The sequence below is a fragment of the Phacochoerus africanus genome, chromosome 1, assembly GCF_016906955.1.
Source record: "Phacochoerus africanus isolate WHEZ1 chromosome 1, ROS_Pafr_v1, whole genome shotgun sequence".
Taxonomy (NCBI): domain Eukaryota; kingdom Metazoa; phylum Chordata; class Mammalia; order Artiodactyla; family Suidae; genus Phacochoerus; species Phacochoerus africanus.
In genome coordinates, this window is record NC_062544.1 from 7903600 (window position 1) to 8189026 (window position 285427).

General features: G+C 50.1%; 5 protein-coding genes across 12 annotated transcripts in view; 2 read left to right on the forward strand and 3 right to left on the reverse strand.

The window, feature by feature from the left end:
* The first annotated feature begins 38086 nt into the window (after positions 1-38086).
* On the forward strand, positions 38087-46730 carry GPX3 (glutathione peroxidase 3). The gene is made up of 5 exons (XM_047770521.1): positions 38087-38247; positions 42957-43110; positions 44601-44718; positions 45167-45266; positions 45673-46730. Exons 1-5 carry the CDS (start codon positions 38161-38163, stop codon positions 45892-45894), a joined length of 681 nt encoding a protein of 226 aa, XP_047626477.1. The 5' UTR covers positions 38087-38160; the 3' UTR covers positions 45895-46730.
* Positions 46731-47237: 507 nt separating this feature from the next.
* TNIP1 (TNFAIP3 interacting protein 1) lies at positions 47238-100183 on the reverse strand. Of its 7 annotated transcripts, none has more exons than XM_047770227.1 (18): positions 100093-100182; positions 78611-78782; positions 77331-77465; positions 75873-75958; positions 74132-74212; positions 70755-70946; positions 66729-66823; positions 65037-65157; positions 60821-60910; positions 58992-59057; positions 58693-58824; positions 55896-56024; positions 53524-53655; positions 51704-51829; positions 51255-51320; positions 50763-50951; positions 49826-49916; positions 47238-48009 (listed from the first exon to the last, which is right to left on the reverse strand). In XM_047770227.1, exons 2-18 carry the CDS (start codon positions 78744-78746, stop codon positions 47975-47977), a joined length of 1902 nt encoding a protein of 633 aa, XP_047626183.1. In that variant the 5' UTR covers positions 78747-78782; positions 100093-100182; the 3' UTR covers positions 47238-47974. The 7 variants fall into 7 exon arrangements, with proteins under 7 accessions (XP_047626183.1, XP_047626220.1, XP_047626283.1 ...); XM_047770264.1 differs by lacking the exon at positions 100093-100182 and adding an exon at positions 93530-93667; XM_047770327.1 differs by lacking the exon at positions 100093-100182 and adding an exon at positions 90961-90983.
* A 12725-nt stretch (positions 100184-112908) lies between these two features.
* On the reverse strand, positions 112909-170031 carry ANXA6 (annexin A6). Of its 2 annotated transcripts, XM_047770634.1 has the most exons (26): positions 169917-170031; positions 159078-159121; positions 152295-152385; positions 151328-151422; positions 150670-150783; positions 149600-149690; positions 148367-148446; positions 146046-146102; positions 145130-145223; positions 144613-144708; positions 143221-143279; positions 141359-141481; positions 140018-140076; positions 138418-138496; positions 136606-136687; positions 135289-135383; positions 134549-134662; positions 132580-132670; positions 131721-131800; positions 131077-131130; positions 123904-123921; positions 122743-122836; positions 121547-121642; positions 117890-117948; positions 116182-116304; positions 112909-113315 (listed from the first exon to the last, which is right to left on the reverse strand). In XM_047770634.1, exons 2-26 carry the CDS (start codon positions 159093-159095, stop codon positions 113256-113258), a joined length of 2022 nt encoding a protein of 673 aa, XP_047626590.1. In that variant the 5' UTR covers positions 159096-159121; positions 169917-170031; the 3' UTR covers positions 112909-113255. The 2 variants fall into 2 exon arrangements, with proteins under 2 accessions (XP_047626590.1, XP_047626678.1); XM_047770722.1 differs by lacking the exon at positions 123904-123921.
* Positions 170032-212399: 42368 nt separating this feature from the next.
* On the reverse strand, positions 212400-253020 carry CCDC69 (coiled-coil domain containing 69). Its single transcript, XM_047770840.1, has 10 exons — positions 252934-253020; positions 244213-244255; positions 236117-236186; positions 232134-232240; positions 231578-231665; positions 216841-216914; positions 215622-215723; positions 214990-215109; positions 213706-213803; positions 212400-213023 (listed from the first exon to the last, which is right to left on the reverse strand). Exons 2-10 carry the CDS (start codon positions 244249-244251, stop codon positions 212846-212848), a joined length of 876 nt encoding a protein of 291 aa, XP_047626796.1. The 5' UTR covers positions 244252-244255; positions 252934-253020; the 3' UTR covers positions 212400-212845.
* Positions 253021-275759: 22739 nt separating this feature from the next.
* GM2A (ganglioside GM2 activator) overlaps positions 275760-285427 on the forward strand; it is a 12865-nt gene continuing 3197 nt past the window's right edge. The window contains exons 1-2 of the mRNA XM_047770974.1: positions 275760-276009; positions 281330-281482. Coding sequence (XP_047626930.1) covers positions 275920-276009; positions 281330-281482 — 243 coding nt within the window. The 5' untranslated portion in view covers positions 275760-275919. The remainder of the gene's footprint in view (positions 276010-281329; positions 281483-285427) is intronic.

Below are 285427 nucleotides of genomic sequence, written 5' to 3' on the forward strand. Positions count from 1 at the left end.
CTGGAGGAATCAGGCTCCCGGACTTCAGACTATACTACAAAGCAACAGTCATCAAAACCGCATGGTACTGGCACAAAGACAGAAATATAGATCAGTGGAACAGGATAGAAAGCCCAGAATTCAACCCATGCACCTACAGCCAACTAATCTATGACAAAGGAGGCAAGAATATACAATGGAGAAAGGACAGCTTGTTCAATAAGTGGTGCTGGGAAAACTGGACAGCCACATGGAAAAGAATGAAATTACAACACTCCCCAACACCACACACAAAAATAAACTCAAAATGGATTAAAGACCTAGATATAAGACCAGACACTATACAACTCTTAGAGGAAAACATAGGCCAAACACTCTCTGACATAAACGACAGCAATATCTTCTCAGATCCACCTCTCAGAGTATTGACAACAAAAACAAAAATAAACAAATGGGACCTACTCAAACTTCAAAGTTTCTGCACTGCAAAGGAAACCCTAAACAAAATGAAAAGACAACCCACAGAATGGGAGAAAATCTTTGCAAGTGAATCGACTGACAAGGGATTAATTTCCAAAATTTATAAACACCTTCTGCAGCTCCACACCAAGAAAACAAACAACCCCATCAAAAAATAGGCAGAAGATCGAAACAGACAGTTCTCCAAAGAAGACACACAGATGGCCAAGAAACACATGAAAAGATGTTCAGTGTCACTCATTATTAGAGAGATGCAAATCAAAACCACTCTGAGGTACCACCTTACACCAGCCAGAATGCCATCATCCAAAAGTCTACAAACAATAAGTGCTGGAGAGGGTGTGGAGAAAAAGGAACTCTAGTACACTGTTGGTGGGATTGTAAATTGGTGCAACCACTGTGGAAAGCAGTATGGAGATTCCTCAGAAAGCTAAACATAGAACTACCATTTGGTCCAGCAATCCCACTCCTGGGCATCTACCCAGAGAAAACCACAACTCGCAAACACACATTTACTCCAATGTTCATTGCAGCACTATCTGCAATAGCCAAAACATGGAAACAACCTAAATGTCCATCGACAGAGGAATGGATCAAGAAGATGAGGTACATATATACAATGGAATATTACTCAGCCATTAAAAATAACGAAATACCAGCATTTTTTGCAATATGGATGGACCTAGAAACTATCATGCTAAGTCAAGTCAGCCATACAATGAGACACCAACATCAAATGCTTTCACTGACATGTGGAATCTGAAAAAAGGACAGACGGAACTTTGCAGAACAGATGCTGACTCACAGTCATTGAAAAACTTATGGTCTCTGGAGGAGTCAGTTTGGGGGGTGGGGGGATGTGCCTGGGCTGTGGGATGGAAATCCTGTGAAATCAGACTGTTATGATCATTATACAACTACAGATGTGATAAATTCATCTGAGTAATAAAAAAAAAAGAAATAACCCCCCCCCAAAAAAAATGCCCAGCACTCTGAGTTTAGTTCAACATCACATGCCATGTACAAACGTAAGCATGCCTGGAAGATTTCACCAATCCATACCTCACATGCCAGGTAGAGCAGTTTCCTTCACTGAGGAACACTGTTAGAAAAACTGCACTGGGAGCTCACCCCAAAGAGCCTCTTATTTCTCTTGCATGGTATTGGTAATATAAGGCTGCAAGAGGAGTGGCTCCCAGTATCAGGTAGGTATTAATGTTGAGGAGAGTGGGCATCTAGAATATGCATGCACCACGGTTCCAAACCTGAGAAAGAAGTTGTCCTGACTTGAGCCCATGGTAAACATCTCCTTCCTGAGGACTTTTTTTTTTGGCCATTTCTTGGGCTGCTCCTGCGGCATATGGATGTTCCCAGGCTAGGGGTCGAATCGGAGCTGTAGCCACCAGCCTATACCACAGCCACAGCAACTTGGGATCCGAGCCGCGTCTGCAATCTACACCACAGCTCACGGCAACACTGGAACCTTAACCCACTGAGCAAGGCCAGGGATCGAACCCGCAACCTCATGGTTCCTAGTCGGATTCGTTAACCACTGCGCCACGACGGGAACTCTCCTGAGGGCCTTTTGTCTGGGAGCAAGAATACCTTTTGCATACTTTGTCTTATGCACGCTTTAAAAACCGATCTTGACTAGGCTAGGCTGTGCATCTGCTTTAAGTATGGTGATACGTCTTTAAAAACTTTGTGCTTCATAATTCAAAGCTCTGGTCCATGCATTCAAAGAACACAAGGAATCATGATGCTTTGTGCTGGCTAAATCAGATGCCACTTTTCTAAGAGAACTAACATGTTTGATTGGGCATTCTGTAAATCTAACCTGTCAAACACCAAGAAATCTGAGTTTAGCTCAGGATCACATGCCATGTGCAAATGGGAGGGTGCCAGCCACATGTGACGGGTCAGTTCAGACATCACCTACCAGGTATAGCTTCCTGACATAGAAGAGCACACTTAGAAAGCCTGTGTTGAGAGCTGACTCAAAAAGGCTACCAGTTTCTCTTGGAAAGTATGTTTGGTTTAAGGGTGAAAAAGCTCTCCACTAGCAATATCTTTAGGTATTTTTACGGATGCAGAAGCCAGCAAGAATATGCCTGCACTAAAGATTAAAACCTGAGAAAGAAATCTTGTCCTCTTGAGCCTTGGGGAGGAAGCAACTTCCTGAGAAAGTTTTGTCTGGGCCAAAGAGTGCCCATTCTTATTCACAGTGGGAAAGGAGATCTTTTTTTTGTTTTGTTTGTTTGTTTTTTGTCTTTTTAGGGCTGCTCCTGTGGCATATGGAGGTTCCCAGGCTAGGGGTCTAATCAGAGCTGGAGCCTCCTGCCTACACCAGAGCCACAGCAATGCAGGATCCGAGCCACGTCTACGACCTACACCAGAGTTCACAGCAACGCTGGAGCCTTAACCCACTGAGCGAGGCCAGGGATTGAACCCACAACCTCATGGTTCCTAGTCAGATTTGTTAACCACTGAGCCACAAAGGGAACCCCCAGTCTTCCTTATTCAAACCTCTATTTTCACTCACTCAAAGAACACGTGACATAAAGGTCCTTTGCTTTGTCTGAAAAGGATGGCCACTTTCCTAAAAAACTAACAGGTTTGGTTATGCTTTCTGTAAATATAATCTTTCAAATGCCTAGTGCTCTGAATTTAGCTCCCTATCACATGCCATGTACAAATGTGAGCATGCCTGCTAGATTTAACCCATCACTCCAGATATCACACACCAGGGGTAGCACTTTCTGCCATAGAACACAGAAAAACCATTTTGAGAGCTGACTCAAATGGGCTTCTGCTTTCTTCAGGAAAGTGCTGGTTGTGTTCGGGTGAAAACCTCCTCAGCTCCCAATAAGAGTTAGGAAGGGGAGTTCCCGTCGTGGCGCAGTGGTTAACGAATCTGACTAAGAACTATGAGGTTGCGGGTTCGGTCCCTGCCCTTGCTCAGTGGGTTAACGATCCAGCGTTGCTGTGAGCTGTGGTGTAGGTTGCAGACGCGGCTTGGATCCCGCGTTGCTGTGGCTCTGGTGTAGGCTGGTGGCTACAGCTCTGATTCGACCCCTAGCCTGGGAACCTCCATATGCTGCTGGAGCGGCCCAAGAAATGGCAAAAAAAAAAAAACCCAAAAATAAATAAATAAATAAATAAATAAATAAAGAGTTAGGAAGGACAGCAGCCAGTGAAATATGCCTGCCCTACGGATTATAATCTGGGACAAAATCTACCCACCTGCGCTTTGGTAGGCTATCCTTCATGAGGAGATATTGTCTGGCCGCAGGTATGCCTTCTCTCATTCACAGTGGAGACACGGATCTTAAGCAGGCTAAGCCATTCGATGGCTTTGAGTGCTGTTGCATGTCTTAAACAAGAAACCTCAGGCTTCCTTATTCAAACTTCTACTGCACTCACTCAAAGAACACATGGCATGAGGGTGCTTCACTGCGTCTGAAAAGGTCACCCACTTTCCTAAAAGAATAGGTTTGATCATGCTTTCTGTAAATACAATCTTTCAAACACCTGGCACTCTGAATTTAACTCCATATCACATGCCATGTACAAAAGCTGCTCGATTTTACCAATCACTCCCGATGTCAGATGCCAGGGGTAGCACTTCCATTCACGGAAGAACACAGAAAAACCTTTCTGAGAGCTGACTAGAAAGAGCTATTGTTTCTTCAGGAAATTATTCATTGCATAAGGGTGAAACACTTCTCAGCTCCCAGTAACAGTTAGGTGTTTGTATTGAGGAATGAAACCAGCAAGAATATGCCTGCCTTATGGATTAAAACCTGAGAAGGGAAATCTGCTCGCTTGAGATTTGGGTAGGAAGATCCTTCCAGAAGAAGGATTCTATAGGCCCAAGATTGCCCTCTCTTATTCACAGTGGAATCACAGCTCTTAACCGAGTTAGGCTGTTCATCCACTTTCAGTGTTGTGACATGTCTTAAAAGAACTTCATGTTTCCTTATTCAAAGCTCTAGTTCACTCAAAGAACACATGGCATAAGGTTTGCCACATACCTAAAAGAACAGTTTGGTTAGGCTTTCTGTAAAGCAAACCTTTCAGATGGCGAGCACACTGAGTTTAGCTCCAATTCACATGCCAGGTACAAAAGCGAGCAGGCCTGCCAGATTTTACCAGTCACTCCAGACACCACAGATCACGCATAGCACTTCCATTCCTACATGAAGACTGTTAGATAAACTGATTTGGCATCTGACTCAAAAGATTTTCTCTTTTCTCTTGGAAAGTACTCATTGTGTAAGTGTGAAAAAGTTCATCAGCTCTGAATATGAGTTAGGTGTTGGCAGTGAGGACAGCAACCAGCAAGATGATGCTTTCTATAAAGCAACCTTCTCCAACACCAAGCACTCTGAGTTTAACTCCATATCACATGCCATTTACAACAGCGGGCAGGCTTTCCCGATTTTTGTCAATCACTCCAGATGGAACAGACCAGGGACAGCACTTTCCTTCATGGAGGATCACTGTTACAAAAACTGATTTGGGAACTGGCTCGGAATGGTCTCTGGTTTCTCTCGGAATGTTTTCATTGCATAAAGTTGAAAAAGTCCTCAGCTCTTAATATCAGTTAGGTATTTGTATCGAGACAGCAACCCGGAAGGATATGTCTGCACTATAAATTAAAACCTGCTGCTTGAGCCTGGAGTAGGAAGCTCTTTCCAGAAGTATTCTCTGGTGCAAGATTGCCCTCTCTTATCCTCAGTGGAAACACAGATCTGAAGCAGCCTAGGCTGTTCATCTTGGAGTTCTGCAGCATGGCTTAACAACAATCTTCAGCCTTCCTTATTCAAACCTCTGTTTCACTCACCAAAGGAAGGCACTGCATAAGCGTGCTTGGTTCTCACTAAAAAGTTTTGCCACCTCTCTTAACGAACTAACAAGTTTTATTATGCTTTGTGTAAGGTGAACTTTTCAAATGGAGAGCATTCTGAGTTGAGCTCCCTATCCCAAGCCAGGTCCCAAAGCGAGCAGGCTGCCAGATTTTACGAATCACTCCAGATATCTCAGACTGGGTATAACACTTCCCTTCATAGAAGAACACTGCTGAATAAACTGATTTGGGAACAGACTCGAAATGGTTTCCGATTTCTCTAGTAATGAACAAGTTCACAGCTTTTAGTATTACTGAGTTATTGGCATTGAGGGGCGCAAACAGCAAGAACATGCCTGCACTAGGAATTGAAACCTGAGAAAGAAATCATGCCTGCTTGAGCTTCTGTAGGAAGCTCCTTCCAGAAGAAATATTCCCTGGGTGCAGAGTTGCCCTCTCTTATTCACAGTGGAAACACAGAACATAAGCAGGCCAGGCTCTTCCTCTGTTTTCAGTACTGTGACACGTCTTAAGGAAAACACTCCAGGCCAGGGATCCCCTACTGCAGGGCCGTGCCCCGGTCTCACCCGGCCTCCTCTCTTGGTTGTGGAACTCCAAAGCCGAAGCAGAGCACAGGGAAGGCTGCCCTAGCAGCTGCAAAGACTCCTTTTGTGCTGGGGACACCTTCTTCAACTTGTCCCCTCCGGCCAGACTTCCACTCTGAGGAGACAACTCTGGAGGACCAGGAAGAGGGCGTTTGGGGAGTCACAACCCAGCCCTGCCAGCCACTGAAGAGGGTGAGTTAGCCCCGGAGTGCACACCATGGCCCCTTGATCTTGTCCACTTTGGGGATTTTCCCTGAAGGGGGAAAATTCCATTTGGGGAATTTCAGTTCCAATTTGGGGAACTCGCCCTACCAAGGGAAGTTTCATCTGGGGAGCCCTGGGCTCTGAAGGGGCACCTTCTGGGCAAAGATCTAAAGCCATGTTTCGGGCAGCCCTTCTGCCATTTGGGGCAGTCTCTCTTCCATTTAAGGCTGTTCTTCTGCCATTTGGGGCCGAAAGAGAAGGTCTCTCTGCCATTTGGTTATTTGTGACTTCCAGCTGTGAGGGTTTTGATTTGGTTTGGCCTTGGCCATTTGGTTTACTAGATCTCATACTGATTGCTTGAGCTGAAATGGGAAGTGCTTCCTCTAAAGGGAGTCCCTTGGGAAAAAATTAAAAAAACAAAACTGGTTGATATATAAACCTATGAATGAGAAAAGAAAATGATTCAACACCACCTGGTCACAATATTCTTTAGACTCTGGAGAAAATTATTTAAGATGAAACTCACTTGAAATTCCAAAACTGGTTTCTTTGCATGTGCAGTTGGAGAAAGCTGGCTTGATAAAATAATTTTTCCAAAATTCTGATCCTGTGAGAACAAAAATGAGCCGAGGAGAAAACTTGAAGTTAACTCTTATCGTGACCTTGAAATATAAACGCAGTCCACTTGGCCTGAGACTTTGACCTTGGGTTAAATAGTAGAACTTCAATCAAAAATAAATAAATAAATAAATAAACAGGAAGAGGCTTTTAAAAGCTCAAGTAAGTAAATTTAACTTATTCTAACTGTTCTTTTTGATTTTACGTTTGCCAGATGAATTGCCATGACATGTGGAATCGTGATTCCCTATTTTTCCTTTTCCGTATTGTTTGTTTTAAAAAGAGAGATCCTTGTTTTAAAAAGTGTTGGGCTTCACTCTTGTTTTTGTCCTGCAGGAATGAGATTTTGTTCTTTTTTTGTATGTTTGCATTTGTCTTATACATGAGAGTGCCGGCTTTGGGAAATTCAAATTCATTTCATATTGAAGTATATCCTCCAGAACTGGACCACTTTCGGTTACAAACCAATATAATATTTTAAAAAAATATGATTTCCTTGGTAGTATGGCCTGGCCACAATGATCTACAGATTAAATTTTAAGATAAAGCTATGAGATCTCTGTCTGTCTGGATATATGTATATCTCTATGTGTTTTTGTCTTTGGATAATATTGCTGAAGTTAATTTCTAGATGAGCTCTATTTAATTTTTTTAAGGTAAGTGCTTATAAACTACACATTTCTGGGAAAACTGGATGGATATTCACATGCAAAAGCATGAATCTGGACCCTTATATAACACCATGTATAAAAATTACCTCTAAATGGACCAAGAGCCTAAATAAGAGCCACATGGCAAAGCTGCCTTTCAGAAATGAAGGGAAGATAAAGACTTTTCAAGACAAACAAAAACTGAGGTAGTTTATACCAGCTTTACATGGACTGTCAAAAGGAATTATTCAAGCTAAAATGAAAGTAACTAATTAGCAGCATGTAAACATGTGAAGGTAAGTATATAGCCAAATTCAAAATACCCTAATACTGTCATACAGTGGGGTATGAACCACATAACTCCAGTAGAAAGGCTAAAAAGGATAAAAGTATTAAAAATAACTATAGCCAAAATAATTTGTTAATGGATATACAAATAAAAAGATGTAAATTGTGACATTAAAAAACATAAAATAGGGTGAGGGAGTGAAAGGTAGAGATTTGTATAGAATTGAAGTTATCAACTTACAATAGAATATTATATTTTACATAAACCTCATGATAATCACTGCAAAAACTTATAGTAGATACACAAAAGACAAAGGCAGGGGAATCAAAGAATACCAGCTAACAAGTCAATTAGAAAAGGAAGACAGCAAGAGAGAAAGAAAAGAAAAAAAAAAGGAAATAGAAAATAGCAGGAAACAACATGAGATGGCATCAGTAAGTCTTTACCTATTAACCATCAACTTTAAATGTGAAATGATGAAATTATCCAATCAAAAGGCAGAGAGTGGCTGAATAGATTATAAAAAGCAACAAAATAAGACTCAACAATATGTTGCCTATAAGAGACTCACTTCAGCTTTAAGAACATGTATAGGATCCAAGCAATAGGAAAGAGAAAGTTATTCCAAGTAAATGGAAATCAAAAGAGATCAAACATAGCTATTCTTTGATTTAAAACTTTTTGTTTTACTTTTTTATTTTAGAGTTGCCTTTTTAATTTTAATTTATTTTTTGATGTTTTAGGGCTGCACCTGAAGCATATGGAGATTCCCAGGCTAGGGGTGGAATCAAAGCTGCAGCTGCCAGCCTCCGGCACAGCCACAGCAACTTGGGATCCAAGCCACATCTGTGACCTACACCACAGCTCACAACAAAGCCAGATCCTTAACCCACTGAGTGAGGCCAGGGATCGAACCCATGTTCTCATGGACACTAGTCGGGTTCTTAAACCCTCTGAGCCACAACACGATCTCCCAGATAGCTATTCTTATAATAGACAAAATATACTATCAGTTAAAAACTGAAGCAGGGACAAGGAAGGTCATTATATAATGGTGAAAGAGTCAATGAATCAAGATGATGCAACATTAGTGTTGTGTTTGGCTTGCTTTTTCTTATTTGTGTGTGCATTTATTGTAGATTTTTGGTTTGCAGTTACTGTGAAATTTTGATATAGGTGTGTGTATATACACACACACGCACGCGCGCACACACACACACACAAAGATTATTTTAAGTTGTTGGTCTCTTAATTTCAAGTACATCTCTAGTCATCAAACCACAAGAAAAGAGAACAAGAGAAGGGAAGAAAAAAGACCAACAAAAACAAATCCAAAACAATTAATGTCAATAAGAATATACATATCAATAATTACCTTAAATGTAAATGGACTAAACACCCCAACCAAAAGACAGACTGGCTGAATGGATACAAAATGGATACTTGTGATATTAAGTAGCTTTTTATGCCTTAGAATTTTGGGAAATTGGATCAACTTCCAACATTTGATCCTTTGCACCTGGGACGATCTGTTCTGGACAGTTAGTGGGTACTCTTTAATGTTCGTCTAATGACTTAATAATGAATAGGCTAATGAGGAATTATTTCACCAGTATAAATTATTTCAAATATGAGGTTTGTGTCGCTCACAAAATGGAACATAAAATGGAGTTCCCACTGTGGCTTAGCAGTGACAAACCCAACTAGGAACCATGAGGATGCAGGTTCCATCCCTGGCCTCGCTCAGTGGGTTAAGGATCCAGAGCTGCTGTGAGCTGTGGTGTAGGCCAGCAGCTGTAGCTCTGAGTCAACCCCTTCCACATGCCACACAAGCAGCCCTTAAAAAAAAAAAAGGAACATAAAACGAGACAGATAGGCATTGAAACTCAGTGCTGTGGAAACAGAACCAGACGAATTTAGTGTACTATCACCCAGAATCATGTGGGGATACATTTCAGGAAGTATTATCAACAAATGAACATGCTTAGGAACAAGTTGCCCCAGGCATTTTTTTTTTCCATTTTGCGCAAAAAATATAGATCATTTTACTTGGAATAGGAATGTGTTGTTTCAGGGGCCAGTATCATTCAAGGCCATGGCTGTGAATTTCACCTTGCATGAGTGGCAGTATCTGGACCCTCCTCAGAGGGATCTGTACAAGGACATGATGCTCGACAACTATATCAGCCTCATCTCAGTGGGTGAGGACCATTTCCCAGGTTGATTGGCATGTGCCCGGTTGACTGCTTTTCCTGTCTCAGTTGTTCCAAATTGCCAGCCTTCTGCAATACTTTCACAAGTGTGGCTCTGAGTCTCAGTACACTAAGACCAACGATCTTTTGGGAGGCATGGCTACACATTTCCTTAAAACCTCTCTTGGATTTCCCATTGTGGCTCCATGGTAATGAACCCGACTAGAATCCATGAGGACACAGGTTCGCAGACGTGGCTCAGACCCCGTGTTGCTGTGGCACAGGCCTCAGCTCCAGCTCTGATTCAACTCCTAGCCTGGGAACTGCTATATGCTACAGGTACAGCCATAAAAAGACAAAACAAAAAACAAACCATAAAACAAACAAAAAACCCCCCTCTTTTTTCAAGTACAAATAGGCACCTTTATCAGGCAGTCCCTAATACAGTTGAAAGTTCAAGGTTCTTGAAGCCCGGGTAGCTAAGTCCATCTCCCTCATCATTTCCCATTGGCAGGATATCAAACCACCAAGCCTGCTGTGATCCACAAGTTGGAACAAGGAGAAGAACCATGGATGATGGAGAGAGAAATCCCAAGTTGGAGATTTAGGTGAGTTAGGGGAAGAGTTGTATGCGTGGAAGTGAAGGCAGTAAGTTCAGAGTTGGTCAGTGAGGGCTGGCATCTTTGAGAAATATGCTTCAGACTCTCTTCTTAAAGGCCTTGGGCCTTTGAAAATGACTGGGGACAATTAACATAAGTTTCATATCTACCTGAATACCATTTCTGTGGACCACCTTCCTGTGTTAACCTGTTTTTGTATGGCTATTAGAGAATTACATTTTCCCCTTAAGGTATATCGTAACTGTGATTCCTATCAACTTCATTTAAGACCTCGATGAGGAGTTCCCGTCGTGGCGCGGTGGTTAACGAATCCGACTAGGAACCATGAGGTTGCGGGTTCGGTCCCTGCCCTTGCTCAGTGGGTTGGCGGCGGTCCGGCGTTGCCGTGAGCTGTGGTGTAGGTTGCAGACACGGCTCGGATCCCGCGTTGCTGTGGCTCTGGCGTAGGCCGGTGGCTACAGCTCCGATTCGACCCCTAGCCTAGGAACCTCCATATGCCTCAGGAGCGGCCCAAGAAATAGCAACAACAAAAAAGACAAAAGACAAAAAAAAAAAAGACCTCGATGAGACATTTTTGTCTCTTAAAATTGTGGCAGAGTTCCCCAGTGGTTCAGTGGGATAAGGATCCTTCATTTTCACTACTGTGGTGTGGGTTTGACCCTAGGTTCCCAGGCCCAGGAACTTATGCATGCCATGGGCGAGGGCAAAAAAAAACAAAAACAAAAAAACAAAAAACAAAACCAAATAAAATTGTGGCAAAATATAGACAACATAGGATTTACCTGTTGGCTCAGAGAGTTAAGGATCTGGTGTTGTCACTGCTATGGCGCAGGTTCGATCCCTGGCAGGTGGGACGTCCACATGCCATAGGAGTGGCCAAAAAATAGTAAGTAAAGTAAAAATGCGTCCAAAATTATTTTTAAAAATATAGACAACATAAAATTGACCATTTTAACCATTTTTAAATGTACAGTTTAGTGGTATTACATACGTTTACATTGTTGTGCCACTGTCACCACCATTCATCTCTAGAACACTTTCATCATCAAACTAAAACCCTACACCCATTAAATAATAATGCTGTGTTCCATCTTCCCCAACCACTGGTAACCACTATTCAACTTTCTATTACTATGAATTTGACTCTTCTAGATACCTCCTCATATAAGTGGAATCTTAGAAAATATGTCTCATGTATACTTTATTTCACTTAGCATAATATCTTCAGAGTTCATCCATGTTGTAGCATGTGTCAGAATTTCATTCCTTTACTGGCTGAGTAATATTCCATTGTAATGTATATAACATTTTATTTATCCATTCATCTACTGGTGAACAACTGAGCTGTTACTACCTTTTGGTTATTGTGAATAATGCTTCTATAAACATTGATGTACAAATATCTGTTTGAGTTCCTGCTTTCAGTTCTTCCAGGTACATACTCAGAAGTGAAACTGCTGAATCATGTGATAATTCTCTGTTTACATTTTTAAGGAATTACGGTGATATTTTCCACAGCTACTGCACAGTTTTACATTCCCACCAAAATGTATAAGGGTTCCAATTTCTCCACATCCTCAACAACACTTGCTATTTTCCAGTTTTTTTTTTTAATAGTCATCCTAATTGGTATGAAATGGTATCTCATTATGGTTTTGATTTGCATTTCCCTGGTGATTAGTGATGTTGAACATGTTTTCATGGGCTTATTGGCCATGTGTATATTTTCTTAACTATTCAAGTTCTTTGCCTGTTTTAAAAGTGGGTTGTTTCTCTTCTTGTTGCTGAGTTATAAGAATTCTTTATATATTCTGGATATTAATTCTTTGCAAAATATATGATTTTCAAGTATATTCTTCCATTCTGTGGGTTGCCTTTTCACTTTCTTAATAGTGTCCTTTGACACACAAAAGTTGTTTATTATTATTGTCGTTATTACTATTACTATTATTGCTTTTTTAGGGCCACACCCATGGCATATGGAGGTTGCTGGGCTAAGGGTCGAATCAGAGCTACAGCTGCCGGCCTACACTACAGCCAGAGCAATGCCGGATCCTTAACCCACTGAGTGAGGCCAGGGATTGAACCTTAAACCTCATCGTTCCTAGTCAGATTCATCTCTGCTGCTCCACAACGGGGACTCCAAAGGTTTTACTTTTGATGAAATCCAGTTTACCTATTTTTTTCTTTTGTTGCCTGCGCTTTTGTTGTTATATCTAAGCAATCATTGTCAAATCCAATGTCAAGAAGGTTTTTTTTCTGTATTTTCTTCTGTCTTTTATCATTTTAGCTCTGTAGGTCTTTGATCCATTTTTAGTTAATTTTTGTATATGACATAAGGATCCAACTTCATTTTTTTGCCTGTGGATATCCAATTTTCCTAGCACCACTTATTGAAAAGACTGTCCTTTCTCCATTGAATGATCTTGGTACTCTTGTAGAAAGTCACTTAACCATTCATATAGAGAGGGTTTATTTCTGGACTCCCTATTTTATTACATTGATCTCTGTCTATCTTTATGTCGGTACCACACTGTTTTGATCATTGTAGCTTTACGGTATGTTTTACAATTAGGAAGTGTTAGTTATTCAACTTTGTTCTTTTTCTAGAGTGTTTTGACTATTCAGAGTCTCTTGAGATTCATGCGTTCTCATGTCAACTTTATTTAATTTTTGGTCATACTTGCAGCATATAAAAGTTCCTGGGCCAGGGATTGAATCTGAGCCACAGCTGCAACCTGCACCAGCTATGGTAATACCAAGTCCTTAACCCACTGCACCACAGCAGGAACTCCTGGTGTGAACTTTGATTTTTTTTTTTTGTCTTTTTAGGGCTGCACCTGAGGCATATGGAGGTTCCCAGGCTAGGGGTCTAATAGGAGCTCTAGCCGCCAGCCTATGCCACAGCCACAGCAACGTCAGATCCAAGCTGTATCTGTGACCTACACCACAGTTCACAGCAATGCTGGATCCTTAACCCAGTGAGTGAGGCCAGGGATTGAACCTGCAACCTTATGGTTCCTGGTCAGATTAGTTTCTGCTGTGCCATGAAGGGAACTCCCTGGTGTGAACTTTTTAAAAAAAATTTTGGGTGCATCCTCTGCATGTGGAAGTTCCAGGCCAGGGATCAAACCTGTGCCATAGCAGCAGCCCAAGCCACTGCAGTGACAACGCTGGATCCTCAGCCCACTATGTCACAAGAGATCTCCTTCATGTGAACTTTAAGATGGATTTTTCTATTTCTGCAAAAAGTCATTGGGGTTAGAATTAGAGTTTTTGATCTTCATTTCTCTAGCAGTCTAGCCTTTCCACCATCACCCTTGCATTCTCTTTTTTATTTTTTTAACACTGTATAAATTTCCTTAGGCTGCAATTTAAAAATTCCCACAGATGGGCTTAAAATAAATTAATTGTCTCACAGTTGTGGAGGCTATGAGTTCTAATTCAAGGAACTTCTTGGCCTCATGGCATTTGAGGCCAAGCATGGTAGTTCATGAAAGCATTCTGGTTCCCCAACCTGGAAACTTCCTGAATCCCTTCCTTTTAGGTATTCATGAAGGCTCTATTACATAGGCATGATTGATTAAATTATTGGCTATTGGTGATTAATTCAACCTCCAACGCCTTCTCCCTCCCTGGAAGTTGAGGCATGGAACCAAAAGTTCCAACCATGTAATCACATGGTTGGCTCAACTGACAACCAGTCCCCATCCTCAGATGCTTCCCATAAGTCACTTCATTAACATAACAAAGGACACCTGTATGACTCTCATCATTTAGAAAAGTCCCCAGGTTTTAGGAGCTCTGTGCTAACAATAGAGACCAAGATGATAGATAGATAGATAGATAGATAGATAGATAGATAGATAGATGATAGATAATAGACATCTTATTATAAATCACAATATGACTAGGACAAAAGTTATGTCTTGAAGCCTCTGGGGTACCATTGTTGGATATGAATAGAACTCTATTCACTTTATTTAAAGACTGATGACTTGAATGTTGGAAAGTGGGCCAGGAAGCTTGGTAGGACTGTCAAATTCTAAGTCAAGAAGTGACTTTATTTCTCTGGATGTTGGTAGCATAAATGTAACAGCAGTCCCGTACTGTCAGAGCTTTATAAAACAGATGAAAAGGAAGACTGATAGGAATTTAGATATGGGGTGAGAAGTCAGACACATAAGGTCACATTAATAGAATCCAGAAGCTTGGAAAACATGATATAAAGCAGAAAGTGGCAAGCACATAGTTATCACAGGTTCAGTAATACTATGTATAATAATATCTAATTAATGGAATATATTATGTGCCAGGCAGTATTCTGAGTACTTTACATCTATTGACTCATTTAATCCTAACAAAAACACTACAAATCCTGACAAAAACAAGGTAGGTGATATTATTACCCTTTTTTATAGAAGAGATTGAGACCCAAAGAGATCAAGTCACTTGACCTGTGCCATACATCTAATTAGTGATGGAGCTAAGGTTGGAATCTGGATTCAGAGCCCATATGCTTAACTGCAATTCCTTTTTCATATGTCATAGGTAGAGAGGAAGGTGAGGAGAGCATTTGAAAGTCAGGATTAGGAGTTCTTGTTGTGGCTCAGCAGGCTACGAACCTGACTAGTAGCTATGATGATGCAGGTTCAATCACTGGCCTCTTTCAGTGGGTTAAGGATCTGGTGTTGCCATTAGCTGTGGTGTAGGTCACAGACGTGGCTCAGATTTGGAGTTCTATGGCTGTGGCATAGACTGGCAGCTGCATCTCCAATCTGACCCTTAGTCAGGGAACTTCCATATGCCACAAGTGTGGCTCTAAAAAGCAAAAAAAAAAAAAAAAAAAAAAAAAGAAAGAAAAAGAAAAAGAAAAAAAAAGTCAGGATTGAAGCAGTACCTATGAACTATTATAGAATAAGATGATACACTTAGCAATCAGAATTCAGTAGTGATTCTGATCCTGAAGCAAATACTATATGGCTTATCCTGTGGTCTATTTTTCTCTTTTGGACATAGGAATTCCTGGGCCCTCACACCCATACAAGAATGAATTGTTATTATACTGATTACAAGAGTGTTCCTTTTTACAAGCAGATCAATTGATGGTTTTGTAAAATCAGTTTCATGCTGATGGATAAATAGGCAAGAGCTTAAAGATACTGGAAGAGACAAGTGACGATTAAACTACAGCAATCCAACAATGAGTTGATTAGACACTAGCTGGCATCTCTCTGTTCCTCATCCAGTCCTTCCTTTATTTCCTCTAATCACCGTTTTACCCTAGTAACTTTATTTCTTCTAGATGAGCTTTTCCCATTGACCTTGTAGCTGCTATTCTTTGTTCATTTTTAGTACTCCTTGGCATTGTTTCCCTTTTTCTCCCCATTTTATAGTCTTATTTGCATATAGCTAATTATATACATATCTGTTGTCATCTTACCTGGTTATTTTTCTACTGCTATATATATTTAAAAAATTTTTGGCTTTTCTGCAACACTCAGGTGTATAGGTTCCATTTAGCCTTGGCATTTCTTTTAGATGTGGATATTGGGTCTGAAAGTAAAGATTAGGTCTCACAATAGGGCAAAAAGTTATGAGCCATAATACATTATCAGAAACATTCACTCAACATATAGTTTATTATACTTCCTTCTTCTGGAAATTTGATGACCTCATGGAGAGGCACAAAGAGAGTGAAGAATTGCTTTTGAGTCACACTGCATTCATTGACCAAGAACTGTGACTGAGGAAAAGGGTAATAGTTACAATGCACTTGAAAATATATATCATCTGAGCACAGACTTTGTTTTTTCTAAACAAAGAATCTGAAGACATGACTCTAATGACAGAAGTTTGAACTATTTAGACTTATTTAGTGCTAATAGAAGATATGCAAGAAAGAAAGAATGTAGTGAATGTGGTAAAGCCTTCTTCCAGAAGTCAGACCTCACTATACATAAGAGATCTCATACAGGAGAAAAATCCTTCATATGTACTGAATGTGGGAAAGGCTTCAGCAAGAAATCAAATCTTGTTATATATCTGAGAATCCATACTCTAGAGAAACCTTGTGAATGTACTGAATGTAGAAAAGATTTCTCCCATAAATCACACCTCATTGAACATCAGAGAATTCACACTGGGAAGAAACCCTATGAATGGAATGGTGTGGGAAAGCCTTTTTCCAAAAATCACACCTCAGTATTCATCAAAGAACTCATACTGGGGAAAAACCTTATGTCTGTGATGAATGTGGGAGAGCCTTCAATATGAAGTCACACCTCTTTGTGTATCAGAGAATGCACACAGGAGAGAAACTTTATGTATGTACCAAGTGTGTGAAAGCTTTCAGTGAGGTGTCCTGCCTTATTAGACATAAGAAAATCCATACTGGGGAGAAAACTTATGAATGTAATGAGTGTAAAAAAATATTTTCTGAGAAGTCTGATCACATACATCACAGAACTCATGCAGGAGAAGAACACTATGAATGCAATCAATGTGGTAAAGCCTTCAGACATAGTTCAGCCCTCTCTTGCCATAAGAGGACTCATAAAGAAAAAGTTCCTTAAAAGAGAAACTAATATGGGAATATCTTCAACTAAAGTTACAGTGAAGGACAGCCTTCACTAGAAATCAAACTTTATTATGTATCAAGAAATCTTACTAAGAAGAAGCCTGTTAATTCAACAAATTTAGAAAAGTATGTAGCTATGTTTCTGTTGAAATCATATTTCAGATGTGATGTCAAAGTATTTCTAGAAGATATTACAGAAATACACTTTCTTATTAAAGAATAAATGCTCACTGTGGACTTCAAAGACTTCTGAAATATTAGTAAATGGATCAGTCAGAACAAAATTAGAAAATCTTATATGGAAAATCTGAAAAAACATGAAAGCATAATATTCCTAGCTATACTACATTATGTATGCACCATATAATGTAAATCATTTATGTGTTGGAAGTGCATATGTGAAGCTAACAATTATGAATATAAAATAAGTATTATATGTAGAATGCCATCTACCAAGATTTTCCACACGAATCATACTATTTTTCCTTCTTTTAACAAAGTATAAATTGTAACAAAAACCAGGGAACTTTAAATCAGAATTCTAAAGTGTAAAATAAACATTTTTCTGTTGCTTGTTGGCATATGTAAAAGAATTCTGGGGGAGTTCCCATCATTGCGCATCGGAAACAAATCTGACTAGTATCTATGAGGATGCATGTTTGATCCCTGGCCTCACTCAGTGGGTTAAGGATCTGGCTTTGCTATGAGCTGTGGTGTAGGTCGCAAATGCAGCTTGGATCCCGTGTTGCTGTGGCTGAGGGGTAGGCTGGCAGCTGTAGCTCCAATTCGATCCCTAGCCTGGGAACCTCCATATGCCATGGGAACAGCCCTAAAAAGCAAAAAAAAAAAAAAAAAAAGACTTCTACTTCTTGATCAGTAATAAGAGTATGTAAAAGTATTGTTATTTACATAAACTATATAAATATGAGGTAGATATCATATGAGAGTGAGCAAAGGAAAATAGCCATGGCTTCTTACAACACTCACTATAACTTAAGTAGTTGTTTTTGATGACTACATTATCCCCCTCTATCATATTGCTATTGTTCCCCCAAATCCGTACGTTGAAGCTCTGACCCTCAGTCCTGCATAATGAGACTATGTTTGGAGATAGGGCCCTTAAAGAGAAATTAGGTTAAAATGAGGCCATTAGGTGGGCCCTAATCCAGTCTGACTGGTATCCTTATAAGAAGGGATTAGGACACCAGGGATGCTGAGACAAGGGGAGTGTGGCCTCAGAGGAAACCAACCTGGTCTGCCCCTTGAGCTTGGACTTTCAACCTCTGTGAGTATGAGAAAAAATACATTTCTGGTTTTTAAGCCAACCAGTCTATGGCATATTTTTACGGTGGCCCTAGCAAAATAATATGCATACTATTATTCTCTTTCACTGGATTACTTCATAAATTTGGGTATACAAACTATAGGTACTATAGAATCATACTTTAAAAAATTTATTTCTAGACTTCAAATCATAAGAGAACGATTTAAAAGGCATTGAGAATAGACAGCCTGATAAATCTTTTCAGTGAAATAAACTGGTGCAGAAGAAAGATCTTGCTAAGGGTTGAAACCTTATTCAAGCCTGATATCCTCAAAGTGTCTCATCTGCCCACCCCAACTCATGTTACATGAGCTCAGTTTTCATCAGCTCCAACTGAGAAGACTGGGGCTCCCATTCCCAGCCTAGCTCATGCTTGTACAGTGGCTCTACCCAAGGCAAAGGAAGTAAAAAATACTGGGGCCTTGATCTGCCCCCCTCCAGACTCTTGTTTGTAGGGCAGGTGTTCCACACCAAGGGCTGAAAAGACAGCAGGCTACTATTTTCCCAACTCCAGCATATAAAGCAGAGGTTCCAAACTGGGAGGAGTAAATCAAAAAGACTTTGGGTTTCCCTTTCTCATCCAAAATCCCACTTGTAGGGAGGAGTTTCCATGACAAGAGGGGAAGCCAAGAAGCTTCTTCAGCTCCACTTGTAGGAGAGAGGTGTCACTCTAGGAAAAAGAACCTTCCCCCTCCACCTGCAGCTCCAATGCAATAATGTAGACATCTGGCCAGGGAGACAGGCAAGAAGGGAGGACTGGAAGCTCCAGAGCTCCACAGGGGGAGCTAACTTTATTTAGCACATAGCATTGGGGGAATTCTGACTTCAGACTTCTTTTTTTTTTTTTTTTTTGCTGCACCAGCAGCATGCAGAAATTCCTAGGCCAGGGATCAGAACCTCACCACAGCAGCCACCCTTGCCACAGCAGTGGCAATGCTGGATCCTTAACCCACTGAGCCCCACAGGAACTCCCGACTTCAGACATTATTGAAAATAGAGATCTTCGTGTCAAGCAATTAGAATTCCATTGGTTCCATAAAACAAGTAGCAACAACAACAAAAAACAACCAGCCACCAGGAAGCTTAACAGAGAGAACCAGGGAACTGGCTAAAAAGTGCCCTGTAGAGTCACAATCATCCTTGTCTGGAAGGCTGGGCACACATATAGGTTTCACATACTCAAGACCAAACAGAGCAGGTACTTAAAAGGTAAGACCAATTCTATACAGCAGACTCGATAGAATTTTCTAAGTCACACAAAGATCCATTAGCAAAGAGTGGAAGCTTTGCTGGCTCAAGGGACTTAAGCATGACTTCTGACCAATCAATGGCTAATGAATAATATATGACCCAGGGGTGAGTGACTTCTAGGAAGCCAGGCTTGGGGTAGGGGATGGGGGAACTGGGAGGTTACATCAGAGGCTACACACTGTGTGGGAGAATAGACTTCACAAAATTAGTCCAGGCAAGCTACTAAAGAAATCAACAATGTGGAGTTCCTGCTGTGGCACAGTGGGATCAGCGGCATTCCCGGAGCACTGGGACACCGGTTGGATCCCCAGCCCAGCACAGTGGGTTAAGAATCTGCTTGGATCTGATCTGGCCTTTGAAACTCCGTATGCCCCAGGGCAGCCAAAAAAAAAAAAAAGGGAAAAAACTAACATTAATAAAATAGAGCAACATCACAAGCCCCGAGGGGGATACATCAGAATCCAAAGTGGCTATAATACATTATCTCAAAAACCACAAGAGATGTAAAGCCACAGAATAGCATAATCCTTTACATGAAAAACAGTGGCCATAGAAACTCCCTTTGAGGAGGCCCAAACGTTAGACTTTTAGGGCAAACACTCCCCCCCCAAAAAAAAACTGACTCTAAATACTGCTCGAAAGCTAAAGGAAATGATGCTCAGGAAAGTAACTCATCAAACAGAGAAGTTATTTGAAAGAACCAGGTGAATTATGGGTTTGAAAAGTACAATGCCTGAAATACAGATTCCCTGTAGGGGACCTAAAGCAAAAGATGGAAGTTGGCAGAAAAATCAGTAAATTTGAAAATAGATCATCAGAGATGATACAGTCTCTGAACAGAGAGGAAAAAAAGGAAGGAAAAGTGAGCAGACATCTGGTATCTGATCCAGCATAGAAAAATCATGGAACTTGTCGCTCTCTTGTTTACAAGAAAAGAAAAAAAAAAAAAAACAAAAAACCTGCCAAGTTGGAAATCTTGCTTTCTGCAGAGCACTTAGCTCACAAGACAAACTGCTTCCCTGAAAACCAGAGAAAAAGGCAGATACTAAGAGTTTACTAGGAATAGAAGTTCACCGGAGGCGCCAGCATCGGTAGGGACACCTAGATCATACCTGATGACTTGCTGGAGACTCAGTGTGAACTAGCGTAAGAGTTAAAAACTCTGGGGGTTCCATCTTAGGGGGACCCCCACACTTTCATGAGTCCTACTTCCAGGACCTCACCAGCTTCTTAAGGTGAAGACCAGAGAAAAGCTCCTTCCTGCTTCTGGCAGAGCAGAAAAGGAACCGTTTTGAAATACACCCAGAGCATTCTGTCCTTTTTTTTTTTTTTTTAAATCATTATTATAGTTGATTTACCAGTGTTGTGCCAATTTCATTCTGTTCTTTTTAAGATAGGACTTGCAAGAATTCCCATCATGGTGTAGTGGAAACAAATCCCACTAGGAACCATGAGGTTTCTGGTTCGATCCCTGGCCTCGCTCAGTAGGGTTAAGGATCTGGTGTTGCCATGCACTGTGGTGTAGGTCGCAGACGCAGCTCGAATCTGGTGTTGCTGTGGCTCTGGCGTAGGCTGGCAGCTACAGCTCTGATTGGACCCCTAGCCTGGGAACCTCCATATGCCGCAGGTGCGGCCCTGAAAAAGACAAAAAAGACAAAAAAAAACATAGGACTTGCATCAAAAGAAAGTATTTTAACTTGAGGGGAGGAACAAATTCAACTCGACCATTCTCTAGCCTTTGACGGGGATGAAAAGAAATATCCAACATCAGCTTCCTTTAATCTTCATGTCTCATCTGGGAGGCAGGAGAAGCTAAGAGCACTCATAAATGTCACAGCCCAAAAGCATAGGTTCCCTAAAAGGCTGGCCCCTAATCATAGGATTAGAGAATGCTCTGTGCTCTCCACATCTGACCATGAGTTCAGTCTACCTGCATAATAACAGTGGGTTACAGCTAAAATAATTGCAAAGCTCAAATGCTATTTGGTCAGGAGTATTTAGAGAAAACTAAACATAACACAAGAGACAAAAGTTAAGGACACTAGGGGGAATTTTAGTCTCTCACATCTACAGCCACAGCAAGTAAAAAACTCAGCCAAACTGCTAGCCAGGTAAACATAAAACTGGTGTTGGAGAATTGGTATCGAAAAACCCTGCACATTTGGTGTCAGAAGTGGTATCAGAAAAAGACACTGGACCTTTCAGAAATTTTAGGAGAATTGCTTTCTCAGAAAAATAAAAATTGTGGGAATTTGTTGCTAGTAGACATGCCTTGAAAGAAAGGTTAAAAGATTTTCACAGAAAAAAGGAAAATGATATGGATCAGAAACTCAAGATCTCTAGGAGTTCCTCTTGTGGCTCAGTGGGTTTAAGAACCCAACACAGCATCTGTGAGGATGCAGGTTCAGTCCCTGTCCTTGAGCAGTGGATTAAGGATCTGGTGTTCCTGCAAGCTTGGTGTAGGCCACAGATGAGGTTCAGATCCCCTGTTGCCAGGACTTTTTGCTCGGATCCCTTGCGGCTCTGATTTGACCCCCAGTGGGGGAGCTTCCATATGCTGCCAGGGTGGCCGTAAAAAGAAAGAAAGAAAACAAAAGAAACTCAGAATCTACATAAGGGAAGGAAGTGTGTTAGAGAAGGAATAAGTAAAGGCAAAGCACAATCTTATTTTTCTTCTTCTTAATTGATCTAATAAATTTGCTCAAAAGACTACTGGCAGTATACTGGTTGATTACAGCCTATGGGTAAGTGAAAGGGGAGACAGCAGTGTCATGGGGATAGGAGGGAGGAATTGTCTTTTAATCTGGGTCTTTATATTTAAGTGAGTTTCTTTCTTTCTTTTTTTTCTTTTTAGGGCTGTTCTCACGGCATGTGGAGGTTCCCAGGCTAGGAGTCGAATTGGAGCTGCAGCTGCTGGCCTGCACCACAGCCACAGCAATGCAGTGACTGTGTTGCGAACTATATCACAGCTCATAGCAACGCCAGATCCTTAACCCACTGAGCGAGGCCAGGAATCGAACCTGCGTCCTCCTGGATACTAGTCAGATTCGTTTCTGCTGAGCAATGATGGGAACGCTCATGAGTTTCCTGGAGACATCATACAGTGCCAGTGGGAATGTAAAATGATGCAGCCACTTTGGAAAACACTCTGCAAGTTCCTCAAGTGACTAAACATGCTGTTACCAGAGGACCCTGCAACTCCTCTCTTAGGAATACACTCAGGAGAAAGGAAAACCTATGTCCATGCAAAATCTCATACACAAATATTCAAAGTACCTCTATTCGCAATACTGAAAAGGTAAACCGCCCAAAAGTCCACCAACTGATGAATGTCCCGGGAGGCTCCTCTCTGTCCCCTGAGCTCTAAAGCCACCCCTGGTCTTCAGCACTTACCACATCTGTCCTCTTCATGGTCTGGAGTGCCCCTGGCCTAGACTGGAGCCTTGGGGGACAGACTTGCTCATCGGCCGATGTCTCCTGCTAAGCCTGGCTGGCTCTGGGATTTTGTCTAGGCAGCAAGTATGGCTGGGGCTGGAACCAAAGGGTCAGATTCCGGACTTGGGATCAACCCACTTCTGAGAGCTTCCAGGGCTCCAGCCTGAGCTCCTTTATTCCCCTCGCTGGCCATCCCTGTCTTCTTGGGCTCAGGTGCTCTGCATGCCACAGGCCCAGGGAGCAGATACACAACTGCTGACTCTGCTCTCTAGAGGGTCCCCGTACCTGAGGTTGACGTCACCTTTTTTTGTTTCTTCCGGCACATGGAGTTCCTGGGCCAGGGATCAGATCTCAGCCACAGATGTGGCCACACTGGATCTGCAACGCACTGTGCCGGGCTGGGGATCAAACCTGAGCCCCAGAGCTCCCAAGATGCTGCAGATCCCATTACGCCACAGTGGGAACTCCCTGACTTCCGCCTTAGTGTGCTGTGTGTGAGCATGCGTTGCATTGGAGCATGAAATATTTTTAGAATGCATGATTCAGACGACTCCCTGACTCAGATTAACCTGTCACAGCAGGTCACTGAGGGGTTCTTGTTTTACAGGTAGTTTCTTTTGCATAATTTTTTCTAATAGCAATAGTGCTTGCTTGTTAAAAACTCAGACATAAAACCATAGAGAAGGTAGAAAGCAACTGAATTTCACTACTCAACAAAGCGCAATGAACATTTAATTATTATCCTTTCTTATATGTATAGACATTTAAAATGGGGCATAGTTTATATGTTTATAACTAGGGTTTTATTTAGTGGTACACCATAGATATCTATTTCATCATATTAAATGGGTCGATAATTTTATATGCCAGAATAAATCTAGCCAAACTCCTATTTGAAGGCCTGGTTTGTTTTCAGTTTTTCGGTAATATAAACAATGTGAGGTAAACCCCTGGCTCCTAGACTATTTATAATGACCGATTTTAATATGCAGTTTGAATTCTATCCACAAGGGGGAAGCAGGCTACTGTGAGAAGACAGACTAAGTTTTTTTTGTTTGTTTTTTTGGTTTTTGTCTTTTTGCCATTTCTTGGGCTGCTCTCACGGCACATGGAGGTTCTCAGGCTAGGGGTTCAGTCAGAGCCATAGCCGCCAGCCTACGCCACAGCCACAGCAGCACTGGATCTGAGCCACGTCTGCAACCTACACCACAGCTCACGGCAACGCCGGATCCCCAACCCACTGAGCAAGGCCAGGGATCCAACCCGCAACCCCATGGTTCCTACTCAGATTCGCCAACCACTGAGCCACAATGATGGGAACTCCAAGACAAACTAAGATTAAAAAAAAAAAAAAACCCAAAAACAAATCATGAACATGGAGAATAGACTTGTGGTTGCCAAGGGGGAAGGAGTGGGATGGACTGGGAATTTGGGGTTCATAGATGCAAACTACTGCCTTTGGAATGGATAAGCAGTGAGATCCTGCTATAGCACAGGGAATTATATCTAGTCACTTGTGATGGAGCATGATAATGTGAGAAAAAGAACAGTATACATGTATGTGTGACTGGGTCACCTTGCTGTACAGTAGAAAATTGACAGAACGCTATAAACCAGCTGTAATGAAAAAAAAAATCATTATAAAATAAAAAACAAAAACATCTAGAAAGTTCTTTGGCACATATAAGCTCCCCTCAAACTTGTGAGGCAGGTAGTAGTATTTTCCCACTTTACAGACAAGGAAAAAGGGTATGGGGAGGGTAGGTGGCATGTGCACATTCTCACAGACCAGAGAGTGCCAACGTGGAAGTCAAAGCTATCTTTGGATGCCACGTAGCTGGCTCTCTTTTCTTCACAGCATTTCCAAAGTTGACAAGTAGTGTGGTATTCTCCTTCCATTCAGTTCAGTTCTAGGCACTGTGCTGGCGACACTGTGAGGCATTCGAGGGTCCCGGACCCTCAGGGGGTCATTAGCAGGTGTGAGGACAGACATATATTAGGAAGTAACCGAATGACAAAATGCCCACCGAAATAGAACCCAGGAAGGCAGGAAAGTCCCTTTGCTAGTGAAACTGCACAGGGCTTCGTAAAAGCAGCATGATGACAGTAAGAGCTAAAGTTTATTTAGCATTTGCTCTGTAAGAGGCACTGTGTTTATATGAATCATCTAGCTAAAAGCTCCCCATCAAAAGGCATTATGTCCTTTGGATAGGGAGGAAAGTGGTTGATGAGAGAGGCTGAGAAACCAGCTACTCATGTCAGAACCCTGGAACCCACATCCTTCATGTGTGTTTGGCGGGACCTAGAAGGAATGGCAGATCTTCAATAGGCAGAACGAGGAGAAAGACTTTTAGGAGAGGAAACACAGAAAGGTGTAGAGGCAAGAAACACCAGCACCGTTGAGAAAGGAAGGGGGGTTGTGTGCCTGCGATGGGAAAGAGGAGCCCAAACCAGAGGGACGTGAAGAGGTAAAAACCAGAGGAAGGAAACTGAGCCAGACTGAAAAAGTGTGACGCGCAAGCCCGTGAGAGCCGTCTGTGTTTTGTCTTACAGGGACCCAAACAAAGAGGAGGATATCATCTGTGCTTTAGGAAATTTAATTTGATGCATTGCATAAGGGAGCAAGGAGCCGATGAGGGGATTATTAAAATAACCCTGACAAAGATAACCAGAAGAGAAATGAGAGCCGAAAGTCATTACTGAGATAAACGCCACAAGATTTGCCATTTCAGTAGAACCCTGGGGAGAGAGGAGGGAGCCCTGACAATGATTCATGTGTCTGAGCAACCAGGACCGTGTCAGCGTGTAAGCGTGCACAGCAGGGGGCGGCGGCGGGGGCTGGGGGGGGGTTGCTGCAGGGAGGGAAGGGGTGAGGTCCCTTTTCTCATATGAGATTAAGGAACCTGAGGGACCTCGGGGTAGGGATGTTTGGTGGAGACTTCGAAGTAGGAAGCCGGTGATGTCATGGGGTACCTGAGAATCAAGAATTGATTGGAAGCTGGCTAGGGAGAATCTAGCCTTTCAGCAAGAGACGTTCATTCCCTGGTAACCTGTATTTCCACTGCCCCGTTTCTGTCATGGAGAAATAAAATCACTTGTGCACAAGAAAGTGTATGAAGAATGCTCACGGCAGCAATTGTTCGTAGCCGTGAAAAGCGGGGCGAGGGAAGGCGTGTGTAAATAAACCATAAAACACCCACATTGTGCAGTGGTTAAAAATTAAGTCCATGAAAACATGCTAACACGGACAGATCTCCAAAACATATAGTGGGGGAGAAAAGCAAGTTGTAACGCCGTCATAACAGGTAGTATACTCCTGATGCAGAAAGAAGGAAGAAAAACGAAACCATAAAAAAATGCTATCATATATATTTTAAATGATGTTTATGGGTGTGGAGTGTGTGTGTGCCCATACAAAGTAAATTCTGGAAGGATAAGAACATACTGTTAAGGGTGCTGGAGGAGAAGAGTTGTGAAAAAAACGAAGAGCAGAAGGGGTGAAATGAGATTTTAGCCTCACTTGCCAGGTTTTAAATTTACAAGAAGAAGGTAATCATAATTATTGAGGTGAATAAAAATTCTCAAACTATTAACAAATGTATCCAGATTCAGTGGGAGTCGGAGAGCATGGAAGGGACCGAGTCTAAGGCTCTGGGAAGGGCAATATTGTGGGGGACACTGGGAGAAGTTTCTGGAAGTGTGAAGTGGAGGTGGGGGTGGCGGGGGGGGGGGGGGGGGGGTGGCTGTTTACAACACTTGCCAGCTCTTCAGAGGTGACCAGCAGGATGAGTCCTGTGAGCACAGCTAGTTTTCAACGCCTTTCCATTTCTAGCCACAAGCTCCGGTGTCCTTGAAAGGTCACCATGTCTCGCCACTAGCCTTGGAATGAGGTGGTGTTTGTTCTGTTCTTTTCTGAGTCATAAACATCCTCTGACTTTTCATCCAATTCTTGGGTTTGCACAGACCCTCCCCTTCCCAGAAATTCCAGGGTTCTTGGTGTTCTCATTCCAGGTCTTCAAGCTGCCTGTGAAGACGTGGATTTACTTCCCATTCCAACGCCAGCCAAGGCCTACCCCAGCTCCTGTCCCCCATTCAAAAATATGCCCACTCCAGGTCTCCTGTAAGAACACAGCAGGAGGCTTTGAATGGACTGGCTCAAGAGACACCTGGCATAGGCATTGCTCATTGGCGTGGACTGAGCTCATAGAAGTGCCAGGTGCAGCACTACACTTTGTAGAAAGTATCTCATTTAATCCCTCCAACAACATAGTAGGTCAATACTATTACAACCCTCATGTCACATGTGAGACTCAGTGTGAAATGAAGAGCATGCGGTGGGTGGGGGGGTGGGGTGCTCTGCGAGTGTGTCCTAAGCCGTGGAATGGGGGGCATGGAGGTGGGGGAGGGGTCAGGGACTAGACTAGAACAATGTCTCGGGTGCCAAGGCCCTTTACAGCCATGATTTCTTTTGGTGTCACCGCAGGGATCTAAGGATGGGGGTCATTGTGGAAAACAATGAGTCAAGATTTAATTCCCTTAAAGTGGCAACCATTGGGTCAAGGGTTTTTAAGGCCTATTAACCCCCCATGCTGATGCCTTGAGCAAATCTGCCAAGGGGGTGGATGCAGGCAAATGCATGCTCTCTCTCGGACTTCCTTCGTTTGGCCCAGCCCTTTAAACATCATGGGGTTCCTAGCAGCCACTCCTCCCAGTCTGTCACTTTTGGTCAGGCAGCCCCTGCTTTCCAAGCCAGCCCATCCCAGGAGATAATGCTAAGTGGCAGAGGAACCAGTTTCCGGAGGTTAATAAACAGGCTGTTTGTAGCCAAAAGCAGTCACGGAGCAGGAACAGACTGGCTGAGAGGTCACGCTCCTTCTGAATGTTGAAATTCCTCATAACCACTCTCCCCATGAGCCTTCTGGGATGCAAGGACAGCTCTGGGCCCGTTGCCCTGGCCAGGACAGAGCAGCCAGGGCCCCACAGCTCCCGTCCTTCTCCTGTCTCCCTGCTCTCCTCCTCTTCCCTTCCTTTCTTCCATGACGGAAAGAGGATACCTTTGCACAGCAGACACAGCCCATAACCTTGGGCAGGTAACCCACCCCTCTGAGTCCCAGCTTCCTCCCCTGTAACATGGGGGTAATGACAGCCCCCCCCCCCCCGCCCCTTGCAGAAGGTATGAGAAGGCGCCTAGCGCTGTGTTTGGTGCACACAGTAGGCATTTAAGACATGCTCGTCTCTCCCTTTTTCCCTCTCCATTCCATCCCTTCTCCCTAATGCTGGCCCCTGCCTGTTGTCCTTTTTCTATTTTCCTGCTCCCGTCCTGCCCCCTCCTCCACCCCGGCACCTCTGGCTCCTCTGACTGTGCTTCTGCTGCCCGGGTGGGTGGGGGAGGCAGCCAGGCTGAGCCCTGAGGAGGGCTGACCACTGTGGGACCAGCCCAGCCAGGCCAGCCTGGGCACTTACCCACAAGGCCACACCCTAGCGTCACTGCTTTTAGTAAATAGCCCACAGGATTTGGGGGTGGAGGGAGGATGTAGGAAGGGAGAAGCCAAGATATTTTATCCTTTGGCTCCTTTTGACTCTCCCAGTGGCTTAAGTGTCAGTGATCATTGTGTAAATTGCTGTGTGACTTTGGGCAAGTGCCCTTCCCTCTCTGGATTCAGGGCGGCGTGGGATGGAAATGGAGCATGCGGGCCCTGGAGCCAGATTGTCCGCGATGGAACCCCGTCCCCTCACTTCCTAGCTGGGGATACGCATGTCTTTATGCCCGTTTCCTCAATTTTAAAATGGAATTTGTAATCACTGGTGATAGAACGTGATGGAAGATAATACAAGAAAAAATAAATAAAATAAAATGGAATTTACATCATATGTATTTTACAGGGTTGTTTTGAGGATTAAATAAATTGGTCTGTTTAAGGCACTGAGAGCAGAGCCTAGCCCATAGAAGGCACTCAGTTCACCCTGAGTGTAGTTCCCAGAAGGCACTCACTTATTCTGCGTAAATGCAGAGGTGGGGCAGGGGCTGGGACACGTGGGGAGAACTGGACATCCTCTCAGGGTATCCCTAGGCCCTAACACTTCACATTCCTCCTTTTTATTGACCTCTGGATAAGAACAGGTCAGAATCTTGTACACAAAGTAGTTGACTGTCCCAGAGAGACCCTAGGAATCTAGCCAAAGACTTTCAAAGCCAGATGGAGCCTTTAGAGGTCATCTGTTCCAAGTTTCCCTGGTGCAGAAAGGGCAGGAAGGGCCAGAGAGACTGCAAAGCCTGGTCCAGGACCACAGAACGGTGCTGAGCTACAGAACTGCAGGTGGGGATATGTGGGCCGGAGGGATGTGAAGGGCAATCGGATGCTGAGGATGCTGAGGGTCAGACCCCAGGCTCCGGGCCCGAGAGGATGCACGGCTCAGGCACCCACTGCCTGGCTGGGACACTTGGGGTCGTCACTGGCGTCTTTAGTAATAACCACATAACGAGGAGGGAACCTATCCCAAGCAACCCGCCAAATGTTTTCACATGTGTTCTCTTAGTCTACATAAAATCTCCATTTTACCAATGAGAAAAGGTGCCTCACCCAAGCTGAAATAACGAGAAAGGGGCACATCTGAGGTTTGAATACAGGCTTCTCCAAGGCCAAAGCCAGCAAGACTCTTTTAATGATTCCCAGTGCCTAACTTGGGGCTTGAAGCCATGGCCCCCAAAACTAGGATCTTTAATTTGATTGCCTGAGCTGGCCAAGCAGGTAACACCAGTGGATGAACCTGGACTCCTGGCCATCTTTCCAGCCCTGCCCACCGCGACCTGCAAGTCACAAGGAGAGATCAGATGCTATGGAGAGAGGCAGGTTCTTTCCTTCAGGGGTCCCATCTCTGTGACATCTGTCTCTATTATTATTATTTTTTTTACAAATTTGAAAGATTGTACTATATTCCCTGGAAAACATCCAGCAAGACAAAAGCCCTGTCTGGGGTCTCCCACTCTCTTATATGTTCACCACTGGTGGAATGTTCCAGAAGTCCTTGAGCTCTGGAAAGTTCCCTGTCTGTCCTTAGGGAACACAGGTGGCTACAGAGGAAGACACTGCTCCAGTGCAGTTGTTGATGCCTGGGGAATTTTGAGAGGAAGTTCACTTCAAACTCAATAACGAGGTTCCCAAATGTCTTGGGCATTTGGGGAAGGAAGAGCCTTTCTCCAGGAACTTTTTTGCTGCATGTCGGGCTTGATGTCTTTGAACATGCTGGGAATGGTCCTGCTGTCTAGAGCTGGGGGAGAAGCAGTAGCTGGTTTTGGAAGAGGAAGAGAGAAGTAGGGCTGAGAGCCTGGGGTGAAGCTTGGGGACATGACTTGCCCAAACTTCATCCAGGGCCTTGACTTGGGAGGATCATGAACAGATGGAAAGTGGGCGGAGAAGCCAGGAAGGGGGTCACCTGAAAAAGAGCTTCCACCTCTCAAAAACAGTAAGTCTATGCTTGATACAAACTTGTCAATTTAATACTGTATAAGAAACACAGGAGCAGGGTAGGCAGCCGTGGGAATGCCTGTCAGTGGGGTCTAAGGACCACATTTGGAGTTCAAGGACTAGATCATCTCCAAGAACCCTTCTGGGCTGATAGTCTCTATGAGGCTGAGAGATCAAAGCCTGAGAAGTAACACAAGACCTGATTCTGTCCCAGATGCCTTAAATATTTTGGAGTTCAGTGTGAGGGTCAGTTCATGTCTCATGGACCACAGATCCTTAAGGAAAAGAAACCTGATGTCCAGACCTCAGTTGGGCTTTCGGCTTCCCCTGATCTTTTGCCCTAGCCCATGTCTCATCCTCACCTGCACTTCACTTCCTGCAGAGACAAAACTCTCTGAGCTGTACCCCTCCCCTATGGAGGGTGGGGTGGGGGAGGCTTGCCTCGAAATGAAGGCAAAGTACAAGGATTAAGGGACACTTCCAAACCTATATTCCCCCCTTTCTTTTTCTCATTCATTCATTTAGTCACTCATTCATTCATTCATGAGTAAACGACTATTAATTAAATACCCTCTATGTGTGCCTGGTACTTTTCTAGGGCTGGGGTTGGAGCAGAGAAGAAAGACACAGCCTCTGAGCTCATGCTGTTTACATCCTAGGTGGGAGGAGAAGGAGATAGACTATAAGTAAGTAGATAAATAAATGAATGAGGGCATTTCAAATTATAAGTAATGAAGGAATTGCAAAACAAAATGTTGGAGTAGGGGAGCCTTCTTCTGTCTACTGTCCTCAAGACAAAGTCCAAGGCCACCGAAGCCGACCTCCATCTGCCCGTATTTACCTCCCCAGCTTTACTTCTCATCACTTTTCACCTCGAACTCTTTGCTTCAGCCATGCAGAACCTGAGTATCAAAGTTGGAAGAAACCCACTAGCCTTGATCCAGTGGTTCTTTCAGTCCCAAACACTCTTTTTCACTACTTTTTTTGGTATTTCTCACCCAGCTAACTCCTGTTCCTTCTTAGCTTACTAGTTACCTCCACCTGGAAGCCGGCCCTGCTCCCATGGATCCGGGTGAGGTGTCTCTCTCTCTCTCTGTGCTGCACTTTCCCTACAAGACTGTTCATCACCTGGTAAAGCCAGTTGGCTGCTGTCCCCACATCAGACTGTGAGCTCCCAGCCCAGAGAGCAGGAATCACATCTTGTCCTCTCTGAATCATAGCATCCTCAACAGTTGACGCATTAGTACAAAGCAGATACGGCAGAAACACTTGAATTAATTAACCCCTCGTTTAGTAAATTTCAGAGCTCGGTAATATGAGGGTGAGGCATTGACAAGGCATGGCTTTGGAAACAAAGAATTAACCAGAAGGAAAAAAAAAACTCTTAGTCTTTTCTGGAGTTAATATTCAAGCGTCTTTCAGCTCCAACGTTCTATCGGAGCCTCCCCAAAGGCTTACTGAGCAGGCAGGGCAGAAATTATTGACCTCACCTAAGAGCTAGGGAAGGTCATGGCCCAGAGGGGTGAACCTCCTCTAGTGGAAGTTGCCCAGTCAGGTGGTGGGAGAGTGCATCTGAATAAGGTTAGGGCCCCAGAGACATCAGGCCCCATCTGTTCGTCTTGCAGAGGATATGGATGGGGTGGCGATAGGCAGATGCTGAGCTAAGTCTCCTGGCCCATCTAAAACTCAAAACAACCATTTGAGGGTGGCGGGGATAGTAGCCACAAAGAAGGAGACAACATGATTTACCCACAGTCCACCCTCACCCCATAACCAACCCCAACTGGGCAGACTCTCCAGGCCACCCCTCCATTTGTCCTCGGGGACTCCTCCCTGAGGTCCGGTCACAAGACACTGTACACTCAAAGGCTGACGAGCAGGGACAAAACCTCAGAATTCTCACCTCCTCACTTCAGAGTTGGGGGCATCAGGGCTCAGAGAGATGAGACTCATCTCTGGCACAGAAATGGGATCAGGACTCCAGGCTCTCCTTCCAAAACTTTCTCAAGGGTACCCTTGACATGAACTTCTGGGTTGCAAAAGGGGTGAGAAAGATGGGGACGTGACCTGGCCATTAGTTAGCTGTGGTCCTGATGGGACAAGGGAGGCAGGAGGGGTGCTGCGCCACCCTCTCCATGTGGTTGTCCGCTTCTAGAGTTTATTACTTCCTTCTAGTCCTCACTGGTTTTGTGCATTGTCGGTTAACCCAAGCAAGTAGGATGTGGGTTGTCCAATGTTTAATGACTATTTATGAAGGGTCATGACTGCTCTTACAGCACAATAGTCTCCCAGCCAAACAATAACATACAGATGATGGAGGAAAGGAAGGAGGCCAGCAGAGACAGAGGTAGGGCTCCCTGCTACGAAGCCCTGGGGAAAAGGATACATCTTGAAGTTGCACCAACATGTAGCAACTCCCAAAAGACGGGAAGGGATAGTTTGACTGAAAGCTTGAGACGGTATTCAACCCAGGGGTGACTCTTGCAGACGCCAGCATTTGCTGTGGGACCCTGGACAAATCACTCAGCCTCTTGGAACCTCAGCCCCTCAAATGGGAGGGTTGAATGAGATCATTTCTAGGGACTATTCCCCTTTGTTTAATTCTCCCTCCAGCGAAATGGGCTTCAGAGGAAGTGGGAATCCTTCACTTCACTTCAGGTCAACTCAACAAACCCAGTATTTGCCAGGCCGGGTCTTGCTGAAGCTTAATTGGGAGATTTGCAGAAAAACATTAACAACAGCTGGCCTGGGACTGCTCTCCTTAGAAAGATTTGCTTGCACCGTTGGCCCTGGGTTGACATTTGGAAACTTTGATTTCAGGAGGATTTCTACCATTCCCAGAACTGAGAAGCGTGGCTCACTCTGCCGAAAATGTTCGGACAAACAACAGGGTTTGGGCTGAACACCTGCTTTCCTTCTGGGGGTTTGGAATTTTGGTAGATGCTAGGCAAAGGATGCCTCAGTGGCCAGCTCCCAATACAAACACAGCATTGAGTCTAATGGGCCTCCCTGGTGGACCGACGTGTATTATCAACAGTTTGTTGCTAGAGGAATTATGTACATCCTGGGTGATTCAACTGGGAGAGGCCACTTGGAAGCTTGTGCCTGGTTTCCCCTAGCCTTTGTCCCATGTCCCTTTTCCCTTTGCTGATTTGTTCTGTAAGCTTTTGCTGTAATAAATTATCCCGTGAATATGATTATATGCTGAGTTCGGTGAATCCTCATAGCAAATCCCTGAACCTGGAAGGGGTCTTGGGGACCTCAGACAGGTGATAAGCCTAGATTTCACAGAAACAACCCAAATTCTAGAGCAACCTTGTATGAATAGACAGCACCAATCAGCACGGTCCAAAAGAAATATACTATCAGTGGTGGATGTAGTTTTAAATTTTCTATCAGTCCCATTTTTAAGTAAAAAGAAACAAGTGAAGTACATTTTGAGACCATAGTGTCTTTAACCCAACATATGCAAATATTATTTTACCTTGCAAAAAGTTGCTGCGATAGTTCTACATTCTTTTGTTCTTACTAGGCTTTCAAAAACCAGCATGTATTTCACACTCGCCGCAGGTTTCAGTTTGGACTGGCCACATTCCAAGTGCTCCCGAGCCACACGCACGCTGGACAGTGAGTAGCTGCCGTGTTGGACAGCACAGGCTTAGAAACTAATGGCAAGGACTCTGGAGACAGGACTTCTGGGTCAGAATCGTGATTCTGCCACCCACCAGCTGCCTGAACTTAAGCAAAATTGCTTAACCTCTCCGCGTGTTAATGCCTTCATCTCTAAAATGGGGATCGTGGTGTTTAGTGGGCTCATGAAGTTACAGGGAATTTTTTCAAAAGTTACTAAGTCGAAGGCAGTACCTGGTACATATAGGATCTTAGGTGAATGCTGGCTGTTACTCTCATTATCCAAAAGGTTGGCTTTTGAGGTCAGTTTGTCCACCTCTCATTCTGTAGATGAGGAAACTGACGCCTAGACTTTGGAAGGCGCTCGTTTCAAAAGCAAAGGCTCTAGTCCACCCCTCTTCCTGTTCTCTGGCTAACTCAAAGCCTGAATTTGTCAATTATTTAGGAAACCAGCAGTTTCAAGGCCCCACCTGGGTTCTGCAATCCCTTCTTGATTGCAAAACAAGGCCACTGGTCGAGGCTGGCACTGAAGGGCTGGGGGCTGGGCCTCCCTTCTGCTGCCCCCATCTGGACCCAACACGTGAGCTGGATGACCCATCACCGTCGCCGAGCCCTGCGCTTACTCAGCACTGATATGGCTGGCTTCCATTGTTTCGGCTTTTTAATGCCCATCTTGTTTATTAACTCATGTTCTGTCTTCCTTGAGGACACAGAGCGTCAGCACTTTTTTTAAAGCCTCCTTTTTAAATCACCTGCTTTCCCCATCCACCCCAAGTTCCCTGAGTATGCTTAAAAGACAGGGAGTGAAGAGGCACTGGGTGCCCACATATCTGGGATGCAGTAGAGCATGTTCTCAGGCTGGAAACAAAACTGGCTTCTGATTCCTCTACAGCATCTCTCTCCACCCTTCCTTTCCTGAAACCCTATGCAAATCATCTACACTCCTCTGAGAAGCTCGCTCAGCCTAACTCACGTGTCTCAAATCTTACTAGCAGGTGGAATTAGACCCATCTTGTGACCTCAAAATTTGTGCTGACCTGAAGCTCTGCTTATTCTACTTGCCAAATAGTGTTTTATTTGGCATTCATTTACTCAGCAGTTTCTGACCATCTATGGTGTGTTAAGCCCCATGCAAAGTGGTGAGAATGAGGCCTTTATGGACCTTAGAATTTAAGGCAGAAAAGGGACAGATGCGAAATGATGGTCAATTACCACAAGGGATTGGTGTAAAAAAAAAAAAGTCGGCTACTCTTCGGAACTAGAATAACGCAAGGGGCCCTGAACCAAAGTCTTTCCTTAAGAAGTGACGATTACATTGAGACCTGAAAATGGTAGGAGAGAAACCAGGAAAAGAGAGAGTACCCGGAGAGCTCCAAGCAGAGGCAACAACACCGATAGGACCTGGAAGTGAGAGACCTGCATGTTGGAAGGACTGGAGAAAAGTCGAATACAGCCGTGGAGAGAATAAGACGACAGTGGCAAAAGATGAGAAGCGGCTGGACTTGGAGGCTATTGTCTGCAGCGCCAAGGAATTTGGACTTTAACCTGAAGGCCAGAAGAAACAGCCTGGTGGAGAAGAATATCTTTCAAAACATAGGGTCCCTGAGAACACATCAGCCAAATGCATTAAAAAGGCTGATGCTGAAAAGAGGACCGGGTACGTTCTTGTCCTCACGTTCTTTGTGCTGAAGCTCAGACCTCCTATGAAAGTCATCGGTAGCTTGAACACCCAACCCCAGGGCAAGCCGTGCTCCCCCAGCCTCCCACCCCACTGTTCGTGAAATAAGTCCTCCTGAGTCAGCACAGGCCTTCCCTAGACCCCTCCAGAGCCACACAGGCCACCCGTGGAGACAGTGTCAGATGGACCGACTGAGGCCCAGAGAGGGAAAGGAATTTGTCTGTGTCCCCACAGCAAGCTTCAGGCTCTGACTCCTTCTTGTCCCCCCCCCCCCCCACCAAAAGAAATGAACACCAGGGCCAGGACGAAGGTGAAGCCAGCCAGGCAGACAGGGGGCAAAATTTAAGGAGGCACTCACTCTCCGTGAGGCCTGAGACTTGCCTCACCCTAGTCCTGGCTCTGCTGGACACACTTTGAAGGCAGGGATTGCAACTTCCGGAAGATGCTGTGACATTGCTCACGGTATTGAGATGGTGCTAGGCACATATTTTGAGGGACACTCGACGCCTGCTGATGCGGCTGAACAATAGATTTCTGCCAAACTACTATGAATCCAGATGTCCGTAACTCTGGGTAAATCTGACCTTCGAAAGACAACAGAATCACCTATATGCTAACAAAAATTTTTTTCAGAAAAGAGAACAGCACAGGGAGTTCCCTGGTAGTCTAGTGGTTAGGACTTGCTGTTTTCACTGCTGTGGCCCAGGTTCGATCCCTGGTCTGGGAACTAAGATCCCACATCCGCTGCCACAATCTGTAGCAAAAATAATAACAATAATAATAAAAGAAAAAGAGAAAAAGGGAGGAAGGAAGGAGGAAGACAACAGAACAAAGTCATGAGGGCATGAGAATGGAGTCTAGCAACCTGGGTTCAGGTGCCTTCTCTGCCACCGATTTATTTTGGGAATTTTGGTGCATTGTTCCCCATCTCTAGACGTCGGTAAAATGAGGTGGTTGAATAAATAATATTTATTGAGCATATACTCTGTATCAGCCACGATGCAAATACTTCCTTGCTTGAACTCATTTAAAGAATTCCTGGCCTTCAAGACTCCTTTGACTTCAACAGCCTGTGGTTTGAGGTCAGGAAGGTTTCATAGAGAATGTGGAGTGGAGACAGAACCTCCCAGTTCCCACAAGGACAATCTCACTTAAATCATAATAAAGGCGTGGCATCTCCAGGCTCTTCACCATCAGAAGACAGTCATCTGCCTCAGAACCACCTTCTGAAAACATGTCTGAAGACAGAGTCACAGCTTCTGCCCCTAGAGGGTTTGTCGCAGGGATTCTGAAGGGGGGACCTGGGAATCTGTACACAAAGCTCCTCAGGAGATTCTGGTAGTCCGATCTGGGAAGCGCTGATCACAACGAATCCCCCGGGATCACACGGAGACAGCACAGACCAGGAGCTGCCTGACCTGATAATCAGTGCCTCCAAGCAGAGAAACCAATCCATTGCCTGATTAAAGCCACAAATATTAAAGCACCTGTTGTGTTCTAGGCCCTGTGCCAGCTGGTGATGACGGTCCGCGCTCTCAAGGGTCTCCTGGTCTAGGTTTGTCACTTATTGTCAGAAGTGAGTCATCTAGTCAGAGACAGAGGCGGTTCAAGAGCCTCAACCAATCCCATCATTACACAGTTGGGGAAACTGAGGCCCAGGGAGGGAAAGCAATATGTTCAAGACCACGCAGGGAAGAAATGTATTTTCTGCTCCCAAGCCAACTAAGGAATCACGGTGTTCTTGGCAGGAAAGAGGCTGTGTACAAACCCCTAGGGCACTCACTCTTTGCTTCTGAAGCACTAAAGCTACCAATGGCAAATGTTCCTGGAAGTCTCACTTCATCTCTTGCTAACATTCTAAGACTTCAGCATCCCTTCCACCAGAAAACAGGCCAGAGGGGACAGGGGACACCCCGGAGGTCCATCAGTTCTTCCGTGTTTCTTAAAGTCCTTTCCCTGCCTGTGCTGGAGGACATGGTGCCTGCTTCTTCCCGCACTTTAGAGCCGAAAGGAGAGGGGGCCGCCTGCCTCACGGAGTCCTGTACAAGGACCTGGCTCCCAGCTCTCTGCCCAGACTTGCTTATGTCACTGTCGCCCAGGGGCTGGGGAGGGGGAGAAGCGGAGGGTAAGTCGGGCCCGCCCCTGAAATGCCAGCCGCCCTGCCATTGGCTACGAGGACTCCGGCCCGGCCACGGATTGGTCATCGCTGAGGGCTTGAAAGGTGGCTGAGAGCGGCCCGCACCTCAGACGGACTGTGCCCGGGAGTCAGACAGCGCCTCGGGAGAGCTCGAGACGCACCCCCAGCCAGCCATGGCCCGGTTCTTCCGGGCATCCTGCCTTATCTCCCTGCTCCTGGCCGGCTTCCTCCCGCCGAGCCGGGGACAGGAGAAGTCGAAGGTGAGTGAGCCTCGGGGGGGCGGGGGGGGGTGGGACCCCGACCAGAGGAATGAACGTAGCCTGCAGATGTCCACCTCTCGGTTGCCAGGCGCCCCTCTTCCGGAGCTCCCCTCCAGAAGGGGTACAGGCGCGAGATGCCCTTACCTCCTCTTGCCTTCATTTCCAGCGCACTGGACCGTCATCCGTCTCTTCGCAGTTCCATCTGTTGGAGACCTGGGTGCCTGGTGGGGGGGGGGGGCAGAATGAATGGAGGTGAAAGCTCCCCAGTCCAGCTTTCTTCCCCAACACTGTCTCAGGGTCCCCTTGCTACACACATGCCCAGCGCTGTTTCCGAGATACTCTGCTCTAGTAGGGCCTGAAGGAGGGGCCCCGGGTGGCACAGAAAAAGGCCTGGAGTCTTGGCATCTGGGTTGGCTGCAGAGGTTCCCAGGAAGACGAGCAGGCAAGGCAAAAGGGAAGGACAGCGGTGCTGTGTGGCCCCCTTCTAGCCCAAGCAGGAACACAGGTGGAATCCCAAGACACTGGCAGAAGAGGCAGAGGTCTGTGACAGGAAGAGCTCCAGGCTGGCAGGACAGCATGCCCGGATGCTGCCTAGAGTCTTTAATCATTTGTAGGCCTCAGTTTCTCCCCCTGCGTGCGGCGGGAAGACAGGGCACGTTGAAGCTGATGCTTTCAGAGGGGATGCTTGGAGCTGGGCAGCATCCACATGCTGTTTTCTGAAGGCTTTTCGTTGGGGGGCAGCTTCACTACCCACCACCCACCGCCCATATTGGCCTGAACAGACCTCATCATTAGAGAAAGCTGGGGCCTGCCAGCTTGATGGAAGAGGCAGAATTCTCCTCTGCCTTCTTGGTTGATCCCCTGCAGAGCGTGTGGCCCTTAGCTAGAGTGGGGATGAGGTCAACCCAGCAATGCTTATCTCCTTGGACGGTATGTGCCATGGGGGGCACTGTAAACCTATCCTCTTCCCCAGGGAGACAAAGGCCAGACATAGGAATAGACCCAAAGAGAGAGATTTCTGTCTCCAGCCTCCCAACACACACACACACACACACACCATGCTTGTGTAAGCTCGAGAAGCTTTGCACTTTGTTTCTCAAATCTTCCAGATCTTAGTTCTAAGATCTTGCAACTCCATGATTCTATTTCCAGAATTCTACCTATTGCTCAGGAAGCCTATTCCAAACACAAGGTTCTTTCTGTCTGTTTCTATTCCCTCTCTTGTCCTCAGTCTAAATTCCACTCAGTCTGCCCCTCCTTGAAATGAGCTCAGAGACTGGATGGTTAGGAGGCCACTTCCTCCAGGTCTCTGGCTTTGTATCCAGTCCTGTTCATAATCTCCAATTCAGAAGGTATTTTCCAGGGCAGGGATGGGACTTTCAATATTGGGGTGTGGAGTAAAAGCAGGGGTGGACCATGGGCAGAGCAGTATCTTGGAGTCAGTCCAATATCTTCCCTTTCGGGAAGAAGCAGAGAAGACCGAGCCCCGCTTTAGGAAGGCTGGAGGGAAGAACACGGATCCCATGAGAAACTCATCAGAGCCAAGTGCTCTCTGTAGAACTCTAGGGAGGCATCGATAAATTCAGAGAAAACAGGATGGGTATGGTCTAGAAAAGCCTTAGGATGAAGTGTGATCATATCAGATGCAACCAGCTCAGACTTGCTGGCTAATGACAGTCTGGACATGCCCATCTCTCCTCCCAGGTCCTTTGCGAGAAATGGCATGGCCCTGGGTTCTAGGGCTCAACCACTTATCCCCAACTACAGGGCCAAGGGATGGGGCAAGCGGCAGGTGGAGAATGGGATGGACAAAGGGCAACAGTCCCAGAGGGATGCTGGCCTTCCCCCAGCTCAAAAGGAGGGGCCAGGAAACAGAGCGAATCCTCCTTTCCTTGCTGTGTCCCCTCTCCAGTCCAGCTTCAAGCTGCCCAGGCTCCCTGTCCTTCCCTTACAAAAGGACCTTGCAGAGGCCAGAGCAAGTAACAGCTGCTGACGTGGGTGGGATCCTAGTAACCGCTGGTTTCTAGGTGACTGAACCAGGCAGAGGGAATCATGGAACCACAGACTGACAGAGCTGAAGAGCTCTCAAGACAGCGCTGAATCTGACTCCATCTCACCACCGGGGAGCCAGAGCACAGGCGTGCTCACACCGAACCCGAGGCCTGAGCAGGCCCACGACTCAGGCTTTCTGCCCCTAGTCCAGCTCTCCTCTCGCTCCTTCTGATTGATGGGAGCAGTGAGAGCGGTGAGGAGGAAGACAGGACCCGCAACCCAAATCACCAGGATCCCCACCCCCGACTCTCCAGCCACCGGAACTCGCCCATCTGGTCCCATTGTTGGAACAATTGAGGCACCCCCACTGCTTCCCCCCACCCCCCCACCCCACCCCCATCCCCTCTGGCCTCCGGTTAAGGTGTGGGGTTCTGGAACTTCATGGGCCCAGAAGAAGGAAGCAGGGCAGGGGGCGGGGGGGGGGGCTCCCATAAAGACTGGGCACATTCTCAGTGGTGAGCACAGGCCATGGCTTCCCCACCAAGGGTACCCTCTGACACCCCTCGGTCTGAACCCACAGCACTGGGCTCAGTGGCCCCAGCAGAAAGCTTTGTTACCCGTACCTCCTTCTGGAGGCTCTCTCCCCAGTGCCTTGTTTTCTTCCTACTGGTTGGGGGACACCCCAGGCCTCTTCACAATAATGTGGGCACATCAGGGCCATTTACCCCTGTTGCAGGCAGAGTAATCACTATCCATTGATAAGGCGGAGGGGGGGGGGGAGGTTTCTTTCCAAGAGGCTTTTGAGATTCTGATTTTGATCTGCTAGTAAATTCTCATAGCCATTCTGGGAGGCAGGCGGTATTATTTTCACCTGTCCACAGATGGAGGGAGGCTCAGAGAGTGAACGTGACTTGCCCAGGGTCACACAACCCCAAAAGACTCAAATCTAATGAGAGGAGATTCCCCTTGACCCGCCCCCACCCTGAAACTATGCTCAGAAACTGAGTCTCCCATGGCTTACAAGCTTCCATCATTTGAAAACTTCTTGGCTTTTCTTCTCCCCATTTCGCAGCTTGTTCTCAGATGGAGTGGAGCTGAGGAGGTTGAGAGGCATGCAGGAGGCTGTGTCCTCTGGCTGCCGGACCTCGGGGGCCTGCTAGGGTGTGTTTGTTGTGTTGGGTTGTCTGTATCCCAGGATGGAACTGACCTCAGCTGGGACCGAGGAAGCCCAGAGGCTGGAGGAATGTTGAGCTTCAGTCTCAGGCCTGCCACCAGCACCCATCAAAAGTCACGGGGCGTGGAATATTAGACTCAGGGAAAGCAGGAAATTGGTACCGGAGCCGAGAAGAGAGCTTGCCGCTGTCAGGAAATGGCCCCATAGGGACAGCCCCAGTCTTGCCTGGCTCAGCAGGCCTGCGGCGCGGCGTCTTCAGGAAGTGGCAGCTTTTCTACACCCACCTGGGGCCAGCCCTGCCAGCCCAGATGACTCTCTGCAGGCAGTTGGGCCCAGGTGAACCTCGCCTCAACAGCAAGTCCTCCAGGATTGATGGGAAGGGAGGGGTGTGAATTTCCTTCTCCACCACCACCACCTGTCTCTCTGGTCTCTACGGATTGTTTGCCCTTGATTTGTTCATTGGCTCTCCACTTCTCCTCGGATGTCAAGGCCAGCGCTACCGGCCCACCTGCTGATGGTGGTATGGATGCCATGGCACCTTTTCAAGAGTAGAGCCAGGTTTTTGCATTCTGTATCCCAAGTTGGAAAGACGAGATGGGGTGGAGCGGGGATCAGTGCAGCACCCTGCTTGCCGGCAGTAATCCATTCCCTCCTCCCACTGAGAACAGTGCGGTCACACCATCGTGGCTGAGAACAGCTGATCCAGTTCAAGGTTCTCATTTTATAAATGAGGCAGTTGAGGCCCAGAGAAGAGAAGGGGCTGGTCCGAGACTGCACAGGGAGTTAGTGGCCGAGCGGAACATGGAACACAGGTGCTCTAGCACCTGGTCCATTGTGCACCGTCTCTACCAGTTCTGGAGGTTGACGGTGGAGCAGCACCTGGGCAAAGGGGGACTTAGGCGACTGCTTGCCGCCAGGAACGTCAACTACACGCGAGGCCCTCGGGCTTTGCCCCGACCGTCGCATTTAATTCTCACAGCAGGTCTTGCCCCTTTCCTGACCCCTACTCTGCTTCCCTGTTTCCTAACAACAGCCTCCTCTTTCCATCCCTCCAGATTTGGAACCTCTGAATCACCACTTTCCACACGGCCATGGCCTCATTTCCGTTCCGTCCTTCCTTCTACAATGATCCAGTTCAGGCTCTCATCCCCATGTGCCTGCATTATTGCAACAGCCACCCAATCAGTCTACATGAGCCCATCCAATAACGCAACCAGCATCAGGGTAGCCTCCCTCAGAGCTTGCCTGGGGGAATGGTTATAAACTGACATGAGATGCAGAGGTAACGACCCTACTACTAAGTCATTCTCCAAGCTTCTCTAGCATTCACCAGCTTATGAGGTGCTTTCCAAATGGTTACCTAGTACAAGGAATTCAGAGACCTCCGTTCTAGTCCAGTTCGAGCTACTGGCGTGGTCTCGGGGCACATCCAGCTGACGTGTGCAAGTCAGTTTCGCGTCTCCCTGTTATCTTGGAAGTGGTGGTGTCCAAGTTCTCTTCCGGCTCCAATCGCTCCCTGATGCGGGTTGTCCTTCTCTTCCAGACGGACTGCTATCGCGGTGTGAGTGGCACCATCTACGAGTATGGAGCCCTCACCATCGATGGGGAGGAGTACATCCCTTTTAAGAAGTACGCTGGCAAATACGTCCTCTTTGTCAACGTGGCCAGCTACTGAGGCCTGACGGGCCAGTACGTTGGTAAGACTCCACCCTCCCTCCCCAGGGGCTGTCGGGCACATTTCAATCACAGGAACTTTTCTCATGCAAAGGGGAGAGGATGGTGGTGCTCATGGAATTCCAAGCCTTGCACCTTAGCTCTACCATGTTGGGTGGTTCCGTGAAAATGATTATGTGAGCCTGAAGTCTGATCGCCTTCAAACATGTTCTAGAAGGTGCTCAGTTAATCCTTCATCCCTGGGTACCTCAATTGTCCTTTTAAAAGAAGGATGGAGATTGGGTTTGTGCCCGGCACATCCTTTCACTGGAGTAAGAAGTGATAGCTTTATCTCGCTGAGAATTTTTTATTTTTATTTATTTATTTGTTTTGCCTTTTTGCCTTTTCTAGGGCCACTCCCACGGCATATGGAGGTTCCCAGGCTAGGGGTCCAATGGGAGCTGTAGCCACCGGCCTACACCAGAGCCACAGCAACGCGGGATCCGAGCCGCGTCTGCAACCTACACCACAGCTCACGGCAACGCCGGATCCTTAACCCACTGAGCAAGGCCAGGGACCGAACCCGCAACCTCATGGTTCCTAGTTGGATTCGTTAAACCACTGCGCCACAACAGGAACTCCTTGCTGAGAATTTCTTACCTGTCCTCGGCCACATCTGTCTTAGAGCTTCTCTTGGTTCCTGGAAAGCAGGCAACTGGCCTGAGTCCCCAGACCGTGTGTTTAGTGGCAGAACCAGGCATTACACCGAGGTGTCGTGATCCCGAGTATCCTCACTTCTTTCTCCTTAGCTGGTCAGAGTAAAGAGCCAGGGGGATAGGCAGGCCAAAGGCATCTGACAGCACCCGCAAGGAAATGCTTTGTGGGGTAGGGCGGGAGGCAAGGGCAATCGGACCCAGAAGGTTTTGCCTGGCGATTGCAGAAATTCTGGGAAGCAGAATGACAGCAGGCTGGTGGCCCAGTGCGCAGCGAGCACTTCTGTTTAGCCCTGGGAATAGAGCAAGAGTGCATTTGTGCAAGAGGTGGGCTGAGTGCTGGCACCGCACGAGAGGCCAGGAGGCACTGAGGGATCTGGGGAGCTGGGCCAGGGCCTCCCTTGGATTCTTGAGTTCCCGGGTATAGGAGGGTTGTGAGAGCCCCACTTCACCCCAGGTAAGTCATCTGACTTCTGCCCTGGGACAGATGCTTCTTGCTCCGGGAAGCTCAATCCTGTGTCCTGCAGGAGCCCTCACCCTAAGGGCCCAGGTGGCATTCTTTGGTGGTGGGCACGTGACTGAGATTACTGATTTGAGGAAGCCTCTCTCTTTTCCCTGAGGCTCCAACCCATCCAGACTGGCATCAGTAGGATGGGATTTGAATGCCAGCACAGCCGCACTCCCTGAGTGGTCTCAGGCAAGTCCCTTCCCCTGTCAGGCCTCAGTGGTTTCCAGCTGTGCAATGGGTGAGCAGGGGAGAGGCACACGCAGCAGGGCTCCTCGCCCAGCCATCTCCATCTCTGCTCTCTATCCTGGCCCAGAACTGAATGCACTGCAGGAAGAGTTTGAACCCTTTGGCCTCGTCATTCTGGGCTTCCCCTGCAACCAATTTGGAAAACAGGAACCGGGAGACAACTCAGAGATTCTGTCCACTCTCAGGTGAGGGCTCACTCGGTGTCCTGAGAAAACTCCTCGAGCACGTCCCGCGCTGCGCCCCAGCCCGGGCTGCAGGCATCCCTTGCCTTGGCCCCTACTCATGACAGACGTCTATGGGGCAGCAAGAACTACCCCCCACCCCCTTCCAGGAACCTCCTTTAGTGGAACCAGTGGAAGCGGGGACAGGAGAGGGACAGGGACAGGGAGGATGGTTTTGACTGCACGACCAGGGTGGGGGAAGGGGAGTTCAGGTGTGGGGAAGGGGTTATTAAACTGGACAAGGACTGCAGACCCACACCAGGCCTATGCCCACTCAGTCGTCCTTGGCTCCCACTGCCCACTGGAGAATAAAATCCAGATTCCCCACCCGCCCTCCCCTTTGCATCCTTTCCTCTCACTTCCGAGCCCTGTGCCCATCTCCCTGGGACCCACGTAAGAACACTCCTTGCAGGTATGTCCGACCAGGTGGGGGCTTCATCCCCAATTTCCAGCTCTTTGAGAAAGGGGATGTGAACGGGGAGAAGGAGCAGAAGTTCTACACGTTCCTGAAGGTGAGCACGCGGCCAGCTCTGGAGGAGCTGCTCCACCCGGCGGGGGCTGCCTCTGGACGGGGCTGCAGCTGCTCCTTGCTCCAGCCCGCGAGCGACAGGGTCTGTGCCACCCTCTGCTCCTGGACTCTTGGCTCATGTCTTGGCATCTGTTGTTCCGACCAGAGGGCTCTGCAGATCCCAGGGTCTCATCAGCCCTTGGGACAGGTGGGCCCCAGAAGGGACAAGCTGAGGGTCTCTCACAATCTGCTAGAACCAAAGCTGCTTCTGGGATGCCGTTTTCCAACTCTGCAACTGGCGCTCCTTTCTCAGGCTATTTTCTTCCCCCCAAGAAGTCCGGGGAGGGGGCGGGATGAGAGGATGGGAGGGGCTCTAAGCAGGGCTGATGCTTCTCTCGTCCCTTCCCCAGAACGCCTGTCCTCCTACTTCGGAGCTCCTGGGCTCACCGGGCCGCCTATTCTGGGAACCCATGAAGGTCCATGACATCCGCTGGAACTTTGAGAAGTTCCTGGTGGGGCCCGACGGTGTGCCCGTCATGCGCTGGTACCACCGCACCACCATCAACACTGTCAAGCTGGACATCCTGGCCTACATGCGGCGGCGGGCAGCCCTGGAGGCCAAGCGGCAGTAATGGAGGCCCACCCCACCCTGTGCCCACCCCCCAGGGGCTGGGGAGGACTCTGTTCAGGAAGGAATCCATTTCTACAACCACGCCGCTGTCCCCTGCTAGACCCCTCACTAGGACACAAGGGCCCAGCCCGACAGGAACGTGTGCACACAACTGTGTCTGTACTGCTGCGCTTGTGAGCATGTGCATGCATGCCTACAGGTGTGTGTGACCACAGGAGTGCACTGCCACTTACAGGCGTGGCGACCTGCAGGAATCCCCAGGCCTGTAAGTGTGCCCACAGCTGTGTGCCGGGGGCGGGGTGCCGGAGCATCACTCCCCTCTCCCTCTGGTTCTCTGCTCCAATGATCACAACTCACTTTCAGTGAGCCCAAAGGAAAAAACCAGTTCTAGATTCAATTGGTCTGCTCTAACCTGGACTTTAGCCCTTGGGGCCATCATCTCCCACTGCCTCCAGACACCACCAGTGAAGTGCCCAGAAGCTTCTGGGTCTGCCACACAGCCCCCCGCTCCCCGACATGGCCTCTCTCCTTCCTGAGGGCCCTCTCAAGCCCCCTGCCCCACCCCACAGTGTTCCCTGAGAGCAGCCAAGGCAGATGTGAGAGCAAAGGCCACGATCCCAGTGTCAGGGGTGGCATCTTCATGAAGGAGGGGCCCGAAGCCCTCATGGGCGGACCCCCCTTGAGTCTGTCTGAAGGTCTGGCCCTTCGTGCATTCAGGCCAAGGCCCCCAGGCAGAGATGCCACCACTGCTCCTTCGGGGGATGTGTCCTCTCCCCTCACCCTGACCTGCTGGCATTAGACTCACCCCGTGTACCTAGTAAAGGCCTTTCTGCAGCATCCGAGCCTACTGTGGTGCTCCCTCGATGGGGCTGCTGGGTGGGGGTGGGGGGGTGGAAGTGCCGGGTGGTGGGGGAGGAGGAACAAGAGGAGAAGAAATGAAGGCAGTGCTCTGGGCCCCCGCTCTGCTTCTTCACTCAGCATGTGGAGTTTGCAAAACCAGTTCCCGCCTACTCTCACCCCACAGTTCTCCCAGGCAGCTAGGGCTGAGATCAGGTGTTCCAGCTGACAGATGGGGAAACTGAGGCTCACAGAATGTCTCCTGACAAGTGAGGGGCAGGCCGGGAATGCAAACCCAGGCTGCCTGACTCCCAGCCCCTGGATGCCCCACCCTCACGGACGCTCTGAGCAGGGCCCCAGGTCATATCTGCCAAGGGTGATAGTGATGCTCTTTGGGGGGGGTCTAGAAAGAGTGGGGTACAGAGGGAGCGGCTAAGAAAGCAGCACGCTGATTGACTTGGAAGGAAACATTAGCTGGGGCATAAAAGAACACCAGTCACCAGGTGCTGATCTTCAACTTGGGTTTATGTCCAAGATTTGTGCAAACGGCTGCCCGGGGATCGACAGCCACCCTACTCCAGGCCTCTGGCACCGCAAGCCTCCAGCTGAGGGTCTGGCAGCTTCAGGCTGGGGCACCTCTGCGGAGGTGGCGGCATGGCCCTCGTCCCAGGCTGTGTGGCACTGGCGAGGCTGCCGTGGGTGGCAGTGGACGGCCCAGCGGCAGGACAGCCTGTTGTCCTCCCTGCTCCCAGACGCAAACCTGCTCTTCCTGCAGCTCCTCAAGGGGGAAAGGATGGGAGTGGGGCAGGTCGCGCTACTGCACAGCTTGAAGCAACATTTAAACACACGCATGAATTGAATGTGGTCCCCGGAGGGGTTGCTGAACCACTTCTGGGGAAGTTTTGAAAAGAAGGGGTCTTGACGGCACCCCACTCGACACTGACACCCCCTGGCAGCTTCTACAGAGGAGGGAAGGTCAAGGCCGATGATGCGTCTCTCCGCTTGGTGGCACCGTAGTGAGTGTTTCCTGGTCACTCAAAGGAGAGGCCCAGATGGACACCTTCTGGATGGAGCCTCCCCGGTCTGGAAACAGTTCAGGTTGGTTCCGGGGCACAAGCTGGCCATCCATCTCAGCATCCCGCATGGCCAAGGCTCTGGCCACACAGAGCACGAGGCCTCGAGTTTTTCAGTGATCTGAAGTCAGCTGGCTCTGCAAGACGCAGGCGTGGTGCCAATGACTGGTTTCACTGAGGTCTCTCACGGCCATTTTTGGTGGACTCTAAGTAAACACAAAATTTTGCGGACTTAAAGATGACGTGGTACAGCAGGGTTCAAAGTCCCAGGGAACCAATACAGGAAGAATGAAAGAAGCAGTGTTGCTGGGCGTTACCGGGTGCCAGGCCCTGGGCTGAGTTCCTTAGGTACCTCTGTCATTCAAGCCCTGCCCTCTAAGGCAGGCAGATCATTATCTCTTTACAGGACAGGGGACGGGGGTGCCAAGGAGTCTTAAAAAACTGGCCAAAAGTCCCAGGTCTAGGACGTGTCGGGGCCTTGTCAGTCTGCTTCCAGAACCCAGAAAGGGAGTATTTCTTGGGCAGGGGACAGTCCTGACCTCTTGGCCACCCTCTGTCCTCATCAAAGCAGCCTCCTGGGGGCTCCTCAGAACCTCTAGGGCTCTGCAGGAAACCGTGAGAAAATGACCGAGCAGCCCAAGGCCTCTTTCCAACCACTGGAACCCCCAAACCACGCTCCCTCCGAGTCACCCTGCGGCCTCCGCTCACACACCTTCGTGGAGGGCCACTCGGTCTCATGGAAAACCCTTAGAAAACTCCTCCTTAGGATGAGACGGACTTGGTCTCCCTAGCACTTCCACCAGTTGTGATGCTGTTCCCAGGAGCCCCGCAGGCCAGGCTGTGCCTTCTGCTCCAGGGGAGCCTCACGGCAAGCGAGGGAGTAACTAAGGGCCTGGAGGCCTCCTGTGACCGGCGAACAGACCTCCCCGGCCCACGGTTTATGGCCCAAGGGACCTGGTCACACTGCGAATCTGCTCGCTCAGGCCACTCTGATTTGAAAATGCCCAAGGCCTGCAGATCTCACCCTTGGGATAGAGAGCAGCCCTCCCACCCTGGTCTGCGAGGCCCTCGAGCGGGGCCCCGCTGACTTCCCGGAGCGCGCCTCACCTGTCTCCCTCCCACACCTCGCTCCTGGCTCCTGCCACACGGGCCTTCTCTTAACCCTCAGGTAGCCACAGCTCTCCACCTGCCCCCACCAAGGCCTGTCCATTCTCGCTTCTCCACATGAACACCCTCGGCTTCTACCTCTTCGTCTGTTATTTTATTTTATTTTTTTTTTTGTCTTTTTGCCTTTTCTAGGGCCGCACCTGTGGCACGTGGAGGTTCCCAGGCTAGGGGTTGAATTGGAGCTGTAGCCACCGGCCTACGCCAGAGCCACAGCAACGGGGGATCCGAGCCATGTCTGTGACCTACACCACAGCTCACGGCAACGCCGGATCCTTAACCCACTGAGCGAGGCCAGGGATCGAACCTGCAACCTCATGGTTCCTAGTCGGCTTCGTTAACCACTGAGCCACAACGGGAACTCCAACCTCTTCATCTTGTTAAGGCCATTCACGCTGAGGTGTCTCAACCCAAATGTCATCACCCTCAGGCTACGTCAGGTCCCCGCTGTCTGCTCCCAGAGAAACCCACTCTTCTTCCTCCTTCCGGGCACTTGAGACCAACAGTATGCTCGTTGGTGTGATATTTGCTGTTCTTTCCCGCCTGGCTCATGGGCACAGAATACCACCGTAAGGTCATAAAGGCAGAGGGTATATCTGCTTCTGCTCTGTCTTGGCTTCTCCAGCACCAAGCACAGCGCCCGGTGCTTAGAAACCGAACTGGAATGAATGGAGGAATGGTTTCAATCCCCGCATCCCGCGGTCCCCATGCCTTTCTTGTCGACGCTCTTTTAGAGAGCTGGGCCCCTCCTCCGCCTGGGTCAGAAGGTAGCAACATCGTCCCCAAACCACGGCCATCCTGGGGGAGACGCTACCTGCCCGGCAGAGGCAAGACCCATTCCTACGGGGGCACACGCACCTGGATCCTCGGGCCTGGCCGCGGGCGAGTCCATCACTTGCGAGCTCTGATTGTGCATCCCTCCGCAGGGCAGCCGCCAGGTATATTCTGGCTGCAAGAGAACTTGTGCTTACTCACCACGAACCATCCTTGAAAATTACAGCAGCCGCCGGTGTGCCAGGACAGGACCAAGTCCACATTACCTGAGTATAACGGAATCCTTACGCCAACCCAGGTGGGCACCCTCATTTTATTGGTGAGGAAACTGGGGCTCAGAGGGGATTAAGTCACGTGCTGAAGGCCGTCCAGCTGGGCAAGTGGCCAAGCTCTGATGTGCGTCCAGGTCTCTCTACCCTCGGGCCACTCTCTTAAACCCCACACCACCCTCCGGCGTTTAAAGATGTGAGTGAAGAAGGGTCATGGCGGGGGCGGTGGGGGGGGGGGTTGGCTGGGGAAGAAGCCACACGGGAGGCAGTGGTCTCCCTTCAGGTGAGAGTAGAGATGCCCAAGGGGGCCATGGCAGAGGCACTGGAGAGGGTGGCACAGGTGACATCAGCTCTTTGGGAGGCAGAAGGATGAGCAAGGGGGGGAAAGAGAAAAGGAAAGGAAATTACAAAGGGGGGATAAAGGAAAAGCAAAGGGCCAGAATGCAGGGTGAGGATTTGGCACCTGGTTACACGGAGAGCTGAGAAAAAAGGCGACCCCCAAGCTCTGATGCCCCAGCCTGACTGGCCTCGGGCCCTGCCCCCTCACTCAGCCTTTTCTGTCCCACGCCAGTGGTCCCGAGCAGCCCTGGGCTGGGAAGTCCTGGCCCTGGGACAGCAGGCCACACACCAGGGTGTTGTTCAGAAGGGGCTGAAGATACAGTTTCTGGCCCCCTCACTTGACCCTGCCCTCTCGAACGTGTATGGGTGGCCTGGGCGGGTGTCCTGGAGAGCAGAAGGGGACACTGACTCACCAGATGGAAGAGGCGCGAGCTGGGAAGTGGAGGCGCGTGCTCCATGGCCGTGGGGGGCGGGGGGTAGCGGATCTGGGACCAGTCCTCGAAGCCGTGGTGTGGCATGACGGGCACGGGCGGGTAGGCGTAGGGGTAGGCCCCGCAGAGGTGCTCCGGGTGGGACTCCACGTGGTAGCGGTCCGCTGAGCTCTGCAAGGAAGGCTGACATCTGGCTCTGGCCTGTGACAGGCGGCACAGGCCGTCCCCAGGGACACGTGTCCCATCTCCTGCGTTCCCCTTAGAATCCTAGTTCTCTGACGACTGGCACACGGGCACAGAAGGCAGCAAAGATGTCAGCCGGTGTGTCCTGAGCACTGACTCTGTAGGGCGCTCCCTCCGCTACTTGGTTAGTTAGCAGGACACGGGAGCAAACAGCGCCTCCCCCATCAGACTGCAGCTCCCCGAAGAAGCTGAAACGCGGCCAGTGCGGCTTCCTCCCTCAAGCCTCCTCACCTTGGCCTTCCTCTTCTGCTGTCTGAGGGCATTTCTGGCCTTCTCCTCATCTTTGAAGGCTTTTAGCTGCGAGAAGGAGACGGAGGAGGGAGAGAAGACTGTTAGCAAAGGTGCTTCCTGGCCAGGCCTGGACCCAGGGCCTGACCAACCCCAGGGAGGAGCGGCCAGTGCAGGAGGCCTCCACTCTGGGCTGTCCTGTCCGGCCCAGCCCTGGGAAAGGGCCCGCGGGGCAGGGCACAGGCCAGGCTGGGGGTGGCTCAGAGTCCATTCCGAAATCTGCTCTTTCAAGGTATCAAAACTGATGGCGGAAAGTCTGAGCTAGAGGATGGAGCGGGGAAGGGCCTTTCCGGGGTGCAGAGAAAGGCGGCGGAGAGCTGGAAGGAGCGTCCGCGCGGGTCCTGACGCCCGGGCCCCACCCCCCCTCCAGGGTGACAGCCAGCTGATCTCACCTGGGCGCACGTCAGGTTGACCTGGGCCTGCAGTTTCTCCACCTGCTTCTTCAGCTCCTCCTTCTCCTCGTTCATGCGCTCGCGGTCGCTGCGCTCCCTCTGGAAGTCCTCCTCAAAGATCTTCACCTGAAGAGGAGGGGCCGGGAGGCTCAGACGGACGACGGGAGTCAGACAGCAGGGCTGCTCTCATCCCATCTCGAAAACCCCCAAGAGACGGGGAACGGGTGCACCTCCAGCCCCCCACCCCAACTCCAAACAGAGGCGCTCTGGGTTTCCTCATCTTACGGTCTGCGCTTTGACACAGCGCTTTATTTTTTATTTTATTTTATTTTTGGAAGTATTACGCTTTATTTCCTGTGGTAAAATATTCATAATCATATGATAACGTTGGCTTAGTTGCATGGGTCAGTTATAAGACTAACTGACATCCATTTTCTTTATTAGACCTCAGCTAAAATCAAAGATATCGAAAGCATAAGGATTATATGCTAAACATGGACAATTAAACATAACTAAGTGAAGTCAGTCATACAGAGACAAATACCACATAATATTACTTATATGTGGAATCTAAAAAAAAAGGATACAAAAGAACTTCTTTGCAGAACAGACACAGACTCACAGACTCCGAAAAACCCATGGTTACCAAAGACACAGCGCTTTATTTGGAGAAGGGATCCATGGCTTTCAAAAAAGCAGGACAGCTATTAACCAGCCCCATCCTTTGATTCTGCTGAGGCCCACACAGAGCGGAGGACGGGAGCTCAGTTCTCCTGGCTCTGAGGGCGAAGGACCTACGAAACGCTCCCAAGGCTTTGGGGGGCCCTGGCAGGGAAGGGAACGGGATGGGGCTGGCACGGGGCCCTGTCTCTGCGTCTGCAGTTTCGCATCTTTGCTGTAGGTCAGTGGGACGCTGACTGGGCTCGAGGCGATTTAGAAACACCCAAAGCAGGGCACCCCACAGCACAGAAACACATGGGAGAGGCAAACGCTGTCCAGCTTCCTTTCCTTCCTCTGTCTCTCAAGGAGAAAGTCACCGCTTTATGCTACCACGCCTGGAACACTTTTCTCGTGCCTGTTAACTTCCCTTACATAAAAGCAGAAAGGCCTCGAGCTCAGTCTTCCTCGGAGAAGAGCAGCTGGCTAGAGTCTCACAGCGCTGTTTTGTCTTTACCGTATGTACTGCTTACCGTTACTTTCTATTTGTGGCAAATAATAAACTGCTTTTCCCCTTTATAGTCAAAATCTAAAGTTCCCTTTTACATACGTTTATTGAATTTATTAAAAATTTTGTTTTTTTGGAGTTCCCGTCATGGTGCAGGGGAAACAAATCCGACTAGGAGCCATGAGGTTGTGCGTTCGATCCCCGGCTTCGCTCAGTGGGTTAAGGACCTGGTGTTGCCATGAGCTGTGGTGTAGGTCGCAGACACGGCTCGGGTCTAGCGTTGCTATGGCTGTGGTGGAGGCCGGCAGCTATAGCTCTGATGAGGCTCCTAGCCTGGGAACCTCCCTATGGCGCAGGTGCGGCCCTAAGAAGACAAGACCAATAAATAAATAAGTAAATAAATAAAATTTTGTTTTCAAACTATCAGGTAAATAACAGCACAGCTGGGGCACGGAGGTGGTTCCATCATGCGTGTGGGAGAGGAATGGTCTAGACAGGAATACACCGCTGGAGAGGATGCACCGAAAACCTCTCCAACGGCCAGAGATAGGACCACACATTACAGCTTCCACGTGAATCCAGGCCCACCAGGGCCCTCGGGGATGTCCCAGAGCCCCCGGGTACCTCCCTCCTGACCTCTCTCCCCCAGCCTCACCTGCTGTTTCAGCAATTCGTTCTGCGTGACCAGCTCTTGTTTCCTGATCAGGCCTGCGGCACCTTCTGGGCTTCCGAAGGCCGATTGTGGAGAGGATGGGGAGGCCTGAATGCTCAGTGCCTCCTCCAGGGCCTGGGATCAGGAAGAGAGGAGACGGGCCCATGAGCGGACGCCCCCGGAAGTCAGGCCCCACTGGACTGGTAGCAATGACATAACCACCACTATTTACTAAGTGTGACCTTATTGACACAAGACACACACCGTTCCACTGAATCCCCTCCGCAGTCCTGTAAATAAAAGATCGTGGGGTTCCCTTACGGTGCAGTGGCTTAAGGATCTAGCACTGTCACTGCTAGATCCTCAAGTCACTGCTGTGGCACGGGTTTGACTCCTGGCTCGGGAACCTTCCCATGCCGCAGGTGCGGCCAAACCCCCCCCCCCCAAAACAAACAAGACACCTAAAAGCAACAAAAAAGAAAAAACTGTGAAGTTCAGAGACGTGAAGTGATTGGTCCAAAGTCACACAGCTCGCAACTGGCAAAGCAGAGCAGGGCTTCAAAGCCAGTGGGTGCTCTTAACTAGCAGCCTATCCCGGGGTCTTTATGTAGAAGGGAGAACCTCCCCCGCCTGAGAAGTGGGGCTCAATCCTTGGCACCCGGGCCCAGAAAGGATTCTGAGTCTCCTTCAGGGTAAGAAAGAAGCTCCAGCCTTCTGGGCAACAGCCTGCCTTGAGGCTCTTCAGCCTCTGCAACCCATTCCCACCAAGCCAACCATCCCCGACTTTTCCATAGTTAGAGGAGACTGGATATTAACTTTGACTTAATTAATAGTTTACCTTTCCAACCCTGAAAATGGGCGGAAACATCACCAAATAGCATTTGGAAAGTCTGAAAAGCGTCCCTATGATACCACGTTGAAAAGATTCTTTTTCTTTTACATAAACGGTGTGCTCTCATCCTCTTAAGAGGTTTCCATTAACTGGCTTTCTCCCTCAACCCTGCTAGCGTGTTGCTTGAGGACTTTGGACCACCTCTCGAGACGGAGCACCCTCCTCGCCACCTGGACTTTAGCTCCCTGGACAGCAGGGCCTCTGCTAACCACACATCAGCACGGCTCGTGACGCCTCCCGGACCACAGGGAGATCAAGGAAACCCCCCTCACCTTGGACGTGGGCCCCACTTGGTCTTGACTTCCCCAGAAACAGGAAGAAATGGCTGAGTCAGGAGGAAATTCTGGATGCTCGAGGGGAGGCTATGGCTGCACTTCCTCCTCCTCCACCCACCCCATTTTTCAGATGAGAAGACAGAGGGCCAGAGACAACGAGAGCCATGCGTTGGTCATCCCCACCAGCGTCTGTCCCCAGCTATGCCATGGAAACCTGAAGAGCAGCCACCTGCCTGGCTCATGTCCTCAACCAGCACCACATACAATAGTCTGCTTGGGTTTAGACCCCCAGGACTCCCAGCTCCGGAGAGATCATTCTTTTTGCTGAGGACAGGTCCCAAAGCCCTGGATGCGGCACCATCAAGGCTTATCAAACACCAAAACCAAACAGCAAGGGTCATCCCAGCAGGGCTGGGGCCCGTGAATATGAGCTCAGGGCAGAGCTCACTGGGAGCAGAAGGAGGAGGCAGGAGGGAAAGGCAGATGGACGGGAGGAAAAGCTGAGCCTTCGGAGAAAATTTCCTTTCAAAGCCCCTTCTTTCAAAGCTCACTGCTTAACCCTGCACTGGAAGGTGGGCATGACCAGCCAGGGTTCAGACGGCAAAACTGAGGCGCAGACAGGTTACAGGGGCTTTAAGCTGGCTCAGAACAGAGGGCTCTTGCTTTACCCAGGCTCTCTCCCCACCCCAGGCGCCATCTCCCCAGACCCCCGCTTCTCGAGAGCAGGAACCTCGGCCTGTGCACATCCACTTCTCGAGCACGTGCTTGCTGCCAGGCACTGGGCATGGTGCTGGGGGCATGCACCCTGGTGAGAACACACGCCTCCCACCCCACTGGATGGGAAGACGCGTCATCAGTAAGTAATCATGAGAAAATGCTAGCAGGGGTGTGAAAGAAGCTGCTGGGGCTTTAGGCACATAGAATAGGGTGACCCAAAGGAGACTGGGGTGGGCGGGGTTGAGGGGGAGGAGGCCTTGCTGAGGCGGCAGCGTTGAGGCTCCACCTGCGTGATGCTCGGGGAGCATCGTGTGAGCAAACAGCACGTCCCAGGGCCTGCAGAGCAGGGCTCGGCCCGGGCTGGCACCCAGCGCGTGGGGAGGGAAAGGCGGAAGACGTGGGCCGTGGGGCTGCACCACGGCCCTCAGTGCCCGTGCCCTGACCCAGACCACGGGGTGGGCACTGCATGGGCTCAGGGAAGCCCTGCCCACCTTGTTAAGCCTCTGGATCTCTTTTTCCTGGTATTCCCGCTGCCGAGTGAGCGGGCTCAGCTGCTCCTGCAGGTACTTGACCTTCTGGCGTAGCTCCTTGGCCTCTGCTGTCAGTTGCTCCTTGTCGGTCTGCAGACAACACGGGGCTGGTAAGCAGGGAGTCTCTCCAGGAGGCCTGGACTCCTGCCCGCCTGCTCCACCCCTCGCAGCCCTGGCTCCTGTCTCGCTCTCACTCCGCATAAGGCTCTGGGCAAGACACCTGGCTGAGAGCGCTAACGCTCACACAGTCCTGTCCTCAAGGAAGAGACGGCTCCGCGGAGCGAAGGGCCCTGGATTCCGCCACCAGCTCCTCCATGAGTGAGCTGAGGCCGTGGGCACTGTCACAGCCCTGTCTGGTCTAAGCTCACCTATCTGCCATGGGCAAGGGGTTCACTGCAGGAGTCACGGATAGGCTTCAGGAGGTCCGTGAGCCCCTAGACTGAGTGCACAGTGTTGTCTGTGCAATTTTCTAGAAAAAAAGAGCCAGATTCACACGGGGGTCTTCTATGATGCACAGAAAAGGATAGGCCACTGGAGTCCTTGCAGACCCTTTCAAGCTCTTCGTCTCTGAGCCCAGAGGGGAGAAGACCCTCAAAGAAACACACACAGCAGAAGGCAGAACATGTTCCTCCACAGAAAAACAAAGTGCTGAAAGGTTAAAAGACCACTCTGGCCAAAAAGAAACCAAGGAAGGCTTCAAGGTGGAGGCACTGCTTCCATACCTACTATGGAACAATCCAGGGTCTTTATCGCAAAAAGCCCCAGCTGGAACGGCCCTCGTAGAGCACTGAGTCCTAGTCCCTCTAAACAACCGGAAATGCACGTCCAGAGACGGGAGGTGACTTACCCAAGGCCACCCAGTGAGCTGGGGCTAGATTAGAGCTCAGATGTCCTAATTCTGCTGCTCTCTGTCTCCTTGCAGGCCAAAGGAAGGGTTTAAAATGGAAGAGGGGGAGTTCCCGTCGTGGCACAGTGGTCAACGAACCCGACTAGGAACCATGAGGTTGCGGGTTCGATCCCTGGCCTTGCTCAGTGGGTTAACGATCCGGCGTTGCCGTGAGCTGTGGTGTAGGTTGCAGACATGGCTCGGATCCCGCATGGCTGTGGCTGTGGTGTAAGCTGGCGGCTACAGCTCCGATTAGAACCCTAGCCTGGGAACCTCCATATGCCACAGGTGTGGCCTTAGAAAAGGCAAAAAGACCATTAAAAAAAAAAAAAGATGAAAAACATGGAAGTGAGCGGCACTGTGCAGAAGAAAGACCAGGGACATCCACACTCAACTGTCTATTTCTGTGTGTATATATGTGATCAGAGACCTGGAAAGACACACCAAAATGCTAACAGCGGCTACCACTGGGGAGGACTTGGAATTGGGGGAGGGGGTGGTGAATGGAGATGGCCCAGGGAAGCTCCCACCTCATCTGTATCGCGTGAACACTTTACACCTATGGATTCAAATCATGGGGATCAGGAGGTGGGGCACAGGGGTTTGTTTTCATCCCAGCTCTGGGTAACTTGTAGTCAGTATTCTACAAACTAGCTGGTGAGCTGCTTTCAGCCAGAGATGGCCAAGGGCAACCTTGGTCAGGCCTTGTGGCAAGAGCGGCAGACTCCCAGTGAAGAGGCTCCCGGGCCAGCATGGCCTCTATCGCCACATGTCCTTATGCACAGGGCCACGCTCTGTCTGGAGCCACCCCACCTTGCCCCCAGCTGCGGGGGAAGGGTGTCAGATCCCAGGAGCTTATCTCACCCAGCCATGTGAGCCAGGATCTAGCCAACAGTCCCTGTGGCTGTGCCCTCATGAGGAAACACAGGCGTGTCCCCCTAACACACACCCCCAAGGGATGGGCGATCACCGAGGCAGGCCAACCACTCAGATCAGGCCCCTGGGTGTGACATGCTGCTGGACAGGAACTCTGAAATGCAACCCCGTGCTGGAAATGGCCATTTCTAAGTTAAGCAAAGGAAGCCTGTGCCCGGTTCTCATGAAGGGGAAGAGCGGGACATAAAAAAACATCTCCAGAGAGCCTGGAGGTCAACTAGCCCTTCCACTTTAATCTGCTCCGGGATCCGGAACGGCCTTGGCTGGTGTCAGTCCCACCCAAGACAGACCGATGCTACTTCTTCAGGGGACCTTTCCTGGTTCCCCCTAGAATGAATCTGGCCCCTCTTTACGCCGTCTCCCTCATCCCTGTAACCTCTCCTGTGTCATTTAACACGCTTCTATTCATCCGCTTCTGTAATTATATATCCCGCCTCTCTTCCCCCAAGGGCAGGACTGACCATTCACCACTGAGTCTGTGTGCCCGGCACAGTGCCCAGAGCACCATCTATTGGACGGCGACCAGACGAAGGACTAAAAGGAAGCTCTAAGGCTGGAGTCCCTCCCTTGAAACAGCCACCACCACTCCAAACATTCGGCAGCACCCCCCACTTCATCATAGAGCAGGCCTGCTAGATCTTTTTTTCATTCTGTGCTTCCCTGGGATGTCAGATTTTACTCAAACAAAAAACTCTTCTGTAGGAAAATAAGAAAAAATGAAAAGCCAATCCAATCGCTTCAACCTTCAGAGCGAAAACTGAGCCACAGGGAACAAAGTGCTTTTGCCTCTGGCCACAGAGCCCTCAAGCCCGAGAGCCAGAACCGGGACCCCAGGCCTGGACTCCGGTCCCTGCTTGTTTATTCCACTGAGCTCCCCGCTGATGGGGAGGAGAGAACCCGCAGAGCCGAACCTGCAGGACCAGGAGTCATACTTGCCTCCTCCATTTCGATCTTGGACTTGGCCAGGAGGAGTTTGCGGTCAAAGTCACGCTGCTTCTGCTCCCGCTCAGCCTCCAGGTCAGTCACCTGCTTCTGCACATCTGCCAGCTTCTGGCGCAGCTCAGTGATCTGGGTGGAGAGGCAGAGAAGGGGAGCAGGTGAGGGCCCCGGGGGTGAACGTCCCAGGTTCAAGGCTGCTGCTGTGAGGGAGGAGGCACGCAGGGTGCTGGGAATGGCCCAAGGGCCCAGCCAAGAAGGCAGGGTCCAGCTTTGCGTTCCTATCACCCTCTCGCTACCTTCTGCTCGTACTGCTGCTTCATGGACCGGAAGTGCTGGTCCCATTGCTTGTTCACTTCCAGCAGCTGCAGGAGAGAGAACGGGGTTAGCAGGAGACAAGAGAGAAGGACCAGCAAGAGCCAATTCCACCAACATCAGCTTTCCAGGTGGGCACAGCATGTGTGCACAGCAGCTACACGCACTGCCTGGTTCCTGCACTTCTCAAAAACATTCTTCAGGAGTTCCCTGGTGGTCTAGTGGTTAGGACTCAGCTTTCAACATTGCAGCTTGGGTTCGATCCCTGGCCTGGGAACTGGGATCCCACATTAGGCTGCTGCATGCTGCAGCCAAAACACACACACACACACACACCACTCCTCAAAGTAAGTCACCTTTATCAACTGCCACATTTTACCAACGCCAGGGAGGTGAGACTAATACCAAGATACCAAAACAGGGTATAATTTTGGTGTCGAATTATGGAACACACATCCATGTAGAGGGCAATTTGGGACCATGTATTAAAACTTCAAGTTCTCGGAGTTCCCGTCGTGGCTCAGTGGAAACAAATCTGACTAGTATCCATAAGGATGCAGGTTCGATCCCTGGCCTCGCTCAGTGGGTTAAGGATCGGGCATTGCTGTGAGCTGTGGTGTAGGTCGCAGATGCAGCTTGGATCTGGCATTGCCATGGCTGTGGTGTAGGCCAGCAGCTACAATTCCGATTTGTAGCTGCTAGCCTGGGAACCTCCATATGCCTCCAAAAAAGAAAAAAAGACAAAAGCAAAACAAAAAACCTTCACGTTCTCATTCTCTTTAACTAAATAATTCCACTCCGAAAAAAATGTTCCCGAAAGAAGCACATGCCCAAGCGCATAAAAAATGTGTGTATCGCTGACCGTCCCAACAAGGTTTATACCGAAAATAATCCAGAGGCCAGAGTATCAGAAGCAGGTTAAGAAAATCATACAATAAACAGAAAACGGAGCCCTGTGCAGCTACTTAATAAGCAGGGGTTTGAACGTCCCAGCGTGGCTCAGTGGAAACGGATCGGACTAGTATCCATGCAGGTGCATTTTCTGGCCCTCCTCAGTGGGTTAAGGATCCGGTGCTGCCGTGAGCTGTGGTGTAGGTCAAAGATGCGGCTTCGATCTGGCATTGCTCTGGCTGTGATGTAGGCGGGTGGCTACAGCTCCAATCAGAACCCTAGCCTGGGAACCTCCATGTGCTGCGGGTGCGCCCCCCCCCCAAAAAAATATCAGGGGTTTGATACATTGCCTCGTTCTAAGATGACAGTAATGATTTGACAGATCTTGATGTAACAATTCTTCCACGAAGAAAACAATCCAACATCATCAAATAAATAAATTGGGAGAGGGTAATCTCAATTTCAAAAACATTAATATATGATAAAAAGTACTCAGAATTAAAGGAATGTAGAGTATGTCTTATATATAAATAAATACCCACAAGGATACAGTTAATTTTAAGGAAAGAAAGAAGAAAGCATTCTGCAATGCAGTATGTATGGTGTTGTTTTTACAAACTTTATATATGAGAAAGTACACAGACAAAACTAAACGTTCTTCCCCCCCACCCCCAATTTGAGGCCAGGCCCCAATGCCACCTCTTCAGAATGACTCTTGCAGGCAGGGGGACTGATCAGGAGATGGAGCCCAGGGCAAGGCTGTATGTCTCACCCGTGGGCAGATGGTTCAGCGGTCACCATGGCAACTCATCACGGAGACCTGGGACCAGCTAGACCCGGGGGCTGGGAAGGGCCTTAGTCCTGCTGGTCCTAGGAGGGAGGCAGGGTCTCCCCGACTACCACCACCCTCTCTGGTACCTACCTCCGTGCGCTGCTGCTCCAGCATCCTCACTTTCTTCTCAGCTGCTCCCAAGGCCCCCACCTCTGGGATTTTACCTTCTGACATGCCAGCCTGAGAAGAAGACAGAGGGGCCTTCGGCAAAGCTTCCAATAACAACTCTCTCACCACGCGGTGCTCCTCTAAGGCTGCTCACCCCTGAGACCCAGGCTTCCATCCCCTGCCTCTCCACCCTTCCACCCACCAGGACATGGCTCCTCCGCCCGGCCATGACTGAGCCCCTTCAGGAAGTCCGTGGAGATCACTATTCCCCTCTCTGACCCTCAGTGGCTCCTAGGCCCTTCAGTCCCTCTTCCCCTTCCCTCCCCACAGCCACTTCTTTCCTTGCTCTGGCTCCATCTCTAAGGTGCTGCCAGCTGCCCTCCCCTCCCCCACCTATGTGCTCCAAATCTGGCCTGGAAGGCAAAAGTTACATACTTTTTTTTTGTCTTTTTAGGGACACACCTTTGGCATATGGAGGTTCCCAGGCTAGGGGTCTAATCAGAGCTGTTGCTGCCAGCCTACACCAGAGCTACAGCCTACACCAGAGCTACAGCCAACACCAGATCCAAGCTGCATCTGCAGCCTACACTACAGCTCACGGCAACACCAGATCCTTAACCCACTGAGCGAGGCCAGGGATCAAACCCGTAACCTTGTGGTTCATAGTCGGATTCGTTTCCAGTGCGCCATGATGGGAAATCCCCTATTTAAAAAAAATTTTTTTAGAGATAGACATATAAATAAGGATGTGTGTGCATGTGTGATTAGTACATGTATTTCCTGGCTCTGACCGCTGAGAGGGCCTGAAGCAGTGTCACTCCCGTAACAATAAGCACAGATCTTTGGTTTCTAAGCACCACTCTTCAAGGAAAAGACACAGGGCTCCTTGGAGAAGTGGTTAGTTTCAGGGGTGGGGCAGGAAAAACAGAATGTGAGTATGGAGCAATTTATGGTGCCAGAAAGCAAGGAAGTGCAGAAGAAGAAGAAAAAGAAGAAGAAAGGCATGTCAAATGGGCACAGAAGACAACCTGAAAGGGCTTCCGACAACCAAAGTTGAAACGATTTGAACAAGAAAATAAATTGTGACAGTGTTGGATTATAAACCAAAGAATAAAATAAATACCCTTCAAGTCCGTACTGCTAGAAAAGAACAGATGAATCAATAAATAATAGGGTAGAAGGGACAAGAGGAATTCCAATTGGGAGAGAGAGAAGGAGTGAGGGAAATACAAAGTCTCCATTAGAATGTTACAGTGATAATGCTGAAATCCACCAGTGGACACTAAAATTAGTCTAAGGAGAAACGGGACATCTGCAGTTTCAGAGTTTCCCTCAAAAATAAGTATTTCTTAATTACAAATGGAAAATCAGTCCCCTCGCCATGGAGAAAGCTGACAGACACGCCCTTCGCCAGATGATCGAGACCGACAGTAAACAGACACACGGACATCATGTACCCTGGACATGATGAAAGATGCCGCTCCTGTGACTTCCTGATCCAAAAATTCACAACATCGGTCTACTCATGAGAAAACGTCAGAGAAACCCAAATGGAGGGCCATTCTGCAGGATAACTGGCCAGTATAACTCTAAAGCCTCAAGCTCCTGAAAGACAAAGACCCACCAGGAACCGTCACAGCCAGAGGAGACTAGGGCCGGGACGAGTCAGTGCCACGTGGGATCCTGGATTGGATCCTGGTGCAGAAAAAGGACGTGAGGGACAGACTGGTGAACCCTGAACAAAGGCTGCAGTTTAGTTAATAGTAATAGTATGATGCCAGCGTTCATTTCCTGGTTTTGATCGGTGACCCACGGTTCCTAAAGACGTTAAGGGGTGGGGGCAAGGGCACTCCCTGGATTATTTGGCCACTCTTTTGTAAGTCTAAAGTTACCCCCAAATTAAAAGTTAAAAAAAAAGTTTTTTTGTTTTTTGTTTTTTGTTTTCTTTTAAACAGGAAGGGTTGAGGTGACACGGCAGAATGACGCTAGCAATCCAGAAAGTGAACACCAGCTCCATCTCCAAGGCCTTGCGAGATGCAGGCCAAGACCCACGTCCTCTCTGGGCCTCGGTACAAAATCACACAGGAGAGGCCCCACAGCATTCCTCTTGGAGTCTCTGCCCACATTCTCCCCAGTCCCTGCCTTCCCATCCCCCTCCACCTTCCCCTGGGGCTTGGGGTGGGACTTGAGTGTACAGCGGGTGGGGCTTGAACGCCCCCTACAGGCTAAAGTCTGTAAGTACACCCGGAGAACCAGGGAGCCAAGGGGAGAGGGCCGGGGGAGCCCTCCAGGGAAGGTCACCTCCTTCTCTGAAGAAAAGTGAGAGATGCGTCTGCCCCTAGAAGCTCACGGCCTCCTGGAGGGGAGCTGCACCTACCACTACTGGGGAAGGAGGAAGAGGGGGTGCTATGTTCCTGGGGGTGCACCCTTAACCTCCACATAGAAGAGAAGGGTCAGCCGAATCTGGCTGTGGGCACCGGAGCTGCGTTAAAACGACAACCAAAGTTTCCTGTTTACCACGTGCCAAGTGCTCAAGCTACATCACAGACATCACATCACTGAATCTTCCATCGCCCCTCTGAGGGACGTGTTATCGCCATGGTCCAGAGGAGGAAACTGAGGCCAGAGAGTGTGTGTAACTTATCCTAGGTGGCAGCGCCAACAAGAAGGAGAGCCAGCATTCCACCCACAGGCAACTCCGGGGCCCTGGCGTGGCCACTGCCTGTGACACGCGCCTCCAACGGGACCTTCCTCCCTCAGCAGGGCAGTAAGAGCACCTGGTCTTTAGAGAAGTCAAGTAGGATGGCTCGAGGTTAAGGGCTTGCAAGAGTGAAGACACTTGCCCATACACTTCTGAGAACGCAGTGGCGGTCAGCAAAGACCACGAGTCACGTCCACCAGACGGCCCACGGGCAGGGTCTGACGTGAGGGGTGAATGGAAGATGAGAGAGGCCTCAGGCGCTGGGATTCGGAAGGCCACCCATCAGCACGTTGCCCACCTGCACCTATCTGCCTGAGGGTGGATACGGGCATCTTGATGACGTGATGCCACAGGACCTGTCCAAGCCTCCTGCCATCACTGTCTCGTGGAGTTAGAGTCCCAGCCCTGCCTCCCTGACACGTAGAGGGGAGACCCAAGTCAGATAACGAATCTGCAAATCCTGGGGAAACACGACACTGTTAGAGCAATAAGGAATTAAGTTATTAGGATAATTATCACTATTATATAGGTGTGGGGTTTGTTAAAAGGCATTAAGGCCTGCCGTGCAGCCATTAAAAAATGCGTCAGGGCGTTCCTGTCATGGAGCAGCAGAAACAAATCCGACTAGGAACCACGAGGTTGCGGGTTCGATCCCTGGCCTTGCTCAGTGGGTTTAGGATCGGGCGTTACTGTGGCTGTGGTATAGGCCAGTAGCAATAGCTCTGATTAGACCCCTAGCCTGGGAACCCCCATGTGCCATGGGTGTGGCCCTAAAAAGACAAAAGACAAAGAAACAAACCCTCCCAAAAACATGTCAGTCAAAAGCTGGGACTCAGCTCTGCAGCAAGGCACAGACGAGGCAAGGGGACAGCCAGCTCCCACTCAGGAAAGCTGCATGGGAGCCAGGCTGGGTGAGGCAGAGGGAAGGGGGCAGGTGGGCCAGCACTGGCAGGCCATGCCCAACCGGTCCACACCCTCCTCCTGGCACGTCAGAGGCCCCTGGGCACAATCACAGGAGCTTAACAGAGTCCCTCGCGGACTTTCTCAACTAACACCCTAATTCCACTAGGAGTGTCTGAGACAGCAAACTGACTCTTGGGAGCCACCCTGGAAGAGACCTTGACAAACTGGAATGGGCTCAGGCGATGTGCCCAGACTGCACGAATGACGCGGCACGGCCTTCATGAGCAATGACCGAGGAACTGTGGCTACTCTGCCTCAAGAAGAAGTGTGGAGGGGCCACGGAGCCACGGTCACGGCCAGCAGCCCACGAGTGTGTCCCAGGGACTAGGATGCTCCATGTGGCAGGTGGCAGAACAAAGGCTGAGGGGTGGAAGCTCCAGGCGGGGGGGCCGTCGGGCTGAGGTGGGGAAATGGCATCTACAACTGGAACCTTCCAACAGGGAGACTGGCTGCGACACAAGGTGATGAGCCCACTGCCCGCGGGGGCCGGGCGCCAGCCGTGGGGTGCTGGGGAAGGCGTTTCTGACCACGTACCTGCTGCTGCGCGGCCAGCCCCTTCTTGCCTGCTCCTTCCATCTTGGGTGAGCCCGGCCGCCCGGAGGCACCCTCTTGGCCACTGTTCATCAACAGCTTCCTGAGCTCCAGGTTTTCCTCCCTGGGGTGGAGGCAAACAGAGAGGTCATAAGGCTGGCCCGGGGCCAAGGAGCCTGGGGAACTTGGACCTACGACTCATCTGAGTTGCTGCTGAGTCCTGGAGGGTAAGGTGTGTCCCCGAGACCTGGCAGACCCACAAAGGGCATCCTTCCGCCCCTTTGCTAGGCTTCCCTCGAAGTCTCTGACGCTCACCCGACAGGGGTTTCCCAAGCGTGGGGTATCTGGATACACGAGATCGTCAGGATACGTCCACGCGACAGGAAACAACCCTGGGTTATTTGAGAAAGTTACACTCTTCTCAATTAGCCTCAGACTTGCTGCGAGGAGCGCAAGAAAAGTCTCTGTTTGGTGCTGTTAGGTTCTGAGCGCCTCTCTTGAGGACCTGCTGGTCTCCCGTGTTAACAGAAAACCAACAGCCTCCAGGCTCAGAGCCTCCAGGAGGCAATTCACCAGAATTAATTCACATCCTTCCATTTTTGTCGTATTTACTGTTGGATGTATGGTCGATTTTTTCCAGTAATGCTGTTTTCCAGGTACTCTACCACAAGTTTTCTTTACCGCAATTTTAAGTAAAAACATGACACAAGTTAAATTCTAAAGTAAGGGATAAGGTAAGTGATATCAGACATAGACAAATGGTGAGGTGGATTCGGGTGCGACTGAAATACGGAAAATATTTCTTTGTATTCTATTTGCCAGCTGGTTTCCATGTAACAACAGGAACGCAGAGAAGTGAGGGCTTCTCCACGGCCGCGCACTGGGGACTTGTACCCTTGCCTTCTAATCAAGAGTCCTTCCTCCAGCCTGGGTTTTTGGATCCATAGGTGGAGTCACCATGGCTGTAAAACTCCCACTGTTTTGGCCACCCAGCAGTAAATAAATATAAGCTGATTCAGAATGGCAGTAGTTCACATGACATCCCCTGGGCCTCAGTGTCTCTGCACGGGGAGGGGTTTGGCCCACGGGATCTCAAAGGGCCCTTCAAGCTCGGATAGTCAAGATTAGTATTCCTCAAGCGTAATCCTGGGCCCACCTAGATCCTAACCACAGAGACCCACCGGAAAATGCAGGTGCCTAGGTCTCGCCCCAGACCCACTGAATCAGAATCTCAGAATAGGAGGGACAGGTGGGAGGGTACACTTGTAATAACTTTCCTGATCCTCAGTGACCTGATGCACGATTAAGTCTGAGACCCAGTAGCCCAGATGAACCATCCCTGCGTGTTCTCAGGAGCACAGAGCAGGACAGGACGGTGACCAGCAGGGGGCAGAAAACGCCAGAGCCCTCCAACAGCCAGCTGGCCACGGTGAACAGGCTGGGAGGGCAAGTTCTCAAGGAAGCAAGGCACTTTGTACAGACCTTCTTCTGAAGCTCTTAAAGCACTTTATAAACAAACACTCCCCGAGGTATTAAAAGGGCAGAGAGAAAACACCAACATACCCAAGGAGAAGGACCCAGAGACCTGAAATCCAAAGCAGGGCTCTGGTCACAGGGCTCAGAGCTCTTAGCTCAGAAGGCAGTGCCAGGCACCACTGCCCTCCTCCTGCCCTTCTCGGAGAAGCCTGGACTTACCGCAGCCTCTCAGCAGCCTGATCCCGCTGTTCCAGGCCCTTGTCCAGCTTGGCCTTCAGAGCCCCGTTTTCCTTTCGAAGCTGCTCACACAGGGTCTGCAGAGCAGAGAGGGAGATGGAGCAAAGGGAAAGGCAGGCTGATGAGGACGGGGAGGCGCAAAGGCCACGCCAGGTCCCGGCACCGTGCCCCCTGTGCATGGCCTCACCTATCCCTCCTGGGACAGCAGGAGCCACGCCACGAGGCCCCTCCAGGCTCCTCTCTGCCTCCTTTTTCCCTCATGAGGACTGAACGAGAATCAGCCGCAGGGCCTTCTGGTCGTCCACGGCACAGAACGCTATCCCCTTCCTCCTTCACTGCTGTCCCCAAAGCCTAGAAGGCTCTTCCTTACCAGCCTTCCCCTGGCTGACTTCTACTCCTGCTCCAAGTCGTCACCGACACGGCACCTCCTCAAAGAAGGTCTCCCCGATTCCCGCATCTCAGGTGAGTTAGGTCACCTCCATTCTCCTCGCTCCCGGCCCCCTGCGCTCACCCTGGCTGGTACCCGTGACAATGAGAGCTAAAGAACCATGAGCCATGACTTTCTCAGTGTCTGCCCCCCTCCTAGTCCACGCGCTCCCAGACGGCTGGGACCCAGCCCCAGCCCACCCGCACCCTGCTGGATCCCCAGCTCCATGCTTAACTCCCCTCAAGGAACACAGGACTGAATGGCTAAAATGGCCAAGTGAAGGAAGGAAGAGTTAAGACCTCCTAGTCAAGAATCTAGGAGGCCTAGAGCTCAGCTGACCGGGAGAGTGGGTACGGCTTCCGGGGTGCGAGGCTGTCCGATGGCAAGTGGGAAGGCAGGGCCCTTGGCCAAGACCTCACCAATTCCCCGGTGCGGCTCAGAAGGCCCTCACTTCTGAGACACAGTTCCCTCCCCGACGAAGTGGGACAGATGCGCCGTCCCTGCCTCCTTTATAGGGCAGCTGTGAGGACAAACAGGACGGGGAGAGAACAAGCGCCCTGCGAGCTGCCGGCACCTGAGACATTTGAGGACTGGTGTTCCAAGCGCTGCGAGGGGCGGGCATGGAAGATGGGCAGCCAGACTTGGGCCATGGATGGAGGCAGGTGGTGCTGACCAGGAATATGGTGATGCTGGGTCACCTTTCAACAAATAGCCAGTGAGCACCCAACCCCTGCCCTACACATGGCCAGGGGCCCCTCCCCTCACTGCCTTGTTGGAGTCCCACAGCTTCCTCAGAGCTCTATTAAATGTGCCTCTATTTTAAAGGCAGACTACTGCAGGTGGGATGATTTATAGGAGCTTGTACAGCTGTGAAGAATCACCACTGGTGGAGTTCCCATCGTGGCTCAGCGGAAATGCACCAGTATCCAGGAGGATACGGGTTCAATCCCTGGCCCTGCTCAGTGGGTCAAAGAACCCAGCATTGCCGTGAGCTGTAGTGTAGGTTGCAGATGTGGGTTGGATCCGGCATTGTTGTGGCTGTGGCGTAGGCCAGCAGCTGTAGCTCCGATTTGACCCCTAGCCTGGGAACCTCCATATGCTGCAGGGGAGGCCCATAGAAAGCAAAAAAAAAGAAAGAAAATCACCGCGAGGATTAAACTCCATCTGGAGACCCTAAACAGTGCTGCTTCTGGGATGTAAGCGCAGAGAAGGAGGCGGCAGCCTGGGAGCTGGGCTGGGGCAGGAACGGTGAGCAGTATTCACCAGACCTACTACCCTCACCCTTCAGGTCCATTTCCCAGGCTGGCCACAGTCATGTGACTAGCTCCGGCCAATGAGAGGTGAGTGGAAGTGACAGGTGTTACAGCGGGGCTGGCCCACGGACAATTCCCTGGTCTCTGTCGCCCCGTGGCTGCCTCACATTCCAAAGGGCATGAGACATCTGGGGCCCCTGTCAGCCTGTGGAGCAGAAGACAAGCCCCTGCCACACAGAACATGAGGGAAAGCTTTTACGTTCTCCAGGAGTATTTCAGAGTTCTTTGCTTCCGCAGCAAAACCTAGCCCTTCCTGACTAACAATGGGGAGACCTGGGAAGGCGGGGCGGAGGAGATAGCCTGGAACTGTGTGTGGTCAGACAGTGGGAACAGAAAACCACTGTGACTGGCTGCAGTGCTCAGCAGGGGCCTGGGCGCCATACCTGGCCTTGGAAACGGCTGAGTAATCCAAAAAACAAATCAATGAATAAATGAGGAAGAACTGGATTAATCTGCTTCCACCCAAAGGCTTGGCACATACCCAGGATGCCATGGCCCTGGGCGGGGCCTCTGGGGAACAGAACGTCCTGCCCCGGTCACTAAGGGAAGCCCCGGATGAAGGCTCTGTGCTGTCCACGCTTGCGGGCTAGAGGGCTGTTTCCTCTGAGTCTCTAGGCAAATGCCATGCACACACAGCAGACAGAGGATGTCACAAAGGCCAACGCTTTCCATCAAAGAGGCCAAGAGAGCTCACGTGTGAGTTCATTTGTTCATTCATTCACCACATGCCCGTTCAGCACCCACCATGTGTCAAGACACCAGCATACAACAGGGAATATGATGGAGAAGCTACTGGCCCCTCTCGGGAGGCCGGTAGCGGAGAGCATTAGAGAAAACAAAAAAATACAAAGGAAATAAACCACTTAATAAAATGATTACAAACTGTGATAACAGCTAAGAAGGAAACAAACATGAGCCTGATACAAAAACAGGGCTTGGCAAGATCCCCATTTGAAAGCTGAAGAGCTGACACTCAGGAGTGTTCCTGCCCCAGGCAATGCACCAGGTTCGCCTCCCCAGGGCTCAGCCTTGACACCGCTGAGCCTGGCTGACATCTGAAAGCTGTCTCCCGGGGCCTGGCCTGGCCCTCCAGGCTCCAATCACTCCTCCAGCCTCCAGGGGTGGGTGGGAGTCCCGTGCTTTCCCCAGAGTCCTCTGCTCCCCACAGCTCTCCTCACGCCTGCCTCCAGCCTGGATGCCCCCCTGCTCTTGTCCACCCAGGTCCTCCCCAAGGCAGCACACAGTGGACACTCCACCCCCACGGTCAAGTGTGCACCCAAATGTTTGCTGACGTGAGTGAGACCACAGGAGGGTCTAGGAGGGAGGAAGCCTTGGAGTTCCAGCGCCATCATGGAGGCGACAGGTGCTCAGCTCTGAGCGGGTCCTCGGAGCCTCCGTCTCACCGTCTGTGAATCCTTCCCCACCTCCAAGCCCTCAAAGCTCAGAACCCCGGCCCAGTGTGAATGACCCATCTCCACAGAAGCCTAACAGTCACCACCTTTCGAGTGCTTACTATGCTGTGGGCTGTACTGGGGCTTCATTTCATACTCACAGCAGTCCCCAAAGGGACGGATTTCCAGCCCCATGTCCCTGAGGAGGATGGCGGGGGACAGAGAGAGACTCGTCCAAGGTCAGAGAGCAATAAAGAGTCACTCCCGGAACCAAAGACCACACGGCCCCAAGGTCTGGCCTCAGAAGGAAATCTGACCTCACTCCCACAGCACAGGGAGGGTTATGAAAGGAAGCCTTCTCCATCGGGGAGGCAGGCTGGGAGGGTAGGGGCAGCATGGACGCTGGAAGGTGACAGACTGAGGTTCAAATCAAGCAGGACCACCCACTAGCTGGGGCACCTTAGGCAAACAAACAAACAAAAGATCACCTCCGGAGGGCTGTGGCCTCCCCTGTGAGGCGGGGATAATGACCGTCCCATCTCCAGTGGCAGGGACAGGACACACTGGGGGGACCTGTGCCGGTTCCCTCCCTTCCCCACCTGATGTGGAGGACAAAGGCAGGGCCGATCAGCCGCAGCCTCGAGGGGCCCCAACCACGAAACTTGCATCGTCCACCCATTATGTCCCAACTTCCTTCCTTTCCTCGTCCCTTCCCACAACTTCCCTACCCTGCTCGCCGCCCCGAACAAGACGCCCAAGCTGGGCCCCGCCCTCCCCCTTGGAAGTCCCCGTGGTACCCTGGACTCCCCAGACGAGCTGGAGGAAGTGGAGGGAAACCACGCCGATTCTGGGCCGCCCTCCGCCGGCCCAGGCTCACCTGCAGGATGGAGGTACGCTGCTCGTTCTTGTGCACCTTGGAGGCCAGCCGGTTGAATTCCAGGGCCATGCGGCCCAGGTGCATGAAGAGCTGGCTGTGGTCCGACTCCTCGGCGCACACGCTCAGGGTGGTCTCCAGGCGCTGCAGGTGCAACATCAGGTTGCCGTCCTCGTGGGGCAGGGGGCCCAGCTCCTGGGGTGTGGGGAGGGGGACCAGGGTCTGGCAGGTGCCACCAGCCATTCTCCCTCCACGCCCTCATTCCTCATGACTCAGTTTCCCCCTCTGATCAGGGAAATTCTTCAATTGCGCAGGCTCCCCGTCTGGGGCTGACTCACAGGGCGGGACCCGGGACTCCCAGACCCCTGGCAGGCTTACCAGTGGTGGAGCCACCTTCCTCCCACACTCTGGGCCTCACCAAGTGCCAGTGGCTAAGTCACTTGTCCACTGGGCCTCAGAACCTTCATCTATTAGATGCACGTGCCCCTTTTCTTCCCTTCCACCCCGCGGGGTTCTGAGGCCAGTGAAATGACACACGAAGGTAGCAAGCCCAGGAAAGGCGTAAGGCTCCATATACAGCACCGCTTCCTCAACTCAGGAAGCCTTGACCAGGGAGCCACACAGAAACCAAAGCCATCTGAATATTACGTCTGCATAGTCCCTTCTGGAAAATGGTCCAAGCATATTCATCAGCTTCTCAGAGGACCCAAGACGCAAAATATGTCAGGAATTATAGCTCGAGACGGTTCAAAGAATCCTGATCTACGGAGTTCCCATCATGGCTCAGCAGAAATGAATCCGATTAGGAACCATGAGGTTGTGGGTTCGATCCCTGGCCTCACTCAGTGGGTTAAGGTTCTGGCGTTGTCATGAGCTGTGGTGTAGGTCACAGATGCAGCTCGGATCCTGTGTGGCTGTGGCTGTGGTGTAGGCCGGCAGCTGTAGCTCCGATTCGACCCCTAGCCCGGGAACCTCCATATGTTGCGGGTGCCGCCCTAAAAAGCAAAAAATCAAAAAAATTAAAAAAAAAAAAAAAGAATCCTGCTTTAGTAGAGAATGTAAAAAAATGAAGCAAATTGTGGGCAAGACACTCGAATCTCAGAATCAATCTCTCTCTCCTCTCCATCTCTCCGTCCAGAACACTCTTACCAAAGACAGTTCCTCAGTTATGCCCACTTCGTGGCCAAGGATTCACACAGCCGCCCGACAACTGACTGCATCAAGCCTGGCTCCACAGCCAGGCGTCCGAGTCCCCACCGTCCCCTGCCCAAGCCCCGCCCCCCCATGCCAGGCCCCAGGCCTCCTCATGCTGCCTTTCCATGGGGTCCCCTCTGCTCATCATCCCCAGCCCTGCCCACGCTTCAGCTTCGCAGCGGGCCTCCCCTAAACACTGATAGGAGTCACAGGCTGTCAGAGCCATGGGGAGCCTCAGGGTTCAGGCTCAGAAATCAAGACATAGGGAGAAGGAACTTGCCCCAAGTCACCTAACGAATCAGCGGCAGAGCCAAGACCGGAACTTGTGACCGCCTGTGTCTGACCTCCACAGCAGTGGCAATGCCCTGAGAGCCACAGCGTGGTGTCCAGTGGATGCCTACGTAATGCTGTTAGCATCTTCTAACAGGTGCTGCTGCGGCTTCAGTTCTGCCTTCATTCCCCCACCACCTCTTTCCACAAGGGATCTGAGGTGGTAAGCAGTGTTCTCTTTAAGGCTCAAGAACTGCCTCACAGGAGTTCCCATCGTGGCGCAGTGGTTGACGAATCCGACTAGGAACCATGAGGTTACAGGTTCGGTCCCTAGCCTTGCTCAGTGGGTTAAGGATCTAGCGTTGCCATGAGCTGTGGTGTAGGTCCCAGATGAGGCTTGGATCCCGCATTGCTGTGGCTCTGGCGTAGGCTGCTGGCGGCTACAGCTCCGATTAGACCCCCTAGCCTGGGAACCTCCATATGCGCAGGAAGCAGTCCTAGAAAAGGCAAAAAAAGGAATTGCTTCATCCCTTGACTTCTCTGACTGGACTCAAGCTCCCAGAAGGCAGGAAGGCTGTCCTGTCTTTGCTCAGCACAGACTAGGCACGTGCTGGGGCTAAGGAGCAACCTATTAACGAGATGAAATCCTAAGCCACAGAGTGAAATTCTGTCTGAGAAGAGGGTCTTGCCCCCTCAGCCAATTTCTCAGACCCCTCAGGGACAGAACAGGACAAGGGGACAGAAGTTCCCAGGAGACAAAACACAAAACCTTTCTAATGCTCAGAGCTGCCTAATGCTGTGATGAGCCCTCCGTCTCTGAAGGCATGCTAGTGTAAGCTGGATGACAACCTGTTGGGGACCTTGCACTGGGGACTGAGACACACAAGATGCAGTCAGTGAACTAAAGAGCAGCCTCTGTGCCCCAAATCCTTGGTGGAACAGGCAGTGTAGACCAAGGTTATCAGTGGAGAGTGAGGCCACTTAATGCCCATATTACAAACAAAAAATCTCAACGTGAGCAAGGAAGAAGGAAGAGACAGTGGGACTTAAGAGCCTGTAAAGAACATTCCACACCTTTCTCAGTGATTCTCCAATAGCTCCACTATTTTATTTTATTTATTTTTTCTTTTATTTTTCTTTTATTATTATTATTATTTTTTTTAGGGCTGCCCCCATGGCATATGGAGAGTCCCAGGCTAGGGGTTGAACTGGAGCTGTAGCCGCCGGCCTACACTGCAGCCACAGCAACGCCAGATCCTTAACCCACTGAGCAAGGCCAGGGATCGAACCTGCGTCCTCATGGACACCAGTCAGATTCGTTTCTGCTGAGCCATGACGGGAACTCCTAGCTCCACTATTTGAAGAGAGAGCAGGAAGACAGAGGGAAGAAAGGCAGCCAGTAGGGTCAGGGACAGAATGAGGATGCCAGATGGACGCCCCAGGACTGGAGGACTCTGTGTATGTGTGGGCGGGCGTGTGCGTGGGAGGTTTAACCTCTGACCTGTGGGCCCTGAGGGGGAGCCTGGGAGGAACGGAGAGCCTGCACAAAAGGCCCAATCACCTGCCTTAAGCTGTTCTCCGCCTCTCTGACCCTTTCTACTCTAGCTGGGCTGGGAGCCCACAGGCTCCAAAGGCTGAGTCACAGCGCGTGGAGTTGCCGGGCACTTGGCGGCCGTGCTGGCGACATGCCTGGGCTTTCACAGTGGTCAGGTGCTCTTAAGGCCCACGGGGAAGTCACCAGCCGGGGATTTGCATATGTGAGCAAGAAGCATCCCCTGGCGCCGGCCTCTCGCGCGTGTCCCCCAGGTGACTCCGGCATGCCCGGGGGATGTGAGCAGATCCTGAGCCTCTCACCCAGGGGCCAGAGCAGACACAGAGAGGAGACGGAGGACCTGCCCAGGGACCTGTCCACTCACCATCGCATTTCTGGTGTGGCCACCGCTCTCTGGTGGAGAGTGCCCCTCAGTGGGGACCACTTCAAATTCAGAGGAGGTGCCCTGTGCGGAAAAAAGAAGTCAGGGGCTGCCTGAGAGTATCGTGGGGGCAGAGAACGTTAAGGACAAAAATCCCTTCTCATGTCCAAGTCCTTTGGGCAGCCCCTCAGTGTGAGGGGAGCCGGCCCGGGATGAACTCACAGAAGCAAAAACCCCAGCAAAAGTCTGCCCGCAACCCACTGTGTGGTTTGAGGTCACGTCCCTCCATGGGATGCTATACTAGCTGACCTCAAACCACTAGCTCTTTAGGATTGTACCTTTTTTAATGGCCTTGCCCTTTTTTTTTTTAATTAATTAATTTACTTTTGCCATTTCTTGGGCCGCTCCCGTGGCAATGGAGGTTCCCAGGCTAGGGGTCAAATTGGAGCTGTAGCCGCTGGCCTACGCCAGAGCCACAGCAACGCGGGATCCGAGCCTCATCTGCGACCTACACCACAGCTCACGGCAACGCCAGATCCTTAACCCACTGAGCAAGGCCAGGAATCGAACCCGCAACCTCACGGTTCCTAGTTGGATTCGTTAAACCACTGAACCACGACGGGAACTCCAACCTTGGCCTTTTAAAATGTTTTCGTGAACTCCATTTTTTCTCAAAGCAACCCATGGGGTAGTTAGAAGGCTCTGTCTCCTTTGGACAGATGAGGAAACCGCCTTAATTAATGCAAAAGCAGGACTGCATGCCAAGGACTGCAAGTCCAACCTTCCTGCTACAGCATCAAAGCCGTCTCCCGGGCCCAGGTGTCTCTGACTGGTCACCTGGAGAACACAGACAACAGTTGGTACAGCCACTGCCAGAATGATCCTGTACCAGCCTAACCCAGAGGTCCTCAGTCCCAGAGGTCCCAGAGGAGTGGTCTGATCTGGGATAAGTTCCAAAGAAGCAGCAGCAAATTTGGAGAGGCTTTTTCAGGACACATCCAAACGCAGGGTGTCCAAGGACACCAGACTCTTCCACATCTTCCAGCCGGTCCAAGGAGAAGGTATTGGCTGTGCAAACAACGGATGTGCCGATGGTCCCTCTGAACCAGCAATTAGTTCTGGGATTGCTCTTGAACTTGGTCGAACCAAGGCTAATTCAGCCTTCCCTCCTCCCACGAAAGGGCAGGGGTGGGAGGACTCAGTGCTCAGCTTCTGCTGAGCCTCGTGGCCACTCGGAACCCCGCTCTGGATCTCGGCACCCGCTACACAGTTTCCCCTTCCCTCTGCATTTCCCCGGCTGTCTGCATGGCCTGAGAAGCTGCTCTTCTCTTTCCGTGTCTCATCGGTGGGATGGAGGCTCTAGATGATATGACCATTTGGGTCCCTTCTAGTCCTAGGACACCCAGCAAAACTTCTCGAGGCAAATCTACAGAAGACAATTTCTGGGCCCCTGTAGGGAACGGTGAGGTGCCTGTTGCATCCTTCTGCTTTCTAAGTACCCTGCAGGTGACACAGGCTTAACACGACACAATCTAGCAAATGGGAGCAACTCCTTGTGTATATCAGGGTCTTCCAGGAAGGTTTAACCCGCATTTGAAAACGACTGAGCTCAACTTGCCAATATCACCCAAAAAGTCAGAGGCCGGGTTTCCCGACCCCGACCCTCTCTGCTCTTGTTCCTGCATCAACCAACGTGACCTTGAGATCCAGACCACGTTCGGCCATGACTCCAAGTGCAACTTACACTGGATGGAGGTTTGGGGACTGGCTCTGGCTTGCCACTGGGGTGTGCAGGGTCAGCGGCGGGTGCTGGGACATCTGCCTCCTTTCCTGGAGAATTGAGAAAACACGGGTGAGCAGCAGCAAAGGGGGAAAGCCCAGATGCCACCCCTTTAAAGATGGCCTTGGCCAGAAGAGTTCTGAGAGTTCCCTATGCAAGTCTGGGAAAATGGGAGGTGGTCCCAGCGGGGACAGGTAGCCTGGGAAAACCACTGGCTCTGGAGTGATGGAGCAGAACCTGCACAGAGACTACCTTCCTGAGACCTGCTGGGAAAAGCCCAAGGTGGCCACTGCTCCTTGCTACCCTGGACCTGCCTCAAGGATGACAGTGTGCAATTAACAAGGTGGGTACATATACATTATCTCAGTTGAGTCTCAAGACAGCTCTGTATCCCCATTTCAAAGGTGAGGACACTGAGGCTTGGAAAGGTCAGCAATGAGCCTGTGGTCACACAGCCAGCACTGTGCAGAACCAGGACTCGAACTTGGCCCCTACTCCCCAAGCTGCTGGGGCTCTTGCCACAGGGAGCTCTTTGAGGGAAAGTGCATAGCCCCTTGGAGTGAGGCGCTGGCAGCCATCCAGGACTCAGAAAACACTGGCGAATGGACACGCGGAGGCTGGCAAGGCCCTCTGCCCGCAGCACAGTTGACTCGGAGATCATCACTTTCCTCCACGTGTCCATTCAGCAAATGCACCCAGCAGCCAGATGGGAGGCTGGCACACGGGCCTGGCCTGAGACCGTTAGGCGGGGCTGCAGCAGGAGGCCTGTGAGCTCCCCGCGTGGGGACCTTCTCCTCCCTAGTCCCGGACCTTGCGCTGGACCTGGAGACAGGCCAGAGGCACATGGGGCACACACAGGACTTTGGCCCTCAGTCCCAGTCAATGCTTCCCTTTAATAGGGACACATGGAACCTGGCATCTGAAAGACCCCACAGCAGGCTGACGGGCAAGCACAGGCCTCCCACCAGCCTCAGCTTCGTAACGGTAAAACGCAAGGTGGGGGCCAGACCAGAGAGCCTTCCACTCAGAGGCCAACTCCGGTGACCCGATGTGGCTGTCTGGAGCAAGGTGCCTGGCACAGAGGAGCTGCTCATTACACATTCACTGAATAAGCATGCTGCCAAAGATGCTGCATCCACATCCGGGGTGAGGTGGATTATTGCGATCCATCTCTAATGTCTGCCGGGGCATCAGGAGCGCTGAGTCACCAGTCATTTTTGGACAAGACCGGAAGATTTGAGGTCCCTTCCACATTTGACCTCCTGTGGGAGCCTAGAGCCAAAGCATGACCGGGAAGATGCCCTGTGGCCTAAGGATGAACGAGGGAGAGGTGGGTTTCTGATGACGAAGCAGGTGCAGGGTTAAGGGGCTCGAGAGTGAGGAGCATGGCGCTGAGGGGACACCCCGGGCTCCCCCGTGTACCTGTGAGCTCGGCCAGGTGGTCAAAGGAGGCCAACGAGGGAGACGGTGATGGGAGCGGCTCATTGTCCCTGACCAGCTCCTCGGCCTTCTGCCGCAGCCTGGATGCTTCCATCTGGGACTCTTCCAGAAGCTCTCCTGGGGAGACGGTGCGGTGAGGGGGAACGAAAGGAATTGCTCAGCTGGGTGTGCTAGTTCTCCCGCCCTGGGCCCCCAGCCTTGCTTCTGCCTGGCTCTTGGCGCTCCAGGCCCTGGGCTTCGCTCCCCCCACCACCTCCCAGGTTGAGTGGACACGAGTCCTTCTGCACAACTAGAAACAGGCCTGCTAAAGCAGCGGCCTGCAGTCAGGGAGGACTCTAGAACAAACTCCTGGCCCCCGGCACCCTCTTTCTGCCCTGCTCCCACCGCACCTGGCTGGATACTCCACAGAGCCTGAGGCTCTCTGAGGCCCCCTGGCATGGTCCTGGGGGGGCTCCCTCCAGCCCCTTAGCCCCCAGCCAGGGGCTGCCAGAAGGGAGAAGACCCTTGACCTCATCAACCCCCGCTCTGGGCCTCACTTTCTTTCTCTTACAAGTGGAGATGGGGACCCCCCATCCTCCCTGCCCTCCCCATCCGCCATTCCAAGCTGAGACGTGCCAAGCAAGGGGAAAAGCATTTAGAAAACGGGGAGCTGTGCTCGCCCCCCAAAGCCTAAGCCCAGAGAAGGTGGCAACAAGGCAAAGGGAGAGTTTTCGAGGAGCCTGGAGGAAAGAGAGACCCCTCTGGATGGGAAAACCAGTGAACGCCTCATATGGAGGAAAAGACGGCCTCTGAGCTAGAAGCCAGTCAGCCCTACGGAGCTATGGGGGCTTGTTCTAGGCCGTGGCAACAGCTTGAGCCAAAGCCAGGACAGAGGAATCCAGGGCCCACTCCTGCCTTGCTTCAAGCCAAGCTCGGCTCCCTGCTCTAGCCCTTGGGGACCGTACCCTGGTTGCCCTGGTGATGTCAGCTCTCCCCATTTCTGGTGCTTCTGGAAGACGGCCCATTCTGCGTCCATGGCCACAGACTGGGCCTGCCTGCTCCCTCTCTCCCACACCTGGCCTCCTTCTCGGTCCCTCAAGCTATTCTGAGTCCTGTCATCACGATTCTGGGATGCTGGGAGTGCTGCCACCGTGCTGCTGAAGTGCACAAAGACGCAGCAGTGGGGCAGGAGGGAGGGGGTGACTTGGGCAGAGGCATATGCCAGCTGGGGCACTGCAGGCTGCAGGGAGGGGCTTGCAGGAAGAGGGCAGGGTCTGCTTTACCTAACATCCTTATCCCTTGCATCTTTTCCTTCAGTCGGGAATTCTCCTCCACTAGGCGCTCAAAAGCTGCGGACGCCTCTTCCAGAGGCATGCCGCCCCCGGGGTCGTAGATCCGGTATGGTCCTCTCCCTTCCATGAGGGTGGCTCAGCCCCTGCCGTGGTACCCGCCTGGCTGTAAGGACAACAGCAGTATGTCAGCGGGCTGGCCAAGCCACTGAGGCATCCTAGTCAATCAATACTCCCCAAAGCAGTCCCCATCACCCGCAAGGGAACACAGCACTTCAGGCTGGTCTGGTCATGGCACTTTAGAACAGGAGCGTCACCTCCTTGGATCGGGACACCTTGCCTCTCTTAATGCAACCTAAGAACGGCACCCATTTCTTTTAGCAGCCTCACTGCACCGCTGATTCATTTGGAGCAGCAGTCAACTTGTGAGATGCAACGTGGAGTACAAGAAAGAGCACTGGTCCCGGAGTCAAAATGCAAGCTCATGTCCTGTTGATGGGGTCCTCCATCACTGCATCCCCAGCGCCCGGCATGGTAGCTACGACGGGAATGCCCAACGAACACTTACCAAATGAATAAATGGTCTAGCTATTAACTCACTGTGGATCATGGGCAGTCCCTTCCCCTCTCTGAGGAGGGGAAATGAAAGTCATACACTAAATCAGTGATCTTTAAAGCGAAATGCTCGTGCCCAAAGGGATAAGCAAGTCAATCCAATCCAAGGCTCCATTTATATGTATGTTAACTTTTTTTAAAAGAAAGAAGAAAACCCCCTGACTAATATTTAATATACGAATTGACAGAGTCAACCTCCTCTTGCCAGTTCTAATGAACAGATGGATTTTCCATCAAACCGCTGTTGACGTGTGCAGCAAGCCCTCTATGACTCTGTTCAATTTCACCGGCTCCACTTCACTGAAACCGCTCCGCAAAGTGATTTCAGAATGTCAGTTCTGTGACTTAGTGAGAAACATCCTTCTCGCATTCATTCACGCCGCAATTGTTTATTGAGCATCCACTCTGTGCCGGGCACTCGTCTAGGCGCTAGGAAATTATCAGCAAACGAGATAGACAAAAACCCCTCATGGAGCTTATATTCTAGTGATGGAGGGAGGTAAACGGATCGATTGTGCGATGAACACAGAATTAGGGGTGGGGAAAACATCCAAAGACAAAAATGAAGCAAGGAAGCACGAGGCAGGGACTTCGACTTTGAATGGAGCTGTCAGGAAAGGCCTGACAGAGAAGGAGTTATTTTCAGCAAAGACCTGAAAGAGGTGAGGGAACTAGCCATGCAGATATCTGGGGAATAATATTTTAGGCATAGGGAACAGTAAGTGCAAAGGCCCTGAGGCTGAAACACTGATTCAGCCTCCAGCCCCACAAAAGCTTGCCCCCTATCACAGAGCTCCAAAGGCCTCCACTGGGAACTGCAGAGGCACTTGGGGCTCCTGAAACCTCCCAACATCACCACCCCCAGGGCAAAAGCTTTCAGGCAGGGGTCCTCAAAGACCCTTTGAGGACTACACAGTGCTTGCTGAAAGAAAAGAGTGAAAAAAGAAAAAGACTAACAGCCACCATTCATTAACCTACTTGCCAGGCACTGCATTTCACACTTCAGAGGCATTATCTCAGTTAAGCGGCTCAGCAGCCCTAAAATACACCATTGATCATCCTCATTTTATAGTGGAGGCTCAGGGAGGTTAAGGAACAGAGACAGGATTACAGGGCCAGCAACAGGGGCCAGGATGCAAATCCAGTTCCCCCGAAGAAAGCTGAGTTAATCCCCTGCTCCCCTCACCCAGCGCGCGCGGGGTTGGGGGGGGCACCCCAAGACTCAGGCCAGAGAGACAAAATGCAAGTTCAAGCCTGCTGGCAGGGTAACTTGGGGCTATCTACCCGGGTACCTCCGGGGCTGTTTCCCCTGCCCTGGAGCACAAGAGAAAACAAGGACTTTTCCCCTGAGGGTCCCCATGACCGTGGGAGGCCACGAGTCAGGAAGAAAAACCAAGTTCTAGCTTGTAGGCCCCCTCCCCCAACGGCAGACAAACAAGATAAATACAGACTTGGAGAGGTACCCACGCTCTGCAAAGGACAGCTGCCCACGCGCGCAACACACAAGTTACCAGTCAGCTTAGTGGGGACTTGTTTTTCACTTGAAAGGTCAATGTTACACAGCAGAGCCATAAAGCACTGACGTGCTCATTGAATTAAAAGGCATGTGGCCCAATGACTGGAAGAGTGAGAGGCTTGAAATGTTGGCAGACATGGGGGGAAGGGTGTCTTTCTTCTCTGCTCCCATGGCTCCTGAGTGCCCCTCCAGGAACGCCCTCGACCCAGTGTGTAGGAGGGATGCAAGCATCCGCATCTGACTGAGAACCCCCTGGAGGCAGGAGCAGGCGCTACGCATCTCTGCCACCAGCACGGGCCTGGCGCTTGGACGGTGAGCCGTGACTGAGAGCTGAATGGAGTTCCCCAACCGGGAGGCTGAGAGCTGGAAGGGGCTGCAGTCACCTTTGGGGATAAGTGACAGCAGGGGTCTGGGTTCCTGCTCACCACTCCACAATCAGCCTACGTGGAACTCACAGGTGACATATTATGTGGCGGTTTGGGTGTGTTTTTTACCCCACTTCTGGCTTGCCCTGTAGATTAGAAGTTCCATGGGAGCTGGAACCGAGTCCATCTGGTCTACTAGACCATCTGGTCTTCAGAGTGATCTAGAACAGCGCCCCAGGAAACCTCTAATCAGAGCAGAGAGACTAAAAGGACCAGAGGAGCCCTTGACCTTATGCCTGTCTCCTGAGAGGCCGGGTACAAACATCCCGAGAGCCCACTAACCAGAGGCACCGGGACAGCTATACACTTCTAGAATCAGAGCTGGCACAGCTGTGCTCCCGCAGAGATGCCCAGATGTAAAAGCCAAGCGGCAGAGCAGGATGCAGGCTACAGGAACTGAAATCCCATCTCTACATCCTCCAAACCACGCACACGCTCCCTCAGCACTGCGGAACTGACAGGGAAGGGGGCTGATTGGAGGGGGGCGGGGGGCGGCACAGAGGAGGGGCAGGCAGGGTTATTCTCCTGACTCCAGCCTCAGCAGGCAGAGCCTGGCGGCAGGGGGCAGCAGGGTAGAGGGAGCCCAGGCCAAACAGTCTATTGTGAGAAAGTCCTCTCGAGAGCACAGGAGTCACCCAAGGGAGGGCCTGGACCGCGGGAGGAAAGAAACACAAAGAGAGGAACAGGGACTTTCCACGTCCCGCTGACCTCATGCCCAGATGGTCAGTGGCAGTTCCAGGATGCTGCTGGGCAGACGGGAACTCTCCTCAACAGCGCAGCTTTTAGACCTTTCCTGGAGCGGGGTCTCATTCCCAGGATGACAGAGCGGGGCAGGAACCTCCCAGGGCCACGAGGCCCGTTAGCAGGGGCCCCAAGACTCTTGGAATGAGGGTTTGCATCACTGTCCTGCATCCCAGGCTGACGTCACGTTTCCCCCTCTGGCACAGGCCACAAGAGGGGGTGTGGACGGGGGAGAGGAGGCCCTGACCACCCGTCGCGTAGGGCAGTACCAGAGCTCAGTGTGCGGCACCCTGGGGCCTCAGCTCGTCTGACCCTCCTTCATGGTGTGACGGCAGGGGTGAGGGTCCAGAGCACAAGGGCCAAGGTCACACAAAACGTTCAGGATGGAGCTGGAACCGGAAGGTCCCTGCTCTCTTTCCAGTCTGCCACTGCCCCCACCCCTCATTTCTGCTCCTGTGCTGTGACCCCACAACAAAGCGGAGGCTCCATCCATCTTCTTGCTGAATCTGGCCCCAACGCCTTATCCACCTGAGCCTGGGTTCCAGCAGCTACAGAGAGGTGACCCCCCAAGCTGCCACCAAGTGGACACCAACAGAGGAAGCCAGCTCAGACCTTCTTCCAAAACAAGATCCTGGTGAGGGGCCACAGGGAGGAGGGAGGAGGAAGGGGGTCCCACAGCCCACCCTGAGGAGGCTGGGGGTGCCCACTGGAACCAGAAAGGACTGGTCTGGGGGCAGAAAAGGGCCCAGATGATATGGCAGGCCAGGCAGCAACCATACCGTATAAAGCTGGAGGAGATGCTGCTGAAACTGAAGGAGGGGCCGGCCCAAAACAGGAGGAGGAGGTGGCACGACAGGTTGACAGGTGAGCAGGTAAGGGGATGAGGTGGGTGGGAGTGTGGACCCAAATCACAGCCCCTGCCCGAAAAGAACAGGGTGGAAAAAGGTTGGATTCAGAAGTAAATTCACATTCCAGCTTCTGCACTGAAATGCTTCAGCCCATCTGCAGCAGTCTGGCCACCAGCCACGTGCTGGTGCCAGCAGTGGGGGCTCCCAGGCCCCTCAAATGATATGAATGTGCACAGCCAGTAATGTTGGCAGAACACGCAGAGTTTCTCAGGCACTATTTTTCCATTGGATTCTCACAACAGCCTTGGCACCAAGGCAAGGCTGATGTCTGAAAAGGAAACTGAGGGCCGCTTGGGAACGTGATCGGCCCAAGGCAATGCCACTGGGCACCAGCTGCCTCCTGGGGACAGCTAGACCCTGCAACCCTGGGGGGAGTGAGGTTCTCTCTGGCCCCAGGGGAAAAGCCCAAGCAGATCCCTGGTAGTGGGAGTCAGGAGGTCACTGTAGCCAGCAGCCACCCCTCCAGGCAGAGGCAGGGGCTGCCTGCCAGGGATGCTGGTGGGCGGGGGTGGCGGTGTGGTACAGAGAAGGGCTCTCCAGGAAGAAGACACAGGACAGAAAGTCAAAGGTCCTGGCAGCTACCCTGCTGCCCACTCTCAAGGCCATAGGCAAGCTGTCCACTTTTTGCACCTCAGTTCCTTCACGAGCACAGGGAGGAGCCTGGACTAGAGAGAAACTGGGTGATGGTCTAAAGATCGATGGAGACCTAAGGCCAGGAAAGAGAAGGGTCCCAGCACACCCTCAAATAATACAGCCTTGGAGTCAGGAAGAAAGGGTCCCAACAGGGCGGGATCTGGGGGGGAGCAGCTGAGGCACGCAGGGGGCGACAAAGGGCGTACTCGGCTCTGAGCGGCACCTGCCTCGCACCTGTGCCTGCCTTGCCCTGGTCCCAGCTCTGCCCACCCCTGCAAGCTGTGCGATACTGGATCAGCCCCTCAACCTTTCTGGGCCTCGGCAGCCTCATCTGCAAAACGGAAATAGTATGAGAATCCACCCGATGTCAGATTAAAGAGTGAAACAATATCTGTACAATCGGAAGGACGTTCTCACTTTCACCTTCTGACTGTTTAGTTAACAAAGAGAGGTACTCATCTTACAATAAAATTTTCCTAAACAGTAATAATAATAGTACCTCACTAAGTACCTGGCACTTAGCAGGTTCTTCATACAAGGTTGAGGCAGCCCCATAACTGGGCCCAGCTGACTGGTGGTGGCATTCATTACATTTCTGTTAACTGCAAACAGCCACTAAGTAGGGACACTGGAACAACGCCCCAGCTGGTGAAGATGTAACTATGAAAAGCCCAGGACCATGGTACTACACTCACAAAAGGTTAGGAATCATCTGAGCCTTGTGTTCTTTCTTTCTTTTTTTTTTGCTTTTTAGGGCCATACCTGCGGCATATGGAGGTTCCCAGGCTAGAGGTCGAATCAGAGCTACGGTTGCTGGCCCACGCCACAGCCACAGCCACGCAGGATCTGAGCCTTGTCTGCAAGCTACACCACATGAGCCTCATTTTCTTCTGTGGCAACTGGGAATGTCCTGCAGGTCCCCCAAGGGCTGATGGCAGCAAGGCATCAGGACGGCACCTCACAAACTGCAGCAGAAACCTGCCCACATCCGCACCGGGGGCCGAGCTCCAGTCCTCTCCACCCATTTCATAATCGGGCACCTGGGGCTCCAGGTCCATCCATCAGAGAGCAGACCACGCCCCCCTTGATGACTGTCGGCAAAGTCCCAGCACCTGCTTTAGATGGTGTGTACGCTGCGAGCCACCATGGCACCCTCACCAGTGAGAAGCCGAGGATTTAGTCAGTCGTTCCAATCAAGTCAGAAATAAAGGGGTGTAACAGGAAGGGCCAGGGCTCGGCAATCTCACCATCTAGGCAAGGTACCCCAGGGCAAACATCTTCCATCACTGCCCTGGTTTTCCAAAAGGAGGGGTTGGCAACAGCTGCAATAACGCAACAGAAGGGGGCAGACCAGACAAGGGTTAAGGCCCTTCCTAGTTCTAACATTCCAGAACTTGCAATTTATTGTCCTCTTTTTAAAACTTTCTGACCTTGAAAAGGCTTCTCTCCCCAGCTCCAATCCCTACTAAAGCCCAAATGGTTTTCCCTGGCTCATCAGACCTCCCGTAGTGCTATCGGGGGGGAGGGGGGGGGCTATCACCACCCCACCCCCCCAAGAGCTGCTGGGAACCCCTGGATGAGGTCTGCAGCCTTCCCGGGGTCCTCCCCTCCTGCCTGGCCTGCACCCGGGCACCAGCTCAGCCTGTGCACTGTGTCCTTCCTTCTCCCTCCCTCCCCTCCACTGACTCACCCACAGAGGGAGCCCCACCGCCCCCACTGAGCCTCCAAGACCCAGGCTCCACACGATCAGCCTAGGGACAGAGAGGAGGGGAGCGGAGGATCAGCGCTATCAGCTGGTTGACAAATGTTGCAAAAGACAATTAAGGAGCAGTGAACTGAGTTTGGGAGAGGGCCTGACAGGTGCGTGCTACCACAGGCCAGGCACGGGCGGTGCCATTACGCCCATTATTACCTCATTTTCTTCTCACCCCGCAGAGGTAAAAATTATCATCCCTGTTTTCCAGCAAGGAAACCAGTCCTCTTGGCTAGACAGCATAATCTCTATTTTTCAAGATGAGGAGGCAGACTCAGAGAGGTCAAGTCACTCGCCTAAGGACACACAGCTGGTGAGTGGCAGAACAAAGACTCCAGCCCCGATCTGTCAGACTCCAACATGGGTGCCCTTTCTGCTGGCCTGCACTGCCTGAGAGGCACGGGGCTGGAGCTCACGGAGCAGACCACTGCCCTGCTGTGCCACTATCTGGAATATGCCCCAGGTTCCCAGCACCTGCCTCTATGTATCACGAACTCTGCCCACAATCAGGGACCAATCTGCCATTAATTGCCAGCAGTCCCAGGGCTTAGAATCTCAGGCTGAAAGGAAGCTCAGGGGAAATTCGGTTCTGTGCTTGAGCAGCCCCAAGGGAGCCAAGGGACTCCAGCTGGGCATCTTTAGTGACTAGACCAACTTCCTCCCGAGGAGCCTCCAGCTGGAATAAGGAACAAGATTCCCATCTCCATTTCAGCCCCGAGGAACCTGCAGCTGCTCTCAAAGCACACTGGCTCCAGTTCCCTGCATTGTTCTTAATAGGGGTTGGCTTCCAGACCACTCCCCATCCAGCCCCTTCAGCCCTCCACTCCTACCTTATCTACAGCTGGTCTAGAAACTGGATACAAGACTCCAGGTGCGGGCTGCCTGACCCAACCGAGGAACTTTCACCTCCACCTTTTCAGATATTAAGTTTCTATTATGTTTCTATTGAGGTAGCTTTGTGTACACCTCCTTTTCTTTTTCTTCCTTCCTTCCTTCCTTCCTTCCTTCCTTCCTTCCTTCCTTCCTTCCTTCCTTTCTTTTTTTCTTTTTAATGGCGACACCCATGGCATGTGGAGGTTCCTGGGTGAGGGGTTGAATGGTGAAGGGTTGAATTGGAGCTGCAGCTGCAGTCTACACCATAGCCACCGCAACACTGGATCCAAGCCAGATCCGAGCCAAATTTGTTTTTTTTTTTTTTTTTTAGGGCTGTACCCGCAGCATATGGAGGTTCCCAGGCTAGGGGCTGAATCAGAGCTACAGCTGTCAGCCTACACCACAGCCACAGCAACACAGTATCTGAGCCGCATCTGTGACCTACACCACAGCTCACGGCAATGCCGGATCCTTAACCCACTGAGCGAGGCCAGGGATCGAACCCGCGACCTCATGGTTCCTAGTCGGATTCGTTTCCGCTGCACCACAATGGGAACTCCTCCAAGTCGAATTTGCAACCTACGCTGCAGCTTGAGGCAACCTGAGGTCCTTAACCCACTGAGCGGAGCCAGGGATTGAATACACATCCTCGTGACACTATGTTGGGTTCTTAACCTGCTGGGCCACAACAGGAACTCCGTGTTCCATTTTAAAAATCAATTTTAAAATCCGGGAAGGAGAGAAGAAGGAGAAAAAAAGACAACTTTCATTTTTTACTTTATTCCTTTAGCTTGAGTTTTTGGAGTTTTTGCTCCAATGAGCACATGCTATCTTGTAATATATATATATTTTTAATTTTATGGCCACACCTGCAGCACAAGGAAGTTCCTGGGCCAGACTGAATCTGAGCCACAGCTGCAACAACATGGGATCCTTTAACCCACTGCACCAGACAAGGGATCAAATCCATGCTTCCGCAGTGACCCAAGCCACTACAGTTGGATTCTTAACCCACTTTGCCACGGCAGGAACTCCTATCTTGCAATATTTTTAAAAGGAGATTTTAATTTTTTTTAATTTTTTTTTTGATTTAAGTGTTTTGACATGGTCAGAACAATAGGGAAGGCCTATTGTTCTGACACCAAATAAGGCTGGAAGGCTGTGGAGGCTTCCTTAGTATTAAAAATTGGCTTTATGTGGGCAGACAGGCTGTAGTGACCAGATCATAAATAAGGAGGGAAAGTCCACGGACAAGCTTTTGAGTTAAGGAATCTGGATGCTAGAGTTGGCAAGTGTAAAGGAGCGATTCAACCTGGAACCTGCCGGAAAGGACCCGGCTTCAGGAAAGTCAGGGCTGGCCTTGAGGTGACAAAGGTAGGATGGGAAGCATCAGACTGGCTAACCGCCCTCAGCCAGAAGCAAGGGTGAAGCGTCCGCCCATGGCCCTCACGCTGGGCCTTATACCTGCTCTGCTGGAGAGGACATCATGTCCAGACAGGTGCAGAGCTGGGCCAAGGTGGCACAGTTCCCAAGGGACAAAGCAGAACCCCCACCTGATCGTCAGTGCCAACACTGCACACCCCACCCAGCAGCCCCTAAGGGCTGAGAAGGCAGCCTAGCAATCCAACCCGCTTCCCTTGGCCTCCCTCGGCTCCTGGGACCCACAGGCACACACACCCGGAGCCTAGCGGCCCACTTCCCTCCTGCAGCTGAGACTCCATAGCCCAGGAGGAGCACTCGACCATCAGCTGCAGGGACCAAGGGGAAGGGAGACTCGACTGTCCTCCTGTCTCCCTGAAGCTGGCTTATCCAACCCCGTAACTCCCTCCCCCAGGGCGGAAAATGACAGCTTTTGAAAATTCCCCTAGCACCAAATATGGTGACAGGAGGGCTTAACGTGTTCAAATCCCACTTCTGCCCCCTCACCAAGGGACCCTGAGCAGACCTCGCTTTCCTGTTGCTTCTCCCTGTGGAAATGATTGGACGACCGACTAGGAACCATCGAACTCTGTCGACCTTAAACTGCTGCCCCAGCAGGAGCCGTCATGGCGAGGAAGGAGACAGCTGGACAGGGGCAAGACTGCCCAGAAAAAAAGATGTCCTTTTTTTTTTTTTGGTCTTTTTGCCTTTTTCTAGGGCCGCTCCCGTGGCATATGGAGGTTCCCAGGCCAGGGGTCAAATTGGAGCTGTAGCCACTGGCTTTACACCAGAGCCACAGCAATGCTGGATCTGAGCCGCGTCTGCAATCTACACCACAGCTCATGGCAACACTGGATCCTTAACCCACTGAGCAAGGCCAGGGATCGAACCCGTAACCTCATGGTTCCTAGTCAGATTCGTTAACCACTGAGCCACGACGGGAACTCCAAGATGTCCTCTTTTAACAGCAAAGGCTTTATCTAAGGAAGAAAAAGATGAATAAAGAAGGGGCCATTTCAAACCAGGGACTACGAATACCAACAGCTGCAAAAAAACCCCAAACGAGTCAGAACTAGAGTATAAACAAGGACGAAGCTTACAAATATAAGATTAAGCACACACACGAGCTGCAGAAGAACAGACAGTATGCAGCATTTAAACATTTTAAAACTTATAAAATACTACATACAGTTTAGGGATGTATATATTTATAATAAAACTAGAGAGAAAACCAAGAGAATAAGCTCTAGGTTGTTACTTCTGGAGGGGGGGAGGGGATGATAAGAGAGAAATTTCGAGTGTGCCGAAAACGTGTTACTTCCTCAGCTGGACAGGTGGATGGATACCCAAGTGTCTGTTACCCTCTGAGTCTCTTTAATAAGAGCCCTTCATATGTTTTAAAAGTCAGTGCTGCTCTCCTCGGCCCCACGTTCCTCTTCCCAGCCACTGGGGTGGGGGGCACGGAGCAGCACCTGCAGAGGCAGCAGTGGGGGTGTGGCGGGCCCGGGCTTCCTCAGACCACCGGAACAAAGCTGGCCAAGAGGAAGGCACAAGACCGTGATATGCCGGCCAGCCGAGAGTGGTGTCAGCATTCCCATGTGGGTGGAGGACAAACCAAGGGCCCCTGACTCATGGGACAGCCCCCACGCCTGCCCTAAAAATACCAGCTCGGGCCTCTGCGTGTGACTCCTTGGTGACATGACTCCTACAGCACCCCTCCACACACACACACACACACACACACACATCTGCCTGGGCCACCCGGTGTGTCCACCCCAAAGGACACAGGGAACAGCCTCAGGGGGAGGTCCTTGAGGAGACGAGAGCTCAGCCCTGCCTGGGGACAGCCCTCAGATGAAGAGCCAGCTGCCCCTGAGCCCAGGCGCCCACTCCCATGGGTCCTATGGGAAGAGTGACCGTCCCGCGCCAGCCAGGGGGAAAAACATCCAGAACTTCCCGCAGGCAGCCAAGCCGTGGTGGCTGCCGAGGTCTGTCTCTGCAGGTCGGAGGGCTCTGCTCCCACAGAAGCCCCCTGCTTCCCTGTGCCTTCCTTCTGGCAGCTCTCCAGGGGGCTCCAGACACTCTCCAAGAGGCACACGAAAAGGAGGGGCAGACGGGGGGCGGGTAGAGGGGGACAGCAGCAAGAAGCAGGGACGGGGGACCCAGAAAGGCCTGCCTGCCCCAGAGCGAAAACCTGGGAACTGCTGGGGCCCCGCGCGGGTGGCCTGGTCACCGGGCTACCTTTTTCAGAGCTGGAAGAGAAGGCCCTATGATGCCAGCCAGCGCAATCCCTTCATTTTGCAGCTGGGACACCGAAGCCAGCAAAGGGAGAAGGGCCTGCCCAAGCCTGGTGACACAAAGGCAGGCATACCCGATCTTCTGGGGGCCAGCTGGGCACTCTTTGCACCACACCTCCTACTGCCCCCCCTTCCCTTCCTCCCTCCAAATGGCCAGGGGAAAGGAGGGGTGAGACAGCAAGCCCTCGACAACAAGCCCCCTGTAACAACACAGGTTGGGGCCACCTAGGAGGCAGGGCGCTCCCTGACCCTGGCGTAGGGGTCAAGGAGGCGGGATGACCACCCGCTGGGGTGCTGCTGGGTGCTGTTGAAGAAATCCGGGCCCCATGTCCTCTGTGGCCCTCCCACATGTACACTCCGAACAGGGACGGAGAGATGTCGGAGACGAAACCAAGGTCCCCCCATCCAGAGAGGACACCGCATGGTCCACAGGTGGCAGAGGATGAAGGGCAGAGCTCAAAGGCAAAGTTATCCCAAAGCACGGGAAATCAGACCACCTCATCGTGTCCGACCGAAGCCCCTTCGAAGCCTGATGGGCATCATTAATAGGATTTAATGACGTTCAGCAGCCAGCCTTTACGGGCGCTTTCCTCTCGGCCAGCCCCACGCTGAGGGCCCCACACGCACTGTCTCACTAGCTTGTACCACTCTAGAAGCAGCACTTATGTCAGAGAGTCTTACAGGGGAGGAAGCAGGCGCGGCACCGAGCCAGGTGTGCCGGACTTCAAAGCACGTGTGCTGCGCCGCGGGTTCTTAAAGAGCAGCTGGACGGGCGGCAGCATCAGCGTCACTGCCACCAGCTGGATCGAACGTTTTGTAATCTTTTTAACAAGTCACCCAGGGGGTTCTAATGCACGCTTGGGTTCGCCCACCAGCAGCTGTTCTCATCATTTCCTAATGCTGCCAACAGGGAAAAACCCACATTTCTCTGCCTGGTAGTAAAGACCCCGGAGATTTTCCTTAGCTCAGCCAGTCAGCACCCCCCCAACCCAACAGAGCCTTACCCCAAATCCTCTGCCTAACCTATTAAGTTCCCAAAGGAGCTCAGGCTCTGCTCTGCACACCGCATCATCTTGCTAGGGCTCGGCCTTGAAGTCATCTCCCTCCAGAAGCCCCCTGACCATCTGACACCCCCAAAGTACTCCACACCCCAGTCAGACTTACTGCCAGCACTTGTGGGCACACGATGCCTCCCAGCTAGCACTCATGGCACATGTCTGCTCAGTCCACACCTCTCAGCACAACACCAGGTATGAGGACCATCGGCATATGTTTGCTAGCAGAAGTGGAAAAAAAAAAAAAAAAAGCCTTGGCGCGGGCGGGGGGGGGCGGGGGAGCAGATTCTGGCTCTGACCCTGGCTCTGCCACTGCTTTCCCATCTAGGCCTCCGTGTTCTCATCTGTGAAATCCATCATTTTTCTAGTTTCTTCTACGGTACTCATTCACTGAACGAACCCAGCAAAGCCTGACCCGAGACACTTCTCTGCTATCAGGGAGCCACACGTGAAGGCTAAGGAGGTCCTTGCTCTCACTCTTCTAGGAAACGAGAAAGACAACAGACAAGCAAACACTCAAAATTACTGTCTGCCAGACCCTAAGTTCTATGCATACATTTTCTCATTCACAAACAAGCAACATCATTTCACAGCATGATCAATATCTGAAAAAAATATAATAGTAATATGACAGAAAGTGAAAAAAGGGGCTACTTTGCATAAAAAGGTCAGGGAAGGCCCCTCTGAGGAGGTGACATTTGAGCTGAGACGCGATAGATAAGGAAGAACCAGACATGGGAAGAGCTGGGGAAAGGTGTTCCAGGCAGAAGGAACCGTACTTACAAAGGCCCCAAGGCAAGAAGCAGCTTGGCATGTCCAAGGTCGGGGTGGGGTGGGGAGCAGGCTGCTGAGGTCAGATGGCAGAGGCTGCAGGAGTAAAGCAGCCCCCAGGAGGCCCCAGAACGGGAGGCAGACAGCTGACCTCCTACAATGTTGAGGTCCTCAAATCAGGTCGGCCGACACAACCCAGGACATCCGGGCCCCAAGTCACAGGCAGCGCTGGGGGTAAGGGTATGAGTCAGATCCCATGGCTTCCTGGGGCCCCAAGAGCCCTCGTGTGGGCACAGGGGCGGACAGCCACCCTCAGCAGGAGTGCCATGCCATACCCGTGGACACCCATAGGTGGGCGAAAACAGGGTCACCGAAGTATGTGGAACACAGCACACTCACAGCTGCAGCCTCAAACGGGAAATGACCAAGAGCTTCCAAGAAGTGGCAGGCCCTCATCATATGGTCTTCCCAGGACAGAGCCGGGAGAGTGGAAAGGAGACAGGCCCCAGCGTTCAAGCCTTCCTCGTCCTGGGCAAGTCTTAACCTCAGCCGAAAATTGAGGCTACTACTAATGACTCTCTCCTAGGGTTGAAGAAAAGATTACATGAGATGCTAAACACAAGGCACCATGCCTGAGCCACAGTAAGTGGTGGTAAATGCAGGCTGTTATTATCACCGTTATTGGTGTTTCACCGCCTGAGTTCTCTCTGCTATAAAAGGGGGACTTCAGTACATCACAGAACTGCTATTCGAGCCTCCTAATGGCAGTATCCACTGTCAGGAATGAAAAAAATGTTGAGTCCTCTTTCTGGACTTCTCATCAGATGCTGAATTCCCCTCTATCATATTGCCCTCACTTGGAAAATGAGTAAGAGCTGATTAAATTCCATTTTGACGATACTGTGAAATAAAAATGATGCATTAGGAATCCACAGATTTCCCTGCACTGTCATTCTGCAAAGGGGTGGGGATGGACCGTGCTGATTCTTCTACATCATCCACAAAAGTCCCCCCCAACCAAAACAAAATCTCTCACCCGGTGGCACAAAATCCCCACCCACTCCCATACACAATTAATGCATGTATAATACAATCACTTTCACATACACACCACCTCACACATTCTTGTAGACGAATGCTGAACAGTGAAAAAACTCACCCGAATGTAGACACTCCACACCCAGAATCACCCCCCAAAACTCACTACAGCCCCCTGCACATGCACAAAGACGCTGTATCCAACAGTGGGCAAAACATGTTCATTAGAAACAGTACACAGCCCTGGAGTCTGGAGTCAAAGGCCCGAGTTCAAATCCTCACTTTGCAACTCTCTAGCTGTATGGCACCAACCTCCAAGTGGCCCGGCTTCCTGAACTGTAAAATGCGGAAAGTCAAATTCGGATAACAATCATCATGTTCATTTTGAGGATGGACGTGACAATGAAATGAGTTTAATACATGTTTAGATCAGCACTTGGAAAGCGCCCGATAAAGAGTTATTTTCCTCCTCATCACTTGCGCACACTGCTTCCAAAACCGGTCTCCCACACTGTAAAGAGACTGACGCCGGCACACACGACCCCACCCCGGGTGGGTCTGCAAGCCGGGCACACCGCCTGCACGCCGCCTGCACGCCGTTCCCAGACACGCTCGCCCACGCAGTGCGCACGCGCGCCCACCACCCTCCGCGCGGGTCAGGGATTCCCCACAGCCGGACCCCGCCGCCCCAGAGGCGCCCGGCGTTCGGGGACCTCGCGCACCCGAGCCCAGGAGCCGAGAAGCCCAGGCCGCCTGGCCGGGCCTGAGCTCCCTGCTCCACACCAGATCCCTGCCCATCCAGATTCGGAACGGCCCAGTCCCGGGCTCCCTTCCTCCCAGTCCATCTCCGCCCCGCCAAGCCGGTTTACCTGAGGGTGGGGGCTCTGGGGGGGCAGCGTCCTGCTCTCCGCGTCCAGCCCCAAGTCCAGGGACAGGGTAGAGGCCCAGGCCAGGCTCCGGCACCACGGCACTGCTCGGGATCCCGGGCCGGGGCAGGGGAACCGGGCCCGGGACTAGGAAGTGCTGGGGGCTGGGCCGCCCCACCCCTGGGAAAGTCCCCAGCGATTGACAGGCGGCTCGTCCAATCACGCAGCTGTGTGAGCGGCCCGCGGACCGTGGGGTGGGGCGCCACGAGGTAAACAGCCGCCGCTGGAGGGCCCCGGGCTGCAAAGCCCGTCTGGAGGCCTGGGGCCGGCCCCTCCGTGCTCTACGCCTCGGAAATGGACCTCTTTGGGTCTGGGCAGCCCCTCGCGGCACTCCCTGCTGCGGAAAGTCCAGGTGCCGGAGCGGGGCTGGGGCCACCCTGAAAGCTAGAAAGTCAGAGCAGAGACAAGCCGCAGAGACCACCCACCCCTCCCTCGGGCTGAGGGGCGCACTGGCCTGAGCGCGGGGAGGGGACATGTCAAAAAGCACTTAAGCGTTTGTAGCTAAGCGAGAGCTCAGCTCAGGGCTCTGGTGTTCGGTGCAGGTTCAGGCTGCTCCCGAACTTCTTAGCTGAGCTCACAGATTCTGAGCTGAAGTACTCTTAAAAGAATCTTTAATCTTACTGTCACGGGCCAACGTTTTTTGCGCGCTTATTCTCCCAAACACATAGCCACCCTAGTGAGATGGGATTTATACCCCAGTCTTTTTTTTTTTTTTTTTTCACCGTAAGTAAATGTAAACGGCACAGGGAGGCTAGATGACCTCAGTAAGTAGCTGAAACAAGATTCAAACCCAAGTGGGCAAATTCAGAGCCCACCTCCTGCCCTGCCTATCTGTACGTGAGCCAGATCATGCACACACGCTGTGGGATTTCCCAGAGCAGCAAGAAACAGTAACTTGATAGAAGGTTATAGGAACATTTGTTTTTGTAAGCCTGCCTTTTATTCAAAAGAGGGTACATTTTAATTGCAAAAAGTGGAAGGGCCTAACCTTGGAATAAAGGACAGATCTTTCAATTGGGTTAATAGAGCTTTATGAAAAATGTATTCCAAAAGAGTCATTTCACTGGAACTGTTGAAAACTTAGTCAATGACAGGCCCTCATCCTCAGAAAGGATTTGGGGATTTGTTTCATAGAGGCCCTCATTTTACAGGACAGCTCTGTCAGCTGACTGTGACCATATGTAAACACACACACACACACACACACACACACACACACACACGCACACACGCACACACACACCCTACCCAAGCTATGCCTAACCCTAGGACACGCCTTTCAGGCTTTCTGACATCTCGGGATGCTTTTAGTTACTTCAAAGGGATTATCAAATTCTCAAAACAGTATTAATTCCAGTTCCTTTTAATTATGAAAAGAAGTACACAAATATCCTGATTTTGAAGAGAGGAGGGGAGGAAGGAGGATGGGAACATCAAGCAAGGCCCGGTTGAGTGTCACCACAAGGGTACAGAGAAATGAGAATCTTGGACTTGCTCATACCACAGCTCTCAGGCGTCACCTCACCCATCAGGCCCCCCGCCCCCGCCGTCCAGTTGCCTTCCACTCTTGTCTGTGATTCCCAGTCTGCCTTTTCCTAGAATACCCTCCTTCTAATCCCAACCCCAGTCTTCTCATGAACACTGAAATTTACTTTAAAAACTGAAGGGTCTCTGCTGTTTGCATTCTGTTTCCAAACTATTCCAGCTGTTTTTGTAAATGTCTGATCTTCAAGAATTAGGCCAAGAATTTCATTCCCCAAAGTGCCAGATGACTCCTAGAAGCACCTTGTTGGACCATGCTCTAGTATGGGTATTAAAAGGTTACAGAGTCATCATTTTGCCTGATTCCCTAATTTTGGATAATTTTTTTTCTTTCTTTTTTTTTTTTTTTTTGCTTTTTAGGCCTGCACCTGTGGCATATGGAGGTTCCCAGGCTAGGAGTCCAATCAGAGCTACAGCTGCCAGCCACAGCCACAGACACAGCAATGCCAGATCCGAGCCACGTCTGCAACCTACACCACAGCTCACGGCAACACCGGATCCTTAACCCTCTGAGGTGAGGCCAGGGATCGAACCTGCAACCTCATGGGTCCTAGCCAGATTCATTTCCACTGTGCCACAACGGGAACTCTGGATAACTTTTCTTAATAATTACAATGTGTGAGAAAACTCATCTCCTGGAAATCATGCCCACACCTACCCCTTCCATCCTTTTAGGGCTCTTTGACTTCTGAACATTCCGTCTTGTTAGAGGCCAAAGAGACCCTTGACCACAATCCCCTCTTTGGCAGATCTATAAACTAAGTCTTCAGTGTAGTAAAAGACTCACACACACACATTGAGTGATGCAACCAGGGTTGGCTCCCAGTCACGTGCTCTTTCCACTGTACCAAGTTGTCTTTACAATGTCCTGTTTTTTTTTTTTTTTTTTAATGTCACATCTGTGGCATAAGGAAACTCCCAGGCTACGGGTCCAATCAGAGCTGCAGCTGCCAGCCTACACCACAGCCACAGTAACTCAGGATTGGAGCCGCATCTGCGACTCATGCTGCAGCTTTTGGCAATGCCGGATCCTTAACCCACTAACGGAGGCCAGCGATTGAATCCACATCCTCATGGGCACTATGTCAGGTTCTTAACCTGCTGAGCCACAGCAGGAACTCCTTCTTTCTTACAGAAAGTCAAGGCTCATTATGAACTTAGGTTGTGGACCTAACTAATGGGGTTCTAACCCCCACTGAACCCCTTACTTCATAGGTGGTGGACTTTCTAAGCCTCTGTTCCTCTCTGAAAAATAAGCTAATAATTACCTACCCCTTCGGTTATCCTGAGGATAATTGAGATCATGCAAGTAAAGCCCAAAGCTTAGCACACAGTAGGCATTCAAAAAACAATATGGGTTTGTAGACAAGGATTGCATACAGTGGATAGAAATGCACCTTATTTTTTTGCCATTTCTTGAGCCGCTCCTGCAGCATATGGAGGTTCCCAGGCTAGGAGTCGAATCGGAGCTGTAGCCACCAGCCTACTCCAGAGCCACCGCAACTTGGGATCCGAGCCAGGTCTGTAACCTACACCACAGCTCACGGCAAGGCCAGATCCTTAACCCGCTGAGCAAGGCCAGGGATTGAACCCGCAACCTCATGGTTCCTAGTCAGATTTGTTAACCCCTGAGCCACGACAGGAACGCCCTAGAACGGCACTGTTAAACCCAGGAATGGAACCTCCCCCGGTTCCATCACAGTACCCCCAAACTATAGGGGACCCTCGACTCTGTGGCCCTGGCGGGGTAGGAAACAGTCCCCCTAGCCTGGCACCCCCTGTTCCCCTCAGCTCTAGAAGGAGATTTCCAAACTGGGAAGCTGAGCCTGACTCTGGAAAGTGGCAGCTGGGAACCTCTTGTTCCTCCAAAGTGCGGACAAGCACAGCAAGGGCACGGTTGCAAAGCCCTGCCTGGGAGGAGAATCAAAAGTCCTGTGTTTTGTTTCCTTTTGTTTTGTTCAAAGGCCCGAAACTTCCTAATTTCCTTTCTACCACTCCCTCCTCCTCCACTGCCTCCTCCAAGGCTGCTCCCAAGTCACACCTAAAACCAACGTGGAGAGCAATTAAGCACACACACAAAAAAAACCCTCAACCCATACGCGGTGGCGCTTTGAATCTGCTGCCTAAAGAGGAGGGAAGGCCGCATCCTAAAATCATTCGGAGGTAACATTTGTGGCGTATGTGCTGAATGTGCTAGGTCTGCCTTTTCGCATCACGTTCTCTCCCAACCAGCCTCTGAGGTCAGTGCTGTTATCACCCCCACTTCACAGATGGGACAGGGCTCTGCGGGGTTCGATAACTTCCACCAGGTCTGAAACAGCAGTGGGTCACGGGAACCCCATGATCCCGGCTCTTAAACGCTTCAGGCTTTTGAGCATTAGGCTGTGGAGTCCTGACACCTAGCAAGGCAGAGACCTCAAAATGCTAGTCCTTAAAGGATTTTTAGAAAGGATCAAACCCAGCCTTTTTCTTATAGGGATGAAGCCACAGCGGGCCAGGGAGGGCCAGGGACTTGTCAGAAGTCTTACAGTGAGTTTGGGAGAGTCCTTAAGTCTCCAGAGCTGTGCTATTTCCACACACCTCAGCCATGGAAATGGAGCTTCTAAAGCAAACGAGCAGGTGCCTCGCTCCAATAGATGACTTAGGGAGTTGGGGCCTGACTAGGGGTGAGAAGCTAATGAACTAAGAGCAATCCTGGGTCTGGGTCCCTTTCTCAGAGCCAGTCCCACATCTCCATGGCCTGAGGCAATCTCAGAAAGCGTAAAACCCTGTGGCAGATTCTAGGTGCTTTTTGGTGTTGGGGGTGTGTGTGAGAGAGAGAGAGAGAGAGAGAGAGAGTGAGAGAGAGAGAGGGAAATTTTAGTGATAAATGAGAAAAGCATGTCAAGCATATGATGTTGACTGAAATTGTAGCAGGTACAGTTTTGTATTTGGTGATAAAAAGTAATCAAGTGAGCAGAGCCTATGATCCCCACTTCCCACTCTCAGCCCAAGAATTTCTTTTGGCCCGACCTCTGGCAGGCAGAATTTCCCGGGCCAGCGATGGAAGCGCACCACAGCAGCACAGCACCCCAAGCCACAGCAGTGACAATGCCAGATTCTTAACCACTGAGCCACCAGGGTACTCCCAAGAAGGCGTTTTTAAATCTCTCGACTTCCCAAATAACTACATGAGAGGGTGGCTAGGACGGTGGTGAGAAATCCATGACTTTGCACATTCATTCGGCACCTTAAGGGAATGTAAGTGCTTCACCGTCACAGTTTGTCCCACTTCCAAGAGGCATGTCATGCTCGGGTTAGGATACGGGCCCTGGAGTCAGACAGACCTGGGCTTAGATCACAGCCCTGCCACTCACACCCTGTGCTGACTGGCCTCCAGTTTCCTTATCGATGCCAAGAAGGTGAGAACATGTGCATAAGCTAGAATGAAAGGCCACAGGACCTGGCATTGGGGAGAAGCTGCAATGACAGTTCTAATCGACCCAATGTGAGGGTTGGGGGCAGGGGGCAGGGGTCATTAATCTCCTTTTTCCAGTGAGGACCTCGGGGCCCAGAGCCGTGGAGGAAACTGCCCCAGACTTTACAAGGTGTTCTCGGAAATACCCGGCCTAGAAGGCATTTCTCCCAGCTTTTTCTCCACGGTCTTTCCTGTTTTCCTCTTTCTCCACCCCCAAAGTTTCCCCTGCATCCCTGGGCCTGCCTGTTAGAGTCTAGGCTTCCTAGGGCACCGCTGGAGGAGAGGAAAGGGCAGAGTGACACTGGCAGAAATTCCTGGCCTTGTAGCGATGTAGCCACAGTCTCCTGGGAGCCCCAGGCCTCCCCTCCTCCAGCTCCTCTCTCTCTGGCTGCTCTGTCTCCAGCTCAGCAGGTTGACCGGATCCGGGTTTGGATCTAGACTTGCCCCTTGTCACTCTCCTGGAAGTGGGAAGAGGTCAGCCAGGCCCAGCCCAGCCCCTGAAGGAGGCAGACCCATGGGAACCAGAATATTTCCTAATCCTGGGAAGCCCTGACAGGCCCCTGCGAGCAATCTTCCTTCCGCCTCACCCCAAGTCCTCCCCGTGCTCCCTCTTCTGGGCCCCTCCCGCTGCGCCCTTCATTCTTCTGCAGCCCAGAAGCTGTTGTGACGGTGACTCGGCCTCCACTCCTCCTGGCCCCTCCTCGCCAGGGACTTCCCTGGGGTGGGCCTCTCACCAGCTTTGGAAAATCTGGGCTGTTTGTGATCAAACAGGAGGCTGCCTCACTGCACGCCCCAGGCTCGCTCTCTCTGTTAGAGGCCCGACCACAGAAAGGTCCAGCTGGCTCTGGAGGAGAGCAGGTGGGAGAGCCCACCCCCGCAACAGGTGCTTTGGCCCCGACCTTGAGGGGTGATCCCAAGGGAGGCAGGGGCAGACTCCCACCTGGTCTCCCCATCTAGCCTCAGCTCACCCCAAGCCCACACACTCACCCGCCAACCCTCACAGACACGTATTCATGGAACAACCCAGACACACTCAGACACCCACAGACATACTCACAAACACATAAACAGGCTCACACACTTTCGTTCCCACGGTCCCACACACAGGCACCTGGGGGGACCTGACACACGCTTACAAACACACACACAGACCTGCCCTCCCCCTTGCCTGCCTACTCCCTCGTCTTGGGAAAAGGATAAGCCCAACATTGATTGTTCTTTTCCTTCCTTTTGGAAAACCTGGCAGGGACTAGAGAGAAAAAGGTGAGCTGAGAAGGCCGGGCAAGAAGAGGAGGGCAGGAAGAGGAAATCGGAAATGGAGGGAGAGAAGGCAAGAGGGTGAGGCCAGGCAGGCAGGTGGAGAGGCCCGGAGCCCAAGCCCTGGTGGGGAGAGGGAGCTGGGAGGGTGGAAAGCCAGGGCCCGGGTGACGTGTGGCCCAGAGCTGGGAGGGTCCCCTCCTCATTCCTGGCTCACACCCCCCCTGGGGGCCGGGGCCGGATCACTCACCTGGGGGAGGGCAGGACAAGCTGGGTCGGTGCCTGCAGGGGCTGCGGGCCGCGGAGGCTGCCTGGCTGACTGCGCTTCTGCAGGAAGAAGAGGCTGAGGCCTCGGCGGGAGGGGAATTCCCCGGGCTGGAGGCGAGGCAGCCCCAGGGCCCGGCTGGGGCCCCATCCCGCCCCCTGGCAGGGCACAGGGCCCTTCTCTGTCAGTTCCCCACCTGCCCCTTCCCAGCCTGGCTTTCCCTTGCTGTGAATTCCAGCAAGGGGAGGGGGCTCTGGGGAGGGGCCGGAAGCCCGATGACTCTGTGGCTGGACTGGGAAGTGATACAGGGGCAGAGACAACCAGCCAGCACACCCCCCCCCCCCGTCTCCCCCTGCCCCCCACCTCCACACCGTTTTTCTGCCTAAGGATCTCCATCCCTTCCTTGGCCAGAGGTGGGGGATTCCAGCGCCCAGCATCCTAAGGAAATCACCGGATGGCCAGCCCACATCCTCCTGTCCCTGGTTCGTATCCCATCTGTTTCCACTTAGTTTCTGTGGCTTTTCTACAGGCAAGGAAAAAGCCCATTCTGGAGAAGCCATGAGATCCTGCTGTTACAGCACTGGGAACTGTATCTAGTCACTTATGATGGAGCGTGATAATGTGAGAAAAAGAATGTGTAATGTAGGTGTCACCGGGTCACCTTGCTGCACAGCAGAAAATTGACATAACGTTGTAAACCAGCTATAATGGAAAAAATAAACATCATTTATCTAGTCTCAAAAAAAAGAAAAGAAAAGAAAAGAAAAAGCCCGTTTCTTCCCTCTGGGCTGGGTCTTGCTGGGATGTTGAGTGACCCTAGAGACCCCTCCACCAATGAGCCTCGCCGCTCTGCGCTAACTCCTGAGCCTGGCTTCCCCATCCTCAGCCTCAGTGATCCCTTGCTGCAAAATGGGGACAGTGCGTCCTGTTTTGCCCACCTCCTGTGATGGTAGTGAAAATAAATCGGTAGCGGGAGTTCCCCAATGGCCAAGCAGTTGAGGATCTAGCATTGTCCCCGCTGTGGCTCGGCTCACTGCTGTGGCGCAGATTTGATCTCTGGCTCAGGGGTTTCTGCATGCTGCGGGCACAGCCAAAAGAAAAAAGAGAGAGAGAGAGAGTTTACAGACATCCCTTGTAAACGATTGACTGTTTACAAATATAAGGTCTCAGTTCATCATTTGCTGAAAAAATGCCTGGGTAGGGGACGGTTGGGGACCATCGAGATGAGCTGGACTTTCTCCATCATTCCTGCCTGATTCTGGGGTTTCTTTATTCTTACACAACATCATAGACATAGGGATGGACTAGTCAGACCCATTTCCTACCCACTTAGAGCTCAAAGACTCTGGGGCTCCCCTGTCCAGTCCAGTAGTCATCAGCCCACATGTGGCTATTTAAATATAAACTCGGAGTTCCTGCTGTGGCTTAGTGGTAATGAACCCAACTAGTATTCATGAGGATGCAGGTTTGATCCCTGGCCCTGCCCAGTGGGCTAAGGATCCGGCATTGCCACAAGCTGTGATGTAGGTCGAAGGTACGGCTCAGATCTGGCACTGCTGTGGCTGTGGTGTAGGCTGGCAGCTGCAGCTCCCATTCAACCCCTACCCGGGGACCTTCTGTATGCCACAGGTGTGGCCCTAAAAAGGCCAATCAATACATACATAAATAACAACACATTAAAATTAATGTCAGCTCCTCAGTAGCATGAGCCACATTTCAAGTGCTCAGTAGCCACGTTAGACTGCACACATATAGAACAGCTGCATCATCACAGAAAATTCTCTTGGATAGCATTACTCTGGGACCCTAAGGAAATTAATAGGTAATTAAAGTATGTTAGAGAGGTATTTGGGCAGGAGGAATAGAGTGAGCTGCAGGAGCCAGTTAAAGCAGCATCTGGCCAGGATTTGAGATCTGGGAAGTCTTCCTCAAGGAAGAGATGCCTTAAATGATACCTGCAAGTAGCCAGGCAAGAGCATAAGGAAAGGTGTTCTCAGCAAAGGGAACAGAATATGCAAAGAGAAGAGAGAATGAATTCAGGAAACTGAAAATGGTTCACTCTGAGTGGACCACTGAGTTGGAAGCAAGCCAGGGGGAAGTGACGGAGACGGAGATGGGGCTGGAACAACGGGGCCAGGAATCAAGGGGCCACCAAAACCCTGGGCAGGGCATGGGGAGGCAGGACACAGGGGGTGAGGGAGGGGGGAGTCCACTGAATCGGCCCCTCACCTGCTTCTGTGCCCTTTGGATGGAGATTGCCTGGGAAATGCTAGAGAGACCTCCTGGCCCAACAGCCTCACTCGACACATGTGGGAGGGAAGGCCAGACAGGGGAAGTGACTCTCCAAGTGACTAAATCGAGAGACATCCTGACTCCTAGTGCAGTGCTCTTTCTCCCACTGACCCCCGGGTGCACGGACCACTTTTAAATGTTTGAATAGCCATACGTGGCAGAACCACCACCCCCAACCGCGCAGAAAGTTTCTGCAGGACTAACGACACGGGTCCTTGAGCTAGGCACAGAGGGGGACACGCTTCCCTACGCCTAAATTCTTTCCTCTGCAGGGAGTAAAAATCTCCACTCTCCTATCCACACTGTCATGTGCGCCGTCTCCGCCCTCTGATACCAAATTGCAAGGCCTCCCTAGCTCATGTCCCCAACAGCTCAAAAAAGAGGCACTTGGGGTGGTGGCAGGACCCAGCATCAGGGAGAGAGAGCTCACTCTCGGCTCCCTTTGCGAAGCATCCCAGTGGCCTGGCATTAACCCCCTGAGTCAGCCAGAGCCTTCTGTGAAATTGAGGAATGCCCCTTCCTGGAGGAAATGGAGTTTCAGATTCATCATCAGGATAATATGTAATTCAGTCAATGTTCCTGGATCGTGGTATTTCCCTCACACATGATATTTTATCTCCAGAAGCCCCAGTAATGACAGATCTTCTGTGAATTCACGAAGCCCACCTTGGGCTGGTACCTGCTCCTGGAGTCCTAAGTGGCAGAGGGAGCTTGAAGGGCTAAGGAGCCTTCAGGATCAGGACCCCCGTGAGCCGGACTCGCCTGTAAGCACGCGTGGCTTGCACACTATGGTGGGAGATTAGCTCTAGGTTTTCCCTGCTGAAAATTGTCTCTTGCCTCCCCCCCGCCCTTCCTTCTTCCAGCCATGGTTTCTCCTGAACTTGCCTTGCTTATTCAGGCCAAGGAACAGACATCAAGGAAGAAGAAGCCCTTGGACCAGGCATCAGAAAACTTGAGATTTGAGTCCTGGCTCTGCTGTGTGGCCCTGGACAAGTCCCTTCCCCTCTCTGGTCCTCTGCTTCCCCTCCTAACATGAAGGAGTGAGACTGGATAATCACCAAGGGGCCTTCCATTCTGACACTGTAAGGAAGTTCCAAAGTTCAGAGGAAGGAGAAATCAGAGCAGGCCAAGATGGTCAGGAAATAAGAACACTAATAGCTAATACTTAAGATTAGCATGTACCAGCCACGGTCGTAAGTGCATCTAAATGCATTTTATGCTTTCCTCATCCGAACCTTATGAGATTGCTCTTCTACAGGTGAGGAGACTGAGGCTCACAGTGGTTTAAGCCAACAGTTACTAAGTGGCACAGCTGGAGTTCAATGGCAGGGAATTAATATCTCCAGAGATTACCCACGGAGATGAAGCCTTTGCGGAACCTTGAAAGATGGGTGAAATTTGGATAGACACAGGCCCACTCTTTGCTACTTAATTATCTAACTCTCCCCACTCCCCTTGATTTCCTCTCCCACCCTGAAAGCTCTGGTCATGTTGCTGATGGTGTGGAAACAGCATCGAACCAGTCTCATAAGAGTCAATCAGTATTTCTTTAGAGAAGGAATGGATTTGACTCTGTGGGTTTCCTGATTTACTAGTTCTGTTGCGAGCTCCCCCAAAGCCATTAGAACCTAAGCCAGGACTCTGGCCCCACTCTAGACCTAAGAGATCAGACTCTCCAGGGGTAGGGCCCCAGAGGCAGCATTTTAAACAACCATTCAAGGGGGGTCTTCATACTCCATAGAGTTTGAGAAACCCAAGCTCCCTAAGCTGGGTCTTCCGACTCCCAAGTGATACAGGCAGCCAAGGAGAACTCATGGTCACGAACCAGCGGGAGGCACCAAGTGAGCTAGTATTTCCCTGGGTCACCCCAGCATCACATCCACAACTGTTGCCAAAACGCATCCACAACTGTTGCAAAAACACGTTGCCTCTACAAGCATCTACTAGGTGCCAGGCCCTTAGCTGTGGCTGACTCATTGTGTGACCTCAGCAGAAACTTCCTCTCTCTGTCTCTCACCTTCCTCCTTTGTGAAAAGGGGCCAATTCTCTTTGCCCATTCATAGCCCTGGGCATAGCTGTGGATGGAGAAGAGGTGCCCATTAGGATGACTTGATACAGACTGTCTCAGGCTGGGTGTTTTTTGTCCACTTTGGCATGCATCCGCATCATCTGACCCATTTGGTCTTGGGCAGGGGCCTTAGATCAGTGGTTCTCAATCCAAGCTGCACAGTAGAATCACCTGGAGAGCTTTGTAAAAACACAAATGCCCAGGCCCTTCCCAGAATAATTACCACAAAATCTCAGGGGGACGTGGCCTGGGATCGGTACTTTCAAAGCTCCCCAGGTGATTGAAAGTTGGGACCACTGCTCTCCAAGTTCTTTGCTAAGAGTTGGTCCTGATGCAGGGAGTCACGGGGACCTCACATATTTTCCTGTTTGTACCAGGGAAGGTGCCTTCTCAGTACCAGGGCCAGAGACCATGCAGACGACAGATCTCAGCAGGCAGCACTCGGTCACAGGATATCATCTGACGTGTGAAGGGAAAAATGAAAACCCAAACCAAGTCACTGCAGGGGGAATGAGGTACGTGTCATTCTGTCAACGTCTGAAAAAATGGAATTCCGGGACACATTTTGTAAAATTGTGCTTTCGGAGGAAACACACACAGGGTGTTCTGTTACATGATCCTTGTCAAAGGAAGAAGATCCAAGGACACATGTTGCAAGACTGTGCTGCCAAAGGAAGTGGCTTCTTAGCCTATCAGCTCTGGAAACAAAACTTAGAGAGTATCCAGACCAAACCCCCCTGGCTGGACAGAAGGAGAAATCAAGCTGCACCCCCTACCCCCATGGGGGGGCGGGAATGTGCCTCTGGTCACAAAGGCAGTTGTCAAGCTAACAGTACTAGGCTTCCAGAACACCTCTGGCCCTTTCCTCTGTTCCCTTCTGTTTTAGTTCCAGATCCCCAGCCCACCCTCTGCCCTCACACCCTCTTGGTCAGGGCGAGGACCCAAGGAGGGGACTAAATCTGTGCGCCTGGATCTACACCGGGTAGATGAGAGGGGCCAATGCCAGTAGGAGGCTGGGGGGCGGGGGGCTGGAGAGGAAGGAGCCGTGTCTGATGATGTGGCCTGACCTCAGAAAGGAAGCCTGGTCACCAGGGGGAATTTCCCCAGGGTGAGGTCTCATGTCTATGCAAATATTGCTCTCCAGCTAACCTGGACCCCAAGATGGGAGAGGGGACCCCGGGAGGGGCAGGGATAAGGGAAAGAAAGGGAATAAGGCCTGAACCCCCTGGGTACCAGCTGTTGGGCCAGGATCTGGGTGTGCTTTAATCTTACTTGGTTCCTGAAATATCCTCCCAAGTAGGAAGGATGGGGAGGCTGAGAGCCAGTGAAGCGAAGGCGCCTTGGCCCATGGGAACGAGAACATAGCACGTTCCATCCGCATCCCCCCTGGGGGGGTGGTGTGTGTGCAGGGGGCAGGCCTCAGGCAGAGGCAAGGATGACCATGGATCTGGTGGCAGCTGCTGACGAGGGTGACAGCAACGAAGGGGCATCTGAGAAGCCTGGCAAATTTCATCTTAGGTTTCCATCTCACTCACAGGGGGAGTTTTATCCTGGGAACAGGGGAAAGGCAGCAGGAAGGTAGTGAGCCTGACTCCCCCGGGGCAACCCCCAGGGCTCAGGTTTTCCCAGGCCCAACTCGGAGGTGAGGGGGCAGCAGCTGATGCTGTTAACCCTTTCACTGCCAGCTACTAGACGACCCCAAGACAAGCGAGCAGAACAGAATGGAGTCTTTCAAAGGAAACAAAACAAAACAAAACAAACTCTCTCTCTCTCCTGTATCTTTACATTTCACTCACCTTGAGCCTCATGACCCCCAGGAGACCTGCCCCAGGGCTTCTGCTCCAGTGCAAGGCTGATCCACCCCTCCATGGAGCTGGCCTTGCCTCCCCAGAGCTCAAGTCGGGGCAGTTAGACCCAAGGACCAGCCTCCAGACAGTCTGGCTGTTTGCCCTCCTATCAAAGAAGGATATGTACGGAACAGGCAGGTCACAGGGCCCGGAGTCACATGCTGTGTACCAAGGCCGTGTGCCAAGAAGAGCGTGAGCTCACACGTGCCCCAGCGAGTGGGTGTGAAAAACAAGCTTGGGTACCTGCGTGAGGCCCTTCCTGTGTGGCCAGCATCCGTGAACAGCAATGTCTGTCTTTCTGTGGGTGACCTGCTGTGTGTTTGAGGCCTGATCTTTTTTCTCTCTGGGGGCAACAACGTGTATGTATATTTCTGATTCTGGGTAGAGAGCGTGTGGGTCTCTGTGATTTGGAATTGTGTGTGTGTGTGTGTGTGTGTGTGGTACGTAGCACTTACGGGCTTGGAACGGATACCAGATGTGTGGGAAAGTGGACATGGGGATCTCCGTGCCATCCCCCAACCGGCTCTGCTCTCCTATCAGGCCCTCCCATCCCCACCCATGGCCATATCCAGGTCAAGGTCCATGGCCATCCCAACGGGGAAAGCCACAAGAGGGATGTGGCTGCAGTAAGCAGGTGGTGGTGGCTGGGAGGAAGGGTGGGACCATCCCACAGAAGGAAACGCATGTTCTGTGAACTGCTACAGCAGCTGGGCTGGGGGAAGGGTCTGCTCAGTGGTCACCTAACTGAGCAGAGGGCCAGGAGATGTCCCTTGGCCTTGGCCTCTTCCTGCCTCTGGGTTCCCAGGTGATAAGCCCTGGCTTCACCGCGGCCTCCCTCTCTTGTTCCCCACAGCAGGTCGGGCTGTTCCCTTGGTTTCTGGCTTCCCTCTGTGTCTTTCTTCTCTTTTCTCCACCTCTCCTCCCCCGGCTTACATATCCCAGATCCAGATCCAGGGATAACTGTGAGCTTGTCTAATGGTCTCCCAGCCGCTGGGCTGCTCTCCTCCACACAAGGCCCCAAAGATGGCTTTCCAAAGGACACCTCTGGTTATACTACTCCTATCACTGCCTCCCCTTCCCACCTCTGCACCTCTATTTATTTATTTTACTTTTTTAGGGCTGCACCCACGGTGTATGGAGGTTCCCAGGCTAGGGGTCGAATCAGAGCTACAGCTGCTGGCCTACACCACAGCCACAGCCACACAGGATCTGAGCTGCATCTTCGACCTACACCACAGCTCACGACAATGCCAGATCCTTAACCCACTGAGCGAGGCCAAGGAATCGAACTCGCAACCTCATGGTTCCTAGTCGGAGTCGTTTCCGCTGCACCACGACGGGAACTCCCCCACACCTCTGCACCGTTGCTCAAGTTGTCCCTGCCTGGTACTCTGTCCCTGCTTCCATACCTTTGACTATTGAGAGCGAATCTAACCCATCTTTTGAGGTGTCTCACATGCCTCCTTTCCAGGAAGTCTTTTCCAGGCCTCTCTGTGGTTGACCTGTGGCCTCTGCACTTGGAACCCCTTGCTGCCCTGGGCTTGGCTGAATTTTTTTTATATTTCTCCCCCATTAGCTCTCTGAGATAAAGGAGTGCAGTCGTAGAGACTCAGTTTATCAGAGGCTCCTAAAAGAGCCCCCCCCCATTCTAAGTCATTCTCTGCTCTCAAATGGAATCCAGCCTATTTATTAATACAAAGAGCTGCCATGTATTGAGTCCTTGCTGTGTCCTGCGCCGCGTGCTCAGAGATAGCCATGTATCGCCTTCTTTCATCTTCACCACATCCCGGTGAGAGAGAAACCTTTGTCATTCCCATTTTACAGGTGAGGACATCAAGGCACAGAGAGGCCAGGTGACTTAGGTACTTCTCAGTAGCTGGCTGGCCATCCTTAGATCTAAATACTGAGCAGAGGAATTCCCATCGTGGCTCAGTGGTTAACAAATCCGACTAGGAACCATGAGGATGCTGGTTCGACCCCTGGCCTCACTCAGTGGGTTAAGGATCTGGCATTGTCGTGAGCTGTGGTGTAGGTTGCAGACGCAGCTCGGATCTGGTGTTGCTGTGGCTGTGGTGTAGGCCAGTGGCTACAGCTCCAACTCCACCCCTAGCCTGGGAGCCTCCATATGCTGCAGAAGTGGTCCTAGAAATGGCAAAAAACAAAACAAAACAAAACCTGAGCAGAGAGGGCTGCGGGAGAAAACCAGAACTGCAGCTGTGAAGTGGGGAAGTCTGTCTTGGGAAACCTGAGGTCTGGAGGCAGCGGAGAGGCGTTAGAGCCCTGATTTCCCGCTCTGGGTTCTGAAATTTGGGTTGGGCAATGTGTCACTGCTCCCACCCATCCTCAGCTCCACCATCAGGAGGGAGAGGAGGTTGCGTCAGCCGAGAGAGCAGAGCCCCGGGTGCTAGTGGCAGACCTGGCCCTGACTCACACAGGGCCACCAGCCTGCTCTGCGGGTCTCATCTTCCCAACTTGGGAAATAAGAGGGTTGGTTTGGATCAATCTCTGAGACCATTTCCAGCTTGGTCAACCCATGAGGTGCTGCCTCTATTTTTAGGCAGTTTGTGTCACCACTGGGACCAGGTCCTCGGAGTAGAATGAGGGGCTCAGGCCTGCACTAGGGTGGAGGAGCATTCCTGGGGGGGGGGTAGTTTCTTCTGTGGGGTCACTCTGGCCGTGGTGACCCACGGCTCTCAGAAAAGCTGGGTCACAGCAAAAAATCAGGGTGTCTTCGGGAGCTCTCGTCATGGTGCTGTGGAAATGGATCCACCTAGGAGCCATGGGGTTGCAGGTTCAATCCCCGGCCTTGCTCAGTGGGTTAAAGATCCAGCATTGCCCTGAGCTGTGGTGTAGGTTGAAGACATGGCTTGGACCTGGCGTTGCTGTGGCCGTGGTGTAGGCCGGCGGCTACAGCTCCGATTCGACCACTAGCCTGGGAATCTCCAGATGCTGTGGGTGGGTGCGGCCCTAAAAAGACCAAAAAAAAAAAAAAGAAAAAAAGTCAGGGTGCTTTCAATAGCCTATGGTTCCCACAATGCTCTCCAACAGCAGGAAATGTGGCAATTCCCAGATCGTCCCTCTCTGCTCAGGTGAAAAGAGAAACCTCCTCCCACTCAACCCCTTCCTTTAGGCCTCTCACGGCCTCCAAGACCAAGGTGGGGGGCCTCCCAGTCCACAGCTACTGAGAAGCATTGGCCCCGAGGGAAAAGCCCCCACTCAGGGCAGGAGGGGCAGAAGCCCCCTCAGGGAGAGGATGGAAGAAAGTAGACGGACATACAGGGTGTTTATAAAAAGCACTGGGGAGTTCCCATCGTGGCACAGTGGTCAACGAATCCGACTAGGAACCATGAGGTTGCGGGTTTGATCCCTGGCCTTGCTCAGTGGGTTAAGGATCGGCGTTGCCGTGAGCTGTGGGGTAGGTTGCAGACGTGGCTCTGGTGGAGGCTGGCGGCTACAACTCTGATTAGACCCCTAGCCTGGGAACCTCCACATGCCAAGGAAGTGGCCCTAGAAAAGGCAAAAAGACAACAAAAAAATAATAAAAAATAAAAAAAATAAATAAAAAGCACTGGACCAGGGTCAGGGCCGCAGGGTTCCAATTCCGTCTGCCACTGAAAGGCTATGTGACTCGGAGCCAGTCGCTTCCTCTCTGTGAAGGGACAGTTGTCTGTCGAGAGGGCGCTGGGCATTTCGGAGGGCTCCCTGCACTCTCAGAGCATCGTCACCGACCTGGTCTCCTGCTGGGAGACAGCAGTGGTCTGGGCTTCTGCTTTCTCTTTCCTTTTCCTTTTAATTTCGTCCCAACCACTTCTTCTCTGCTGAACTTTGGCCACAGAAACCATCTCCAGTGTTGTTTACCATGAGGTTTCTGGAGAGAGCTGGGCAGGAGGGACAGACCCAGGGGAGCTCTTAAGGTTTAGGACCACGACCGTCTGTTGAGATCTTTAGCATCTAGCACTCGGCGTGGCACACAAGAGGCATTCCGTGCCTAAGCTGCGTGAGTGGAGGGAAGGGTGGAGGGATGGAGGGATGGATGAATGAGGTACCTTGGTGGCTACTCCCTCCTCTGCCTCAGCTCCTAGAAGAGAACGTGGTTTGCTCTGCAGGCACGTGGGACTTAACCAGGATTGTTGTAATAGCCTCCCAAGGGGCCGCCCTTCCTTGCCAGGCTCTCCTTAAATGCAGAGTTTGCGCTTGCCCTCCCCACCCAAGAACCTCCAAAGGCGCCCCCGGAGTCATAAGATAAAACTCTTAGACGCACAGGGTCCTCTCTCATTGGATGCAGACTCCCATTTCCAATCTCCTCTTCCTCCTCCTCCTGACCAATTCCAGATCGTAACACACCTTGACTGAAATGTAAGTGAAAACTATAGGCTGAGGGATTAGCAGGGTGTCTGGTACAGGGTGAGCGCTCCCTGTGCTAGAAGGTACATGGAGCTAGCTTCCTTTCTGTTTCCAGGAATTCTAGAAATTCCTGGTTTTCTCCACATGTGAGTTCCCCTTGGCTTCATGGGTCCATCCCATACTATCCCTCAGATTCCATTGCTCTTTCCTTTCCACCTCTGAGCATTTTCTCCCCCTTAGTGCATTTTTTTTTTTTTTGGCCTTTTTAGGGCTGCCCCCGCGGCACATGGAGGTTCCCAGGCCAGGGGTTCAATCGGAGCTGTCGCTGCTGGTCTACACCACAGCCATAACAATGCAGGATCCAAGCTGTGTCTGCAACCTACCCCACAGCCCACAGCAATGCCAGATCATTAACCCACTGAGTGAGGCCAGAGATCAAACCTGAGTTCTCATGGATGCTAGTTCGTTAACCGCTGAGCCGTGATGGGAACTCCCTGCTTAGTGCATGTTTTTAAAGGCACTTTCATATTTGTCTTTGGATGCCTCTGTGATCCGTGGCTAAGGATGTCTTGAAAACAAAGCTCAAGAAAATATCTTAGGAGCTACCTTCCCACTCCTACAATGGGGCCTGGCTCAGGGCAGGTGGTGCCGACAGCTGCTTCAGAGCTGAGCAGGTGCCTGCCTGGCACTTCCCTGAATCATCTCATTGACTCTGCAGAGGCTGTGCCACAGGGGAACAGGGCCCTGGCTGACCCGGGAGCTCAGAGAGGGCATGCTCACGGGCAGTTAGCAGCAAAGGTCTGACCCCAGGCTCTGAAGCATTGCTAGTTTCTCTTTGGTAACAGTTAAATTAAGTTGGGCAAGACTCAAACAAGCTGTCAGCTGACCTTCACGGGGTCTGGGCTCAGCCTGCTGGAGGGAAGGAAGTGGGGAAGGCTCAAGGTAACTGTCTTACTTGCGGATTCGTTACACCAGAGATGAAGACAGGGTTTTTTCAAACAGTGAGGTCCAACCCCTCACTGTACAAACGGAGACTGTGAGGCCCGGCCGGGGCAGATCACACCAGAACGGACCCAGCCCCGTTCCCAGCCCAGCAGTTACACTAAGCATGCTGAACGACTGGAAAGGACAGGCCAGCCGGGACAGGGAGCAAAGCCCTCCAGCCAGCATGCTCTGGTCGCTGCCTAACTTGAGATCTCCAAGCAGGAGCAGAGCTTGGGGCGAGGGAGACACACAAGCTGCAACTGACCTGCTGCTAATCACTGATCATCACCAAGTGGAGACTCTCCACGGGCTTCCCCAGATCACGACTGAATCTGGGGCCCCTGAAGAGTTCAAGAGGAAGTCTGGGCTCGGCTGAAATGAATGAAGGGTGCACAGAGAAATGTCTATGCAGCAGGGGGCGGAGAGGGGACCTGAGACCCAGAGTGGGCTGGCCACGTCCCAGGCTAGACCCAAGCTCAGACCCTCCTGCAGGATTCCCAGGGGAATTCACTCCTGGGCAGGTTAACACCTCGGCTCTACTGAGGACAATCCAGGCTGCAGGTTCTCGGTCAAAACCACAGATCCCTCTTGGAAATGTGTTCATGGGTCTGGATGTCTCTCACTATTTAAAGAGAGAAGTGCATGGAGTTCCCATCGTGGCTCAGGGGAAACGAATCTGACTAATACCCATGAGGACATAGGTTTGATCCCCGGCCTCGCTCAGTGGGTTAAGAATCTTAAGAATCGGGCGTTGCTGTGAGCTGTGGTGTAGGTTGCAGACGTAGCTTGGATCTGGCATTGTTGTGGCTGCGGCGCAGGCCAGCAGGTATAGCTCCGATTCGACCCCTGGCCTGGGAACCTCCATATGCTACAGGTGCGGCCCTAAAAAAACCCTGAGTAAATAAATAATGAAAAAAATAAAGAGAGAAGTGAAAAGGGAGTGATTTGGAGGCACAACCTAGAACGTCACTGTTAGAGGAAAAGGCAGGGTCTTTTCATCGCGCTCTCTCGTTTTGTGGAGAAGAAAATAGAGACTCAGGGAAGGAAAGAGATCGGCCTGGGGTCACAAAGAAAACACGTGGCAGATGCAAATGTGAACCCAGGTATTGGGGCTCCTGGTTCAGAGCTCTAATCAGCGGTGGTCGGGGGGTGACACGGTGGGGGGACTGTCATTTGGCTGGACGCCAATTCTCCTTCCTTCCCTCCCTCCCCCAGAACTGGCACCTGCCACCCCACCTCACCAGGCAAAGCACACGCATCACTCGCTTCACAGACAGAGGCTCAGTATGTTTTTGGCTTCGACAAAGCCCAAACCAGGGCAGAGGCTGTGACAAGGGGCGGAAGCTGGGAAGGCGTGAGGGGGGGGCAGATGGGAGGGGACAGGATCAATGGCTATGGTTCTTTCGTCGCTCAGACGTGAGCAGGAGTGACCATGCCGGGCCCTCTGGGGATCGTGGGAGTGGGAGCCTTTCCTGAACCCCAGCCGAAGATAAGAGCCCACCCTGACCCCTCCCCCCACGCTTAGTCTCTGGAGCTGGAGCATCAGGCTGGGTCATCAGGCGAGTGTGTGGCTGACCCCTTCTTGGCAGAGGTGCCCGCCAGCGCTGCTGGTCCTAGTCCTCACCTCCGCAGATGGCCAGCAGGGCCTTCATGAAGTGCCCGGAGGTGTCGCCCTGGCAGGGACAGAGGGAGAAGAGCAGAGTGAGTGAAACGGCTCCGATGGCCTCAATGTCCCCTGCCCCCAGCTGCCGATGGCCTGGGAGTGTCCCTCCTGTGGGCCCACTCTCCTTGGGAAAACGTCTGAGCGCTCAGCCTGGCTTCAAGGCCTTGGGTGGTCTGACCCTCGTGAAGCTACGTGGCATCATCTCTCCACTTCCTTCCGCAAAGCATCCTGGTCATCTCTCCACCTGTATGCTTAGCCTTCCTCCGTCCATCACACCCTCCGCGTCGGCCCCCAATCCATCAAGGGCGACCCTGCCATCGGTCGCCCCTGTCCTGGGCACAGCGTTCCTGCCCTCTGCTCTTGCCTCCTCCCTTAGCAGCCTGTCGCTCTGCTGATACGCTGCCCCACAGCCATGAACACCTGTGTTAGGGATTCCTTATTTGAATAAACATTATCAAGCACTGACTGGGTACCACGCCCTTGCAGGAATTTAATGTGAACATGACTGGGTGTATGACACATCATAATATCTGCCACACAACAGGGCTGGGGGCGGGGTGGCAAGGCAGAGCTCCCTCCTTTTAGAGGGGCTCCTGTCATCTGTACCATATTATTTTTGTCTTTGTAATTTTTTTTTTCTTTTTTTCTTTGGCCTGCACCTGTGGCATGTGAAAGTTCTCGAGCCAGGGATCAAATCCGAGCCAGAGCTGCCACCTATGCCACAGCTGCAGCAATGCCAGATGCTTAGCCTACTGTGCAGGGCCGAGAATCAAACCCGCTCCACTGCAGAGACAACATCAGATCCTTAGCCCACTGTACTACAGCGGGAACTCCCTTGTTCTGGACCATAATTTTTTATTTAGACAGATCAGCCCAAAGAGCCTCCTCAAACTTTTTCATGGCTATACTGTACTCCATCATATGGATGTACCATACTTTATTTAACGAGCTCTGTAGGAAGGTCTCCCAATCTTTTGAGACTCTAAGAAATGCTGGCATAAATGTTCTCTGCCAGCTGGCTATGTCTATAGGATAAATTCCTACAAGGAGAATCAAGTCCAAAATTTATGCATTTAAAACTCTGAAACTACTAAGCTACCCTTTAAACCTAGAGGGTACTATGCTAAGTGAAAAAAGTCAGAGAAAGACAAATACTGTAGAGTTTCACCTATATGAGGAATCTAACAAACAAAATAAATGAACAAATGCAACAAAAAGAAACAGAGTTATAGATGCAGAGAGCCAACAGGTGGTTGCCAGAGGACAGCAGAGTAGAGGGAGGAAAGCAATAGACGAGAGGAGTTCCTCTCATGGTACAGCGGAAATGAATCCGACTAGGAACTGTGAGGATGCTGGTTCGATCCCTGGCCTCACCCAGTGGGTTAAGGATCCAGCGTTGCTCTGAGCTGTGGTGTAGGCTGCAGACGCGGCTTGAATTTGGCGTTGCTGTGGCGTAGGCTGACAGCTGTAATTCCGATTCGACCCCTAGCCTGGGAACCTCCATATGCCGCAAGTGTGGCCCTAAAGAGACAAAATTTAAAAAAAAATACAAACTCCCAGTTATAAGATTAATAATTCTATATATGTAATGTGCAACATGCTAAATGAAATTAACAGTGCTGTATGTTACATATAAAAGTACGGAGAGTGTATCCTAAGAGTTCTCATCACACGCAAGTGTTTTTCTCTTTTAATTTTATATCTCTGTGAGATGATGGATGGCCACTAAACTTACTGTGGCAATTACTGCACCATGTATATAAGTCAAATCATCATGCCGTACATCTTACATAGTGCGATATACATGTCCATCATTTCTCAATAAAGCTGGGAAAAAGAAAAAATAAGAAAGAGTGCTACCAATTTACACCTCTGCGTGAGACTGCCTTCGAAGAGTTCCCACAGTCTTGTCACAAATGCAGCTTCATACTTTAAGATCTTGGCCAGTCTCAAAGTCAAAGAAATGGGATTTTTAAAGAAAAAAGGGAGTTGCCTTCATGGCATAGCAGTTAACGAACCTGACTAGTATCTATGAATGCAGGTTCGATCCCTGGCCTCACTCAATGGGTTAAGGATCCGGCATTGCCGTGAGCTGTGTAGGTCACAGATGCAGCTCGGATCTGGTGTTGCTGTGGCTGTGGCATAGGCCGGCAGCTGCAGCTCTGATTCGACCCCTAGCCTGGGAACCTCCATATGGCGCAGGTACGGCCCTAAAAAGACCAAAAAAGAAAAGAAATAAAGAAAAAGAGAAAAGGCACAGAAGATCACATATTACTTGATTGCATTTATACAAAATAATCAGAAAGGGCAAATCTACAGATCAGAAAGTCACTTGAAGATTGCCTAGGGCTGGAAGAAATAGGTAATGAGGTACAAGGCTTACCCATTATCACAAGGGTGATGACAGAGTTATAACACTGGAGTGTGGTGATGGCTGGTACCACTCATTAAACTGGCTCAAAATTACTGACTTATACCCTTGAAATAAGTGGATTTTATGCTATGTAAATGATACGGTAATAAAATGGCTTTTAAGAGCAGAAACAAGGAGTTTCCATGTGGCTCAGTCAGTTAAGGATCTAGTGTTGCCATTGCAGTGGCTCAGGTCACTGCTGTGGCGAGGGTTCAGTCCCCAGCCTGGGCACTCCATGGGAACAGCCAAAAAGGCTCCCGTTTTATTTGGAAATCTTTAATTATACGCCTTTGATCTATCTGGCATTTATTTTGGTGTAAACAGTGAGGCAGGTCTCTGCTCACTCGGCCACGTCCTAGCTGTTCTCAGAGGTGACGGTTTGGGGCTGAAAAGGACCTCTCGCCTATATTCAGGGATCTGACACCCACCCTGTCCCCACCGACCCCCTAGCCCCGCCCCTTACCTCAATGGCTTGGTGGAGAGACTTGTCGTATTTCTCAATGAACTCCCTCCGGATGTTGAGCAGGTCAATCTCACTCCGGGAGATCATGATCCTGGTGAGGGTCTTCTCGTCCGTGCCAGCGCCCTGGCAGAGCCAGGGGAGGGGGGGCACAGGGCAGGAGGAGGAGGAACGGGGTTAAGTCAGGCAGCAGCTCATGGGTGTTCCTACGTCTCTCGCCTCCCTCCGGCGGCGGGCGGGGGAGCATCCTCCTCTGACTTCCACAAACAGTCCTGACTGCGCCCTCCACCCTGCCCCCGGGACCGAGGACTGGCCAGAGAGAGGCAACAAAAGCCAGGAGGAGTTGAATGGTGTGCCCCCCAAATCCATGTGTGCCTGGAACCTGACAGTGGGACTTCATTTGGAGACAGGGTTTTTGCACAGGTCATGAGTCGGGATGACGAGAGTGAGCCCTAGATCCAATAACCGGTGTCCTTACAGGAAGGGGACACAGAGACAGACCCACCAAAGCTGTGGGAAGATAACGGCAGAGGCTGGAGGGACTTCGCCCACAGGCCCAGAAACACCAGCTCCCAGCAGCTGCCCAGATCTGGGAGAGAGGCACAGGGGTTCCTCCAGAAAACCAATGCTGTGGACCCCTTTGGCTTGAATTTCTGGCCTCTGGAACCAGGAGAGAATACATTTCTGTGGTCACCCGATTTGTGGTAACTTGTGGCAGCAGCCCCCGGAAACTAATACACGGGGGTCGGAGGAGCAGACGCAGCACCGAGAATACATGGGCAGCCGCGGGGCCGCCTCTGCCTCCAGGGAGCTCAGAATACCAGCTCCGAGTCAGAGCTGGTCCATGGTGAGGGCTCAAGGGATGGTTCTCCTGACCGGCTGACAGGGGTCTCAGGCTGGCTCCCACCGAAGCCCCCCGCCCGGGCTGTCAGCTGCTGGGACGCTGCTTGCTGGGCTCAGAGGGTGGCCCGAGTAGCCTGCGTTTTCAGAAGCGAGGGCTCGTCCCAGAGCTAAGCTTGCTTCCTTTTGTGATCATTTGTCATCAGAGACACTGGGTCCCCTGCTAGGAGGGGCGCTCCAGGGGGGCAGCGACTGTCCTGCTCAGCCCTGTGTCCCCAGAACAAGTTTCTCAACCACGGCATCTGAGCCAGAGCATCCGTAGTTGTGGGGGTCTGTCCTGGGGGTCTGTCCTTTGTGTTGTAAGAAGTTCAGCAGCATCTCTGCTCTCTACCCACCAGATGCCAGCAGCCACGCCCCCCAGGTTGTGGCAACCACAACGTGTCTGAACACCATCATTGAAAACTACTACCCCAGAGCCAGACATTGATACATATCAAATGGGTGGAAACAGCCACAGCTCCTGATCTGGGGAATGGTGCCCATCTGTGGGTTTCTTTTTTTTTTTTTTGTCCTTTCAGGGCTGCACCCTCGACATATGGATGCTCCTGGGTTAGGGGTCTAAGCAGAGCTACAGCTGCCGGCCTACACCACAGCCACAGCAATGCAGGATCCAAGCCGCCTCTGTGACCTACACCACAGCTCACGGCAACGCCGGATCCTTAACCCACTGAGTGAGGCCAGGGATTGAACCCGCAACCTCATGGTTCCCAGTGGGATTTGTTTCTGCTGTGCCTCGACAGGAACTCCCCATCTGTGTTTATAGGGGCAGAAGCGCTCGAAGGGTAAGGAACAGCCAAGCAAGTTTTCTTACCTTCATGGATTTGTAAAGTTTGTCGGCAAAGAAGAGAGGCTTGTTCTTGACACTTTGAACTGGTAGGGAGGAGAGAGGGGGAGAGATGCAGGGCACTTGGTCAGAGGAAGTGGGCCCAGACTGTGGGTGGCAGTTGTCACTGCTCCAGAAGTAGCATCTCTTTTCCCCACAACCTGGGCCCGGGGTCACTGTCGACCCCAAGGTCAGAACCCAGGGCCTGACACCGTTGCTCCCACTTCCTGATGCCACGTCCTCAGTCCCATCCCAAAGCCTAATCTCACTAAGTTGCACCTCACTTGCTGCTAAGGTGCTGGCAGCTAACCAAGGCCAGCAGAGGATGCAGAGGCAAGAAACCGCTTGTGACGCCAAGGCCCAGGACCTCACACGTCTAAGGGCAGCAGAATCAAAGGAGAACTTGTTTAACACTCGGGTCTTAGGTGCCACTCTAGACACTCAGATTCAAGAAATATTTCGAGGAGTTCCTGTCGTGGTGCAGTGGTTAACGAATCCGACTAGGAACCATGAGGTTGCGGGTTCAATCCCTGGCCTTGCTCAGTGGGTTAAGGATCCGGTGTTGCTGTGAGCTGTGGTGTAGGTCGCAGATTCGGCTCGAATCCCGTGCTGCTGTGGCTCTGGCATAGACCGGTGGCTACAGCTCCAATTGGACCCCTAGCCTGGGAGCCTCCATATGCCGAGGGAGTGGCCCTAGAAAAGGCAAAAAAGAAGTATTTTGAGCAAGTGTTCTCCCCATTTGGATTTTTTTTTTTTTGGATGGCTGTACACAAGGCAAATATAAATTTCTGGGCCAGGGATTGAATCACAGCTGTAGCAACACTGGATCCTTTAACCCACTGCACTGGGACTGGGGTTCAAACCAGCACTTACATAGCAACGCAAGCCACTGCAGCCAGATTCTTAACCCACTGTGCCACAGGGGGAGCTTGAGCAGGTGTTCTCAAAGTCTAGTTCCTGGAAGGCATTAGCACTGTGTGGGAACTTGGGAGAGAGCAAATACTCGTGTCCAAATCCAGATGTGCTGAGTCTGGGACTCTGAAGGTGGGTGACCAAGGCATCCCACTGGCGGGGACAGTCATGGTTTTAGCACAAACCCTGATGGCTGGTCAGCCTCACGTTGGTGCAGTCTGATGTCTAACAACTTCTGACAGAGACATACTCCAATTTTCGGCACTGTGCCAATCCTTGGGGCTGGGTGTTGCCCCAGAATCTGCATACTCTTGCCTTGCCTGCTGTGCAACCACCCCCGCCCCAGATAATGCCTGCCTGGCTGCAACAACCCTGGCCCTTTCTCAAGACCTGGGGGGGGTCTCAAACCCTGAACAGCTGCTGGATTCCAAGATTCCACAGCTCACGCTGGGGGGGAGTGTGTCAGGCAGCTTAAGGAGGAACCAGACGCTAGGACCAGAAAGCTGGAATGACGCTGGCTATGAAGGCGCCCCTTTAAGGGGGGCAGGGAGTAAGAGGCTGGCTTTGCACATCCCCAGGGCACAGTCACGCAGGAGGTGGGCACGTCCCTCCCTGGTGGGAAAGATCACACCATGCACCCACCTTGCCAGCTCCTTACCCCCAAAACAAACCCTCAGCACTCTGGCCTGAAAATCAAAGCTTCTGCCTCCCTCTCTCACTGCCTGTTTTGGCATTTTCCAGAACACTCTATGAATTCCTTTGTGCCTTTGTTCTCCACTAAGAAGTTTCCTGTCTGCCCTCCACTACTTTACCTCCCAAAATCCACATCCCCAGTCGTGTCACGTTCTCCAAGGAGCCTGCCCCTGACTTCAAGTCTGGGGCTCAGTCAGTGTCGTTAAAGAGAAGACTGGGCAAAAGTTTCCCTCTGCGCTGCAACCAAGCCCAAAAGCTCTCCCTAGCACCCGAAGCCCGCCCCTCTGTTTCAGAGGACCCTGAGGCCTGCTACATGATGGAGGGAGGTGGAGTGGTGTGCGTGTGTGTGTGTTTGTGCACGTGCACACGTGAGCATCCATTCAGGTGCAGGCACGTATACACACGTTCTGGGGGCGGGGGGAGGAGAGAGGAACACCAAGAGGGCAAGATCAGAAGCTGTCTCCAGAGACTAATTACTCTGATGATTAACAGAAGCATGAGATTTGGGCTCAGGCATTTTCTACGGGGAGTCCTGCCTCCACTTTTGCTACGTAACCGGAAACTCAGCATCCCACTCTGTAAAATCAGCCAAGAAAAACACCTTGTGAAGATGGAACCAAAGCTCTGCACGACTAATTTCACACAGGGCATGGCAGGAAATAACACTGAAAGCTAACATTTATCCAGTGTGCTTATGTTCTAAGTCCTGTACCTACAATTAACTCACTTGAATCTGGGGACCATTATAACGTCCCCATCACAGAGGAGGAAAACGGAGGCGTGGGGTTTTTTGGGACTTGACAAAAAACCCCAAAGGACATACTGTACAGCTAGTTAAGTGGCAGGGCAGGAACTCTACCTAGATTCACTGGCTATTCTGCCTCCTAGGGGTTGGCCCCAGGTGGTAAAGATGCACGGGATGTTAAATACCATCACACCAATAAGACCTCTGCTTCCTCTGTTCTAAAACACCCTTCCCCCACATTTAGAGTCCCAGAGGAGTTCCCTGGCGGCACAGTGGGTTAAGGACCTGGTGTCACTGCTGTGGCTCTGGTTACTGCTGTGTCATGGTTTGTTTTTTTTTTTAATTTTTATTGTATATTTTTTGCCTTTTTTGTTTTTTAGGGCTGCACCTGTGGCATATGGAGGTTCCCAGGCTAGGGGTCTAATCAGAGCTACAGCTGCCAGCCTACACCAGAGCCACAGAAATGCCAGATCCAAGCTGCATCTGCGATCTACACCGCAGCTCATGGCAACATCGGATCCTTAACCCGCTGAGCGAGGCCAGGGATTGAACCCGCAACCTCATGGTTCCTAGTCGGATTCGTTTCCGCTGAGCCACAACAGGAACTTCTGTGTCATGGGTTTGACGTCTGGCCTGAGAACTTCTGCATGCGAGGGCATGGCCAAAAAAATCCCCCAAACAAACAAACAAAAAGAAAAATCCCTGAATCAAGTCCATCTTGTAATGGATAGTGATTATGTGAAAACCTGCCACTGATACCTCCAGGTAAGATATTTTTTTTAAAAAGTCCATCAACATAATACATTTTGGTGTCATAAGACAGCGTTAATCACTCAAACTACGAAAAACAAGTGTGACCTTGCTCATATCTATTCACACAGAGAAACGGAGATCCTAAAGAGGAAAGACATTTTCCAAGTCAAGAACTCAAATTACACAATAAGAGAGTCATCAAAGAGACGCAGGTGCTGGGAGGCAGGAATGTGTGTGTGTGTGTGTGGGTGTGTGTACACCCTAGACCTACAGAACACTGCACCCCCGCCCAGCCCTCCCGGCCACCTCCCCAGAAAACCATCTCCTCATCCTGCCCTGTGGCCTGGAACAAGTCCTCGTGTTCCCCCGCCAACCACCCACTGGGGGACCCCAGGATGTGGCAGTGTTTACTTTCCGGGACGAGCCGCTTAGGAAGCTGCAAAGGCCTCACCCACCCAGGGACTCTGGCCGTGGTCCCTGTGCCTTGCCCCCGCCAGGCCCCTCTCGATCCCCAGCCCTTCCCCTTGGTCCCCGCCAGTTACCGATGGCCACAAACACGTCTCTGACGTCCCCGGACATCTCCTTCTTGATGGTGTGCTCCACGTCGTAGTTGGTCATCTTGACGAACTCCTGGAAGACTGTCACCAAGAGAAGGCCCGGAGGTGGGGGATGAGCTTCAACTCACAGGTGGAGGGAAGACCACCCCGTCCCACCCGCCCAGCTCCGCCCACAGGATGGGCTTTGGGACAGTGGAAAAGGGCAGCAGGTGTGGCTGCAGCCTGGGCCCAAACACACCGGGCAGGACTGTCGTGGGAGGGGCATTCCGACCTCAAGGCTGCCTTGGGTTCGGAGCCAGACGTTTACCAAGTCAGAAGCTACTGCAGCGCTTCGGACAAGCTCCCAGAACCCATGGGGTGGCAGAAGGAGCGTGTGTCCTATTCCAGGCTCTGCCCCAAGCTCAGGGAATGACCTTGAGTGAACCCCGCCCTGTTCCTGGGCCTCCCCTTCCTCCTGTGTCAAGCTAGGATAGAGACGCGTGTGCGTAACTGAGCAACTTACAGGTGCCAGCCAGGGGGCTAAGAACTTGCTGTGTACTTATTTTTTGTAGCTTCACCATAGTCATGTGAAGCACAATAGAAGTCCCCAATGTATAGGTCAGGGAACGAAGGCCCATTTGGTAACTTGCCCAAGGTCACACAATGGCTGAGCGGGAGATCTGAGTCAAGGCAGTCGGCTCCCAAGTCCGTTCTTTTAGTCACTGGGCTAAACACCTTAAGTATTTTACTGGAACGTGCCAGGCACATGCATGTTAAAATGTCAATGTCGCAGCGGTGAGGGCGTGTTAGATCACTTGATGTGAGAGCCACCCGCATACAGGTGTGCCCTGTGCACGTGGCAGCCAGTGGCTCGAAGATGCGCACATGGTCCTTGTGCCATCATCACCCCTCACTATCTTGCTCCTGGCAGAGGTCACCAAAGACTCGTGACACAGAACCTTCGAATCCTTCTCAACACAGCATGCTAGGCAGCCACTATTAATTTGTGGACCTTGGGGACTTAAGCCAGCTGCTACCCCTTATCCCAGGCATTCCACTTGAATGAGTTGGCCCAAGGCTGAATGCTGCGTTAGTGCTGGACCAGGACTGGATCCGGGGCTCCCAGTCCCCATCAGCTACCATCCTCCCCTGCCGGCCTCCTCTTGGCCAGACCCGGGAAAGGGGAGGGAGTCAGGCCTCACCTCTCCGGAGGTGCTGATAGCTACGCGTGCACAGGATCGTCATGAAACGCGTCTCGAGGGAAGTCTTGTCTCCACTGGATGTGTCTGCTATTTCCTGCAGAGCCCAGGTGGCAGCCGGGATTTGGGAGGGAAGACACACAAAAGCCTTGCTTGTTACTCACTTTCGTGTCTGCCTGGGCCCAGGGCAGTCAGAAGCAAGGCCAGCCCAGCCACCCAAGGAGGCGAGTGCTGGCCGCTTTCCCAGCCTCCACGTCCCCGCTGCCCCTCCCAGGGGCCCTGCAGACTCACCCAGAGGAGCTGTGCACCAGGCATGTGCCCTGGGACCTTAGGGTCATGTAACTGGGCCCAGGGCAGGGGCAGACAGGCGCTGGGCACGGAGACTGGAAGTTCTCCTTCCGTCGTTAAACCCTCTGAAAACCCCACTGGGAAAGTGTGTCTGTGCACACACACAAGGAGAAGGGATCTAGCCAGTGCTTCCCTGAGCGTGGCAAAAAGGCACGTGTATGTTTACACACCCATGTACACACGCGTCCACAATGATCTTCCAGCCAGCTACCAGTTCTATTGACAGCAACACTAAATTTCCTTTCACGTAACACGTTTTGGGTTAAAATAGAGTCTATGTACAAGTTCCCGTCGTGGCTCAGCAGTAATGAACCTGATTAGTATCCGTGAGGACATGGGTTCGATCCCTGGCCTCGCTCAGTGGGTTAAGGATCCGGCGTTGCTGTGAGCTGCAGTTAGGATGCAGATGAGGCTTGGTGCCTGTGTTGCTGTGGCTGTAGCACAGGCTGGCAGCTACGGCTCCAATTCAACCCCGAGCCTGGGAACTCCTGTACGCCGCTGGTATAGCCCTTAAAAAAAAAAAAAGACAAAAAATAGCTAGATAAATAAACGAGTCCATGTAAAGAAAACTGTTCACAGCTGGTGGTAGGTAGCACGAATCACATGGATGCTGAGTGCAGAAATGTGGCAAACACTTGCCTGGCCCAGGTTTTAGCCAGTGGGGTTCTTTCGAGGCCCAGAATGGGGGAGAGAGAGAACCTGGGGTGCACACCCCCCATCACTGCCTGACTCTGCCCACTCAGCCCGCCAGAGGCACAGCCAGACTCAAGACTTCACCCAGGCCGTTAAAGTCCGCGTGAAGAACAGGGCACTCACCAAGATCTCAGCAGCCACCTGAGAGCAGGAAGGAGAAGGGAGAGAGGGATGGTAGGTCAGAGGAGGTCTGGAGAGGGGGTCCTGGGGTGCAAGGGAGGGAGTCTGGCTCAGGGGAGCAGAGGTCTCACCATGGGGCGCAGGGATGGGGCTCAGGGCGGGGGACACCTTCTCCTGACTTTTGGGCTGGAGCTCAAACAGGGGGCAGGTCTGGGAATTGGTGATGCAAGTGTTTAAGAGGAGGACAGGACACAAGACAGGGCATGCGAACCCTCGCAGCCGGCAACTTAGGACGACTCCTCCGGGCCACCGAGAAGTTAGGCATGAGAAGTGCCGAGTTCCCCGCTCCCTTTACCACATTCAGAGGTGACAGGCCCCCAGGAGGCCTTCACCCCCTTGCATCAGACAGGAGACAGGAAAGCTGAAGCCTGGAGGGGCTGGGGCTCCCCAGTGGGAAAATGCCAGCTGTTCAAGTCATGTCACACGGTGGATTTTCACCATCACAACACACCAAGCACAGAATCCTGAAGTTAGGACACTAGTTTGCTAGGCAAATAGCGGTAGCTCTGAGGGCCTGGGAGCAAAATATAGTCAGTACCCTAGACTGAGTTTGGCCTTTGCCAGTGTCCCCAAAACTCTCCCAAACCCCGTTCTTCTACTGGGAAGACTGAAGCCATCCTTTTTAGAAACTTCTCAATAGCCTTATGCTTTAGAGAACTTGTTTTTGTTAGAGCAGTTAATGGCTATCAAAATTTAAAATGCACAGGCTGCCTGATCAAGCAGTTAGGTTGCTAGGAATTTCTCTTACAGAGAAACTAGCAAAAGTCCTTCGAGATCTACAGTAGGGGTGTTCAAAGCAGCAATTGAGACAAACTGGAAACCATGATTAGATCAGCTGTTCAACATGCTTTAGTTCATCTCGTAACAGAAACCCAGGTAGCCAGTAAAAAGGAAAGTGGTCTATGGGGAGATAGAGAGTTCCCATTTAAATTAAGCAAAAAAGGGGAGTTCTCGTTGTGGCTCGGTGGGTTAATGAATCTGGCTAGGAACCGTGAGGTTGCAGGGTCGATCCCTGGCCTTGCTCAGTGGGTTAAAGATCTGGCGTTGCCGTGAGCTGTGGTGTAGGTCACAGACATGGCTCGGATTCCACGTTGCTGTGGCTCTGGTGTAGGCAGGTGGCTATAGCTCTGATTCGACTCCTAGCCTGGGAACCTCCATGTGCCATGGGTGCAGCCCTAGAAAGAAAAAAAAAGTACAGAATGTTGCATATAAGTGTTCTTTTTAACTGTAAGAAAAGATAAAAGTACACTCCCCCTTCCAGTATACTTACTGGGAAGTCGCAATAGAGGGAGGTCCAGATACTGCTGACAATGGCTCCCTTTAAGGGGAAGGACTGGGGCGGGGAACACTTGTGCATTTCATTTTATTTTTCCTGACATTTCATGTTTACCCTTTCTCAACATGCAAATACATTATTTTAATTTTTTGTTTTAAAGTCCAACAGGAGTTATTGGGGCTACTAGGATTACGGGATGCTTTTTTTAAAATTTTTTTTATTACTCAAGTGAATTTATCACATCTGTAGTTGTATAATGATCCTAACAAGCTGATTTCACAGTATGGGATGCTTTTTATCGACACTCTTTCACAGTAAAAACAACCTGGCGGAATCTTGAGGACCTCATGCTAAGTGAAATAAGCCAGTCACGAAAGGACAAATGCCATGCAACTGTGTGAGGTAGCTCGAGGAGTGAACCTCACGGAGACAGAAAGCAGAGCTGTGGCTGCCGGGACTGGGGGGGAGGAAGCGGAGGGGTGGGTATTGTTTAATGGGTACAGACTTTCTGTTCTGCAAGGTGAAGAGTTCGATGGATGGATGGCAGCGAGGGCTGCACAACAGTTTGTAAAGGGATTGACTACCAGTGAACTGCACACTTCAAAAAGGTCAAGGTAGTAAATTTTATGATGTGTTATGTGTATCTTTTTTTTTTTTTTAAGCAATGCTAAAAAAGCCTGGAATAACTTAAAAAACAGAGAAAGAGATGTTTAAAAAAATTCAACAAAAAAGAATCTAAAGTGTCAAAGATTCTTCATTTATTTAGATCAGAAAACCCCCGGAAATAGTCCTGGAGTTCCATCGTGGCACAGTGGTGAACGAATCTGACTAAGAACCATGAGGTTGCAGGGTCGATCCCTGGCCTTGTTCAGTGGGTTAAGGATTTGGTGTTGCCGTGAGCTGTGGTGTAGGTTGCAGACACGGCTCAGATCCCATGTTGCTGTGGCTCTGGTGTAGGCCGGTGACTACGGCTCCGATTCAACCCCTAGCCTGGGAACCTCCACATGCCACAGGTGCAGCCCTAGAAATGGCAAAAAGACCAAAAAAAAAAAAAAAGACATATTCCTTCCTTTCAAAGCATCTTTAAGATAATAATATTTGTAATATGAAAAAATGTATGTGTTACAATAATTTTCTAGATATTCAACACAAAAGCTTTTCCTTATTAACTTAGCTTCTTCAGGCCAAAATTATCCTGGGCAGTTGTTCCAGAAGTTAAACATAGAGTTATCCTACGACCCAGGCATTCTCTTAGACATATACCCAAGAGAAATGAAAACATATGTGCACCTAAAACTTGCACATAAATGTGTGGCTGGGTCACTCGGTTGCACAGCAGAAAATGGACGGAACACTGTAAACCAACTATAATGGAAAAAAGAAAAATCGTTAAAAACATAAAAAAAGAAACATAGTACCTAGGAAATAGGGAGGTGGTCGTCAAAGGGTACAAACTTGCAGTTATAAGATGAGTAAGTTCTGAGGCGCTACTGTACAGCATGGTGACTAGTCAACAACAGTCTATTGTATACTTGAAAGTTGCTAAGAGAACAGATTTTTTTTTTTTTTTTTTGGTCTTTCTGCCATTTCTTGGGCCGCTCCCACAGCATATGGAGGTTCCCAGGCTAGGGGTCTAATCGGAGCTGTAGCCGCCAGCCTACACCAGAGCCACAGCAACGCGGGATCCGAGCTGCGTCTGTGACCTACACCACAGCTCACAGCAACGCCAGATCCTTAACCCACTGAGCAAGGCCAGGGATCAAATCCGCAACCTCATGGTTCCTAGTCGGATTCGTTTCTACTGCACCATGAAGGGAACTCCTCCTCCAGTATTTCCAACTCATCTCTAGAAGTCTAATCTAAGGAAAAAAATCAGGAATGTGATAAGAGTTGGTTAGAGAGGAAGTGTTGGTTAAATACAGTTTGGGAGATTCCTAAATGGAATAGTATTTAGCTATTAAGTAATGCTGCTGATTTTTTTTTTTTTAAATGATACGTAACTGTCTTCACAGAGTTTTCTTTTTTAACTAAGTCAGGAAATTTTTTTTTTTTTTTTTTTGGGCTGTGCCTATGGCATGTGGAAATTCCCAGGCCAGAGACTGAACCTGCCCCATGGTGGTGACCCAAGCCGCTGCAGTATCACTAGATCCATAACCCCCTGTGCCACAAGGGAACTCCATGAATCCATTAAAATTTTTTTCTTAATTCAGTGAATTTTATTACACGTATAGTTGTACAATCATCATTACAACCTAATTTTAGAATATTTCCATCCCAAACTCCCAGTCCATCCCTCCCCTGCCAACCTGTCCCCTTTGGTAACCATAAGTTTTTCAAAGTCTATGAGTCTGTTTCTGTTCCGCAAATAAGTTCATTTGTATCCTTTTTAAAGATTCCACATATATTTTCACAGAACTTGAACAAAATATTTTAAAGTTTGTTTGGAAGCACAAAAGACCCAGAACAGCCAAAGACATCCTGAAAAAGAAAAATGGAGCTGGAGGAATCAGGCTCCCGGACTTCAGACTATACTACAAAGCAACAATCATCAAAACCTCATGTACTGGCACAAAGACAGAAATATAGATCAGTGGAACAGGATAGAAAGCCCAGAATTCAACCCGTACACCTACACCAACTAATCTTTGACACAGGAGGCAAGAATATACAATGGAGAAAGGACAGCTTGTTCAATAAGTGGTGCTGGGAAAACTGGACAGCCACATGGAAAAGAATGAAATTAGAACACTTCCTAACACCATACACAAAAATAAATTCAGAATGGATTAAGGACCTAGATATAAGACCAGACACTATAAAACTCTTAGAGGAAAACATAGGCCAGACACTCTCTGACATAAACAACAGCAACATCTTCTCAGATCCACCTCTCAGAGTATTGATAATTAGTTTGGGACCTAATCAAACTTAAAAGTTTCTGCACAGCAAAGGAAACCCTAAACAAAACGAAAAGACAACCCACAGAATGGGAGAAAATCTTTGCAAATGAATCGACTGACAAGGGATTCATCTCCAAAATTTATAAACACCTTCTGCAGCTCCATACCAAAAAAAAACACCCCAAACAACCCCATCAAAAAATGGGTAGAAGATCTAAACACAGTTCTCCAAAGAAGACATAGAGATGGCCAAAAAACACATGAAAAAATGTTCAACATCACTCATTATCAGAGAAATGCAAATCAAACCCACTGTGAGGTACCACCTTACACCAGCCAGAATGGCCATCATCCAAAAGTCTACAAACAATAAGTGCTGGAGAGGGTGTGGAGAAAAAGGAACCCTAGTACACTGCTGATGGGATTGTAAATTGGTGCAACCACTGTGGAAAAACAGTATGGAGATTCCTCAGAAAACTCAAAATAGAACTACCATTTGATCCAGCAATCCCACTCCTGGGCATCTATCCAGAGAAAACCATGACTCGAAAAGACACATGTACTCCGATGTTCACTGCATCACTCTTTTCAATAGCCAAGCTGGAAACAACCTAAATATCCATCGACAGAGGAGTGGATCAAGAAGATGTGGTACATATACACAATGGAATATTACTCAGCCATCAAAAAGAAAGAAATACCAGCATTCTTAGCAACATGGATGGACCTAGAAATTCTCATGCTAAGTGAAGTCAGCCATACAATGAGACACCAACATCAAATGCTTTCACTGACATGTGGAATCTGAAAAAAGGACAGACTGAACTTTGCAGAACAAATGTTGACTCACAGACATTGAAAAACTTATGGTCTCCAGAGGGGACAGTTTGGGGGGTGGGGGGATGTGCTTGGGCTGTGGGATGGAAATTCTGTGAAATCAGACTGTTATGATCATTATACAACTACAGATGTGATAAATTCATTTGCGTAATTAAAAAAAAGGAAAAAAAAAGAGATTCCACATATAAGTGATAGCATATGATGTCTGTCTCTCACTAACTTCACTTAGCATGAGAATTTCTAGGTCCATCCATTATTTCATTCTTTTTCATGGCTGAGTAATATCAGGAATCCACTTTCATATATACTTTAGGAGGTAACTAGACTGATTGATATAATCTAAAATATTACCAATGATTATTACCAATGGGTTAAGAAGGGGGTTTTTGTTGTCTATTTTTTAAAGTTCTACAAAAAATAAGTATTATTTGAAGAACAATATTTCTAATAAGAAAAGAAGTCCACGCTAAGATCAGGGTAGCAGCTATGAATCTGGAGAAGCAGCTGAGTGGGGCAGGGCCTGGCTCTGAGTCCCTTCACTGCCTTCGCCCAGGTTCTCTCTCCCCACTTCTCTCCTGAAAGGTGGCGGCCGACAAGGCCCACCATTGCCCCCTGCTGGCAGCAGCTAGAAGCACAGCTTCATAGGTAGACCAGGCACCAAGTGAAATTCCCAGAAGGATGAATTTCGGGGCGGAGGGTGGATCTGGGGTGAGCTTTCTAGAGGAAACCAGGTTTAGAGACCCTCAAGAGCACAACAGGGCTGCTCAGAGTAGTACTTAAGAGATTCTGTTGAATCGGTGAAAGAAATGTGGCTTTAGCAAGCCAGGCTTTCCCAGGCTATGCACACCCACACTGCATCTGGAATTCCTTATCGGATTGGGACCCTGCAGCTTCTGACCACTGTACTCCAAACTTGGAGGCGGGGGCCAACCAGATGCCAGCAGCTCCCTGGTTGGGAAGCTGCAGGGAAATTACTATACTGGGTCCTGGAGGATATTAAATGGTTCTTAAGTACAGGTTTTGTAGTCAGGCTGGCCTGGGTTCAAATCACACATCACCATTTGGAAACCGCACCCATGGATAGATAAGGAAATTGAGTTTCCTCCAGTATGAAAAAGGGGGCATGTCAAAGCATACAACAGCCTCAGCATCAGAGTTAGTACTTAGTATACATCCTAATAGTTCTGCAGCTGTCAGGTTACAGCTAAGGATCCTTTGGCTCAGATGGTGCTGGAACATTCCACACCTGTTGGTGGAGCTGAGAACAGGACTGGTGCCCCAATCCATCCACTGTAAAGGAAGGGGGCTGGTACCCATGCCCACAGGCTGGACCTGGCCAGGCCAGAGGGTGCTGGGAGCAAGGCATAGGTCAGTGGAGACGATGTAGACGGCCTCAGCAGGGACTTCCCAGCCATGGGGACCCACAGGGGCAATGGATTTGGGGTTGTCCAACCTCCGTGAAAAGTCATCTCCAGATCTCAAGCTCCCCAGCCTCAGGAACAGGGTAGAGACCCTAGAGAACCCCTGCTCCCCCATTCATTCAAAAGCAATATATACTGAGCACCAGCCATATGCTGCTCTGGACACATCGTGAACAAAACAAAGCCCCCAGCCCTGATGAACTCCCTTTAAAGCTCCCTAATAAACAGAGACCTTTAGCACTCAAGCCCCCTTCCCAGCAAGCTTCCAGACCTGCTCCCTCTGGGTCAAGTCCACCTTGGCCACGGATCTGCTGTGTGACTTTCAGAAGTCACTCACCCTCTCTGGGCCTCTGTTTACCAACTATAACTGAGGGGTTTGACCTGGACAATCTTCAAGTCCCTTTTAGCTCTGAGGGTCTGGGGCTGGAGCCTAGTCTTCCCATAGGAAATGTCAGTAGGATCCACACCACTCTTGCAAGTCTCTTTCTAGAAGTTCTGGAACCTGTTCTAGTCTCACTTCTAAGGATGGAGAGGTTCAAGGGGTCCAGAGTCTAACCAGCCAGTAAACCATCCGTGGCACCTTCCCCACTCCCAGACAGCTAGGGCCTGGGAGGGACAGATGTCAATTGGAGTCACTGGGCGGGGGTGGGGGGGGCACTGGGGGTGGCCGAGGTCTCACCTTGGCATCTTCCTGGGCCCGGGTCCGGTCTTCTCCTCCCTCCTCACGGTTCCCCTGCAGCAGGACCAGCGAGAAACGTCAGCCCCCAAACCTCCACCCTCTCTGTCCCACAGCAGCCACAGGAGCTCGCTCAGCCACTCGCTTCTCTGAACCCCCTCCCTCATCCGCGACAGGGGTACAATGACCCTGCCCTCGTAGGGTAGGCAGTCCTGAGCATGACCACAAATGCTGGGGACGCACGTCGCCCAAGGCCTGATCGGACACACTGAGCTTGGGATAACGGTGCATCAGGACTTGGCATCCAGGCTACAAGAATTTAAGAGATGGTGACACACAGTCCTGGATGATGACACAGGGAAAGGTCATCCACATGGCTTCGTCCCGTCAGCTCGGGGGGCACAAAAAGCCAGGCTAAGGGCAATCAAGGAGGGCTGCACAGAGAAGGTGGCACTAAGTCAGCTTTGGAAAGGGAACAGGGACAAGGCTTTGCACGAGGCAGTCACTGCCTCAGGGCCGAGACTCTGAGGACAACCCCTCTTCACCAGGAGAGCACTCCTAACTCCCGGCCGTTCCTGCGGCAACCCTCCCCCGACTCCCAGGAGCCCCAGAGGGCCACGCTGGCCTGGGGCTCTGAATTCACCCACCGTGGCCAGAGAGATGAGAATCCTCTTGAAGTGGCCGGACGTGTCTGAGCTCAGAGCATCCTCCAGGGACTTGTGATAGTCTGAGACAGAGAAAGGGGGGCGAGCAGCGGCCAGATGAGAAGGACATGGCAGGGAGGGGGTCCTAGAAGCTCAAACTTAAGCCTGGGCAGGGGTGGCAGGATGGTGGGGGTGAAGGGATTTGTTATTGGCGCTTGGGGGTATCTGGCTACCCTGCCACTGGCTATGACAGGGACGTGCCCATGGGGCCAGCCCCGCCCTCTGCTCTGGTCCTTGCTGAGATCTCAGTGCACCTCCCCTCCCCCATACCACAGCCTCCTGCCAGGAGTCGCTCCTGCCTTCCCCCCTGCCGGGCAGTCGCTGGACCCAAAGGCACAGCTCTCATGGTGTCACTCCCCTGCTCAGATTCTATATTTTAAAGCTGCCTCCCAGAGGAGAAGCTTAAACATTTTTCATGGATACTCAAGGTTCTTCAGAAAAATATGGAATCGCTTGGTCAAAAATGAGGAAGTTCAAGATGGCGACAGCATAGCCACAACCTGGTACGGGGCCTAGTGAAGGCAGGGCCCCGTGTGACTGCAGAGGCCATGCACCCATGAAGCCAGCCCCTCTTGCCAGCAGCCTGGGTGCTCTCTCTGCCCCTCCCAGCAAAACACTCCCCTACCTTCAAGCCTGTGTCCTGCTGGGACTCTGTCTGGGGCATCCTTTCCCCACAGAGCTGGGCATCCCCAAGCGGCTAATCAGAGCCTCATGGCCTGGGAGGAGGGAGGCTGGGTGGGACTGTAGGGTGAGATCAGGAGCCGGGGGACCTGGCTTGTCTCCCCCTGCCTCCCACACTCACCCTCCTTATAGGCCTCATTGATGGCCCGGATTTCGGCATTGGTCCGAGTGGCCAAGATTTCAATGAGAGCTTTTTCATCCGTGCCGGCTCCCTAGAAGGTCAAGGCGAAGACAGTGTGAACCACAGCTCTGACTCCCGTGCAGAAGACCCATGGGCCCTGGTCAAGGGGATTCTTGCTCCAAGAAACAGCCCAGGAGGTCAATGGCGCAGGCCAAGACTTACTGAATTTCCTCTTCACCCCCAGATGTGGCCCCTGGACCCGATCGTGGCACAATCAAGGCTGACCGTGCCAGGTGCGATGATTTCCAGACCCTCGCAGAAGTGCTTTGGACCAAAAATTTTAAACATAATAATAGGTGGTAGACGGGTGTGTGTGTGTATATAAATGCTTATACACGTGTATACCTGAATATAAGTATTTCTATATAAGGACATAAAAAGGACAGAGACCATGTACCACCAGGCAACAGGGATTGGCCCTCTGGGTGGGTGAGGGATCAGATGACTTCTGTTTTCTTTTCTGCTCTGTGTATGTGGTTTCAAGTTTCACGCCGAACACATATTTGACAGAAGAAAAATGCTCTGTGCTTTAAGGAAAACAAGAAGCTGTCTTTGTGTACATTTGGGTTTGATGGGTAATCACTGGACTGAGGCAGCTTACGGAGCCCATTACAGGAAGGCCCCCAATGTGGGGGAGGGGAGGGAGGCAGACAAGACTGATGGGTTGACTGATGGATGGATTCAAATATCTATTAAATACCCACCAGCCACTGTGCAAGCTCCTGGGGCGACGACGATAAAACAAAGTCGGACATGTCCTCTGCCCTCAGTGGTCACTGCCCAGGGTCCACCAGCCCTGGGTTCTCTGACCTGAAGGAGACCTTCAAGTCTCTAAGCTTAAAAGCTGGCAGGTGGTGACAAAAGCTTTTTCCTCAGAGTGTCCTGAGACCCAAGGTCCAGCCCTATCCTTCCATGAATTCCATGTTTTGAAGTCATTCACTTTTTTGGTCCAGGAATTTTATTTCTTTTTCATTTCAATTTTTTGCTTCTTAGGGCCGCACTCATGGCATATGGAGGTTCCCAGGCTAGGGGTCAAATCAGAGCTGCAACTGCCAGCCTACGCCACAGCCACAGCAATGTGGGATCCAAGCTGTGTCTGCAACCTACACCACAGCTCACAGCAACGCTGGACCCTTAATCCACCGAGCGAGGCCAGGGATCGAACCTGCAACCTCATGGTTCCTAATTGTTTCTGCTGAGCCCCAAAGGGAACTCCCTGTCCAGGAATTTTATTTTTTTATTTATTTTATTTTATTTTATTTTATCTTTTTGTCTTCTTGCCTTTTCTAGGGCCGCTCCCATGGCATATGGAGGTTCCCAGGCTAGGGGTCCAATTGGAGCTGTAGTCACTGGCCTATGCCAGAGCCACAGCAACTCGGGATCCGAGCCATGCCTGCGACCTACACCACAGCTCACGGCAACACCGGAACCTTAACCCATTGAGCAAGGCCAGGAATCGAACCTGCAAACCTCATGGCTCCCAGTCAGATTTGATAACCACTGAGCCACGACAGGAACTACCTGTCCAAGAATTTTAAAAGGACAATCATCTCAACTTACTCTATCCAGGCAATGTCTGTTTTCCTCTTAATCCTCAAGGTGCCGAAAGCTGTAGTGTCATTATGTGGTTGTCAAGTCAGGCTCTAGAGTCAGACAGACTTGGTGCAAATTTCAGCTCAGCTGCTTGGGACCTTGACCAAACGAGTTAAGCCCTGAGCCTCAGTTTCCTCATTTGTAAAACGGGGACCAAAGAGAAGCCTTGCATCATGGGTTGACGAGTCACTGCACTAATAGACTGAGCCCAGGATGAGAGCGGAAGAGGCTCTACCAAGAAGCTACGACCAACCTACCTGTGGCTCCAGCACCTGCACAGAAAGGACCCCCCCCATCCCCTGGTGCCCACCCTTACCTCCATGGCCTTCTTCAACTGCTTGGCATCGTAATGGGCCGGTGGCATCATAAGCCCCAGGATCAGCCTTGCCAGGTCTCCAGAGAGCTCAGATTTGAGGTCAGCCATCAGGTCCTGCAAAGGGCAGAGCCGAGGTCACACCAACATCAGCACTTGCCCCCGTGTGACCTGGGACAGACAGGAAGGAGACACGGAACGAGGAAATGGGGCTCCCTGTGGATGCGGGGATTGTGGGGGCCTGTGTCTGCCTGGGCTGGTGCTGGGTTCACTCTTTAGAGGAAACCAAAGGGGGGTATGGAAAAACCAAGCAGAGGAAGACAGCTCTCCGTGTGGGGAGGAGACAGGGAGGCAAGGGGGCAGGGGGAAACCTGCCTGGAAAACGGGATGCCACTAAGACACAGGCATCCCTGACACTCAGCCTTTTGGCCCCGAAGCCGCTCTGTGTAGAGGAAACTGCTGCTGAATGTGCTACATGAAAACACCTCACATCCCTGACCTCGGCCCCAAGTGGAGCCAGTCACACGTGCTGCCGATCACAAGGAACAGGCTGGGGGCAGGGGGGGAGGCGGAGGGCAGGTGGGTGTGCAGGGAGCCCAAACCAGGGCTGGAGACCCTCCAAGAACGCGTGGCCACAGGGGGCCCCGCCGCCGTGAAGACCCAGTGCAGAGCTGGCCGCGATGGGCCGGGCTCCTTTGGAGAAGCGCGGATGCGGGGTCTGGGGCCCAGGTGGGGGCCCTTACCCGGCCGAAGTGGGACTTGAAGGTCTGGCGGATCTGCTGCCGCTGGGCATTGCTGCGGCGCGTGACGATGTCGATGATGGTGTCCTCGTCAGTTCCTGAGTCCCCAAAGCCACCGTTGAGAGGAAGGCCTTGGCCCGGGCTCCCCCACCTCTCCCAGGAACAGACCCCCTCCATCTTTGTCGGGGGAGAGGCCGGGCTAGGCATCCTTAGCTCCCAAGCCCCCGCAGGGCCTTGCTTCTGGCCCAAGCCACCAACGTCCCCTGGATTCCTTCCTGCGCTTCCTTCTGCTGTGTCACTGGTTTAGAAAGAACGACCCTTGGGGGAGCAGGGAGCACTGGGTTCAGAGTCAGGGCCTGAGTTCTAGTCCTGGCTCTGGCAATGGCTGCCCCTTGGGCAAGTCCCCTCCCCTTCGGGGACGTGATTTCCATACTTGCATCATGAAGAGGCTGGAGGGGTTACTAAGGGGTCCTTCCAACCCGATGGTCTAGGTCTCACCGGGGATCCTATGTCCTTTCTCTGTAACTCCCTGAGAGCTGGACCTCAAGTCCCTCCCGCCGCAGCAGGTTGACTCCGGACAGCAGCAGGGTACCACTTCCTGCCTCTCAGATCAATGCCATCACCTTCAGACCTGGCACAGGACTTGATCTTTCCAGAGCATCTTACCCCTGTCACTTTGTCGTCCCAGATGTGCTTGGGAGATGTTACTGCTCCCACGAGACAAAGGAAAAGGAGGTCGTGAAGGCAAAGGACATAACCCAAGGTCCCGAGGGAAGCACTGCTACACAGATGGGGGGAGAGGGCAGTAAACCCAAACCCGGGTGCCCTGTCCCCGCTGGCCTTCCTGAGCCCTGGCCACCTGCCTCCAGGCGGGAAGGACCACCAGGGCTCAATGGAGGCCTGGACATGGGTGACCAGCAGGGGGCGCTCCCATCCCAGAATTGGGGCTCTTGGATCCCAGGGGCCACATCCTTTATTTCATGCATGGGGGTTACACTGAGATCCAGGGAGCTTATGAGACTTGTGCAAAGTCACAGGGTGAGTCAGCAGCAAAGCCAGAGGAAAAAAATCTCATGTCTCATCACCTCGTACTTTCTTCTGCATCAGGGCCTGGGAACGTCTTAGTCTCTCTGGGAAGGTTCCTGATAAATCCTCCTCATTCCCCTGCTCCCTCTACTCTGGGAGCCAAAGATGACAGTGCGCTGGAGACTCCAAAGTCCCCAGTTTGAGGTCTCAGTTCTTGCCCCTGCCAAGCCCGTCACCAGACCTGCCATTCTCGCTGCCCCAGAGGCCATCTGGCCCCTTCCACATGCCCCTTACCAAGTCCCTTCATGGCTTTCCGCAAGGCTTTGGCATCTGCGTCAGGATTGAAGTCCCCAGCTGGGTGCACGGTGCCTTTCAGCTGCAAGAAGCAGAAAGCGACTCAGGAGGTGTCTGGAGGCCCCCCCGGGGGGCCAGGCCAAGAGAGGAGCATGCGAGGGAGGGGAGGCTTCCCCAGGGGCCCCAAACCAAGCAGCTTGGGGTGGGGGTGGGGGAAGAGGCGGGGGTCAAGGCACAGCAGACAGAAACCGCCCTAGAGCTGAGAGAGGGAGGAGCGAGACGGACTCAAGCCTGGGGACAGGGCAAGTGCAGTCAAAAGGAGAGTGGCCTCCTGCCCCCAAGAGGCAGCTCTGGCCCAGCTCCATGGGGGCCGCCCCAGTTCCCCAGAAGCCTGCCCTGTCCCCTCGGCCCTCCTGCCTCTTAGAGAAATGCTCTCTCGGAAAAGGCACCCGAAATGTTCTGAAACACCAGAAGAGAATCACCCAAATTTCAGTCCCTCTGAAACGACCTTCATAATGTTTCCCATTTTGTACACACCCTATGCTATTTCCTAATATTCGCACTTAATTCCGCTTCTTTCCTGTTTGACTCAAATGCATTCCTTTGGAAGGGCATTTAAATGCTCCTAGAGGGCAATGATTTTGGTCCATTTTGGTCTTGGATATGTCCCGAGGGCCTCCAGCGATGCCTGCCACAGGAGCAAGCACTGGAAAAATATCTGCTCAATGAATGAATGAATGAAAATGACTTTACGTTACTATCATGAAGAGAAAGTTGGTGTCATGCACCTTCGACAGACAATGACCCGTGAAAATAAATGTCATAAAAACCAAAAACAAAAAACAAACTAAAACCAAAACCATCCCAAAACCCATGTTTTCAAATAGCACCAACTTTCACAAGGCATCGTGGCTTGCCAAAAGCTCTACACCTGAAGCTAGCTCTCTCAGCTCTTTCTGAAAAAGGAAAACCCGCGAACGGGGAGGGATGTGGCACCAAACTGGGACTCCCTCTGCGACATCGGCAATAAGGTTAACGACACTGAAGCAGAGTGGCTTTCCCACGAGGGGAGGTTCAGTGTTCTGTAATGCCATGGCAGCCCTCCCACCGAATCGCCTCATTTCTCATATGACCTAAGATCTTCTGCAATGACAGCTCTTGTCTGATACTGAGACACGCTGTCCCAGAGCCGCAGAGCACAGGAGGACACCCAGACTTCCAGGTCTAACACCCTCACTTTAGAGATGGAGACAGAGAGAGATGGGGCCTGCCAAAGGTGGCACCGCAAGGGAGTAACAGAGTCCTTAGGTTTCAAATATTTTTGTAGGGGCCAAGGGCTACCACTCCCTGGACTGCGCTGCCCTGAGTACTTCTGTGAAATCTTTCCTTCTTGCCCCTTGTGGACCCTGGGTCCGAGGAATGGTCAGGACAACCAAGAATCCTCCAGTGCCCCCATGGGTGCCCATCTGTTCTCAGCTTCCGTGCCTCCAAAACTCGAACTGTTAGACCCGGGATGGGCTAGGCCCTTCCATGGGACCAAGCAGGTCTCCACTCGGCAAGGCCTGTTAGTAGTTAGTGGGCCAGAACACTTTCCAGCGGGTTAAGAGGTTAATGCAGGAATCAGCGGCCTTCACCACAGAGCTGGCCAGCCCAACGATCCATCCCTCCAGGGAGAACAGGAAGCTTCAAGACGTGACACTCAATGTCTCGGGTTGGCCACCAGGGGGCAGCTGGGTGCCAACCAGAGCAGCAGGAAGGTGCGTGCAGAAGAGTGGAAGCTTGGGCTCAAGCGGGAGGTGGGGAGGCTCTGACCTCTACTCGGGCCACTGCACTAAGCTCCCACATCTGATAGGCCACCTGCGCTGCCTCCGGGAAGAACTGGCCAGCAGCACTGGAATGGAGGGGGTTAGGGAGAGGATGGGGGAAGGTCACCGTGGGCAAAACTCCACCCGTGCCACACACACACCCCAACACACACACCCCCACACTTCAATCCATCTCCCTTTGGCTTCTCTCCAGCCTGGCCTCACCCTTCCCTGGAGCCCTCTCTCCACGTCTGAGAACCTTCTACTCTCTCTTACCTTGCTGGCCCAGGTCCCATGCAGGAGAGGATTGCTCCAATCCTTTGACCTCCCCTTTCCTCTTTATTTTTAAAAATTTTTTTTTCTTTTTTTGTCTTTTTTAGGGCCGCACCCGCAGCATATGGAGGTTCCCAGGCTAGGGGTCTAATCGGAGCTGTAGCTGCCAGCCCATGCCACAGCCACAGCAATGCCAGATCTGAGCCGCATCTACAACCTACACCATAGCTCACGGCAACGCGGGATCCTTTACCCACTGAGCGAGGCCAGGGATCGAACCCGCAACCTCATGGATACTAGTCAGATTCGTTAACCACTGAGTACAATGGGAACTCCCCCTTTCCTCTTTATAATGTGAGTCACTTCTGTGCAAGTCTCCCTCCCAAACATGTCCGTGACCAGCTTCCAGCCATGCCATCTCTACCTCTCCTCCTGCAAAGCACCTGGGCCCATCAGTCACTCAGGAAATGCCTGCCGAAATGATACAGCCCTGGGGACCTCACTAAAGGCAAACAGGAGGCTCTCAGCCCCAAATGAACTGGATCCTTTTAAGTCCCAGAGAAGGGAACTCAGAGTACCTGCAGTTCCCTTCCTGGCACACAAATCTGGTCAAGTCATGCCCCGGCTTAGTCCCCTCCATGGCTCTCTGCTACACTCAGGCCAGGCTCACCTGCCAGGAGGCGGCTCCAGGCCCTGGCCTCCCTTTGGCCTCATTTTTCTCCCCGGCACCCGACAAAGCTGTGACTTCGGTGATAAAAAAGAACCAGGCTGTGCCTTCTCACCTTTAGGCTCTCTCTCCACCCCAAACACCTTCCCCTTCCTCTCTGGGTCTCTCATCTCCGGGAGCCTCTCTGTCTGGCATGAAGATCTGCACGCACTCCCAAGAGCACAGGGACTGCCCTGGAGGCGCGCCTGGCTCTGTACATCTTTCTCGGCCAGAGGATTCCTCACCCTCTTGCCCCACATGGAGAGTCCTTAATACAGAGGTGCTAAACGAGCAACCTGCACAGGCATCTGTATTTATTCCGTTTAATACGTGATGAACGAAGAAGCAGCTCTGGAGTACGTAGCAAAGCCTAAACCTTCACATTCTGATTCCTGGGCCAGACCCCCAGGGCTGATTTTCCAATTTGCAGGAGGAGATACCTCCAGGTACGGGGGGCCACACTCATGTGCACATTCAGACACTCAGACGTTCACGGGCGCAGGGCTCCTGCCTCCGAGCAAGTCCCAAGCCCATCCAATGCAACCATCCTTCAGGAGGCGGCCAGGAGAACCCTGACCAGCCACACCTGAGGCCACGCCCTCCAGCCTGGGGCCAGGAGGCCACTTACTCATCGTCTCCCCCACACAGCTTCAGAAGCGCCTTCTTGTATTCTCCAGAGGTGTCATTCTGGGGGAGAAAGAGAGAAAGGTGACCCTGTCTCCCTGCCAGCCCTGGGATCCTTGCAGACAAGAAGGGATGCTTCCTGCAGTGCCTGGTACAGGGGGAGGCTGACCATGGATTCCTAACAGCTCTGACTCGCCTCCTGTCTAGACAGGACTGAGACCCAATGCATTTAACAACGGGCTCTCTGGGGGGAAAAAAAAAAAAAAAAGAAAAGCCCAGTTTTGCAGCATCTGCCAATTTCTGTGGTGTAAGTAGTTGCAAGGAACAATTCCAAGCGACCAATATGACTTCGCTGAACATGGAACTAGTAAGAGATGACTGCCTGCTACTCAGCTTTCCACGACAGATGCATGAAGAAAGCATCCTTGCGCTGTCCATCTGCCTGCGGCAGCCCAGACCCAATGGGAGGATCCAGGGGAAAATAACTGGCAACTCACAAATGACCTGTGAACATAAAGGCCTGCTTTACGCCACAGAATTTAAGTTTACAAGGAAAAAAAAAAAAAAGAAGAAGAAGAAACGCGTTCCCAAGCCAGCATGAGCAGCCCCAGTTCAGCCCTCCTGCCGCCAGATAACCCCCAGCTCCCTCCTCTAAAGTGAAACAGTGCATGAAAAGAGGGCCCCCTGAGCAAAAGCACTGGGAAATGCCAAAACCAAACAAACAAATGTACATCTGATAGACAGGGCATATTCTAGGTCCTTCTTGGAGCCTTGTAATGGACATAACATAGACTGTGAGAAGCTCCGAGATAAAGAAACCGACTCATCTTTGCTTCTTTTAGTTTTATCCAAACATTTTCCTAAGGGACATTTTTGCACTTAATGCCTAGACGGTTCCTCTTTGGATGTACACTTTGGGGGGCACGGCTTGAACTCTGAAAACTTCAGCCCACTCACCCCAAACAAGCAGAAACCATCCAGCTCTACACCTATTCTCTTCACCAAATCTCATGGGCTGGATGGCCCAGGGTCACTGCCTGGCCCAGGGCCAGCGGGTCCCACAGGAACCCTCCTGGGCATTCTTCAGTGCCTCCCGCTGCCTCCAGGGGTCTGACCTCCCCCTGCCCCGGGGACAGCATCCTCATCCTGGACTCGGCTTCCTGTCCTTCATGACCCAGCCCTGCCTTCCTCTAAAGAGGGGGCCTCACGTCTTACAAGCGCCACGGACACTTGGCCTTCAACTCCCCGAAGGTGCCACTGGCAGGGGCTCCTGGAATTCCCACGAGACGCCCAGCCTCGCCCTTGGGAGACGTTCCCAGCCCTCTCCATCCCGTCAGCGTCTCACCTTGATCATGCTGTACAGGGACTTTTCGTACTTGGTCCGGAATATCTCCCGGATGTCCAGCATGTCCAGCTCGCTGCGCGAGACCATGATGCGAATCAGGGTGTTGTCCCGAGTCCCCAGGCCCTGCAGGACCAGTGCACACAGGGGCGGAGAGTGAGAGGAGGCTGGAGTGCGGACAGCCCCCGGCTCCACTGAAAATCCACCCTTTGTAAGAAGATATTAACACGAAAAAAAAGAAGCAGGACACTGCCAATGCCTCGAAGCCCGTGGTGCGTCCCTCTGCTTTTCTTGCCATCCTCCCACTGCCCGTCCTGCCCATCCCTGATGTGCCTTATTGTAACTTTACCTGGAGTTCCTATTGTCGCTCAGCAGAAATGAACCTGACTAGCATCCATGAGGATGCAGGTTCGATCCCTGGGCTCGCTCAGTGGGTTAAGGATCCGGTGTTGCCGTGAGCTGGGGTGTAGGTCACAGACACGGCTCACAGTTGGTGTGGCTGTGGCTGTGGCGCAGGCTGGCAGCTGTAGCTCTAATACGACCCCTAGCCTGGGAACCTCCATCCAACGCGGGTGCCGCAGCCCATTTGGAACTTTGTAAATAAATATAGCCACATTTCTTCTTCCACGCTACTCCTGAGGGACACTGGGTTGGTTCTAGTTTCACAGTATGAACGATACTGCTGTGCGCATTTATGAACGCATCGCACAGGCAAACATCTCTGCAGGGCCAAGCGGTCCCGCTCAGTCTGGCTCTGGAAGACACAGCGTGGGCTACTGTCCACTGGCACTCAGGGGACGGCCACGCAGGGCTCTTGGGTCTCCGGCCTCTGGCAATAAACAACTGTGTTCATTGACGATGGTGCGCTTTGGAAACGGCATCCGTTTCTGGGTCATCTGTGTAAAGTCCTGGGAAGCGATATTCTCAGTCGATGCCTCGAATGGAATCGCCTGGGTCTTAGGAATGTACATCACGAGACTCAGCAGAGCCCACAGCGGAGGTTTTTACCTACTTACATACGCTGTGTATAAATATTCTGGTTAATTAAGTTTTTTCTTTTTGTTGTTGTTGTTGGCTTTTTTTTTTTTTTATGGCCAGACCCTCAGCACATGGAGGTTCCCAGGCTAGGGGTCCAAGTGGAGCTGCAGCTGCCGTCCTATGCCGCAGCCACAGCAATGCGGGATCTGACCCACATCTTCAACCTACACCATGGCTCACAGCAACATGGATCCTTAACCCACCAATCAATGCCAGGGATCAAACCTGAGTCCTCATGGATGCTAGTTGGGTTCGGTAACGCTGCGCCACGACATAAGCTCCTTTTTTTTTTTTTTTTAAACAGGGTCACACGGCAGCATATGGAAGTTCCCAGGCTAGGGGTTGAATTGGAACTGCATTTGCCAGCCTACAGCATAGCGATGGCAACACTGGATCTGAGCTGCATCTGTGACCCATGCTGAAGCTTGTGACAATGCCAGATCCTTAACCCACTGAGCAAGGCTAGGGATCAAACCCACATCCTCAGAGATAACACTGAGTCCTTTGCACTGAGCCACAATGGGGACTCCAATTAGTATTTTTCAAAAGCATGGGCTCCCAACCCATCTGGCTGGCTGGATCACCTGGGTGCAGGCTCTCCCTGCACCCTCTCATCAATCATGAGGTCAGGACAGGTATTTGGGTGGGAAGGTGTGTGACTAGGCAGCACCTCTTGCTCTGGAGCTCACCTGAGCAAAGTGCCACCACTCTGTCCTGTGACCCATGCCTTGAAGGCTCTCTTTGGCCAATGAACCCTCAAGGATTTGCCAGAGAGTCCCCACTGTGGGACAGTCCCAACTTTGCTCCCATCAAACCCCACTACGCACCTTCATAGCCTTGAAGAGCCTTTCAGCAAAATACTCTGGGGTGCTCCGGATACACTTCACTGAGAAGAGGGGGGAAGAGGTCGTTATTCCGGTTGTCTTGGAAGGACAATGCAGTGGCCTGAGCCCTGCTTTGCTTCCATTCCTTGGGGGCTACCAAGCTGAAACCAGGGAAGGACCCTGGCTCCGGATACCATAGAGTCTCAGAGCACCGCAGACCCATCCCCACTTTTATCATCAACCCAGGGGACAGAGAAACCAGAAAATGGGCCTGTTGTAATGTGGGAAGTGCCCCACAAAGACACACTCATCTTCTCCTAGTCCTTTGGGGTTTCACAGGGAACGGGGCCAGGTGGGAAAGCAGCTGGGGTGGGGCTGGGAAAGGTGTTCCTAAGATTCTGCTCCAACAGAAAGGTATGGGCTGAACCTCTGGATCTTGCTGGCAACAGCAGGCCAGACTCCTTGACACTGGGTTGGTAGGGCACAGCTCTGGGTGGGAAGATGAAGGCTGGGCCATAGCTCTTCCCCAGGGAACACAGGGACATAACCTACCCCAGACCCAGACATGCTGGCTCCTGGGATGTCTGGCTCGTAAGCAGACAATCTGGTTTTCTCCTTCCTACCCCTGTACCATGAAACTCCCCCTTTCCATTCTTGGTCCCTTGTTCCTGGGCCAGACTCCCAGAATTCCCTGGGAATGCAGTGTCAGGATGCAGCAGGTCAGGCAGTCCACTCCTTGCCCCCATTCATCAGATGAGGAAACTGAGGCCCAGGGAGCCTAAGTGACTTATGCTCCAAACCCACAGTAGATTTGGGCAGAAACTGGCACAACGTTGCAAATCAACTATACTCTAATTAAATATATATAATAAAAAAGAAGTGTGAAGCAAGTGACCCCCCAACAAACAAACCCAGTGGATGTGGGAGAAGCCTGGGGTTTGAATCTGGACCTCACCACGGACGAGTCAGCTCCTGGCAGCAGTCATGACAAAACTACCCCCTTGGCCAGGACCTGGCCTCTGTGGGATGTAGTTTCCTCGATGTGAAATGGACACAATGTCTGTACCTACTGATGTGTCGTTTTTAAATAGGAAGCACTCAGTACAGCACCGGCACACAGGAGAGGCTTTACAAAACCCACTCTCCTGATCACCGCTTCCCAACCCCTGCCCGCGCTCTTTCTCACCCTCCCACGTGCCACAGAGGAGGGAGTGGGGGGCAGTCAGTACCCGAGACTCGATTCCCTGCCCCAGGCCTCTGCCACGCTGCCCCCATTACAATTCATGGCCTGTCTGCTTTCCTCCTTCCCATCTCCACATCTTTCAATTGCCCTGGTTCCTGGGCCAGAATCTGTGAATCCCTCAAAGGCCCCGGGAAGGCAGCATCGGGACGTACCTACAGCCAGCATCAGCTTCTCGAAGTCCCCGGACAGCTCCCCGCGGATGCTGGCTTCGATCGGCTTCCCCGTGGTCTTCAGGTACTCGTCAAACACTGAGTCAGACAGAGAGACGGGGGGAGGGGGTCGAGAGTGCCCCCCACAACACTGGGAGGAACAAGGATTTCAGAAGGGCAGGCGCCATGGCCGGGACTGGAGTGTCACCACGAAGGTAGGGAGTTGGAAGGGGACATGGCAGGGAGGTCGCACACAATCAGCCACGGTGCAGCCTCGCCACATCTGCCACCAGGGGCCTGCGTACGCCTCCCGCTCCCCAGGAAGACAGGACTGGTACCGAGATGGAGCAGCTGAACATCCCGTTAATGACACGGGTGACAAACCGCGGTCGCACGAAATCAGGACTAGTGTTTGGATTGTGGATGAAGCAGCTGTCAGGCTCCATGAGCAGAAAAGGAAGAGAGAGGAAATCCTGGCACCACCCCATGAGGGCAGCTGTAGGGCATCTCTGGAGCTTACCCAGCCGAAGATGCTGCTTGCTGCGATTTCCCAAAATGTAAATGAACTGGGCTTCATCTGTTCCCCATTTCAGTTCCCCTGCCTCGTACAGGTCCTGAAGGGGAAGAAGTGGGACGTCGCTAAAAGAAGAAACTTCAGGAGATAGAACTTTATCTTCCAAGCCACTCAGAACTGCTGCCAGATCTCTGAACATGTCAGCAATTGGTAGCCCCAGGACCTTTGCATATGCCCGAATAGATTTCTCCCTTTCTTTCTAGGGGAACTCCTACTCCGTCTTCAGGGACAGATTAAACATCCCATTTATTCTCAAAGTGCTTCCTGATGTCCCCAGGCAGAGTTCTTTCTCTCTCCGTCTTCCAGGTTCCTACAGCTTTGTCTCTTGATAGCTTTGATCCAGTATCTATTATAATATGTATGTGCCTGGCTCCCCACTATCACCTGGGCATCTCAAGAACAGGAGTTTTGTCTTACTTTCTCAGTATCTACCCCTGCAGTGTTACTGGCACACGCTCAGAACACCTGGCACGTATGCTATATCCATAGAAAAGGTGTCTGTGTGATTCACACATGCCTGTCTCTCGCCAGTACTGTCTGACTCTGTTCCCTTGGGATTCCCCACTGCTTGGCAGAATGCCTGGCCCATAGAAAGTGTTCGATTAAATATGCATTAAGTGAATGAATAAATGACGTGCAAATGATGAACACGCCAGAATACATCTCACCAACTTCACATATGTTGGTGCCCCTTTGAAAGATACATAAAACTTAAATCCTTTCTTCGACCAAGCACCGTATAAACGATGCCTACGAGTCAGTTACTTCTGGTAGTTGATGCAAATTACTTCTCCTCCCCAGATGCCCGACCTCTCTTCTCTCTCGGGCTGCCTCACTGTGTATCTCCCCGGTGCCTGTTTACCTGGACGTCCTGGTGCACCAAGTCCTCGCTCACGACGTCATCCTCCTCCCTGGTTCCCTGGGCAGAGAGACAAGGGACATGCGGTTCAAATACCAGAGCCGGAGGGGAGCCTAGATGCCCGTGCTGGAGACCGAAAACAGTGGTGGCCTAGAAGTGTCTGCGAGAAGGGACTTGCAGCTGCCCCTGGATCAAGCCCACGGCGTCTATTTTGCAGGCAATCATTGGCTTCTCCCTTCATCCTTGAAGCTTGGACCAAACAGAGAGGGCTGAGAATAAGGAAGTCTTTCCAGGTGTCCCCATCCCAGAGGAAGCAGAGCCTTGTACTGGGGAACATCCCTGAGGACAGGACCCCTGCCACAAGTCTCAGCACGGCCCACGATGTCCTCCAACAATATCGCAGGAGTAAAAAGTCCGTATATTTGCATTTTGTTAGGGGACCCCATATCTTTTTTTTTTTTTTTGTCTTTTCCAGGGCCTCTCCCATGGCATATGGAGGTTCCCAGGCTAGGGGTCTAATCAGAGCTGTAGCCACCAGCCTCCACCACAGCCACATCAGATCTGAGCCCCATCTGCAACCTACACCACAGCTCACAGCAACGCCAGATCCTTAACCCACTGAGCGAGGCCAGGGATTGAACCCGCAACCTCATGGTTCCTAGTTGAATTCGTTTCTGCTGCGCCACAACAGGAACTCCTTTTTTTTTTTTTTTTTAAGGCTACACTTGCAGCGTATGGAAGTACCCAGGCTAGTGGTTGAATTGAAGCTGCATCTGCAGCCCACGCCACAGCCACGGCAACACTGGATCCAAGCCGAGTCTGTGACCTATACTGCCGCTTTCGGTAATGCCAGATCCTTAACCCACTGAGGGACTGCCACATCTTAGCCCTAAGAATTCACCAGTGAGGATTTGAGACGGGGGCCCCGAGATCTGAGCGCACAAGCTGTAAAGCTACCAAATCCTACTGCTGCTCCTGTTGCTCTACCCACATCCTATGCCCCAGGGGACAGAGGAGGTTACTGACCAGTCAGGGGCAGCCCAGCTGGGCCCCTAGGTTATGTGGCAGAGGTCAAGCCTAAGCTTATCTCCTCTTCCCCCGGGATTGTGCACTTCAGGATCTCAAACCCTCTGGCTCTCTTTGGGACTGAACCTCGGGAGACAGAGTGGACACGCTTAGGATCTTTGCCACTCACCGCCCTCTAGATGGTGTAGATGTTGAGATGGCCACATCCCTGACTCCTAGATATAGGCTAGAACGCTCCTGCCTGGAACAGGCACTTTGAAAATAAGGGCAAAGATCTTGCCTTCCCATCTCTAAAGTTTCTCCTGATAATCCCCCAGCTGCTTAGTATGGGATGTGGATTTTTGTGGTAAGGGGAGGAAGAGAACTGGGAGCACCTGCTATAAAATGGGGGCGGGGGCGGGGCGGGGGGCGCGGAGTTGAAGAAACCAAGACGTGGCCTCATTTACATACAGAGCTTTCCAAGCTCCAGGGTCCCTGGAGCTTCAAGGCCTATTCCCAGGAGGTCTAAGGTCAGAGAGGTTCTGGTGGGACTGGCCAGGTAGAGGGGACATGGCAGCGGAGGATGTGTTTCCAGCCACTGCAGTCGTGCAGAATGCAAGCCTGCCACTGCCAGAACTTTAGATTATTCAAAGGAATCCAAAGATCTGGTTTTGAGCATCATCTCTCGAGTTTTAAACATGAGCAACTAACTCCAAGGTTTTTTTTTTTTTTTTGTAAAAAATCTATTTATGGGAAAATGAACAAAGGAAAACACCCAGATTGGCAGGTGGAATTCAGCCATGGACAGCAGCCTCTTGGGCTCTTTTTCATGAGTGCCTTGGGTGGGAGGGAGGAGCAGGGCTTTGCTCTGGGGGATGCGATGCAGGCAGCCCCCGCGATGCTGTGCCCTTGCTGGCATCCGCAGGTAGGCGCAGGGGCTGGGGAAGCCACAGCGGGAGGGGGGCTGGAGAAGAGGGGGAAGGGGCGCATGTGGGGGGAGGAAGGATGAAACAAGAGAGAATATTCCTGAGCACGAGAGAGGGTGTGCAAGGGGCTGCACCTGCTTGTGCAAACCACAGGGGACAGAATAGACCCTGGAGGCTCAGGTTCTATACCCAGGTGAGTCAGGGAAAAACCATTTCAAGTTTGAGGATAAAATGGGCAGTGGTGGAGGGGTGGCCACAGAACACGATGAGGCCTTGACACCTGAGGAGCCAGCTGAGGAGCCCCTCACCCACCTGGGCCACCCTGTCTGGGGGCACAGGGACAGGTGCTCTGAACTCTGGCAGAGCATGGGAAGGGTCCCAAGGTGGACCCACCTGCAGGAGGACCACGAGCATCTTCTGGAAGTGGCCAGAGGTGTCCCCAGTGACGTCAGCCTCCAGGTCTCGCTCATAGGCTGCAGGGAAGGAACACATGCTCTAGTCCCATCCCCAGGACACCCTGAGGATCCAGGATAAAAGTTCCTGCTGCCCCTAAAATGACCAGGTAATTGTTATAAATCCCAAAACCCAGGCTCCATGATGGCCATAGCAAGACCCAGGGTGTGTTTGCACAGTTCTCTGTACTGACCCAAGACACGGGGCGACAGGAACCTGCCACTTCTCTCTACCCCCGATCTGAGCCGTCCTACTCTGGATGCAGTCGTGTCACTCACCTGGACAGTGGCTACAGCCTCTGACTGGTCCCTCTGCTTCCGCAATCTGCTGATCACGGGCTCCCCTGCTTCCCATTAGGCTTGGAACCCAGCCTCCTGTGTGATGCTGCCCTGCCCTCTGCTGCTCTAGCCCCACACTGGATGATGAACTAATTCTGCTCCAGGGCTTTTGGACTTGTGGTCCCCTCTCCTGCCAGCTCCTCTCCCTACTCCGTATACAGCTGGCTCCTCATTTCCTCCAAAGCCAGGCTTCCCCACCACCTGCCTGAAGCACATTCTCCCCAGTTAGAGCACATGCTGACTTTGTGTTTGTTTCCTTCGTAACTCTTCTGCATGTTTACTCGTTTACCTGTTGATTGTCTAGATCCCTTGTTACCTCATTAACCTAGAAGCTCTCAGCCTCATATAGTCTCGGGACCATATGGGTTTTACCCACACGGAATCCTGAGAACCTAGCACCCTGTCCAGCACAGCGCAGGTACTTATCGGATGGACAGATGGATGGATGGGCAGATCGGAGGGAAGGAGGAAAAGGGATGGATATAGAGTCATAGGGTCCCTAATCTTTTTTTTTTTTTTTTTGATTTTTAGGGCTGTACCCATGACACATGGAGGTTCCCAGGCTAGGAGTCCAACTGGACCTACAGCTGCCAGCCTACTCCACAGCCACAGCAACACCAGATCCAAGCCGAGTCTGTGACCTACACCACAGCTCACAGCAATGACGGATCCTTAACCCACTGAGCGAGGCCAGGGATTGAACCTGCAACCTCACAGTTCCTAGTCGGATTTATTTCCATTGTGCTGCGATGGGAACTCCGTGGGTCCCTAATCTTGAGATCACCTGCATTATATATCTGAAAAACCTTGAATGGCCCCCTCCTGCCCATCTCACCATCTTTATATGCTGCCACCAGCTGGTGGATCTGCTCGTTGGTCCGGGAGGCCAAGATCTCAATGAGACACTTCTCATCAGTACCAATGCCCTGGGGGGAGAGAAGGGGCACATGAGTGAAGGGATGGGATGGGAGGCTACCTGCTGCGAGCTGGGAACCTGGGGTGGCCAGAGCTAGGACAGCCCCAGGCCGCAGGTTACTCTGATCAGAGCTCTTAGGCACCAATCCTGAGCTGCTACCCCAAGAATCAAAAGACAAGGGTTCTGGTCCTGCCTCTGCCTGCAGCTTTCTTTGTGATTACTCGCTAAAAAAAACAAACAAACAAACAAACAAACAACTCTTTTATCTTTTAGGGCCTCAGTTTTCTCATCTATAAAATGGGGATTATTCTAGTTGCTCCGCTGAACTCGTGGGAAGAATAAACTCTTACAGCACTAAGTTTATTAGCATATGAAACAAATTCATGTTTCATAGCTCATCTGAGGCAAAGATCATAGCACTTCATAAACTCTAAGGTGCTAAGTATACTCTAGGGCTTTTGATCTCTCCCTGCTTTGTAGGGCGCTGCCCCCCGTTATCAGAACACACCTCTGCGACTGCTCCTGCCACTTCCTCTCCAGTCTGGAATGATCTGCCCACTCTGACCAACCCAATCCTCTCCAGGGCTTTGGGCCCAACTCAATTCCGTCATCTTCTATGTTGTCCTCTCCTGCCACTCCTGGCCTGGGGCCTGCCCCCTCTTCTGGTGTTGGACACAATCTGTCTCCACATTCCTGCATCCTGCTTCCTCAGGACTCTAAGCTGATGGGGGGAGGGTGTGTGCCGGGGGGCCTCACATCAACATCTGTCCCACCTCTGCCCATCTAGTGGCCGTGGCCCCCTCTGGGATAGGATGTGGGCAAGCCGCATCTTCTGAGATGGGAGGCGGGCAACCCAGGCCCTCTGCTTTGGGATGCGGGCAAGCCACGCCCTGAAGCAGGGAACCTGCACTGAATACTCACTGTGGGGCTGGACTCGTCCCCTGAACCATGGCCCACCCCCAGCACTCAGGCAGACCCACGCTTCTTACCGAGATGGCGTCTTTAATTTCTTTGGCATCACCATAAGCAGGTGGCCTCATCAGACCCACGATCAGTCGTTCAAACTTCCCCGTCAGTTCATACTTCAGGTCAGCGATGAGGTCCTGGGGGTGGGGGGAGGAGGAGGCAGGAAGAGCAGTTACAACGATAAGAATTACATTTAATGAGCACTTACTGCATACAGGCATGGGCTAAGGAATCTCACTTCATCGTCACGCTCAGAGGTAAGCGCTATCATCAGCCCTAAGAAGAGGACTGAGAGATGGCAGGTAACCTGCCCAAAGGCACGTGGCTAGCAAACGGCAGGGTTCAAGTCCACAGCACGGTTCCTCCTCCCCGCTGTTGTCTGTCTGCTTGTTTACTGTGAGTCTCTCCCACCACGTGTGAGCCAGCAGGGTTAACAGCCGGGTCTCATTCACCTATGGAGCCCTAACGCCCAGCACAGGGGCCCAGCACATAGCAGGTGCTCCAGGTGTTATCTGTGGCTGCATGGTCCCTGCCTGACTGAGAGAAGAAAAAGGGAGGGCAGAGGTGGAGCACAGAGGCTGACCTGGAGTAAAACGCCCCGGAAAGGCCCTGGATGAACACGCAGGTGAATGAAAGCTTTCCTCCACCCCAGCCCACCTGCCCTCTGGTTGCCACGGTTACCTTGCCATACAGGGACTTGTAGTTCTGGCAGATCTCCTGCCTCTGCCTGTTGCTCCGGGAAGTAATCAGCTCCAGTATAGCCTCCTTGTCACTGCCTAGAAGAGGGAAGGCACCCATCACCCTACCCCAGCCTGCTTCCAGAAAGCCCTCCCGGGCTGCTCTTCGCAATCCTTGGCATCCGCCTTCTGCTCGTACAAGGCAGCGGCGTCAGAGGGGTGGATCGATTGGGACCAGCCCCCCAGTGAGAGAGGGCCTAACGCAGGTAGGATCTGAGGCTCACAGGGCCTAAGATCTAGCTCCTCACCACACAAATAAGGAAACTGAGGCCAGAGAGGAGCAAGGACTCACCCAAGGTCTCCCAGTGACCCTGGCAGAGAAAAACCCAGCTGTCCTAACACCCTAGATGGTGTTCTTGACATGACAGGGAAAATAAGAGAATAATAAGCAGCCAACTCAGAGTGGTGGTTACCCCCACGTGGAAAGGCAGAGTGCTGTCATCAGCGGGGGTGGGGGGAGACCCACCCTGGAGGTTTCAACTACATGAGGAAGAAAATTCTATTTCTCAAGCTCAGTGGCATCAGGTCTACAGAGTAAGCTTCTCCTACTCTCTCTCTTTTTTTTTTTTGGCCACAGTGTATAGTGGCTTAAGGTGGGATCTCAGCTTCCAGACCAGGGATTGAACCCAGGCTGTAGAAGTGAAAGGGCAAAATCCTAACCACTAGACCACCAGGGAACTCCCAAAGCATCGCCTACTCTTTAAACCTTCTTATTGGTCTGGAATGGTTCATTATAAAATTATTAAAACATAAAAAGGGGAGACAAAAGGATGAGTGCGTGCCTCTCACCATCTCACCCCACCCTCCCCCAAAAGGGCTGTGGGCTGTGCGCATGTGTGGGGACACCCCAAGCCCAGGTGAACCCTGTTTCCTTTCCCGTGGGTCCCTCTTCCCAGGGGCTGAGCACCCACCAAAGCCCTTCATGGCGTTGTACAGAGTCTCGGCATCCTGGCTGGGATCGAAGTTAGGGAAGTCATGAATGGAGCCACGGTACCTGGCACCCTGCGGAGAGAAGAGCAGAGGGTACGCTGCCAACCTGGCCCTGATTGGGGCTCCCAGCCCCAAACCCAGCTCACACTCTCAACCCTGGTCATAGGTCCCTGCTGCACCTGAAATAAGCAAGTATTTGTTACAAATCCCCAAACCCACACTCCACAACAGCCATGGCAAGACCTCGGGTGTATTTTCACGATTCTCTGTGCTGACTCAAGACACGAGGGGAGGGAACCTGTCCACCTCTCTCTCCCCCACCCATGCTCTCCTACTCCGGACACCGATGTCACTCACCCAGACGGTGGCTGAGATCCCTGCACCTAAAAGGGAGCACCAACTACAGAAAGCCCAGGCAAGGGGAGGGAGGACTCTCCCTGTGCCTCCTGCCACCACCTGCCCCAAGGACGTGCCCTTTCCCTCTGGGGGCGGCTCAGACCTGCCCTCTGCTCTGCTCCATCTTTCCAGGACACAGGAAGGACAAAAGCCAGAGAGATTGCGGGGGTGGGATGATGGGGGACGGGCCCCTCCCAGTGATGGCACAGTGTACAAAGCCCTTTCACTCTACAATGGTGATTATTTTAGATCTTGTAGAAGCACTGAGGATGAAGTCTATCAGAAACAAAGACACCGAGAGCTCCCATCTTGGCTCTGCGGTCATGAACCCAACTAGCATCCATGAGGATGCGGGTTTGATCCCTGGCCTCGATCAGTGGGTTAAGGATCTGAAGTTGCCGTGAGCCATGTAGGTCATAGATGTACCTCGGATCCCACTTTTCTGTAGCTGTGGTGTAGACCGGCAGCTGCAGCTCCGATTCAACCCCTAGCCTGGGAACTTCCATATGCCCCAGGGTACAGCCATGAAAAGCCAAAAAAAAAAAAAAAAAGAAAGAAAAGAAAAGAAACAAAGACACAGAGTCCCTCTTACTGGGATCACACAGACCCCAGATTTCTGGCCCATTTCCTTCTGCTCTCCAGCTCCAGAAACCTGCAGCTGCCAGCTTCCAAGGGTGGTGTCTTGGCCTGGGCGGGGGGTGGGGAGGCCAGGCCCAGAGTTACCCTCAGCATCAGTGCCCAGACGAGGTGCCACTCCTCTGGGCCCAGTAAACTGAGCCGTGAACTGGCATCTGAGGACAAGCTGGCTGGGTCCTGGGGGTGAAGGGAGGGAGAGGCGGAGCCAGAGAATTTTCGAAGTTGAACCTGAGGAGGGCTGGTTCACAGAGAAGGCAGATGTGGGTCAGCCACACAGCCCCGGGACGCATGGGCCTCAGAGAGCGGCTGGGGGCCAGGAGAGCTGAGGAGGTCAGGGCCCACCGTGTGAAGCACCCAGCTCCGGGCCAGAATACTTAGCCTGTGCCAGGCCAGCTGCAAAGGGCTGAAGATTCAGGGAGAAAGAAGACCCCAGCCCGACTTTATGAGCTTCAGACCCAGTGGAGGAGAGATGCGAGCATACACATGACACAGAGCTTGTGATAAATGCCCAGGATGGAGGCAAAGCAACGTGGGAAGAAAATAGAGGGTAATTTCAGCTGGATGAGGGTGGGTGACCTGCACAAACTATGCCTTAAAGGAGCAAGGAGTGCACAGAGGCAAATGCGTCTCTGTCACCTGCTGCATCTCCCAGCGCCCGCTCTGTAGGACCTGACCAGGCTTTTGGATGCTCCGTGCTTTATGTCTGCCGTTGCTGGCTCCTCTGAGGTATGCATGCGTTGGCGCAGGGTTGCTATTTAAAGTTCTGACAGGGCGGGTGACCAGAAAGGGACACGGCCCGCTTCCCGCCACTCATGAATCTCCTGCAACCCGATCACAGCCCTGGGCAGAGAAGGAAAGAGTAACACACGCCAAATACCCAGATCAGAAAAGAGATACTACTCCCTTTAGAAAGCTCCATCTGTTTTGCATTTGTTTTGCTCGCTGATGTATTCCCAGCACCTAGCTCAGGGCTTGGCACAACTAGACGCTCACTGTTTCATAGGCAAGTAGGTGCGCAGGCGGAGAGTGACTGTGCCTATACCCTGAGCAGATCAAAGAAGACCTCCTGGAGGAGGAGTCTATGCTGAGCCCTTGAGAATGAGTAACAGCTGGCCCAAGGGGTGGGGGAGGACAGGAAATGGCTTCCTACAGAGCACCAGCACAGCAAAGCCTGGAGCCACGAGCATGCGAGAACATTCAGAAAAGCAAGCCCAGATTCTTCAGTGCTCAAGCGGACACCCAAAGTCGCCCAAATTTCCAAGATCCTGGGACTGTAAATAGCCAGGTGGGTAAGAGGGAAAGAGGGGAAGATGGAAGTGGAGCCCACCCTCCCCGCAGGAGGAAGGGCAGAGGTCCCAGCAGCAAACCCTCCCTCCTGCTGCTGCTCCTCCTCCCCCAGTGCGGTAGTAGAGGGAGCATCCGCGGCACAGGACGTCTAAGGGCCAGATGAAGCGATGCCATGTGGGGGCAGAAGAAGTCTAAGGGCTGACACACAGCTCCATCCAAATGCTCCCTTAGAGGCGGGCTTGACCAGCAGCAAGGCTGTCTCTCTTCCATGTAAAGCTTTGCACCACAATAGTCCAATCTTTCAGGGGACTGCCCACAGACTAGTTATCACAGCACCTGGCAGGATCACAGCCACGGGTAAGGGGGGACAGGGAGGGACCCGGCACTGGTCACATTTAGAGACGCAGAAACCATTCTTCGCATCACCCAGGTTTTCCCACCATCTCATTCTCACCCCAACCTGGAGAATTTGCATCTCCAAGTGCCACCCGTGCACCTGTCCCCTCTCCTCCACCTCACCCTGGCCTCCTGCCACTCCCCTGGCAGGCAGGGTCCTGGCCTCAAGTACCCACGATGGAGGGGAGGGGGAGCAGAGAAGGGATTTTCCACCCTGAAATATGCAGCAGGTCCTGCTGCCAGCTGGTGAGCAGCCCGAACCCCAGGCTCTGCGGTCTCAGGCCCCGCCCAGGTTGCGCTGGAGCAGGAGTCCCGAGGCTTCTCAGGGGCAGAACTGACGTCACCCAGAGATGTGGCTGCCTGGCCAGGACTCCACCTGAGAACCACCCTGACCAGAGCTGACCCTCGTCTCTGCAGCTCCTGGCACTCCACGCTCCAGCACCTGCCCCTCTGGCCCTGTCCTCAAAGTGTGTCCAGCCGTATGTTCAAATCCAGAATATCCCTGTGAGACAGAGGCCACAGATCCCGGCTTCTGAGCCTTTCTGGGACATCACACCATTTCTTCACGACTTCGGGTCTCACGTTCCCTCTTCTGGAGGGAACAATAGGGAGAAAGGCACAGCGATCACAGCAGAAGGGGAATGACCGGGCCAGAGGACAGACGGGTGGCTTGTGCTGTGCCTGTGTGTGTGCACACGAGCACGTGTGGTGTGTGTGTGTGTGTGGGGGCACCAGGAGCAGGGTTGGGATGCTAAGAATTAGGCACATTAGACACAAACGTCAGCTCAGTGGAAGGAAGATCCTTCTCACTCTTCTCTAGCACAGATGGTACCCAGTTGACAACGGCTCAGCTTCAATTTTTTGACTTTGCAATGGTACAAAAGCAACTCACATTTGGAGTTCTCGTTGTGGCTCAGTGGTTAACGAATCCAACTAGGAAGCATGAGGTTGCGGGTTCGATCCCTGGCTTTGCTCAGTGGGTTAAGGATCTGGCGTTGCTGTGGCTGTGGCGCAGGCCAGCAGCTACAGTTCCGATTCGACCCCTAGCCTGGGAACCTCCATATGCTGCGAGAGCGGCCCCCAAAATGGTGAAAAGACAAAAAACAAACAAAAAAACCCCACGCATTCAGTAGAAACTGTACTTTGAACTGTAACTTCTGATCTTTCCTGGGCTGGCGATGTGCTGCACGCTCCTGTCACGATGCCAGGCAGGGCAGCAGCCACAGCCCCCAGACGACCACGTGATCACGAGGGTGAACAACTAATAGATTGACAGGTGTTCTGCCCCCACACAACATTCTGTTTTTCACTTTCAGTGCCGTAGTCGGTATGTTACAGGAGATATTCCAGACTTTATTATGAAACTGGTCTGTGTTAGATGACTCTGCCCAACCGCAGGCTGATGTAACGGTGCTGAGCACGGTCAAGGTAGGCGAGGCTCGCTCGGATGTGCAGTGGGGTAGGTGTATTAAATGCATTTTTTTTTTGGTTTTTTGTTTTTTAAGGACTGCACCCGTGGCATAGGGGTCCAATTGGAGATAAAGCTGCCAACCTACGCCACAGCCACAGCAACACAGGATCTGAGCCGCATCTGCGACCTACACCACCGCTCACGGCAACACCAGATCCTTAACCCACGGAGCAAGGCCAAGGATCGAACCTGCAACCTCATGGTTATTAGTTGGATTCGTTTCCACTGCGCCACAACAGGAACTCCTAAGTGCATGTTTGACTTAGGATATTTTCAACTGCCCATGGGCTTATCGGCACATAATCCCATTTTAAGTTGAGGATGAACTGTGTTGTCTTCGGCCACACCCTCTCTCCCCAACCCTGCCTCCAACCACCCAAACTGCTGTCCTGAACACACTAGTCTTCCCTCTCTGGCCCTGGGTTCCGGCACCCCCTCTACTTAAAGCAATCTTAGCTACAAGCAAGAGCTGCAGGGTGGCGGAGCCCGTTACTGCCACTGCGATCACCGTACCCTTCTTCCCACTGTTTCCTCCAGAAGAGAGAACTTGAGGCCCAAAGTCGTTCTATAAAGCATCCTCAGCATCCTCCCTGCTCAGCCCGGAGTAGCTCCCTTCAGGCAGCTTTCCTCTTCCCTCATCCTATATGTCCCCAGAGCTCCACTGCTGCCTGCAGTGGAGCAATAACACCATGCAGAGAGGGTGCCCACTCGTCCCATAGGACCCCCGAGGCTCTGCCATCCTGCAACTCTTGCTTGTAGGATGTCTATGGCCCCTGGTCCATGGCAATAAGAACCCACAGGTCAGCCAGGCAGATAGCATGGTCCGGGAGCACTGGACCAGGAGTCCCAAGCAAGATCTGTGCCCTAGGACCGGGCCACCCTGGTCTTCCAGGGCCTGCTCTGTCCACTTGGGTCATCCAGAACCGTCCGGTTTGAACGCTTCTCAGGAAGTAACTCTGGGATAGGCACACATGGGAAATGGGGGAGCAATGGTATATGCCTTAGATCTTTGCCCATAACCACTGGCACTCTTTCCTCCTGGTCAGAGGCCACCTGTGCAAACCAGGCTCCTCAAAGGTTGACAGGGAGGCCGTGGCTAAGACTCTTTTGAGTACTCATCCTATATCATATAATATACTGCGCTCCTCAAAAATAATGAATATATATCCTTTTTTTCCCCCACTTTTTTTATTACTCAATGAATTTTGTTTTCTTTTTGCATGGGCTGTTCCCACAGCATATGGAGGCTATCCCAGGCTAGGGGTCTAAATGGAGCTGTAGCTGCTGGCCTACGCCAGAGCCACAGCAACGGGATCCGAGCCATATCTGCAACCTACACCACAGCTCACGGCAACGCCGGATCCTTAATCTGCTGAGCGAGGCCAGGGATCGAACCTGCAACCTCATGGTTCCTAGTCGGATTCGTTAACCACTGAGCCACGACGGGAACTCCACTCAATGAATTTCATTACATGTGTAGTTGTACAACGATCATCACAGAGAATAGATATCCTTAAGGCTCTTGCGCATGGGGTGGCAAGTCACGAAGATGAGAAAAAAATGTAGTTAGCACTGAGCTCAACTACTCTGGAATGGAAAGTGGGGCCCCAGAGAAGGTAAGAACTCCCCCAGGATCACGCAGCTCCTGTATGAGGTCTGTGGACGACAAGCTCTGCCACAGGCGTGAGGGACCAAAGGGGCCGAGTCAGGCATCCCTCAGTTTGATTCTCCCTTTTCAATCCCATCACGGCAGTGACCATGTCTCCTTCGCTAAGGCCAGCCAATAGGGATCACGCTCAGGCAAACCCCGGCACTGCATGATACCCAGCTCCGGCCAAGGACAGGCCCCGGTCCTGGCCACACACAGGAGTAAGAGCTCTGATACACCTCAAATTCTGCAGCCCAGTAAAGTGCTTAGACCTTAAAGACTGGGGTTCCCCCGGCCCGGAAAACCCTCCCAAATGCATATGACAGGGAACACTTCTGCCTCCAGAGCAGGGAGGATCCTCTAATACCTGTCCAGTACCCATCACCCTTCCTAGGGGAACCACTCTTGGGCCATACAGTTCAGGTGGACCCAAGCTACCCAGGATCAATTGATAAAAACCAAATCTAGGACATACTGTGGAATCATTTGGTATAAATCATTTGGTATAAATTATGGTGTTTCCTGACGGCTGCTCAGGAAACAGAACAAAAGCCTGGACCTACTGGTGGCTAGTGTGAGTAATCAAGGAAGAATCAGTCCCAGAATGAAGCTACCCAGAGGAAGCCTAGTTCATGAAGTCAGAATCCTGACAACATCATGTGGGTCCCTGGATCCAGCCAGACCTGAAACCCGAGGCTTCTCAGTCATGTGAGCCAAGACACATTCTTTCTGCTTAGGATGTTGTGTGCTGTCATTGGTCACTTGCATCTGGAAGAGCTGTGACCTTTTAAGAAGAGCAAGCAAAGCCTGAGAACCTCTCTGGGTCCTTTCAAATTGAAGAACTAGAGAACTGTGCAGGAGGTCCAATGATTCCAGGAGGAGCCCAGGGCTGGGAAAAGTATTTTTTTGAGAGAGACAGAGCCCCCTTACCTGTGCTGGTTTGGCCATGGTCTCGGGTTCTGCAGCAGAAAGCACTGTGGAGAAGAAAGAAATGCCATGAGATTCCTCTGCATCTGCTTCCCTCTCCCAAACGTCCTCATCCTTCCTTCCTTCCTCCCAAGGGAGAGGGTGCTCCCCCTGCTGTTTTCCGGATGCTTCCAGCCCTTCGGGTTAAATCACACCCAAAGACCTGGCTCAAGACCAAATGTATTTTTTGGAAGACAATGGATGGACCAGCCGGGTCCAGATGCTCACACCTGGATGCGAAAGAACCTTGGAACTGAGAGAACTTGGAAGAGGGGGGAAGGCACGACCACTGGCCAGCACGACTCCTCCAGGCCGAGCAGGGAACTTTTCCAGGGGCTGCCTCACTTCATTCTCATAGCAATCAAATTCTATGGCCTCAAATTCTCCTTTTTCTGAGGAGGAAACTGAGGAGGGGGGTTCAGGCAGGTGAAATAATTTGCCCCAGATCATACAGCTTAAAACTGAAGTCTCAGAGTTCTTCTTGTGGTTCAGTGGAAACGAATCTGACTAGTATCCGCGAGGACGCAGGTTCGATCCCTGGCCTCACTCAGTGGGCTAAGGATCCGGCATTGCTGTGAGCTGTGGTGTAGGCTGCAGACACGGCTCAGATCTGGCATTGCTGTGGCTGTGGTGTAGGCTGCAGACACGGCTCAGATCTGGCATTGCTGTGGCTGTGGTGTAGGATGGCAGCTACAGCTCCAATTGGACCCCTAGCCTGGGAACTTCCATATGCCATGGGTGTGGCCCTAAAAAAACAAAAAGACAAAGCAAAAACCAAACCAACCCGTGAAGTCTCTATATACAAAACAGACAAACAACAAGGACGTGTTGGATGGCACAGGGAACTATATTCAATATTTTGTGATAACCTATGATAAAAAAGAATCTGAAAAAGAATATATATACATATATATATATATATATATATATATATGTTCATGCATATACAAAACCAAGTCACTTCACTAAACACCTGAAACACAATATTGTAAATCAACTATACTTCAGTGGAAAACAAACAAATTTAGATCCCAGAATCCATGCCATCTACACCATGCATGCTTTCTTCCCAAGTCACCAAGTTCCAGAATCCAGGGCTTAATGGTCTGCAGGTGAGCACACGCAGGAGCTCTGGGTCACCTGTCGCACATACCAGAAGGGTTATGGTTTCTTTAGCATCTGCTCCAATTACGCACAGCTCTAGGTACTGAGGATACAGCAGTAAATAAAAGAGACATATTGAAACATGCTTTTCTGGGAGTTCCCGTCATGGCTCAGTGGAAACAAATCTGACTAGTAACCACGAGGATGCAGGTTCGATCCCTGGCCTTGCTCAGTGGGTTAAAGATCCGGTGTTGCCATGAGCTGTGGTGCAGGTTGCAGATGCAGCTCAGATCTGGCGTTGCTGTGGCTATGGCACAGGCCAGCAGCTGCAGCTCTAATTTGACCCCTAGCCTGGGAGCCTCCATAGGCCGGGGGGGGTGCCACCCTAAAAAAGACCCAAAAAACCCCAAACAGAAAAACATGCTTTTCTGGAGCTTACTCTATAATGAGGAAGAAAAACAAATGCATATGATAAAACCTAAGGACAAAAGATAAAACTTGGTCAGGAGAGAGTGACAAGGGGTGTGACCTCAGGTGGAGTGCTTGGAGGTCTCATGAACCACATGGATACCTGGGGCAGTGCGGTCAAGGAGCTCAGTGTGGCCAACGCGACAGCAGGGAATAGAGTGGGGACACTGGGAGGTAGGATGTGGGGTCAGGAGACCAGTGCCTGAGGGCACTGGAAAGACTTGGGGTTTTTCTCTGAGAGGACAAAAGGCCATGAGTGTTGGCTAAGGACTGAACAAATGGGACACACAACCCAACCTCAACGAAAGGGGTGTTTTATTCCTAAAGGGAAGGAACAAGAAATAAAGCTGGAGTTCCCGTCATGGCTCAGTGGTTACCAAATCCGACTAGGAACCATGAGGTTGCGGGTTCGATCCCTGGCCTTGCTCAGCAGGTTAAGGATCTGGCATTGCAGTGAGCTGTGGTGTAGGTTGCAGACACGGCTCGGATCCTGCATCACTGTGGCTGTGGTGTAGACCGGTGGCTACAGCTCTGACTGGACCCCTAGCCTGGGAACCTCCATATGCTGCGGCAAGGGCCCTAGAAATGGCAACAAGACAAAAAAAATAAAATGAAATAAAATAAAAAATAAAAGACAAAGAAAAAAAAGACAAAAAGGAAACAAAGCCTTCTTACCTAAGAAGAAATGCAAAAAAGGATGTCACTGGATTGAAAAGGGGAAGAGGAGGGGGTGGGGGCGCCGGGCTATTGAGCAGGAAGGCAGAGATGGAAGAGAAGTGATTTTCTTGGGATAAGAGGAGACAAGACCAGTGCTCTCCCTTTTAGTCCGGACTGCACAAAGTGATCGTTTAAAATCATGCCTATGTATGACTTTTTAAAGGTAAAAATAACCAACTCTCTCAGACGTATATTCAGTAAAACCTACAAGGAGCTGAACTAGAACAGAGGGTGGAAACCAAGGAGATGCTTAACCTCAAGGCTTTCCAGTTCTTCAACACCACCCTGCTACCTGCCCCTCACCAAAAAAATGAAAAAAAAAAATCACTGAGGGGAAAGCAGCCCCTGCTCTCAGCCTCTCATCCTGCTCTCACTCTAAGGCCACTGGAAACGTGCGACCCAGTGGGAAGAACACACGTTTGGAGTCAGACAGACAGACATGGATTCACTTATTAGCTATGTGACCTTCAGCATATGGCTCATCTCTGATTTCAAGGTTATCTTTTGGAGGGGGGCATGACCACAGCATGTGGAAGTTCCCAGGCCGGGGTTTGAACCCGCTCCATAGCAGTGACCTGGGCCACTATGGTGGCAACACTGGATCCTAAATCCGCTGCGCCGCAAGAGAACGCCTCAAGGTTATCTTAAGTACAAAATCAAGGCTTTCTTTCCCCTTCCTGCCTCGGAGAATTATCCGAGGATGAGACTTGTGCTAAGGCCATGCAGAGGTGTGGCTCCGGAAGCAGTGGCATTCAGTATACCAGCGAAAATTCCGGGGACAGTACCCTGCCGGGTTTGCCCGTGTGTCCCCGCTGCCTGAATAAGAGTCCCCCAGACTGTGGTCGGCAGACAGGCTTGAGATACGGTTGGGAGTGAAAGGCAGAGAGCCGTGATCTGCCTGTAACCACAGCGAGCTCAGAGCAGAGTTTGAGAAAACTCTGCTGTTTCCCTGACAACGAGGGGCCCTTTGATACAAATGTGCAGCGCTCCCCAGGAAATGGAAACTCCCCGGAGGGGGAGAGGGAGCCCACATCTATACCAGGATGTGGCCAGGAGCCAGCTCTGGGTTTCCCCAGGCCTGGGCAGAGGGCGAGGGCACTCCAAGGCCAGCAGAGCAACAGGGTCCCCGGGAGGCCCAGAAAGTCAATGGAGACCTGTCACCTGCACTTTCAGCTTCAAAGCATTTTCCTTTGGCCCTGGTGCTGGAAACTTCGGGGGCTGATGGCAGGCAGTCCAGGCCCAACTGGATGCTCGGAGGAGGGGCCTCCAAGCCTCTGGGAAAATACTCTCCGTGTGCATGTCTTATGTGTATATAGAAAGCAAACTCCTTTCAGAACTAGATGTTCTGACTGCCGTTCAGGGGGCTGAGCTCCAACAGCCTCTCCTCTGAGGGCTCAGGGAAGCCCTGGAGCTAATCACAGAGGCGCCAGCTACCCTGGCTTCACAAGGGAGAGGCTCGGATCCGTCTCAGAGCAATCCGGACCAGACTTCTCAAATTGCCTGCATAAATGTTTGCCATGCATGTTTCAGAATCCCAGAGGGCCCCTGATAATTAATCCGCTCTCCAAGCCCCTCACTTTCTAGACGGGGTGAATGCATCTCGGGATGGATGTGTGACCTGCCAGGCCCAGACAGGGGCCGACTGCTCGGCCTCCCAGCCCCATACAAGCCCCCAGATGTTAAGAAGAGGCCAAAGGAAAAGACCCAGATTCTGGTTCCGAGCATGCCTCTCTGTAACCTCGGACAAGGCAGCTTTCCTCTGCAGACCTCAGCTTCTTCATCTGCAAAATGGGGATAATCTCACCCCCTCCCACCCCCGCCTTGGCAAAACCCAGAAGGGAGGTGAGAGGCTTTTGTAGATTTTCTGGGGATTTTTCACAGCAAAATCTCAGAATCTCCATCCTAGGAGAGTTCTTGCCCAAGGCCACAGGACTCCTCTCTGTGCCCCCTTACCCCTGATATGCAGGTGTCATCGTCTTGGTTGAAAATAGCTTCTCAAGAATAGCAGGTATGGCCATTCTACACCACTGCCTCTCTCCTCCCAGGAACCCCGAAACTCCGAATCTCTATGTGGGCTCGCTGTGGCTGATCATTCCAGAAACCCATTCGAGGGTAGAGTTACCTGGTGGCCTTGTCCTGCTGTGGCCACCTTCTTCTGCCTTAGTCCTTTAGGCTGCAAACAATGGTGATTCCTTCCTTCCCCACTGGCAGCTCAGGGCTGACGCTAGGACGAATGCTCTGGGACAGAGACTAGCAGGGCTGGCTCAACCCCCACTGCCCAACCGCAGAGCTGGGGAAACTGAGAGCTGGACAGAAAGGTCCTTAGTCCTACAAAAGGCACAGGCTTGGAGGTCAGATCTGTGAGTCACACATCTGCCCCCATCCATCTGTGATTCTGTCAGTTAGCTCAACATGCCTCTCAATTTCCATACCTGCAAAACACACATAAAAACACCTCCGTGTACGGGGAAATCAATGAAATAATGGATGATAATAATGAGCCTGGTACATAGTAAAGGCTTAATGAGTGGTAGCTTTTATTATATTGTATTGTTCCAAACACTTACAAGGGAGGCAGCGTGGCACTGTAATAAAAAAAAAAACTGCAGGCTAGGAGTTTCCCGGTGGTCTAGTGGTTAGGATTTGGTGCTTTTACTGCTGCAGCCCAGGTTCAGTCCCTGGTCTGCGAACTGAGATCTCATAGCAAGCCACTGCAAAAGGAAGGGAGGAAGGAAGAAAACACAGGTGTTGCGGTCACAGCCCGAGTTCAGGTCTGACCGCTCATGACCTTGGGTGCGTTACCTCCTTCTTCTGACTCAGTTTCTTCCTGTGTCTGAAAACGACAATCTCATCAGGTGTTTGTGAAAATCCAAGGAAGTAAGGCAGGGAACGTATTTAGCCTGACCAGATACAGAGAAGAGGTTTAAGTGGTTGCTTCTGTCATCACAATCATCCTTATTAGAGCAGCAATCTCCAACGTGGGGTTCTGGGCACAGCAAGGCTGCACGATGAGAATATTCCAGCTTTCTAAATTGATCTTATGCTTCCACAATCAGGAGTTTGGATTCAGTGGAATGAAGCAGAGGAAGAAGGCGGGGGGAGGGGGGAGGAAATGCAGAATGCCAGGCAGAACAGAAACACCAGCATAAGCAAAAGCATTTCTGGAAGTTCCCATGTTAAGGATCCAGCTGCAGATGTGGTTCGTGTAGGCTGAAACTGTGGCTCGGCTTCCATCCCTGGCTTGGAAACTTCCACATGCCTTGGGAGCAGCCAAAAAAAAAAAAAAGAAGAAAGAAAGAAAGAAAGAAAAGAGAAAGCATTTCTGTTCTCAAGAGGTAGTTTGTGGGCTTTAGAGGGATAGCATGCACTTTGGGAAGGAGGGAGATGCTGAGTGTAAGGGGATGGGGGATCAGGTGTATGTGGGAAGGGCAAACTGGGATAAAGATAAGCTAGAAGATCATGTAAAAAAATCACCCAGATCTCTGAGCTCCAGCAGTGCCCCAGGCACTGAACCTGCTTTGCCCACTTGGCTTCAATGGCCCCCAGCAATGCAGGCCCTCTGAGCTCAGCATTCAAGGCTCCAGACATCCTTCCAGACTGATCTGCCCTCCCCTCTTCCTCTTTACTCGCCACACCCTCTTCCCCCCTAAACCAGGAAGGTCTTTCACCAGCTTTCTAGCATCAAAACCAGTGCTTTTCGATTCTGGCTTCATGAAAGCCACCTGGGGAGTTTTTCAAACTTACCAAAATATATGACCAACCCCCAGAGATTCAACAGTTCTGGGAGGAAGCCTGGCTTGTGGTCATTTGTTTGTTTGTTTGTTTTCAGGGCTGCACCCAAGGCATAAGGAAGTTTCCAGGTTGGGGGGGGGGCGGGTTCGAACCAGAGCTACAGATGCCAGCTTATGCCACAGCTATAGCAACGCTGGATCCCGGACACACTGAGGGAGGCCAGGGATCGAACCAGCATGCTCATGGCTACTAGTCGGGTTTGTTTCCACTGCGCCGCAGCGGGAAGTCCCCTGGGTTGTGCTAATTTTTTAAAAAAACTCGCCTAGGTGATTCTGCTAAGCCAAGAGGGATTTCTCCTGCCTTTGAATGAGTGTGACTCTGAAACCATTGACACATGAGTGGCTTGGGTTGACCCACTGTGGAGTTACCATTCCTCATTTAGGTGGAGGTTGCTTGTCTTGAACACATTGTGGGGAAAAATAATCCGAGACTATGCAGAAGAGTCTTAGAGATATGTTCATTCCGGCCTATCCGATAAATATCCAGGGGACTTCCTTTCCCTCCCCCACCTCTGGTGGAAAAACCAGTTTGCCTCCATTTGTACACTCCTTTCAATATAAACGTGGCTACTGATTCTCTTAGGAGCTGATTCTAACATCTGCCTGGTCCAGTCCCTGATTCATGAGTGGAATAAAATCTTTGGCACACAATCATTTTTCTTTCGGAGTGAGGGGTGATTTTACATTTTCTTGATGCACCCCCACCACCAGGCGTGATTTATAAGGCTAACTAGGAGAAAGGTACTGAGTGGTTTTCATGCTTTCTTTAGGAACGCCGTTGAAAAATCCCCAAATAAAAGGAATCGTCTGGCCTAGTGGTTTTCAAACTCATTATACAGCCAGGAGGCGAAATAACTTGAGGGGTTAAGTGACTTGCCCCAGATTCATAAAGAAAAGTTGTGATGAAGCAGGTGCCCATTTTTCAAAACATAGTTATTAAGTGCCTCCTGCATGCCCACTGGGTGGGGGCTGGGGGTAGAGCAGACAAGGAGACAGATGAGTCTCCTGCCCCCACCAACCAAGCTGACAAATTTTGTGCCATGAGCTCTGAGGTTTTTTGATCCCATACGCCACCAGTGACAAAAGAGAAAAAATATCTCATTCATCATGATAAAGCCTTTTTAAGCATGACACTCAAAGCACACATAAGAAGCCTAACAGTTGCTTCCTGTACCCCGAGAAAAATCATCTTTAGTGCCTCCCAGAATGTGTCTACCCCACTTCAGAGGGCCCTGGCCCAGGACATCTAGATCTTTCCCTTTCCCAAAGGCTCCCCTCCGCCCTGCTGCATCTGCAGGAAGACACTCAGGACCAGCCCCTCCGGCCCCCGCCAGGACCTGTGTTTAATGAAGCCAGAGTGAATGCCATTCCTGGCCCAGCGCCCGGGCACATCCCCCAGCTCCTGGCACTCAGGTTTCTTAGAGAGCAGTCTTTCTTCTCCTGACCCGGAACTATTGATCCCCAGGCTGGGTGAGGCCCCAGGAGCTCTTCTGGCTGCCCTGGGTTTGGAACTGGCATTGGCTGGCTAGGAATCCCAGCTCAGGTCACTTTTGTGGGAAACAGCAGTGTCGTGTCCCCCAGTACAGAGGTGGTGGCCAGACTGCTTGAGATGGAAGTTTGACCTGCTGGTTACATGGCCTTGAGCATGTACTTAACCTCATATGTAAAATGGGGGATAAAAATAGTGCCTATCTCAGAGGAGCTGTGGTGTGCATAAAAAAAAATTGAGACCTATCTAGTGCTTAGATGCCACCCTTGAACACAGGACACATTGTGTAAATATGAGTCTTCTCTCTTCCCTCTACTTTGGAGGGCTGCGTTTCCACATCTGTGAAATGGGCGTGCTAACGGCATCTATCCTATCCAGGCCTGGTAACTTAGAAGGGTTCAATAAATGATGAAAGTTACAATCTTTTTCTTCTTTTTTAGGGCCACACCCGCAGCATATGGAGGTTCCCAGGCTAGGGGTCGAATCGGAGCTGTAGCCACCCATCTACGCCACAGCAACTCGGGATCCAAGCCGCATCTGTGACCTACACCACAGCTCATGGCAACGCCGGATCCTTAACCCACTGAGCCAGGTCAGGGATCAAACCCTCAACCTCATGGTTTCTAATCAGATTTGTTAACCACTGAGCCACGACAGGAACTCCAAAAAATTACCATTTTCTTTTATCATTTACCGGCACACCTGTTTTGCCAAGGAGGAACCTTAGGCCCGGGTCACCTGTCTTCGCAAGCACCACACCCTTCTGAGGTTACAACAGTAGCACTTGATGCTCTGGGCAGGGCGCTCGGACAATTTTCAAGGCACCTTTTTCACATCTGCCATCTTACAGTCTCATGAGGGTGGATTTCAGCCTCATCCTCGTTTTACAGATGGGCGATCTGAGACTTAAAACCCCCAGGCCAGGCATTCCTTCCTAGCCCCTCTCTGGGGAGGCTTCTCAACCCTAGGAGGAAAGAGAGTGTGGCTGGATTCCAAACCAAGAAGTTTAAAAAGATAAGGGCAACCCCACTCAAGACCTCCTCTCTTCCGTTGAGGCGCATGCATGCTCTGCTCAAAAATCAGGGGAGAGACCACACCCTGAGCCTTGTCCCCACCCAGGAAGCATCTTGGAAGGGCTGGGTGGGGTGGGGCTGGACCTCCCCAGAAAATCCTAGGATGATACAATAAGAAGAGCGAGGCAGCCCCATGTTGCCAGCTGGATGCCCTGGGCACAGCTCTTACCCCTCTAGAGAGGAAGGCACTACAGCCCAGGGGGTAAGAGTGTGCCCAGGGCCCCAGCTGGTTAGTGGCAGAGCAGAGGCTAGGACTGGGTGTGGCTGGAGCCTCGTGGCCCAGGGCTGCTTCTGGGTGCTGCAGTGCAGATGTTCCAGACGCTGGCAGCTACCCAACACTGCAGAGCTCCCCAACCCTGGACCAGGAATAAGCCTTAAGAAGCCAGGGCCCCGACTTCTGAGGGGCAGCTCCCTCCTCTGCACCCTGGCATCCAAAGTCTGCCCCAGCTGTGGCCCCTTCCCAGAAACCGCAAATATTTTCTGTATCCCAGCAGCCTGTGCCTTGGGAACAAAGAGCGAAGGCAAAGAAAGATGGGTGAGTGACTGTCCCAGCTGCAGAGGGGGACAGGGGCCTCTGCCCCACCCTACTCCCACAATCCTAAATCTCGGAACAGCTGAATCCTACAATGCCAGCCCTGGAAGTGGCCCCCAGTTCAGCAGACTTTGCTACAGAAGGGGAACCAAGGCAAAGAAAAAGAGAGAGTTTATTCAAGGACCCCTGGCCCTTGGAGCTGTGACCCAGCCTTCCACTGATTCCCCCCCCCGCCCCCGCTGTCAGGCCAATGCCCCCTGCACAGGGGCAGAGCCTGCCAGCCAGAAGGGCAGGGTCCATGGGAGCTGAAGCTGGGCAGGTCGCTGACCTCCAAAGGGAAGGCCAAGCAGGTCTTCCTGGGTCAGTGGGGCCGGCCATTTAAGGTGTGCTTTGGGTAGGGGGAGGAAGGGGAAGTGAGGAAAAAAGGCGGCCCAGGGAAACCAGAGTTCTCTCACAAAGCCGGGAGCCTTTTCTCCAAATTTGGAATTGATGGGTAAACCCACCAGCATTTTGAGAAAAGAAGCGGGAGGGAGGAAGCAAGAGGTGAACGGTCCTCCCCAAAGATCCCGGCCCCCTCCCCTCGCAGGGCCTGCTGAGATGGGCCCGGCCGTCCAAGCCTGCAATCAGGACGTCCCAAACCTGCAATCCTCGCTCGCAGCTGACAAATAAATCAATTCTCACAGCCATTGTCTGGGGTGGGGGTGGGGTGGGGGTGTCAGGTTTATCAGCTCTGGGCTTGGAGAAGGAAACTGAGGCTCAGAAAGGGAAAGCTACAGATTTAAGATGACACTGCCCCGTCGTTGCTGGAGCTGGTATTGGGACCCAGGGTATTCCACTCCCACACGAGTCTCTGCGAAGTCATCTGAAGCCCCCCAAGCTCTAGCAAGGCAGAAAAGGCGCTGATGGGGAGCAGGGCGAAGGGTGGGGCCTCTGGCCCATCACAAGGTCCCTGGAGCGCCGCTAGGAGTCCCCTTTAGCGGCAAAGCGTGGCCCCGAGAGGGCGGGAGGGGTCCATCGCGGACCTGAGGTGTGGACAGCCGGTCCCTCATCCGTCGGCACACAGAGAGTCCTCCCCCAGCGCCACACACAAGCCATTTCGGGTGCAGCCCCGGGGTCTGACTCTTCCGGCCCTCGGTCTTCAGCTTCGGCCACACCCTTTCCTGCGGGCCCTTAGACCCCTCTTCCCCCCAGGTCCAGCTGCCTCCAATCCCGGGCCTCCAAAGTCTCTCCAGTCCCGCAAAGCAGGGCCAGCAGCCCGCGTGGCCTCGGCCCAGGTGCCCCCAGCCCCTTCACCACATCCTCCGCAGCGCAAGCCCTCCCCTCCCTTCCCCTCCCTCCCGCAGCCCCCGCGCCGACCGCCTCCGCTTCCCCGCCTGCTCGCTGCAGGGAAGATGCGCTACGCGGTGCTGCCCCAGACGCGCTCTGCCCGCGACCCTCTCCGGCTACCGCGCCCTTGGGCTCCCGGTCCCCGCGGCCCCCACCTCCCGCGCCCCTCCCCGGAGCCGTCGCTGGCTGGCGTGGGTCAGCATGACTGCGCGTTTACGGCTCGGCCCCGCGTCCCTGCAGCCCCCCCGGAGGAAGGAGGGGGTCCCGGGCAGCGACTCCCATTGCCAGCCTCAACCCGCTTACCGCGCGTGGCGGAGGCCTCTCGCAGGGGACCGACAGAGGGGCAGAAGGACGCGCGGACGCGGAGCTCGCTGGGTCAGAGCCCGTTAGCAGAGCGCAGGGGCGGGCCGGGAGGACGGTCCTCAGCGCCCGGGCCGGACACGTGGCGCGCGGGGGCCAATCCGGCTCGCCCCGCCTCCGCCCTCCCCCCCACCCCCCAAGTTCCTCCGCTCCTGGAATCTTAGAATGTCACCCGCCGCGGGGTGGGGGTGGGGGTCGGTGCCTGGAGAACCTCCGTCTGGGTCCAGACACTAGAGAGGGAGGGATTTGGCCAAGGTCGCCTGGCCATTCGGGGCTAGGAGTCAACGCTCCTGACTCCTAAGTCTTATGGATCGCCAAAGCTTTGTTGAGAAACAGAACTTTGAGGCTTAACACAATTAAGGCCAAGTGCTTACCATGCCTGCTCAGATTCTGTCCGTCAACAGCTCCACCGGGTCTGTGGCATTACTTACCCACTTCCCAGGAGAGCCCAGAGAAGTCCAGTTTTAAAACCAAGGTCACACAGCTAGTACGTTGTGGAGCCGGGATTCGAACCTGAGCTGGGTGACCAGAGAGGCCCTTGCTCTAGCTTGATTCTGGGGCGTGCCCGTAGTCCAGAGGAAAGAGAGACAGACCAGCATTACAATCCAGGGCTGTGGGGAAACCCACAGAATAATTTTAAAACGTGATAGGCACTTTGGGAATTTGGAGGAAAGTGACAATGTCTTGAACGGGATTTGTAAAGTCTTGCTGGAGGAGGTGATGCTGCAGTTAAGGTCCTTAGCACTTCCTACCCACCCACTGCTTAGAAATTCTGCTTTGGTGAAAAGACGGCCGTCCTGGGCTGCCACTTGGGTGATGAATCTTCACGAGCAAGACGCCTAGATGCTCTACTTTTCAATTTACTCCACCAAAAGATAGGGATATACAAAGCTTCTTCCAAATGTTGTCCTCAGTCTGGCACGAGTTCAGAGAACTCCACAAGGGAACCTGATACAGAAGTGCGTTCTTTCGACTGTATGTTCCTCCGATGTGTATTGAGTACCCTCTGTCTTCTGGGCACTGAGCTGGGAGATTGAAGTGGGCAAATGAGAAATGAGGCCCTGACCCACCTTCACGGAGCTTCCCACTCATGGAAGACAGATGGTTAGGTCTTTGTTACAGTAGGTTTAGGCAGTTGTAATCTGGAAAGTATAAACTGCTTTCAGGGCCCTAGAATGGGCTCTTGTCTACACTCGGAAATGACTTGTCCGAGGAGACACCTGTGCTGGACAAAGCAAGACTTTACTGGGAAGGATCACCGAGGCAGAGAGCAGCAGGCCAAGGGAACCCAGGAGAACTGCTCTGCCACACGGCTCACAGGCTCAGGTTTCTTGGGAATGGGGTTAGTTTCCAGATTGTCTCTGACCAGTTGTTTTGCTTGGTCCCCATTTGGTCTGGCTCAGGGTCCTTTTGGCAAGCACAAGCACCCCTCAGCCAAGATGGATTCCAGTGCCCCGGATTCCAGGGAGATGGGTGGTCTCCTCCCTCCTAGGGGCCCCTCTCTAATCCTCCCAGTTAGTCCTCAGGACAGCACCTTATCAGGGCCTCCTGTTGTGAAGACAGCTCACGCAAGCGGCTATCATTGAGCCCAGCCAAGGTGGGCGGTTTCCGTCAATGGTCCCCCTGACAGTGCTAGGATGTCCATAGCAGATACACCCAGCCTAACCTAGACCTGTGGAGAGAGTGGTGCTGTGACCAAAAGATGAATGGACTCTGGTAGGAGACAAAGAAGAAATTAAAATAATTTCCCTAGTGGTTAAAATAAACAAACAGGTCCACTGTTAGGAGAAGTGTGAGCCAATACAAGTGTGTGTGCCCAGCACACAGTGAGGCCAAACAAACTGAACTGTTGGAGTCTGGAGCAGAGAATTCATTCCAGGGCCAAGCCAGGAGAACGGGTGGCAGGTGCTCAAACCCTCTGAACATCCCAAAGGTTTGGGGGTAGAAATTTTTATAGGCAAAATTTGGGATTAGGGCCGCAAAGTGTGTGACTTTCTTCTGACTGGTGGGTGGTGAGCGAACAGGGCAGTGCTCCAGGAATCTTGCCCTCAGCCAGAAGTTGCCATCTTTCCTCTGCCAAAGATATGGTTGTATGCATGCCTTTAGGAGGAACCAGGACCTGCCTTGTTTCTTCTTTCGTGTTTCCGCATTCTTTCCCTTCCTTCATTAGCAACTGTTTGAAGCTGCCCCTTGGAACTCAGAGAAGGTCCAGGAGGCTGAATGAAGCCCAGGGAACACAGGATTTATACCCGGGAGCCCCATAGGGTCCTGCCGGGCTTCAGAAGCAACACCTTCTAAGATGGAATATGAAGCGACTAGCCCCAATGAGGATGGAGGTGGGGTCTCCTCCAGCATCACAATAGTTACTGCTGGGGAGTTCCTGTTGTGGCTCAGTGGTTAACGAGCCCAACCAGGAACCACAAGGTTGTGGGTTCGATCCCTGGCCTCGCTCAGTGGGTTAAGGATTGGGGGTTTCCATAAGCTGTGGTGTAGGTCACAGATGTGGCTTGGTTTCCACGTTACTGTGGCTATGGCTGTGGTGTAGGCGGGCAGCTACAGCTCTGATTTGACCCTTAGCCTGGGAACTTCCATATGCTGCAGGTGTGGCCCTAAAAGAAAAAAAAAAAATAGTGACTGCTCTTTATGGAGCCTTTTGTATGAGCCAGGCACTGTTGTAAGTGCTCTAGTTGCAAGGTGACATGTGATCCTCACAATTCGTTAATCAATATTTCTCCAGCACCTACTCTGAATCAGGCACTGTTTCAGGAGATTTATCAGCAAAGAAAATGATGACTTCTGCCCTCATTCCAGCACAGAGGAGATAGACACGCACTAGGTAAATGCAACAGTATGTTGGTTGGTGACAAGGGCGATGGACCAAAAAGAAGAAAGAGCAGGTGGAAGATGTGCCAGGATGGCAGAGGAAGTTGCAGTGTTCTGCAGGGTGTTTGATGGAGGCCTTTCGAGGAGAGGGTGAGATTGAGCAAGCGTGGAGAGAAGATGATGGTAGCAGAGCCGATTAGAGATCTGTCGGCAGAGGGTTCCTGGCAAAGGAAACATCTGGAGCGCTTGCTCCAGGGCGGGAGCCGGCCTGGAGTGTGAGTGGACCAGCGAGGAGGCCAGTGGGGCTAGAGTCAAGCGAGCAAGAGGGAGAGGAAAAGGTGGGTGTGGGGGCTGGGAGGTGGGAGACACGAGGAACTGGAGCTTCAAGGTCTAAAGGCAAAAAAGAGGAGTTCCCGTCGTGGCGCAGTGGTTAACGAATCCGACTGGGAACCATGAGGTTGCGGGTTCGGTCCCTGCCCTTGCTCAGTGGGTTAACGACCCGGCGTTGCCGTGAGCTGTGGTGTGGGTTGCAGACGCGGCTCGGATCCCGCGTTGCTGTGGCTCTGGCGTAGGCCGGCGGCTACAGCTCCGATTCAACCCCTAGCCTGGGAACCTCCATATGCCGCGGGAGCGGCCCAAAGAAATGGCAAAAAGACAAAAAAAAAAAAAAACCAATAAAGGCAAAAAAGAAAAGATCAACGTCCCAGCTCCAGAAGCATGAGTGAATTTACCCTTCATTCGCCTTCTGGTCCATCTGGGTCCTCAAAGGATGGATGAGGGCTAGACTCCTTACACAGTCTACTGAGCCAAATGCTGATGGCTTAGCTAATCAAATGCTAGCCCTCATGGATACACCCAGAAAGCATGTTTTACCTAGCTCTCTGGGCAGCCTGGTTCTGGACGGAAAATCAAAATGGACTTGGTATTGTCCATTGTCCGAAATGGAGCCTGGAGGCCACCGAAGAAGTGTGACTTATGCCTGTCCTACCCTCGGTGGAACCTGGCCTTTGGACCACTTATCATCCTCCAGAGCATCTATGGTCCTGCAGAACATCTGCCAGAAATTCAGGGTGCTCAGGAGACCCTGACCCCACAACAGTTCGTGACAGCCACCCCTCCAGGACAAATATTTACGTTCTTATGTCAGAATTCAGCCTTATGGCTTTTGCGGTGATCAGCCCCTGACTCTTTCTCTTCCCTGGAACACCCTTGCCGTTTTCCTGGAATCTATGTCTCTCAAATCACAATTCTTAAGACCAAATACACATTTCTTATTTGCAGTTTTCTGTGTTTCTTTGGTGGACATTACTGGGTGGGAGACAAATAGAATAGAATTTCCTGCCTCCTCCAGCACGGCCAGGAACTCCAGTAAAGCACCTGCATGAGTCCATTGTGCTCTATTGCTTTTTGGTGGTCCTGGCCCGTGGTGATAAGAACCTTCCACCTGGGTAGAAATTCTACTCTAGTTGGGTGGCCTCTGTGCCAGCTTCCGTTTTCAGGACTTTGTTTCTCATTTTGATCTGGTGAGTAATCTCTCTCGGAAAAAAGAAAAATTCAACTCTCTAAGGGTAAAGCTGTAGAGTAGCCCCTTTCTAGAACTCCTGTGTACCCTCACCCTGCAAGTATTTGTCTTGTTGGACTATGATTAATTGGGATAATTTACAGTAAAATTGGCCAACCTGGGGCTCATCTGAAATTCCTAAATTAGTTTATCTGCACAGCTAATTTGAAAAAGGATGTGGAGGTCCCAACTTGGCACAGCGGAAACCAATCCGACTAGGAACCATGAGGATGCTAGTTGGATCCCTGGCCTCTCTCGGTGGGTTAAGGATCTGGCATTGCCATGAGTTGTGTTGTAGGTTGCACACGTGGCTCGGATCCCGCATTGCTGTGGCTGTGGTGTAGGCTGGCAGCAACGGCTCTGATTAGACCCCTAGCCTGGGAAACTCCATATGCCGCAGGTGCAGCCCTAAAAAAACAAAAGCCAAAAAAGAAAAAAGGCTGTAAGACAACAAATAGGGGAAGCATATTTCACTGGGCATTGGGAGCCTCTAGACATCATAATGAACCCACTATTGCTTCCCTTCGAGAAAGTCACAATGATCTCAGATTTCCAATTTGGAAATTTCTTCTGAGGCTCCTGAGAGCTCCCTCTCGGGCTCCCTCTGCTCCTTCCTGTTCCCCGGGATGTCCTCTGCAGCACCTTCCTCCCTGCTATCCATCTCTCTGAACTTGCTTTTTATAATGCTGAGATTTTTCCCCTACAGAAAGAAAGCTAGCATATTGCCCCTTCTGTAATGACAGCCCCTTTTAAAACCAGGTATAGGAGTTCCCACTGTGGTGCAGTTTGTCTCTGTGGAGGCTCTGGTTAGATCCCCAGCTCAGGGCAGTGGGTTCAGGACCCAGCGTTGCTACAGCAGTGGTGCAGGTCACACCTCCGGCTGGGGAACTTCCATATGCCACGGGTGTGGCCAAAAAAAGAAAACACCAACCAACCAACCAACCAACCAACCAGGTATAATGCAGGGTGGGTCAACCTACAGTGTCATGTAAGTTACATCTTACCAACCTTTGCAAAACTGTGAATGCAGCTCTAGAAGCTGTTCAAATTCCACCCATCCGTTTTCACGGATCCCCAAACCACCCCTATTTATCTCCAAAGACTTGTAACCTCTCAGGGAAGTCTTACTCAGGCCATCTCCAATTTCCAGGATGGGATGGGGAGAAAAAGTGGCCAAGAGGCCTTTTAAACGCAAACTGCTAAAAAGACTCTCTTGCCCAAACAGCCTCCTTAAAATTGCTTGTCAAGGGCAAATACAGATCTGAAAAGTCTTCTCCACAAATCAAGACAGACCAGTCACCTGAGTGAGTCGACTTAATTGATTTCGACTGTTATTTATGAATGAATGAATGTTTTGTTTTCTGGTTTTGTATTGACGTATAGTTGATTTTGTAAGAGTCAAATAAGTTCATGTTACCTCTGTTACAAAATGGGATGGCAAGAAAAATAACTTCGTATGGTAAAGATTTCATAATTAAATGCACATGTAAATATGAGGAGTTAAGTGAACTTGAACTCTTTAAGAATAATGATGTTTCATGATAGACCCTCTTAAAAGCAGTTTCCTTCTATCTTTTTGGTAGCTTGAAACAGTAGAATTTTGTTAAATTAGATCAAATGATGAAAATGTATTGAATATCTAGATCAATCCCAAATAAGCTAAGGTACTGAGACATTAATTACTCAACATATGTGTCCTTCAACATAGAAACTAAAGACAGTTGGAACTTTGAGTAAATACCTTTGGTGCCACATTGAGAAAATTTTCTGAGAAAGCCTGTTTGTAGAAATTATAAAAAATACTTCTGTTTGCCAGTCTGTTGAATACTAATGTAAAAGTTCTTAGCTGCTGACCTCTTAGTTTTCCCTAGAAATTAAGGTTTTGAAAGGTTAGGAATTTTAATTAATATAGGAGTTCCCATTGTGGCACAGCGGAAACAAATCCAACTAGGAACCATGAGGTTGTGGGTTCGATCCCTGGCCTCGCTCAGTGGGTTAAGGATCTGGCGTTGCCATGAGCTGTGGTGTAGGTCACAGATGCAGCTTGGATCCTGCATGGTTGTGGCTGTGGTGTAGGCCAGCAGCTGTAGCTCTGATTTAGCCCCTAGCCTGGGAACCTCCACATGCCTCTGGTGCAGCCCTGAAAAGGGGGGGAGAAGAATTTTAATTAATATATATACAAAATTAAAACTACTAAAGAAGTTCCCTTGCGGTGAGGATTAAGGATCTGGCATTGTCACTGTAGTGGCCCATGTCACCTCTGTGGCACGGGTTTGATCCCTGGCTCAGGAACTTCCACATGCCATGGACGGGGCCAAAAAAACCTACTAAAATTAGTGAGGAATTAGTGTTTCCACATGCAAGAAATTTTAAAAAGTTTAAAAAGTTTTTTTCACTTTTAAAGTTTTATTGATGCACAGTTGATTTGCATTGTTGTGAAAATGTCTGCTGTACAACAAAGTGATGCAGTCATACATATGCACACATTCCTTCTTTTTCGGTTCTTTTGCCATGTGGATTGTCACAGAGCACTGGGTAGAGTTCCCTGTGCCCTACGGCAGGTCCGCGTCGGTGAGGTGTCGGGAATGGATATGCATCTTGTCAAGGGAAAAGGTGATTTTGTCCCAAAGCTGGTTATTTCTAAATGGGAAATAAAACCAGGGACAAATACAGTGGATGTAGAAAGTTATAACAATTTTGTGAAAAAGAAATCTTTAGGAGGAATTTTTGTCTCACCGGGACTGGCTAAAATCGGAATAAATTTAATTAAGGGAATGAGCTTAAATATCAAAAGTAGGCTGGTGCAAAATTAAAATTTGGTTTTTCTCTCCAGGTTGGTTTTTTGTTTTTTGGTTTTTTTTTTTTTGGTATTTTTAGTGCCACACCCAGAGCATATGGAAGTTCCCAGGCTAGGGGTTGAAACGGAGCTGCAGCTGCTGGCCTACACCACAGCCACAGCAACTGGAGATCCAAGCGGAGTCTGCGACCTACACCACAGCTCACGGCAACGCCAGATCCTTGACCCACTGAGTGAGGCCAGGGATGGAAACTGCCTCCTCATGGATTCTGGTCGGGTTCGTTATGGCTGAGCCACGACGGGAACTTCCGGTTTTTCTCTGTTTGAAGGACAGTTTTTTTCCTATTGATCTGCTCTTGATGATAAAAGGTTATAACAGGTTGACTTTATGTTTTGCCAAAATAGCACTTTTTTTCTGTATTGTCTTTATCAGGTTTTTAATTACTTAAGTAGACCTAGACCTTTCTATATTAAAGAACTAAATTTTGCTCAGAAATATAACCTTCTGTATTTGCCTGTGAAGGCTTCAGTATTTTGTTTAAATGGGTAATAACTAAGTACATTTTCACAGTGACCTATGATCCTACTTGTCCAAGTGTTTTGAAAACTTTCGATGTTTTTGGTAAACTTCCCCAAATCGAATTCTAAGTGAAGTCTTCTTTGACTTAGAACTAACTGTGAGATTTGAAATATTTCTCAGGGCCTCTGAAATGTATCAAAGATTTGTTCTCTCTGCTTGTAAGAAGGAAGATGTTAAACGAATTAGGCTTATTTGATATGTTGCATTATGTGGGAAGCACTGTTTCCTGCGCTATGAAGAGCAGAGTCTGTGGGTGGCTGGGGGCAAGGACTTGTTAGGAATGAGCTGGGGATAACAAGCATCAGCTGCTTATTCCAGGAGCTTTGCTACAAAGTTCTGCAAAGAGATGGAGCCTGTCTGGGAGGGAGGTGGGGGTTGAGAGGAAGGTTTTGGGTTGTTTTTTTGTCTTTTTGCCATTTCTTAGGCCGTTCCCACGGCACATGGAGGTTGGTTCCCCGGCTAGGGGTCGAATCGGAGCTGTAGCCGCTGGCCTATGCCAGAGCTACAGCAATGAGGGATCCGAGCCACGTCTGTGACCTACACCACAGCTCATGGCAACGCCAGATCCTTAACCCACTGAGCGAGGCCAGGGATCAAACCCGCAACCTCATAGTTCCTAGTCAGATTCGTTAACCACTGAGCCACGACGGGAACTCCAGGTTTTGTGGTTTTTTTTTTTTTTTAAGATTGGTGACATCACAGCATATTTGTGTGCTGATGGAAATGATCCCCTAGAGATGGGGAAACAGAGGACGGAGAAAGACTAGCTCTAGGGTACAAGCGTAGGGGCTGGTGCAGTAGCCTTAATTTGCAGTAACTGTTAACTGAAGTGCAGAGAAATCATGGCCTTTGTCCAAAGTCAGCCTGAGGAATTAAGGGCAGGAGTGAAAGCTGGGTCCCCTTGACTGCTGGGCTGTTAGGGCCTTATTCCCAAAGCTGCAGAAGAAGTCGAACATACTGCCCATTCAAAAAAAGCGGGTCATCTTATTCCTGGGAATTAGTCCTAAGAAAATAGTTGGAAATACAGTGAAAGCTTTTTTTAGGTCCCACAATGTATTTTTTAACTGCAAAGAAGACATGGCTGCAGAATAGAAAGTAAGCACCTTTGGTAGACTCACTGGCTGGTGGAAACAAAGCCTAGAAGGAGACAAACAGAGGAGGGAAGCAGGCTAAGATGACCTCATCTTTTTGGCACTGTCCCAAGCCCCTCCATAGAGTGGCCCTTCCAAAAGTGTTTATAAGAAAGAGTGGTGCTGTATTGTGGGCTAGAACAAAGGACTGTATCTCCAGAGTTTCTCTGGAGCTGGGCTGTAGCTTCCCTTGAGTTCAACACCTCCAGGATGCCCCGTGGGGAAGCTGGAAACAGTCAGATACTGCCACCTACTGGCAGATCACAGTTCTGCGGGCTTCCTTCTGGAGAGGGTGCCCTGGGCTGGGCGTTCCCACAGATGGGTCTCCTTAAATTCACTAGAGGAAGGAGCCCCAGGCTGCACTGTTTGTGTGACCAGCAGGAAGACCCCCTTCCCTCCATTACAAGCCCCCGTAAGGTCTGTTTCAGTGCCTGGCATGTCTCCGTAAGACTTGAGGATTGCTTGTCTGTGGAAGAATACATTAAGGAGTTTCACTTGGCATGAAGCAGATTGCTTTCTGCTATGGGGTCTTAGCAAGATGAGGACACTTAGTTTTGGGCGGGCAGGTCCCTTAGAGGATGAAGAGGTCAAGAAGCAGCGTACAAATCAATTTTATCCTGATTTTAATTGTCTCTCTTATTGTAAAAATTATGGGTGTTCATTACAGATAATCAAAAGATAAAAAAATTTAAAGCCGTAATTTTACATTCCAAAGATCGCCTACATTAACACATCATTCTTTATTAAAACAGCAACAACAATAATAATAGCCACATTTAAAGGAGTACTTATGTGCCGTACACACAACTTTTCTTTGCAAAAAAAATTGTAACCTGCTGTGGCTCAGCAGGTTAAGAACCCAATGTAGTGTCCATGACGGTGTGGGTTTCAGTGGATTAAGGATCCACTATTGCAGAAAACTGCGGTGTAGTTTGCAGACATGGCTGGGATCTGGCATTGCTGTGGCTGTGGTGTAGGCCGGCAGCTGCAGCTCCAATTCCACCCCTAGCCCAGGAACTTCCATATGCTGTGGGTGGAGCCATAAAAAGAAAAAAAAAAAAACATTGTGACATATTGAAAATATATTTTATGTCTTATAAATATTGATTTATTTTGAACATCTTTTCATGTGATTAAATCTTATTATTCAAAACATTTAAAGTAGCTGTATCAAATTCCACTATATGGTAATAGGTCAATTTACTTATCTAATTGCCTGTGGATTTTATATGCTCCTCTCCATGGCCTCTCCTGGAATCCTGTTCTTTCCCATCATAATCTGGGTTCCAGTTGGTATTTATATATTCATCTGTGATTTTTGGTTAATGCCTGTCTTCATATCTCCATTGCTTGGAAAATAGATTCTCTATTTTTCGTTTTATTTATTTATTTTATTTTATTTTATTTTTTTGGTCTTTTTGCTATTTCTTTGGGCCGCTCCCGCGGCATATGGAGATTCCCAGGCTAGGGGTCGAATCGGTGCTGGAGCCACCGGCCTACGCCAGAGCCACAGCAACGCAGGATCCGAGCCGCGTCTGCAACCTACACCACAGCTCACGGCAACGCCAGATCGTTAACCCACTGAGCAAGGCCAGGGACCGAACCCGCAACCTCATGGTTCCTAGTCGGATTCGTTCACCACTGCGCCACGACGGGAACTCCTATTTTTCGTTTTAAATTTTTTTTTTTTTTTTCCTTTTTGGCCGCCCCGAGGCACATGGAGTTCCCAGGCCAGGGATCAGATCTGAGCTATCGTTTCGACCTGGGACAATTTAGGTTGATTCTGCATAGTTTTGAGATTATTTTCTAAAACTCAAATTCCAGATAAAGGAGTAATGAATATTTTTGAGGCTTCTGATACCGGCTGCCAATGGCCCCTCCATTTAGAGGAAATCAGTGCACACTGTCACTTGGAAAGTGCAAGAGACACCACTGAGCCTTAGAATCATTACATATACTTCATACATCAAGAAGCGTGATTGCACTCACTATCTGGTCACAACTGAGGTGGACAGAGCAGACCCTATAATCCTACCTAAAGGACGTGGACCCTGGGACCCGAAGAAGTTCTATGACTTAGTCTGCGTAACACAGCTCTTTAGTGCCTGAACTCAGACTTGAACTCAGGCCTTCTCAGGCTGCTTCTTGAGTTTCATCAGCAAACTTACTTCTTTTAGGTTTGACAGCACATTTAGGTCTTCAGAAGGTTTCTTTGACCCAAGAGTGTAATGTGGACCTTTTGGGAAGTCATCACCCCACAGCAAAGCTGAGCTAAGAGATGACCTTGACCCCTAAGGAGAGAGTTATAGGAAGTCTGGGGTCACAGTAAAAAGGGTAGACCTGAAAGCCACCGTAATTAGAGAAGCTGGGTAGTGCAGTGGTTTAGAGCATGGTCTTTAAATTACTTTTTTTTTTGTCTTTTTGTCTTTTTCTCTTTTTTTAGAGCCGCACCAGCAGCATATGGAGGTTCCCAGGCTAAGGGTCTAATTGGATCTGTAGTCACCCGCCCACCCCAGAGACATAGCAATGCGGGATCTGAGCCGCGTCTGTGACCTACACCGCAGCTTGTAGCAACGCTGGATCCTTAACCCACTGAGGGAGGCCAGGGATCGAACCCACAACCTCCTGGTTCCTAGTCAGATTCGTTAACCACTGAGCCACGACGGGCACTCCAGGTCTTTACATTAAAAAGCAAATAAACACAAACGCCCTAGGGGTCTGATTCTGCCACATTTTGTGGGAGTAACTATGAACCATTTATTTTTCTGAGATTCTGTCTTCTTAGTTATAATACATGGGTGTTATAAAATTATCTACCTCTCAAGTTTGCTGTTGGGATTCACTGATGCAATGATATAAGTCGATTAGCAGCAATTAGCACTTAGTCATGAGACAATAAATATAAGCATTACTATTGTGACTCTTTATCAAAAGGATAGAGTCCTGGTCTGTTAATAATGAGAGCTAGTCTGGCTGGGTTACATGACCTTGCCCTGTAGTTTTTGTTTTGTGTCTTTTCATACACTAGTAGAGAGAAGGGGATGGGGGAAGAAATCTCTTAAGATTCCCTTCGTTGTCTGTGAAGACTCAGTCACTCACATTCTAAGATTCCATTTGCTCTTGAAGAATCTGTGTTTTGTTTCAAAATTCCGTGAGATCAAGATTCTGTAACTGCGATCTTCTTTCCTGGATTCCAAGACCCCTTGACTCACTCAAAAGTCTACGGAAAGATTCCATTTGCATGAAATGGGAGCTCTTCTTCTAAGCCTGGCAGAAGCCTGCCGGACTAGCTCTTACTATTCTTGTGGGTTTCTCCTTAAATAGCACTTCTTCAGAAATTCCTTCCTCCTTTGGATTTTCTACGCCTCTCTCCATGGCCTCTCCTGTTCTTTCCCATCATAACCTGGGTCCAGTTGGTGTTTATGTATTCATTTGAGATTTGGGGTAATGCCTGTCTTCATATCTCCATTGCTCGGAAAGTAGAGTCTCTATTTTTTGTTTTAATTTTTTTCTTTTCTGACCATCCCGAGGCATAGGGAGTTTCCAGGCCAGGGATCAGATCTGAGCTGTCGTTTAGACCTAAGCCGCAGCTGTGGCCATGCCGGATCCTTAACCTACTGTGCCGGGCCAGGGATCGAACCTGCGTCCCAGTGCTTCCAAGATGAGGCTGATCCTGTTGCGCCACAGAGGGAACTTGTAAAATAGATTCTCAATAAGTGTTTGATGAAGGAAAAAGAAATGAGTGATTTCTACAATGTAAAGATTTTGTGAGTGTTTAGTCCCAAGGTCAACCATCCCAGACACACCCCACGCTCCCTGCCCCCGCCCTAGGCCTGACAGCCAGGACGGACGTGACCTTTCCAATTGCTGGATGTTGCCTGGACCATTTGTATCTCGTCCCCCACTGTCCCCCCCCACTTCCATTATTTGCTGCTTTGGGAGCCCTTGGATTTGAGAGAAGGCTGGGCTATGTCTCCGCCATTGAAACCAGCCGGGAGCAGTTCATTCATTCATTCAGCAAATGTTTGTCTCATGCAGGCAAAGTGCCAGGCAGTGTGCTACAACCCTGGAACAAAGCGGGAGCAAAGTAGACCTGGTCCCAATTTCCACAGAGCTCCAACCTTAGGGGGCTGCAGGTGGACATTCACGGCACAATCACACAAAATGTCGTACAAGGACAAGCCAAGGTTAGTGCTGTGGGACAGAGAGGAACAGGATTCTCTGAGAGTGTGTAACAAACCAATGTCTAGACCGAAGACCTTGGCTGGGTCCCCTACACCCATTATCTAGGACCCATGCCTGCTGTCTCTCCCGTAGGGAATGGTCAGTGAGAATGTGGGTCCAAAGAGATGACCCACCCAGCTCCCAGCCCCTCCCCTGAGAGTACTGTGCCCGTGAGGCTGGGAGCTAAACCATCATCTCCCAGAGTCCCGCCCCTTCTTGCAGGACTTGGTCACTGAAAAGAGAATGCTAACGCCCTGCAAGGTCAGAGAGCTAGGCGCCATCCTCCTCCTGAAACAGATGGGGAAACTGAGGCCCCAAGGGAAGAGGCTGCTCATGCTCACAGAGTGAGCAGCAAAGTGAGAATTGGACCCCAACTCCCAGGGCTCCCTGTTCTCTGCTGCCTCCCACCCCTTCTTGCCACCTCTCTCCTTCCATGAATGGCTGTTGAGTTAGAAGGGGTGAGGGGGTCCTGTGTCAGCCAGGAGCTAGAAGGGTTTCTATGGGCTTACCAGCAACAGCTAGGATGATGATAAAACTCTGCGGGAGAGCAAGAGTCCCAGGCTCCATTCAGAAGGATTTGCCCTGCAGTGTTTGCTTAGGTCACAAACATACATGAGTGAAAACACAGCCATGACTTAACCTGAGTTGAATACCATTCTCTGAATATAACAAACATTTTCTCCTAGTGCTGTAACTGTGTGAGCCTTGAAATGCTCGTTCTTGCTAATTATAGCATGGTTTCCAGTAGCAAAAAAGAAAAAAAGAAAAGCAAAAGAAACAACCTCTACTGAAGCAGACTAATTAATGACCCTTGGTCAAGGAATGGAAGAACAGTGGTAGAGCCAAGCCATCAGACACTATGTAGCACTTGAAAAATATAAAGGCAGGTCTATACAGGGGCCACCACCCATTGCCGAGTTTAAAAAAATGGAAAGCAAGTTTAAGAAAATGTATACAGTGTAAAACCACATACAGAAAAAAAAAAAAAAAACCCTCATGAAATAATCCTGTATTTTTCCATGGATACACATCTGCTTCTATAAATGCAGAAACAAAATCTGGGAAAACACACACCAGGGCAGTAAATGACTTCAGAGGCAGGGGGAGGGGGCCATGGAGGGGGAGGGGAGAGGCTGGTCAAAAGGAACCTTGTCTGACTTTTTTTTTTGGGGGGGGAGAATGAATTTTACTTACATATTATTTACTGAAGAAAAACTGTATTTTAGAAATACTATCCTTTAGAGCAAGGGTCAACAAGTTTTCCTGCCAGGGGCAGTTCATGGCTTTAGCCCCTGTGGGTCATGTCTGCTGTTGTGATACAAACGCAGCCCTGGACAGTACATATAAGAATAAGTGTGGCCGGGAGTTCCTGTTGTGGCGCAGCGGAAATGAATCCAACCAGGAACCATGAGGTTGAGGGTTCGATCCCTGGCCTCGCTCGTTGGGTTAAGGATCTGGCGTTGCAGTGAGCTGTGGTGTAGGTCGAAGACACGGCTTGGATCCTGCGTGGCTGTGGCTATGGTGTAGGCTGGCAGCTGTAGCTCTGATTCCCCCCGCAGCCTAGGAACCTCCACATGCTATGAGTGCAGCCCTAAAAAGCAAAAGATAAAAAAAAAGAATAAATGTGGCCATTTTCTAGTACAACTTTATTTATGGACACTGAAATGTGAACTTCAAGTAATTTTCATGCATCACCAAATACTTTTTTTTTTTTTTTGCTCTTTTCTAGGGCTGCATCTGCAGCATATGGAGGTTCCCAGGCTAGGGGTCTAATTGGAGCTGTTGCTGCCGGCCTACACCAACCACAGCCACAGCAACTCGGGATTGGAGCCGCGTCTGCGACCTACACCACAGCTCATGGCAACGCCAGATCCTTAACCCCCTGATCGAGGCCAGGGATCGAACCTGCAACCTCATAGTTCCTAGTTGGATTCGTTAACCACTGTTCTACGACAGGAACTCCCACTAAATACTTTCTTTAACCATTTTAAAATGTTAAAACTGTTCTCTCTCTCATTTTTTTTTTGGTCTTTTTAGGGCCACACCTACAGCATATGGAGGTTCCCAGGCTAGGGGGTGAATCGGAGATACAGCCACTGGCCTATGCCACAGTCACAGCAATGCCAGATCTGAGCTGTGTCTGTGACCTACACCATAGCTCACGGCAACGGCAGATCCTTAACCCACTGAGTGAGGCCAGGGATCAAACCTGCGTCCTCATGGATGCTAGTCAGACTCGTTTCCGCTGAGCTACGAGGGGACCTCCTTAAAATGCTAAAACCATTCTTAGCTCACAGGCTAGAAGCCAACAGTGGGCAGGCCTGGCCCCATGGACGTGGCCAAACCCTGCTTTAAGCCCTGCCCTCCCTCCTAGCCACACTCATGTCTCAGCCTCAAATACTCCTGTCCTTCGGGCCCCCTCCTGACCCTCCTGTGACCTGCAGTGGCCCCTCCGGATGCCTCCCAGCTCCACCTGTCCTCTCCTTGCCAGTGGACTGTTTTTTATGTTTTTATTTTTGTTTTCCAAGTAGGGCTCTGAATGGCTTCAGTCATCTTGGCAGGGGGAATTCAGAAAAAGGAATTTTGTTTGAAGGCCTGGAGAAGCCAGAACTTTGATTTGCCTTTGAAATTAGGCCCCCCTCCCCTGCCATTCCCTGGGGTCCCTCTCCACTTCCCTGGTCACACCCTGCTGGCCCCAGCCATCTCTCCCCTGCAGCCCTGCTGCCACTTGGGCATCTCAGCTCCAGGTGGCTCCACCATGGACCCCAGAGCCCTGTGCTTTCTGTCCTGGTGTCTGCTCCCCTGTGCCCTGTCAGGCAGGGGCATCTTCTTCCATCCTGGCAGATCTTTTTCCTCCCCTGGACTTCCTACACCCCTCCCAGCCTTGCCCGTGCCTTTGCCAGGAATGCCCTCTCGACAGCAGGGGGAGGGGAGTAGAAGCCCTCAGCTCAGCTCCTCCACTCACCGTCTGTGTCCCCCTGGCTGGGCCCCGTCACTTCTGTGGACTCAGCTTCCTCAACTTACAGTGACAATGACAGACTGTGTGTATTATCTTCCAAGTCCTTTTCAGACCCAAAAGCCCTCTCTGATCTGAGAGTCAGAGACTGTCATTTTCAGACTGCTAATCTGGGATTCACAGGTGGTACAGGGTGTGAAACTCTGAATTCTATCAGACTAAATCCTGGCTCCTCCACTCCATGGCAAGACGTATTAAAACTAAGTCTCTGGGAGTTCCTGTTGTGGCTCAGCGATAACAAACCCGACTAGTACCCATGAGGATGCAGGTTTGATCCCTGGCCTCACGCAGTAGGTTAAGGATCTGGCATTGCCTTGAACTGTGGGGTAGGTCACAGATATGGCTCGGTCCTCCAAGTTGCTGTGGCTGTGGTGTAGGCGGGCAGGTGCAGCTTTGCTTCGACCCCTGGCCTGGGAACTTCCATATGCTGCAGGTGCGGCCCCAAAAAGCAAAAAATAAAAGATAAAAAAAGAAGTCTCTGGAGTTTCCCCTGTGGTGCAGTGCGTTAAGAATCTGACTGCAGCAGCCGGGGTCATTGTGGTGGCTTGCATTGGTCCCTGTCCAGGGCAACATCCATATGCCACAAACAAACAAAACACGGCTAAGTCTCCAAGACTCAGTTTATTTAGGAGTCGAGTGGGAGTAACAGTAAACCTAAACTTATAGGGTGGTTTCAACAAATAGATGATGTAATATCTATAAACACTGGGCCTGGAGCCTAGCACACACTCAATAATAAAAAATGGTAACAGTATTATTTTTATGTAAAAGAAGCTGATTATACCTGATCATAGGAAGATTATAGAATTCCAAAAGTCTGAGTATTTTCTTTGACTCTAAGAATCTATGAGTGTGCTTACAAAGATCAACAGTTGCAGGCCCCCACCAGAGGCCCAGCCTGAAGCATTTCTTGCCCAGAACTAGATCGTACATAAATTCCCAGGGAAGGCTGAGGCCCCTGTGGAGACTGTTTCTTTACTTCGCTGCTTCCAACCATCTCAGGAAGAGGTTGGGGCTGTACTAATCTCTACAAGAGAAGAGCTGTGCTTGAAATAGGATTGAGAGAGCTGGTGTCATCCCAGAGTCCCCTTCCAAATCTGTCTGGCCACCAGCAATACATACTCCCATGTGGTGCTATTATATGCTCTTTAGGGAGCCTCAGATGGAGGGGGAAGGGCAGGTGCTTTGCTCGTAAGAAAGGAGCAGTTTTTCAAAGCTGATTGTCGAGACTGGAGGGTTTCTCTGAAGGAGAAGAAGTTGGAGGATGGGGGATAGTGGGAGTGATGGGAACACACATTTGGAACATGCGCACTGAGAAGGAGTCTTGAGCGCTCATCTAGTCCAGGGATTTAAAAACTATGCTCTGGAGTGCCCGTCGTGGCGCAGTGGAAACGAATCCGACTAGGAACCATGAGGTTGAAGGTTTGATCCCTGGTCTCGCTCAGTGGATTAAGGATCTGGCGTTGTGGTGAGCTGTGGTGTAGATTGCAGATGTGGCTCGGATCTGGCATGGCTGTGGCTGTGGTGTAGGCTGGCAGCTGTAGCTCTGATTAGACCCCTAGCCTGTGAACTTCCATATGCCACGCGTGCGGCCCTCAAAAGACAAAAGAACAACAACAAAAACCCCAACAAAACAACAAAACTATGCTCTGAGGAATGAATTTAGTTGCTCTACTGCCTGCCTTGGAGCAGGGGAGAGGTCGGGGAAGCAGAGATTGAAAAGCTGGCTGGAGGAGTCTATAGCCCCCATCCCCTTTAACCAGAACAACCGTATTATTATTTTTCAACATTTCAAAAGAGGGTTCTGTTACCTAGACTCTGTTCTTTGATTGATTTTTTTTTTTTTTGCCTCACTCACAGCATGTGGGTCCTGGGCCAGGGATTGTCCCCACACCACAGTAGTGATCTTAGCCATTGCAGTGGCCAGAGCCACTGTGGTGACCATGCCAGATTCTTAACCACTAGACCACCAGGGAACTCCTTGACTGGTTTATTTTTAAACTTGGAAATCTTGGTTTAGTCCAATTTTTTTTTTTCTTCTTTAGGCTGCTCTTGTGGCACAGGGAAGTTTCTGGGCTAGTGGTGTCATTGGAGCTGCAGCTGCTGGCCTACACCACAGCCACAGCAACGATGAATCTGGGCTGTGTCTCCATCCTGCATCACAGCTTGCAGCAATGTCGGACCCTTAACCCACTGAGCAAGGCCAGGGATCAGACCCACATGGTGTCAGGTTCTTAAACCGCTGAGCCATGACAGGGCAACTTTTTCATTTTATAAATGCAAAACCTGAGATCCAGGGACAGCAAGGTAAAGACTACTAAGAAGGAGCATCAGGCAGGTCCCTCCACTTTAGTGACCTTGGGCAAACTCACTGATGTGACATTCAGTTTCCTCATCTGTAAAATGGGCATCAGGAGTTCCCACTGTGGCTCAGCAGAAATGAATCTGACTAGTATCCACGAGGATGCGGGTTCGATCCCTGGCCCCACTCAGTGGGTTAAGGATCTGGTGTTGTCGTGAGCTGTGGTATAAGTCACAGACTTGGCTTGGATTCTGCGTTGCTGTGGCTGGGGCATAGGCTCCCAAGTGTAACTCTGATTGGACCCCTACCCTGGGAACTTCCATATGCTGCAACTGTGGCCCTAAAAAAAATGGCATCAGTGGAAGTTTCCTGGCCAGGTTTTGTGAGGGTCAGGTATGGCATGGAAAGCACTCTGCACAGTGCCTCGGTGCCCAACTTTTTAGTTATCACCATTCTCATCATCACCATCAGAACCTGAGGTCAAACTTGATGTCCTCCCTTAGTTTGCCTTGGTGAATTGTTGGCTTGGCAAACCCATGAGCTCTTAAGCTGTAGATATTTTGCGATGGCTCCCAGAAAGCCCCTTCTGGCTTCCATAGAAGCCCTCGATCCTGGTAGGTGGGGGCTTTGCTAGTGAAAGGTCTATAGCCATCAGGGCTGCGGGGCCCTGGCAGAATCCGGCCAGGACAGCCCCAGCTATGGGAGCCACCCCGACCCGGTCCTCGGTCGGATTTCACTTCCAGTCTAAAGAGGATTCCAGACTCAGGTGCTAGAGATTTCTCCTGGTTGGCTGCTCTGATAAGAGCTTCTCAATTAAGGCAAAGAACCAGTGGGTACTCCTGGCCCTTCTCTTATCCTGCTCTCTGATTGGCCTGTTTCTGTTTCATGGAAGGCCCCTATCCATAGAAGTTTGGCTGTTGAAAGCTTACCTTTAGATTTAGATTAAAAAGTATACATTCTGGAGTTCCCGTTGTGGCGCAGTGGTTAACGAATCCGACTAGGAACCATAAGGTTGCGGGTTCGGTCCCTGCCCTTGCTCAGTGGGTTACCGATCCGGCGTTGCCGTGAGCTGTGGTGTAGGTTGCAGACGCGGCTCGGATCCTGCGTTGCTGTGGCTCTGGCGTAGACCGGTGGCTATGGCTCCGATTCGACCCCTAGCCTGGGAAACCTCCACATGCCGAAGGGGTGGCCCAAGAAATAGCAAAAAGACAAAAAAAAAAGTATACATTCTGGAGTTCCCGTCGTGGCTCAGTGGTTAACGAATCCGACTAGGAACCATGAGGTTGCAGGTTTGATTCCTGGCCTCGCTCAGTGGGTTAAGTATCCAATGTTGCTGTGAGCTGTGGTGTAGATCACAGATGGGTCTCGGATCTTGCATGGCTGTGGCTCTGGTGTAGGCCGGCAGCTGTAGCTCTGATTAGACCTCTAGTTTGGGAACCTCCATATGCTGCAGGTGTGGCCCTAAAAAGACAAAAAAAAAAAAAGAAAGAAAAAGAAAAAATACATTTTGGCTTCTTAAAGATGTCTACATCTTAATCCCCAGAACCTTATATGGCAAAGAGGCGTTAAGGCATCACATGTAGTTATGGTTGCCAATCAACCTTAAAACAGGGAGAGTGTGCGGGATTATTATCCAGATGGGCCCAATCACAGGGGTCCTTCAAAGTGGGAGAAATGAAACCCTGGGTTAAATCCAGTTCACCTGCCCTCACTAATTCAGCTCATGTTAAGACGTGCATGTCCTCCAAGCATTGCGTAGCCTGAACAATAAAATGTTCGCCGGAGTCATGTTCCAGGACCTTGGAACCAGCAGTGTTTGGTTTGAGCTGGGCTGGTTAAGACTGGATAGGACCACCGACCCTTCACCTCCGCCAGGGCAAGTGATCATTTGGGTCAGAGGACAGAAAGCTCCACCTCCAGAACATGCCGAAGCCTGAAGCCTAGTTACACCTGCTCATAACAAGAGTGCCTTTTCCCAGAGCCTTTCTGCCTGCTCCCCATGCCCCAGACCGCCCTGCCTCTGTGTCCTGCATTCCGTAAATACTGCAGCCCCTTGCTTTCGGGGGCATGGAACTGAGATTTGCTTTCTCCGTCTCTGGCTGTCTTGGGAGTCCATGCTCTCTGCTGTTAGACCTCAGCATCTCAGCATCTTGGCTGGCTGTTCATTGAGTAAAATGAAACTGGGTCTATAAAAGAAGGACTCAGAGAGATGGCAGCATGAGAAAGACTGGGTCCAACGTTCCTGGCTTTGAGGATGGAGAAAGGGGGCCTAAGCCGAGGATCGTGGGCAGTCTCAAGGAGCTGGAAAAGGCAAGAAAACAGATCTTCCCAGAGGCCCTGCTGACACCTTGATTTTAGCCTGGTGAGACACATTTGAGGCCTCTGACCTCCGGAACTATAAGATTTATATTGTTCTAAATCACTAAAGTTGTGGTCATGTGTTATAGCAACAATAGGAAATGAAGAAACTATTTATGATTAACTGTTTGTTGAACTCCTATTATATCCCAGGCCCTGTGCCAAGGGCCTCATATTTATTATTTTAAATGAAGAAAATGGGGCTCGGAAATTTAGTGACTTGGCCCAGGTCACATGCCAATTTGCAATGGAGCAAACATTCCAAGCCCAGCCCCGCTGGGGCTAAAGGGCATATGCCGTGAGCTCACCCAGGCTCACCCCCACTTCTCTGGAGTGGTATAGATACCGCCTTAGAGAATCTTTGTTTTCAGAAGCCAGACTTGAGTGTTCTAGGCCACCTCTTCAATATGGTGAGCCCACCTGTTCTCTGGGAGGCTTAGTTTCTCAATATGTAAAAAGAGGGTCATAAGGCTCAATGGGTATCATTTTTGGGCTACGGGAAGGATGAAATCAGCATGTGGTGGGAAAATTCTTTCCATTGTTGAGTGCTCTCTGTGTAGGAAGTTTAGGGTAAACCTCCCCCAAACTATCCATACTTTCCATTTGTGGCACCACTGGACCACAAACCCTTGCAACACCCCCTTGGGAGATCTTTTATAATGTTGTAAAATAACAGACAATATATATCCGTTTCTGCCCCCAGTTTCTGGCAAGAGCTCCTAAAATCCTTTGGATTTTCCTAAGTGATAAGAGCACTAGGAGCATCTTTGGTTCTAATGTTTGATCTTCGACCTCCAGTTCCTCTCAGAGCTCCTAAATCTCTTGGACTTTCCCAGATGATAGGAGTGTCTTTTGTTCTAAGGAGGTGACTCATGTGGGTTCCTGGATGGGCACTGGTCCCCTGAAAGACCAAGCCATAATGTGAAGCTTGGAGCTTTCAGCTCCACCCCCGTCCTCTGGAAGGGTATGGAGGGGCTGGAGATGGAGTCAATGATGACTCATGCCTATGTGATGGAGCCTCTATAAAGCTCCCTCAAGAATGGGGTTTGGAGAGCTTCTGGAGCTGATGAGCAAGTTCTAGTGAGTCCATGCTCCCTGCTGTTAAATCTCAGCATTTTGGCTGGCTGTTTGTTGAGTAAAATGAAACTGGGTCTATAAAAGAAGGACTCAGAGAGATGGCAACATGAGGAGGCCTGGGTCTGACGTTGCTGGCTTTGAACTTACCTGTAGGTTAAGCATCCAGCGTTGCCTCAGCTGTGGCCCTAAGTTGCACATGTGGCTTGGAACTTGATCCCTGGCCCAGAGTGGTGCACCATGAGCAGGCGTGGAAGCTCTGAGCCCGCTTCCCACATAACCCATTCTATGTGTCTCTTCATGTGGCTATTTCTCTGTATCCTTTATCAATACGTTCTATAATAAACTGGTACATATAAGAGTAGCTAGCTGCTTGGTCAGAACACAGGCAACAACGGACGTCTTGGGACTGGCATCTGAAGTGGGGGACAGGGGCAGTCTTGTGGGACTGAACCCTTAACCTATGAAGTCTGACGTTATCTTCGAGTAGATAATGGCAGCAGTGTGTTGAGGGAGTTCCCACGGTGGCTCAGTGGGTTGATGCCCCAGCTTATCTCTACGGAGGCACTTGTTTGATCCCCACCTGGCACTGTTGGTTAAGGATCTGGCGTTGCCTCAGCTGTAGCTGTAGGTTACAGATATGGCTTGGATTTGGTTCCTGGCTGGGGAACTTCCATATGCTGCAGGTGTGGTTGAAAAAGGGGAACTTCCATAGGCTGCAGGTGTGGTTGAATTATAGGATATTCAGCTGGTATCTCAGAGAATCATTTGGGGGGGATAGGGAATCCACACATCTTGTGTCAGAAGTGTGGTGAGTGTGGTGGTAGTGTGAGAGTAATGGAGGAACACACAGGAGTGTGTGTTTTTTTTCCTTAACAATTGTGAAAATTGGAAAACTCGGGTTTGAGAGTGGTGGGTGGCTTGGATTCTTTATTTTGTTCTGCTTTTGCCCATTGGGTAACTGTGTTTTGGGGATGGTGGTTTGAGGCATCAAAAAGGACCATTACTGAACTCCACTGGGACATTGTTTTGTTATTGATGTCGACTGAAAAAAAAACAAAAAACAAAAAACAAAAAACGCACAACCTGAAAGTTGAGAATTATATTCCATTTAGCAGACTTTCTGAGGTCTTGAACCGGGGAGACAGATAACTCTGTTCCAAAGAGGTAAAGCAGGAGCCAGGATATATAGGAGTTTTTGCAACAAAAACCAGATAGTCAGAACATCAAAAGATTATTGTCTGTCTGTCTGTCTTTTTTCTCTCATTTTGTTTTGTTTGGTCTGTGCCCACAGCATGTGGAAGTTCCTGGGCCAGGGATCAAACTCATGCCAGGGCAGCAATTAGAGCGATAGCAGTGACAATGCCAGCCAGATCCTTAACCTGTTGAGCCACCAGGGAAATCCAAAACTTTACTGTTCATTAAAGAAAACCAGACCTCTCAGGTTAGTGAATTGAGCACTTGTCTATGGATGGGAAGAAGCCAGAGTCTGGCCTCATTGAAATCACTCCTTTGATGGGCCCCTTAACTATCTAGGGCCAGTCTCCTACTTTTCTCCATCCTGAATCCCCTCAGGGTGCACGTTGAGGATGGCTGCAGTGGGTAAATATCCTTCGTTTACCGATAGGGTGGCATTCTTCATCCACCCTGCTGCCCAAACATCATACCAGCCCCCTTGCCCTGATCGGCCCCTGCCAATGATGGGGTTGCCCAAGGCTTTCGTAACATGGTGGCTTAAGAAAATGCATCTGATATGTGTAAGACAGAGCAGAAGCAAGAAGATGAGCTGGGAGCTCCCGCAATAGTCTAGGTGGGATCTGATGAGCGCTTGGACAAGTAGTGTGAACAGTGGGGACAGAGGGAAGAGGACACACTTGGGAATTATCGGGAAGGAAAAGAGTCTCAGGGCTTGGTGCACATTTGCACAACTTCCTCTGTATGAAGAGAGAAGTTGGGGCTGGGGAGGCAGGCAGGCATATGGAATGACTCTGCCTCTTCTTCCACAGGGAAGAAAAATTAGATCAGTGGTAAAGTTGAAGATAGTGAGTCAAAGGACTGGAGCACCCAGAGCCACTCAGCATCAAGATATACTGCTGGCGGAGCTCCCAGGAGCTCTGGAGTCAGGCTGACCTGGCTTTAAGTTCCACCATCTCCCACTTCCGCATGGGACCTTGGAAAATTCGGCCTCCATGGGCCTCAAGTTCCTCATTTGTAAAATCAGAATAGTATTTACTTTGCAGATATTAAGAGGATGAAATAAGATGTGTGTATAACAGCATGTAGTACTGTTCTAGAAATACTTTAGGTCCACCCGTGGTAACGCTTGATAGAAATACATACCAAGATTCCCATTATGAGACATAAAGAAGCAAAGGTTAAGCTACCTCTTCTGGAGCATCCTCGAGAAGGTTTTGAAATACTGGTGGCAGCTTGGATTGAAAAAATGGGTAAGCTCCCTTGTATAGCCCACCAGCAGTTCCACTTCTAAGGAATTCATTCTAAGGAAGCAATCTGATTGAAGGTAGCTGCTCAGGAGGATAATTCCAAAATCGTTTATTTTGGCTAAGAATGAAAACCCCAAATACCCAACAATAAAGAAATGATACCTCACTATTATAAAATACCATGCAAGTTATTAAAAACGGTGGTGCACGTGTGTGTGACACAGAATGATAATCACTAACGGAAAATGCAGATTATTAAAAATATGTATTACAGTCCATTTCAATCATACGTTTATTTAATATGTTTGCATTAAAAAGCCCTGGGAAAACATGCTTCAAGGAATTCCCTGGTGGCTTAGCGGGGTAAGGATCTGGTGTTGTCACTGCTGTGTCTTCGGTTCAATCCCTGGCCCAGGAACTTCTGCATGCTGTGGGGACAGCCTCCCAAAGAAGTTTCAAATATTCATGGTGGGGTTATCTCTGGATGGTAAGTTTGGGGGCACATTTAATCCTTTTTTTTTTTTTTTTGCTTTTGTTTTTAGCTGCATCTGCATGTGGAAGTTCTTGGACCAGGGATGGAACCCACACCACAGCAGTGAAAACACCTGACCTTTAACCTGCTACACCACAAGGAAATGCCGGTTTGTCTGTATTTTATCATTTTTCTCTAAGGAGTGAGAATTTCTTGTGTAGTGGTAGTGAGTATAAAAGATAGCAAAGCTCTGAGCTTCCATCCAGTGCTGGGGTGAGGAGCGCTCAGAATGGTGAAGGCCGACCCCAGACTCACCTGTTCTCCCCTGCAGCTGAAATCCGGGAGGGTGGCAGATCCAAAGCCTCAGAAAGAGAGGAGCCTCCAAGCAGCCGGCCGTGGTGAGGTGAAGCCCCAGGGGCTCCGGGTGGTGAACCCAAATCAGACCGGAGCCTGAAGTCCCTGCAGGAGTTCCTGTTGTGGCTCAATGTTAACGAACCGGACTAACTAGGATCCATGAGGATGCAGGTTCGATCCCTGGCCTTGCTCAGTGGGTTAAAGATCCAGCACTGCTCAGAGCTGTGGTGTAGGTCGCAGACATGGCTCAGATCTGGTGTTATGTGGCTGTGGTGTAGGCTGGCAGCTGTAGCTCCGATTCAACCCCTAGCGAGGGAACCTCCATATGCCTCCGGCTTGGCCCTAAAAAGACAAAAGACAAAAGACAAAAAAAAAAAAAAAAAAGGTCCCTGTAGATGAAGACTCTTGTGGAAGCTTCAGCCCCAAGGTGCCCAGCCCTTTCCATCTTGACCCAGGTGTTAGGGAGGGGCTGCTTCCAGAAGGTAGGGGCTCTCTGAGCCTGTTGGCTGCGGTTGGGGGGGTGTGGAGGTGGTCTGTTGGAGGGGTCCCTGTGCACCTAGAAGAGGAGGGCAAGGGACACCTGAGGTAGCATGAAAGAACTGTGAGTTCCCGTTGTGGCACAGTGGTTAACGAATTCGACTAGGAACCATGAGGTTGCGGGTTCGATCCCTGGCCTCCCTCAGTGGGTTAAGGATCTGACGTTGCCATGAGCTGTGGTGTAGGTTGCAAATGCGACTTGGATCCTGAGTTGCTGTGGCTCTGGTGTAGGCCAGCAGCTACAGCTCTGATTGGACCCCTAGCCTGGGAACCTCCATGTGCCTTGGGAGCGGCCCAAGAAAATGGCAAAAAGACCAACAAAAAAAAAAAAGAACTCTCGTGACAGCCTGAAGGGATCCAGGAGTGGGTCAGAGGGTACTGGGCAGCAGTAGACAGGCACTTTGATAAGTCTTTAGAGGGATTAAAATGGCCCAGAACCCGCACTGGGCATCCTGTTATCAACAACTATAGGCCTTTAAAAGACATAGTAAGATAGGCTCATCAGATGCATCATGGTTTTACAGAATGTGAGACAGGGCTTCCTACAATCTTGAGATGTTCATTCTAGGGGCATCAAATAGTGCCTGTTGGGAGAAAGTGGCAGTGATGTGGCCAAAAAGATTATCTTCCTTGTCTGTGTTTGGACGTCAGGCTGAGACTACCTTTCTGTCAGGGGCGCCATCACAGGCAAGAGGAATAAAGGCAACCTTGGTCCCACAACGTTGCCCACCTGAGTCTAGAAGAAAGTCAGGCAGAGGCTGGGATATAAAGCTGGGTTCAGAAAAATTTGTCCTCTTGGAGAAGTTCCCATGGTGGCACAGCGGAAATGAATCCGACTAGGAACCATGAGGTTGCAGGTTCGATCCCTGGCCTGGCTCAGTGGGTTAAGGATCTGGCGTTGCTGTGAGCTGTGGTGTAGGTCGCAGATGTGGCTTGGATCTGATGTGGCTGTGGTGTAGGCCGCAGATGTGGCTTGGATCTGATGTGGCTGTGGTGTAGGCAGGCAGCTGTAGCTCCAATTGGACCCCATTTCAGTCTCTTAAAATGAGATTTCCTGGGATGCTGCCTCTTTGGGCAGGTGGAGGTGGTTAGAGGGCATTTGCTGGCCTGAACGAAGGGACGCAAGAAGGAGCCAATGAGGCAAAGGAATTTTGGGGGATTTCGTTTGCAGTTTGCAGTGTGTGGGCAAGGTTCTTGGCAGGTGGGGAGAAGGGGGGAGGTGTGGATGGACCAGGGAGAAGTTGCGCTTGAGGGTACTGGGATATGTGAGCTGATCAAACTGTGGGTGGGGCTGATAGCAATCCTGCCAGCCTGATGGAGGAAGAGGCGAAGACTGGGTGGGTGGAGAGGACATTTAGCCCACCAAATGCTGCCCACTCAGGCGGTCCCCATCTCCTGCCCTCCTCCACCAACTATCTTTCAGCTACAGCTCCTATTGGACCCCTAGCCTGGGAACCTCCATATGCCTCGGGTGTGGCCCTAAAATAGCAAAAATAAAACAAAAACAAAACCCCAAAAAACAGACTCTTGGACCCCACTGCTATTAACTCTGGACAGAATCTGGAGGGCTAGCAAGTCCTATAGGTGATTCTAATCTTCAGGAAGATTTGGGAACTAGTAATTAGGGTGTCTCCACTATGGTTGCATATTAGACATCTGGGGTGTTTTAACACTGCTGATACCTAACATCGACCCCAAGCAAGGTTTTGATGTATTTGGTCTGGGGGTGGGTCCCAGGAACTGGTTATCTTAAAGACACCCCAGGTGACCCTACTGTGTGGCTAAAGTTAAGAACCTTTTCTATTGTCTAATTCTAGCGTTTTTTACCCAATACAGAAACCACTTAGCAGATGTAGCTATTTAAACCTAAATTAACTAAATTAAAGCTTAAAATTCAGTTCATCCGTTGCACTAGCTACATGTGACATGTTCTATAGCCACATGTGGCTAGTAATTATGTATTCCGCAATGCAGATAAAAATGTTTCCATTCAAATTACAGCAATATTTTGGGGGGTCCGTCTCCTAGAGAAATGGAAATAAAAACAAAAGTAAACAAATGGGACCTAATTAAACTTAGAACCTTTTGCATGGCAAAGGAAACTATAAACAAAACAAAAAGACAACTTACAGACTGGGGGGAAATTTGCAAACAATGCTATTGACAAAGGATTAATTTCCACATTATACTAACCGTATATATCACTTGATAAAATAAGCAACCTGATCAAAAAATGGACAGAAGTCCTAAATAGACACGATATAATATGGCCAACAGGCACATGAAAAGATGCTCAATATTGATAATTATTAGATAAATGCAAATCAAAACTGCAATGAGATATCAGGTCATATCAGTCAGAATGGCCGTTATTAAAAAATCTACAGGAGTTCCCGTCGTGGCGCAGTGGTTAACAAATCCGACTAGGAACCATGAGGTTGAGGGTTTGGTCCCTGCCCTTGCTCAGTGGGTTAACGATCCGGCGTTGCCGTGAGCTGTGGTGTAGGTTGCAGATGAGGCTCGGATCCCGCGTTGCTGTGGCTCTGGCATAGGCTGGTGGCTACAGCTCCGATTCGACCCCTAGCCTGGGAACCTCCATATGCCGCGGGAGCGGCCCAAGAAATAGCAACAACAACAACAATAACAACAACAACAAAAGACAAAAAAAAAATCTACAAATAAATGCTGGAGAGGGTGTGGAGAAAAGGGAACCTTCCTATACCGTTGGTGGGAATGTAAATTGATGCAGTCACCTTGGAGAACCATATGGTGGATCCTTAAAAAACTAGGGTAATTATATAATATTGCAGTCCCATTCCTGGGTATATATCTGAAGAAAATTATTTCCAAAAGATAGATGTACCCCAGTGTTCATAGCAGCACTATTTATAATAACTAAGATAAAGAGCCAACTTAAATGTCGACAGAGGAATGGATAAAGAAGATGTGGTAGATATATATGACGGAATATTCCTCAGTCATAAGAAAGAACAAAATAATGCCATTTGCAGCAACATGGATGGACCTAGAGATTATCATACTAAGTAAGTCAAAGAGAAATAACATGATATCACTTATATATAGGATCTTAAAAATAATACGAATGAACTTATTTACAAAACGAATAGACTCACAGACATAGAAAACACATTTATGGTTACCAAAGGGGATAGTGGTGGTGGTGGTGGTGGGGGATAAAATAAGAATTTGGGATTAATACCAATGTACTACTTTATATAAAATAAACAGTAAGTGGAGTTCCCTTGTGCTTCCCTGGGTTAGGGATCCAGCATTGTCACTGAGTGGCTTGGATTGTTGCTGTGGCGTGGGTTTGATCCTTGGCCTAGGAACTTCCATATGTGGCGAGCCAATTAATAAACAATAAGGATCTACTGTATAGCACAGGGAACTACATGCAGTATCCTATAATAAGCCATAATGGAAAAGAATATAATAATATATATGCATAACTGAGACACTTTGCTGTATACCTGGAACAAACACAACATTGTAAATGAACAAACTCTACTTTTAAAAAGAATTTAAACAATGTCTATCCTTACGCAAAGTTCTATTGGTAGCGCTGTTCTAGAAAGCTGGCCCCTAGGCAATTCCGACTCACTGCACCATTGTGCCCTGAGGAATCTGACCTGAGATCTGCTGCTAAAATTATCATGAAAGAGTGTGAGGGATGTTTGCCTCTCACAGGCCTGGTGCCTCATATACAATATCTCATTTGTGTCTTATCAGCCCTGTGAAATAGGCCAGAACAGGATTATTGCTCCTACTTGATATAAGAGAAGCCCCAGCGCCAAGAGGAAGAAAGTTATTTGCTTAAGATCCTGCAGCTAGTGGGTGTCAAGATCAGGCATCAAACCAGAAACCCGGACTTCTAGTTCCATATGTCCTGTAATGCTTTCACAGGTAGGGGCCCTTAGAGACCGACTGGTCTGAACCCCCTCATTGGAAACTAAAGATCAGAGAGGCAAAGACACTTAAGATGCACAGCAAGCTGATGACAAAGCTGAAACTAGCAGGCTGGTCTTTAGTAAACTTCAGTGCAAGTCCCCTTATGAGTCTGGGCGCCGGCCCAGGGGAATTGCAAGTCCCCACCAGGGACCTCCTGCTCACGGGTGGTGGTAGAGCAGCAGGAACAACGCATCTGTCGAGCTCATTCTCTCTCTTCTTCCAGACCCAGGGCAGCTCCTGGTGCTCACAGAGGATTAATACTGGAGTTGATGCAGCCACACAGCCAGCTCTGGTTCCCTGGCAGGTGACCACATCCTGGCCCATGTGACACTGCATTGGGGGTTCTCCCCTGAGGGGGTCCCAGTGGATGGGACAGACATCTCCTTTAACTTTTGATTTGATAAACAATTTTATATATTACAGGTATGCAATATAGTGATTACAAATTTTAAATGCTGTACCCCATCCACAGTTACTATAAAACATGGGCTCTTCCCCATGTTCAGCATATCCACAGTTACTATAAAATATGGGCTATTCCCCGTGTTCAACATATCCTGGCAGCTTATTTTGTGTGAGATGATTGGTTCCTCTTCATTCCTTCCCCTATATTGCCCCTCCCCTTCCGTCTCCCCGGTGGTAACCACTGGCCAGTTCCCTGTATCTGAGGGCAGACATCTCCTTGGTCGTGAAGAAGCCTTCACCACCTACCAGCCCTGAGCTTCCTTGGCTGGCTCCCTCTTCTGCTTGGCCAGTCTAGGTAGCATGAGATGAGCTTCCATCAAGTACATGCTGATATGTATCAACTGCGCGTGATCCGAAGCTCTGGGTGAGCCGAGAAGAGAGGTTATGGGGAGAGGGGCCTCCTTTGGGAACCTCAGGTTTGGGTACTGAGGATTTGGGAGCACCAGAGGACCAACCAGCTTTTTGCAATGCTTCACATGTTCAACCATCTTCCCGGACAGCCAGCCAATCAGCCCTTGCACTAGCCTGCGTCAGGTCAGCCTTTCTATCCACTTGTACGTTTCAAGCTACTCCATTTATCCAGCCTTCCTCCAATCAACCATTTCATTCATCTGTCTTCCATTAATTCCTTATATCTATTCACACATCCTCTATCAATTCGACCACCTCAGCCACTCACCCCCTTACCAATTTAACCATTCCGCCCCTTCAGTCCATGGAACCATTGTCCCATTCCATAGGTTTTCTTTCATTTTGTTGGTGGTTTCCTTAGCTGTGCCAAAGCTTTTATGTTCAATTAGGTCCTACTGACTTGCTTTTACTTTTATTTCTTTTGCCTTAGGAGACTAATACAAGAAAATTGCTACAGGAATTCCCATTGTGGCTCAGAGGAAATGAATCTGACTAGCATCCATGAGGACAAAAGTTCAATCCCTGGCCCCTCGCCCAGTGGGTTAAGGATCTAGTGTTGTTATAAGCTGTAGGTTGCAGACGAGACTTGGATCCTGTGTTGGTTGTGGTGTAGGCTGGCAGCTTCAGCTCTGATTTGACCCCTGGCCTGGGAACCTCCATATGCCATGAGTGTGGCCCTAAAAAGACCAAAAAAAAAAAAAATTGCTACAATTTATGGCAGAGTGTTCTGCCCATGTTCTCTTCTTGGCATTTGATGGTTTCAGGCCTTACATTTTGGTCTTTAAACCATTTTGCATTTATTTTTGTATATGGTATGAGGGAATGTTCTGATATTATTGTTTCACACGTGGCTTTCTAGTTTGCCTAGCACTTAGCATTTTTGAAGAGACTGTCCTTTCTCCACCATAATTCTTGCCTCCTTTGTTATAGATTGACTGTAGGTGTGTGGGTTTATTTCTGGGCTCTTTGTTCTGTTCCATTGGTCTGTGCATCTTTTTTTTGGTGCCAGTACCATGCTGTTTTGATTACCGTAGCTCTGTAGTATAGGTCTGAGTCTGGGAATTTTGTATCTTCAGCTTTGTTATTTCTCAGGATTGCTTTGCTAGTTTGGGGTCTTTTGTGGTTCCATACAACTTTTAGGATTATCTGTTCTAATTCTAAGAAAAATGTCCTGGGTATTTTAATACGGATTGTATTAAATCTGTAGATTGCTTTGGGTGGTATGGCCATTTTAATAATTCTTCTAGCCTGGAGTTCCCGTTGTGGCTCTGTAGGTTAAGGACTTGATGTTGTCTCTGTGAGAATGTGGGTTTGATTCCTGGCTTGGCTGAGGGGGTTAAGGATCTGGCATTTCTGTAAGCTGAGGCATAGGTCGATGATGTGGCTTGGATCACATGTTGCCATGGCTGTGGTGTAGGCCTCAGCTGCAGCTCTGATTTGACCCCTGGCCTGGGAACTTCCATATGCTGCAGGTGTGACCCTAAAAAGAAAAAAAGATTCTTCCTGTCCAAGAACATGGGATATCTTTGTATTACTCTGAATCATCAATTTACTTTGTCAGTGTTTTATGGTTTCAGAATCTAGAGCTTTCATTTCCTTGGTTAAGTTTACTTCTAGGTTGTTTTTGTTTTTTAAGGGCTGAACCTGTGGCATATGGAAGTTCCCAGGCTAGGGGTCAAATTGGAGCTGCAGTTGCTGGCCACAGCCACAGCAACACTGGATCCAAGCCGCATCCGCAACCTGTGCCACAGCTTGTGGCAGGATCAGATCCTTAACCCACTGGGTGAGGTCAGGTATCGAACCTGCATCCTCATGTATACAAGTTGGGTTTTTAACCTGCTGAGCCACAATGGAAAATACCCTAGGTTTTTGTTTGTTTGTTTAAATGCAATTTTATTTTATATTTTTTTTGTCTTTTTTTTTTTTTTTTTTTTTTTGCTATTTCTTGGGCCGCTCTCGCGGCATATGGAGGTTCCCAGGCTAGGGGTCGAATCGGAGCTGTAGCCACTGGCCTACGCCAGAGCCACAGCAACGTGGGATCCGAGCTGCGTCTGCAACCTACACCACAGCTCACGGCAATGCCGGATCGTTAACCCACTGAGCAAGGGCAGGGACTGAACCCGCAACCTCATGGTTCCTAGTTGGATTCGTTAACCACTGCACCACGACGGGAACTCCTAAATGGGATTTTAAAAAATTTTCTGACATTTCATTTTTGATGTATAGAAATATGACAGGGAGTCCCTGCTGAGGTGCAATGGGATTGGTGGCATCTTGGGAGCACTAGGTCATAGGTTTTATCCCCGGCCCAGCACAGTGGGTTAAGGATCTGGTGTTGCCACAGCTGTGGCTTAGGTTGGGACTGTGACTTGGATCTCATCCCTGGCCTGGGAACTCCATATGCCATGGGGCAACCAAAAGAGAGAGAGAGAAGAAATAAAATAGATGTGTATATTAATCTTGATGAATCCGCAATCTTGATGAATCCGCTTATTCTAGTAGTTTTTTTTTTTTTTAATGGCCATACCCATGGTATATGGAAGTTACCCATGCAGGAAGTGAATCTCAGCTGCAGCAGTGTTGGATCCTTTAAACCTCTGTGCCAGGCCAGGGATTGAAGCTACATCTCTGCAGCAACCCAAGCCACTGCAGTTGGAGTCTTCCCTTCCCTTCCCTTCCTTTTGTATTTTTAGGGCTGCACCTGCAGCACATGGATGTTCCAAGGCTAGGGGTTGAATTGCCATAGCCACAGCAACACCAGATCTGAGTCACACCATCTGAATGCTAGACCTTTGGCCCACACCATAGCTCACAGCAATGCCAGATTCTTAACCCACTGAGCATCAGGTATTGAATCCACGTCCTCACGGATACTAGTCAGGTTTGTTACCCTGAGCCACAACAGGAACTCCTTGCAGCTGGATTTTTAACCCACTATGCCACAGCAGGAGCTCCTCTCATAGGTTTTGGATGGAGCCTTTAGGGTCCTCTACATAGAATATCATGTCATTTATAAATAGTGACACTTTTACCTTTTCCCTTCTGATTAGGATGCCTTATATTTCTTTCTCTTTCCTCATCACTATGGCTGGGACTTCCAATTCTATGTTAAATAGAAGCAGTGAAAGGAGCATTGTTGTTTTGTTTCTGAATTTAGTGGTAATGCTTTCAGCTTTTTACTGTTGAGTATGATGTTGGCTGTGGTTTTGTCACAAATGGCCTTTATTATTAAAAGATGCACTCCCTTTATACCTACTTTGATGACTGTAAAATCATGAATGGATGCTGAATTTTGTAAAATGTTTTTTTCTGTGTCTATTGAGATGATCATGTGATTTTTGTCTTCCCTTTAGTTGTGTATTACATTAATTAGCATATGTTGAACCCCTCTGACCTTGGAATGAGTCCATCTTTTTTCTTCTTTTTTTATTGAAGTATAGTTGACGTACAATTTTTTTTAGATTTTAATAATTTTTATTTTTTCCATTATACCTGGTTTACAGTGTTCTTTCAATTTTCGACTGTACAGCAAGGTGACCCAGTCACACATATATGGATACAGTTTTTTTTTCTCACATTATCATGCTCCATCATAAGTGACTAGATATAGTTTCCAGTGCTATACAGCAGGATCTCATTGCTTATCCTTTCCAAAGGCAATAGTTAGCATTTATTAACCACAAATTCCCAGTCCACCCCACTCCCATCTTAATTAATCCATCTTAATCATGGTGTATGATCCTTTTTTATGTATTGTTAGATTTAGTTTGCTAATATTTTGCGGAGAATTTTTGCATCTATTTTTTATCAAAGATACTGGCTTGTGATTTTATTTTTTTGAAATGCTTTTGTCTGGTTTTGGTATCAGGGTAATTGTGGCCTCATAAAATAAATGTGAAAGTGTTCCTCTTCAATATTTTGACATAGTTTGAAAAGCAAAGGTATAAGTTCTTTATATGTTTGGTAAAATTCCCCTTTGAAGCCATTGGGTCTGGACTTTTGTTTGTAGGGCGGTTTTTTTTCTTTTCTTTAATTCCAGATTCTATTTCACTTCTGGCGATAAGTCTGTTCAAATCATCTGTTTCTTCTCTCCAATTTGTCTGTTTCTTCAGTATGGGCATTCTGTGTCTTTCTAGAAATTTGTCCATTTCTTCTAGGTTGTTCAATGTGTGGACATATAACTGTTCATAGAATTCTCTTTCTTTTAATCTCTGGTGTTGGTTATTCATCTTCTTTCATTTATTATGTTGTGTACTTGGGTCCTCTCTCTTTTTGGTTAGCTGGCTAAAGGTTTATAAATTTTGTTTATTCAAAAAAATCAGCTCTTTGTTTTATTGATCTTTGCTAATTTGGGTTGGGGGAAATTTTTTATTTTCTTCTTTCTACTGACTTCAGGCTTTTTTGGCTTTTCTTTATCTAATTCTTCCAGGTGGCAGGTTAGGTTGTTTATTTGATATTTGATATTTTAACATTTATTTTTATTTTATTTTTATGGCCACACCTGTATCATATGAAAGTTCCCAGGCTAAGTATCGAATTAGAGCCACAGCTGAAGACCTATGCCACAACCATGGCAACACCAGATCCCAGCCACATCTGTGACCTACACCACAGAACTGGATCCTTAACCCACTGAGAGAGGCCAGGGATTGAATTCACAAACTCATGGACACTATGTTAGGTTCTTAACCCACTGAGCCACAATGGGAACTCCAAGACTTTTATTTTTTGAAGAAGGCCTGTATTGGCAGAACTTCCTTCTTAGCACTGCTTTTGCTGCATCATATAGATTTTGGAAAATTGTGTTTTCAGTTTCATTTGTCTGGAGGTATTTTCTGTTTTTCTCTTTGATTTCATCATGGGCCCATTTGTGTATATGTGTGTGTGTGTTTTATTTTATTTATTTTTTTAGGGCACATGGAATTGGCCCAGCTAGGGGTCAAATCAGAGCTGCAGCTGCTGGCCTATGCCACAGCCACTTGGGATCGTTAATCCACTGAGCAAGGCCAGGGATTGCACCTGTGGCTTCATGGATACTAGTCAGATTTGTTTCCACTGAGCCACTACAGGAACCCCCCCATTGGTTGGTTGGTTGGTTTGTTTTTTTAGTAGCATGTTCTTTGGTCTCCATGTGTTTGTTCTGTCCTCATTTTTCTTTCTGTAGTTGATTTTCTAGTCTCATACCACTGTGGTCTGAAAAGATACTTGATGTAATTTCTGTCCTCTGATGCTTGTTTTGTGACCTAGAATGTGATCTTTCCTGGAAACTATTCAATGCACACTTGAAAAAGAATGTGCATTCTAATGGATTTGGATGCAGTGTCCTGTAGATATCAGTAAAGTCCAACTGGTTTGTTGTATCATTTAGGACATCTGTTTGCCTTATTTTCTGTACATTGATGTCATTGGGGTGTTAAAGTCCCATGCTATTATTGTATTCCCAGTTTCTCCCCTTATGTCTACTAGTATTTGCTTTATATAGTTAGGTGCCCCCATATAGGGTACATGTGTATTAATGATTGTAATAACTTCGTCTTGTATTGATTTCTTTGTTGTTATATAATGCCCACTTTGTCTTTCATTACAGCCTTTGTTTTAAAGTCTTTGGTGTGAGAATTGCTACCCATGCTTTTTTGTTTCTGTTTGCATAAAATATTTTTCTATTTCTTTACTTTCAGTCTGTGAGTGTCTTTGGCCCTGAAGTCTCTTGTAGGTAGCATATTTCAGGTTCTTGTTTTCCTTATCCAATCAACAACCCCGTCTTTTGACAGGAGCATTTAGTCCATGGATAGATAATTTTTTTTTGTCTCTTTGCCTTTTCTAGGGCCGCTCCTGAGTCATATGGAGGTTCCCAGGCTAGGGGTCCAATCAGAGCTGTAGCCGCCGGCCTACACCAAAGCCACAGCAACTGGGAATCCAAGCCGCATCTGCGACCTACACCGCAGCTCACGGCAACGCCAGATCCTTAACCCACTGAGCAAGGCCAGGGATCAAACCTGCAACCTCATGGTTCCTGGTCAGATTCGTTAACCACTGCACCACAATGGGAACTCCTAAAGTAATTTTTGATAGGTATGAACTTATTGCCATTTTATTCCATGTTTCCCATTTGTTTTAGTAGGTCTTTGTTCGTTTCTTTTTTTTTTTTTCCTCCCATTGTGGCTTGATTTTTTTTTTCTTTCTTTTTGGCCATATCTGAGGCCAAGACTTCCCAGGCCAGGGGATCAAACCTGACAATGCCAAATCCTTAACCACTGGGTCACCAGGGAACTCCCTGATTTTTTTTGTGATACTTGCTTGAGTTCTTTTTGGCTTTTGAGTATGTTTTATAGGTTTTTAATTTGTAGTTACCATGGTATTGGTATGTTTACTTATTATTATGTCTACTCCCTTCAAACTGATAATCATTAAGTTCAAACACATTCTAAAAGATTTACATCTTTTAGCTTCCTCCCCTACATTGTTTTTGATCTCATTTTTTTTTTCGGTCTTTTTAGGACCGTACCTGTGGCATAGGGCAAGTAGTTTGTCTGATGATGTAAAATATAACATCAGGGAGTTCCCGTCATGGCTCAGCAGTTAATGAAACTGACTAGTATCCATGAGGATGTGGGTTCAATCCCTGGCTTTGCTCAGTGGGTTAAGGATCCAGCATTGCCATGAGCTGTGGTGTAGGTCACAGACATGGCTTGGATCCCACATTGCTGGGGTTTTTTTTCTCCCAAAGGAGGGGAATGCTTCAATAAGTGGGGTTCCTGTGCTCACAGGAGTCTGATACTTGCCTGTGTAGGCAGCTGCTAGCGCACTCAGATGCAGCCCATGTTCATGTCTTTTTCTCTGTTGGGGTTGTCCCAGATAGAGTGTGACATTGTGGAGTGGGCAGGGCCAGAGGATCTGCACAGCTGGCAGTGGGATCACAGTATCATCACTGTAGGAAAATGCAGTGGCTGCGTTGCTGTCAGAAGAGTTGCTTCTGTGGTGCTCTTGGAGTCAGCGTCAACAGTGGCGACCAGTGTAGCACATGGATCACCTCCCAGGCCTTTAGGCCACCTCGGTGTCCCCATAGCAAGTCTTGTTTTCAGGACCTGGCTGTCTTAGATCTAGGGAAGGCTGTGGGGGGAGGGAGTGGGGCTACAGTGTTCACTTGGCTTGGACTGAGGAGTGTGGAGAGGTGGTAGGTGCTTCAGCAGACCCTGCCACCCTCTGTGTAGGCAGACCAGCAGCTGTGCACTGCCCAAGTGTGGAGTCTAAGCTTTTCCAGCCTTTCCATGTGTCCTAGCGATTCTATAAGCAGCAAAGCACCTTGTCTCCTCCAGGTTGGACCCCAGGACTGGGATGCCACTCATCCCCAGGGAAAGTGCCTCCCCACATGTAATTTTCCTTTTCCTCTTGGTGTCCTCCCAGGGCACAGGTGCTATTCTTCCCATCCTACCTGATTATGTGGGAATATTTCTTGCAGCCTTGGTAACGGGAATTCTTCCTGTTTCTGACAGGATTCTGTGGGGATTGCTCCACATATAGATGTATTGTTGATGTGTTGGGGGGGGGGAGGTGAGCTCTATGTCCTCTTGCTCTGCCATGTTGATCTTACTCCCACCAGATTCTTATTCTAACCATTCTAACAATCAGTTTGACTGGTTTGTCCCAATTTCTCACCACAGCAGATCCTGGTTGCTCCCCCAAACCTACTACCATCCAAGCTTCAGCAACATGGGTCCTACTGGGAGAGAACTTCAGTGTGACCTGAATGAGACAGAGATGGCTTGGCCTTGAGTTGGGAATATCCAGGGCAGAGGGTAAGAGGAGGTGGTGAGCACGTGGTGGGTGGTGTGTATTGGGGCAGGGGTGTGGGAGCGAAGGATTAATGCGAGGCCCAGCTGCATGACAGTGGGGAAACAGCTTGACTGGGGATCCGAGGACCCTGGCTTCTAGTCCCACCTCTGATGCCAGCTCTCTGAGTCACCCTGGGCAAGGCGCTTCCTTTCCTGGGCCTTAGTTTCCTTATTGGTTAAGTCGAGCTACTCGTCAGGTTAGGGTATAAAAGTGTTTAATTCATTTTCATTTGTCCAATAATTATTGAGCCCCTACCACATGGCCGGCACTGTCCTAGGTGCTGAGACTACAGTGATGGATTAGAGCGATGGCTTCCCCTCTCCGCAAGCTCACAGTCTACATGGGAAGGCAGAGCTGGGGAATGAACAACCACAGTCATCTACAGAACACTCAGTGCTCCATCAAGGGCAAAATAAGGCAATGCGAGAAAGTCTACTGACATAGTCAGGGGGTCGGGTGAGGTGCCATTCAAGCCAAGACCAGACTGGCCCAAATCACATGAAAATGGGGCTTGAACAAGGGTGCAGGCCCCATGGCTGGTTGTGGATGTGATGAAAAATGGACCAAGTGTCCTGGCCATTGCCGACGGGCCCAGACCTTCCCTGGGTGGGGGGGGGGGGTGATGTTCTTTCCTTTCAAAGAACTCAACCTGTAACCTCAAACCTATGGAGAACAGATGTGCCAAACAGCAGGATTCCACCCATGTGATTTTTTTAGGAATTTTCTTTTTATGGCTGCCCGCACCATATGGGAGTTTGCAGCCTATGGATTGAATAGGAGCTGCAGCTGCAGGCTTATATCACAGCTACGGCGACACAGCATCCGAGCTGCATCTGCAACCTATGCTACAGCTTGCGGCAACACAGAACCCACTGAGCAAGGCTAGGGATTGAACCTGCATCCTCACGGACACTGTGTCAGATTCTTAACCCACAGAGCCACAAGGGGAACTCCAGGACTTCTGAAAAGGGCATCCTGGAGGGTCTGGAATGTGACGTGAATCTTCAGGGGAGGGCTGGACCCAGCAAAAACTTGAAGGTGAGACTCCCAGAGGCCTTAGGAGGAAGAAAGAGTGAGGCATCATTCTCCCACCTGTCAAAAGTAGAAACTTGAGACCCAACAAGGGGACAAGAACACCCAGATGGCTGGGAGGCACTGGCTTTGCTAGGCCAGCATTTCCCCAGACATGTTCCTTGGGAATGGCAGAACACCAAAGACCCTGTTCTTAAGGAAAACGCTGCCTCTTACACCCATTTTCCTTGAAGACTGAAAACACACATACACACGAATAGACTCTGTGCTCTGAGTTTCCCCAGTTTTACTTTGCTTGACTGTTTCCCAGATACTCCCCCCTTGGGGGCGGGGGCACCCAAGGCCCTCCCCGCAGAACCTGAGGGCGACAAAACCCATGCCAGGAGGCACTGAGTTCCTTCCTGCTTCTCCCCGAGGTGGGGAGGGGACCTCAGCTCTCCAGGGACTCGAACCACTTATCTTTGTCCACAAAGTACTGGGCCTTGCAGGTGCCCTGATGCTGAGGTGTGACCTGGGCCAAGTTGTCCCTTCCTCTGAAGGGGTTCAACTGTGCCTCTCCTTGCCTGCTGTGCCCCAGTCAGAGATGGCACCTGGGGCAGCTGACAGACTGTTATTTTTTTGTCTCTGCAGTGGGGCCCACCCCTTTCTCTGCCTCCTGGAGTCAGCGAGCAAGGCCCATGATGACATGGACATGGCCTCCCAGGACACACAGGTACAGCAGGGCGCAGGCAGCATCCTGTATGCGGGAGAGGCCTGGGTGGGGGAAGGTGCCATCTGTACCTGCCAGGCTACTGATCTTGGGGGCACAGGGGCAGCTACCATCCATGTCCTGTGTCCCCCGCTCCCTGGCATCCAGGGAGCAGTGGGTAGAAGCAGGGATAGGCAGCTGTGTGAACCTCAGTGGTTACGAAGCCAAGGAGGTGCCCCCCTGGCCCCCTGGAAAAAGTAGAAAGAAGCTTCGCATTCACCCCTTAAACTCTGGAAGCCCCATCACTGCTTTTGCCTCTTGATTCAACCCATGACCTCACTCCAGTCCTTGATCTGTTGTGACAGCCAGCCTTGGAGCCAGCCTTTACTTCAGCCCCAGGCCCCACATCAAGCCTGGGCAAAGCCAGAACCTGGGGGTGCCCGTGCCTGAGGAGGAGCCCAGTACTGCTGGCAATTCCCCCAGGCCCCAGGACTTAATCCTCAAGGACCCCTGCCCCTAGCAGAGGCCTCCAGGAAGGGCCACCTACTCCCTCTTCCAGGAAAACAGAGGCCAAATCAATGTAGTCCCATGTATTCTTTTTTAGTTTCCATAGCTCACCTGCCCCGGGTGTGATGGTGTGACCCAGGGCACCTGGTCACATCCACCACAGGCCACATGGGGGAAACCCTCTGCCCACACCCTGCCCCTCCTCCAGCCCAGCCCCTCGCAATGAAAACCATGTCTCTTAAAGTGCATTTTGCAGCCTAAAGTGCTCGGGTTGGGGGCAGAAACTTGGTCAAAGATGTTTGGGAGATGCTGGACACTTGGCCTCCTTCTTGGGAATCTGCAGTGAGTGCATGTGAGCACATTAAAGGCTCTGAGAAGTCCTGCAGTTTGCAGAGCTATTTAAGTGGAGTGAACCTAGAGTTTCCCAAATTATTTGGCCACCAATTCTTTTCCTCGCTGTCACCATTAATGTCTAATGAACCAGCCTATCCCAGCCAGGTTTTGGCAAGAGTTACAGGAAGAAGCATGTGTTTCACTCCAGAATGGGCCCCAAGGCGCCTGGCTGACCTGTCTGCCCAGGGCTGGAGAAGCAGAGTCCCATCTGAACCCCTAGAACTAGAAGAGGGTGAAGCCCAGACCCCAGGGAAGGAGGAGGGCAGCTGCGGAAGACAGGAAACCTCAGTTCCAGTGAGTTGACTTTTCCTACCTGCTGGCCCGAGGGCCGGGGGTGGGGGGTGGAGGGTGGGCGGGGGCTCGGGCAAGGTCCATTGGCTCCTTGACCTCAGTTCTTCAGTTGGCTTTCTGTTAAAGCTGGCTAAGAACCTGCTTGAAGGATCTTCAGCGGATTGGGGAGGGAGGCGTGTGTGAAAGCATTTAATTAAAATGCTTATTGTCTCCAAAAGCTCCAAAGCTTCCTGAGAAGACTCCTGAATCCACAGATGGGGCTGGACAGGCTTGCGGAGGTTAGTTACTCCAGCACCCACCCCTTCACACTGACGGGGAGACTGAGGGCTGGGGTCTATGGGCCTGAGGGCTGCGCGGGGGGGGGGGGGGTAGTGGAGAGTGGGCGTGGAAGAGATTGGAAAGGGCTGGGGGCCCGAGAAATAGGAGGAGAAAGACTAAGTCCCAGATCTCACCGCCCAGAACCTGGGGAGAAAGAAAAAGTACGATAAGGTAGAACCTGGGAGTTCCCACTGTGGCTCAGCGGTAACAAACCCAACTGGGATCCATGAGGACGCAGTCTTGATCCCTGGCCTCGCTCAGTGGGTTAAGGATCCGGCATTGCCATGAGCTGTGGTGTAGGTCTCAGACATGGCTCAGATCAGGTGTGGCTGTGGCTGTGGTGTAGGCTGGCAGCTGTAGCTCCGATTTGACCTCTAGCCTGGAAACCTCCACATGCTGCAAGTATGGCCCTTAAAAAAAAAAAAAAAAAAGTAGAGCCTGGGTGACAGATGAAGTCCTAGTCCCCTGGCTCTGTCGGTCCTACTTCTCCCTAGGTTTCCTCATCTGTACACAGGTGAAATTCTGGCTCTGGCTGTTGAGAGCACTTAGAGCCACTAGGTGGCCCCCGTGTCCTGGTGGCACTAAGACTGAGGGAGCCGGAGGGCTGGGGAGTGAGCCTTGCCTGGTCCAGGAGGAGCAGCCCAGCCTGTAAGCCCTGGATGGACCAGACTCTGGGCCCGGGACTCTACCACGCGTCCTGCAGTTGGCAGGGCCTCCAGTGCCCCCTCCCAGCTGCTCCCTTTTCCTAGTTTGATTCACAGGGTTTGGCCCATGTCTTCTCCGGTCCCCTAGTCTGACCTTGAGACAAATCCCCCAGTGGGACAGGGAGGGACTCCAGGGCCATTTGTTCAGTTTCTGCAAATGGTTTAGAGCTGAGAGAAGCCGGGGTAGAGGGGGAACGTTGAGTGGTTGATGAGGCAGCAGCGAAGCTGACAAGTTAGGACCAGGGGGGTGTCGCCTCTTGCTCAGGTGATCAGTGTGGCGTGGCTGCCCCCGGGGGAGCCTCAGATCCACCCCCCCCCCAAGTTGTGCAGGGAGAAGGGGGGGGGGGAGAGAGGATTCCTCTTGTTTGTTCCCTGCATCAGCTCCAGGGGCAAAGATGCTCAGGCCTGGGCAGCCCCATGGGTGGTGCTCTGTGGCCCGAGCCCCCAGGCTTCATGGGCACGCAGCCTGGCTCCCCCTCTCACTCCTGTCCTCGTCTCCGCCTGGGAAAAGGACCAGAGGTCCCTGCCCTGTTCTCTGCCAGGTCCTGGAGAGAAAGCTGTGACCACAGGCATCGTGGTGGCCCAGGCCCTATGTGGCGAGGAAGGAGACCTCCGTGGGGGTGACGGAGGCCAAGGGGAAGGCGGGGGAGGCGTCGGCCCCCAGGACCCGGTAGAGCAGCTCCTCCTTCTCCTGTTGGAGCTGCCGCCGTAACTGGATCTCCTTCTCCAGGGCCTCACGGGCAAGGAGCAGGTCCTCTGAGAGCTGCCTGTGGATGCAGACAGGGCCCAGGGTTGCATGTGGGGAACCACCTCTTGGGGCCTCTGGCAACTGCAGAGACCAACCCATTCCTCCAGGAAGCTGTCCTTGGATGGGCCACCACCCCATGGCTTGCCTGTCCCCAAGAGCCAAGTCTGTCTGTGGACCAAGGAGTGTGGGCCTCACGGGCAGACAGTTCTGGGCTTGCACCTGCTCCACCGCTTCCATGTGTAACTTCAGACAAGGCATTCACCCTGGCCCAAATTTTAAATGGGATGGTAACAGGACTCGGCTCCGAGTAATTATGAGCATTAGAGCGGATAATGCGTAGTCAACAGATTACGTGTGACACACGATCCCAGCTCGCGTTGACTGAGCTCTCACAGCTGGTTCCTTTGTGTGGCTTCTGGAGCGCTAAGCTTCCTGTTCCTTCTTCCTGGATTGGCTTTTCCCATGGAGCCCACTCAGCCAGGATGGGGACACACACAGCTGCCTCAGCCCTGAGACTTAGGTTTCTGGGCAGAGCTGGGCTCTCGGGACTCTGAGCTCCGGAGGAGGGGAGCCACTTTCCCCAGAGGGGCCTGAGCTCATGGGTCGATCCATTCCCCGGGCCTCTTGGAGACTCTCCCAACTGGAGATTTTAATAAATAAAAGGGGCTGGGGGTGGGAAGAGTCGGGGTGGGGGCAGCTACCTCGATACAACCATCTGGTTGTGGCCTCGGGCGTGCAGGTCCTCGTTCTCGTGCTGCAGGGCGGTGATTTTCTCCTCCAGCAGCAGGTTTTTTTCTTTCTGTAACAAATCAGAGCGAGCTCAGGAAGCCACCACCCTCATTCGGCACAGTCCGTGCCGTCCCCTCCCTCTTATCTGTGGCCACGGAAAAGACTGGTTCACTTTAGAACAACCGTTACATTTCATGAAGCAATAAGATAACTGGGAACAAGGCGACTCAGGCAGGAGCCCAGGGCTGCCAACTTTGCCAGGCAAGACTCTTTAAAGACAGCAGATGCCCACTATCATCTGAAATTCTCCACCAGCTCATAAGAGGAAGGCTTTTTGGGGTTCTCCAAAAGTCAAGCATGTATAATTTATATAAATGTTATCTGTTGTGCTATTCTACAAAACTGGTTAAACACAATTTATAGGTGACATCCGAGATGGTCTGATTTAAAATCTAGGTTGTATTGGGAGTTCCCGTTGTGGCTCAGAGGGTTAAGAACCCAACTGATATCCATGAGGATGTGGGTTCGAACCCTGGCCTCGCTCAGTGGGTTAAGGATCTGGCATTGCTGTGAGCTGTGGTGTAGGTCGCAGACATGGCTTGGATCCTGTGCGGCTGTGGCTGTGGCTCAGGCTGGTAGCTACAGCTCCCATTCGACCCCTAGTCTGGGAGCCTCCATACGCCGCAGGTGCAGCTCCCTAAAAAAAAAAAAAAAAAAAAAAAAAAAAAAAAAAAAAAGTAGGTTGTGTGGCACATAGGAAGCCAGGGGACGTCTTCTGGGACAATATAATACCTGTGCGCATTCAATCCTAGGTTCCCAAGGCCTCCTTTCTCCTGGAGACATAGCCACCTGTGTCCTTAACACCCACCACTGCCCAGGCCTGTCCCCTCTGACTCTGGCTTTCCATGTCTTTTTTTTTTTTTTCCCAGCCTTGACTCATTTCTCAGCTCCCGTGCAATTTGTGACACTGGCCAGCCCCTCCTGATTAGCCAGGCTACCTGCCCCAGTGTCACCCAAGTGACAACAAGATGCGTAGACAAGAAAAGTACAGGACCTGGATGAGAAGGAGCCACTGCTGGACCCAGACCAGCCTCAGCAGCTCAAGGGCCAGCATGGCCAGCAGGTTGAAGCTGGTGTGACCAGGCGGGGCCCTCCTCAAGGAACCATCCCTCTGCACACCGGACAGAGGAAATGCCCACAAAGCGGAAGTATGAGGCTGCCTCCCGCCCGCCCCCCCGCTGCTGCTGCCCACAGACCACTGTCTCCGTGAGGATCAGCCGCTTGTCTAGGTCATGAATCCGCTCATTCTTCATTTCGATGACAAAGTGTAAGCTCTCCAGCTCCTGCTCCCAAAACTGGCTGGGGCTCCCGTACTCCTAGACAGGGACATGGAGTGACCTCAGCAGACCAGCTGGAGGGAGTACTGGGGGCGGGGGGGGGGTGGGGTGGGGTGGCAGGAGGTCCCTCCCCTTTCTGCCCCCAACTCTGTTTGACTCGGGACACCTGCTCCCAGCCCATGGCAAGTGCTTGATGGGCTTTATCTCATTCTCGACTAACAGAGCCCCTGGAGGCACGAGCTAGGACCCTTGCAGAGGAGGACACCGGGGTTCAGAGGGATTACGTGGCTTGCGCTAAGTGGGAGGTTTGCTCCTTACACCTAGTTCTCTCTGAATCCAGAATCTGAGCACTCGACCACCTCGCGGGCCTCTCTCTCTCAGCCTCACCTTCCCCCTTGGTGACAGGGGACTGATGTTTCTTCCAGGCCTTTGTGAAGGTAAGAGTCAGGTCTGTGCCCTGAACTTGAAGAGGGACTGGCCTTTCCTATTGCCAAGACCTGGACCTCCCTGGTGAGTCAAGAAGGAGAGGCCTTGGCGATTTTGCCACCTACCTGGACGTGCTTCTTGTAGTCTCGGCTCAGGATGGACTCCTCTACCCTCTTCATCTTGGCCTGGAAGGCCTCCAGCTGTGCAGTGAGGCCATCAATGGTCTCCTGGCGAAGCAGAGGGAAGGGGAGGATGAAGGGCTGGAGGTGACCCCCAGGGAGGGGTCCGTGTTGGGTTCTTCAGTCTGCCTTTGCTCCACCTAGCAATGCAGGCTGCTTCTATTTGACCCACTGCTGGAAACATCCATCCACTCCCTCCGTAGCCTTGGGGCCAATATCAGGGCATTCAAGGCCGGTGGTGGCCTGGCATTCAACACATATGCAAATCAGGCTCAATGCCCTTTCCCATTCTCTCCTCTCACTGCTCCTGTCTTCATACCTCCTAGTGCAGCCATACATCCTATCACTGGTCCAGCTGCAAGGTGCACTCTTGTCTCCTTGCTTCTCCCCGGCCAAGCATCTCTCCCACCTACACCTCGCCCCCCACCTTCAGGGTAGTGCACCCCATATCTTGGCTCACAGGCTCCACCCCCTGGTCCCTGTCTCCCCCTCCAGCCTCAGCGCTCCCCCACTCATGCTCTACACTCAGGCATCATGGACCTGTTTCAGTGGGTACTCTATCATTTTGACCTTTCCTCTCTGTCTATAAACACTCTTTTTTTTGGGTCTTTTTGCTATTTCTTGGGCCACTCCGGCGGCATATGGAGATTCCCAGGCTAGGGGTCGAATCGGAGCCGTAGCCACCGGCCTACACCAGAGCCACAGCAACGCGGGGTCCGAGCCTCGTCTGCAACCTACACCACAGCTCACGGCAATGCCGGATCGTTAACCCACTGAGCAAGGGCAGGGACTGAACCCGCAACCTCATGGTTCCTAGTCGGATTCGTTAACCACTGCGCCACGACGGGAACTCCTTTTTTTTCTTTCTAAGGCACTCTTCCTACCCTTCTTCATCTGAAAAAATTCTAACCTGTCCTCAGACCCCAGCTTCCATCTCACTCCCTCTAGGGAACCCCTGACCAGCCCAGCTGGGTCAGATGCCTTCTTTCCTGCTTCCACAGCTCCCTGTGCATCCACCCACCTGCTCTAATCACAGTGTGGTATCCAGGACAGGAAGTCTCTAAAGCCCTGGGAAAAACAGGCCCATGCTACTCTCAAACCAAGGCCTCTTGAGCTAATCATGCGGTCACCGCAGCAGAGGCTGACACGGCTCAGCTCTTCTCACCTGCAGGGCCGCCTTGGCCTCCTGGAAGGAGTGGATAAGGGCTTCTTTCTCCTGCTCATAGGAGGCCCGGAGGACTGTAGAAAAAGGAGACGTGCGTGAGTCCAGACACCTGACCCTTCATCCTAAGCCCTTCTGGCAGGTCCATGAGGGCCAGAGAGCTCAGGTGACCCCCTGGGCCATAGGGATCAGGAGTCTGAGGATGCTTTTATTCATCCTTCTATCTCATGGGCTTGGGGCTAGGCCAAACTATAGGAGGTATTTAATAGAAGCCCAAGGGAATGGAAACAGATGAGATCCTGGGAAGACCTGTGACTCCTACACAACTGTGGCTGCCACCCAGACCTTGGCTGAAGCCAAGATCCACAGATCTTGCAGCAGGCTGTTCATCTCAGACCACAGCATGCTGTGGAAAATGCACAGGGCTGATGGTCTGTCAGGTGGGTTACCCAAAGCACAAAATCACTGAACCAATCACTGGTTGTCAAATGATAGAAAAACACTGTGGTAAGTACATTAGATTTGGGGCCAGGAAAGCTACCTGGTCTTGATTCTGCTTTCTTCTGAGAAATCTGGAGGACATCCTTTGAAATATTTAAATGTCCTGTTGCCTCAGCTGTGAAGTGGGTCTAAGTAAGCCTGGTCTAGTTGTCTCTAAGGGGTGAGAAAAAGACACGCAAAGGCTCTCCAGGCTGGGCACTGCTGGGCAGGGCTGGACTTATCGCCTCCCAGATTCACAGAGTTGATTTTTCATCCTACCTCCCCTCCAAAGTTCCTTTTGGGAAATTCCAATTTTGTCTTAGCCAAAAGAAGACAACAGGGAAATGACCAGTTACTGGGTGGGATGGGAAATAGGAGAGAAGCCAGGAAAGTGTAATGCGGCCAAAGCCAGGTACCCAAGGCAGCAGGCAGTGACACAGGGAAAAGAGTGTTCAATAATATGTGATGGAGCTGTCAGAAGTGGATAAGCTCAGCTACGTAAAAACTATAGGCTTAGATTTTATAAATTATGGACATAATTTGCTTAATTAGTTGGCATATCAAGACCAGTTCAATTCCAGGTAAGAGGGAGGAAGTTCACTCCATCCAGTCTAGTGAATTTAGCTATAAAATCAGGACAGAACAAATGGAATAACTATTTTCAGGCTCTGAAAAGTAAATGGTAGGAGGAAGACTGGGCAAGAAGAATTCAAAATGCCACTCAACCAAGATGTCTACCTTAAATAAGACTCAGAATCTGATGTGTTCAAATATTCAAAATGCCCCAAAGGCAATACAAAATTGCTCAGCATACAAATCCAAAATTTCTCAGCATGCAATTCTAAGTACTAAGCATGCAAAAAAGTGGGACAACTTTCTCAACTCTCCTGAGAAAAGACATTGAACAGATGCCAACATCGAGAGGCCACAGATGCTGGAATTATTAGGACACTTTCCTATTACATAGAAAGCCACTCTAAAAATGCTCTAAAGGGTGAACACTCTTCAGAAGAATTGAAAACCATAAAGTCTTACCAAATAGATATTATAAAACCAAGATGAAATTTTAAGTTAAAAAACTCACTTAGTGGACTCAAAAGAAGAACAGGAGTGACAAAAACTTAGACAGCAGTAGAAATTACCCAATCTGAGTTCCCGTCGTGGCGCAGTGGTTAACGAATCCGACTAGGAACCATGAGGTTGCGGGTTTGGTCCCTGCCCTTGCTCAGTGGGTTAACGATCCGGTGTTGCCGTGAGCTGTGGTGTAGGTTGCAGACGAGGCTCGGATCCCGCGTTGCTGTGGCTCTGGCGTAGGCCGGTGGCTACAGCTCTGATTCGACCCCTAGCCTGGGAATCTCCATATGCCGTGGGAGTGGCCCAAGAAATAGCAAAAAGACAAAAAAAGAAAAAAAATTACCCAATCTGAACAAAAATAGAAAAATATTGGAAAAATATGGACAGATCTTCATGCACCCATGAGGCAATCCCCAAATGTCTAATATTTATGTCATCAGAGACTCAGGATGCAGGGTAGAAAAGTTATTTAAAGCAAGAATGGTTAAACACTTCTCAAGTTTAGTGAAATGTAATCCTACAGATTAAAGGTGTTCCCAGATCACCAAAGTAAACCCAGTGAAATCTATATTCAGACCTATCATTTTTGAAAGCCAATGACAAAAAAATCTGAAACAGAACCAAAGGAAAATGGCATATTGCATAGAAGATGCAAGTTTGAATAAGTGTAGATTTCTCATTAGAAATATTGGGACTATGGGAGTTCCCATCATGGCTTGGTGGAAAAGAATCTGACTAGCATCCATGAGGACACAGGTTTGATCCCTGGCCTTGCTCTGGCATTGCCATGAGCTGTGGTGTAGGTCACAGACTCAGCTCAGATCCCAAGTTGCTGTGGTAGGCCAGCAGCTGCAGCTCTGATTCAATGCCTAGCCTGGGAACCTCCATATGCCTAATCCTAAAATTAGGATTAGATGGAATAAAGAACATCTTAAAAGTGCAGAAATAAACAGTGAATCCAGAATCCTATCTCCAGTAAAAAGTGTGCTTAGGAAAGAAGGTGAAATAAAGACATTTGAGTTGAAGAAACAAGAGAATTCATCAGCAACAGACCCTGCTCTGAAAGAACTGCTCAAGGAAATTCTTTAGAAGAAAGCAAATGGTATCAGAGGGCAACTTGGAACTTCAGAGACTGTGGACAAGCAACAAAACTAATAAATAGAATAGACTTGTTCCTCTTCCTTTGAGCTCTTTAAAATATGATCGTTAGAAGCAAAAATTATAACATTTTTTGATGGGGCATTCAATGTATGTAGATGTAATACATAAGACTAAGTACAAGAAAAGGGGAGAGGAGAGACCCACATCATAGTAAGGTTCGTACATCACGTTTGAAGTGGTAAAATGTTAATTCTAAGTAGGCTGCTATGCATATTGTCATTCTCAGATCAATAACTGATACGTACATATAAATACACACATATACATACACAAAGAGATAGAGTAAAAGAGACTAGGTAAGTTAAGGAATACTAAAAAATGTTGAAATATTCCACAAAAAAGCAGGGAAGAGAAAATAGAGGATGAAAAAACAGAACAAATGGAAATAAGTATGAAAACAACAGATCTAAATTCAACCATATCAATAACATTAAATTGTCTAAACAGTCCAAATAAAAGGCAAAGGGATGTAAAAAGAAAACCCCAGGGGTTCCCATCGTGGCTCAGCAGAAATGAATCTGACTAGGAACCATGAGGTTGCGGGTTTGATCCCTGACCTCACTCAGTGGGTTAAGGATCAGGTGTTGCCATGAGTTGTAGTGTAGGTCACAGAAGCAGCTCGGATCTGGCGTTGCTGTGGCTCTGACATAGGCCAGCAGCTGTAGCTCTGATTAGATCCCTAGCCTGGGAACTTCCATATGGCGCGGGAGCGGCCCTCAAAAGACAAAAAGATGCTCTGGTGTAGGCCAGCAGCTACAGCTCCAATTAGACCCCTAGCCTGGGAACCTCCATATGCCATGGGTGCAGCCCTAAAAAGATGAAAGACAAACAAGCAAACAAACCCAACTATGTCCTATTTATAAGATACCCACTTTAAATATATCATTAGTAGGTTAGAAGTAAAAGAGTAGAAAAGCAACATTCAAGAATAAGGAAGATTTTCAGGGATGAAGTATATTACATCATGATAAAGGGGTCCGTCCTGTCTCCAGGAAGACATAAGAATATTAAATATTTATATACCTGCAATCGGTCTTCAAATTATATGAAGCAAAGACAGAACTGAAAGGAGAAACAGACAAATGCATAATTACAGGTGAAGATTTCAACATTCCCCATAAACAAGCCTTTACGAATTATAAAAAGAATGAGATATAAACTGTTATCTGACCATAATGGAACCAACCTGGACATAGTTGAAGACTTGCACACTCCTCAGATAGAAAAGGTAGACACTCAGAATAGAGAACTGAATGACACCATCAACAACTTGATTTGATTCATTTCTAAAATCAGAATATACATTCTTTTCAAGTGCACATGAAACATTCACAAGATAGATCATATCCTGAATCACAAGCAAGCCTTTACAAATTCTAAAAGGAATGAAATATAAACTATGTTCCTCGACCACAATGGAATCAAACTGGAAATCAGTAACAAAAAGGAACTGGAAAAGCTCCAAACACTTAGAAGGAAATGCACTTTTATTATTTATTTATTTGTCTTTTTGCCTTTTCTAGGGCCGCTCCCACGGCATATGGAGGTTCCCAGGCTAGGGGTCGTATCAGAGCTGTAGCTACCGGCCTACACCAGAGCCACAGCAACATGGGATCAGAGCCACGTCTGCAACCTACACCACAGCTCACGGCAATGCCGGATTGTTAACCCACTAAGCAAGGCCAGGGATCGAACCTGCAGCCTCATGGTTCCTAGTCAGATTCATTAACCACTGAACCATGATGGGAACTTGTGAAATGCACTTTTAAATACCCAAGAGCCAAAGAAGACGTCTCAAGGGAAATCAGATATTTTAAACTAGACAAAAATAAAAACAAAAAATATCAACTTTGTAGTATGCAGATAATGCAGTACCTAAGGGAAAATTTATAGCACTAAGTGTTAGGTTTCAAATCAATAAGATTCTACTTTAAGAAAGGGAGAAAAGAGCTAACTAACTATAAAGCAAGCATAAGGAAGGAAATAAAAAGAACAGAGACCAATGAGATTGGAAACAGAGAAATGGGGAAAAATCAGTGAAAACAAAAACTGGTTCTTCAAAAGGATTAATAAAATCGATCAACTTTAAGCAAGACTGACAAAAAAAGAGAATGCAGATTACCAGTTACAGAAACTAAAGAGGGGCTATCCTTATAGACAGAAATGACATTTAACACAATAGTCAGGGCCCACTATGAACAATTCTACGCACATAAACTTGACAGCTTAGATAAAAAGAACCAATTCTGGAAACACTACCAACTACAAAAACTCATCCAAGGAAAAATACACAACGCAGACGTTCCTTTAACTGTTAAAGACATGACATATGTACGTCGATGCTTTCTGGAAAAGCAATGTCAAAGCACATCTTTCTTTGTGTTTATTTGCTGCCAGTAAATCCTCTTTGGTCGAATGTCTGCTCAAATCTTTAGGTTTCACGGACACATTCTTGCAAATATTTAAAAGTGATATAGTACCAAGTTCCCTTGTGGCATAGTGGGCTAAGGACCCCATGTTGTCACTGCTGTGGTGTGGGTTGGATCCCAGGAATTTCCACACACTGTGGATGTAGCCTATATATATAGTATCGGCTCTATACAATCTCTTCCAGAGAAAGAAGAGGAAGTGACATTTCCCAACTCATTCTATGAGGCAAGCTTTCCTCTGACGCTAAAACGAAACAGCACAAAAAAGGGAACTACAGACCAGCTCTTATGAACACAGTAACATCTTCAAGAAAACATTAGCAAATCAAATTCAGTAATATACAAAAAGACCGCATGGGTAGGTTTTTTTTTTTGGGGGGGGGGGGAGTTTTTTGGGCAGGAATATAAGGCTAGTTCAAAATCTGAAACTCAATGCAATCTACCATATTAATCTGAAGAAGAAAAAAATCATATGATTATATGGATCATAGATCTAAATGAAAACTTAAAACCACGGAACTTTTGGAAGAAAACCTAGATCTTCATTACCAGGAGTTCAGCAAAGAGTTCTTAGACAAGACACCAAAAGCATAACTAATAAAGGAAAAAATAACTTGGAATTTATCAAAGTTAAAAGCTTTGCTTTGTGAAGGCTATCAAGAGAATAATAATTTTAAAAAAGCCACCCACACGGACTAGGAGAAAATACTTGCAATTACAAAGGATTTATATCTAAAATATATGAAGATCTCTTGGACTTCCTGCCAGGGTGCAGTGGGTTAAAAACCTGACTGCAGTGGCTGGCTCAGGTCACTGGGGAGGGGTTCCAGCCCCAGCCAGGAACATCAGGTTAAAGAATCTGGCATTGACCCACCTGTGGCTCAGATTCAACCCCTGGCCTGGGAACTTCCATATGCCCTGGCTGTGGCCATAAAAAGACCTAAATAAATAAATATATATGTTTATATAAATATATATTTGTGTACATATAAACTCAACAGTCAAAACAAACAAGCTGATTATAATGAGCAAAAGATTTGAAGAAATGTTTGACCAAAGAGGATACACAGACAGCAAATAAACACAAGAGACACAATTAGATTATTGAAATGCAGGATTCCCTTCTGGTGCAGCTGGTTAAGGATCACTGTTGTCACCGCAGTAGCCCACGTCACTGCTATAGTGCTCCCTGGCCCAGGAACTTCCTCACGCCACAGGTGCAGCCAAAGGCGAAAAAAAAAAAAAGACAACCCAAACAAAAACAAAATCCCAAAGATTATTGAAATGAAAATTACACCTACAATGAGATATCACTAATTATCATATTAGATATCATATTAGAATGAAAATAAAAATTATTGACAAGTGTTGGTGAGAAGGAACAGTGGAACTTGTCTATCACTGATAAGAATGTAAAATGATGGCCCCTAAGGAAAGCAGTTTAGTCATTTCTTTTGTTTTTGTTTTTTGGCCAAACTGAGGCATGAGGAAGTTCCCGGGCCAGGAGTCGAACCACAGCTGCAGCACAGCTGCGGCAAGGCTGAGTCCTTAAACTGCTGTACCCCAAGGGAACTTCCTAGTCACTTCTTCTAAAGCTGAACTTACATTTATCATATGACCGTTTCACTCCTAGGTATTTACCCAAAATTTATGAACACACAGCAACTGGAACACAGATATTCAGAAGAGCTCTTTTCATAATTGCCTGAGGCTAGAAATGACCTGAATGTCCTGGGACCCGGGGATGAGCGAACCCTGGACCACAACTCAGCCGGGAGAAAGAAGGCACCGTGGATACCCTTGAACACTTACAGGACTTAAAGGCATCACGATGAGGGAAAGAAGCCAATGCTGAAAATTACATTGCACCATTTTGTTTATATAACAGTCTTAAAAAGACAAAACCATAGTGGTGGAGAGGAGATCAGTGGTTGCCAGGGGATGGGGTGGGGGAGGGTGTGAGTACAAATAGGCAGCCCGAGAGAGTGTTTTGGGGGTGATGGAACCATTCTGTGTTGGGTAATCTGTACATGTGTTAAAACTTATGAAACTATATGTCAAAAAGTCAATTTTAATGTACGATAATTTAAAAAATAAAAAGAGCAAATAAAAGACAACAAAAGGGCATCAGATGTGAAAACTAGACTCTCCCAGTTATCTGCATACGTTCCCCCCAAACAAATAAAAGCCCATGTACTTCCCCCCATATGCTTTCAGTCACTCATTTAATACACACTTACTGAAGAGCAAGTAAGTACCAAGCAATTTAAAAATGACTATGAAAGAATTCTGACGGATGGGAAGAATTGAAGACCAGCAGTCCCTTCCCTTCTGGGGTTATTACCATAAGGTAATTTTCTTATTGATATATTTACATTGCTAAAAATATCAAAGCGGAGCTTAGCTTAGCAAAGAAACTTATCTTCCCATAATAGCCTTGGGACTGGGGGAAGGTAGCTTTTAGAGAACTGCAAAGTGGACTAAGCATATGCGTGACTGGGTCACTATGCTGTGCCGCAGAAATTGACACAACACTGTAAATCAACTATATTGTAATACAAAATAATAAAAAAGTGGACTAAGGTCAAGTGACAGGCCCAGTTTCACAGGATACATTAGTATTAAAACACAACCCTTCAGATTTCCAGGGCAAGGGCTTCAATTCTGTTTCAAAATGTTTTGTGCTAATGTTGAAATATGTTTCAAAGTTGTTAAAATTGTTCAGACCTCTGTTCTAGTTATTTTATTTCTGGGGATCTAAGGATACAATGTAAAATGTGGGCACATCTGTATGCAAAACACAGTGTTACTTACAAGAGTTAAAATTTGTATGTCTAGACTCACAGGAAATAAGGCAAACGATGTATATAATGCTCTAGACCTTACAAACATTTTAGTAGCAGAATTACCTAGAAACATATCTGCTACAATGTTAAATAATAATAATAAAAAAACAACAGGATAGGAGTTCCCGGAGTGGTTCAGTGGTTGATGAACCTGACTAGGATCCACGAGGACCTGAGTTCAATCCCTGGCCTCGCTCAGTGGGTTAAGGATCTGGGGTTGCCATGAGCTGTGGTATAGGTCACAGACGGGGCTCGGATCTGGTATTGCTGTGGCTGGTGTAGGCCAGTGGCTATAGCTCCAATTCAACCCCTGGCCTGGGAACCTCCATATGCCACGGGTGTGACCCTGAAAAGACCAAAACAAAACAAAATGAAAAAAAGTGATATAAAATTTTACATATAAAATATCTTACCTATGTTTTAAAAAGATAAGTAATTCTGGGGAAAGAGCTCATGCAGATACTGGTGATTAAAGAAAACATTTTCTTTTTTTTTTTAATTTAATCATTCTAATTTTTAAATTAAATTAAATTTTTTTTATTTTCCCACTAAAGAAAACATTTTCTAAGTCAACCTCAAGAGCATCAAAAACCTAGATAAGCTTCCCCAAAGAAGCTGTACAAATGGCCAAGATGCACATGAAAAGATGCTCAGCAAAATTAGTCTTAGGGAAATGAAAATCAAAACCACTATGAGATATGATTTTGCCCTCACTAGGATGGCAATAATAATAATTATAGTAGCAACAAGGGAAAATTAGTGTTGGCAAGGATGTGGTGTAATTGTGCCCCTTGTGCATTGCTGGTGGGACTGAAATGCCCGTTCAGCCACTGTGGAAAACAGCCAGACAGTTTCTCCAAAAGTTAAGCATAGAATTACCTACCATATGATCCAGAGGTTCAACTCCTGGGCTACACCTGAGGGAACTAAAAGCAACTGTTCAAGGGCGTTCCCTGGTGGTCTAGCCATTAGGACTTGATGATTTCACTGCTGCAGCCCAGGTTCCATCCCTGGTCTGGAAACTGATCCCACATCAAGCCATGGCACAGTATGGCCAGATATAAAAAATAAAATATAAAAGCAAGTGTTTAAGCAGGTGCTTGTACTGGTGGCACTGGTTCACAGCCCAGGTATCCATCACCTGATGAATAGATAACAAAGGGTGGGGCATCTGTGCAATGGAATACTATTCAGCCACGAAAAGGAATGGTGTAATAAAAACTGGGGGGAGAAAGGGATCGGGTACAAATGCACACACTGCAGTATGGATGAGCCTTGGAAATGTTATGCTGGGTGAAGGAAGCCAGGTGTGGGGGCCACAGATTGTACCATTCCATTTACATATATATACATAAACTTTGCCATACCATCTCTACGAGGATGTTATTCTAATGATAAAATCACCAGTGTGGCAAAGATTTTACAAAATGGGGTTCACTGAGTAAGTATCATTGCTTTTATAAACAACTGCAAAAGTCTGAAATTGCCAAAATGCTTAACCAAAGGGGCTCAGTTAAATGAACAATGGTACAGACTGGAATGCTGTGTACTTGCTACAATTTGTGCTACAAGAGTTTACTGACTAGATGTTAATACAGTTCAAAATGAAAAAATCAAGTTATCTCCTCCTCCCAAAGTGTGTGTATGTGTGTAGTTGTATACTCTTGGTAGATACAAAAGAAGAACTCAAAGGGATCTATATCAGAAGGTAACAGTGGGAGTTCCCGTCATGGCGCAGTGGTTAACGAATCCAACTAGGAACCATGAGGTTGCGGGTTCGATCCCTGGCCTTGCTGAGTGGGTTAAGGATCCGGCGTTGCCGTGAGCTGTGGTGTAGGTCGCAGACGCGGCTCGGATCCTGCGTTGCTGTGGCTCTGGTGTAGGCCGGTGGCTCCAGCTCCAATTAGACCCCTAGCCTGGGAACCTCCATATGCCACAGGAGCAGCCCAAGAAATAGCTAAAAAGACAAAAAAATAAAGTAAAAATAAAAGGTAACAGTGGAGTTCTTGTCATGACTCAGCGGTTAACGAAACCGACTAGTATCCATGAGGATGTAGGTTCGATCCCTGGCATCTATCAGTGGGTTAAGGATCCTGTGTTGCTGTGAGCTGTGGTGTAGGTCACAGACATGGCTCAGATCCCATGTTGCTGTGGCTGTGGTGCAGGCTTGCAGCTATAGCTCTGATTTGACCCCTAGCCTGGGGACCTCCATAAGCCGCTGGTGCGGCCCTAAAATGACAAAAGACAAAAAAAAAAAAAGTAATAGTGACTAGTTCTGGATGGAGTTACACACAATTTTAACTTTCCCAGTAATAATAAGTGCTAATAATTATCTGCTAAATATCTTGTGAAATATCAAAGACTTCAAAGACATCTAGATTCTATCTATCTATCAATCTATAAATTACAATGTTTAATTCTCATAAAGACCCTATGAATAAGGGTTTACTAACTTATTCAGGGTTATACAGCTGGAAAGTGGCAGAGCTGGAGTTCAAACTCAGGGACCATGGCTGCAGAGACTGAGCTCCATCCATTGTGCTAAAAGATCTTTTTTAAAAAATCCATATATTCTCGGAGTTCCCATCGTGGCGCAGTGGTAAACGAATCCGACTAGGAACCATGAGGTTGCGGGTTCGGTCCCTGCCCTTGCTCAGTGGGTTAACGATCCGGCGTTGCCGTGACCTGTGGTGTAGGTTGCAGACGCGGCTCGGATCCCGCATTGCTGTGGCTCTGGCGTAGGCCGGCAGCTACAGCTCCAATTCGACCCCTAGCCTGGGAACCTCCATATGCCACAGGAGCGGCCCAAAATAATAGCAAAAAAAAAAAAAAAAAAAAATCCATATATTCTCAATTTTATATGATGAGCGAATTACATATAAAAAGTCACTTGGAAAAAAAATCAAACTCACCATAAATTCTAAGGAATGTCATAAACATGGAGAAGGAAAATGGATATTTAAAAATTCTCCTAGGAAATCTCAATGGATACTGCAGAAATACAAAAACAAACAAACAAAAAACCCATAAGAGAATACCGTGAACAATTACATGCCAACCAATTTGACAACCTAGAAGAAATGGACAACTTTCTAGAGACTTACAGCCCGCCAAAACTGAATCAAGAAGAAAAAGATCAACTGAAAAGACCAATCACTAGAAATGAAATTGAATGTATCATAAAAACACTCCCTACTAACAAGTCCAGGACCAGATGGCTTCACAGGCAAATTCTTCCAAACATACAAAGAAGAACTTATACCCATCCTTCTTAAAAATTTCCAAAAGGTTGAAGAAGAAGGAATACTCCCAAAGACATTCTATGAAGCCACCATTACCCTAATACCAAAACCAAAGATACTACCAAAAAACAAAATTATAGGCCAATATCTTTGATGAACATAGATGCAAAAATTCTCAACAAAATCTTAGCCAACCAAATCCAACAACATATAAAAAAGATCGTATACCACGACCAAGTGGGATTCATCCCAGGTTCACAAGGGTGGTTCAACATTACACCAATCAATTAACATCATACACCACACAGACAAAAGAAAGGTCAAAAACCACATGATCATCTCGATAGATGCAGAGAAAGCATCTGACAAAGTCATACATCCATTCATGATAAAGACTCTTACCAAAGTGGGTATCAAAGGAACATAACATTTATGATAAACCAACAGCAAATATACTACGCAATGGAGAAAAGCTCAACGCCTTCCCGCTAAAATCTGGAGCAAGACAAGGATGCCCACTCTCACCACTTTTACTCAACATAGTATTGAAAGTCCTAGCCACAGCAATCAGACAAACAAAAGAAATGAACGGTATCCAAATTGGAAGAGAAGAGGTAAAACTGTCACTCCGTGCAGATGACATGATACTATGCATAGAAAACCCTAAAGACTCTACACAAAAACTACTCAAACTGATTAACAAATTCAGCAAAGTAGAAGGGTACAAGATTAACATTCATAAATTCTTTGCATTTCTGTATACTAACAATGAAATATTAGAAAAAGGATATAAAAATGCAATACCTTTTAAAATCATAACCCCCAAAATTAAATACCTAGGAATAAACCTGATCAAGGATGTGAAAGACTTACATGCTGAGAATTATAAAACATTAATCAAGGAAATTAAAGAGGATTCAAAGAAATGGAAAGATATTCCATGCTCCTGGGTTGGAAGAATTAATATCGGAAAAATGGCCATACTGCTCAAAGCAATATATAGATTCCATGAAATCCCTATCAAATTACCCATGACATTTTTCACAGAACTATGACAAACAATGCAAAAATTCATACGGAACCATACACGACCCACAATTGCCAAAGCAATCCTGAGGAACAAAAACCAAGCAAGAGGCATAACTCTCCCAGACTTCAGGCAACATTACAAAGCCACAGTCATCAAGACAGTGTGGTACTGGTACCGAAACAGACATACACAACAACAGAACAGAATAGAGAACCCAGAAATAAACACAAACACCCATGGTCAATTAATCTTTGATAAAGGAGGCAAGAATATAAAATGGGAAAAAACAGTCTTTTCAGTAAGTGGTGCTGGGAAAACTGGACAGCCACATGTAAATCAATGAAACTGGAACACACCCTCACACCATGCCCAAAAATAAACTCAAAATGGCTTAAAGACTTAAACATAAGACAGACTCCTAGAAGAGACATGGGCAAAACATTCTCTGACAGCAACCATACAAATGTTTTCTTCGGTCAGTCTCCCAAGGCAACAGAAACAAAACCAAAAATTAACCAATGGGACCTAGTCAAACTGGCAAGCTTTTTTTTTTTTTTGTCTTTTTGTCCTGTTTAGGACCACACCCGTGGCATATGGAAGTTCCCAGGCTAGGGGTCTAATCGGAGCTGTAGCTGCCAGCCTATGCCACAGCCACAGAAACTCTAGATTGAGCTGCATCTATGACCGACACACAGCTCATGGCAATGCCGGATTCTTAACCCACTGAACGAGGCTAGGGGTTGGACCTGCAACCTTATGGTTCCTAGTCAGATTCATTTCCGCTGCACCACAATGGGAACTCCAACCTGACAAGTTTTGCATGGCAAAGGAAACCATAAAAAAAAAAAAAAAAGACAACCTACGGAACGGGAGAAAATAGTTTCAAATGATGCAACTGACAAGGGCTTAATCTCTAAAATATACAAACAACTTATACAACTCGATGGCAAAAAAAAAAAAAAAAAATCAACAACCCAATTGAAAAATGGGCAAAAGACCTGAATAGACGCTCCTCCAAAGAAGATATACAGATGGTCAACAAGCACATGAAAAAACGCTCAACATCCCTGATTATTAGAGAAATACAAATCAAAACTGTGAGGTACCACCTCACACCTGTCAGAGTGGACATCATTAACAAGTCAACAAACAACAAATTCTGGAGAGGGTGTCGAGAAAAGGGTACCCTCCTACACTATTGGTTGGAATGTAAATTGGTACAACCACAATGGAAAACAGTATGGAGGTACCTCAGAAAACTAAATGTAGAAGTATTTTATGACCCAGCAATCCCACTCTGGGGCATATATCTGGATAAAAACTTTCATTGAAAGAGATACATGCAACCCTATGTTCACTGCAGCACTATTCACAATAGCCAAGACATAGAAACAACCTAAATGTCCATTGATAGATGAATGGATTAAGAAAATGTGGAATGGAGTACACACAACGGAATACTACTCAGCCATAAAAAAGAACAAAAGAATGCCATTTGCAGCAACGTGGATGGAACTAGAGACTCTCATACTGAGTGAAGTAAGTCAGAAAGAGAAAGACAAATATCATATGATATCACTTATATCTGGAATCTAATATATGGCACAAATGAACCTTTCCACAGAAAAGAAAGTCATGGACTTGGAGAACAGACTTGTGGTTGCCAAGGTGGAGCAGGTGGGATGGACTGGGAGCCTGAGGTTAACTGGTGCAAACTATTGCTTTTGGAGTGGACAAGCAATGAGATCCTGCTGTATAGCTCAAGGAACTATATCTAGACACTTGTGATGGAACATGATGGATGATAATGTAAGAAAAATAATATCCATATATATGTATGACTGGATCACTTTACAGTAGACATTGACAAAACACGGTAAATCAACTATAATGGAAAAAATAAAAATCATAAAATAAAATAAAAATAAATATTCTCCTAGGAGTTCCCATTGTGGCTCAGTGGATAATGAATCCAACTAGTTTCCACGAGGATGTGGGTTTGATCCCTGGCCTCACTCAGTGAGATGAGGATCCGGCATTGCCGTGAGCTGTGGTGTAGGTCACAGACGTGGCTCGGATCTGGCATTGCTATGGCTGTGGTGTAGACCGGCAGTTGCAGCTCCAATTTGACCCCTAGCCTGGGAACCTCCATATGTTGCACATGCAGCCCTGAAGAGCAATAAATAAATAAATATAAAAAGTCTATTTGTCTAGGTTTTCCAAATGTGCTATAATGAAAAGGGATTGCTTTTAAAATGGAAAGAAAAAACATCTCTCAGCCAAGACAAAACAAAGCATGGGGCCGGCCTTTTACTTGCCCGAAAGGACAAGTCCAAGGACCTGCAGACTCCCCCTCTGAAAAGGCCAACTGCTTGCGGACCAGAGGTGTGAGGGAGGGGCCAGGGGGGGTCCCCGTGTGAACTCGCAGGTGGAAGGAGGGGTCCATCCCACACCCTCCCGAGTGCACCTTGTCCTCACCTTGCAGAGCCTCCTCATGCTCTTTCTCCAAGACCCTTCGCTGTTCATCCAGTTTCTCTCCAAGCTCTAGCTCCCTTTCCTTTTCCACCTGCGGGCAGAGGGTCCCAGGCAGGGTGAGTCTGTGTGGTTCAGGGAAGCCCCACTTATCTACCCACAGACCCCTGGAGCCTGTGGAGTTTGCGATCAGAGTCCTGCTCCCTTGTCTAAGTGACTCTAAAGACAGGTGCCCAGAGAGGACACAGCAGGTGGGGCTGCCTTTGCCCTCTTTAGGGCTTAGAGGGAGCTCCCAGAGAACTACCAGGTGGAAAGGGATTTAGGAGTCTTCTAACTCTGCTGCCATGGAAGCAGGAAGCCCTTTGCTGTGTCAATGTTTCCCCACATGTTACTGCACAGAATAAATCTCATCAATTATAGGATATCAGTTATAAGTAAGTGCTCAACAGATAACGGACTCCCTTCTTGGCAAAAGGAGCTACAACCATAAACCCAAAAGTTGGCCCCTGACTCTGGGATTGAACAAGGTTAGCTGAGCAGGAGGAGAAGGGCTGGGACTTACCTGTTGGGCCCATTTCTTCTTGTCCTCTTCATGCTGCTGGAGAAGTCTGGCGATAGCCTTCGGGTGCTGCCCAGCCTCCTCGGATGTGCAGAGATGGACAGTTGTGGCTAAACAGGAGGGAGAAGAAAATCCAGAGCAGAGGTTGGGTCGAGGCCCAGCAGAGAGGGGAGGGGAGGGTGAAGCTAAGGGGTGGGGAGCCTGGTCTCCCCTCAGGAATGGTTTCAGTTGGGCATCAGCCTCCAGAGGCAGCCCCTTCCATCTCCCTGGCTTTGGGGACCCTCCTTCATAAAGTGCAGGAGCCAACAGTCTCCTAGAATCCACAGCAGAGCTGCTAACTCACAGGACACATTCAGCCCGCAAAGGGGCTGTTGCCCTACCCAATATCTAAATTAAAAAAAAAAAAAAAATACTGGGAGTTCCCTGATGGAACTAGCAATCGAAGATCCAGTGTTGTGGCTCAGGTCCCAGGTTTGATCCCTGGACTGGGAACATGCCCCGGGCATGGCCAAAAACACCAGAAAACACCAAAACACCAATAGTGGCTGATGCTCAATAGCTGTGCGGCCTTTACTCAATACTACAGACAACCAACCTTTTTTTCTTTAAAGATTTTACTTTAGTTTTATGGTCAATACCCATGGCATATTGAATTTCCTGGGCCAGGGACTGAATCCAAGACACAGATGCGACCTAAGCCATAGCTGGATCCTTCACCTCACTGCACCAGGCCGGGGATTGAACTTGCACCTCCACAGCAACCCAAGCTGCTACAGTCGGATTCTTAACCCACCGCACCACAGAGGGAACGCCTGTCCAACTTTTCTTGAAGAAGCCAAAGAAGCGGCAGCGGGTGCCTTTGGGTCAACCAGGAGCTGGGCTGAGGAGCAGCTGCCTCCTGGTCCATCCAGGACGTGGCTCTCCCTTTGCTAGTGTCCCCAGCCCTTCTCGCAGAGGATGCTGGAGGGGCCACTTGCTGGCCACTCACTCTACTTGCTGGGCCCTGTGTCAGAGTATGTGACCTTCACCTTCGGCATCTGCCCAAGCTGGGGGCGGAGGGGCTGCTGTGAGCCAGGAGGAGATGCCAACAGGAAGTCTAGTCCTTGCTCCAGAAAACTCCCCCACAGGCCCTGCTGATGCCACTCTGAGTCCAACAGGCTCTGGGTCTGACCCAAAGCTGGGACCCACCCTCCCCGTGCCTCAGTTACCCAATATGTGAAATCAGGATGATAATGATACCTACCTACCTCGTGGGGCTGTTGAGATGATGAAGTCAGAAAACAATGGGGATTAAAAATAACGATAGCAAGGAAGCTTCCCACACTCAGGAACATGCCCGGCTCTGTTTCAAGTATCTCACAGGCTTTCCACGCTGAACCCTCACAACCACCCAGTGTGGTGGGCACTCTGATCAGCCCCATTTCCCAGAGGAAGGAACTGAGGGCCCAAGATTACCCAGTTCATAATCAATCAGGATAAAAGGCTACGAACCTACATAATCTGATTCCATAGCAGACACTTCAAACTACCACCCTCTTCTGCCTGGTCCCGCATAAAAAGCAGTTAAGCGTACAATAGCCGGGAGTTCCCGTCATGGCTCAGTGGGTAACGAATCCGACTAGGAACCATGAGGTTGCAGGTTCGGTCCCTGGCCTTGCTCAGTGGGTTAAGGATCCGGCGTTGCCGTGAGCTGTGGTGTAGGTTGCAGACATGGCTCGGATCTTGTGTTGCTGTGGCTCTGACATAGGCCAGTGGCTACAGCTCCGATTCGACCCCTAGCCTGGGAACCTCCATGTGCCACAGGAGCAACCCAAGAAATGGCAAAAAGACAAAAAAAAAAGTGTACAATAGCTATCATATGGGAGCAACCTAAGTGTCCATCAACAGATGAATGGATAAGGATATGGGGTATTTGCATGTGTTCACATACATACAACGGAATATTACACAGCCATAAAAAAGAATGAAATTCTGCCACTTGCGACATAGATGGACCTAGGAAGTATTACGCTTAGTGCAGTAAGCCAGGGAGAGGAGGACACATATTACACGTTATCACTTATATGTGAAATCTAAAAAATACAACAAACAAATGAATTTTTGTTTCCTTTTTATGGCTGCACCTATGGCATATGGAAGTTCCTAGGCTAGGGGTTGAAGCAGAACTGCAGCTGAGGCCTACGCCACAGCCATACAGCCATGGCAACACCAGATCTGAGTGGCATCTGCAAACTTCACCACAGCTTGTAGCAACGCTGGATCCTTAACCCACTGAATGAGGCCAGGGATCAAACCCATATCCTCAGGGAGACTAAGACAGGTCCTTAACCCACTGAGCCACGATGGGAACTCCATGAATGAATTTTTAAAGAGCAGCTGTCAGCAGCTTGGGTCACTGCTGAGGCATGCGTTTAATCCCTGGCCCAGGAACTTCTACATATCATGGGTGTGGCAAAAAAAAAAAAAAAAAAAAAAGGAGTGTAGTGCCAGGCATTTGGAGATGCTCAATAAATGCTCTTAATTGTTCGCTAAATTCTCTAATCGTTCCTGAGTGGTCATGACAAGCATTAGAGGGTAATACTAGCATTGTTAGCATTATTATAAACATAGATAAACGTAGTAGTATTATTATTACAGGATTAGGCTGGGTTAGGCACAGGGTTAGATGAGAAATGTGAGGGAAGAGGCTGTGCTCAGTCTACCATGGCAGGAGGCCTGAGCCCTGGGTCCGGGGTTGGGTGGGAGGCAGTGATCATGGTCAGAGAGCTCCGGGCTCTCATAAATCCTGGGGCTCCGGGTTGCAAACGTTGCTCAGCAGTCCAAGACTGGCTCCGATGGGGGAGGAGCTTCTTAGAAGATTTACCATCACTACCAATGCAGTCTTCAGCCCCACTTCCAGAGATCCTTGTTTAGTGGGTCTGTGGTGGGGCCCCAGAATCTGTATCTTTGAACCTCCTGCCCCTGCCACCAACCCCCCCGCCCCCCCGCCAGGTAAATCTATGTATAGTCAGACTGGAGAACCCATCTGACCCAGTTGCTTAGCTGCTACTTGAACTTCATCCACAATATTCCTGACAGCCTCCAGGTGGTAATTAAACACTTTCAAAGATGGGGCGCTCATTCTATCATGAGGCAGCTCTGACATCTTACACCAGTGATCACACAAAACATCCTCTGAGACCGAACTGAATTCTGCCCGCCTGTTTCTGCCTCTGGGTCACACTGAACAAGCCGCATCCTTCTTTTCCGTGACGGCACTTCAGTCACTTGCAGGGAACCCTGGTGGTTTACGGCCAGTCCTCTGGTGCTTCGACTGCTCCTTACTAGACATGGTTTCCAGAGTCCTCCCCAGCCTCGTCTTTCTCCACTCGACTGTGGCCAGGTTTTCGGGATTCCCTTGAAAACGTACTTTCCAGAAATCCTGCCCCAATTGTGGTATCAATAACCAGGAACAAGGGGGAATTATCACCTCCCTGATTTTAGACACGAGACTCCTATTAATGTAATCTAACTAAAATCTCATGAGATATTTATTTACTGATTTTATATATATGTATATATAAATGGTTTTTAATTTTTTTCATTATAGCTGGTTTACAGAGTTCCATCCATTTTCTATTGTACAGCAAGGTGACCCAGTTACACATACTTGTGTGTATTCTTTTCTCTCACATTATCGTGCTCCATCACAAGTGACCAGACATAGTTCCAAGTGCTACCCAGCAGGATCTCATTGCTTATCCATTCCAAAGGCAATAGTCTGCATCTATTAACCCCAAATTCCCAGTCCATCACTCCCTCCCCTTCCTTTTTGGCAACCCCAAGTCTCTTCTCCATGCCCATGATTTTCTTTTCTGTGGAAAGGTTCACTTGTGCCGATATAAGTGATATCATGAGAGATTTAAATAGCCATATCATGCCCACTGACTACAAGGTAGGAAAGCTCACAGATATCAGGGAGGGCATGTATAGGGCTGGCTACTCACTTGTGTCACCATTGAGGGGCCCCAGTTCCTGTGGCTCTGATCTGGGTGGCTGATCTGGTCCTTGGCGCCTCTGGAAGAGATGAGATAGAAGGACGAAGGTGGGAGGTGAACATGAGGATGGATGCTATGGGAAATTTGGGAATATGGCAAATGGGAATTTCAGGTGTCCAAACCCCGCCCTGTGTCCAGATTTCCTCCCTCATCATCCCGGAGGCAGCCCTCCCTCTGCTGGGGAGGGGAAGAGGATCCCAGAGCAGGACATCCCATCTTGGCCAGGGAAGCCCTCATCGGGGATATTGAGCTGGGGGAGCTCTCTGTAGATCCTTGAGGTTTGGCTTCTGCCACCAACGCACGGACCCCTCCCTGTCCATTTCTTCCTTCTCCAGGGACCTAGGCAGACCTTCTGCTGCTACCCTCACCACAGTTATGGCTTTCAGCTGTCCTTCCCCACTTGAATTCCCAAGCCCAGTTCACAGACAAGCCCCCTTCCCTCTTTGGGCTCGTGGCTACCATAATTTCCAGCCAAGCTCCCCGTGTTGAAGGTAGAGCATCACAGTTCAATCCATGGTTCTGCTATGCTTCTTCTCTGCTAGAAAAGGATGCTTCTCCAACTACAGGGAGGCAGCAGTACTTAATGTGACAGATGTGGGTGAGATGCTGTAACCAGGACGGACCATGCACTATGCCATTTTGTCCACCCTATCTTGGCTAATCCTCAGAAGGACCCTGGGAAATGTGAATACCCCCCAATTTAAAGATGAGAAGGCTGAGGCAGGTGAAGACTCAATCAAGGCAGATTATGGGACAACTGGCACAGTCAAGTATTTGAGCCACTCCTAGTGGGCGCTTGAACCAACCTTGGCCAGTGTGGTTGAATCTGATCAAAGGAAAGAAGTGAAACAAAAGGACTTTCTGTACCGCAAAGGAGTGTCAGTGGTTCCCAAATTGCAGTTTCCATAAATATATATATATATATATTTTTGCTTTTTAGGGCTGCACTTATAGCATATGGAAGTTCCCAAGCTGCAGCTAGTAGACTATGCCACAGTCACAGCAATGTGGGATCTGAGCCACATCTGTGACCTACACCACAGCTCATGGCAACACTGGATCTTTAACCCACTGAGTGAGGCCAGGGATTGAACCAGAGTCTTCCTGGACCCTAGTTGGGTTCATTAATGCCGAGCCATGACAGAACTCCAAAATATTTACTTTTTTACTGTAACTGTAATAATAGATTAGATAATTATTAGAATAAAATTTTTTAACCGTTTTCTGAACTTAAGAACGAATGAAATGCTGCTAGAAAGCATACTTCTGGTTGAGGAGGGAAGAGAAGGGAAGGCTTCTAGAACATTCTGCTCTGCCCCACAGTGCCGGGCACAGAGCCTGGTACAGCATGAACCCTGGCAAACCAAACAAGCCAGTTGTCCCACCCCCACCCCCCCAGGCCCTAGTCCCTGTATCTTCTCAGTGGCTGGCAGGTCTGACAACTAAGCCCCCCTCCACCCACACTGTGAAGTCTCAGCCCTCCCTGACAAGGGGAGGGATGCCTGGTCCAGGCACAAGCTGTCAACACAGAACTCTCGGGAGGTGACAGGAGCCACCTCTCCTCCCTGGGCTGGAGGAGGAAGGGAGATAAACATCACCAGTTGCCCTTGTTGTCACCACTGGTTATACTAATCTGGTCAACGTTTTTTATGGGAGTGAGATTTTCTGAATTCCAGTCAAGGCTTTTCCACCAACTGGCACACATCTCTTCCCTCCCCGGGGCTCACACCTCCTCCTTTGTGAAGTGGGGGTGAGGAGCGCTTAGTTTCACCCAGCGATTTGCACGGTGTTCAGACCCTGAGGGTCTGATCTCCACTCCTCACAACCGCGCTGTGAGACAAAGGTTATTACATCAAGGAAACTGCAGCTTGGGGAGGGAAGACATGGGCACACGGGGCCTTGATGTCCAAATCAGCAGAAGAACAGGGTCTCTGAAGATTAGAGGCTGGACCAGTGGGAGTAAGAATTCTGGGATTCTAACATCACCCAGATCTGGATTCAGATGCTAAATCCAACACTGTGGGATCGCATGGCCTCTTCAAGCCTTGGTTCCCTTGTGAGGCTGTTTTGAGGATTAGATACGGCACCTGTGACATCTGGTCCATCCTAAGAGCTCGAAGCTGGCACACAGGTGCTCCTTTAAGTTGGAAGAGCACAGGGAGCACAAAGACCCACGGGGCTTTGCTAGATCTCATAGGCTGCCATTGGCCTCAGGTTCCCTGAAATAAGATCATTAAGATCTTATCATGAGAAACTGTCTTCTCCCAAAGTAACCACCCCAGAAGGTGAAAAACTCTTCTCCACCAAGAGCTTCCAGATCTTAGGTGGGACATGGCCTTGTGCTCGAGCATCCAGATCCTGACAACGCCCCACCCCCCTAACTCCCCACAAAGACATTCAAGACTCATTATGGCCAGTCCTCACTCTGTTGTTCTCCTCTCCATTTTTTTTTTCCATTGCTTTTTAGGGCCTCACCCATGGCATATGGAGGTTCCCAGGTTAGGGGTCCAACTGGAGCTACAGCTGCCAGCCTACACCACAGCCACAGCAATGCCAGATCCAAGCCGTGTCTGTAACCGACACCACAGCTCACGGCAATACCGGATCCTTAACCCATTGAGCAAGGCCAGGGATCGAACCCACAACCTCACGGTTCCTAGTCGGATTTGTTTCTGTGGCATCACGATGGGAACTCCTCCATTTTCTTAATATTGACATATTTGTAGACATCTCTTTCCAATGATAGTGGCAGGAATATATATTTGTTCATTACTGTAATATTATGTTACATCCTTCTATCTTATTTTTTCAAATATGAGCATTCACTGCATAGCACTGGACCCAAGTGTTACATCCTTATGAATGAATTTAATCATGTAATCAATAATCCACTGCTGAATATTTACATTGTTCTATTTTTGAATTTCCAAATCATGGTTTAGTGAACATATAGATTTGTAAGATTTTTTTTTTCTTTTTTTCTTTTTATGGCCACACCTGCAGCATATGAAGGTTCCCAGGTTAGGGGTCAAATTGGAGCTGCAGCTGCTGGCCTGTGCCACAGCCACAGCCACAACCATGTCAGATCAGAGCTGCATCTGCGACTACAGCTTGTGGGAACTTAGATCCTTAACGCGCTGAGCGAGGCTGGGGATGGAACCTGCGTCCTCATGGACACTATGTTGGGTCCTTAACCCGCTGAGCCACAGCAGGAACCCTGATGTGTAGGATTCTTTACACATCTAAAATTATTGGCTCTACCCTCAAGAATGGTTCTACCAATTAACTCACCTACTAATCACACACGAAAAGGCCAGTTTTCACTCCAACATTGCCAGCAAGAACTAGTATCAACTTTTTTTTTTTTAAATACTGGCCAATTTGCTAGGCCAAAACCAAACCAAACTGATGTCTTGTGCTCCTGGCCCCAATATGCACAACTGTGTGTTCCAGACCCTCCCCCCCCCACCAGCATGACATCCAGTCAATAATTTTTCAGGCTCCCAGGCACAGTTCACATAATATTTCTACTTGGTCTCTTCCCAGGGGTGAGTTAGTTCCTGCCTCCTCTTTGCTCCAGGGCCTGTTCAGACACTCATGCAAGTAGCTACCTAGCTACCTGCGCTTCTCGTGCTAGTCCAAGGCGGGCTCCTTGAGGATAGGGACCATTTTTCAAACCCACTTTGGAGTCACCCCCGTATCTGCTATGATGCTCAGAAGAGCATTTCCAGGCCCAGCATCGGCTTCCTGGGTTAGGACCACCTGGAGGGTTTGGGGGACAGGGCTGCCAGGCCTGGTGCTAGACTTACAGAATCTGAGAGTGGCGTGTGTGCTGGGAAGCTCCCATCCAAAGCCTGAAGAGATGCAGCTCAGAGCCTAGCAGGAATTGACAGGCAACGACTGCAGGGAAAATTCCCAGGGTGGGACCCCAGCAGCTTCCTCGTCAGAGGTCATGGAGCAGAGCTCACCTGGCAGTGGGAGAGGCCACAGGAAGGCCCCCTTCCAAAAGCAGAGTGGGGAGCCTGGGGGCGGGGGGAGGTGCATCCGGCCTGAACTCTGGAAGAGGGGTGACTGCTTCCCACGTCAAGAAAAACCTGGGAGAAAAAGGCTATGAGGCGGCCGCCAGCAGCACAGGATGCAAAGAGGCCATGTGACCAGGGTTCCGGCTTCGCTGTGTGACTTGAGGGAAGTGCTGTCCCCTCTCTGGACCTCGGTTTCCTATCTGTCATGGGCCAGGGTGAGAACAGACATTCTCGTCCTTCGGAACCCTAGGGCAGACCTTCCACCAAGAGGACTGGACACAGAGCCCCTCCGGCTTGGTAACAGCATAGTGCTGGGGCCCAGCTCCTTGCTGTTCGGCTGACCAGAGCCCTGCTTGGGGGTCAACCACAAGCAAACCTGCTTTCTGGTAGAATGAGGCTGCCCTAAGCAGACAGAGTCTGGGCAGAAGGGCGGGATGGCACCCAGAGCTGCAGGGCAGGGAAAGCCAGGCCAGCTTGGACCGGGCCTGCTGAGACCCCCTCGGATACGCTTGCATTTTGGGGTGTAAACTGACCAACTAGAAAGTGCCCAAGAGGAACAGACAGGATGGGGTGGGAGGCTCAAACCAAATCACAGGAGGAGGAATTCCCGTTGTGGCTCAGTGGTTACTGAACCAGACTAGCATCCACGAAGACGTGGGTTGGATCCTTGGCCTCGCTCAGTGGGCTAAGGATCCAGCATTGCTGTGAGTTGTGGTGTAGGTCACAGATGGAGTTTGGATCCCCTGTTGCTGTGGCTGCGGCGTAGGCCGGCAGCTGTAGCTCTGATTTGATCCTTAGCCTGGGAACTTCCATATGCCGCAGATGTGGCCCTAAAAAGACAAAAGACAGAAAAAAAAAAATTTACAGGAGGAAGTGTTAACTATGGTTGATCAGCCTTGAGAACAGGCAAAACGAAAACAAATCCCCGTCCCCAAACCCCTCTGGCCGCCTTCCTCAAATCTCTGTAGGACTCTCTGTCATGGCGTGAAATCCACACTGGAGTCACCCCAGTATCTGTTATGATGCCCAGAACAGTATTTCTAGGCCTCATACAGGCCTCCTGGATTAGAACTACCTGCCTCATACCTGTCATGAGGCAGAAGCTGCTGATATGTTGGCCCACAGCCTTGGAGGGCAGGATAGTGGCTAAGGACTAGAAGTTTCCAGGAGACGTCTCAGTTCAACACGAAGAATTTCAGAACTGTCCCAACCAGAGATAGGCTGTCTCACTTGAGGGCGAGGTAAGGTGGTGGCAGTGAGCCCTCCGTCACTGGAAGCATGCAAGAAGAAGAAAACTCCATTCTGCAGGCTGGACTGAGTGATCGCAGAGGACACTCAGCTCCAACAGTCAATAATTCTATAAAGCATCCCTGAGGTTCAACAAGGAAGGACCCCTGGCAAACATCAAGTGTTTAGCTAGTGCAGGTGGCATGGAAAACCCACCAACATTAACAGGGTCTCAGGGGCTCTGTTGAGTGTTATTCGGGTTGCAGTATTTTGTGGTGAATTTTCAGTCTTAAACTAAAGCTTCTGGAACAGACTCCTTGATTTCCTTCAAATTCTGAGCCTCACTGGGAAAGAATGAGGAAGGCAGAAGCAACTTGGATAGGAGCTGCCAGCTCTTCCTTCCCTTGGGAATCCTATGAGGATGGAAGCCAAGCCCTGAGGACTGCTCAGGCTTTCCTCAAGACACTTGGCCTTAACCTTGCTTTAGGGACCACCAGTCCATCCTTTTCCTGGCCTTCAGGCGCTGGGTATTTCTGACTGAGTGGTGTAATTTATGGCTACATCCTTGCTACTTAGTATTTAGTCATCAAAGGACCCTTAAGAGTTCACCTATGGAGTTTCCTTTGTGGCTCAGCAGTAAATGAACCTGAGTAGCATCCATGAAGATGCAGGTTCAATCCCTGGCCTTGCTCAGTGGGTTAAGGATCCGGCGTTGCCGTGAGCTATGGTGTAGGTTGCAGATGTGGCTTGGATCCTGTATTGCTGCGGCTGTGGTGTAGGCCAAGAAGCTACAGCTCCGATTGGACCCCTAGCCTGGCAATCTCCATATGCTGCGGGTGCGGCTCTAAAAAGCTGAAAAAAAAAATAGAATTCACCTATCTCTCTATCCACATAAACTGCAGCCCTGGCTTCTGGCTTCCCTCACCACATAGTCCTTGTCACACCCGCCTTGGCTGAGGAAGGCTTCCTGGGACCCAGAAGACAAAGTTGGAAGGGACCCAGGAGACAGATTGGGATAAGCTTATCCCAATCCTCACCCTTATTTCCAGATGGAAAAACTGAGGCCCAGAGGTGGGGTGGGCAGTGCTTATTGGAGGCCACTGAGCAGGGAAGCAGCGCTCTCAGGGGAATCCAGACTCAAGGCGGAGCCCTTTCGGCTTCCTCCTCCACACCCGCCAGATTGATTCAGGTAGGGGATGGAGCCTCGAGGGACTCGGGGCGCAGCCTTCTGCAGAGTCAGCTGCCTTCCGGTGTCAGGAGTCAGCGTGGGTGTGGCCCTTGTACTCTGAGTGTGGGGATTTGAACAACCGCAGTCAGAGCCCATTGGCTGACGGTAAGAGGCAGGAAGGAGGTGGGGGCGGAGGCCCCAGGGGCCCCCTCCAGGGCCTCGGGTGGAGGAAATGCAGGCCCTAAATGTTCATGGCTATTGAGAAATGTGAGTGTTGTCACCCGGACTACGGAGGCTAAGGTGTAAGAACGCCAGCATCACGGGCCTCAGCATCCCCGTCTCTAAGATGGGCAGAAGTATCCTGCCAAAGCAACACCTGACTTTGATTTCACTGTCACACTGCCAGGGACACTCACGATTTAGTTCAATGCATTCATTTTACACAGCGCCGTGTCGACGTGGCCCAGCGCCTGCCTGGGGACACGCCAATGTTACCGACCAACCAAATGAAAGGTAGGAGCACCAGCCGGGGCCACTCAGCTTCAGCCCCCTTTCCTGCCCCTTCTCTGAACACCTGCAGTGCGTCTAGCGCACCCAAGTCGGGGGCGGATGTGGTCTCCGACCCTCCTTTACGATCAGCTGATGAAAGAGACGTCAGGCGAGGATGGAACCACTTCCCTCCCAGGCACCTGCTGAACCTGACCTTGGCAGACGGTGGGGTCACAGGCAGGGCCCAACTGCTCATTCACAGATGGAGAGGCTGAGGCCTAGGAAACCCACTCCAATAGGCCAGATCCCCTTCCTTCCTCCCTGGAGCCCCCCTTTTCCTGTCCCATATCTGCCTGCTCTGGTCGCCTGAGGAGGCCCCGAGCTGGCCGAAGCACGAGGCACCATTTCTGGCATTTGGGTCAGCTTGGGGGCAGGAGGACCCTGGAGGAGCAGGACAGAAAATGGTGTCAGGGGCCACGGTGGGGGAAGAGACAGGCTGAGAGACACATACGTGGCTTCGGATACCCAGCAACCCAATGAAGAATTCCCCCAGGGGGAGGCCAGAGTCTGGGCCCTGACTTGCTACGTGCTTGCTGTGTGACCTTGGGGGAACACCCTCCCTCTCTGGGCTTCTGCTTCCTCCTCTCTACGGCACGGAGTTAGGCAAGAGGATACATTAGGGCCCTTCTGGTTTTGATACACCGCAGATGCCCAAGAAGGGGCAGAATGAGGTCATCCTGATGCTTCATCCTTTGTCAATCCTTGTCACGCTTGTTGGCTCAGGGCAGGGCTGGCGGGTGACACTCCGCTGTCAGCCCGAGCATGGAGAGGGTGCCTCTGCAGGACAAGGAAGGAGGGCCTGTGCTCAGGAGGGCCCTGGAGGAAGTGATGCCCCAAACCCCGCGTCGCACCCTCTGCTCCTGAGCAGCCCCTGCGAAGACTGTAAAAGGGGCAGGCATGCCCAGCGTAGCGGATGACAGAGCCCAGAAGCCACCACCCAAGATACATGTGGCATGTGCCCCCACCCTGTGATGGCCCTGCTAGCAGAGAGAGGTGCCATCAGTGAGGACAAGGGCACCAGACCAGGCTGCTCTGGGCAGGGTCACATGTAATAGAGAATCACCAGAAAACAGCCTCACCTCTGCAATGGGGCACTGGCTCGATCCACTGAGACACATAACCCTGGGCAACGCCATCCATGTGTTTAAAATAAAACAAAGTTGGGATTTAGCAACAAAGGCAAAAAGACACTTGGTAGAAGATTGATATGCAAAACAAACTATTTCTACCAAATAGAACTGCACAGGAAAAACTGCCTAGAAAAGCTAATGGCAGTTAGTCGTCATCTCTGGAGAAAGGACTAGAATTGCTGTGGTCCAGGAGGGGAGCTTTGTTTTCACCTCAATGCTTAGAATTCGTAAAACAATCGTGCATTCAAGTTTGACTTGCAGAGTTCCCTTCGCGGCTCAGCGGGTAACGAACCTGACTAGCATCCGTGAGGATGGAGGTTCAATCCCTGGCCTTGCTCAGTGGGTTAAGGATCAGGCATCACTGTGAGCTGTGGTGTAGGTCACAGATGCAGCTCAGATCTGGCGTGGATGTGGCTGTGGCTGTGGCTGTGGCTGGCAGCAGCAGCTCTAATTCGACCCCTAGCCTGGGAACCTCCATATGCAGCAGGTGCAACCCCAAAAAGCAAAAAAAAAAAAAGTTTGACTTGTGAAGGAAGAACTTAACAGGAGGGACAACTACCTCTCATGGAACCTCAAAGTAGCCATGGGGGTCATTTTAGAGGTGGGCGGTCGAGGCCTGGAGAGAGCGCCCACCACCTGAGATCACAGAGCACAATGCTTAAAGAGGCAGGAATAGGACCATCCCTGACCGCTAGTCTACGGCTCTGACCTCTGCAGATGCACAGCTGGTGTCCAAAAGCACCTGGGCCTTGGTCTAAGCACCTCCTTCTTTGCCATGCTCCCTACTCTCCTGCCAAGCCATGGTCCCAGCAGGAGGCACAGCATTCCTCCTGTGCATTTCGACTGGGGCAAGGTGGCAGGGAAGAGGGGGGAGTAATTAACCATAAAAAAAAAGAAAACTACGTTTGCTAGGACTGCTGCAACAAATGACTGCAAGGTTGCTGACTTGACACCACAAAAATTCATTCTCTTACAGTTCTGGAGGTGAGACGTCCAGAATCAGGTGTCAGGTGGGTTGGTCCCTCCTGGAGGCTGCGAGGGAGGTCCTGTTCCATCCCCCCCCCCGCTGCCTCCTGGGGGGCTGCCAGTAACCCCAGGTGTCGCACCACTCCCATCTCTGCATCTGTCATCACATGGCCTTCTTCCTGTGTGTCTGTGGCCACATTTTCTCTAAGGACACTAGTCCCCGGATTAGGACATAGGCCGTAATCCAGGCTGACCTCGCATCAACTGAATTACATCTGCAAAACCCTGCTTCAAGAAAGATCATACTCGGAGTTCCCGTCGTGGCTCAGCAGTTAATGAACCCGACTAGCACCCATGAGGATGCGGGTTGGATCCCTGGCCCCACGCAGGGGGTTAAGAATCCGGCGTTGCCGTGAGCTGTGGTGTAGGTTGCAGACGTGGCTCGGATCCTGCGTGGCTGTGGTGTAGGCAGACAGCTGTAGCTCCGATTGGACCCCTAGCCTGGGAACCTCCATATGCCGTGGGTGTGGCCCTAAAAAGACCAAATAAATAAATAAATAAATAAAATATTAAAAAAGGAGGTCGTCCTCATAGGTTCTGGGTGTATGTGAGTTTGGGGGGGGGGACACTAACCCATCACAGACAACATCTCTGAGGTCGGAGCTGTTTCCTTAAGGAGAGAGCAGGGGACGGGGTTTCAGGGGGCGGTGGGGAAGTGGCAAGATCCTTGAGGGTCCTGGCACAGAAGGGACCAAGAGCTCCACTGCCAGGGAGGAAGGACGCTGGAAGGAGGTCAGTTTGAACATCACTTATCTGGGGGGAAAGCCTGGATGTGGGATGGACGTTTTATGCCTTTGAGGCGCTTGGCCTCAAAGTTTTGGGTTTGAAAACAACCTGACACAAGATAAATGATTTTTAGGGATGCGTCGTCACCCGGTGACAGAAGGCGGGTGGCTCGTCTTCAGAGAATGGATGGATTTGGATCGATGGATGCCAAAGACGGATGGACGGTCTCATTTGCTCTTGCTCCTTCTCTCTGCCTGCGGTGGCCTGCGGGAGCTCCCCTGCCCCCACCTGCAGGTCCTGGGCCCAGGCTGGCCCCTCTCCCTGGTCATCCAGGTATCCGGGTGGGTCACAGGCCCTGCAGGTGGTGGACACGGAGAGGACAAAGCACGGGCCTCAAGGATGGAAACCCAAGGGCACCCCAAGATATCAGAGCCATCTAGCCATCGTCTGATTCTTTAGTTTATAGAAGCCACACTACCTTTTTTCCAGCTTTTTTTTTTTTTTGGTCTTTTTAGGGCTGCACCTGTGGCATACGGAGGGTCCCAGGCTAGGGGTCGAATCGGAGCTGCAGCTGCTGGCCTATGCCACAGCCACAGCAACTTGGGATCTGAGTCGTGTCTGTGACCTACCCCACAGCTCACGGCAACACCAGGTCCTTAACCCACTAAGCAAAGCCAGGGACCCTCATGGACACTTGTCAGGTTTGTAACCTGGTGAGCCACAGCAGGAACTCCATTCCAGCTTTTTTTTTTTTTTTTTCTTTTTAGGGCTGCACCTGCAGCATAGGGACGTTCCCAGGCTAGGGGTCAAATTGGAGCTGCAGCTGCCGGCCTACCCCACAGCCACAGCAACACAGAATCTGAGCTGCATCTGAGATCTCCACCACAGCTCATGGCAACACTGGATCCTTAACCCACAGAGCGAGGCCAGTGATTGAACTCGAGTCTTGATGAATGCTAGTTGGGTTCATTAACCACTGAGTCACAATGGGAACTCCCCATTCCAGCTTATTTTTTTGAACACGAACGTTCAAGAATGTTCTACGGGGGCCCTTTGGAGCTCCATTTCAGAGAGGTTTCAGACTTTTGCTCACTAGCCGACCTATGAACAGTGAGATGTCAGGTGGCCGTCTCTCCCACCGGGAGAGCAGCAGCCTGCGTCCAGACAACGGAGGTGAGGTTTTATCTTTTTTGCAATTTTCCTAACAACCACAACAAATACAAGTGGTGGCGTGAAGCATGGTCCCCAAACTCAACACACCACTGACGCAGCGATGGAAGTTTGAAGGGGCTGGGGGCCTGGTCAGGCTCTCAGGGACGTCCTAGCCCCCTGGGAATTCAACTTCAAAGGAACACCTGCAGGGTAGGTGTTACCAAAGGTTGTTTCCCCAAGGCAAGGATGATTAGCAATTTTTCTGATGGGTTTCAGGTCACAGGGCACCGCTGCCCCTTTCTAGCCCAGAATTCTGGTTTTCAGAGGGTGTATGTATGGCCTTGAGCTGGGGGCTGTGAAGTGGGGGGGTGTCATTTTGTTCACTGGGCAAAAACCACTAGCTCAGAGGCCGCATACACACCCAGACGCCCACGATGTTTGGGACAGAGGGCTCAGTGCCTAGAAAGTCAGTTTCCTTCTACAGACCCTCTGTCCGATCCTTGGCAAAGAGATTTAAAAGGTCAGATTTAACACCATGGACTGGGTTTCAGGGAGGCCCCAGCCTGCTTCTCATAGGTGCCCCCTTCCACCTGTACCTCCAGCCTCAAAGTCACACTTTCCCTGGAGGAAAACACGAGGGTAGGAGTGGGAGAAGTAAGCAATCAAGCATCCAAACTGCTTCAACAAGGCAAGGAACATTCAAAGAACATTAGATGGCCATTAAAAATCACATTTCTGGAGTCCCCGTTGTGGTGCAGCGCAAGTGAATCCGACTAGGAGCTATGAGGTTGCGGGTTTAATCCCTGGCCTCGCTCAGTGGGTTAAGGATTTGGCGTTGCTGTGATCTGTGGCGTAGGTCACAGATGCAGCTGGGATCTGGCGTTGCTGTGGCTGTGGTGTAGGCTGACAGTAACAGCTCCAATGGGACCCCTAGCCTGGGAACCTCCATATGACACAGGTGTGGCCCTAAAAAAACAAAACAAATCACGTTTCTGGAGTTCCCATCATGGCTCAGTGATAACGAACCCAACTAAGATCCATGGGGATGTGGGTTTGATTCCTGGCATCACTCAGTGGATTAAGGATCCGGCATTGCCGTGAGCCATGGTGCAGGTCACAGACACAGCTTGGATCCAGTGTGGCTGTGGCATTGGTCAGCAGCTGCAGCTCCTATTCAGCCCTTAGCCTGGGAACCTCCATATGCCACAGGTGCGGCCCCAAAAAGAAAAAAAAATCACATCTTTGTGGACTATTTAACAACATAGGAGAACCCCTGAGCAAAACATTAAGTTAACTCTTTAAACTTGATTCCCACCTCTGTAAAAATAGTCACACTCACATATATCCTGTGTGCAGGAAAAGAGCAGAAAGAGAGACACTAAAATGTCACAGAGGCCATCTCTTCATGGAGGGATTAAAAACCCATTTTAAATGTCTTTATCCTTGTCCCACTTTTGCAATCTTGCCTCCAATATTGTAATAATCAGAATAAGAATTCGGTGTCTTAAGTGGAATCCTCAACAGCTGCCTGTCCTAGGCTGGCATCTCCTCTTCAGCTCTTGCCAGTCTTTTCTGACCTTTGCTTAAACTTCTCCATGATGGGGAACTCACTCCCCTTCTTCCTCGTGAGAAATAGAATCGGGCTCCCTCGGACTCCCCGTCCCCAACCACAACCGTGTGTCTCGGAACAGCAGAGAACAAGGCTGCCCTTGCTGCTTGATGATACCTCAGAGGTCAGAAGGCAATGGCCAGGCTCCAGGCTTCATTCTTCCAACCCTGACAGCCTTCCAAGGACGTCAGTGTCCCCCTGTCTCCCCCATCCCTGTCCGGTTTCCTTGGGGATAATCCAGGCATTGTCCCCACATTCTCTCCTATCAAGGTCGGTGTGTCAGGGACTCTAGGAGAGGCATGTTTTTCACCTAACCTTAGAACACCCCTAGGACCCAGGAGCTAACATCATGCCTATTTTACAGATGGGGAAACTGAGGCACAGGAAAGCCAAGTCCCTTCCACGGTCACTTAATGGATCCCCGACGGAGCCAGGACTGAAGCAGCACCTGGCCCCGAGTCTGGGGTGTCGAGGTGGTCAGTGAAGACGTGAGCCCAGTTTTAAAGCGTATATGCCCTCTGTGTCTGGTTTTGTTTAACAACTGGTTATGCCCGTGCTGCTTCCTTCCATGTCATTCACTTCTGCATCCCCATCTCTGTCCCCTGGTCTCTGTCCCCTGTCTGTCCTGAAGGGCTACTGACAACTGACTATTGAGGACCTGTTGCCTGAGGTCCAGCTCCGGGAACAGTGCTGGGCCAGGGGCTCTGACTCAGGGTTGGGCCAACCAAGGCCAGAGCCGATGCCCTGGGGGCTGGGGGTTCAGATGTCATACCAGGAACACACACAGGGGCTTGACCAGGAGGCCCCAGCTATCTGTCCCCACCACCGCCCAGAGGGAGCCAGTAACCTGCTGGGGTGGAAGGTCCCTGAGTATCCCCATGTCACTCCTACAGGTGAGTCCAAAGAGGGCTTGTTTCCTTGGCCCCACCCCTGTCGGTCCCTTCCCAAGTCCTCCCAGGGGATGTCACCATGTCAGCCAGGGTCTCTGCCAAAGGGTTTAGGAAGGACCTCACAATGCAGATGGCGCCTCAATATCTTGCCCAGCCTGCCAGCGATCTCCATTCTTTTTTTTTTTTTTTAACCAGAATTTCTTTTGTCTTTCTTTTTCGCTGTACCCTGGGCATATGGAAGTTCCTGGGCCAGGGACAGAATTGAATCCAAGCTATTGCCATGACCTACGCCACAGCTGAGGCAATGCCAGACCCTTTAACACACTGCCTAGGCCAGGGATCAAACTCGTACCTCTGCAGCAACCCAAGCCACTCTAGTTGGATTCTTAACCCACTGGGCCACAGCGGGATCACCCCCCAGGATTTCAACTTGTCCCCAAAGATCTCAATAACACTTGGCCCCAGGTCAGGCCTCTCAGTGGGGTCTAGAACAGCTGGTCAGCTAAGGCCACAGGCACTGTCAACCCCAGGACTCAGCAAACCCTCAGGTGCTTGCCCTTGGTGGGATCTCGAGAAGTTCCAGCAGTCAAGCCAGGGAAGTCCCCTAAAAGCCCTGGCCTCATTTCTCCCTGCTGGCCAAATCCTCTCTCCACAATAAGCAATGTCACCCTGCGCTTTCTCGGGCTCAGCCTCCATTCGGGCCGTCTTCTCTGTTTCAACTGGGTAACTCCCTACCCAACCTTCAACACCCAGCCGAGGCCCGCCGGCCCTTCAACCCAGAAGCCTTCCTGTAGCTCTCGAGATGGGAATCAGACACTCAAGCCACACCCTGGGCTAACCCCTAGTCTGGCTCTTACGTGGCCCTCATTTAGTCACTCAAAGATTTATGTGGCACCAGCTCTGGGCTCTGGAGGGGCAGTGAGGCCTGGGGCGGGAGATGGGGGCGATGCTGTGTGCGCGCAGGGGTGGGGGATGCTCTCTGCAGCTTGGCCACCAACTGGCTCTGTGACTGTGCACACAGCACTCCTTCCTGAACCTCAGGCTCCTCACCTGTAACATGGGGAAGATTCTGCAGCTCAGCCAGGCTTTTGTGAGGCAGGCAGGATGTGAAAGTACTCTGTCAACTGCCACTTAGGGTGAGTCACTGTTGTCGTGACCTGAGCCTCCAGCGATCCGAGCTCATTTTTGTACCACCCATCCTCAGAGGCCCCCTGCCCCCAAGGGGCTGAGAGCCTGCGAGGGCAGGTGGGGGGATGAGCCGGGAAGCTCAAGCCTTCTGGGGGAGGGGGTAGCACCGGGATGATAAATAGAGCAGGAGCACAGCACAGAGGGATGGCAACAGGCATGAACTTTAAACAAAACTGGCTTATAAATCCTGCCACGCAGGGGCACAGGCCTAGCACTACTGGAGGAGGAAGACAAGCCAGGCTGTTCCCAGGCAAGAGGGTGGCGGCTTTAATGCCAAAGGGCTTTGGGAGCCACATGAAGCCACTGGAAGCATCACATGGGGCAGAGGCAACACGTGTCTTTCTCCAGGCTTCAGCCCAGGTGGTACCCAAGGCCCTTTCCCACTGGGATCGCCTGGGCCGGCTTTATGCCCTTTACAGCTTAGGACAGGGGGTCCAATTCAGGCTGGGCCGGGGACAGACAGGGACAGCTGGCAAGGTCCAGGAGGCAGGGGAACCCACGCTCGCTGGGGTCTCCTCTTCCAGACTAAGAGTCAAGGCCTGGAATAGGGCTCCTCCTCCAGCCTCCTCCTGCCACTGTGTAGATGGAACTCACCCTTGGCCCACTTTGCAGGCTGAGAGGTTGACACAGGGGCAGAAAACACAGACTCTCAGAAGCCATCCGGCTCACCTCTCTCCCTCTGCAGTTAGAGGGAGAAACCGAGGCCCAGAGAGCACGGGGGCTTCCTTGGGGGTCACACAACATGTTTGTGGCAGAACCAGGATCAACACTGAGGCTCAATGTCCACCTGACACCAGCCTGGTTCTAAGTCTCAAGCCAGGCTCAGGTTGATCTGCTCATCCTCCCAAACAGCCAGCCCTCTGCTTCTGCTGCTGAAGGCCAACCTCAGTTTCCCTGTTGGAGCCAGAGAAGATATGAGGGTTTCTGGGTCAGAGCTCTGAGGGGTTGTTTTTTTGAACTGGGAGTAAAAAGGAAGGCAGGGGAGGTGCTGTCCTTGGGACAAAAACTCTTCTCCCTGAAACAGGCACAGGGCAGGGAACAGGATCACTGGGGTTGGGGACAGTGTTAGGAAAGCTTGTGCTTGGGCACAAGCAAAGCAGGCGAGAGAGAGACTCAAGTTCAATGAGCAGCTACTAAATAGTGTCACCGTGTGGGGTCTGTCAGGGTCTCCAAGGGATGGATCACCAAGTTTATAGACCACCTCCTCCCACCTGGCTGGAGGGCAGGTGGCAGTGAAGAAGGCTCAGAACTTGAGGATAGCCCCTCCCCTCTCTGTGCCTCTTGCTGTCCTCTGGTTCCAGGCTCTGACCTTCGAGGCTTGTCAGACCCCAAGGGGCAGCTGGTCCCACTGCAAGAAACCCGAGTAGCGAGTAGCGTCTCCTGGGCCCTAACCCAGCTCAGAGGCCCCTGGGGGGGGGGGGGGGCGGAGGGAAGAGCTGCAGAAGGCGGTGGATCGCCTCCCTGGTTGGCCCCTCCCAGCTACCCCTAGGACAGCCCACATGCACCGGCTCTGGGGCCTGAAGAGGCTTCAGACCAGCACTTCTCAAACTTGAAAGCCTATTGTAATCACCTGGGCATCTTGTTAAAAGGCAGGTTCTATTTTAACTCCCCCGGGGCACAGCCCCAGATTCTGCATTTCTAACAGGTCCCAGGTGATGCCCATGGTATAAATCCACGAACCACTCTGCGTGTAGCAGCCCTGGACATAATCTGCTTCTTAATGGTGGGAAAGCCGAAGGCCCAGAGGGGTCAAGTCACAAGTCCATTGCCACACAGCGAGCAGCTCCGACCGACCAAGGAAAAGGGCACCTGCCTTTGGCACTATACATTTTCCCAGTCTGCCATCCGGAATGAGCTGCTTTTCCCGGGCCCTGGGGCCGTGTTTGTAAACTCCGCTGCCCCGTGCAGCGCAGTCCAGGGCCCAGAGAGAGAGCGCGCCGCCCAGCCGAGCCTTCCCCACCTCCCTCAGTGCCGGCCTCTAGCAGTTGGGGAACCCAGGGAGCCGAGGGTCCCCTTCGGCGTAGCGGTTCCGCACTCCCTTCCCCTCCGAAGACAAACTTCTCCGCCGGCGCCCTTTACCGTTTTGGGGGGTTTGCAGCAACTCAGCCTGCTGTGTCCGCAGCCCATCCTTCTCCGGGGGCTCCCGGACGCCGCTTCCCAACTCCGGGGCCCCCAGAGAACCTTGCAGTCCGCGCCAGGCTGCCCGCTCCGCGGTCGGCGAGACCCTGAAACTAAACCTGGAAGCGCAGACTTGAGCCGGAGCTGGGGCGGCCGCGCGCCGTAAATACCCGAAAAGCAGGGCCTCCGAGAAGCCCGCAGGGCTCGCAGGGGCGCCGCCTGAGGCAGGTGACCAGAATCTTCGTAAACGATAGCGACTCGGGTCAGAGCGGAAAAGATCCCCACGAACAATGGATTCTTTTCCAGGCTCGCTGCCGAGAAAAGGCCAGATAATTGCTACTAAAAGAATTATTTAGTAACACAACAGCTAGCCTTGATTGAGAGTTTCTGTTGTGACTTCTTTGCACACATTATTTCTATTTCTTGCTCTCTTTGCCGCAAAGGTATGATTTCCTCCATTTTACAGGTGAGGAAAATGAGGCTCAGAGATAGGATTTGCCTAAGCTCCTGCAGCTAGGAAGTACCAGAGCCTAGATAAAATCCAGTTCTATGTCCAGAACCTAAGCTTCCAACTACTTCCCTACAAATACCTAAGACTGTGAAGTTTAATTGTAATGCCTCCTCACTTCTGGGTCTATAGCTCTTTCCAGTTCACAAGCATTTGTAATATTCTGTTCTATCTATCCAACTTTGTGAGGCAGATACAGGGAGAACAGGACATAAATATCAGTGCCCGGGAAAAAGAACTTTTGTGTTCCCTCGCTTTTTTTTTTTTTTTTTAAACTAGCAGAGGTTTCCAGCAGTGGCAATCAGAAAAAAGACACCAAACTTTGAAAATTAGTGTGAGTGCGTATGCTAGAAACTTATACACAGCCAGAGACCCCTGGAAAGGTGGACTGATGCAAGGGATGTATGGTGATGGATGGAAAAAGAATGTGAGATCGCAAAAGAACTTCCCCCTCCCCAGAGTAGAAGACCAGTTGCAGCAGGTTCAAAGAAAGGAACCTGAGGACACGGGCAATATTGGGTTCTTGGAAAGAAGAGTCGTGTAAGGAGGTGGTTTACAAAGTATGATTCCCCAAAGCAGCAGCAGTTAGACGTACAGACTACCACACGCAGTGAAGTTAGACAGTTGAAAGACAAACAGCATATGGTATCACTTATCTGTGGAATCTAAAAAAAAGGATACAAATGCATTTATTTGCGGAGCAGAAACAGACTCACAGACTTTGAAAAACTTACGGTTCCCAAAGGAGACAGGTGTCAGGGGTAGGGGAGGGGGGATGGACCGGTGGTTTGGGATGGGCATAGGCACACTGAGGTATATGGAATGACTGGCAAGTGGGGACGTGCTGTGTAGCATGGAGCCCTCTACCCGATATTCTGTGATCGTCTGTGGGAAAAGAGTCTGAAAGAGACTGGAAGTGTATACATGGATAACCGCATCTCTTCCTTGTACAGCAGAAATTATAATAACATTGTAAATAAACTAGACGCCAATAAAGTTTTCAAATGAAAACAACAACAAAAGAAATACAAACTCTGGGAGTTTCCTGGTGGCCTAATGGTTAAGGATTGGGCATCGTCACTGCTGTGGCTCGGGTTCAATCCCAGGTCTGGGAATTACCATATGCCATGGGCCTGGCCAAAGAAAAGAGAAAAGAGGAAAGAAACACAGATGCTCAGATCCCACCCAGACCTACGGATCCTAAACTCTGAGGAAGGGGAGCAAGAATATCCAGCTTCCCAAGCCCTGAGCATATTCAAGTTGGAGAAGCACCTCTGCAGGATGGACTGATTGGGTAATGAAGAAAGAGGTCTACTTAAATTATAATGATTACGGAGTTTCCATTGTGGCTCATCAGGTTAAGAACCCAACTAGTATCTGTGGGTATGCAGGTTCAATCCCTGGCCTCGCTCAGTGGGTTAAGGATCCCGAGTTGCCACGAGCGATGGCTTGGGTCCTAGGCCTTAGCTGCAGCTCCCATTTGACCCCTAGCCAGGGAACTTTCATATGCAGCAGGTGTGGCCCTAAAAAGAAAAAAAAAATTAAAATGATTATGAACTAGTGCTCATGATTTACTAAAAACCCCAACCAACCAACAAGCAAATAACCAGAACATAAATATCCAAGAAAAGAAGCTTAAGTTAATTATGATTTATCCATAAAAATAGAATGTCATGTCACCAATAAAAATAATGATGAGGATGAAGTTTTAAAATGTTATAAAATGTAACAAATTCATCCTTATTTTAAAAAAGTGTTCATAGTGATTACCTCTAGATGAGGGTGAGATTTGGGATATTTAAAGCTATTCATTTTCTTATCTTTACAACATGAGTATATGCTTATTACTATTATGATAAGAAAATGACTGTTGTAAGAAGAAAAAGTTTTCAAAAAATATGTTTTTAAACCCAGGTATGAGATTGAGACAAGTTTTTCACCATCAAGTGAGTATGTGAGGAGTTCCCGTCGTGGCGCAGTGGTTAACGAATCCGACTAGGAAGCATGAGGTTGCGGGTTCAATCCCTGGCCTTGCTCAGTGGGTTAAGGATCCGGCGTTGCCGTGAGCTGTGGTGTAGGTTGCAGACGCGGCTCGGATCCCGCGTTGCTGTGGCTGTGGTGTAGGCTGGTGGCTACAGCTCTGATTCGACCCCTAGCCTGGGAACCTCCATATGCCGCTGGAGCGGCCCGAGAAATGGCAAAAAAGACAAAAAAAAAAAAAAAAGTGGGTATGTGAAAACTCAAAGAAATAGACAGTGGTTATGAATGAACTACCTAGAAAAGCAACGTAAAGAGGAAACAAGGCCAAAAATTGGGGGTTGGGGGGATCACACCAGTAACGCCCTGTGTGGTCTGAACCTGTTGTTTCTCCTTTTGGAGAGTTTCTCATCTGAACATCAAAGAACTGAACTTTCTACACTGATCTTGAATCTTAATGTCAACAGCTGAAATGAATAACTTGGACTGGTAGGTAGGAATCAGGGAGGCCAGTTCTGTTCCCCAAGCCTCTGTTCTCAGGAGCGCTTGCCTTCAGTGTCTTTAAGCTTCCGGGGAGACCAGGATCAGATTGCCTACTTCCTCTCAACCGGCTTTTCGGTTATGTGCTTTGAAGTTTCCGACAGAGGGAAACCCCGAAAGAGCTTCTGTTAGGAACTTGAGTTTGAGTAAGTTGCTAATGAGATTTGGCGTGGTTGATGTGCTAGTCAGGTTCAGTTAGGTTTTGCTGCAGTGATGAGTACAAATCTCAGCAACTTATCATGAGTGAAGCTAAGTTTTGCTCATAGCACATGCCCAGCATGGGGAGGCAGAGGGCTCAGCTTCACAGAGACACTGACACCATCCTGTGATGCAGCCACACCCACGCCATGACTTCAGGGGCTGCCAGGACAAAAGAAGGCAGGTACTGAGAATGGTGCCCAGAGTCTTAAGTCCTTCCACTCAGGAGAGACACATATCAAGTCCACTCGCATTTTGTTGACTAAAGCAAGTCCCATGGTCATGGCCAACTTCAAGAGGATGGGGAAGTACACTTTGTGCCCAGGAGAGAACCAGAAATACTTGTGAACGGCGGAAATGCCTACCATAATTAGCAATCAATAAGCAGGTACAATGATGTGCCCATTTCTTGGGCAACCAGGATGACTAACGACCTCGGAAACTCCTTGGTTCTAGGGACATTGGGATTATTGGCTACCCTATGGGCAAGGCAGAATGAGGACACAGTTCTTATCTTAAATTAGTTATAATCTGGGAGTTCCCATTGTGGTGCAGCGGAAATGAATCCAACTGATGTCTATGAGGATGCGGGTTCAATCCCTGGCCTCACTTAGTGGGTCAAGGATCTGGCATTGCATGAGCTATGGAGTAGGTCACAGACACAACTCAAATCCCGAGTTGCTGTGGCTGTGGTGTAGGCTGGCAGGTATAGCTCTGATTTGATCCCTAGCCTGGGAACTTCCATATGCTGTGAGTGTGGCCCTTAAACAAACAATCAAACAAACAAAAATTAGTTAAAATCTATTTTTTTATATTATACCTCTACATTGAGAAACTTACCAAAGCAGGTTATAAAGCGAGTGTTGAGCCCTAGTCTGGAAACCTCCGTAAGCTGTGGGTGTGCCCCTAAAAAGCGAAAAAAAAAAAAAAAAAGTGTATTCCATGTGGAAGTACAAGCATTAAAAGGAGATAAGAAACCAGGCTGGATGGGGATGGGAAAGGAGCACCTCCAGGAGAAATACTAGAGCCAAAGGCCATTCATGCCAAAAGGAATCCTAGACTCCTAGGTTGGAATGGGATCTGATGCTTAGCCTCGGTTGCTTGCCACTCAGATAAATCTCTTATAATTTCCTTTCTATCGTCCCCCTTCCTACTGGGCTGGTGCAGTCTATGAGTCCTTCCAGTGATGGGGAAATCTCTACTTATCTTTATGTATCTAAGGGGAAGAGGAGAAGCAGGAAGGAGTAATTATAAAGAGGAAGGAACGGCATGGGTCAACTCAGGGTAGAGTGTGGAGGCTGGGACGTTGGGGAACCAGAAATTAGTGTTGGTGACTAGGTTGTGGGTAAAGGGACACAAGCTGAGGATGGGGGTCTGCTCTTTGGGGAAAGATTGGAAAGAACGATATGGGAATTATCCTGAACCTCTGTCATATGAAAAGTACAATATACTCACACGTAAAATGTTTTGCCTGGAACTTCAGGAAGTTCAGGGCCCCCTGCAGCCCACACGGTGGGGCTGCGTGTAGATCTCAGGTTAAGAACCTCTCAACTCAGTGGCCACTAAACATCTTTCCAGCCTTAAAAGCCTTCTCTGTGCAGGTTCTGCTTGAGCCCAATTGTTCCCCAAACATGTTGTCTGCCCGAAGTGACTTCCTTCACCATCCATCTCTGTGGGTTATCATTCTACTTGTACTTCAGGAAGCAGCTCAGATGCCCTCTCCTTCCAAAAGCCTTGCAGCACCTGTTCTACAGCTCTCTTGCTTGGGTACTCTGCGAGTCTCCCTAATGGACTAAGGGTCACACAGCTCTGCCTCCTCCCCCTACTTAACCTGGTCCTTAGCACATCGTGGCAGAGACTTCCAGTCGCCTTACTCAACTTCCAGTCTTCGCTCTTCCTTGATGACAGACTCCTGATGTTCTCTGGGATGGCAGTGTGCTGGGCTGTCAGACGACTCAGCTTCACTTGCATCAAAGGGTGGTCAGTGATATGTAAGGAGAAATTACTGGTTGGGGCTTCCAGGAAAACATTTAACAGAAGAATGACTCAGCTGGGTGTAGAGCTCCCCCTTTCCTTGCCTCTGCTTTTCCTGCCTGGAATAGAGACATGATGGCTGAATTCCAGCAGCCATTTTATTACCCTGAGTGAAACGGTGGAAGGAGCCTGGATCACCAAAGCATTTATGGAGCCCCAACACCAGCTTTGATTAACTACTTCCTAATATTTTCACATAATAAACACCACATGTATTTAAGCCACTGCCACTGAGATTGTCACTAGCAGCAGAATGCAATTTATAACCAATTTAGAGGTCACTCAATAAGGTTTTTTTTCTATTGAATTTAATTAGAATAAATTACTCTTGGAGACACTATATGTGCTCCAGCTTCTGGAGATGGGACATGAAGCTCTGATGAGGAAGTTATTTGACAGACCCTTGATGGACATGTTGGTTTTGACAGCTTTCTCTTGGAAGTAAACATTAGAGAAGAAAATGAGAGGGAACCTAAAATTGCTGCATTCTCAGGATTCTATCGGAGTGTTTCTCCAGGAGTGAGCAGACTCCTTTGCTTCAGAATCATCGGGAGTCCTCTCTCCTTTCCCCATCCATTGAATCCAGCGCCGGGGGACTGAGTCCCAGGAATTTTCACGATAAAATTTGAAATTGTTTGCTCCAGTGGTTGTGGTGGGTCATCTCACCAGGGAATCAAATTTCTGCATGAATTGTATTGAATCATAGTGAACTGAATTAATGGGGAGGTCCCTGGAAAGGAGGACCGAGTGTGAGTAATGCTAATTGCAAGCAGACATCTCTGCCTATTTTCCCGGGAGACCTGTGGTTTGGGACTTGGGGGCTGCCTCGGGAGAGGCGACTAGATTCACTTTACCACTTTCTTCATAAGAAGAGTGAATTCATATCCGTCACCATGGGTGAATGCTTCTCTGGTCCAGGAAGGTCAGATGGAGGTCCTCAAGGAGCTTCCACGGTGACGGTGACACAGAGGAGGCGGCTACAGAGCATCACCTAGGAGTTCTAGGGGACACTGCACATCACCTCTCTAAATGGGCTCCAGGGTCTGGAATCAACATTTCTTTACATCAGTGGTTCTCGAAATGTGGTCCAGATATCAACAGCATCAGCATCTCTTGGGAAATGGTGAGAAATGCAAACTTGGAACTCCATCCCAGACCAGCTGCCTCAGAAATGCTGGGTATGGGGCCCAGAAATCTGTGATTTGTAAGTCCTCTGGGTAATTCTTTTTTTTTTTTTTGTCTTTTTGCCATTACTTGGGCTGCTCCCGTGGCATATGGAGGCTCCCAGGCTAGGGGTCGAATCAGAGCTGTAGCCACCGGCCTACGCCAGAGCCACAGCAACGCAGGATCCGAGCCGTGTCTGCAGCCTACACCACAGGTCACTGCAACACCGGATCCTTAACCCACTGAGCAAGGGCAAGGACCGAACCTGCAACCTCATGGTTCCTAGTCGGATTCGTTAACCACTGCGCCACGACGGGAACTCCCCTCTGGGTAATTCTGATGGGTGTAGGGACCCGAGCCACAGAGGTGATGACGACAGATCCTTAACTTCTAGGTTACCAGGGAACTCCCTGCTTTCTACCTTTCTGTCCTCCTGACAGCTTCCCCCTGCCCCCCATTTTTCAAGATATTATCGAAGTATAGTTGATTTACAATGTTGTGATAAGTTCTGCTATGCAACAGTGATTCAGTTACACATACACACGCATGAATTCTCTTTCAGATTCTTTTCCTACATAGATGGTCACAGGATATTGGGTAGAGGTCTCTGTGCCATATAGCAGGTCCCCCTTGGCCAATCATTCCTTATACCTCAGTGTGCATATGCCAGTCCCAAACCCCCAGGCCACCCCTGCCCCCAACAGCCATTTTTTTTTTAATGGGCACAGAGATGAGAGATGGATTGGGGTCCAGGGCTCAGTGAGTCTCATTTTCCTTAAGACATCCTTGGCTGGGCTGAGGCCTCTAGAGTCTAGGCCACCTCTACCTGCACCCGCCAAGTGAAACACACTTGGGGACTGTTCCACAGCTTCTGAGCCAGACTCTGAGCCACCTCACATCTAGGGACTAAGGGCGAGTCCTTCCGGATAGAGTCCTCCGATGAGAACTTGTTGGTTTAAATGTAATTGAATGCGCAGGACTTCACCACTAGTTGGGAGCTTTCCAGGCCCAGATCAGGGTTGGCTATGGACATGTCTGGTTGCATCTAAGTCACCCATTTACTGTCCCCCCCTCCCCACCCCCTTCTGTTATCAGAGGACTGTTTCTACCTTCTGCACTTTGCCACCTGATATCATGTCTCAATTCCATTTAGTTCCAAACATATTTATTGTATATTCTTTTTTTTTTTTTTTTTTTTTTTTTTTTGCTTTTAAGGGCCACACTTGCAGCATATGGAAGTTCCCAGGCCTGGGGTTGAATTGGAGCAACAGCTGCCAGCCTACACCACAGCCATGGCAATGCCAGATCGAGCTGAATCTGCAACCTACACCTCAGTTCACAGCAGCACAGGATCTTTAACCCACCGAGCAGGGCCAGGGATTGAATCCTCATCCTCATGGATACTAGCTGGGTTTGTTACCACTGAGCCACAAAGGGAACTCCCTAATATATTTTTAATGTGATCCGAGTTTCCGGCAGCTCATCTCATTCTCATATTTGAAAAATTGAATATTTTCCTACCTATATCACCTGCTATGTAACTGAAATTCTTTTTTTTTTTTTGGCTGTACCCAGGGCATGTGGAAGTTCCTGGGCTGGGGACTGAATCTGTGTTGTGGTTGTAGCCTGGGTCACAGCTGTAGCAAATGCTGAATAATTAACCTGCTGCACCACACAGGAACCTCCTGTCATTGAAATTTATGCAATGTTTTTCAGATAGCTTTCCTAATCCAGGTTCTGGAAAACCTGGCATGTGCCTCCTGGATGCCATGTTCCTTGCTCCACTCCAGTGGGAGTGTCTTACCCACAGGGAACTAACTGGAGTGAGTGGGAGGATGGTGAGGCAGGGACTGTTTTCCAAGCCAAAAATTGGAACACATGATTTAGCAAAGGAATTTTTGATATACACACACACAAACACACATATATATATTTTTTTTTCTTTTTAGGGCCACACCCATGGCATATGGAGGTTCCCAGGCTAGGGGTCAAATCAGAGCTGTAGCCACCGGCCTACGGCAGAGCCACAGCAACTCGGGATCCGAGCCGCGTCTGCAACCTACACCACAGGTCACTGCAACACCGGATCCTTAACCCACTGAGCAAGGGCAGGGACCGAACCTGCAACCTCATGGTTCCTAGTTGGATTCGTTAACCACTGCGCCATGACGGGAACTCCAGAACATTTTTTTTTTAATTAAAAAAAAAATAAATAAAAGGTGCACAGGTGGGTAAGTTGGGGTGGATGGGCCTTAGCAGGAAATGAAACCCCAAGATGGCCTGACCTAAATTTTCAAGAGAAACTAGAACTCTGAGGGGGGGGAGGGTTAATGTAAAATCTCTCTCTCTTACACACACACACACACACACACACACACACACACACCCCCCATCATGAAAGCGAAACAAAATATCTACAGGAGGTGAGATGGCCTCTGGTCCAGCTAGACAGATATTGTAACAAAGGATATGGAAAAATACCATGGAAGCAAAAAGGAGCAACAGACTATCTGGGAGGAAAGGGAAGGGCAGGCTTCCCCAGGGAGGTGACATTTAACCTGGGCTCTGTAAGTTAAGCAAGAATTCTTCTTGTCAAGAAAGTGAGGAACAGCTCCGATTCAACCCCTAGCCTGGGAACTCCCATATGCCATGGGAGCAGCCCAAGAAAATGGCAAAAAGACAAAAAGACAAAAAAAAAAAAAAAGAAAGTGGGGAGGTGTAACGCTGTGAGGCAATGGGTGTGTTAACTAACCTTACTGTGGTGATAGTTTTTGCAATATATACATATATAAAATTAAAATTAATTGAAGAAAGTGGGGGAGAACCTTCCTGCCCAGTGCCGTGTGGGCTTTCAGGGGCGCTCTGCCACTCTGGGAGGCTGGAGTGCTGGGTGAGCTTAGGGACTGCACACAGAGAACCTTGGCAGCCTGGCCGAGATGTTCTTATTTTATCCTGGGGACAATGGGGGCATCACCCTCAGATTGCTTTATTTGCGGTCCCTCTGGGGCGCGGGTAGAGGCCCGACAGAAAGCTCTATTCCGGAGCCATTGAACAGGAGGGAACCGGTCCAAAAAGCACTTGGAAGAAGAGCTGCAGCCCCAAGTCAGGCTCAGGCCCTGCCCCAACTGCGCTCCCAGCCTCCACCCTGAGATAATATGGTAACCAGGCGGGCACTGCAGGCGAGTGTGGGTGCCCCAGGGTAGGCGGTGGGCAGAGAGCGGTTTCCTCTCCTCTCCGCCTGGGAGGTGGCAGCTAGCAGCCGGCAGTGTTGTGGTTACCAGGGCCTTGGGTTACAACACATGTTTGTTTTTTAAAAAAGTTGCAATACCTTTTAAATCAGGGCCCTGGACAGGATCCAAGGACAGTAGCAAGGACCAGCCCCCATGGCGCTTCTTAAAGAAGCAGCTGCAGAACCTGGATCTCTGGGAGGGCCCGAGTTCAGGCAGGGCTTAGAGGCTGGCCAAGTCTGGAAGGAGATCAAATCTCCAGGGCGCCCCATCCCCCCTCCTCCTTCTTCAAGGCACTTTTGCATAGGGAGCGCTTGAAGATAATCAGTGTTTGGAGCTGTCTTGGAAAACCAGAAGCAGTGGGTAGAGGAGCCCAAGAACATGGGGTCCGGCTCATGGGGAGGAAAGACTTTCCACCCAGTCCAAGATTCAGGAGTCTGGCTTGGCAGGGAGTGAGGTCCCCACTGCAGAAGGTATGCAAGTAGAAGCTAAAATTGGTAGGGCAATGCTGGAGAATGCAGGCAAGGGCCTGCTGGGGTAGGGGTCCTGAGGGAATGGATGCTATCGATATATATTTTTTTAATATATAATGATTTTTTTTTTAATTGTGAGTGGAAGGGACCTTTGTTGTGGTCTCTTTGCAGAGAAAGAAGTTCTTCCTCAAAGTGATCAAGATCAGGATTGGAGTTCCCGTGGTGGCACAGCGGAAATGAATCCAACTAGTAGCCATGAGGGTGTGGGTTCGCTCCCTGGCCTTGATCAGTGAGTCAGGAATCTGGTATAGCTGTCAGCTGTGGTGTAGTTTGCAGACACGGTTTGGATCCTGCTTTGCTGTGGCTGGCAGCTGTAGCTCCCATTCGACCCCTTGCCTGGCAACTTGCGTATGCTGCAGGTGCAGCCCTAAGAAGCAAAAAAAAAAAAAAAAAAAGATTGGGATTCTAGAGACTTTCACTTTCGTTGGTGGGAATGTAAGATGGTGCAGTTGCTATGGAAAACAGTAGGAAGGTTTCTCAAAAAATTAAAAAATACGTTAATGTGATGCAGCAGTCTCATTTCTGGGTATATATCCAAAAGAATCAAAATCAAGGTCATGAAGAGATATCTGTACTCCCACCTTCAATGCAACATTATTAACATAGCCAAGGAGTTCCCACTGTGGCTCAGCAGTAAGGAGCCCAACTAGCATCCATGAGGATGTGGGTTTGGTCCCTGGCCTCGCTCAGTGGGTTAAGGATCTGGCATTGTCGTGAGCTGTGGTGTAGGTTGTAGATGTGGCTCAGATACTGTGTTGCTGTGGTGTAGGCTGGCAGCTGCAGTTCTGATTCAGCCCCCGTCCTGGGAACCTCCATATGCTACACGTGTGGCCCTAAAAAGAAAAAAAAAAAAAAAACCAATAGCCATGATATGGAAACAACCCGAGTGTCCGCTGATAGATACATGGATAAAGAAAATGTGATGTATGCATATAATCGCATTGTATTTAGTCTTTTAAAAAAGGAAATTCTGCCACTTGTGACAATGGCTGAACGTGGAAGACATTACGCTAAGTGAAATAAACTAGTCACGGGACATGTACCGCATGATTCCGCTTTTTGAGGGTTTCAACTAGCCGGTCTCATAGAAGCAGAGTATAGAATGGTGGCGCTGGAGATGTTTAGTACATCAGCGTCTGCAGTCAGCAGTTTGAAAGTACTGGGCGGAGAGGGTGGATCTTTGCTAAGCGGTTTTACCCCCAAAACAAAACAAAAACAAAAACAAAAAGGGCACAAGGAAACTTTCAGAGGTGATGGCCATGTCTGTTACCTTGGCCAAGGTGATGGTTTCAGAGGTGCACGCATATGTCCCAACTCATCCAATCATATATGTTTATGTACAGTTTTTTGTATTTCAATTACACGTCAAGAAAGTTGCCTTGGAAACAAGAGAGACTCTCATTCGGATCCTTGGCTTACTACTGATTTGTATTTTGACTCTGGGATAATTTACATGCATTCACTTCTCGGGCCTCATCCCCACCCGACACTTTCCCCAGTGCCTGGCACTGTGTAAGCGCTAGCAAAGATTTGGGGAGCAAATGAATGAATGAATGAATGAGCTGGATTGGATCCAAAGCTGGAGTGGGATCAGCAGGCTTCAGAGGCTACCTGAACTGCCTGAAGTTACGTACACAATTGCGCATGTTCGAGCAATTCCGTTTTTTTTTTTTTTTTTTTCTGGGTAGAGGGCCTATGGCTTTAATTACCGTTGCTCTCATTTAATGAGGATTTGCTATGATATGCTAAGGTCTGTACATACTTTATCACATTTAATCTTCAGGAGCCAGGCAGAAGATTGGAGGGATTACTCTTTCCACTGTACTAAAGTGGAAACGCTTTGGGGGAGTATAAGGACTTGCTTAGGGTCATATGCTCGCTCGAGTGGAACCCAGGTCCATCGGCCTCCACATCTAAGCTCTAAATCACCGTGGTAATTCACTACAGCTTTCCAAAGGGGACTGTGGCCCCCGAAGAAGAGCAAACATTCTAGGACTCTGGACTTCTATTTCTCTGCGGGATCGTGGGGAATGGGGAGCGAGGCGGGTGGAGGTGGAGGAGGCAGCAAGCCAGCCTGAACAGGGCAGCGCCCACGCCAGCAAGGGCTGCTATTTACAGCGGCCCAGAGCCCCCAGAAAGCAGGATAAGGGGGCGGGCGGGGAAGAGCAGTGTAAGAGGAGCCCCGGAGGGGGAGAGGGCTATCTCCTCCCCCGCCCCTGCTGCCTCCAGCTCACCCTGTCGCCTGATGTCTAAATAAGGCTTAGAGGCACATTCTAGGCAGCTAAAAATAAACTCCGGCTCCCCCCCTCTCCCCCGCCCTTGGGCTCTGGCGACCTCCCCAGCCCCGTCAGGGCTCCCCCCGGGCAGGACCTGCCCTCGGAACACACCCTCACTGGAGCTATAGTCTCTTCTCGCTGAAGACCCCAGGGTTCTGGTAGGAAAATTTCCCACGGCCAGGAGACCTGGACAAGATGTCAGGATTCCCCTGGTCCTACTCTTGGCTCTGCCCTAGGAAACCTGGGCAAGTCCGTCTTTTCTCTGAACCTCATGCAAAATGCGGGCGTTCGACGAATGATGTAAAGCGTTGGCATTTCTGAATGAAATCAGGATCCCCCAGTCTGCGGTCAAACTTCTGAGTGTGCCCACTGGAGTTCTTCAGGGTACATCTGTCCTGCACACTCATCTTTAGCTCACCCAGTCTTTTATTATGATCTGAACTAGCTACCCATCCTTAGCGATGTGAAACATTCACATAAAAGCCTGGATTTCCAGCTTCTCTTGAAAAATCAGTCTGTTTACACCGGGCCAGGTGGCTGGCAACAAGGAGCACGAATTGGGTAGTGGTTGCCCCCTGCCGGCCGTTTGCGGGTACTACAGGTAGCGACCGTCACCCTCATGCTCCCGCCCAGCCGGGCAGCGATCTTGTGAGAGGCACCGGGAGCAATAGGAGTGAGCACTTTGCCTGCCAGCGGACTCGGTTTTGCAGGCCAGGGCTGGGACACTGGCATTGCTCTGCTCAGCAAATGCTTGTTGAATGAATGAATGACATAGCTAATAGAATGCCTTGGAAACCGTACTACCAAACTGCTCTCAGCTCTGGTCCCCCCGTGCGCAGCAAAGCCAGTGTACTGACACTGTGTGGAGGTGAAGCAAGGACCAGCATTTATTGCAGGGGGCCAGGGAGGGAGTGGAAGATAAGCCTCAGATCTGCTCCAACTTAGTCTTTCGAGTTAGGATTTTTTTCTAAGGGGAGGAACAAAGAGGATGGGCTTAGTCATCCTGCGACATTTCTTAATTGTCGTTTCGGGAGGTTAGGTTATCTCTGGTTTATAGTTCTCTGGCCAGATGGTCCATGGCTCAGGGGTCTATTAGCGCCACTTGCCCTGGAGAAACCACCTGCGTTTATCATTCACGATGATACCTGTAACAACTATTTCAGTACGTTAGCATCTTATCAACAATGACAGTTTTAGTTATCAGACTCTGGTTGGTTATCGTTCAGTTAGCACAGGATTGACCTCAGAAGGGACAAGAAAGGGAACAAAGTTTGGGTAGAGAAGGCACTCAGTTTTAGTGAGACTTGGTTTCAGCTGTCAAGGGCCTCATGAAGGAGTTTTAACTACGGTGCTGACCAGCTGAAATCTGTTGCCAGTGCATTGCAAGCCACTGTCCCAGAGTCCAGGTCCTAAGCCCTCAGAAGGGGCAAGATCCTCATTCTCCGCCCCCATCTGGCTTACTGGGAGTCACCAGACAGTTAAGGACTCGTTGCCCTAGCCTCCTTCCTGATAAGTTGGTGGGATTGTTCTTGGTTGGAAAATTACTGGCAGGAAGAACCAGGGTGTGTTCAGCTCCAATTATCCTTGGGAGCCATTTCTGGAGAGCAGCAAAGGGGCAGGGAAGGAAGCGGGAGGGAGGAAGGTGGAGCAGAGCTATTCAAAGAGCAGACTTCAGGACAGCCTGCTTGGATGCCCCCAGCTCCCCTCGGGCAGCTCACGAGCTAGACACTGCGTAGAACCCAAGAAAGCTGCATCTGGACTGACCTTCAGACATCATGGACTCCATCCTGCCTCAACATGCAATGGGGAGATGAGCTGCAGAGGGAGAACCTGGAAACAACAGAGGCTTTGTCCTTCCTGCTCTGTTTCAGTAAACAGAGGCGGCAGGGAAAGTTCACTGGAAGCCATCCTCAGAAGCAAACAGCAACTCCATCTGTGTCCCACCCCTGCCTCTCAGAGGTGAAGAGTGTCTGGTCCTGACCATGCTATTTATTCCATGGTTCTCAGGTTTGCAGCCTTGGCATCATTAGGAGCTTCTTAGAAATGCAAATTCTTGGGCTCCACCCAGGGCTGCAGAATCATAATCCGCATTTTAATGAGATCCCAGGTGTTTTGCAAGGTATTACCATCAGAGAAAAGCTGCTTTAGTCTAGGACTTTGCCAAGCTGGCTGCACCTTGGCATCCTCTGGGGGTTACATTTTAAAATGTTGGGGAAATAACAATTAAAAAAAATTAAAAAAAAAAATGTTGCCGCCTTGTCCCACCCTGGACTGCAGCCTTGGCTCCTGGGTGATTTGTTCAAAGTTCACCAGGTGATTCCAGTGTGTAGCTCTAGGCAAAGGCTCTAACGAGATGAAAATTTGGGGGGATCAAAGCAATGCAAACTTGGAGCTTCCCACCCTGGGCCCTCAGACAGAGGGCGATGGGGGAGGCTGTTTCTTAGACACTTTCTCCAGCCCTGCTGGGCCTGCCCGACCAGTCCAACCCCTGTTCCCCAAGGCGTTTGTCAGGCCTCCAGCTGCCCTCCCTTTTCAGAGGGGTGAGGTGAGAAAGGGGTGAGGCTCCTATTAGCCTTGCAATTCTGCCCAGGGGTGGGGCCCAGAGCTGGGAGGCTAGAAACTTGGATTCACGTCCCATTGCTGCTGCGTGGCCCTGGGCAAAGTCTCTCCTTCTCTGGGCTTCAGTTTTTTGACCTCTAAAATGGGCTAGGAGTTCCCGTTGTGGCGCAGTGGTTAACGAATCCGATTAGGAACGATGAGGTTTCTGGTTCGATCCCTGGCCTTCCTTGCTCAGTGGGTTCAGGATCTGGTGTTGCTATGAGCTGTGGTGTAGGCCGGTGGCTACAGCTCTGATTAGACCCCTAGCCTGGAAACCTCCAGATATCGTGGGAGCAGCCCTAGAAAAGACAAAAAAAAAAAAAAAAAAGGCCTAGTCAGAGAGGATTGAATAACTTCTAGTGCCCCTTCCAGTTTTATACATATACAGACAGGCCCTCAAACTTGCAAGGGACCTTGGAGATCACCTAGTTTGATCTTCCCTTCTTACAGATGGGAAAACTGAGGCCCAGTGACGTTAAAGGCATTGTTTAAAGCCAGAAATACCATTACTATTTAGAGAAAAATGTTGGCTTCAATGGAAAACTCTTCATTGTCTAGAGCATGCCCTTCCGCATGTCTGCTCCTGGTTCCCTGAGGGTTCTGGGATCGTCATTGCCTTTGAAGCTGTAGATAATCCATAACAATGGAAAATCATCTTTGCCTATGGAGATACAATTTTTTGTCCTGTAAAGAGGCCAGTTTTGCCTCCATTTGTACTTTTATTTCAGTATTTTTTTTTTCGTCTTTTCTTAGGGCCTCACCCGCAGCATATGGAAATTCCCAGGCTAGGGGTCAAATCAGAGCTGCAGCTGCTGGCCTACACCACAGCCACAGCAATGCAGGATCCGAGCAATATCTGTGACCTACACCACAGCTCGTGGCAACACCGGATCCTTAACCCATTGAGCGAGGCCAGGGATCGAACTTGCATCCCCATGGACACTAGTTGGGTGCGTTACCACTGAGTCATGATGGGAACTCCTGTTTCAATATTTGTGATCCATACTTGTGTTTATTCTTTGGATTCTCCTTTGCACTGGTTGTAACATCTCACAGGTTCCCTCATTGAAGGAGTTAAAAAATAAAATCACTTATCTGTATGAGAGTTATGATTTTACCCTCTTTTAAAAAATATCCTTTAATGGGGAGTTCCTGTCGTGGCTCATTGGAAACAAATCTGACTGGTATCCATGAGGACACAGGTTCAATCCCTGGCCTCACTCAGTGGATTAAGGATCTGGCATTGCTGTGAGATGTGGTGTAGGTTATAAACACGACTCAGATCCCCCGATGCTGTGGCTGTGGCGCAGGCCAGCAGCTACAGCTTTGATTCGACCCCTAGTCTGGGAACCTCTATATGCAGTGGGTGCAGCCCTAAAAAGACAAAAACAAACAAATAAAACCAAAACAAAACCAAAAACCTACCCTTTAATAACAAGAACAGTCAAGATTTAAAGCCGGCAGTCCGGGAGTTTCCTTGTGGCACAGAGGGTTAAGGACCCTGGCACTGTCACTGCAGCAATTTGGGTCACTGCTATGGTGTGGATTTGCTTTCCAGCCTGGGAACTTCCACATGCTGCAGGTGCAGCCATAAACCCCAAAGAAACCCCAGAGTTCCAGGCTAAACTTAGGATGGAAACCCATAGGTACCAAGCAGTAACAAAATTGAGAGATGTACGACCTGCAGGGGCTGTGGACACTGCAGAGCCCAGGCCCCCATTAATGACTGCTCCGCTTCAATGGACTGTTGCCATGTGGGAATGTGGCCCAGTGTTTCCAGATCCTCTCATTTTTTTTTTTTTCAGGAAAGCAGAAATCCATAATTTAATGGGCAATCACCTGCTTTTATTATACACTGGCAACCAAGTAAAAACCAAGTATACACACTACTACATATAAAGTAGATTAAAAAAAAACAACCCAAGGTCCTGCTGTATAGCTCAGAGAACTATAGTTCAGTATCTTGTAACAAACTATAATGGAAAAGAATCTGAAAACAGTATCTCTCTCTCTCTATATATATCTATATCTGAATTACTTTGCTGTATACCAGAAACTAAAACAGGGTAAACCAACATTACTTCAATTAAAAAAATAACAAATAAAAATTCTAAGAAACACCACGTAGACAAACAGATGAGGCTTGTATAGCCAGCTATTTGTACCCATTTGAGGTGTCCCCAATTTCTTGTTTGTAGAAAAAAGCCCCCCCGCCCCATTTTTTTGCCTTTTAGGGCCACACCTGTAGCATTTGGAAGTCCTCTGGCTACCGGTGGACTCGGACCTGCAGCTGCTGGCTCACACCAGCCACAGCAACGCTGGATCCTTCACCCACTGAGCAAGACCTGGGATGGAACCCATATCCTCATATCCAGTTTATAACCTGATGAGCGACAATGGGACCTCAGGGAAAAAAGCCTTTAATCTCTTAGGCCTTCCCTGAATTCCAAGAAGCAGATTCAATCAGTTACTAATTAGGGAAGTGAGAGAATGCAAAAAAAGGGAAGAGCAGCTCCAACGAATACTTAGTGATGAAACAGTCCCAGCTCCTCGGGGGATGTACGTCTTAATCTGATACATACCTTTGAGTTTTTCTGCAGCATCTGAGGCCCCCACCCAGCTGGAGGATGGTAACTACTCGCTGAGACCCCAGATTGGTAGGAACCAGAAGACTGATGATTGAGATTCCTGGAACACACTGTGTTACCTCACTATCAACCAATCAGAAGAAAGTCATGCCCCCTGCAGCTGGCATCGCACGTTTCGTTTAAATCTATTCCCCGAAAAGCATCAGAGAGTCCGGGGTTTTTGAGCAGAAGCCACCTGCTTTCTCTGCTCCAAACTCTGCCTTTTCAGTTTGTTTGGTCTCACTGTGCATCAGGCACACGGCCTTGGGTTCGACAAAAGGGCACTTCCCACCCCAGCCTTTATATACACACATACGCCAGGAGCACTCACCCCAGCACACACACGCCTGGCTGAAAGGTCATCCCAGGCCATGATAAACATGACAGTGACAACAATTTCCAAGGCTGCAACCCATCACTCCTAGGATGCAGGCGCTTTAAGAACAAGGGCCTTGTTTGAGTCTCACCACTTTTATGTACGTGTGGACCCACTGAACGCCAGGTGCTTTATATCACTGGATATCAACTTTTTTTTTTTTTTTTGCTATTTCTTGGGCCGCTCCCACGGCATATGGAGGTTCCCAGGCTAGGGGTCCAATTGGAGCTGCAGTCTCCGGCCTACACCAGAGCCATAGCAATGCGGGATCGTTAACCCACTGAGCAAGGGCAGGGACCGAACCCGCAACCTCATGGTTCCTAGTCGGACTCGTTAACCACTGCGCCACGACGGGAACTCCTGGATATCAACTTTGATTGCACATTTGGTTTTTGCTTTTATTTGCTTTTTAGGGCCTCACCTGGGGCCTATGGGAGTTCCCAGGTGAGGAGTCGAACAGGAGACACAGCTGCTGGCCTACGCCCCAGCCACACCAATGCAGGATGCGAGCCATGTCTGCGACCTACACCACAGCTCATGGCAACACTGGATCCTTAGCGCCACCGACTGGGGCCAGGGATAGAACTCGTATTCTCATGGATACTAGTCGGGTTCATTACCGCTGAGCCACAACGGGGACTCCTTGATCGCACATTTGAATCACCTGGAATAAAAAAATTTCCAACCTTGGGTCCCACCTCCATAGATTTAGATGCACCTTGTCTGGAGTGTGGCCTGGGCATTAGGGTTTTTTTTTTTTTCTTTTTATGGCTGCACCTGTGGCATATGGAAGTTCTTGGGCTAGGGGTAGAATGGGAGCTGCAGCTGCCAGCTTATGCCACAGCCACTAGCCACAGCCACACCAGAGGTAAAAGCCGTGTCTGCAACCTACACTGAAGCGTGGGCAGCACCGAATCCTTAACCCCCTGAGCCACAACCAGAACTCTGGAGTTGGGAATTTAAAAGCTCCTCAAAGAATTGCAGTGTGCAGTCCTGGGCTAGAAATGATGCCCTGGTGGTCTGGGCCATTTTAAATTTCACATTGGGCTTTTCTCCCAAAGATGCTCAGAGTCCACCTCTCCTGAGAGTTATCAGACATATGAATGCGGCCCCCCTGCCCTGTGCATTATTTAATCTGATTTCTTGTCTTTCGGTATTAATACTTTTGGATAATTTCCTTATGTCTTGTCAACCCAAAAACCACACGATGTGAGGGCTGTGAGTTTCAGTTGGGAACTTATTGTAGCCAAACGATAGCCTCTCAGATAACCCCGAGGAACTGCTCTGAAGAGGTCGAGGTCGAGGTCGGGGTCGGGGTCGGGGTCGGGGTGGAGGTTAGTATTTGTGTAGTTCTGGCGAAGGGGTACATGCTATCAGGCACACGTCCTGGGAGAAGGTTGCTGCTAGTCATGAGGAAGAGAAATATTAGATAATGGTTTTAGTGCTTTTCAGATTACGGGAAAATGCAAGAATCTAGGTTCGTAAAATGTTCTCCTGAAAACATCGAACTATCCAAAAGCCTGTTCTGTGAGTTTTCTCAGAGCAGAGGGCCTTGTCCTGGTCCCTGCCGCTGCCCTCCTTTCAGGCTCTGCTGCAGGTGGAATTGGACGGTGGGCCGCAGTCTTCGTTTCAGTCTCTATGTGCCAATTGCTTTTCTCCAATGGACCCTAGTCTTTGTGGTGGTGTGGGGGTGTGATATAGGGGTTGGGGCAGGACCTTTCTTTTGTCTACCCGTTGAATCTGTAAGTATTTGTTGAATAGTGAATAGCTTAGCACTGGGGGGTTATGTATTATTATTATTTTTAATCCTTGTTTTGCAAATGAGGAAACTGAGCCCGGAGAGGTTAAGACCCTGCTCTGGCTCTCCAGGGATGCAAGCCTGGGTCCGCCTGACCAGAAGCAAGTACTTTGAACAAGCCTGCGTCCTCTTCTGATTTGCATCTTTGTGATGGTCTTGGTTTCCAGCCCCTGTGTCTATGGCCTTCCAGGATCTCCTCCAAAGCCCTTCAGGTAGAGATGCCAGGCACTCTAATCCCCAAGGACCATGCCTGCTCATTGAGAGGTTCTCCCAGGGGGCCAGGAGCCTTGACATTTTACTGCCTAAGGCCACTGACTTCTTGTGTGAAGGTGCAGAACTGAGGCTGAGCAAATGGAGTATTTAGGAGCTGGGAAGAAGTGGTGTTGGACTGTGCCCCCGAGTCCTGCAATCCTTGCAATTGCCCAGCCATGAGACTGAATCTGGAGAGAGTCAGGGACAGAGACAAGGATTGGACAGGGACTCTTCTTACAAGTCAGAGCAGAGGTCCTGGAGCATTGCAAGCCCCTGTTCCCGCGCCCCCTACAGGTGGTGGCAGGAAGGGCACAGCTGCACCTCTGTTATACCAGGGAGGAGGAGGCTGTTAATCATGGGGGAATGATATCAGAAGGGCTCCTTGGTCCTGGCACAGTGGAAACGAATCCGACTAGGAACCATGAGGTTACAGGTTCAATCCCTGGCCTTGCTTAGTGTGTTAAGGATCAGGTGTTGCCATGAGCTGTGGTGTAGGTCACAGTTGCAGCTCAGATCTGGCGTTGCTGTGGCTGTGGCGCAAGCCAGCAGCCGTAGCTCTGATTCGACCCCTAGCCTGGGAACCTCCATATGCTGCAGGTGCGGCCCTAAAAAGACAATAGACAAAAAAATAAATAAAGAAAGAAAGAAGGGCTCTTTGGTTGTCAGGGGACTATTGGAACATTGCCCCGCCCCCTGCCTCTCCACCCCTCCCCCCACCCTGCGCCCCAATGGCTCTTTGGGTTAGCAATGCTTTGGTTTGGGTAACCAATGCCACTGGTTCCTATTGATGACCGAACATGCTGGAAACCATTCTGGTTCCAGGGCTAGGAAAATCGTTAGCTGAGGGTCAGGCCACCCATGCAATTAAATTTAATGCTGATTAAATTTTTACCTTAGGAGGGGGAGACAATCACGAGGATAAGATAAGAGTGAGGCAGGGCGGGGTCAAGCAAAAGATGTGCAGAGAGAGGAGAGCAGCTGTTTTTGGGGCCTGACCATACACGTGAGTAACAGGGCCTTGGCAGGTGCAAAGATGAAGCAGGAATGTGCTGGAAGGATGTTCTGCAGCCCCTTTCCTATTTTCCAGTGAGGCTCTAGGCACACCAGAGTTGGCATCCAGGTCCCCCACCCCCCACCTACATGTCCATCTAGCAGCATGGTCACAAGGACAACTCTTATACCTCTGGGGGATCAGCCTAAGGAGAAGTGAATTCTAGTTTTGCTTCCACAGTGTGACTTGGACAAGTCCTCTCCCTGGAGCCTGAAATTACGCTTGTGTATAATGAAGAGGTTATGCTAAATGATAAGAGGGAAAGGATTATCCGAATGGGAGGAAGACGTGCAATTAGAAAAGCATATTAAAAGATCAGGTTAAGTCTGGAGCTTAGTTAACAGTAATACATCAATACCAGTTCTTAGTCTTTATAAAAATATCCTTATGCCTTAATGTTAACAGTGGGGGAAAATAGAGAGTTTTGCGCTGTTTTTGTGACTTTTCTGTAATCTAAAACAAATTCTAAAATTAAGTTTCTTTAAAAAAGATCATTAAGTTTTTGGAGTTCCCGTCGTGGTGCAGTGGTTAACGAATCCGACTAGGAACCATGAGGTTGCGGGTTCCATCCCTGGCCTTTCTCAGTGGGTTAAGGATCCGGTGTTGCAGTGAGCTGTGGTGTAGGTTGCAGATGCGGCTCGGCTCCTGCGTTGCTGTGGCTCTGGCCTAGGCTGGTGGCTACCGCTCCGATTCGACCCCTAGCCTGGGAACCTCCATATGCCGCTGGAGCGGCCCAAGAAATGGCAAAAAGACAAAAAAAAATCATTAAGTTTTAAAAAATCAATCAACAAAGGTCGATTGTCTATTATGCACCCAGGCACTGGGTGGTGGGTGGTGGGTGGGGGACCTGATGCCAACCCTGGTGTACCTAGAGCAGGCACTGGGTACCTAATAGTAGTGACCAAAAGTCACTGTCCCACTCCTTGTGAGGTTTACAATCTCTTAGTAATTTCTCAGGAATAATATCCCTATTGCTTCTTTAAAACACAAACTTTAACTACGAAGTGTAGTAGCTTAAGGAAATCCTGGTTGATGTGATACATATAAGCAGAATCCTTGCTCTGTCACTTCCTAGCTGTGTGACCTTTGCAAAGCTAACCTGCCATATCGTGTAGGTTTCCTCACTGGTAAAATGGAGCACAAAAAGCTATTCTCTCAATTAAGTGCTTAACAGTGCTTGGCCTTTACTAAATATTAGTAATCCTTATGATTATGGTAATGATTAAAAAGACTCAGTAATTGTAACAGCTATGAAGAAGCATAGTATCAACAGGAAGCGTGACATTTTTGTCAAGGGCTTGAGTGTGAAAACAAGGTGATTCTTCCAAGCAGTGATGGTATTCGGGGAAAAAAAAAAAAAAAAAGGCAGTAACAGCAGAGTAACAGCAGAGTTCAGACACAGCCCTCCCCTCCCTTGCGCTCCGGCCCGCTCCCGAGCTAAGCCCCGCCTTCCACGGCGCTCTGGCCCCTCCCTTCTCGCAGCTCAGCTCCGCCACGCCCTCCGGTACGCTTCAGACTCCGCCTCCACCTCCTGAAGGCGGGTCCTGACGCCCACGCGCGAAGCGCGGGACTGAAGGAGGAACCTCTAGGGGGCGGAGCCGGGAGAGCTCTGTCCAATTCCCGGCCAGGAAATCTCATATCCAGAGAGGGCGGGGCGAACAGGGAAGTGGCTGCTTTCAGCCTTGCATAGCAATGCACAGCTTTGCATAAGCAATAGAGGTAGGCTTTTAAAGGCGTCATCGCCGGCAAGAATCTTGTAGTTATCACGGCGCGAACCCATCTTTCGTGATGAGCCCTCTGATGCAGGCTCCGCTTCTGATCGCCCTGGGCTTGCTTCTCACCTGCCCAGCGGCTCCTGCACTCCTCCTCCCGAACCAGGTGAGCGCCCTCTCCTTTAGGAGGCTGCTTCCAGCATCCCAGCCCAGTTCGGGGTGTGCGGGTTGGGGGTGGAATATAGAGGAGACTACTCTGGTCTCTAGAATTACTTCTCTGCAGCAGAGATGCCCAGAGTCACTAACTATGGGACTCTAAGTGGGTCCTTTTCTCTCTGCGGTTTCCCTCTGAGTTTTAAGTTGAGTTTCAGTTTCCCTTTCTGCGCAAATGGTGGGCTATTAGGCCTTGCTCTGCTCCAGACTATTTTGAAAGGGTTGACCTCACTCCTGTCTGGCTTTCCTGTCCTCTTTCCTATCATCTGAGTGAGATTTTGCAGAACCACAAGACCCAGGCTCTGCTCCCGGGTCCAGAGACTCAGGCCAATTTACCTGGCCTTTTTTCCCCACATGAAAAGGCTTAGCACCCATCCGCTCCCTCTGTACTGCTCTGAGGCGCTGCTTGTCCTGGTGGGTGGGTGGGTTTGAGAGGCTCTTCAGACCAGAAGGCCCGGACTTGTTTCTCTGATGACAAAGTTACAACCTTGCTTCTGGGTGTGAATCGCAGGGAGATTCCAGCCTCCAAGCTTCCCTCCTCTCTTCTCGGTCACCAGACCTTGGGAAAGGGAAGTTCTGTCATTCTGAGACGAGAAGCCTAGTTCCTTTTGCCTTTTTGCTGCATAGCTAGGGGCAAAATACTTAGGGTCAGAGGCCCAGCCTAGATTCCCTTCCCTCCAACCTCCTTAGACATATTTGTCCGTGGAACTGGGCGGTGCAGGGAAAGTGGAATGGGACTGGGAGACTTGGCTTCTGATCCGTCTCTAATTCATGCGCATGGCATCTGGGTTCCTTGAGGCTTGATCTTCTCATTTGTAAAATGGGCCTGAGGATGCTAACCTGCCTCTCTGCAGTGGCTGTGGGTGAAGGGAAATTCTTCCTTGGATGGAAAGATCTTAAACTTAGAAACTGATAGAAGCCAGCGGGCTCAGCCTCAGTCTACCCCAGGGACAAGGAGTTGATTTTGACTATTGAACAGAGGAGCAGCTCCTGGCCAGAGGATTCCCTGAGTGCGGTTGGGAATGCTTCTTTTGGCTCCAGGTCTGACCGCTATGAGGTGGCCTCTGGCTAAGGCTGGAACTTGCCCTGCATTCCCGCTCTTCTGCATGTCTTGGCTGTGGATGCCATCCCAGACCAGAGGGTCTTACACTGGCAGTTTTGGAGAGGTCATGGGACGTCAGGGAGTTCACTCACTTTACCCAGACCCATAGAGGATAGGGGACTCATCCGAGGTGATACAACAGGGGGGCACTTCCCATCCTTTTTGTTTGTTTTTGTTTTTTAGGGCTGCACCTGAGGCATATGGAGGTTCCCAGGCTAGGGGTCGAATCAGAGCTACAGCTGCCGGCCTACACCACAGCTCACGGCAACGCCAGATCCTTAACCCACTGAGTGAGGCCAGGGATGGAAACTGCAACCTCATGGTCACTAGTCAGATTCATTTCCGCTGCGCCACAATGGGAACTCTGCACTTTCCATTCTTATCTGCTATCATCTGGGACTTCTGTGGGCTCATGTGATTCAGAACCCTGACCCTGAGATCCTGGGCCAGATGAAGACAGTGGAGCCATGGTGAGTTGTTTGAGCACCAGGAAACTCTTCTTGCATGAACTGATCTCGTGACCCTGGGCTTTGATGAACCTTAGATAATATGGGAGAATGTCTAGTCCCAGGCTGGACTTAAGGTAGGTGCTTAATAGACTTGCTGATGCTGTCTAATGACTGTCATTTATTGTGTACATCTCTGTGCTAGATCTTGAGCCTTGTGCTCATGAACTTTTCTAGGGAATACTTTTAGACTTACAGAAAAGTTTGCAAAAATAGTACAGAGTTCCCATACACTCCTGACTCTGTTCCCCCTAATGTCAACATCTTATATTCCCGGGGTACATTTGTCAAAACTGAGAAACCAACCTAGGTACATTACCATTAGCAAAACTGCAGATACCCTTGGATTTTACTGATTTTCCCCATTAATGTCCTCTTTCTGTTCCAGGATCCAATCCAGGGCACCACATTGCATATGTTATTCTGTCTCTCCTCTGGTTGGTGACAGTTTCGCAGTCTTGTGTTTTCATGGCCTTGACAATCTTGAGGAGTTGTGGCCTGTACCTTCTGTACACAGACTTCTCACTCTGAAGATATAATTATGCACATTTAATAGATGAGGAAATGGAGCCTCCAGAGGAGAAACTGACCCATGTTCTCAGCTGGTGAGAGTGGCTGAGGTATGGTTCTAATCCAGATCTGTGATTTGCCTTTTTGTTTGTTTGTTTGTTTTTGTCTTTTTTTTAGGGCCGCATCACTGGCATATGGAGGTTCCCAGGCTAGGGGTCGAATCAGAGTGACAGCTGCCGGCCTACACCACAGCCACAGCAACGCAGGATCCGAGCTGCATCTGCAACCTACACTACAGCTCACAGCAACGCTGGATCCTTAACCCACTGAGCAAAGCCAGGGATCGAACCTGCATCATCATAGATACTAGTTGGGTTCGTTACCCACAGAGCCATGAGGGGAACTCCACAGATCTGTGATTTGAACCCATATTTCTTTCCTCCTCATCTGTGCCTTTTCCCTTTGCCATATGCTGCCACTTCCCACATGTTAGCCTAGGCTGGGATGCCAACTAGCTGGTGCCAGGCCTGGCTTTAGTGGGTATTGCTAGTCCATCATACTTCCTTTTCCAGATGAGTCTGGACACAGCTGCAGAATTCATTGCCACAGAACCCTCTAGTTGGGCAATGGGAAAGCACCTTGTTGAGTCTCCGCAGGGCCTGGGGGAGGGAGGAACTGGGCTCTGGACATCTCCCCCAGCCTGGAATCAATCCGCACTGTGAATCAGGCTGCCTTAGCATCTGAAAGCAGCTCCAGAAAACAGCTAGTCCTCCCACCCACCCTCCAGCCCAACTCTTAATCCCAGACCCTCTCATTTGACAGTGGCCGCCCACCTGGTCTCCCTCCTTCTACATGTGACCCTTTGCAGTCCATTCTCAACAATAAACCAGAGCATGGCACTCTCCCGCAAAGGCAGCCCATTGCACTTATAAGAAATCCAGCCTCCCAGTGATGACCTGTGAGGTCTTGCATTAAATGACCCTGCAACTCCTTTAAGCTTGTCTGGGTCCCTTGACCCCCATGTCGAGCCCACTGCCTTGGAGGGCCCAGAAGAGCTGAGCATCTTCCCACTGCAGGGCCTTTGCGCCTGTCCCCTCATCCTGACATTCTCTGGACTTGCATGGCTGACTCCTCATCTTGCTGGAGTCCAGTTTAAGTATCACTTCCTCATCACCCTATTTGAGTCCTTTTTACTCTCAACATAACCCTCTGTCTGTTTCTTTTATGGCACCCAGGGGTCATAATGGGTAATATTTTCTTACATTGAACTGAAAGCCCCTCAAGGTAGGGCAGGCACATTTCTAATTACTGACCTCTGTGAACAGCACTTAGCTCTGGGCCTGTAATCACTGCTCCATTAATATTCGTGGAATGCATGTGGAAGGAAATGTTTGTTGGTACCAACCTTGTCTAAGGAGCCTTGGGGAATGCAGCATGAATCAGACCCTGTCCTGCCTTTCTTAGTCATGGCCAGGTATTTCATTCCAAGGAACAAAAGCCCATTCCAAGAGATCAAGTAAAGGGAAGTTTATTCCAGGTATACAAGGAATCTCACGGACCTAATGGCAGAAAGTGGAGGTTGGGATTTCTAATGGCCATCATTTCGGGAGCCAGCTCATGCTCTGTGCCTGGCACTGCGTTAGGAGCTTTATGTACATGCTCTTACCCTCATAACATGTTTGAGAGGAAAGCATAAATGACTCTATTTAAAAGATGCAGAAATGGCTGGAGTTCCCTGGTGGCTTAGTGGGTTAGGGATCAGCGTTGTCATAGCTGTGTCCTGGGTTGCTGCTGTGGCTTAGGTTTGATCTATGGCCCAGGGACTTCTGCATGCTGTGGGTAAGGCAAAAAAAAAAAAAAAAAAAAAAAAAAAAAAAATCCAACAAGATACGGAAACTTCAGCTCCAAAGGGGAAAATGGTGTATAGAATCACATGATATTGTAGTCAAGCTATGATTTTAAGCCACATGTGCTGACTAAAGCCTTGACTTATTCCTTATCTCATTCCATGCCCTTAGCAGCTGCCCCCATGGGGGTGACTGTCTTTTCAGTAGACCCAGCAGAGCCTTTGGTTCTCGTCCCTTTGGCTTGGTCATGCATGTAGGGGTTCTGGCTCCATCCTAAAGCTTATGACCTCATGACAGCTCAAAGCCCAAAGTCCTTTGAGTGATTCTGCCTCCGTCTCACCTCCCAAACTGGAGGCAGAGAGAATCCGTCAGCTTAGCTTGAGTTAGGTATTCTCTTTTGGCCCACTGACCTTTCGCTGTGTTGATGCCCAGGGGTGGGGGGTAGGCTTGGGGATGTGGGACTGGCAGGTTTTCCTTCTAAGATGGGGTGGGCATGGGGGGGCATGGCCTTCAGGGACTGGGAAAGGTGTGAGTGGGTGGGCAGGGTCTGCATGGTCTAGGAGGTGTTAAAGGTCATGGACAGGGTTCCGTGGGGGAGGGAGGTCGTGGGGGGGGAGGTCGTGTGTAATCGGACACAATGGCATCAGGAGCCCTTGGGATGTGAAGAAAGAGGGGAGGGGACAGGGTGGGGCATGAGCAATGGGATGGGAGGAAGAAAGCACTGGTTAGGATGGGGGGAGTTTGTTCATCACCGAGTGGCCCCCTAGGGATCTTTTCATGTGTGTCCTAGTCCCTCTCTGGGTGCCTCCCTAAGGGTGGGGGGTTGGATGCTGTTCCGTTTCCCACAGTAAACACAGTGGGGACAGTTGTGTATTCCTGCTATTGTTCCTGGGCGTGGAGTATGACAGCCTGGGCACAGGCTGCAAAGGCTTCCTCCAAGGATAAGCCAAGATGAGCTGGGGAGGAGTGGGCAGCAGGAAGACGGGCCATCAGAGAAGGTATCTACCTAAGGCGGATATGGTTAGTCTCCTCTTGTGCAGTTCAAGGCCTGTTATATCGTGCTCTGTAGTTCACAGCACACTTTTGGGAGATTATGTCTTTTCGGTCTTTCGGTTTAGTACTGCCTCTAAAATGGTGGGACCAGGGGTACAGAGGCGGAGGTGGAGATGAAGCCTAGGAAAGGCACGGACTCGGTTCAAGGGCACGCCATCAGTGACCTGTGCTGTGAGTGCTGTTAATTCTGACCTGCGAGAGTTCCTTTTGTCAACTTTTCTTTTCTTGCTGCCTTATTGTCCTTGGCTCTCCCAGCTCAGTCACTTCTCCTGGGAAAACTGTGATGGCGGGAAGGACCCTGCGGTGATCAACAGCCTGACTCTGAAACCCGACCCTATTGCCATTCCTGGGAACTTGAATGTCAGTGCTGAGGTCAGGACCAGTGTTCTCCTTGATGATCCTCTGAAGGTGAGCCCAGGGGTGTGGGGGTGGGACCCGGGCTGGGGGAGGTGCTGGAGGGAAGGTATCTTGGCCAGAGGGCAAGGCCCTGAGGCATGTGTGCTTGAATCCCGGAGCAGCAAAAGAAGCATAGATCATCCTTTCATAAGTGTATGTGCCTTTAGTATTTTGTTTAGAAATAACCAGTTCATTCAAGTCTGTTGCCGGTTTGGGGGGCAGGTATCTGTTACAATTCCATATATTGTATTCCTTTGCTCACTCACTCATTTCAGTTGCTGCCTTTATACCACTTTTTTTTTTTTTTGGTCTTTTTGTCTTTTTGCCATTTCTAGGGTCGCTTCCACGGCACACGGAGGTTCCCAGGCTAGGGGTCTAATCGGAGCTGTAGCTGCCGGCCTACACCAGAGCCACAGCAACGTGGGATCCGAGCCGAGTCTGCCACCTACACCACAGCTCACAGCAACACTGGATCCTTAACCCACTGAGGAAGGCCAGGGATCGAACCCAAAACCTCATCGTTCCGAGTCGGATTCGTTAACCACTGAGCCCTGATAGGAACTCCTAGACCGCATTCTTGTAAGTCTTCAGCCTTTCCCGGTGCCCCAGTTCCCTTTTGACTCTTTAAAACGTTTCTGATTTGGAATCTGAAACCACCCTTCGACTTGGTTAATCACCGCCTCTACCTCATAGGTTTCTCTAAGAAGTTACTGAGTTGATACAGAAAGTGCTTTGCACAGGGCCTTGCACACAAGATCTGCTCAGTTACATGTTAGCTCTTGTTAGTATTTCCTTTAGTATCAGTCTCTTCCTGTGGCCCCTTTGACCCGGACAGAGTCCTGGATGTGCGCACAGCTCTCAGCATCTCCTTCCCTCTGTACCTCTTCTCTAGTCTTCTCCAGCCTAGGTCACTGCATTTTCTTTAGCTGCTCTTCGTGATTTTCTACCAGGGTCCCACAGACCCATGCTCCCTCTCCTGAGTCTGCATCACATGGCCCTTTGGCGGGCAGGCCACCATGCTTGCTTTCCTGCCGTTGCCATGCACGCTGTGGGCGTTGCCATGCACACTGTGGGCGTTCCCAAGAGCGCTGATGCAGTGCAACGGACTTGGAAGGAAAAGGCTGGTGAAATTCTTTCTCTGCCCCCGTCCTGCTTTTGCTGGCTTCTTTGTAGGCCCTTAAAATGGGTTCCCCCACCCTCTTTTCTTACAGATCTTCCTTAACTTACATCCCAATAAACCCATCATATGTCGAAAATATCATTACGTCTAAAATACATTTAATACCCCTAACTTACCCCTAATCAGAGCTTAGCCTTGTCTACCTTCACTTGCTCAGAACTTTTAGTTGGGCAAAAGTTGGGCAAAAGCTTCTAACATCTGTTTTATGATAAAGTGTTGAATATCTCATGTCATGTACTAAACACCAAACTGAAAGCGAAACTAGAATAGTCATTTGGGTACCAAACGGTTTAAGTGCATCAGCTATTTACCTTTGTGGTTGTGTGGTTGACTGGGAACTGTGGCTTCCTGCCTCTGCCAAGCATCACAAAAGAGGACAGTACTGCACACCAGCCAGCCCTAGAAAAGATCAAAATTCAAAACTCAAAGTACAGTTGCTACTCGATGTGTATTGCTTTTGCACCATCATTAAGTTAAAAAATTGTAAGTCGAACCATCCTAAGGTTGTACTTTATTATCGTCGTAAATTGAGCCATTGAGCTTTGTAAAAATTGGACTCTGATTCCCACTGCCCCTGCCCTTCCTCTGACATTTCTTAGGTACATATTTTTGATTTAGTTCCTTTATTTTTTCAGGATATGTGCATACTAGCTGTTAAATGAAAGCCTTTTACCACTTGTGTAGCAGAAAAGACGATGAGCTTCACTGCACAGATAAGGGAAATTGAGGCTCCGAGAAGAATGTAATTTGCCCCAGGTCCGCATTCAAGGCTGGTGTCCTTGTCCGATGTTTCCTGTTCCTGAGCTCTGTCTGGCCAGAAGGTAGAATTAGTGCTTGGAGTTTTAGCAATGGAGCCAGCCAAAGGGGGAGCCCGCCAAAACTTTTCCTTTGCCAAGCAAGATCCCCTTAGGAGAGGTGCCTGGCCTCAAGAACTGCATGAGCCTGGAGGGATTTTGAGGTCAGTGGCCTCCCCACTTGTTACTGGGGCCCAGACGACTGGTCCAGGCCATGTGGCCTGTTAGTGGCAAGAGAGCCACCTCCTCCTCTACTTTGCTGAAGTGAAATTTCTTCAATCAGAAGTCTCACCTGGCAGTTTCTTGTGGGTTAAGGATCCAGTGTTGTCACTGCTGTGGCTCTGGTTACAGCTGTGGCCTGGGTTCAGTCCCTGGATGTCTCACCTATGACCTGGATGAACTTGACCCCAGCTGCAATATTTAGAAGTCAGACGCCCCAGATTCTGTCAGCCATGGGCAAGAGCAAAGCCTGTCCAGGAACTCTTCTTTCTTCTTTTGATGTGTTTCACAAGATTTGGCATAATTTAGAACTCCCTTTTTTGAGCTCTCAGGTTCCCCCATCTGAGACCGTGGTCCCCCATCCTCAGGAATCATACATTGCTGTGCATTTGGCACGTATGCATATTTCAGACTTTTAGACACATGGCTTTCAGGCCTGATGATCTTTAGCTTTTACTTTTTCCCCTCTAAAGTCCTGTACCTGCAATGCCCCTGCCTGAGCCCTGTGATTGAGCTATAACTGCCCTCTCCCCATTCTCATCAAATGGTTCCCCTTCAAGTCAGTTGCTATCTGTCATCTTCATCCAGAACCGTGCATCCCTAGCCCTAGGCTAGAGGCCAAGAAAAGAAGTTGTTTTCAACCTGCAAGAAACTTTGACTCTTAGGATGTCAGCACCAGTAGGTCTCTCCCAAGATTAAGAGATCCAGATGCTCTGAGATCAAGATGGAGCAGAGGCCTGAGAGGGGAAGGAACTTGCTCCAGAGCCCCAGCAGGGCGGGGATCCTGATTCCACTACAGGTCAATGCCCCCATCTGTCTTGTTGGGCCAGGTCCCACGACATCAGTTTGTTTAAGTTGAGCTGCAGGGGTGCCAAGAAAATATGTCCTGGACTAGGGGGATTGGTGGTCCCTTCTTACTCAGCCTTGCTTGCTCTTCTGAGCCATATCACCAAGTAGCCTGAGAACAAGAACTGGGAAATCACCTATGGTTCGCAGTCTGCAACTGGTACCATAGCTGTGGCCTTGAGTTTGGTGCACCCGTACTGAGCGCCTCCTTTGCCAGCTTTGCCCTGGTTGGGGAGGCCTGGCTTCTGGTGAGTGCAGCCCCACCAGCTTCCAGCTGGTAGGAGGAGCCCAGGGAAGCTTTGGTTCCCATGGGTCCCCTCAGCTGGGTGTTCTTGTTCAGGGCAGAACTGGCTGAGCCATTTTCACTGGGGTGATGGCAAAACAAGGAGGGGTATTGGCCAAGGGAGAAGGTGGAACAGGTAGTCTAGTAGGAAGTCAATGTTGAAGATGAGGGAAGTGAGAGAGAAGAAATTCCCCAATACCAGGAAGTGGCCAAGGGATGTTCTGCCCAGGCCCTCGGCTCTTCCTAGGCGAAGGGGTTGGAGCAGGCTTGGTAGGGGAGGAGACAGGGGGACTGGCGGAGGGGGCCTCCCGTGCACGGCGGCGGGTGGGGGATACTGTGTGAGTCAGCAGAATGGGATGGGACACATTTGAATGTCCACTTAGGATCCAGGGCACACAAACCCCTCTTTTCTTCCTGGGTCTGGATCCTGACACTTGGGACAGTTGGAAGACTGAGTCCACAGCCTAGGGAGTCAGCCTGAGTCCAGAGGGCTCAGGGGGAATAAGTGTCCATCCAGGATTTCTCTCTTAGAAACAAAACTCCCAAATCAAGTGACCCTCCCTGGAGGCCGGGTTTCAGAGTGTGCTGGACTACCAGATCTGAAAGTGGTTTCCTGCCGTTACCCCCACGAGGAA

Excerpts from the sequence above, each read along its gene's own strand:
- TNIP1 (XM_047770227.1), bottom strand. The coding sequence starts at position 78,746 with ATGGAAGGGAGAGGACCATACCGGATCTACGACCCCGGGGGCGGCATG. Across the intron at positions 70,947-74,131 it reads GCCACACCAGAAATGCGATG|GAGCTGGGCCCCCTGCCCCA; the intron begins GTGAGTGGACAG and ends CCCACACCCCAG. Across the intron at positions 56,025-58,692 it reads CCAAGATCGAAATGGAGGAG|ACCGACAAGGAGCAACTGAC; the intron begins GCAAGTATGACT and ends TGTTGTCTGCAG.
- ANXA6 (XM_047770634.1), bottom strand. Across the intron at positions 135,384-136,605 it reads GAAAGCCATGAAGGGACTTG|GAACTGACGAGGACACCATC; the intron begins GTAAGGGGCATG and ends TTGGGGACTCAG. Across the intron at positions 117,949-121,546 it reads AGACGTGTTTGTGGCCATCG|TTCAAAGTGTCAAGAACAAG; the intron begins GTAACTGGCGGG and ends CCTCCCTACCAG.
- CCDC69 (XM_047770840.1), bottom strand. The coding sequence starts at position 244,251 with ATGTGTCTCAGTGGATCGAGCCAGTGCCCCATTGCAGAG. Across the intron at positions 216,915-231,577 it reads GCATGAGGAGGCTCTGCAAG|TCCTCCGGGCCTCCTATGAG; the intron begins GTGAGGACAAGG and ends CTTTTTCTACAG. Across the intron at positions 213,804-214,989 it reads TGATCCTCACGGAGACAGTG|AAAGAAAAAAACCTGCTGCT; the intron begins GTCTGTGGGCAG and ends GATTTGTTACAG.